This window comes from Balaenoptera musculus, chromosome 3 (assembly GCF_009873245.2).
Source record: "Balaenoptera musculus isolate JJ_BM4_2016_0621 chromosome 3, mBalMus1.pri.v3, whole genome shotgun sequence".
Lineage (NCBI taxonomy): Eukaryota > Metazoa > Chordata > Mammalia > Artiodactyla > Balaenopteridae > Balaenoptera > Balaenoptera musculus.
In genome coordinates, this window is record NC_045787.1 from 161199132 (window position 1) to 161452930 (window position 253799).

Here is a 253799-nt window from a genome sequence, read left to right on the forward strand (position 1 = left end):
AGCCCCCGCTAGCAGCAACTAGAGAAGGCCTGCACACAGCAACGAAGACCCAACGCAGCCAAAAATAAATAAATTAATAAATTTTTTAAAAAAACAAACACTAAGTGGGACCCTCTTACATGGCCAATTAGTAACACCTGTTCTGAACCCAGCCATAAATATTCGTTTTCACTAGATGTTACTCAGTCCCAACCAGAACAACGTGCTAGAGTTAAACCTAAAAATGTAACTACCCATCTCTTTGGTGGTGTTATCCCCCAGTTAGGGTATGGATTTATTTGCCAATCCCAGGATATGGCCACATAAATATGAGGGCCTCTCTTTGCTGGGAGCAAACCAAGTATACCAAAGATAATCAACCTAACAGCATTCATAAATTAGGGTGAATACCACCTGAAAATTGTCAACATACTATAACTTTAAGAACCAGTAATTCAGTGGGGAGGGGAAGGGGGGATGAATTGGGAGACTGGGATTGATATATATACACTATCGATACTACGTATAAAATAGATAACTAATGAGAACCTACTGTATAGCACAGGGAACTCTACTCAGTGCTCTGTGGTGACCTAAATGGGAAGGAAATCAAAAAAAGAGGGGATAGCGGCTTCCCTGGTGGCGCAGTGGTTGAGAATCCGCCTGCCAATGCAGGGGACACGGGTTCGATCCCCTGTCTGGGAAGATCCCACATGCCATGGAACAACTAAGCCCGTGCGCCACAACTACTGAGCCTGTGCTCTAGAGCCCATGAGCCACAACTATTGAGCCCGCGTGCCACAACTACTGAAGCCCGCATGCCTACAGCCCGTGCTCCACAACTAGAGAAGCCACCGCAATGAGAAGCCCGCACACCACAACGAAGAGTAGCCCCCGCTTGCCACAACTAGAGAAAGCCCGTGCACAGCAACGAAGACCCAACACAGCCAAAAATAAATAAATTAAATTAATAAATTTATTTTTAAAAAAAGAGGGGATATATGTATGTTTATAGCTGATTCACTTTGCTGTACAGTGGAAACTAACACAACATTGTAAAGCAACTATACTCCAATAAAAATTAACTAAAAAAAAAAAAAAGAACCAGTGATTTGGGACTTCCCTGGTGGTCCAGCAGTTGGGGGACTCCGAGCTTCCACTGAAAGGGGCGCAGGTTCGATCCCTGGTCGGGAACTAAGATCCTGCATGCTGCATGGCGTGGCCAAAAAACAAAACAAAACAAAACAAAAACAGTGGTTGGTTTGGAACTGACTGGTTGAGACAGCCTAGAATATATTGGGTGGCTCCTAATGAAACCCAATGGATCTGTGGAACAAATTTATGGTCTTGGCTTCCCCCAGGTTGGCTAGAAAAATGCATAATTGGTTTCCCTTGGGCCCAGGGTCAACTACAGGTAACCCTGGAAACAACCCCTGCCAATCTGCCTTTAATGTGAGCACACTGGATTCAATCAGTTTTCCATTGGTATGATCATTTGGCTGAGATATTTGTTCCTTCACTTGGAGTAGAAAATGTTATTACTCACATAAAGGCTTTCACAAAATTTACCCAGCAAGCCTTGAATAATAGTAATCAGGCTATTAGTGTGCTCAATTCAGAAGTTTCCACGATGAAAAAAGTCCTACAGAATCGTATGGCTCTCGATATTTTAACTGCTTCCAAATGGGTAACTTGTGCTATAATACATCCTGAATGTTGTGTTTTTATACCTGATGAGTTTTCTAACATAACCCATCTTATAACACATATGAAGAATCAAATTTCTGCTCTGAATGATCCTCTTCCCAATTTAGGGGAAATACTAGGAAATGGTTTGGTTCTGGAGGATCTTGGCTTAAATCTTTACTGATGACATTGTCACTCCTATTGGCGATTTTGATTACCGTTTGTGTAACTTAGAAAGTGACTGTTTCTTGCCTTTTGTGCTGTGTTATCACCTACTCCTACTAAGTTAATGATATCTAAACAACTTGAAACTACTGATCACAGCTTTAGTTCTCTATAAAATAATGGACGTGCACAATGCACATGCATGGTAAAATAGCCCAAGTCCTACTGGACAACTTTTCAGTGTGACAAAACCAGGGAGGGGCAGTGCTGGCAGGACAGATTAGCCATGAAAGTTTCCCAAGAGGAACTTCCAACCACAGCACTTCCCATAGGGAAGATCTCGGAGGGAGGGCACGAGGATTTCATGTAATGTGGTTCCAGGTGGTTATTCTCAGCTTTCTCTCGTGTAAAATATCCACAGCCAAGAAATAAATCTTTTAAAAAGCTGTCCTTGGCTCTGTGGTAAAATGATAATCAAAATACTGCGTCTATGGGACTTCCCTGGTGGTGCAGTGGTTAGGAATCCGCCTGCCAATGCAGGGGACACGGGTTTGATCCCCGGTCCGGGAAGATCCCACATGTTGCAGAGCAACTAAGCCCGTGCGCCACAACTACTGGAGCCCGCGCACTCTAGGGCCCATGTGCTGCAACTACTGAAGACCGCACGCCTAGAGTTCGGCTCCGCCAACAAGAGAAGCCACCGCAACGAGAAGCCCGTGCACCGCAATGAAGAGTAGCCTCCGCTCGCCGCAACTCAAGAAAGCCCGCACGCAGCAACAAAGACCCAACGCAGCCAAAAAAAATAGTCTGTCTAAATTTCAAAAGATACATGCACCTCAATGTTCACTGCAGAACTATTTACAATAGTCAAGACATGGAAGCAACCTAAACATCCATCCACAGAGGAAAGGATACAGAAGATGCGATACATATATACAACGGAATATTACTCAGCCATAAGAATGAAATAACACCATTTGCAGTCACATGGATGGACCTAGAGATTGTCATACTTAGTGAAGTAAGTCAGAGAAAAACAAATATATGATATCGGTTATATATGGAATCTAAAAAAATGGTACAAATGAACTTATTTACAAAACAGAGAGTCACAGATGTAGAAAACAAACTTATGGTTACCAAGGGGGAAGGGGCGAAGGGATAAATTGGGAGACTGGGATTGACATATACACTCTATTATACATAAAATAGATAACTAATAAGGACCTACTATATAGCACAGGGAACTCTACTCAATACTCTATAATGACCTATATGGGAAAAGAAACTTTAAAAGAGTGTATATACGTATATGTATAACTGATTCACCTTGCTGTACAGCAGAAACTAACACAACATTGTAAATCAACTATACTCCAATAAAATTTTTTTAATTTAATAAATAAATAAATAAATAGGACAAGAGCCCCCATACAGTCCTAGATACTATCTCAACATAATCCCCTGGGTACACAATTTCCAGATATTAAAGTTGTGCAACTTTTGACAAAATAATAATAATAAAATAAAATACTGCGTCTATTTGAAATGCACCATAGAAGACAAACAGTTGATAATGATGCCGTGACCGGAGGACAGATGCTTGCGTTTCAAACTGTGGGATGGAATCTGGACATTCAGGCACTAACTGTCAGTCCTCGGAAGAGCTAGATTTGGGGGACAGGGTCGTAGATTTGAGCCCTGCTTCCCAAACATCCGGAAAACTCAGGAGAAAACGGGACTGGGGACCCACCCCCCCAGACCACAGCTCCTCCCACGCACGAACCACGAAGACTGATTCAGGATTGTCCCTTGTTGACCATCCTCGTGGTCACCGCACAATCTGGGGCAAACGACGGGCTGTGGGCGCAGAGCTGCCCAGAAAGGCTCCGGTCCTGGAACCGAAGTTGCCGCCCGCAGTGACGGGACCAGACGCCCGGGGTCCCGACTGCCGGCCCCGCCCCCAGGCTGCGAGCCAGAGGGGACTGAGGTCTGAGCGGCGCCGGAGGCGGACTCGGCTCCGCAAACTCTGGGGTTGACCGAGGGGAGGCCCGGGTTCCGCCATGGCCAGTTTCGTCCAGCTCTTGTCTCTGGACGCCCAGTCTCGCGCACTCACCATTTCCCGGCTTCCGGCGTCCCCCGGAGTCGCCACTACGGCTCCCACGGCGGCTCCCGCGGCTGGTGAAGGTCACAACGCGACAGACGGAACAGCAGAGCCACACGGTGCCCTCCGGGAGAGAGGAGACGCCAAGCCATAACCTGCATGATCTGAGTAGGAACGTCCACGCCGTTTACGGAGCGTCGCCCCACCCACCTACCCCAGCGGCGTCCCTGATTGGACAGTTCTTAAGGCTCCGCCCCTACGTGCGGATGTATCTGTGGGCTTGTCTGTTGCCACCAGATATTGGTATTTAACCAGAACTGGTCCTGGGCCCCTGGTCCGTCACTACAGCGCCTTCTGAAAGCGGGAAACAAGTGTGCACAGGGAATTCCAGTGTCAGTTTCCAGATGGAGAAACGCCCTTGGCCACGGCAGGAGGAGCCCCCCGAGGCCAGGTAGACTAGAACAGGAGCGCCTGCTATCCTACCAGAGTCAGGGTCTTGGGATAATGCTTCGAGGCCATTCATGGAACTGTGACCCTTGTTTACAAGCACACTTAAAAATTACCTGACGAGGGACTTCCCTCGTGGCGCACTGGTTAAGAATTCGCCTGCCAGTGCAGGGGACACGGTTTCCATCCCTGGTCCAGAAAGATCCCACATGCTGCAGAGCAACTAAGCCCATGCACCACAAGTACCTAAGCTCTAGAGTCCATGAGCCACAACTACCGAGCCTGTGCACCACAATACTGAAGCCCCGCGCGCCTAGAGCCGGAGCTCCGCAACAAGAGAAGCCACCGCAATGAGAAGCCCGCGCACCGCAATGAAGGGTAGCCCCTGACTGCTGCAACTAGAGAAAGCCCCCACGCAGCGACGAAGACCCAACGCAGCCAAAAATAAATAAATTTAAAAAAAAAAAGAATAGTCAAGAAAAAAAGTTTTTTTTAATTACCTGACCATATGTAATAGAGTCTGGCTCCACTTGCATCCTTGACTGTTGACAGCGCTGAGGCATCCACTCATTCCTTCCCCACTCCCACACATTTGTTACTTTAAAGATCCCGAGGTCTCGAGAGAAGTTGGCTCTGGTGGGAAGTTTGAACACACTAGCTAGCCTGAGCATAGGGACTCCTCTCAGACCAACCACAAGCTATGAGATGTGCTCAATAAAACTTTCAAGAGTACATTTTACACGGGAAGGAAATTTATATCTGTTTTTTAGTGTTTCTCTAGAGAACTTTGAAATGCAAACAGGTATAATATCCATAAGGCAATCGAATTCTTATTTTTACTGATATAAAAAAATAAATAAATAAAAGGTTATTTAAATTGGGATGTACCTGGAAACTCTTTTTTTTTTTTTTAATTCATTTTTGGCTGCGTGGGGTCTTAGTTGCAGCAGACTCTCTAGTTGAGGCGCCTGGGCTTAGTTGCCCCGTGGCATGTGGATCTTAGTTCCCCAACGAGGAATCAAACCCATGTCCCCTGCATTGGAAGGCAGATTCTTAATCACTGGACCACCAGGGAAGTCCCCTGGAAACTCTTAATATGCTTAGCAGATTGGATCAAAACTAATGAATTTATTTATTTATACAGCTTTACTGAGATATAATACACATATTATACACTGGACTCCTTTAAATTTTAAATTCAATGGTTACAGGGGAATTCCCTGGGGGTCCAGTGGTTAGGACTCGTGGCTTTTACTGCGGTGGGTCAGGGTTCAATCCCTGGTCAGGGGACTAAGATCCCGCAAGCCACATGGTGCACCAAAAAAAAGAAACAAAAAAACACCCTATGGTTTCAGTATATTCACAGATACACGCAGTCATCACCACAGTCAATTTTAGAACATTTTCATCACCTCAAAAGAAATTCCTCTCCCCTTTAGCTATCAGTTTCCTAACTTCCCATCTTCCTCCTCCAAGCCCCAGCCCTAGGTGATTGCTAATCTATCAATACTTTCCATTTCTGTAGATTTCCCTATTCTGGACTTTCATGTGAATGGAATTATATAATATATATAATATGTGGTCTTTGGGATCAACTTAAGTCACTTAGCATAATTTTTAAGAGCCATCCATGCTGTAGCATGTATCAATAACTGATTCTTTTTTTAAAATTTTTATTATGGTAAAATACACCTATAATATTTAGTCTTAAGCATTTTAAGTACACACTTCAGTGGTATGAGGTACATTTACATTGTTGTGCAGCCATCACCACCTATCCATGTACAAAGTTCTTCATCTTGCAAAACTGAAATTCTGTATCCATTAACCAGTAACTCCCCATTTCCCTCTTCCTCCACCTCTGGCAATCCCCATTCTACCTTTTGTCTTTATGATTTTGACTACTCTAAGTACTGCATACAAGTGAAATCACACAGTATTTGTCCTTTTGTTACTGGCTTATTTCATCTTGAGCATGATCTCCTCAAGGTTGATGCATGGTGTAGCATATGTCAGAATTTCCTTACTTGTTAAAGGCTTACTAATAAGGAAGGATTACTGCTGTCATTTTGCTATTTGTTTTTTGTTTTGTTTTGTTTTCTAATTTTAACATCTTTATTGGAGTATAATTGCTTTACAATGGTGTGTTAGTTTCTGCTTTATAACAAAGTGAATCAATTATACACTGCTATTTGTTTTTTATATGCCTTATAGGTTTCCTGTGCCACATATACTGCATTACTCTTTTCTTTGTGTTTGTTTTTGTTTTGTTTTGGTAGTGAAATCTCATTGGTAGTTCCTCTCTCATTGCCTTTTGTGTATATTCTATAGCTATTTTCATTGTAGTTACCATAGAGATTACGTTTAAAATCCTAAAGTTATGGGAATTCCCTGGCGGTCCAGTGGTTAGGACTCGGCACTTTCACTGCCAGGCGCGGGTTCAATCCCTGGTTGAGGAACTAAGACCCCGCAAGCTGTGCGGTGTGGACAAAAAAAAAAAAAAAAAAAAAGTTTTTTTAAATCCTGAAGTTATAATAACACTCTAATTTGAATTTATACCAGTTTAATAACATACAAACACTCTTATCCTTTACATTTCCATCCCCAAGCCTTTCAGTTGTTGATGTCCCCAAATTATATCTTTATACATTTTGTGTCCAAAAACATAAACTAATAATTTTTAAAACTCATTAGTTTCTTAGATTATGTAGAAACTAACACGTGGAGTTACAAACCAAAGCTACAATAACATTAGCTTTTACTTTTTTTTCAAAAAAACTATTTATTCATGGTTTCACCAGCTATTTGCTAAAAACAAAAGTTAATCTCAGTGGATTCTCCTTGTTATTTATTAAACTATTCCCCTCTAGTGTCTTATGTCTACCAGATATATTAACCCCCTTCTCTAGACACTGCCAGGTATATATCAAAACGTTATTACTATTCAATTATTTATTTTTGTGTTCTTCATGCAGGTCAACTCCCTAGTTTATTTTATTATTTTTTTAAATAAATTTATTTATTTATTTATTTATTTATTTATTTATTTTTGGCTGTGCTGAGTCTTAGTTGCTGGCTTTCTTTAGTTGTAGCGAGTGGGGGCTACTCTTCGTCTGGTGTGTGGGCTTCTCATTGCAGTGGCCTCTCTTGTTGTGGAGCCCAAGCTCTAGGCACATGGTCTTCAGTAGTTGTGTCACATGGGCTCAGTAGTTGTGGTACATGGGCTTAGTTGCTCTGCAGCATGTGGGATCTTCCCGGACCCGTGTCCTCTGCATTGGCAGGCAGATTCTTAACCACTGCACCACCAGGGAAGTCCCTCAACTCCCTACTTTAACTCATCATCATATTAAGCAGGTAACAACACAGCTTCCTTCTCCCATGGTTAAATTGTAGCCTTGAGACATTTTGGTCACCTTAACTAGATTGAGGCACTCTAGTTTTTATTAAACACAAGAGGTGACTTGCTGGTTTTGCAAAAGGCTTGCTGAGTGTCTCATTAATATCCCTTTCAGGTACTAACTGAAAGGCAGCTTGGTGGGGAACCTCCCACCCCTGTGCCCAAGAGATCTGAATGTCTCATGATGAGGAAAAGTATTTTAAAATCAAAACACACAAACGCAGTTTCTCATTCTGCCCATCTGGATGGCACCAAAGGTTTGCATTTCTGTCAAGCTCCCATATGATGCTGACGCTGCTGATATAAGCATCACATTCTAAGAACCGCTGCTCTAGTCTAAAGGTTAAAAGTAATTAAATATGATCATCTACCAGTGCTGTGAGGATTAAAGGAAATACTATATATTAAAGTGCTTGATAATCTTAAACATGCAACTTTTTAAATGTTGGTTGTTACTATTCATTTGTTATGTGAATCTCAAGGTGAATAATTATATTAATCTTTGTTGAGGTTTCAAGAGAAAAATATAAAGAAAGGATGGAATATAAGTCTGATTAATTTAAATGTTAACTTCACTGACTTCACAAATTTCCTAGTGATCATCTAGGTTTTTGCTAATGACTGTTGTTGATTCTTACTAGAGCTTCCAGAAAGACTGTGTAATCATATATTTAACTCAGTGACAAGGTTGTATCAGAAAGCTCACTCGTTGAAATACAACCTAATAAAATCAATGTAAAATGGATAGGTTCAGCCATCTATAAGATGGCACATTAATTTTTTAATGTATTAGTCTCATAAATCATGTAGAAAATAAAAAGTGGATTTACAAAGTGTTGTTACAATAATACCAGCTTTTATCATTGTCCCTGTATTTACGTTTACTGAGATCCTTATTTCTTCATATGGCTTTAAGTTATGCTCTCGTGTCCTTTCATTTCAACCTGTAGGACTCCTTTTAGCATTTCTTGCAGGGCAGGTCTAATGATAATGAAGTCCCTCCACTTTTGTTTATCTGAGAATGTCAATCTCTCCCTCACATTTGAAAGACAGTTTTGCTGGGTATAGGATTCTTGGTTGACAGGTTTTTTTCTTTTAGCACTTTGAGTATATCAGCCCACTGACTCCTGGCCATAGTTTCTAATGAGAATCTGCTGATTATCTCATTGATGATCCCTTGTATATGATGAGTTGCTTTTCTCTTGCTGCTTTCAACATCCTTGCTTTCTCTTTGGCTTTTGACCATTGGATTATGTGTCTTAATGTGGGTCTCTTTGAGTTCATCCTACTTGGAGTTAATTGAGCTTCTTGGTTGTTTATATACACAGGTTTCATCAAATTTGGGAAGTTTTCAATTATTTCATTATTTCTTCAAATATTCTCTGCCCCTTTTTCTTTCACTTTTCCTTTTCTGGGTCTTCCAAAATGTGTACATTTGTCCACTTGATGGTTTCCCACAAGTTCCTTACACTCTGTTTACTTTTCTTTAATCTTTTTTCTTTTCCTTCTTCAGCCTCAATATTTCCAATGCCCTATCTTACAACCTTGCTGAACTTGATGAAAATCCATTCTAGGGCTTCCCTGGTGGTGCAGTGGTTAAGAATCCACCTGCCAATGCAGAACAGACTTGTGGTTGCTGAGGGGGAGGGGGGGGGAAGGATGGACTGAGAGTCTGGGGTTAGTAGATGCAAACTATTACATATAGAATGGATAAACAACAAGGTCCTACTGTATAGCACAGGGAACTATATCCAATCTCCTGGGATAAACCATAATGGAAAAGAATATTTTTTTAAAAAGAATGTATATATGTGTTAAAAAAAGAAAGAAAGAAAGAAGAGGCCATCTTCAAGTAGTAGGAACATTTTATGCCTCTTTTATTCATCCTTTCCTGACCCTCTCCCTGGCATGGTGGTGCCTGTAGTATGGAAGCAATGGCAGCCTGGTTCCCAGTTCCCTCCCTGGAACCCAAAGGAGCAGAACAGACCTTAATTGCAAATTATTATGCATCTCTGCTCTAACCTGTCTGGAGGATCCCTGAAGGACTGACACAAGGCACTTGTCTCTGTTTCACCTAACTAGGAACCCCAGTGGGAAAAGCAGCCTGAATGGCTCGTAAAAGCTGCAAGGTGACCACAGACCTGCAGATGCCTGGGGCAAGAGAACGTGGGTAGAGACATACGATATACCATCTGAGGCCTGAGGAGAAGATGGAGGGAAACTATTCAGGAAATTAGGACATTTAAAAGCAGCTGTGGGGCTTCCCTGGTGGCACAGTGGTTAAGAATCCACCTGCCAATGCAGGGAACACAGGTTTGAACCCTGGTCCGGGAAGACCCCACATGCTGCGGAGCAACTAAGCCCCTTGCGCCACAACTACTGAGCCTGTGCTCTAGAGTCCGCAAGCCACAACTACTGAAGCCCGCACACCTAGAGCCCGTGCTCTGCAATAAGAGAAGCCACCACAATGAGAAGCCTGCGCACCGCAAAGAAGACCCAACACAGCCAAAAAATAAAAACAAATAAATAAATAAATTTATTAAAAAATAAATAAGAGCAGCTGTGGGCGGGGGGGTAGGGATAAATTGGGAGACTGGGACTGACATCTACACACTACTACATATAAAATAGATAACTAACAAGAACCTCCTGTATAGCACAGGGAACTCTACTCAATACTCTGTAATCACCTATAAGGGAAAAGAATCTAAAAAAGAGTGGATATATGTATATGTATAACTGATTCACTTTGTTATACAGCAGAAACTGACACATTATAAATCAACTACACTCCAGGACTTCCCTGGCAGTCCAGTGGTTAAGACTCTGCAATTCTACTGCAGGGGGCATGGGTTCGATCCCTGGTCGGGGAACTAAGATCCTGCCTGCTGTGCGGTGTGGCAAAAAATAATAAATAAATAAATAAAATAAATCAACCATACACCAATAAAAAATTAATTTAAAAAAAAAGCAGCCGCGTACAGGGGAATTTAGAAGGCCATGTGCACACCCAGACAAGATGCACACTCTGAAAAAAGCTAAGACCTCAAAGTTCTCACCCCAGGTTCAGAGCAAGCCCAGCTAAGTGTTGAACGAGTGGCCCAGAGCAGATCCAAACTGCAAAGACCAGGAGTGCTCCTGACAGTCATGAAACACTGTCAAATTATCATACTAAGGGAGGTAAGTCAGACAGAGAAGGACAAATACCATATGCTATCACTTACATGTGGCGTCTAAAAAAAAAAAAGTACAAATGAACTTATTTGCAAAACAGAAATAGACTCACTGATATAGAAAACAAACTTATGGTTACCAAAGGGGAAAGCAGGAGAAGGGATAAATTAGGAGTTTGGGATTGATGTATACACACTACTATATACAAAATAGATAAACAACAAGGACCTACTGTATAGCACAGGGAACTATATTCAATATCTTGTAATAACCTATAATAGGAAAGAATCTGAAAAAGAATATGTATATATATATCTGAATCCCTTTTCTGTACACTTGAAACTAACACAACATTGTAAATCAACTATACTTCAATTTTAAAAATAAATAAAAATTTAAAATAAATTTAAAAAAAATTTTTTTATTTTAAAAAAGAAACACTGTCAAAACATTAAACACAAGCTAAAGAAACACAGACTTCAGTAATCACAGACAAGGAATGGTGTTTGCAACAACAGTTTGGAAAAGTCTCAAAACAGGCTACTTCAGATTTCTACAATTAAAAAAAAAAAACTACAAACCCTAGGTAAGAGAAAGAACTTAATTTCCAGAGTTATCACATTAAAATAGTCAAATCAGTACTTCCCTGGTGGCTCAGTGGTTAAGAATCTGCCTGCCAATGTATGGGACACAGATTCGAGCCCTGGTCCAGGAAGATCCCACATGCTGCGGAGCAACTAAGCCCGTGCGCCACAACTACTGAGCCTGCGCTCTAGAGCCCGCAAGCCACAACTACTGAGCCTGCGCTCTAGAGCCCACAAGCCACAACTACTGAGCCTCTGTGCCACAACTACTGAAGCCTGAGCACCTAGAGCCCATGCTCTGCAACAAGAGAAGCCGCCACAATGAGAAGCCCGCACACCGCAATGAAGAGTAGCCCCCGCTCACCACAACTAGAGAAAGCCCGCGTGCAGCAACAAAGACCCAATGCAGCCAAAAATAAATAAATAAATAAATTTTTAAAAATAAAAAAATAAAATAGTCAAATCCCCAATTTTTAACAACAACAACGAAAAAAGGACATGCAAAGAAACCAAAAAACATGGCCCACTCAAGGAAACAAAATAAATTGACAGAAACTGTCCCTGAAGAAGTCAAGACATCAGACTTACTAGACAAAGAGTTTTTTTTTTAACAGAGAAAAGAAAAACGATGGAGAAAATCAATGACACCAAGTTTGGTTCTTTGAAAAGATCAACAAAACTGACAAACATTTAGCTAGATTGAGAGAAGATGCAAACTACTAAAATTAAAAAATGGAAGAGGGTATGTTACTACTAATCTTACATTAAAAGGATTACAAGAGAATATTATGAATAATTTTACACAAGTAAATTGGGCAATTTAGATGAAATGGACAAATTCCTAGAAGTACACTATACACCAAAACTGAATCATGAAGAAATAGAAAAACTGAATAGACTTACAACTAGCAAGGAGAACAAATCATTAATCAAAAATCTCCCAACATAGAAAAGACCAGGACCAGATGGTGTGACTGGTAAATTTTAGCAAACATTTAAAGAAGAATTAACACCAATACTTCTCAAATTCTTCAAAGAAAAATTTAAGAGAATACTTCCTAACTTATTCACTGAGGCCAGCATTGTCCAGATTCCAAAGTCAGATAAAGACACCACAAGAAAAGAAAACTACAGACCAAGATCTCTGATGAATATTGATTCAAAAATCCTCAAAAAAATTAGCAAACCAGGGACTGGTGGCACAGTGGTTAAGAATCCGCCTGCCAATGCAGGGGACATGGGTTCCATCCCTGGTCCGGGAAGATCCCACATGCTGTGGAACAACTAAGCCCGTGAGCCACAACTACTGAGGCTGCATGCCACAACTACTGAAGCCCATGCACCTAGAGCTCGTGCTCTGCAACAAGAAGCCACCGCAGTGAGAAGCCTGAACACCTGAAACTAACACAGCATTGTAAATCAACTATACTCCAATGAAAATTAATAAAATAAAATAAAAATTTGGTAAGGCGTGTTTGTCAAGGCCCCATATGTGACTACACCCAGGCCCAGGCATGCTCTTCAGGTGTCCCTCACCAGCCCACACTGGTGACCTCTTCTGGAGGGGAACTTGGAAACATTTTCAAGGGATGAATATGACAACTGGGGCTATGTGAGCCCACGACCAAGACAGGGATGCTCTCTCCAGCCTCCAGGTCCAGCCAGGGCTGGTCACAGCCTGGGTGGGGGAACTTAGAAATGTTTTGGGGGACACCTCCAAGTACCAGGCCTGATCTGGGCTGTGGACAGGACCCGGGCATCCTCCCACAGCAGCTGGAGGGCCTCTCTGGCTGGCTGACTGGTTACTACAGAGAGACTTAGAAAATGTTTCAGGTGGTGGATTCAGCGAACAGGACCCACATGTGACTGTAGTTCTCCTGGCATAGAGACCTGACCTGGGGCCCTTCCTCCCCTCAGGAAACATTTTCAGGAGGTACAGGTGGTGACTGGGTCCCGCTGAGGACAGCTGACTCCAAGAGCAACCTCCTCAGGCCTCCCTTGCAGCCCACTAAGGATTCAGCCATCTGAGGAAGACAGAAACTTTTTGGAGATTGGGATTGACATATATACACTAATGTATAAAATAGATAACTAATGAGAACCTGCTGTATAGCACAGGGGAGTCTACTTAATGCTCTGTAGTGACCTAAATGGGAAGGAAGTCCAAAAAAGAGGGGATATATGTAGACATATAGCTGACTCACTTCGTTATACAGCAGAAACTAACACAACATTGTAAAGCAACTATACCCCAATAAAAAAGAAAAAAAAAAGAAATTTTTTGGAAGGCCCACATGGGAATGAAGCCCCCAGGGCATCTAACTGGAACCTCCTTCACCTGCCAGGGCCAGTGCCACACCCTCACCCCAGGCAGAATTGGAACCATTCCAGCAGCTACTTCAGATGACCAAGCATCTCCTGAGGACCCTGTCCATGGTACCTACCTCTGCACCCCACTGGTTGGCCTGGGATGGTCCCTGCCACTGGAGGGAGGCTTGCAAAGGTTCGGAGGCGGGGGGAGTGTCCAAGAACAGGCCCCAGTGTAACTGCAGTTGGACATTGGGTACCCTCTCTCGGCCTCCCTGTCCCCTCTTCAGAAGGGAAAATTTTCTGGACGCACATCATGCAACAGTGCACCGCGCGATCCTGGCCCCAAGAGGGGGACCTAGAAAAATCCTCAGGAGGCACTCCAGACAAGCGGGCACCAGGTGGGAATGCAGCCGAGTCCTGGGCGCCCTACCCCGGTCACCTGCAACGCCTCAAGTCAGTCCTCGCTGGTGGAAGGGACTTCCGTGCACCAGTCACCCTGCCCATGCAGTTCCCAGATGCCCCCTCCTTTATACAGCAGAGACAACCTCAGAGGAGCCCGTGTTCGGAGGCAGAGAGTGTCGCATCCCAGAAGACAGCGCTGCCGGCCTTATGGAACTCGCCCTTGGGCTCGGCAGTCGGATCCCACTTCAGTGGAGCTCCCGGGACTATATTTTTAAAAAGGCCACCAGGTGGCGCCCGACAACCAGCGCGACCTGGAGACGGACCTGGACCCCTAGACACCACCACTCTTGGGTCTCACTCGAACAGTGTACCTAGGCTCAGCATCCGGGGTTGGACTGGTGGGCCCGGGACACCGTCCACGGAACTCCCTGGACGACCGGGGCTGATCTCAACCTCCAAAGGGGGACTTAGCCATTTTTTAGGAGGCACCCCCAATGACCTGGCCCCACGTGGGACTGTGGCGGGACTGGGGACTGTGACGGGGCTGGGGGCTGTGACTCAGCCTTCTCCACGAGCCTCCAGGGCCATCTCAGTTCAGTCTCCCCCTCCCAAGAGGGCTTAAAAATATTTGGGGGAAGCACATCTGGTGACCCATCCCCACGTGGGACTTCCCCCAAGCCCTGGACAACCTCGGAGGTGGTCCTTAGCCCTCCTGGTCGCTGCCTCTCTGCAGAGGAGGAGTTGGAAACATTTTCCAGAAGCATATGTGATGAAGAGGGCCCACCTGTGACTATGGCTAGAGTACATCCTCCCTGGGGCCTCCCTGGATGGCTAGGACCAGTTGTCTCCTCCAAAGAGAGATTTAGAAAAATGAAGCGGGGGAGGAGCACATCCATCAACTGGACCACACAGGTGTCTGCAGGTAGAAGTGGGGAGCCCTCTAAGCCCAGGCCAGTGGCCCTCATCCAGAGGGGGACTTGGAAACTCTTGAGAGGCACAATGCCAACACATGACCACAGTCATGTCTGGGTACCTGCCCCCTTTGGCTGACTTCCTGGCTCCGACTAGTTCCCACCAACAAAGGGGGAACCTCTGAAAATGGAACCCTTAAGCAGGACCATATAGCAGGCCTCTAGCCGCTCCCCTCGGCCTCCATGGCTGGCACAGCTGGTCCAGTATTCTAAAGGGGACTTATGTTTTTGGGGATTGTCTCCAGTGACCAGGCCTTAAGTGGGTCATTGGGTGGACCTGGGGCACCCTCCCTGGTTGGCCCAGGCACATCCTCAATCCAGGCTCCAGACAGGCCATGGGCATTCCTACTCAGCCTGGGTTGGCCCTAGCCTAGTGAGGAGGACGTAGAGATCTTTTCAGAAGGCGATCTTAAAAGTTGGCACCCAAGCAGGACCACCATGGGCCTGTGTGCCCTGACCCAGCCTCTCTGCCAGCCTAGGCCTGTGCCCCTGCTCAGGATGGAAGAATGCAATGATCAGGGCACAACAGGATGACAGCCAGGTCACGGTCACACTCCCCAGGACACACTGGTCCATCCAGTCCTGTCTATTCCACCAGAGGGGACTAGAAATGTTTTTAGTCATGCCACACAAGACCACTGGCATGCTAAGGTCCCCACACAGAACTCCCTGACTATCCTGGAGCCTGTCCACACTGGATCAGGACTTAGAAATGTATAAGGGGCATGTTTCTGCCAACAGGGATACTGGATAGTAAGTGGATTGCCATGCCCTCGGGCCTCCATGTCTGGCCCAGATCAGTCCTCCCCTCCACAAAAGGTCACATAAACTTTTCAGGAGGGGCTCTCAATGACCATGACCAAACAGTGATAGCACCTGAGCCCGTGGCACACACAATGGGCCAGTAAGTCCAGCCCAGGTCATTGCCTCTTTGAATGGGGATGTGGGTGGGTTTTCAGGAGGCACCACCAGGTGCCATGGGTCCGATACCAGCACCTGTGCAGAACCACAGGCTGGCTCAGGCACCCACCCTGAGTCTTTCTGGCTAGGCTGTGCCTGTGCCCACTACCAAGGACACCTTAGAGAGGTTTACAGGATGCATCGGTGATTGGGCTCCATGCACAACTGAGGGAGGACCCAGGGCAACCTCCACGGGTCTCCTTGGATAATGCCCTAGATTTGGATACATTTTCAGAAGGCACATGGATGACCGGACACGAGATGCCACTCCTGGGGCACACTGCCTGGCCCAGCCTGATCCCTGCCACCAGAGGAATATTTACAAGCAGTTTTGGTGGGCACTTCCTATGACAGGACCCGATGCAGGACAGCAGGCAGCCCTGGGGCACATGCCCCAGACTATCCTGGTCAGCTCTACTGCCTTCCCCTTCTAGAATGAAATTTTTAAAAGTCTGGGGATGGGAGTTCCCTGGTGGTCCAGGGGTTAGGACTTGGCACTTTCACTGCTGTGGCCCTGGGTTCACTCCCTGGTCAGGAGAACTAAGATGCTGTAAGTCACACAGCATGGGTGATTGCACCCCATGCAGGATGGCAAATAGACTGGGGTGCCCTCCTTGGGCCTCTCTGGTCTCTCTCTCTAGGGGGAGACTTAGAAAACTTTTCAAGAGGCACATCTGCCACCTAGACCCCATCTGTGATCTGCCCGGGGGTTCCAAGCCAGCCCAGGCTCATGCCTGTTCCCCCACCAAGGGGGATGTAGAAATATTTTCTGTAGGCACATCTGAGAATCAGGGGCCCAAGCATCCAAACACTGTTCTCTACATGGGCTACAGGTGGGCTTGACATGCCCTCCCAGCCTCCAGACGCCTTCAAGGGAACCACACAAGACTGTATCGACTGGAGGGCAAGTCACTTCCTTTCAACTCTAAACCTCAGGTTTCATCCCAAGGTCTTCTTTCTCTGTAACAGACTCCAGAACACACCAGAACCAGGGTATGCCAGGCTCTCTACCTGTCTCCCGGGAGGCCCGAAGCTCCAGCCCACCTGTCCAAGGCCCCACTTTGGGGCCTGCCTCTAAGTCTTCCTCCACCCCAAGACCTCCCAGATTCCCCACCTTCAGGGCCGCAAGGTAGAGTCTGGGAGGCCCTGGGGTATGTCTGGCTTTCAGGGCCCAGGACAAGCCAGCACAAGCCTGCCCTTAGTGGCTTCTCAAAACAGCTGTGTCACGGACTTCCCTGGCGGTCCAGTGGTTAGGACTTGGCGCTTTCACTACCGTGGCCCCGGGTTCAATCCCTGGTCTGGGAACTAAGATCTCACAAGCCGCAGGGCATGGCAAAAAACAAAACGAAACAAAAAAAAAAACAGCTGTGTCACAGCCCTAGTGGACGGAGGAGTGAAGCAGGAGTGGAGGACAGAGTGGTAGGTGAGGTGGGGTGTGAACCGTGTAGACTCTGGTGAGAGGATTCAAACCAGCAAGTGGTCTTCCTGCAAGGCCTCGGGTCAAGGGTCAGCTAGGGTTTGCTGACCTTTCTGGGTCATAAATTCCACTGCCTTCAAAATAAAAAAAAAAAACCCACACTCAGTTACACCTGGACCTGAGTCTATTCTTGGTAGTGGCATTTTAATGGCTTTCCTTGGTGGTAGCAGCAGCAGCAAGAGGAGAAGGGGGAGAGTTTGCCCCGCCCCTGGAGGAGCGGGCTCAGGCTCTGGGGGAATCTTGCCTCCACCGGGTCTAGCCGTCCTCTTCCCATTGGACTGAGGCCAAGAAGGTGCGGATTTCCATGGGCTGTAGCGTGATGGTGGTGGAGACCAGCCGGGAAGGAGAAGGATGGGGTGTGGGGCCTGGGGAGGTGGAGGGGAGAAGGAGTGAGGGACGTAGACTTCCTTTGCCTTAAAACCCCTATGCCACCCCACACCACGCCTGTGCTCCCTCTCCTGAACACAGACATACCACCTTAAATCTGTCCCCAGGGCCTCACTCGCAGACCCTTCAACTGCTTCCCAGGGCCTAGATACCACCCCCAGATCCCCAAATCCCTCCCCAGTGCCTGGTCACCATCCTCACACCCACAAGTGCCACCCCAAGGACCGTCAAGCCAACGCCTGCCTCTAGAACTAGACACCGACGGAGATTCTCAAATCTTGTTCTTGGGACTGCACTCCATTCTCAAACCCTCAAGACCTACCACTAGTTTGCGGGACCCACCTCAGTCCCTTAAACCCCTAACCTGGATCTGAACACCGACCGACTCAGGCCCTCGAGCTCTATACCTGGACCTGGTCAACATTCCCACACCTCCCACCCGGCCCCCAGCTCTGGGCAGGCCCCCACCCGTGTTTGGTGTCCACTGGAGCCTGGAGGCGTGGGCCCGGAGCTGGTTGGCCGCCAGCGTGGTCTCCCGCAGGTCGGTGATGGTGAAGGCGGAGAACAGGTCCTGCGGGCAGTGGATGGGCCGGCCGGGCTGTGTTGGGACAAAGCTGGGGTTTCCCCTCCTGCCTCTCTCCTGTCTCCTTCCCACCTCCTTCCTCCTCACCGTCAAGTCCAAGGTCACCGGAGAGCTCAGGTTGCGGCCCGAGTCCTCCCCTACGGCGAACTGGTGCTCTAAGCGCAGCAGCAGCGTCTCCGGGCCCCAGCGGGCTAATGTTAGTAGATGCACGGAAGGCGGCAGCTCTCGGCGCAACCCCGAAAACTGCGGGGAAGAGTGGCGCGGGGCTGAGCCAGGAGGGGCGGGACTGAGCGGCGGTCAGGAGGCGGAGACCCAGCGTGGAGGGGCGGGCCTTGGCCGCGGTGAGGGGGCGGGGCTTACCCGGGGAGTGGCGGGGCTCACCTAGGACAGAGCCAATGAGGGGACGGGGCGGTGCCAGGTTGGGGGCAGAAAGGATTTGGTCTGAGACTGAGGTAGGGCGGGGAGGGAGAGTGGAGAGACCCGGCTGGAGGAGGTGAGTAGACGAGAGGGCCGGGCCAAGGCTGCCGGGGTGACGGGGCTGAGCTAAGGGGACTGGACTAGCATACGTCCTCCCCAGGACCAGTAAGGGCAGGCGAGGTGGGTCCCAGTTAAGCCTAGGTAAATCCGCCCTCAACCCCGCCCCTCCTCCGCAGGCTTCCTTCGGGTCCTCTTTCTGCCGGCCCCACCGCCCCTCACCTGCGTGCGAGGGGCGACCTCGAGGCGGTAGGGGGCGCCGCCACCTCGGGCCAGCACCACCTGCGGGGCCAGGACCTCCTTCTCCGCCTGCAACCGGTGCCCGGCGGCCGCGGTCCGGGCCTTGTCCAGCAGCACGAGGTGGCGCCCTCGCACCCAAAGCCCCGACCCCTCCTCCAGCAACGGCTCCCCTACTCCGCGGGCATCGTCTTTCAGCAGCCTTCTGTGCACCTGCGGGGAGAGTGGCCAGGAGAGGGTGAGGTTCCTTCTAGCCAATTTCTGGGCCAGAAATTGGGTAAAAGCAAGTGGGAATTTCAAGAAAAATTGAAGATTGGGGTGGAACGGATGAGGACGAAGGTCTGGTAGGGGGTCCCCAGTAGAAGTGGGGATCCGACCTAACAAGGGACTAGGACAGAGGGAGGTAAGGATCTAATGCGGGCGTGGATAGGGCAAATCAGGGCCTGGAGGGGAGGCTTGGGTAAGGATTGGATAAAAGCACGGAGTAAATATCTCACATAGGAATGGAGGGCTCCGCTTAGCGGGGACCACAAACGGAGGGATGCACCTAGCAACAGAAACTGGCTTCAAGGTCCTGCAGGGGGCCAGGGAGGGAACTGGTGGGAGGACCCTGACTTAGATGGGGCTCGGACCACTCACCATGAGCTCTAAGGAGCCGTCACTCAGGCTACTGCCCCCCTGGGAGCGGTCAGTCAACACAGTCAGCTGCACGTTCCCATCCTGGGGGGCAAGGGGTGAGTGAGGGGCTGCATTGCCGGCCAGCCCTGGCCCCCAGGCAGGCCCCACAAGGATGGTGGAGACTGCTGAGGACAGTTGGGAGATGTTAAGAATGAGAGTTAACCCCTGCTCTGTAAAGGGGTGTCAGGAAGATGTGGGGAGCAGGATGGGGGATGGGTACCGTGATGTAAATGCGACTGTTAACTGGATAGTAGTTTCCCGCCACTGGCTCAGTCTGGTTCAGCTTCCAGGTGAGTCGATAATCCCTCCTGGGGTGGGGTGGGATTTGATCAGGCCCGGGGTCTGGCTCCCGTTCCCTGCTCACCCACTCCTCACTCCCCCTTCACCCTCTCCCTCCCACACTCATTAGGATCAGCAGGTGCCCCCACTGGCCCTGGGCCCCAACAGACCACAGACCACCCCTCAGTGCCCCCAGTCACCCCACCTCCTCTCCAGGATCTCCCGGCCATTGCTGTCAGTGTAGAAGAGTCCGTCTGTCTCCAGCACAGTGTCAAAGCGACTGATGACCTCCTTCCCCCAGCCATCACTATACACAATGGGATGGCAAGGTGGTGAGCCTCACCTTAACTCCACTCTGCCCTTCGCTCAGCCCCCACTCCCAGCCTCCACCACTCACCCCACAGGTATTGGCCCCACCGTCCACTCCAGCTCCAGGTGCCGCTGTCCCGGGTACAGGCGAACCACCTGGGAACACCAGGCTGAGAAGTTCTGGTGCACTTCCTGCACCAAGGCTGTCTGCAGGCACATGGGGGTGAAGGGCAGGTGTAAGCATGCAGCTGAGCAGAGGTGAGCCCTGCAAATGCCCACCTCTGCTGTGAAGCTCACAAAGGCCTACATCAAGGTCAACCCCACTAATAGCGTGGGAGCCCCACCCACCTCCCCCACCTGCCTAGGTGTGATGCCCACACTTTGTACCTCAGTCATAGCCATGTAATTTTTTGAGTTTGGCATACATGCTTGCCGCCCACCATTACCCTAGCTCCCCTCCTTAGAACAGGATTCTAGCTTAGCACATGGCTACTGGGAATAGACTGTACTGTTTCATCTTCCCTGAGGTTCTGAGTAGCTGTGTGACCATGTTTGGCCCAGTCAAAGTGGTGTGAACAATGTTCCTTGCCCCTTTCCCTCTTCCACTGGCTCAAATGCAAATGTGATGGCTGGAGCTTGAGCAGCCATCTTGGGCCATGAGATGGAAGCTGAATGTTGAGGAGGGTAGAGCAATAAGATAGAAGACTAGGGCTTCCCTGGTGGTGCAGTGGTTAAGAATCTGCCTGCCAATGCAGGGGACATGGGTTCGAGCCCTGGTCTGGGAAGATCCCACATGCCGCGGAGCACCTAGGCCCGTGAGCCACAACTACTGAGCCTGCACGTCTGGAGCCTGTGCTCCGCAACAAGAGAGGCCGCGATAGTGAGAGGCCGGCGCACCGCGATGAAGAGCGGCCCCCGCTTGCCGCAACTAGCGAAAGCCCTCGCACGGAAACAAAGACCCAACACAGCCAAAAAAAAAAAAAAATATATATATATATATATATATATATAAATTAATTAATTAAAAAAAAAAAAAAAGAATCTGCCTGCCAATTCAGGGAACATGGGTTCGAGCCCTGGTCCAGGAAGATCCCACATTGCCACAGAGCAACTAAGCCCGTGCGCCACAACTACTGAGCCTGCGTTCTAGAGCCCTCAAGCCACAACTACTGAGCCCGAGTGCCACAACTACTGAAGCCCGCGTGCCTAGAGTCCATGCTCCACAAGAGATGCCGCCGCAATGAGAAGCCTGTGCCCCATAATGAAGAGTAGCCCCCACTGTCCACAACTAGAGAAGAAGCCCACAGGCAGCAACGAATACCCAACGTAGCCAAAAATAAAAAAAAAATTTTAAATAAAAAAAGATAGAAGGCTAGATAACTACTGAACCATCCCACCTGCCCAGACTTTCCGTTAGATGGAAAGAAACTTCCATCTTGTTTTAGGCAGGTTAATTTGGGTAACTCTGTTACAGGAAGCAAAACTATATCCTAATACAGTGACCCATGTATGCAGGTGTTCACCTCAAGGAGAATCATGTCAAATGTGAGGCTTGCCGTTACCTGCCCCATTCCCACCCTAAGAGGAAACGTCAACGAGAGGCCCCAGGAAATCCCACAAGCCTGAGCCCCTGTTCCCAGCCAGATGCACCCTCAAATATCCACCCTAACTTAGAATCACCCAAGCCCTATCCAAGTGTGAACCTTTAAATAGCCACCCCAGATAAAATCCCCTCCTACCACAGATCCTTGGTGAAATCTGCAAGCAGTTACACCTGGCTCTCCCTATCTGTTGGCCAAATGGGAACACCCCACCCCCAATTTCAAAAGCTAAGTATAATCTTGACACTCACAACAGATGTGAATGCCTTTCTATGTGCTTCCATGGCATGACTGTCACACAACCAGCCATGAATATCAACCCTGTGGGAGGATCCTCAAGTATTCCCCTCGGGTCTTAGCCTTCTTATTTGTTGGAGATGTAAATCCAACCCCCACCGCACACATGGCACACCACCCTCCACACACACACCCCCGACATGCCCCATCCACAGGTGCCCACTCATCAGTCTTAACCCCTCACCTTCACAAGGTGGGTTTGAGCCCAGTGGCTCACAAGCAGTGGTTCCTGTCGGTTGGGTCTGAAGATGTAGGCACCTGAGACCTGGGAGCTTAGACTGTTGCCTGTACTGGCGTTGTACCTGGGGCCAGGGCAGGTGAGAGTCAGGCAAGGGACCCCAGTTCTGCTCACACCTGCTCCCTGACCTGGTGGTCCTCCCTCACCAGTAGAAGGCTTGGCGAACAGGCAGCCGGAGGTTCTGGTCCAGGTTCTCCAACTCCATCAAGAGCCCTGAGTCAGGGTCAAACCTAGCCCGGATGTACTGGGGAGAAAAGGGTGGACAGACATTAATGACCACCGCTTCAGCCAACGGCAGCTTCATCCTTCCTGGGGCTCAGGAGAAAACCCTGGAGTCACCCACCCTTCCCTCCTCTCTCTCTCTCACTCCTCACCTCTGACTCTTTTAGCAAATCCGAACAGCTCCGCTTTCTACCTTACCCTCAATCTGACCACTTCTCACCACCTCCATGGCATTCCTGGACTGCAGCCAACCCCTTCCTGGTGTCCCACCTTCCATGCTTGCTCCCCAGTCTTTTCCCCCCATAACCGCCAAAAGGTGCCTATAACACCAGAAGTGAGATCACAGCCCATCTGCTCAGGACCCAGGCTGCTTATGCAACTGACAGAGGAACCACAGTGCCAGGACCCACAAGATTTTTAGGACCCATGGAAAAGTATAAATCTCAATTTCTTTTAGGTTCAGAAGAAAACTTGAATGAAATAATAATGAATATATTATACTGAAGCCTGCATGGTTAATATTCATGTTAATATCCATACTATCATGAAATACAATTTTTAACATATTTTTATGGAAGGAGGGACCCACAAAGCCCAAAGTGCTAGGACCCACAAGAGTCTTAATGCAACCCTGTTTCTCCCGTGGTTCCTTCACAGTAAAAGCCAGAGTCCTCCCCTCAGCCTGCCCTTAAGGCTCACATGATCTGACGTATCACCTCCACCCCAACACCCTGTTTCAGCCACACTGAGTGTTCTTTGAACACCCAACACCCACCTACTTGAGGGCTTTTGTGTCTGCTGCTCCCTACCTGACTGGATCCCTCTTCCCCCAAATGGCCACACGGCTCCCTCACCCAAGTCTCTGACATGCCTCACTTAATCTGCAAAACCCTACCTCCATCAGCTCTGACATTTCTGTCAAGTGTCACCCATGATTACATTGGGTCCTCATAACAGCCCCAGGAGAGGACACTGAGGCTCAAAGGAAGACGGTCACTCACTTGAGGACACACAATGGGGGGCTGATGATGCTAGACCATGAACCTAAGACCCACTGACCCAGGGTCCATGTGGCTTACTGCCACATCTCAAATTTGTCACCTGGGAATGGAAGGGGATATGAATAGGGTCTCACCTCATTCTGGATGACCAAGACACGAGACCAGGGCTTCTGGGATCTGGGATGGTGGATGTGGGCCTGGGGGCTTTGGCCAGGCACCTGGGTTACTGAGTAGATGCTGAAGCCCAAGGCAGGCACTGAGGCTGAGAAAAGCAGATCCTGACTGTCTGAGCTGGGAATCATCACCACCTCGGGTAAGGGAGGAAGGAAACCAAGTCAAGAAGCTGTGAGTACACATATAAAGCCACACCACACATACAGGGAGGGGTCAAACTTGAGGAGGGGAAGGAGTTCCAGGATGGGGAGAAGAAATTTAGGAGTTGGGCAGAGGCGATGCGAGTGTCAGAAATGCTGAGTTAAAGACTGCAAAGAGGGAATTCCCTGGCAGTCTAGTGATTAGGACTCAGCGCTTCCACTGCAGGGGGCACATGGGTTCGATTCCTGATTGGGGAACAAAGATCCTGCAAGCTGCATGGCCAAAAAAAAAAAAAAAAAAAAAAGATTGCGAAGATTCATAAGGTGGGAAAAATCCACTAGGAGGGTGGAGCTACTGTGGGAGGTGGGAGAAGTGAGGGAGTAAATGCAGGAAGAGATCCTTGAGACAGGGGAGGGAGGGAAAGACAGATTCTTGGGGGAGGAAAAGGTTAGTGGGAAGAGGCCTTCCAGGATAAGGGGAATATTCATAAACAGGAAACTTTTTCATGGGGAGATATTTAAAAGGGGAAGAGGGCTTCCCTGGTGGCACAGTGGTTAAGAATCCACCTGCCAATGCAGGGAACACGGGTTCAAGCCCTGGTCCGGGAAGATCCCACATGCTGTGGAGCAACTAAGCCCATGCACCACAACTACTGAGCCTGAGCTTTAGAGCCCGCGTGCCACAACTACTGAGCCTGCGTGCCACAACTACTGAAGCCCACGCACCTAGAGCCTGTGCTCCGCAACAAGAGAAACCACTGCAATGAGAAGCACCCGCACCACAACGAAGAATAGCCCCCTTGGGCTTCCCTGGTGGCGCAGTGGTTGAGAGTCTGCCTGCCGATGCAGGGGACACGGGTTCGAGCCCTGGTCCGGGAAGATCCCACATGCCGTGGAGCAACTAAGCCCGTGTGCCACAACTACTGAGCCTGCGCGTCTGGAGCTGTGCTCCGCAACGAGAGGCCGCAACAGTGAGAGGCCCGCGCACCGCGATGAAGAGTGGCCCCCGCTCGCCACAACTGGAGAAAGCCCTCACACAGAAACGAAGAACCAACACAGCCAAAAAATAATAAATAAATAAATAAATAAATAAATAAATAATGTATGTTTAAAAAAGAAAAGAATAGCCCCCGCTCGCCGCAACTAGAGAAAGCCCACGTGCAGCATAAAAGACCCAACGCAGCCAAAAATAAATAAATAAAATACATTTTTAAAAAGGGGGGGGAAGATACTCATGGGAGGGGGGAATGTTCCCAAGGGGGTGTGATATTAAGGGGTAGAGGGGGAAGATATTCAGAGGAAGAGACAGTAATGGGCAGAAGGTGTTCATGGAGGGGGAGGTATCCAAGAGAGGGAGGTGTCCAAGAAAGGAGAGATCCATGGAGGGAAATAAACCTGCGGGAAGTGTCCACGGGGCGAAGAGAGAAATGCCCATGGCGGGAGGTTTCCAAGGGGTTAGGTATTCATGGGTTGTGGTATTCAGGGAAAAATATTTGTCGAGTGGGCTTACATCGCTGGGCACAACTGTGCCACTGGGGTCCCTCACGAGGAAAACGTGTTTGCTGACAGGCAGCCGCACCATCCAATCCACTTTCCGCCCCAAGGGGTTATAAATGGTCACCTGGAACTGGGGTGGGAGGGTCAGAGCAGGCACGGGTCACCATAGGCCTTCTGCAAATCCACCCACCATGTGCAGCAACGTCCCTGGGTGATTCAAACCCCCAAGTGGTGCACTGGTCTCCGTCCTGCCGCAGCATCACTGAGACCCCAGTGACCTCGCCCCAGAGTGATCAGCAACCGGCTGAGGCCTCGAGAGCCCATCAGCCCCGCCGCCGGGCGGTTTCGCCGGCTCTCGTCCCACCCACCACCCACGGGACCGGTCCCCCGGCCCCGCCCCTCCCCGTCCAGGCCGGCTCACGCTCTCCGAGGTCTGGGTGAGCGGACAAACGCTGATGTTGAGCTTGCGACAGAACGTGAAGTCCTCCTTGGAGCCACTGAGCCGCGCCAGTGCATTGCTCAGGAGAACCTGGGGAGGCGCTTAAAGTGAAAAGTATGCTCTGGCCGCCCCGCCCCCAGCCTCGCCCCTGCCTTCTCCGCCCCTCCCATCCCAGGACCCGCCCCTCCTTCCACAAGCCCCGCCCCACGAGCCCTTCCAGACACCACTCCGCTGTTTTCGACCGCGCCCCGTACCGGCCCCGCCCCTTCTGTTCCAGGGCCTGCCCCTTCCTGTCTCCGCCTCTCCCAGGCTCCGCCCCCGCACCTCGCAGGGCCCCCAGCCTTCTGCAAGTTGGCGAGCGTAGTCATTGGCCACGTGCTGGCGGGAGGTGCCGCTGACCGCATCGTGGTGCTGGAGCACGGCCATCGCCTCATCTGCAGGCAGATGGTGAGCCGGGTGGGGTCTCCGCAGGACTCCCGGCCGCCGACCCCAAGGAGACGTGAAAAGTCATGTGCTGGCAGGCTGAGTTCTTAGGGGCTTTAAGAAGGGACCCGAGGGGGCAGTGGAGGTCTGGAGTCCAGCTTCAGCCTCGCCCCCGTCCCCTCACCCGCCTGACACCTACTGAGGGGTGCACTGTCTCCGGAACCATAGGGTCCCACGTTGGCTGCCGGACCCACCAGCGCCTCCAGCTGGTTGCACACCTGTAGAGCAGGGGGTATGTTGGGGCACCAGGCCTGTCAGGACCCCTGAGCCACCCCCTTGAGCCTGGCGCCCACCTACCTGCAGGAAGTTGTAGCTTAGGCGCTCATAGCGTTTGAGGGCAGGCCGGCTGGAAAAGTAACCGGTCCAGAACATGTGGGGGCCGTCGGCGTAGGGGAAGAAGTCATCCTCTTTCAGCGACCTGCAACGGCAGCGGCATTGAGGGCAGGGTCACGACCCACAGGGCATGCCACCCCCCCCAGGCTCCCCAGTCCCCCCAAATACCAGGTGAGGTTGGCCTTGTTCAGCTGCCAGAGATAACAGGCCGGAGTGGAGTAGAGAACATTGACGCGGCTCCCGTTGGCCTGTTGCTGCGGGGAGGTGTCAGTGTGTGAGCCCTCAGGAGCCCAGGGAGGGGGGGGGCCCACAAGCGTGCACATACCTACTCACACACACACATGTGCACACATTCATGCATCCAGTCGGTTCAGATTCTCTTAATACACAGTTTGAGTGCAAACCAATGGCCAAGTGTGAAAATGAATGTTGGCCGAAGCTAAATATTACCAGCTTGGAGAGAATTTCAGGGATGCAAGAATAAACCTGAGATTTTACTAAACTTTAAATAATTCCAATTTTATTATTTAAAACTTTCATGGAAAAACTAAATATGACATTATAGGACAGGAATAATAACTCCTCAGCACTGTAAGGTTATTCCCAGATGACACAACTGTTACAATGAATGGAGGCTCACTTTCAACTGAGGGAGGTGGAGGAACAAGAAGGTGACCTCCGTGAGTTAAAGGATGTTTGTTCTGCTCGAGTTGTGTCCCCAGTGCCTCGTACACAGTAGGTGCTCAATAAACACTTGAATGACCTAGAGAATATTATACTTAGTGAAGTCAGAGAAAGACAGATACTATATGATATCACTTATATGTGGAATCTAAAAAATAATACAAATGAATCTATATACAAAACAGAAACAGACTCACAGACATAGAAAACAAACTTACGGTTACCTAAGGGGAAAGGGAGGGGGAGAAGGATAAATTAGGAGTATAGGATTGACAGATATAATCTACTATACATAAAATAGATAAGCAACAAGGATTTACTGTATAACACAGGGATTTATATTCGACATCTTGTAATAACCTATAATAGAAAATAACCTGAAAAAAATATATATAACTGAATCACTTTGCTGTACACCTGAAACTAATACAATATTTGTAATACAATATTGTAAATCAACTATACTTTAATTTAAAAAATAAACAAAACAAACACTTGAGTGAATGAAGAGAAGTGCATAAGACTACATGCCTTTATGTGCAGACACACATCTACACCCCTGAACACACACTCATGTACAGATTTACATACACACACACTGTATTCACTGAGCAAACAATCACTTGATTCTGCAGCATGCTCAGGATTGTGGACACAATTTACAACCAGAGGCTAGCCCTGCTCTCACGGTATTCACAGCCAAGTGCAGAGGAGAGAAACTGAACAGATAGTCAGTTGGTTACAGTCAGCCTAGATGTATCATCACAGGTATTTGTGGGGACTCCTGTGAGCACAGAGGAAAGAGCAAGAGCTTGGCTGGGGCCTGGTGAAGGCTTCCTAGAGAAGAAGACATTGCAACTGGTGTCTTAAAGAAGCAGCAGAAGATTTTCAGCCCCAAATAATAATAATAAACAACCATAATACTTATTATTTACCTGGCACTGGTCTACTGGTCTATGCAAATGAACTCATTAAACTTTCATCAAAAGCCCTGTCAGCTGGGAACCACCATTATGCCCATTTCCTAGATAAGAAAATTGAGGCACTGACTGCTTAAGAACATTCCTCAAGGTCACAGAGCCAGTAAGTGGCAAAACCAGGATTTGAACCAAAGGAACTCCATTTCCAGTAAAATGGAGTGTGTGAAGGAGCAGGCAGGAGAAAAACCAAAAGAATGTGATCTTCTGGCAGCCCAGGAACACGGTATTTGCAGGAGGAAGTAGTCAAGGTGTTGAAGCCTCCTCAGGGACCAGGGGCTTGGGGAGGAGTGGGAAATGTCTTCTGGAAGGCCCTTGGTGACGTTACTGAGAGCTGTTTTTGGTGAAACAGCAGTGCAGGGAGCGCGTGGAAGGTGAGGACATTAAAGACTGTGCCAGGGCTTCTCTGGTGGCGCAGTGGTTAAGAATCCCCCTGCCAATGCAGGGGACACAGGTTGATCCCTGGTCCGGGAAGATCCCACGTGCCGCGGAGTAGCTAAGCCCGTGCGCCACAACTACTGAGCCTGAGCTCTAGAGCCTGCAAGCCACAACTACTGAGCCCATGTGCCACAACTACTGAAGCCTGCGCGCCTAGAGCCCCTGCTCCGCAACAAGAGAAGCCACAACAATGAGAAGCCCGCACACTGCAACGAGGAGTAGCCCCCGCTCACCGCAACTAGAGAAAGCCCGCGCACAGCAACGAAGACCCAACGCAGCCAAAAATAAACAGATAAATAAATAAATAATTTTTTTTAAAATAAATAAAAATAAAAAAGACTGTGCCAGTAGACAACTCTGGGGATGAAATGATGGGGGAGGGGAGACGAGGTTCTGTGCTGATGGGAGAGTGAATGCCTGCCCACACAGCCACAGACCATTTACAGAGGCCACATCAATACATCCACGGTAGACAGAATAATGGCCACCGAAAGATGTCCATGTCCTAATCCCCAGAACCTGTGACTATGTTAGGTTACATGGCAAAAGGGAATTAAGACTGCAGAATTAAGGCTGTTAATCAGCTGACCTTGAACTAGAGAGATTATCCTGGATTATCTAGTGGGTCCAATGTAATCACAAGGGTCTCTAAAAGTTGAAGAGGGAGGAGAAAGAGATGTAACACCAGAGGCAGGGTCAGAGAGCTGCTATGTTGGTGGCTTTGAAGATGGAGGAGGGGGCCGTGAGCCAAGGAATGTGGGCAGCCTCTAGAAGCTGGACAAGGCAAGGAGACTTTTCCCTAGAGCTTTCAGAAGGAACGCAGCCCTGCTGACATCTTGATTTTAGCCCAGTGAGACCCATGTCAGACTTGTGACCTACAGAACTGTAAGATAACATGATTTCTGTTGTTTTAAGCCACTAAGTTTGTGGTAACTTGTTAAAGCAGCAATAGAAAACTAAGATAGCACCCATAGATAATGTACGTGACCCAAGGCCCAGGGATACAAGCACAGGTGCCCACGGGGTAGGCACACTCACCTGGGCGTTGACCAGCTGGATGAGCTTGTCAAGGTTCTTGAACCACATGTTGGCATTCTCATATTGGAAGTCTGAGCCCATGGTCATCACAGTGTGGTTGGTGCGATATTGCTGGCCCTGTAGGTGGGATGGGAGGTGTCCTCAGGCCAGGGTGTCCTGGGCCACCCCTGTGGACAGCTGTGTCTCGATATATATGTGGTCAAGAATGTGGGTGCACAGAGGCATGGGGGGCAGGGGTGGAATTGTGTCACGTGGGAGCAGAGGGACATACAGAAAAATAGCCACAAGCTGTTGAGTAATTCTCTTGGGCTCACCACCCAGACGTGGGTACTGAGGCACTGTGCCATGCTGTCTCATGATCATGGTGGAAGTGTGCAGTGGTGCAGGGGTCCGCATTTCTAGTCAGGAATGCACACAAATCCAGGAGGAGGGCATAGTGATGGTGAACGGAATACTACCTTCCTCCGAGGGTGGTGAGGAGGTGCTAGGGATTGCCTGGGCCGGTGGAAGGGCCCTGTGCATGTACACCAGAGGCACAGGTTCTGGGTACCAGGTTACCTGGGCAGTGGCCAACTTCAGGAAGTAATGGACCAAGTCCTTGGCGTTGTACTCAGGGCTGAGTGGGTCCTCCACAAAGGGCCTGTCGGCACACAGCGTGTCCCAGCACAGACCATCCGGTGGGTTGTAAATGTTGGGGAGCACACCTGTGGACCGCACCAGGCTCAGGGGTGGCCCCACCCCCTAGACCTGCCAGGCCCCACAGGGGACGGACTTCAGAATTTGCGGGGCCCAGTGCAAAGTGCAAATGCTGGGCCCTTGTTCCTAAATTACTAAGAATTTCAAGACAGTGACAGCTGGCTATAAAACCAAGCCCAGGGCCCTTCTGAGCGTGGGGGCAGCCCTCTCCCCACTCCACCCCCTTACTGGTGAAGAGGTCCGCGGTGGGGGGCTTCAGGCTGGCGCTGGCCCGCCACACCTGCTCCATTTCCATCTTCTCCTTCCTCGCGCTCTTGTCTTGATAATCCAGGCGTCCGAAGAAGAAGCCGTCAAAACCCATCTGGAGGTGGGACAGGATGAGGAGCGGGATGGGAGAGCAGGAGAGGGCAGGATAAATAAGGGTCTAGCCCTCTCCTCACCAACCGCCACCCCTTCAGAGCACGGATAGAAAAACCAGGTCTAAAACCAGGGAGGCCCTCCAGTTCATTTCGAACTTGGGGAGGGTCGGGAAGTCCTGCGGGAGCGCCGGGAGGGAGCTGATCCAACGCTAGAACCCACCTCCACCTTCCCCAGCTCAAGGACGTCTTACCCTTTCCGCAGCCTAAGCACGGGAAGGAGGAGGGGTCATGGCACAGGTAATGAAGCCAGCGGAAAAACGGCAGGCCATCGCCTGTCACCCCACTTGGGGAGGAGCCAGGATCAGAGCAGACGGGGTGGGGTCGGGGAGGGGGAGGAGCCAGCTGGACATGAAGGTGCGGGGGGTCAGCCTAGGCTGGGGCAGAGCAGGGTCAAGGCCAGAGCAGAAAAGGAATGGGATTCACAGGTCACCCAAGAGGCAGGGTCTCAAGGGGCGAGAGGGCCAGGGGCAGGGCCTGGTCCGAGTGAACTTTCAGGGAAGGGAGGGGCTTGAGTGACCGGGGGAGGAGTCAGAGGGAATGAAGGGGCTGGCCCAAGAGGCCAGGAAAAGACCTGCGCGAACAGCGAGGCCTGCTCCCTAGAGTGGCCGAAGGGGTCGATGTGCCAGGCCACACGGGGGCGCCCGTCGCTGCCAAACGTGTCCTCCAGGAAGCGCAGCCCGAGTGTCATCTGGTCGATGATGGCTCCGTAGTGGGTGGCCGCCTCATCGTTCATCACCCAGCCACCATTGGCAAACTCTAGGCGTCCTGTGCCGGGAGGGGCAAAGTCCAAGTCAGCTGTCAGGGCCAGGAGTGGAGCCGGGGTTGGTGATGCCGGGACGAGAAGACCTGCCTGCATGCCCAGGCCTGAGAGGCGAAGAGAGGTCACCCCCAGGCCAGTGTAGAGAGATACTGAACAGAAGGCCTCCTGGCATGGCAGGCTTTTCAGAGGATTCACTGGAGGTGGGGCCTTACAGGACGCACAGGAGTTCTCCAAATACAGAGAAATTCCAGGCAGGTGCAGCCACACACAGGCAGCACTTGGTATGATAAAAATCTCAGAAGCCAGAGTAGTAGAAACAGAAGTTGGGCTGGGTTTCCTCTTTTCACTTCCTTAGGGCAGGCTCACCCTGGCGCACCAGGTCCCGCACGATTTCCTGCGTTGCATTTGTCTGCTGTCGCCACCAACGAGAAAAGAAAGCGATTTCCACATAGATGAAGCGGCGGGTGGGCTCCGCCAGCAGGGAAGAGATGACCGAGTCTAGGATGTACTGCACGCCCGCGTGCTGGACATCATTCTGGACTGTGGGAATAGGGGTCAGGCAGTCAGGGACCAGCAAGCCAAGGGGCATATTCCTAGACACAGGAGCCCAAGCTGGGCATTGCCCCCACCCTAATGTCCAGGGCTGAAAAAGAATTCGAGGGGCTCCGAGGGGCCATGGGAGTCCTAGGGGTCAGTCCCCACCCTCTACTCACTGCCGTAGAAGTACTGGTCCACCGTCTTGAGCCAGCCCACATCATCATGTGTGTGCGCCACCAGGTGCACGTTCAGCATGTCCGGCTCCACCTTGGGGCATGTCTGCACAGGGACCCCAAACACAAACACACATACCCTGTCAATAATCCCAAGGTTAAGAGGCAGGCTGCAGTGGGGCGTTGGGGAGGACATAAGGTGAGCCTTGATTTAGAGGCAAGTGACTCAGGTGGGGCCAGGCCCTCCCAGGGAGGACACACATAGTTGTGTCACAGATGCAACTCCCACCTGACACAACTCAGAGCACCTCTCATTCACACCCTGGGGGAATAATAGTAGTAGCTAATGTTTATTGAGCATTTGCAAATACCAAGCAGTCAGCCTGGGGGGTGGGGGCGATATTATCTCCAGTTTTCAGATGAGAACACTGAGGATCAGAGAGGGGAAGTGACTTGGCCAAGATCACGCAGCCAGGAAGTGGAGGAGCCAAGCTAGAACTTCAGGCAGCTGACTCCCAGCTCTCCACCAGTCCTCGCCACACATACAGCTGCTCGCCCGCTCACGTCCAATCACACAGGTAAATGCAGGCAAAGTCCAGAAGCAAGGGAGGCAGACACAGACAGCCCCATTCTCAGACACGCACAGCCAGACTTCTCAGTGACACAAAGCATGCACTCAGACCACACTGTCATATTAGCAACCATTCACTATGCACCCACAAAACAGACCCACCCACACCTTCGGACCCTACTGGAGGCTTCACTCTGGCTCTTGTACATTTCCGCTCGCTGGCCGCGCTCACCTGGTATCCCGCGGCCCAAGCGCTGGGCGTCGCCAGCAACAACAAAAAGAGAAAGGAGAGAAGCGGGATCGATGGCCACAGCGCCCAGGAGCTCGTCCGGGACCCCGCCGCGCCCCGGCCGCCGCCAGCGCAGACCCCCGAAGGCCGCGCGTCAGCGCCCATGGCTCTAACGCCGCCGCCGCCGCCGCCACCACCTCCTCCGCCTCCCGGGGGTTCCCGGGCCTGGCTGGGGCCGGGTAAACGCCCCGCCTCCAGAACCCGGCTTGGCCAATGGGCACCGGTGGGGCGGGGCTAGGGAGTGACCCGGCGCATCACGAGACCAAGGCGGTAGCTCTGGGTACCGCTGGGGGCAATGCGGGCGCTAGGAGCGCAGGGAGGCGCTGGGCGCGTCCCACTCTCGGGGTGCTGGTTCGGCCAGAGGAGCCTTTAGCCTCTCGTAGCCTCTATGGCCTCCATGTGGACTTCGAGTGCCCTTTTGTCCCCCTGGGAGCAGAGGTCTCAGATTTTCCTACGGATGCTGTGTTTGCCTTGGAGGTAGAGTAGGTGCCTAGGATCCTAGGGTATTCCGTTGACTTTCTGGGCTAGGGTCCGCGAGGGACCTAGCTTGGCTAGGAACAGAGGTTAATGGGGGCTCTGTTCTGTCCTATGCATGGAGACGTAAAGTAACCGCCCTTACGGTGCTGGGGAGGGTAGGCACCCAGCCTTGTTCGAGAGATACCGGTGTCCTCTGATGAGTGAGAACATGGCAGGTGGGGGAGAACTCAGTCTTTCATGCCTTCCCCCAGTCCCTACCAGTCCATCCGATTTGCTGACATTACCCCCATTCCTCTGATAAGAAAACCAAAGCACAGATTCCTTAGATCAGCAGGGCTGTCTGCTGAGTTGCCAGAGGGCAGGGATCACTGTTCAGTCTCTGGCAGCTGACTTAAGGCTGGAGTCTTGTGAAATTAGCAAGTGAACCAACCAAAAGGCTCCAGACTGGGGACCCCACCCCAAGCCTGACTGAGTGGAGGAACTGGAGCCCTTCCCCCTGTTATGACAATGCACAGAAGGAGAGAGAGGTCTCAGAGAACAACCAGAATGCAAAAATTTATTATTAACTGGTTTCAACAAGAAAATGAGTGGATACACCTAGAAACATGGATAGTATCTCCTCCAACAGCAGGCAGGGTGGGGAAGGAAGGCAGGAGGGGTAGGCCTAGGAGATTGCCCTCTCTGCTCCAGCGAAGTGGGATCCCAAGGACAGGGCCAGGTTCCCTCCATCCAGCTGCAGGCCCCAAGACTACCTCACTCAGGGAAGCCCAGGACTACAGCTGAGGGCAGGAGGCTGAGCAGCCACGGGCCAGGCCTAGGGCAAGGTGGATAGAGGGGTCCAGGATGTGACCCCTCTAGGCTGACATCACCAGGGGGGCGTCATGGGCTGAGGGTTCTGCAGATATGACATCACCACGGCAGAGATGGACAGCCTGAGATGGGAGAGAGGTGTCAGTCCAGGATGGATAGGCTTGGGGTCCCCTTCCCCTCACCCAGGAGTCCCTCCCTCTCCAGATCCAGCCTCACATGAAGCTACTCATCATCTGCTTAGTGTCCTCAGAGCTCCGGGAGTTGGCAAAGCTGATGAAGGAGCAGTAGACAGCGACCCAAGCGCACCACTTCAGCTGGAAGAGGTAGGTGGATGGGTGGGTTAGGTCGGTGAGAGGCACCCCCAATGAGCCCCCACAAGGGCCATTCCCAGGCACCGGTTCCAACCCCAGTTCCACCTGATGCAGCTCAAACCCTGAGCCCCAGGAGTCTCAGTTCCAGATCCCCATAGTTAACTCCAGGTACCTGAGTTATGGTCCTACTCCCTGTCCTGCATCTCTGACCCCACCATGTCCCCTCAGGCCTAAGGAGCCTGGCCCTTGACATCCCCCATCGTGCTAAGGACCCCACATTTTCTCCACCAGTCCCCACCAAGTTACATTAAAGCCTGGGCCCACCCTCAGACTGACGTCCTATGTGCCACCCTGACCCGGACACCTGGCTTCCCTGACAGCTCTAGCCTTCTTCACCCAGCATCACCCCAGCCCTGCCCCCTCAGCACTGGTCCTGCTTCATTCTGAATCCACGCCTTCCTCACTGTCAGGCGGAGCTACGGGGAAGGAAACTCAGCCCTGCCCACCTTGAGCATGAGGCCACACATGCTGAAGATCATGCCGAGGAGGTTCATGTAGTCCGGTGTTGGGTCATCCAAGGCTGGGTTACACTCGCTCGGCGGGGGCTTGTACCTGCAGCAGGCTCAGGGTCAGGGGTGCTCAAGTTCTGCCCCCAGGATGGGCAGGTGCTCCCCTGGGTCTCCAACCCACAACCCGAGGCCCATTCCCATTGTTAAAAATAAAACCACAGGCCCAAAATGGAGTCACTTATGCTAGGCCATGCCACTAAACTGGGGCTTAGTACCTAACCTAATTGGAGCTTCAGCCTCCCCCAGAAATGTAGTCCTAACCAGTCAGTCAGGAATTTTCTGGTCAGTACCAATGAGGTAGTCTGTCACATGGGCCCCTCTCCCCTCTCCATCCCCCAAAGGAAGAGGTAACCCACCTAATAAGACCCTTTTTTCCCAAAAGGGAGGTGACTTAATCTGAAATAATCCTTTTTTCTGTTTATGACTTCCTTGTCCTGTCTTTAAAAACCTTTCCCTTTCTGTAGCCCTTTAGAGCTCCCCTCTACTTGCTAGAGGAGATGTTGCCTGATCCATGAAGCCTTCAATAAAGTCAATTAGATCTTTAAAATTTATTCAGTTGAATTTTGTTTTTTTCAACAGATCTGGTGGCAGCGACAGGATCCAAAGTGAACCTCTGACAGCATTTGGGGACAATGAGAAACATAAGCATGGTACCCATGAACCCCTTTTTGAGTCCACTGTCTTTCTCGCCGTTTCTGGGGGCCATGGGTAAGTTCCTCTCAGTTCTGAGCTCTGCTCTCTTTGTGTCACTCCCAATCTAACTGGCTTTCCAGCCAGTTCCCCATTTGTCTGGAATCACTGGTTCCATGTTGGGAGCTGCTGGAAGTTCGGACCACAGTTCCTCATTTGGTTGGAAACCCCCAGCCTTGGTTCTGTTCCCAGATTCCATGTTGGGAACTGCTGGTGGTATGGTCTGCTGTTCCCCATTTATTTGGGATCCTTTCCCAGATTCCACGTTGGGCACTGCTGGTGGCAGCTGCGGTTCCCCATTCGTTTGGAATCAGCCCACAATCCCCATTTGGGGTCTGCTGGTTCAATCCTTTCCCCCAGCCCCAGGTTCTGTGTAGGCAGTTGGTGGTGGTGTGCACAGGGCCTTTTTCTTGGCCAGGCCGCAGTAACTGGTTACAGCCGGAATGTTAAGGTATTCATGTTTGTCTGTCTTGCTTTGTGTAGATAAAGCCAGCTAAGAGAGATGGGAGCTTTCACCTTTAATGAATCAAGCATGCCACCCATCAGCATACCTGCCTTTTTTATGTCTAAGAACTATAATCCCAAAAGCTGTAAATATCTACAAAAATGGCAAAATACTGCTAAAAACAACCTAGAATTACAGTGGCCACTGTGGGGAATGTGTGAGACAAGATTGTTTATTTCAGAAGTGCCCTTGAGGGACTTCCCTGGTGGCACAATGGTTAAGAATCCGCCTGCCAATGCAGGGGACACGGGTTCGAGCCCTGGTCCGGGAAGATCCCACATGCCGCGGAGCAAATAAGCCCGTGCCCCACAACTAGTGAGCCTGAGCTCTAGAGCCCACGAGCCACAACTACTGAGCCCACGCACTGCAACTACTGAAGCCCGGGGGCCTAGAGCGCATGCTCCACAACAGGAGAAGCCACCGCAATGAGAAGCCCACACACTGCAACGAGGAGTAGCCCCCGCTGTCCACAACTAGAGAAAGCCCGCATGCAGCAACGAAGACCCAATGCAGCCAAAAAACAAATAAATAAATTTATTAAAAAAAAACAAAATAAATGCCCTTGAAAGTGAGGGTTTCCAGATTAAGCAAACAGAATGGGATACCTATTTTCATTGGAAATGGAAGCTTCCAAAAGGCTTCAAGTTTCCAAAATAGCTTCATTAAAAGATGGGTTACAAAAAGGCTAATGGAAAATCAAAAACACAAGAAGTACCTAAAACAAAAAAGGATAGGACTGACATGACTCCTACTGCTCTCCTCTCTCCTTTTTTTTTTTTATAAGGCTTTATTTTATTTTTTTTTTTGGCTGCGTTGGGTTTTCGTTGCTGCACGCGGGCTTTCTCTAGTTGCAGAGAGTAGGGGCTACTCTTCGTTGTGGTGCGCAGGCTTCTCATTGTGGTGGCTTCTCTTGTTTTGGAGCACGGGCTCTAGGCGTGTGGGCTTCAGTAGTTGTGGCATGCAGACTCAGTAGTTGTGGTGCACGGGTTTAGTTGCTCCACGGCATGTGGGATCTTCCCAGACCAGGGCTTGAACCCGTGTCCCCTGCATTGGCAGGCGGATTCTCAACCACTGCGCCACCAGGGAAGCCCCTCTCTCCTTCTTTACCTGAGTACTCATGTTTTACTGATTTTCTTTCTGAACTGCCTTTCCACTCTGAAGGGACTATTCAACAGTTACCATGTAAGAGAGAACTACCCAAGGTTGCAGACGAACCTCCTCAGGTATCTTTCACTCTTTGGTCAAAAATGGAACTAAGGGCCATAGTTAAGGCATTTCCTAAACCTAGGGAGGAACCCCAAAAGTTCTTAGAAGAATCTGGAGTCATTATCAGGGCCTTGACCCCAGGCTGCAAAATCTTTATCAGCTTGTGCACATGCAGGTAGGACCTGGTGAAGCACCAAATGGACACAGGAAGCAAAATGGCAAAACCCGGAGGATCTTCAAGATCCTCAACCAGAAAAAGCTGGTAAAACAGCACCTGACCTTTTATAAGCCATTCCTAGAATCTTCCCTACCCCAACTGATCGGTCTATTATTCAAACATGCAAAGCAAAGAAAGATGAATCGGGCCAACTTTAAGGCATGCTTGGAAGCCCTCCACCTATGGCGTTCTGGTCCCATATAAAAGAGTCACTCAACCTGCTCTTAGCTGCCCTATTTGCAAATAGATTATCTCCTGAGATTATTAGTGCATTGATAAAAAGACAGAAAATAGGATGGGAGACCACCAGTCTGATGGAGCCAGCGACCATAGCTGAGCACTTTGAAACGACCTTAGAGCAAGACCACAAGCAAAAATTTTCCAAGTTGTTGGCCTTACAGCTACAAAAGCTCCAAGGCCAGAGACCTAACATAACACCCTCCTAGGGGTCCACCATCAAAACGCTGGCCCGAGGCCCAATGTCTCACATGTAATCAACTGGGACACTGGAAAAAGAGATTGTCCTCAAAGGTCTTATGCAAATTCTTCAACTTGAGTGCCCCACATCTACCCCCTCAGTGTTCCAAGGGATTCTCCAGTAAGCTGTTATCAGTAATTCCCTTAAACAGCCAAGGGGAAGCTAAAATTAAAATTAATGGGAAATCCTGCCAAATTCCAGTCGATAATGGAGCTACACTTTCTACTTTTATTTATGTATTTATTTTTTAGTTGCAGCAGGCGGGCTTCTTAGTTGCAGCATGCAGACTCTTAGTTGTGGCACACGTGCGGGATCTAGTTCCCTGACCAGGGATCAAACCCGGGCCCCCTGCATTGGGAGCGTGGAGTTTACCCACTGGACCACCAGGGAAGTCCCTACACTTTCTACTTTAAACCCCACTCCCATAGGACGACAAATCCCTCAGAGTGAAAAAGAGGTTTCCTTAGTAGAAGTATCTAATAAACGTTCAGAGAGAATTTCTACCTCAACCAATACAAATGACTCTGGGACCTTTGACTGAAAAGCTTTCTTTTTTGCTATGTGACATAGCCCCAGTCAATCTATTAGGTAGAGATCTGCTTTCTAAGTTAAAAGGGCTAATACATTTTGTTTCCAATGGAGACCTCACCGTTAAATTTCCTGACCAACCTGAACCTGATGTTCTTTTACGTTCTTACAATCTGTCCTTGACGTAGAAGAGGAAGGATTCCAACAAAAGTCCCCTAATTTAACTGAGGTGCCCAAAAACCTGTGGGTTATTTCTAATACTGACACTGGGACAATAAAAAGTACAGAGCCTATAAAGATTCAGAGACACATAACTAAACCTCTTCCTCAATTACCTCAATATCCACTAAAGCCTGAAGCCACACAAAGCCTCACACCTGCAACAAAAGATCTCATCTCCCAGGGGGTAATCATACCCTGTATTAGCCCCCATGACACACAGATCCTGCCAGCCTGGAAACCTAATGGGTGAGGATGGAGATTTGTCCAGAACTTAAGAGTTTTTTCCTTTTTCCCCCCAGGGAAAGTTTTGTTTGTTTGTTTGTTTTAGTTTTTATTGGAGTAGAGTTGATTTACAATGTTGTGTTAGTTTCTGCTGTACAGCAAAGTAAATCAGTTATATATATTTATATATCCACTCTTTTTTAGATTCTTTTCCCATTTAAGTCTTTACAGAGTATTGAGTAGAGTTCCCTCTGCTATACAGTAGGTCCTTATTAGTTATCTATTTTATATATAGTAGTGTGTATTTGTCAATTCCAATCTCCCAATTTATCCCTCCCCTCAGGACTTAAGAGCTATTAATGAGATAGTCATTCCCCATTTCCCAGTTGTCGCAAACCCAGAACACCCTTTTGTCATGAGTGACACCAGACTCAAAATGGTTCACTGTTGTAGACCTTGGTTCAGCACCACTGTAGACCCCAACAGCTGATTATCTGTTCGCCTTAAGTTGGAAAAATCAGCAATACACCTGGACAGTCATGCCTCAAAGGCTCACTGAGGCCCCTTATTTCTCCCAAGTGCTCCACCAAAATGCAAGGAGCCACCAGTCCCGGGGAAATCAACTGTCTTACAATAGGCAGACGACCTCTTGCTGTGCTCAGTAACCAAAGAGGCATCCATAAAAGACTCCATGTATCTGCTGCAACAGTTAGCTGAGAAGTGATGGAAGAAATTTCCACATATTGAGGTATGGGGAAGTCATCCTAGCTCATACATGACTGGGCTTGAACTTTTTTTTTTTATTATTAATGTATTTGTTTATTTTGGCTGCACCGCGTCTTAGTTGCAGCATGCGGGATCTTTGTTGTGGCATTTGGGCTTCTTAGTTGCAGCATGCATGTGGGATCTAGTTCCCCAACCAGGGATCAAACCCAGGCCCCCTGTATTGGGAGCTTGGAGTCTTACCCACTAGACCACCAGGGAAGTCCCCTGGGCTTGAACTTTATGCTAATTAGAACAGACCGTCTTGTGGCCTGTCAAACAGACATTGTACATCTGCTTTAACCATTAAAACAAACAGACAAAAAAAGGAATACAGTTATCAGACTGTTCAGAATGTCCACTTTGAAGATAGGGATAAATGTCCATTCACCCCAACCCTAAGATGCCAATGCATCAACTCCTTTGAAGATGAGGTTCCCTTCCCCAAAACTACGGTCATGCTGACTCACTGTGTATGTGCTAATCTGTCTCTTGAAACCTCGAAGGAATGTACCCCGTTATGTTTGATGTTTGTTCTTTGTTCTGACAAGACAGAACTGTGCTTCAGGCATCCAAATGGAGCCGGGTGGTCATTGTGGATGTGGATATATTCCTGCATCACTGAGAACTTGAATTTTTTGAACTGTATCAAACTTAACTACACCACTAGCTATTCTCAAGACAATATCCGCTAGCAGCCGCCAACTGCAACCTTATGGTCTCAAGATCTCCCACTGTAACTATACAACCACTTCAGACCCCAACCAATCCTTGCTTGACAGGCACCCTTACTTCTTGCCAGTTCCAGTTATAATTCTCTTTTTTTTTTTTTTTGGCTGCACCTCGTGGCATGTGGTACTTCCCTGACCAGGGATCAAACCGGTGCCCCTTGCAGTGGAAGGGTGGTGTCTTAACCACTGGACCACCAGGGAAGCCCCAATTATAATTCTTGACAAACAAGTTATGTAACTGCAGTTTTTGCCTATATAAGCCTCTGCCATTTTGTACTCTGGCAAAACACAATTCAAGGGCTTCTTGAATCTGTGTTTCCTGGGCTACAGTCCTCAGTTCGGCTTGAATAAAATCCTTTTTTTAAAAAAAATAAATTTATTTATTTGTTTTTTTTTTGGCTGTGTTGGGTCTTCGTTGCTGTGTGCGGGCTTTCTCTAGTTGCGACAAGTGGGAGCTACTCTTTGTTGCGGTGTGCGGGCTTCTCATTGTCGTGGCTTCTCTTGTTGCAGAGCACGGGCTCTAGGCACATGGGATTCAGTAGTTGTGGCATGTGGGCTCAGTAGTTGTGGCACACGGGCTTAGTTGCTCTGCGGCATGTGGGATCTTCCCAGGCCAGGGATCGAACCCATGTCCCCTGCATTGGCAGGCAGATTCTTAACCACTGCGCCATCAGGGAAGCCCTAAAATTCTTATTATAGGTTGGTTGTTGATTATTTCCACTGACAAAAGGGACATAAACTCTGCAAGGAAAAATTACAATTATCTCTGTATACTGTTCATTACCTAGTGCTGAAGGAACCCAGCTATCTCCAAAAAGGATTAGGCTAAACCAAGAATGTCCTATGCCTATAACTAAGCAACAGCTTTGTGGATTTCTAGACTTGATTGGCTATTGTAGACTATGGGTTCCTAATTTTTCTCTATTGGCTTTCCCACTCTATGAACTTACTAAACTTTTAGTCCCTGAGCCCCTTCCTAGGGAAGATAAACATAAGCAGGCTTTTCTAAGACTAAAACAAGTGCTGTAAGAACCGCCAGCCCTAGGCCTACCTAATTACTCAAAACCTTTCACCTTATTCGTGAATGAAAGAGATAAGCAAGCCCTGGCAATGCACACACAAGAGCATAGCAATAAACATAGCCTGTTTCCTATCACAGCATACAACCAGATTCAGTTGCCAGTCCCTATACCAACTGTCTTAAGGCTACAGCTGCAGCTGCAAAGTTAGTAGGAGCCTCAGCAGATCTAACCCTAGGTAATGGCATTTATTTACAAACTCCTCATACTGTCCAAAGTCTTCTTAACTCTGAAATGACTCAACATTTCTCTGCAAGCAGATTAACCTCCTATGAGATCCTTCTGCTTCCACTACCTACTCAACATCTTAAATGTTGCAACATCCTTAACCCTGCTACATCACCACCTCTGCCTGACAAAGATGAGCCCCATGACTGCCAGGTAAGAACATCCTGATCTAATCTTGCTGATGGGTCCTACTCTAAAAATGAAAAAGGGATACTTTGTTTCCAAGCTGGTTATGATATTACTAACCAATATTAATAACTTGAAAGGGAAACTTCCCACAAACTAAAGCAGCAAGTTATCAGATGACAGACTGTTAATATTTATACCAATAGCTGGCATGCCTTTGGGGTCATCCATGATTTGGGGATGTTATGGAAAAAAAGGGGTTTTCTTATGTCCTCTGGGCCCCCAATCAAAAATGGGCAACAGGGCTTCCCTGGTGGTGCAGTGGTTAAGAATCCACCTGCCAATGCAGGGAACACAGGTTCAAGCCCTGGTCCAGGCAGAACATGCCTCGGAGGAACCAAGCCCGTGCGCCACAACTACTGAACCTGCGCTCTAGAGCCCACACCCCTAAAGCCTGTGCTCTGCAACAAGAGAAGCCACTGCAGTGAGAAGCCGCGCACTGCAATGAAGAGCAGACCCCACTCACCACAACTAGAGAAAGCCCACGCACAGCAACGAAGACCCAACACAGCCAAAAATAAATAAATAAATAATTGTTTGTAAAAATGCTGAAAAAAATCCATTTTTTTTTAAATGCAACAAATAAACTACCTTCTTATTGCTATTCTCTTACCTTCTGAAATTGCTGTCATTAAAATTGAGGTTCAGACCAAAAGGACTGAACCTGAGTTCCAGGAATGCCCTAGCTGACTTTCATGTAAAGACAGCAGCAAGAGTCTATAAATATTATGGCACCGGGAATTCCCTGGTGGTCCAATGGTTAAGACTGGGTGCTTTCACTGTGGTGGCCCAGGTTCAGTCCCTGGTCGGGGAACTAAGATCTCGCAAGCCGCACGGAGCAGCCAGTAAATAAATAAATAAGGCACATATGGATGAAGACCATTCTGCTTCAGCAAAAAATGACCCCTCATTGCCTGACTGTGGCCATCCTGATGTCCTTGTAACATGGCACCAGTCTGCTCCTGAAAAGAGACTTTTTTTTTAATTTTTTTTTTTTTCTTTTTTGGCAACACCATGGGCGGCTTGTGAGATCTCAGTTCCCCCGCCAGGGATTGAATCCTGGCCCTCGGCAATGAAAGCACAGAGTCCCAACCACTGGTCTGCCAGGGAATTCCCTGAACAGAGAAATTAAGATGCACAAACAATGGTTGCAAATTAAATGAACAGACCATACTTTAACTAAATGTGAAACCCTTCCTTTTTCTTTTCTTTACTCTGGTATTGACCTGGAAAGATAATGTTTTCACCCTTCTCTCCCAGGCCATTGCTAAGGGAGGTAAGCTTTCAGACTGCTGGATTTGTCAACAAAGATTACAATCTATCCATGATGCTAGAGACCCCCTGGTCCTTCCTGTGACCAATTTCTCTTCTATTCTCAAAGTCACAGCAAACTACAATCGAACCCCCTAAAAATTTCTTACGCAGTTCAACTTGTACAGCCAGAACAACCTATGCCTTGTTGTTTCCTTTCTCCCATCATAACTTACATACTCAGTTAGACATAATTACCTAGTAAATCTTAGTGCATTTGCACCCCCATGTTCCCATGATAATCTAGATCAGATTTGCCCCCAATCACTAAGAGATCTCACCAGCAGCAACCACCTTTGCAAGGCATTTAGAACAACACTTTATTCAGGATGGGAGATTCTCTTCCCGTACGTGCTGAAAACCTAACTGACACCTGGTTGGAATAGGTAAACGCAGTAATTCCTGTGACTGAATCCATTAACAGTACCTCCTTAACGGCAATGGTTTGTGTCCCCATAGGGTCTGTCTTTGTCCATGGTGGTTATCATTCTCTTTGGGCCTCTGAATGCCTAGATAGTCAGTGCACAGGGGGCAATACCTCTTAGGTTATGTAACTGGGCCCCTAACATTCCACAAGGGAACTAAGACACCTCATTGGTCAAATCCCCTGGATTTACATCATCAAGTTAAAAATAACGATGAGCGGGACTTCCCTGGTGATCCAGTCGCTAAGACTCCACGCTCCCAAGGCAGGGGGCCCGGGTTCGATCCCTGGTCAGGGAACTAGATCCCACATACCACATGCTACAAGGAAGATCCCACATGCCGCAACTAAGACCCACCGCAGCCAAATAATTAATAAATAAATATTTTTTTAAAAATAACGATGAGGATTTCATGACTCAGGATTCATTTCCTTCGGCAGGGCCATCAGCCCAAGAAAGATCCTTAGATTCTCTGGCCAAAGTTTTTCTTTATAATAGAATAGTCCTTGATTATCTTTTAGCTGAGCAAGGAGTGTCTATGCTGTGGTCAATACCACCTGCTGCACCTGGATTAACCCTTCTGGATTAGTTGAAACTCTATTATATAAAATCACTGAACAAGTCAGTTGGCTTAAGAAGGTGACTCCTTCAACGGGAACTTTCTTTTTTTTAGCAGGGATCGAACCCGTGCTCACTGCATTGGAAGCGTGGAGTCCTAACCACTGGACCCCCAGGGAATTCCCAATGGGAACTTTCTTTGACGTATTTGATTTTGCCTGGTTTGGATCCTGGGGACCATGGCTCCGAAGTGCACTCCAAACATTGTGAATTATCCTGTTTATTATAATAATCTCCCTGGTGCACTTAATCTCTCAAAAGCTTTAAATGCATACTCACTGCCACTAATCACCAAGCAAAAGATCTCCCTAAGACTCGAACATCAGAAAAGTAACAAAAAAATGACCAACTTAAAAACTGTGAACCTGAAGCCAGCCAGGACCTGCGACTATCACAGCGGTTAAGCAAAAACATCATAACCTATGGTTAGCACACAAAGGAACAAGAAAAACTGCAAGAACCTCAGAGCAGTAGCTGAGAGTGGCACTCATGCCTTAAGTTTTGATCACATCTCTCAGTTAAGCTGAGAGTCTGATTAAGGTGGGGAGGGTGGGAGGAGGGGGCATTGTTAAAGAGAAAACCACGGGCCAAAAATGGAGTCCCTTATGCTAGGCCAAGCCACCAAAGCAGGGCTCAATACTTAACCTAACCGAAGCTTTAACCTCCTCCAGAAATGTAGTCTTAACCGGTCAGTCAGGAATTTTCTGGTCAGCACCAATGAGGTAGTCGGTCACATGGGTCCTCTCCCCTCTCCATCCTCCAAAAAGAAGACGAGGTAACCCCCCCCAATAAGACCCTTTTTTCCCCAAAAGGGAAATGACCTAATCTGAAATCACCCTTTTTTCTGATTATGACTTCTTTGCCTTGCCTTTAAAAAACCTTTCCCTTTCTGTAGCCCTTTAGCGCTCCCCTCTACTTGCTAGATGGGATGCTGCCCAATTCATGAATCATTTGATAAACCCAAGTATATCTTTAAAATTTATAGCTGAATTTTTTTTTTTTTTTTTTTTTTAACACCATGACAACTAGGATCCTCACCTCAGCACTTTGTTGGGCCTCCGTGGGTCCGACATATTGTTCGCGGACATAGCGAGTCCCGCCTCTTCCGCTGCGGGAGTCTCAGCTTCCGGCGGCTTCCAGCATGGAAACGGAGGATGGCTTTTAGAGTAACACCCTCAGCCCTCGCGCTTCCGTTCCTGCCGGCGGGAGCTGGAACTAACCCCGTCCAGGGGACAGAGAATTCGAAGAAGCCAAAAATATTCCAAGAAAATAGGACGTGGGGAAAGAAACCGAGAAGCTGGAAACAAGCTTCAGTGTTTCCAACGCTTTCTCCAAAAAGCCTAAACGTTGAACCCGGAAGTGAGAAATAGGAAGTAGACTATGGAGGACAATAATAAGGTTACACCAAAGCGTGGGTTCCCAGGGCAGAAAACCTCGGTGCAAGCTGCTCTACGGTGGCGAGGAAGGGAGGGCGGAGCAATGGCTTTCCCGGAGCCAAAACCGCGGGGCCCGGAGCTGCCTCAGAAACGGTTGAAGACGTTGGACTGCGGGCAGAGGGCGGTGCGAGCCGTGCGATTTAATGGTGAGCGCCCTTATCTTCATTCCGGGTCCTACCTCCGCCTGCTGAAGTCGGCGGCCCAGTAACCCCCTCGTGATGTTCCCCAGTGGATGGCAATTACTGTCTGACTTGCGGCAGCGACAAGACCCTGAAGCTGTGGAGCCCGCTGCGAGGGACGCTACTGCGGACGTACAGCGGCCACGGCTACGAGGTGCTGGACGCGGCAGGGTGAGCCGGGGGCCAGGCTGGGATCGAGGCGCTGAGGCCGGGATCAGAGGTAGACGCTGATCTTCCCTGCTCTGCCCTCTAGCTCCTTTGACAACAGCAGTCTCTGCTCCGGCGGCGGGGACAAGGCAGTGGTGCTGTGGGATGTGGCATCGGGGCAGGTCGTGCGCAAATTCCGGGGCCACGCGGGGGTGAGTGCAAGCAAGAAAAGGCCGCGTTAGAACGGACCTGAATTGCGTGTAGGTGGTGACAGGGACTCTCCCCCTCCCCACGCAATTACAGCGCAAGGATCCTTCCCCACGGCCCCGCCTTCACCAAGCCCTGTCCTTGCAGTTCCTCCAAAAACTGTCATCTCCCCTACCCCTAGCCTTTTCCCTTGCTTTAACTTGCACTGGGAACCCTGCTTTTATCCCCATCCTCCAAAGTCCAGCCTTCTCTAAGCTGCTGTTCCTGTTTTGCAGAAGGTGAACACGGTGCAGTTTAATGAAGAGGCCACAGTTATCCTGTCTGGTGAGTCCGGGGCCTAGGCAGGTGGGCGCAGGGGGCTGCCCCGGCCCCCCCCCAAACCTGATCCACCTTCATGCTGACCTCACAGGCTCTATTGATTCCACCATCCGCTGCTGGGACTGCCGCTCGCGGAGACCTGATCCTATACAGAAGCTGGACGAAGCCAAGGACGGCATATCCAGCGTGAAGGTGTCAGACCATGAGGTCCTCGCAGGGTGAGTGGGGCCAGGACCTTGCCCCTCCCCAGGTGCCATTGGGGATCATAGCTGTCTCTGTACTTAGATTAAAATTTACTCTCCTCACTGCACTCACAAGGCCTTGCATGGTCTGGTCTCTGTTGTGCTCTCAGTTTTTATTCATTCCCAGGCTCATTTCTGTTAAATATGCCACACATGCTCGCACCCCAGGACCGACTTTTGCAATTGCTCTTCCTCTGCCTGGGCTACCCTTCTACTACTTATTCAGAGTGTGTTTGAGCACCACCTGCAGGTCACATTTTCAGTCAGTGAGCATACAGGAGTGAAAAGATAGGAAAACAAGGAAAAACCCCCACTTACATAGAGTTGATATTATAGCTGCAGGAGACAAACAATTAAAAAAAAAAAATTCCCATGCAGGGCTGCCCAAATGTTGCCACAACCTGAGGGAGTGCCGATACCACCACTGGGGGCATTTGGGCTGCATGGCATGTTGGCCTACCCAGTTCCCACACATCCCACCTTGGACTGCACATGGTTGGCTCCTTCTCATCCTCAAGTACCAATTCAAATGTCACCTCCTCGGGGAGCTGATTACCCTCAGTCAGCAAGGCTCCACGTTGGCAGCAAGTGCTCCTGGCTTGGTAGCAGCTGTGTCCCAAGCTCCCACACAGGGTTGTAGCCCAGAGAAGGAGCTCAGTATAAATCAGAAACAGATGCAGTGGGACCTGATTGGCCCCTGGGGCTGAGTCTCAAAGCCAGTGCCTCAGAATTCCACTCATGAATTCACTTCAGTGCATGTTTTCTGTGGCCGGTCCTGAACATGACATGACAGTGAAGGGTGTCCAGGAAGGGCAGGCACCCAGCCTTGCTCTCAGGGCCCTGGCCGGGTGAGAGGGTACAGGAGCACCGAAGCTGGACCCCTGGACCTACTGGCCCCTGTGATGCTTCAGCTGGATCCACCCTCTCTTGCAGCTCCGTAGATGGCCGGGTAAGGCGCTATGACCTGAGGATGGGGCACCTCTTCTCAGACTACGTGGGCAGTGAGTGTGGCTGGGGCTGTGAGGCAGGCAGGGAAGGTGGGGGCAGCACGGGAGACCCCAGCCTGACCTGCTTGCCCACCCCTCCCCTTCCCCCAGGCCCCATCACCTGCACCTGCTTCAGCCGAGACGGGCAGTGCACCCTGGTGTCCAGCCTGGACTCCACGTTGCGGCTTCTAGACAAGGACACAGGGGAGCTGCTGGGCGAGTGAGTCCTCAGGGCTGTGGGGCCCCTCCCCCACTCCCAGTAAGGCCCCAAACCCCCACTGATGCCACTCACATCCAGGTACACGGGCCATAAGAACCAGGAGTACAAGCTGGACTGCTGCCTGAGCGAGCGCGACACGCACGTGGTCAGCTGCTCCGAGGACGGGAAGGTGTTCTTCTGGGACCTGGTGGAGGTGAGCCTCTGCACCGGGGGGCCTGCCCTGTCCTTACCTGAGTCACCCCCAGGCCTCTATAACGGAGTGCTGTTAGAACTGGGGGCTGGAAGGAGTGAGTGAGGGGATGAGGCGAGAACGTTCCTGGCAAAGGGCACAGCACGTGCTAGGGCTCGGGGTTGTGGCACACACGCACTGGTCAGGAGATAGAAGCACTTTGGATGGCATTGGCGGCAGCAGAATCCAGGTCAGGCAGGGCCACTGGGACTGACCCTGGGGTAGGAGGAGCGGATAGTGGCGTCTGACCTCAGGGGAGACAGGGCTGTAGTTGTTCAGGAAATCTGAGCTACCTCTGACCATCCGTGTGGTATCCAGCCCCCAAGCCCTGTGAGCCCTGTCCTCATGTGTCTCAGCCTGGTGGGGGCTCAGGATGCGAACTGACCAGCCAGGCGTAGTGGGGTCAGAGCTGGGGCTTGGCCAGAGAAGTAAGCCTCCTAAGAGGATGGAGGGAACCGGGGGGCCCTGGAGAGTCCAGGGGCCAGCTCTCCCTCTGGGAACTAAGAAGGTGCCAATGTTCTGCCTACTTCTCGAGTTTCCTGTAGACCGGAAGTCACCCTGAAGGGGAGGGCACATGAAGGGACACTTTCCAGGTGGAAAGAGGAATGGTGGCCTGCTTGAGGAACTGTGTTTGTTGAGCTATGACTGCAGGGTGATGAAGGGAGCGGGCATTGAGGCTATCAAGTGGGCGGGCGAAGCCCAGATGGCGGCAGAGGGGGAGGGAAGCTGGGACCCACATGTGACCGGCCGTGGAGGAGGGTAGTGGCTGTGAAGGTGGAGAGAAACAGCAATCTCTGGGCATGGTCTAAAGGTAGAACCAAGAGGATTTACCGACAAAGGGATGTGAGATGTAAGAGAAAGATTCAAGATGTTTGACCTGAGCACCTGGAAGGACAGAGTGACTGAGGGGCTGAGTTTGTGGCTGGTTAAGTTTACAGTGTCTCGGAAGCACTTAGACGCATGTGGCTGAAAGCGGGGGAGAAGCAGCTGAGGGGAGGGAGACACACTGGTGACACTCCCAACCCCCTCACTCCACAGGGTGCCCTGGCGCTGGCCCTGCCTGTAGGTCCCGGTGTGGTGCAGTCGCTGGCCTACCACCCCACGGAGCCCTGCTTGCTGACCGCCGTGGGGGGCAGCATCCAGTGCTGGCGGGAAGAGACCTACAAGGCTGAGGATGGCACAGGCTGAAGCCAGGGGACCCACGACCAAGGACAGAGAGAGAGACACAGCCTGAGAAGGACCACTGAGACCATTTATTCTAGACATGCTGCTGACCAAGGAGTTGGGAGGAGCTGGGTCTGCAAACTAATAAATAGAGGAGGTGGTGAGGCCTCCCTGGGGCTGCACCGTCCAGCGTTCAGTCCTCGTTCTTCTCGGGCGTGAAGGCATCTACCTTCTGGGCAAAGGTTTCAGCCACGAGCAGCGGAAAGACCAGGGAGGCATCAGCATAGACCTGTGGAGGGGACTCAGGTGAGCCACGGGACCCAAGGCTGTACCCCGGGAGACCCTGTGCCCCAGCTGGCTGGCCGGCCCTCACCTTGACAGGCTGTGCGTCCACCCGGATCTTGCCCCAAGAGACAGCTTCATCTGGCCGGGCGCCCGAGTCAGAGCCATCAAACTCCTGGGCTGTGTTGATGTAGACGGCATAGTCAGCCCCATTCCGCTGTGGGGAGGGGCAGAGTGGGCTGTCAGCCACACAGGCTCCAAGGCAGGGCACTGTAGCTAGAGGCTGAGGGACGTGTTCCAGATGAAGGAAGCCCTTGGCGGCCCCTCACTCCAAGGGAAGGGCCCCAGGTCAACATCTGGGCAGAGTGAGGGGTCACGGGATGCTGGGCAGACAGTGGGCAGTGTTGCTCCAGACTCACCTCCTAGGTAGCAAGAGCCCTCCCACATCTGCCACCAGCTCTACAGAAGACCTCCAAATCCAACTTACCTCTCCCCTCTCTATGGCCCCCACCCTGGCCCCCTCATTTGTTCCCCCTAGAGCAGCCAGAGAGCGCCTCGAGAGCACCTGAGTGGCCCTCAAGGCCCTGCACTTTCTGCCTGTCACCTCCTGCCTCACCTCCTCCCACTCTCGCCTTCACCAGCCTCCTAGCTGTTCCCTGACCTACATCAGGCACCTCAGAACCTTTGCACTGACTGGTCCCTCTGCCGGGAATTCTATCTCGCCCTCACACCCCAGGACAACCATATGGCTCATGGGACCACCCCCTGAAAAACCTCTGCTCGCAGGTCACATTTCCCAGGAAGCTTTCCCTTTTATGAACAGCACCCCTTTCACTTGCCATCTCGACATACTCCCTTATTTTTCTCCATAGCAATTACTGCCACCTGATATGCATGTCAGCTGTTTGCCATCTCCCCCTACTAGAACATCAGTTCCAGGAGGGCAGGGATCTTGGCCTGTCTAGTCCACAGCTGTCTACCCAGCACATGGCATAGGCCTAGTACACAGGCCTGTCTGCATGACAGGCCTGAGTGCCACCCCCTACTAGGGAGCACACACACTCCATCCCTGCTCACCATGAGGTTGGCGTTGGCAATGTGGTGCTTGACCATGCCACCGCCCAGGATGATCATCCCAGTGCGCTTGGCGAAGATGGCCTGTGTGTTGATGAGCCTCAGGTCTGGGAAAGAGGGCTGTGTCAGGCCGCGGGCCCAGGCAGCCCTCCTCCCCCTCTCCTCTGGGGCCCCAGCACCTTACCTTCAACGATGTCCAGGACCAGGCCTGGGTTCTTATAGGAATGGAAGAAGATCATGTCACCCAGCGAGCCATCTGTGAGTGCCGGGCTCAACACAGGGATGTGGTTCTAGGAAAGAGCAAGACAGGAGAGCGGTTAGAGCTCAGAGCCCTGCAGGGGCAGTCTGGGGGCATTCCCTCCTCTCTGCCTGATTCTGGGCAGGGAGCTTAACTTCACTTGTGCCTGGCACATAAAGAATGGTAGCTCTTGTTTTTCTGATTGCTGGACCCCACAGCCTCTGAGGAGCATGGGACCCTACACCAGGTCCCATGGGGGCTGCTAAGCACTGCCCCCAACTGCTTCCCAGTAGTCTAGGAGTAGAGCCAGAATACAAGGACCACACTCAACAGCTGTGGGACCTCAGGCAAATTGCCTAACCTCTCTGTTTCTGAGGTTCCTCACCTAGGAGTGGGAATGATAAGAATAGTACCAACTCCCCAGGTGGCTGTAAAGATGAAACAACACATGCCAAAGCATGGCAACTTTGCCCCCACCCAGCCCCTCACCTTCTGGGCCCAGTAATACACTGACTCTGGGTTGTTTATCTCCTTGCCAAGCCGGGCGATCATCTTGGAAGGCGTCCACTTCACACCCTAGGAGGAGACATCAGCTTCAGCTAGCGGCACCTCCCCTGACACCCACCGTGCCACCCCCCCCCCCCCAGGTTGCTCCAGCCTCACCTCCGTGTTCTGCTCCAGCACCATCTGGTCCAAAATGGGCATCAGCCAGTCCTCAAACTTGCAGTAATTGTCATTGGGCACCAGCAGGTTTCCGATCCTGGGGACAGGAGGCATGTGGGCATCAGGGTCCAGGACCCTCAGCCTGGCTCCGCTACCCAGCACCACTCAGGGCCCCCCACCTGTGTTTTTTTTTTTTTTTTATTTTAAGCCAGGTTGCATTGTTTTATTCATTTATTTGTGGCTGTGTTGGGTCCTCGTTTCTGTGCGAGGGCTTTCTCTAGTTGCAGCAAGTGGGGGCCACTCTTCGTCGTGGTGCGCGGGCCTCTCATAATCGCGGCCTCTCTTGTTGCGGAGCACAGGCTCCAGACGCGCAGGCTCAGTAATTGTGGCTCACGGGCCTAGTTGCTCCGTGGCATATGGGATCCTCCCAGACCAGGGCTCGAACCCGTGTCCCCAGCATTGGCAGGCAGATTCTCAACCACTGCGCCACCAGGGAAGCCCCTCCCACCTGTTGATCCCGTTCTCACGTAGCTCCTTCCCCCTGAGGCTGAACTCGCCCAGGTATGTGGGCGCCAGGCACTTGATGAGATCCTCCTCCACACCCCCAGCCGTGGTCACCAAGACGTCCACCTGCAGTCACAAGGCAGTGAGGTTGGTCATGGAAGGGACGCCCTGCTTTCGTACCAGGCAGGACTCCTAACTCCCAACTCTCATCCAGTGACCCTTGTGGGGAGCTCTGCTGCAAAACAAAACTGACCCATAGTTCCCTATCTCACTTCTATGACCAGTAATCTTATTGCCCATTAAGACCCAGAGAGGCCAAGGCCACAACCCCACCAGGGCCCCACCATGTTGTGCTGCACGAGGTAACGGATGGTCTCACGAATGCCCGAACTGATGAGGTTGGATGTGTAGCCCAGAAAAATGGTGCAGCCGGTGAGTGGGCGGCAGCTCTGGGTCAGGTCTGCATGTTGGTCTTCATCCTGAGCCAGCGGCTCTAGTTTCTTCTCTATCTAGGTGTATAAGGGCAGGGTCGAGTTAACCTCTGGTCCCAAACTCCAGCCCAAGGACCCCAGGTGGGTTTCAGAGACAGACTCCGCGCCCAGGCCCTGCCCACTGAGGGATATGGGACCACTTCTACCTGGAACCAGGGAATGAACACCCCTGTGCAGGCTCCGCCCTTTCCACAGCCCAAGTCTCAGGTCACACACTCAGGCTTTGCCCCTTTTCAGGAATCACTTTTGCAGCCCCGACCCCTCTCACCACTGGGAAAAGCAAATCCAACCTCAGGTCCCGCCCTGCCTTAGGCTCCTCCTTCAATCCCTCCCTCAACTGCGCGGTCTGGCTCCAGACTCCGCCCATTCCAATATACTTGCAACATGTTGCCTATAACTCGCCCCCTACCTAGAATCAGTCCCAACCCACTCCCCAGCACAAAAACTCCCGCCCAGGAGGGGGTCCCCGTCTCTCTCCAACTATCGGACGAAAAACACACCTCCTCCCAGGGAAGTCCCGCCCCCAAGTACCCCACAGTGCTACCAGAGGCCACGCCCCTCAACCCAGGAAGTCCCACCCAGGCCTCACCATGGCGTTGACTTGCTGTACCGCGCGGCCGAAGTTGGTGGCCTGGAAACCAGTAGTGCCGAAGGCCTCCAGCAGCGCGCGGTAGTTCACGCCACGGTTGAAGTCGTAGCCCCGGACCTGGGCGCTCTCGGACGGCAGTGCCGAGCTGTGCTTCAACACGGCGGCCAGCGCCGCCGCGGGCGCCCCCCTCTCCAGGGGACCCTCCATGCTCCTGCGGCCGCACTGTCAAATCAGAGCCGCCCCAGGCCAGGCCTCCGGCGGCCTCGAACACCTTTAAGCCCCAGCACGCACAACCTGCGGAGGGCCGGAAGTTGTGTATGTCACATGACCCGCCCACGCCCGGATTCCAGGGTGCAGCCTTCTTTGCTTGTGTATTCCGTAGTACGGAAGCCTCAAGGAGCCAGTATCTCCTGTTTCTCGTGTTCTCAGTCTCAGATGAATGAGGAGTCCGCTGGAGACCCACCACGTTGCGTGGCGCTTGCCCATTCGTTTCTGTCCTCTCAGAGAGAGAGGATGGCTTCTTAGACGTAGCCCTTGGACAGAATTCGAATCACCTGGAAGTATCAGATAGTTTCTGCCTCTGAGCGTCTCTCGTCAAATGGGATAGTGATCCCTGTTCGTGTCTTGCAAGTCTCCAGAGCCTCCACATGCTGCATAACCTTCTGGTCTTCCTTCCCCTGGCAGCTGCAGCTGTCACCTCCTCTGGGAAGCCTTCCCTGACCTTTTTCTGGGTAAGAGACCTCCTCTGAGATCCAGGGCTGACATCTCTTTCCCTCCAGCAAGACTGAGATCCTGGAGGGTGGTGTCTGTATCTCATAGGTCCTCCAAACCATGCATAGGGTCTGGTCCAGAGGGACCCCTTTAATCACTCACTCTGCAGTTTATGGAGTCTACACTATACATTGGGCTTTGTGCTGGGTGCTGCATATTTATCAGTGAACAAAATGCAGACCCTGCCCTTCTGGAGCCCACAGTTTGCGGAGCTAGAAGGGTAACAACAGTGGTAAGTGCTATGTAGAATTAAACGGGCTGATGTGAGAGTCCGTGGGGTTGGGGGTAGGTGGAAGAGTTGGTGGTTTTATTTGGAGGGAGAGGTGGTTGGGGAAGGATGCCAAGGAGGTGACATTTCAGCCAAGGTCAGAAGAGGCCCCATATGTGAAGATCTGAGGGAGGCCATTCCCACTGGGAGAGAGAACAGCCAGTGCAAAGGCCCTGAGGCTAAAAAGGAGCCTACTTAATTAGAGGAACAGAACATTCTCCTTGACAGCCCCCACTTGGATCTCAAACTCCTGGCCTCAGTTCCCTCGCCACCTAACCCTGATCTTCCTGCAGTCTGCCACATCTCTGCAAACAGCCCTACCTTCCACTCATCTAGTAGGCTGAAAACTGGGGAGTTGAGCCTGATGTTTCCCCTTTTCTCACATCCCACATCCATCCCTCCACATGTCTGCCAAATTCTACCTACAAAATAGGTGCTTTTCTTTGTTTTCTTTTCTTTTTATTTATTTATTTTTGGCTGCATTAGGTCTTCGTTGCGGCGCGCGGGCTCCAGTAATTGTGGCACGTGGGCTTAGTAGTTGTGGCTCGCGGGCTCAGTAGTTGTGGCTCGTGGGCTGTAGAGCGCAGGCTCAGTAGTTGTGGTGCACGGGCTTAGTTGCTCTGGGACATGTGGGATCTTCCGGACCAGGGCTCGAACCTGTGTTCCCTGCATTGGCAGGCGGATTCTTAACCACTGCGCCACCAGGGAAGCCCTTCCTTTTTTTTTTTTTTTTTTTTTTTTTTTTTTTTTTTTAAATTGAGATGTAGTTGACATATAACGTTATATTAGTTTCAGGTGTACAACATGATTCAATATTTGTATCCAGGTGTTTTTCTTCATCCCCACAGCTTCCATGCTGGGCACCTTCCCCTTCAGTCCATCCCCCAGCTGTAGCCAGAGAGTTCCTTAAACAAAAATCAGGTATGTCATTCTCTGTTAAAACGGTGTTACCGTGGTTTCCTCCTACGAGTAAAATCCCAGCTCTTCACCGTGGCCTGAGAAGGCACTGACTTGCCTGCCCTCGTGTCCCACCACTTGCCCTCACTCACTTTTCTCCAGCTACACTGACCTCCTGGCTGTTCTAGAACCCACCAAGCTCTTTCCTGACCAAGGGGCGACGCACCTGCTGCTCTGCCTGGAACACCCACTTCCCCAGCTCCTTCTCCTCTGGGCCTCAGTCCAAATGTCACCTCCTCCAAGAGGCCTGCCCTGACCACCTGCTCTCACCTTTACCTTGCTTTTGTTGTCTTTCACAGCACTTAATACATTTTGTTTGCTCTTGTTCATTGTTCCCTGACTAGAACAGCAGCTCCGTGAGGGCAGGATTTTGTCTGGTTTCACGCTGTTCCTTTTACTTTGCACAGTGTGAGGGCACATATTGGGACCTTGGCAAAAATGGACAAACAAACACACACAGTGAGGTCAGGGTGATCCATGAAGAATGAAGGGGGAAGGGGTTGAGAAGAAGTTAATTCAGAGAGGGCAGAAGGTGCCAGACCAGGCAGGGCCCTGTGTGCTATATAGTAAGGAGGGTGGGTTTTACTCTAAGAGGCTGGGAAACAACAGGAGAGTTTTTTAAACGGACTGAGGGACTCTGATTTATTTTTCTCCAATTTTTTAAAATAAATTTATTTTTTTTTTTTTGGCTGCGTTGGGTCTTCGTTGCTGCACACGGGCTTTCTCTAGTTGCGGCGAGTGGGGGCTACTCTTCGTTACAGTGTGTGGGCTTCTCACTGCGGTGGTTTTTCTTGTTGTGGAGCATGGGCTCTAGGCACGCGGGCTTCAGAAGCTGTGGCTCGCGGGCTCTAGAGCACAGGCTCGGTAGTTGTGGCGCATGGGCTTAGTCGCTCCACAGCACATGGGATCTTCCTGGACCAGGGATCAAACCCGTGTCCCCTGCATTGGCAGGCGGGTTCTTAACCACTGCGCCACCAGGGAAGCCCTATTTTTCTCCAATTTTTAAAATTGTGGTAAAATACACATAAAGTTCACCATTGTAACCATTTTTTAAGTGCACTGTTCAGAAGCATTAAGTACATTCACATTGTTGTTCAACCATCACCACCATTCATCTCCAGAACTTACCCATCAAACACTAACTCCCCATTCCCTCTCTCTCCTCAGCCCCCAGCAACCCCCATTCTGCTTTCTGTCGCTATGGATTTGACTACTCTAGGGACCTCACATAAGTGGAATCATACATTATCTGTCATTTTGTGACTGGCTTATTTCACTTAGCATAATGTCCTCAAGGTTCATCCGTGTTGTAGTGTGATTTATTGAACAGATCCCACTGGCTGACTTGAGGAGAACGGGGTCGGGGCTGTGCAGGGCAGGGGAGACCAGGCAACTGCACTGGTCCAGGCACACTGAGCTGGGGGCGCCAGGACCCGGATGCTACCAACAGGGTGGAGAGAAGTGACCAGTTTGACAACTTGGAAGTTGATCTGTGAATAGCACAGGGAACCCTATTCAGTACTCTGTAATGACCTATATGGGAATAGAATCTTAGAAAGAGTGGATATATGTGTATGTATAACTGACTCACTTTGCTGTACAGCAGAAACTAACACAACATTGTAAATCAACTATAGCCAATTAAAAAAAATTAATTAAAACAAAAGAAAGTGGATCTGATGGCTCTTGAGGAAGGATGAAATGTGTGAATACTGGAAGAAAGGAATGAAGGAGTTAAAGATTTGAGCCAGAGAAGTTGGATGGATGGTGGTGAATTTGGGGGCTGGAGGTTTCGGGGGAAGATGATCCAGAGTCCAGCTTTGGCCAAGTTAGGTAGGAGACAACCGAGAGATGGGTGTGATGGACCGAGGAGGGAGGAGGTTCCTCAGGTGGGTCTGAGGTCAGGGGAGGGGCTGCAATGAGGCAGGGGAAGCCATCAGCATGAGTGAGTGGATTGAGTCATCTGTGGATGAGAACCCTGGGCCATGAGTGTAGCTGGAGAGAGGAGAGACGGGGCTGCACCTGAAGCAGGTTACACTTTGCACCTCCACCCATTGGAGTAGGGCCGGAGCCTGCCAAAGAAGGACCGTAGGGGCCAGTTAGCGGCAGGGGATCAAACAGGTCAGTGAGAGCCCAGGGCCCCTACACTCCCCCAGCCAAGGTGACACGGGACACCAGGGCAGCCACTGGGCCTCTTGGAGCAGGGACCCCCCCAGCCCCAGCCTCAGCAGCTGCTGCTGCCGCTGGTGACATTTCGCTCCATGAGTGTCCTGGCTTCAAAGTCTCTGCAGGGGTTGGGGAGGGAGGGGAAGGGGTTGGAGAGGCCAGGGTGGTGGGGGCGGGAGCCAGAGCGGGGCTGCAGGAGGAGGACTGAGCAGCCAGGAGCCAGCCGGAGTCCTCAGCTGAGGTATGTGGTCCTGACAGGGGTTGGGGAGCAGCCACTCCCATCCCTCAGTCCCCAGGGGACACAGGAGGATGTGTGGGAGCTCAGGGTTTGGGGTTCAGCCTGCTGCCTGTGGCTCTGCTCACGACTCCCCCAGATGCCCGGCAAGGTGACCACTGGCAGCGACATCGGGCAGGCCCACTGAGCCGTGGAGCAGCTGCAGATGGAGGTGGGCGTCGACCGTGTGAAGGTGAGGCCAGGGCAAGGCGGGTGCATCTGAGCAAGGGGGCAGGTGGACAGCCCAGCCCAGGTCTGGCTAACCGGGCTGGCCTGCAGGTATCCAAGGCGGCCACTGACCTGCTGCAGTTCACGGAGCAGGCCAAGAGTGACCCCTTCCTTGTGGGCATCCCAGCTGCCACCAACCCCTTCAAGGAGAAGAAGCCCTGCACCATCCTATGACCCTGTAGCCCAGACCACCCAGGGGGCCTCAATAAACATGAAGTGAATGCTCCTCAGGGCATGGCATGGCCAGGTTGCGATGGGGGGCAAAGGGGGACTTTGGGCTTGCAGGGACCCGTGTGGTGTGCAACTGGCCCAGCCTCCCTCCCCGCCCACTCCAGGGTCACGGCCACAGGGGCCCACACACACCCTGGACCCTGGACAGAGGAGCACGCCCCTCCCTCACCCCTACCTGCTGCCCGCCCTCCAGCCTATGGGGTAGCATTAGCAGATCCCCTGTCCCACTGCACAAACACACCCGGGATTAGAGTCGCAATCTACATGCCAGCGCGTGCCACACGCATACACGCCCACATGGCGCACACACACACACAGGTGCCATCATACAGGTGCCACGTTCTCAAATGTCTCCCTCTTCCACACAGACATACACAGACAGGAATACTATAACAACACACACAGCCAGACCGGCCTCCCCGGGGACACTCAGACGCACGTGATCCCTGAAGTGCACTCGGGCGGGCACAGGTGCACACCCACACACACACACAGCAGTGGCTGTCGCTGAGGCTTTCATACACCAACTCACAGACACACACACATCCCTGGCATCCCAGCCCCAAGCAGCCTCGGGCGGAGCCCTCAGGTGACACCAAGCTCACGGTCCAGGCCGGAGCACCAGTACATCAGGTTTATTTCTCCTTTGCTCTCCAGGGAGAGCAGGCATCCAAATCATAACACAAACAAGGGCCCGAGGGTGGGGAGCAGCCCCCTGGGTTGGCCGAAACACAAACCTCACCTCCCCTGGCATGGGGCCCAGCCCAGGGACCTCCCCCACCGGACCGTGGCCAGGACCCCTTGTGCCCTACGCCTGTGGGGCGGGGCAGAGGCAGCAGCACCAGCGTGGGGGAAGGTCCCCCCGAGAACGGAGGCTCCAGCCCAGCCTGCCAGCCGGCAGATCCACGTCCACATCTGCCTGCTCAGGCCTGCAGCCTCCAGACCTCCAGCGAGAGGCCCCCAGAGGCGGCCACCACCAGGTTGCCCTCAGCGCAGATCTGCAAGGGTGGGGACATGAGGAGTCAGGGGTCCTCTGAGCAGCCAGGCAGGGTGCATGGGACAGGGCCTTACCCCATTCAGCACGTTGTGGTGGCTTCGAGTGCAGATGGTCCTTGGTGGGTCTGTGGGCACGTGCACCTGGTGAGGGGCAATGGGCAAAGGTCACGAGGTGTGCTCCTGGCAAGTGAGGGCGGGTAGAGAGGGGGGACTGTCGCAGGGCCTCACCCGGATGGTCTTGTCGGTGGACGTGGTGTACAAGGCCCCCAGGGAGTGCTTGATCCCTGTGATCTGAGACCTGTGGCCCACATCAAAGGACTGCGGAAGGGAGGGACAGGTGACACTCAGGCGTGGCTCTCCCAAGGCCAGTCCCCCACTGCCACCCAGGGGTTAAGAGGTAGGGAGGCAGCCCAGGGCGGGTCGGGCGGGGGCAAGGGCCTTGGCAGACCCGGACGAGCTGGAAGCAGCCATCCCGGTTGGCGAAGACATGCAGCAGGCCCTGGTTATCGCCGGCCCAGAGCTGAGGCTCCTGGTAGGACATGCAGAGCAGGTAGGAGTCCAGCTGTGGGAGGGACATGGGACGGAGCAGCTCAGGCCAGTCTGGGCACCGCCGCAGCCCTGGTCCCTCCAGCCCCCCTGGGGAGCGCCCACCTGCAGCCGCTGCAGGACGCTGTTGGCTCTGCGGTCAAACACCACCAGCGTGTGGTCCTCGCTGCCTGAGATGATGTGCCGGTCGTCCGCCAGCAGCGCCAGCACCGCGCTTGAGTGCAGCCGCCGGCTCTTCAGCAGGGCCGGGCCAACTTCATGGGCGACGGGCCAGGGAGGAGGGGGGACATCAGAGCCCCTTGGAGGCCCCCTGGCCCACCCCAGGACCCTGGGTCTCCATCCTTCCTGGCAAAATACTACTCTGTCTGCTCCCCCAACCCCCATCCCACAGGTGACCCTGTTGTTCCTCTGCCACCCCAGCTGGATCCGGGCCTCACAGGACCACCAGACCCCCCCCAACCCATCTCCATCCCCTCTCCTTCCTCCAGTCCCATCTGCTCTCAGTACAGAATGGACCTCAGCAAGTCCCAGCATAAAATGCTTCCCTCCTCCTGCAGGTTGGCCTGAGACTTGCCCCCACCCCATCCCGGCTCTGGCTCTGCCTGGAAAAGTTACACTGGGTCCTTCAATTAAAATAAGAATGAATAAAAAAATAAATAAATAAGAATGAATAAATAAATAAACAATGGAAAAGGCTTATGTGCCGGGCCGAGTTCATTCTAGGCATTTTAATGTAAACATTTAATCTACCGAAGTTCTTATTGTCATCTCCTCCCATTAGCCCTACGCGGCTGGAGTTATTATTATCTGGATTTGACAAATGGGGAAACCGAGGTTCAAACCTGACTGGGGTCACACAGCTAGGAGGTGGGGGAGCCAGAATTCTCAAGGACTGTCCTGCCTCCTATGGGACTCAGGCTCAGAGGCCCCTCCTCTGGGAGCCCTCCAGTACTTGACCCCACCCCATGTGGAGGCGGGGCTTCCTCTGCCCCCAATACCCACGCCCACCTGTCACCTTTGTGGCCCCCAGCACAACACAGGCCACTCTGAGTGGTCAGCCTCTCGTTACGTGACTGTCACCCCAGTTAGACTGTGAGGCCCAAGTGTCTCCTTCCCCAGGATGACCCTGGAGACACCAGGCAGCCCTGCTCTCCCACCTAGGCTTCAGGGTCCCCAGCCCACCTCTGGGGTCGTAGACGGTCACCTTCTTGTCATAGGTGCCAGTCACCAGGATATCAGGCCGGTAGGACAGGCACAGCACAGCTGCCTTGGCCCTGGGGACACACAGACCACAGGGCTGGGGCTGTGGCCAGACAGACCCCTGCCCACCCAGGCCCCCCTGCCCAGAACCCCTCACACTTTATCTCGCCAAACTGCTGCCCATCAGCTGCCATGTCCCAGAGCTTCACCGTGCTGTCCCAGGAACCAGAGCACACTCGGTGGTCCAGCGCCGCCAGTGACCACACCCAGCCCTGTGGGACCAGACCCGTGTGATCTTCCCCATTTCACAGAACCCAGAGCGAGTCAGCACTGAGTAGAGATTAGAGCCTAGGTCTGTGGGTCTGCCCTCAGAGCCCAGGACATGTGCACCCCAACCTAATAATATTCCTAAATCGAGTTCTGCAGAGCCTCAGCAGCAGCGGTGGTTTGAGGCCACATGACAGTGTGATTAAGAATGGGGCCTCCATGGGAATTTCCTGGCAGTCCAGTGGTTAGGACTCCGAGCTCTCACTGCCAAAGGCCCAGGTTCGATCCCTGGTCAGGGAACTAAGTTCCCGCAAGCTGCGCGGCACACACAAAAATGGGACCTCCAGGGAGTTCCCTGGTGGCCTAGTGTTTAGGATTCTGGGTTTTCGCTGTTGTGGCCCGGGTTCAATCCCTGGTCGGGGAACTAAGATCCCGCAAGCTGCTTGGTATGGGGAAAAAGAAAAAAGAATGGGGCCTCCACTCCATGACCTGGGTGAATGAAGTACCGTCCCTCAGTTTCTTCATTGGGAAAATGGGCATAAAAAAAAGTCCCTGTGTCAGGAGCTAAAATTCACAGAACGCAGCTCCCCACTGACTCATTCCTCACCAAACCCTCTGAGGAGAGTACTATGATGTGTCCCGTTCTACAGATAATGAAACTGGTGCACAGAGAGGTTGAGTCCCTCACCCAAGGTCACACAGCCAGGAAATAGCAGAGTGGGGATTTGAACCCAACAGCCTGGCTCCGAGACCAAGCTCTTGGCCACCAGCCTAGACCACCTCAATGGCTGGTGGAGGTGCCCCTCCATGACCACCTCTCATGAGATGACAGTCATGCTCAGAGCTGTCTGATCCCCAAGGGTGGCCTCATAACTGCCCTACCTGGGGCCACTCAAGGTATACCTGACATCTCCTAAGCACCTACTGTATATGAGCCTGAGCAACGCTCTTAATGCATATTCATTTCATTCGTCCTCATCCTAATTGACCTCTGGACAGAAGCAGAAACTAAGGCCCAGAGAAGTCATACATCTCACTCAAAGTCACACTAACAATAGCAGAGCAAGATTTAAACCTGTGAGGTCTGGTGCCAAAACCCGTGCCCTTAGCCACGGTACCCTACCCAGGCCGCACGCCTCCTACCTCTGCCTGGCCTCCTACTCCCTCACCTTGTGAGTGCTGTTCTTCTGGGTGCCCAGGGCCTTGACCAGAACCCGGCTGGGCTCCACCCCCAGCTGTTGCAGGTCCCACAGGTTGACATTGCGATCTCGGGAGCCTGACAGGCAGAGTGTCCCACCCTGGGAGAGGAGTGAGGTGATGTTGTTGGGGTCACCCTGGCCCACCACTGCCTGGCCCTCCACCGACTCCCGTCTCACCTGGAGCAGCAGCACTGAGTCAATGGAAGCAAAGTGCCCATCAGCCAGGCAGAAGTACTCAGCCCTGCGCCCATCCTCTGCCCAGCGCGACAGGTGCTGCTCCAGCTCAATGCAGGCTGTTGGCCAGTCAAAGTCCTCCTCTGTGGGGCGCAAGAGCAGGGTCCCCAGTGGGCAGGAACCCTGCCACCACCCACACCAGCCGTCCAAGCTCACCGTGCTGGCTTCCGGGGAGCACAACCTGAACCAGACTTGGAGAGAACCCACCTGGATCCCTTACCCCACCCAAGGAGGCCGAGGCTCTAGCTTTGGGACCACCAGCCCACGCACCTGCCAAGCAGGTCTAGGATTGCTCCTTACCCAGTTTCCAGAAATTGGGTAACTGGAGCCTCAGGATCACCTTCCCGGGCCTCATCCCCCAACCCAAGTCTGGGGGATAGCAGCCTCAGGACGTTAAGGCCCTGCCTCACCCCTGGCTAAGGTCCAACCTCAGCCCTCCCAACCCTCAGGCTGGGCACAAGAGCTAGGACTTCATAACTAACACTTCCTGCCTCGGCCATCTGAAACAGACCCATGGAAGTGTTTCCCAAACCAGCATCCCAAACCTGGGAGCTTTGTCAAGATGCAGAACCCAAGCCCTTGACCCAACCAAACATCTATGTTTTATCAAGCTGTTCAGTAAAGTCCCATCAATTCAAGATCACCAAGCTGCCTTATCCTCTAGGGACCAAAGACCTTGGGGGCAGGAGAAATTACCACCAGCCTCTGCCTAAGATCCCAGGTTAGAACCTGGACTCGAGGGTCTGTGATTGCTAATATCAGGGATCCCAACCTCTAAACCCTAGCTTAAGTTCAAGGGTTGCAGGCTCTGGACCTGAGTCCTGCCTCACCCTCACCTAGGCGAAGACTCTAGAGGTAAGGGGATTTGGCATCACTAGTTACTGCCTTAGCACCTAGACCCAGAACCTGGGGTTTCTTGGGCTTCCTCTGAGCCCCAAGGAGATTCTGACAGCCTAAGACTTCAAGTCCCTGTGTCAACTCCAAGCCTGAGGATCGTTGGATTCCGAGTTCAGGGACCCCAGCTACCCAAGTAGATTTCCACAGCCTCAGGACCCCAAGTATCTGCCTCATAGTCCACCCAGAGGTCAGGGGCTTTGGTACCACCAGTAAGTACCTCAGCCACCGCTGAGCCAGGACAGCCAGGTAGTCTGCTCCAGTGGCTGTACTTACAGCACCCTGGACCCTCCCCCCGCCCCAAGCTTGACCTGGGCGGGCCACCCTGGCCCCCGGGCGCGCGCACCTTCCACCACTGGGTAGGGCGCGCGTACGCGGCGCTGCGCGCGTAGCCTCCAGGTGACATGGTCACGCACGAGGTCGCGCAGCGCGTGGCACACGCGCGGCAGGACGTGGAGCACGAGGCGCGCGTCCAGGTAGGCGCATATCTCGAGCAGCAGCTCCGGAGGAAGGCTCAGCAGGCCCGGAACCGCCACCGCCGGGCCCTTGGACGCGGCCCGCGGTTCCAGAGCGCCAAGGGACACAGCGGGCGCGGGCAGCGGAGGGGCGTGCGAGGGCGCCAGCCCGAGTTTCGGAGGACTGAGCACGCGGGCCACGTAAGCCTCAGCCTGTGCGTCGGGATCAGGCTCCGGCTCCGGCTCCGAGTCATCGTCCCAGGCGCAGGGATCATCGCGCGGCCCTGGAGGCAGCTCCATGGCGACCGGGTGGGCGCGGCCGGCCCGGCCCTGTCAGCAGCCGGGCCCGCGTCCTGTCTCCTAGGCAGCGCGAGGGTACTTCCGGCGCTGCCTGATGATGTTAGGGCGCCAACCGGAAGCGACCGGCTCGTGTGGAAACTGGCCGCAGGCTGAAAGCCAGCTCACTGGGTCTCGTTCTTCAGCCGCGTTGGCCCCGAGCTGGAAAATGCAGATTCCTGGTTCCTGCGTTTTTTAAACTAGCATCTCTGATGGTGCTGATGCAGAGGGCCGGCGGACTCTGGTTTGAAAAACACTGGGCTTCCCTGGTGGCGCAGTGGTTGAGAATCTGCCTGCCAATGCAGGGGACACGGGTTCGAGCCCTGGTCTGGGAAGATCCCACATGCCGGGGAGCGACTAGGCCCGTGAGCCACAATTACTGAGCCTGCGCGTCTGGAGCCTGTGCTCCGCAACAAGAGAGGCCGCGATAGTGAGAGGCCCGCGCACCGCGATTAAGAGTGGCCCCCACTTGCCGCAACTAGAGAAAGCCCTCGCACAGAAACGAAGACCCAACACAGCCATAAATAAAATAAATAAATAAAATAAAAATAAATAAATAAACAGGAGCTGTTGCTAAAAAAAAAAAAAAAAAATACGGCCCTGTCGAAGGCACTTCTCACAGGTGACACTGACCTTACAAATAGAAGACCCCTTTTTCCTGGTTCGCAGTCTGGGCATGCTAGTGACTCGAACTCCTGTTCTTTTTTTCCAGAGCCAGAAACAAGCAGTTACACTGCAGAGACCTCGGTGAAAGTTAACTCTGAGTTACACAAAATCCTACTGATAAAAACAGCATCTCATTTACCGACAGCCTCTTTTGAGCCAGGCAGTGTTAACGCACAAATTCTAAGCAGCACTAGCTATTCCCTCCCCCTGACTTTTTTTCCTTTTTTTTTTTTTTTTTGATTTAATTTTATTCATTTTTGGCTGTGTTGGGTTTTCATTGCTGCGCACAGGCTTTCTCTAGTTGCGGCCAATGGGGGCTACTCTTCGTTGCAGTGCGCAGGCTTCTCCTTGCAGTGGTTTCTCTTGTTGCAGAGCACAGGCTCTAGGCGCGCAGGTTTTAGTAGTTGCGGCTCACAGGCTCTAGAGCCCAGGCTCAGTAGTTGTGGCACACGGGCTTAGTTGCTTCGCGGCACGTGGGATCTTCCCGGACCAGGGCTCGAATCCGTGTCCCCTGCATTGGCAGGCAGATTCTTATCCACTGCGCCACCAGGGAAGTCCCCGCCTGACTCTTCTGATAACCACGTGGCTCTTTGCTCAAATCACCTTCCCAGAGTACCCTACTGTTAAGACTGTGACCATTTTCCATAACGTTCTTTCTCCTCTCCCCACTGTATTTTTCTCTATGGGACATATCGCTGTTTCACTGATTAGCTTTCCTCTCACTAAAATGCACACACTTGTTAAACGAAAGTTGGTTGTGTGTCAGCATTTTAAAAAATTTTCCCAGGTTGATGCAGGTGATCCTTGGGCTGTACTGAGGTTGCAACAAGATTTTATCCTGAGGCCTGTGCGTCCCCAGATGACAGTTTCTCATTTGCCTTTAACTGTTGCACATATTTACCTATGTCCCATAGGCTTGGCGCTGAGCTGAGCATTCTACAAAAATGTCTAACCTGCCCAGCAATCCAGAGTTGTGAAGTCAAAGATGATAAGAATGCTGCAAGGTCTTGCTCCTTGCCACTCAGTTTAGTCTTTAGTAGATGGGGATCTTGAATCTGGGCTGTAACACTAATGGGTCCCCTTTAGTGAGCTCAGGCTCTAGTGAGCTGTAATTATGTCCCAGAGACTGCATTGCACGTGTTACGTTACCACATTTAATCTTTAACCTTACTTACTTCCCCACCCCCACAATTATTTCCTGACCTGATTCCTGTGCATCCCTATTTCTAAAACTTCCCAGGCCCCCCTCCACGTCTCTTCTCTACTGCCAAAGCCCAGGACACAAGAGGCCAGATGGAGACCAAGGGTTTCACAAGAAACTGATCTTTACTCAACAAAGTTCTACACAAGTGGAATCTCACGCCACCTTGGCGCCAGTCCCCAGCACAGCACGGTAACAAATGGACAGACCCTGGGAGCCCGCAGGAAGAAGAGGATGAGGGGGAAGGAGGGATGTGGGAACGAGAGGGACTGCAGATCGAGGCCAGTCAGGGTCCGCAGCCCTGCGCAGGGGAAAAGGTTGAGAAGCTGAAACTTCGTTGTGCAAAAATCAACCAAAAAATAAATTAAAAAATTAAATAGTTTTCTTAATTAAAAAAAAAAAAAGAAAACGAAAAAAGATAACTAGAACCAGGCTCCCCTTCCCTGAAGGTGGTTGGAGGCCCCCCATCCTGGATGGAGAAGGGGTTACCAATCCCATCAGACAGCCAATCCACACACCCCAAGACCCAGCAGAGGATGCTCCAAAGAACTGGAATTACCAGAAAATTAAATGGTATTTAATTTTTTTTTCTTTTCTTTTTTTTTTACAAATGGCTTCCAGAGACCTGCTGGAGTTTCACAGCGGGGGAACCAGCTGAGTTTATGGAATGTGCACCAAGTGCCCCTTGGAAGAGAGGTGGGGCCTGACCCTGTCTGACAGGAGACACAGGGCTGTGATGAGGGTGTGATCCAGTGCTCGAGAGGGATGCATGGAGCAGGCCCCAGAATGCAGGAATCCAGTCAAACCCCCAAAACCGCAAAAAGAGGCCCCCAGAGAAGTAGAAAGCAGGGAAGAGGAAAACAACATTAAGGGGGCTTCAAGGCTTGGTTTCAGTTTTGAGGCCAACTGGGAAGTAACCACACCCCCTCTCTCTAGGGGAGCCTCTCCCACTGTGACTGCATCCCCAACCAATCCCAGAAGTTTCCCTAGGATCACTACCCCAATCTGGTGGGGTCTTGGGGCCTACTGGGAGCTGTGATGATCAGGAAGTCCCAGGGCCAGAGTGGGGTAAGGGAATACACCACCCTTCCCTTCCTCCAAGCCTTCGGTTTCCCTCTTGCTGGCAAAGCATAAGCCTTTGTTTTCTATCACCATCAATTAAATGCCTCAGCCTTGGCCCTTGTGTTAAAACCCAGGCCTGGAAGAGGGCTCTCGGAAGCAGAGAAACGGACTGCCTTTGAAACAGACTTGCTTAAGGAGAGACACAGGGGTAGATGTCAGCAGCTCTGGCTGCCCCCAACTCTCCTCAGGGGGAAAAGGTTCCAGCCCAGCATCTTCGAAAGTCACTGGAGCACAGGGGAGGGAGAAAAGGGCGACCTCTGGCCAGCCCTGGCCACTTCGGTGGTCCCCACTCTTCTGGCTGGGACGGGACAAGGAGGGAGACACACTGGCTGAGGCTGCCACAGAGCTGGCAAGAAGTGTGCGGAGCAGGTCCAAAGCGTGTGCGTGCTGACTGGGCGGCCCCAAGGTGGCCGTCCTCTTCCCCCCCCGCCCCAGGGTCCCAGCGGAGATCCCCAACCCACCCAGCCCTCCCTAATCACCGCCAATTCCGGCAAAACAGCAGAAGCTTCTTAAACTCTAGATGCAGGTTACACGGAAGGCCTTACGAGTTAACTCAGGGGTTCACTAATTCTACTGTCTCCATGCAGTCGGGGAAATGGTGGGGCGGCTGGCCCAGCCTGGCTGGCTGCAGCGCCCGCACATGCGTGTAGCCACGTGTGTACGTGTGAGTGTACGTGTCTCTACAAGGACCCCCCTCCCCACCTGCTTTTCCCTTGCCTCATCCTAAGCCGGATTTGGTCGGCCGTGTTGATTCTTCCCTCCCACACGTGGCTGGCCCAAGTAGGCTGCCTGAGGTGACCCCAATTAGAGCAAGGGGCCCTTGCTGCCAAGAAGTCCCACCCCCCTCCCATTTATAGGATGAACGTGGAGGCCCCACCCACCTGCCCACCCGCTGACCGGCCTATGGCCGGGCATGGCAGGTAGATGGACGGGGAGGGCGTCTGGATTTGGGTCCCACTCACTCCTCCCTAACCCCCCTCGACCAGGGCACGGCGACTTCTGGACGCAGCGCGCTCCCCAGCAACCCCTCTGACGACGACGCAGACAGAAACCTGTGAGGAGAGGAGGGGGTCAGGGCCTGCGCCCCTTTGGCTCCCACAACAGTGCCAGCCCTCTCTGCACACGGCCTCCTCACCTGGCAGTCGCGGTACTCATCTAGACCCCGTAGAAGGCAGCTAGCCTCTCCTTAAGCAGCGGCGGGAACTGCTCTGAGAACTGCTGCCAGTTTTCCTCCCCAACTTGGTCTTTGAAGCCATGGAGAATCTGCAGCGAGGGAGGGGGTGAGGGGCGCCCCGGAGTGGAGCAAGATGAAGATGAACTGGGTCTCTCCCCACCCTGCCGCCTTCCGAGACTAGATCAGGGCCAAGCGGGAGCCCTACCTTATAAAACATGTCCCGAAGGTCATCCTTCGGGCTCACCCAGGAGGCTACAGCGTCGCAGAAGAAAATAAAGTCCTGAAACGTGACGGATCCCACGTGAGGGGCCGTCCAAGCCCAGCCCCAGCAACTTCCCTCAGAGCCCAGCTGCCCCAACCTGCACGACACCCCCGGGGTTGACGCCTATCATCATGCAGATGCCTCGGAAGGCCGAGTCCTTCTCCTCATTGTCCCTGATGTTCCTGAGGGATGTGCACCTGTGGGGAAGGTAAGCAGTGGGGAATCAGCCAGTGGGCCTGGGGCAGGGTGGACATCTGTGGGGGACGGCGGGGAGCGGCGGGCCAGTGGGTGGTGGGGCGGGGATGGGACATGTATCTGTGAGGCGTGGGGGAAGCAGGAGATCAGGGCTCGGTGGGGCTGGGTCGGGCATCCACGGGTGGGCAGGGTAGGGCTGGGCGGGCACAGGCGAGGGACTGGGTCGGGCCTGTCCCAACCTCCCCCCACTGCCCAGCCCACCGTACGGCAGGCCCCACACAGGTGGGCACACACCAAGGCCGGATGAACTGCTGCAGCATGGGTGCCACCTCCTGTGGGCACACGTAGCCCAGGCGGCCGATGGTGATGGCTGGAATGGCAGAGGGACTCGTCAGGCGACCTGCAACCCCGAGCGGCCCCGGTACGTGGCAGGGCCTCTAGCACGAGACACCAGCCCCGCCCCACGGGCCCCAAGAGAACAGCTCCTACTAGCTCCCTGGGCCCCCAAGCTTGGCCCGGTCAGGGTCTCCTCCCCACCCCACTTGGGTCTCTCCCAGGTCTCCCCCAAGGCCAACATCTTTCTTAGGCCTCCTCCCATAGTCCCATTCCAGGCCCTTCCAGTCACCCTCCCTGGTTCTTTCCCAAGGCCTCTTGTCAGCTACCCTCCCAGCCAGGATACCCCACCTCCAGGAGGTGGGCAAGGGGGTGGCAAGGGCCCAGGCCTGGGGCCCACCTGTGTTTTCCAGCAGCGTCTTGGGCGTGTTGGGCCGGTTAATGATCTCCACCAGGTTGTTGAGGACCATCTGCACGTAGGGCTGCATCTCTGCCCCTGGGGGACAGGCCAGTCAGAGCCCCACACAGCCCACGCCACCCACACTGACCCTAGTTGTATCCAGACACTGGCCAACCAGTGAGGGAGCAAGCAACCTTCTCCGGCTATCTGCTGCCTAGGGTCCATGGCCAACCAGAGACAGACCCACACCCTCCCAACACCAGAAGCTTCCCTGGCGTCACTGCTGGACACCAGGGTGAGACCACACTACCGAGCCTCCCTGTGGGGTTAGGCAGAGAGCAGAGAAGCAGTCACAGTCTCCCAACCAATCCCAGGGGGCCTTTCAGCCAATTGCTTGGAGGGGAGGGAGGTGACAAGTAGTCCAATAAGTACAGGCCTCCTGTCCTGTGCCTCTTTGGAGAAGCCAATTACAAATGGCCTTTCAGCCGTTTGTCCCCATCTCGGATGAAAATGCTCAGAGGTGTCCCCTTGTCCCTGGCCAACTGGAGCCTTCCTCAAGGAGCACCAGGCCCCTCTAGAGGGAACCTGTCAGTCAGAGCCAGACTCCTGCCCCCAGGCTGGGAACAAGCCAATGGGGAGGGACAGGGCCTGCCCAGCTGTGGGGCACTTACCCATTTGCATGCAGATCTCGCCAATGGCCCAGGTGGCATTGTTGCAGACAGAGATGAACTCGGGGTTCAGGTTGGTGCCCAGGATGGGCATGAACTCAGCTGGTAGGGAGAAAGAAGGGTGCTGAGCAGGAGGGCCAGCCAGGGTAAGCTTCGGAAACTTGCGGGGCAGGCCCCATCAGACAGTACGAATACACCCCAGTTCGGTCACAGTCCTCCCAGGTCATCTCTCCATCACTTGAGGCCAGGGCTGGGGTCATGGGGTAAGGACGAAATGGGGGTCGTACCGATACAGGGCTTGACATGGATGAAGCAGGCTTTCGTGAGGTCTCCCAGGAGGGCGAAGGAGCTCTGCCGGACCTCAGGCATCGAGTCCTGGGGGTTGGAGCAGGGTCAGCGTGGCCGGGCTCCCCTTCCCCCAACCAGCCGGGATCCCAGCTAACCCCTCAGAGCAGGGCAGCTAAGGGAACAGTTCCTGGAGCATGACCTGACCCTGCCACTTCCCAGTGCCAAGGCTGCAGGCCCCATCCGTACATTTGGGACTCAGGGGGCATGTGAACGAGAATGCCCAGCTCAGGGTACCACTACAGAAGAGAGCACTTGGAACTGCTGCCCATTCTCAGTACGCTGGGGGGTAGGGGCGCGGTATCGGAGGGGCTTGTGCTTTCACATTTCCTATTTTCTACTTTTTAATTTCCTACATTGTTGGGTTTTTCAATGAGATTTTCCATGTCTTATTTGAATCACTTTTAAAAATAATTACAAGCTTTTTTTTTTTAATAGGTCCTTTCTCCCTGATGTCCTCAGGGCATACCAAGGCCCTGAGTCCACCCAAGGCAGCCCACAAAGGCTGCTGGGTGTCACCATTGTCCACTTAGAGGCCTGCGAGGGGCCCACCCACCTGCATGCACTGAAAGAGCAGTGTCATGATGTTGCTGCGGGCTACCAGCTGCTCCACGTGCCCGCCCAGGCCCTCAGCCAGGCCGCTGAGCAGGTCCAGCGCCACGATCATGAAGTCCTTGTCAGGGGCCTCGTACTGCTCAGGGTGCTGGGTGTACATCTGGGCACAGAAGGGGGCAGGCAGGTGAGGGGAGTGGGCCCAGGCTGGGGCAGTAGCAGAGGAGCGGGTGGTGGGGTGGTGGTGGAGGGATGCTCACCATGGCCTGGGCCAGCGTCTTCTGCACCAGGGTAACGCAGCGCTGGTAGACGGGCTCGCAGTAGGGCAGGAAGCCACTCTGCAGGGCGGTGGCCACTGATGACAGGCACTGGCGGGGAGGAGGGCAGGAGAGGTGAGCTCAGGTGGGTGGGACGGGGCCTCGGGAGAGGGCCTGGAGCTCACCCACCTCCAGCAGAGGGAAGAGGTCCTTGTCTTCATCCTTGAGCTCGTTCCACTTCTGGATCAGCGGAGGCATCAGCTTCTGGATGTATTCCTGGAAGGGGAGCAGGAAGTTGGGGCTCTCTGGGTATGGGTGGTGGCCTGGGAACCAGCAGGGCTCCCTGTGACTCAGAGGTGCCCGTCATCTGAGCAATGAGGTCTAGGCTCCTCGCTTTGGTTCATGGGGCCTTGCGAGGCCTCGCCATCCAGCCAGACCTCCAGGCCCTTCTAGTTCACTCCCTTCTCACCCATCCCGAGCCCCACCCCCGCCCCCCTCCTGCCCCTCGGAGCCTGAGTCAGCGCTTCCTGCTTCCCGCAGGCTCCTGAGCTCCCCCGGCACAGCACTTACCACGCTGTCTCATAACTGTCTGTCTCCCCCACTAGACTGGGAGCAGGGCGAGGGCTGGGGCCGGGTCTGTCTGTCTGCTTGTCGAGGTCATGGCCACGTCCCTGGCGTGCGACACGGGTCGCCGCCAGGTCACCGGATGCCAAGGGGCACAGGGATCGGGAGGAGGGAGCCACTGTGGGGTCTCACCGGCTGGTTGAGGTGGTGGCCCACAGAGTCGGCCAGGGTGCCGATGGCATCGTAGAGGATGAGCAGGTTCTTGTGCTGGTACTTGCCGAAGGCAAAAACGAGGGTGTCCAGGATGTAGCTGAGGTAAGGCACCAGCTCCGTGCAGGCCTCCTCCTCCAGGGTGGCGAAGGCACTGGAAGGGGGGAGGGGTTTAGCAGGCAGCCGCAGGCGGGGCTGGGCTCTGAGTGGGGTCAGGGAGGGTGCGCTCGGGATCAGCCAGTACGAATACGTGAGAAATCAGCACAATGTCAGGGGTCATGAGTATCATCACTTCCCAGAGAGCAGCCAGTGGGGCCGGGTGAGGTGAGGGCTGTGGGGGCAGGGGTCGAGGGTCACCTGCAGGCCGCCTCCTGTACCCTCTTGTTGCCATCCAGGATGCGCTTGAGCAGCTCCGTCATCAGAGGCTTGAGGTGCATGTCAGGGGGCTGGCTGACCACCCAGTGGGCATAGCGGCTCAGGGTCCAGCAGGCGATGGAGCGGACCAGGGCCTTCTTGTCCGATAAGCACTGGATGAGGTGCGGGATCAGCTCTGGCAGGTAGGGCACCATGCCCTGCATGCAGCCTGCAAGGAGCCGGCACAGAGGCAAGGCTGAGCCCAACTGGGCCGGGCCACATCCACCCTCCTGGGGAGAGGATCAGCCGCACCTGACAGATGGGGAAACTGAGGCTTGGAGGTTAAGTAACTGGCTCAGAGTCACAGAGCCAGTGAAAGGCAGGGTGGGGATGGGAAACGGCATCAGAGCAAGACTTTCCATCAGCTCCACCCCATTGCAGGGCTTGTGATGTTTTTATCTGGTCACTAGTTCACTCATAGATGGCCAGGTTGCACACTGACTTGGGCTTTATGGGCAGTAACAACCCAGATGGACAGAAAGGACCTTTCCTTTGAAACCTTTCTTGGATGTTTGTGATTTTTTTCTACTTTACATCTTCTCTTTTTAAAAACCCTTAACCATGTCTCTCTTTTCATTACAGAACACAGATAATAAATAGCACACCCTCCGATAACCCCAAGCCCTGAGATCTATTTTTACCACTTTAGGGTCAGTTCCTTGAGATCTTTTCCCATTATATATGCAGAACACTTCACATAGTCTATTAACATACATATGTGCATTGTGTAACATGTTATGTGTCCTGTTAACGTAAGACACATTACTTATTATATGAGGAAACATTTCCTTAGACAACTCTGAAAAGCTCTCCAGGGTGAGGGCTCCTGCTGCCCTCTCTGCTTGTTCTAGCAGGCCTGGATGCTGAGGGGGTCGTGTGTGATGCCTGTAACAGTTCTGCAAAGCCCTCTGGTAGTTCACGCTGTACACCCCATCCATCGGGACAAGGGGAACCTGGAAACCGTGTCAATACAGCACAAGCACACCGTGTGAAATTTAAGGAAATACCGCTGCACACTTCTGATTCTGGCAGGCCAGCCTCACAGCCAGAGCAGGTTTGAGGCCCAGCTTCACTCTGGGTGACGAGGGAAGTGCCGTTAATTCTCTCTGCACCTTAGTTCCCCCATCTAAGAAACCCACCTCCTCAGGGGGTAGTGAGCCCGCAGGACAGGGCTGCCTGCTGTGGGGCAAGCACTGCGGAAGTGCCTTTCTTATTATTGTTGCTGTAAGTATGCTTACGGCCTGTCCATGAGAATTAAGGAGAGGGCTTGCTTTCGGGGGTCCCTTTCAGGCCCACGGGCTGAAGGGAACATTCAAATCCCAGAGCTGTTTGGAGTGGGGTGAGCAGGCCTCTGGAGAGAACCTGGGGATGGCGTCACCCCGCACAAGCCTGCCTGGGCCAGCCCCAGTCTCACACCAGTGTGAGGATCAGAGGTCAGGCGCAGCCAGGCTGGCAGGTCACTTACCCTCAGCAATGGCGCCCAGGACCAGGATGCCCGACTCCTTGACCACCCACTCGGGGTGGAAGAGGAGGCCCTTGAGCAGGGGGAGTAGGTGGGGCAGCAGTTCCTCCCGGAAGACGTTAGCCAGGACGTCCAGTGCAGCCGCCGAGCACTTCCCTGGGGTGGGAGGGGAAATGGGGGGGGGAGGGGCGGCAGGCTCAGGGAGGCACATCAGGCAGGCCACCAGCCCTCCTCTCTGTACCCCCCGGGATCAGAGACCATGATTAGAATCTTCATGATTTGCTCCGTATAGGCTTCTGATTACCTCCTGAGAGGGGAGCCCAGGGCTTGCTGCCCCTACTTGCCCCTTCTCACCCCAGGCCAGGCCACTTACTCAGATTCCAGTCGGACAAAGCATCATCGTCATCATCATCCTCTGCATCCTCAGAGCCATCAGGCCGCTCAGCCTCATGGGGCAGCGTCACCGTGCGTGACTTATGGAAACGTGGCTTGATATCCTGCTCGCTGTCGGGGACGGCCTCATCCTCCTCCACATCCCCCTGTGGAGCCAGGCAGATGGCTAAGCACCACAGAGGCCCCCATCCCCAGTGCCCCAGCCTTCATCCACCTGCCTGTGCCTGGTGGTCAGCCCTAACTAACCTTGAGCAGGATGATGTCGATTTCTGAGTACTTCATCCCGTTTACCAGGATAGGGATCAACCTGTTGGAAGACAGGCTGTTAATCAGGATGCAGGGGCCCCAGAGGGGGCTTACAGCCTGGGGAAGAGGGAAGCAGAGGTGAGGGGAGGAGGTCAGGGAGCCAAGGAGCAGACTGTACACGCTGCTCCTGCTTCTCCTACACCCATTCATTTCCCTTAGCGGGTACTATCTCAGCCGAGTCTCAGCCACTGTGACTGGGTCAGAGCTCACACTACTCCTAGCTCCACAGGAAGGCTCTGGACCCAGACCCCTGGCCACTCAGTGAATTCCCGACCCCTGAATACACTGAGAAGCCTGGAATAGTGCCTGACCCCTAGCACACCATAAAGCAGGGACATGTGGCCCTGTCACCAGGCACTTCCCTAGGATGCGGCCTGGTTAGGGGACCAAACAGGCAGAGCAGCCTGCCCCCTCAGCTGGAGCCTATGCACCTCGGGATCGGAGATTTTGGTTACAGCCCTCACTGACTCGGGGATAGAAAAGTGATCCAAGTTGGTCAAGGAGGATCAGCCCTAAGACTTTTGCGGAGATACTGGTTGAGAGAGCATTTCTTTACTCTGAGGCTCCTGAGCTGGAAGGCTGCAGAAGGCCACAGTACTACGACGAGGGAAGGCTGTGCCTGAAAACAAAGTCAACATAGAGGAAGTAGATCTGAGACCAGACAGACGCCTTTCACATCCTTTGAGCACCTGGATCCAGCTATGCCCAAAGCCTCTGTTGACTCTTCACTTTTTTCCACCTATAACAACCTAATTTTTAAGTCATTAAAGCTACATACTTATCGTTTGCAAAATAAACGTGCACAGGAATAAAAGTACACCGAGATACAAGATGTGGACTGAGGCTAGCACAGGAGCTGACCAGAAGGAGAGGCATAGGCATGGCAAGGGGTGGAGGCTGGGGTGGGACAGAGGGCAGAAGCAGCACTCACTGGACCAGGTGGGAGGCCAGGACTTCCTTGCAGATGGGCTGCTCGGCCAGTGTCAGCCAGAACTCGCAGGCCTCAAGGGCCACGTTCTCATCGTGGTCCTGGGTCCTCTGCAGCATGTACTGGGGTGGGATGGGAGAAAGGCTAAGGCCTGGCCCGGCTAGGGGTGGCTCCCCACCTGCCTCCCACCCCTGAGCGCACACGCGGGCTGGCCCTGCAGGCGCACCTGGATAATGCTGTGCATGTGGGGGATGAGCCTGTCGATGCGCACTTCCAGCAGCATCACCAGTGCACGGCACACGTTCTTCCGCACCTCAGGGTCATCATCCACAGCCAGGGCGAACAGATGCTGCAGGGAAGCCGGGATCAGCTGCGGCTGGGCCCTTGGCCCTCGGCCCTCCCCCTGCTCCCCTCCCCAGCCCAGTGGCCCACCTCGATGAAGGTGTCGATGTTGTCCATCAGTGCCTGGGCCCGGTCCATGATAAACTGATTCACACAGGCGATGGCATGGGACCTGGCAGGGGGCAGGCAGCACATGGGTCACCCCTGACCCCACCCGTCCCAACTGCTCCAGGCCCCCTGCAGACCCCTGGGGAGCCGCACCCACCGGATCTTGGGGCTGCAGTGCTTGAAGAACTGTAGGAACTTGGGAATCATGATGTTGAGGGGCCTGTTGAGGGCATCGCTGTCCAGAAGTTCGGATGAGTCTTCGCAGATCTTCTGCAGGGCTCCGAAGGCTCCCTGAGTGGAGGGGAGCAGGCACATGGGTGTGGGTCCCGGTCTGGCCCCAGCTCCCGCTTAGGCAGGCAGGCCATGGCTCGTCCCCTACCTCACAAGTGTTGTAATCCTCCGAGTTGAGTAGGTTGCACAGCTGGGGCAGCAGCTCGGGCCACATCTGCAGCTCGCCCTTGGAAGCGATGGTGGTGATGAGAATGCCTGGGGCGGCCAGGAAAGGACGCTGCCTCAGGCTGGGTGCGGGCCTGCCTGGCGCCCCAGCCCTCCTTGCTGCTCACTCACTCCAGCACACACACTTTCTGTGCACTACCCCCCTGTAACCCTACACACTCTTTGAGATCCTCTGAGTCTTACTGTGAGCCAGCCCTGTTTCAGGCCCTGGGATGCAGCACAGAACTAAACACAAAATCCCTGCCCTTAGGACCTGACTATCTAGTGAGGGAGGCTGTGAGGTAAAGATAAATCAGCAAAAGACCTGGGCAGCTAGATGCCAAGAGATAAGGGAGGAAATAAAGCAGAGAAGATGGTTAGCAAGTGCTGAGAATGAGGGTAGCAATTTTTAATTGGGTGGCTAGAGAAGGCCTTACTAGATGACTCCTTGATATCTGAGCAAAGACCTGAGGAGGTGAGGGAGAAGCCACCTAGGTTCTGTTCTCAGAAGTGAGAACAGCTGTTTCAGGAGGGAATGGTTCAGAGCATGGACCTGACCTAGTCACTTCTGAGCTCTGCTACTTGCCAGGCAAATCCCTTAACATCTATGTGCCTCAGTTTTCTCATCTGTAAAATGGCAGTGATAACAGTACTACACTACCATCCACGGTGCTGGAACATTCAGTGAATCAATATCCTTAACACACTGAGAAGTTTCTTGGCCAAGAGTGACAGCTCAGGGCATCGTCACAGGCTGACTCCCGCTGCACCCTCTTACCTATGGTGGCCCGGATGAGCGAGGAGGCATCACCGATGTTGTTGAGACATTCCTGTTTGATGAAGTCGGCCACAGGTGGTGGAAAGCTCTGGTAGTGTGCCTTCACGTTGTTCTTGAGGATAAGGCCACTGAGAGAGCGAGTTGGCTCATCTGGGGGAAGAGGGCTGAGGCTTAGGGAACCACAAGGGAGAAAGTGGGGTCAGGCTTGTGTGGAGAGGCACCAAGGGCATACCTTCCGACTTGAGTCTGGTCAGGACGAATATCAGGTAGTTGTTGAAGTCGGGAAACTGGTTCAGTTGTTTGAGTTTCTGCTAGGTTGTTAAGGGTCTTGGGAGACAGAGGTCTTCCCCAGGCAGAGCCCCCTTACTGCCATATAGCTGATACTACTTCTGACTATGGGGACCAGGCAACCAGCTCCTGGAACCCCATCTGTCAACCCCCATGCCCAGAATAACACAGCATTTCAGGCACATGAGATTCACACAGCGGGTGGGGGAGCATGCCTAAGCTTCCCACCACTCCTGAAGATCTGGCCAGAGCAGGAGAGGGTTAGCAAACTCAGCTCTCTAGGAAGTTAGCAGCTCCACTCACTAGCAATCCAATGTTACATGCTCTTTTTTAAAACAAAAAAGAAGGGAACTCACACTTTTAAGTGAAACTTACTAATGGTTTAAATAATTTAAAAGTTTAACTTATAGCATTTTAAATGACCAATTGAAAAAAGGAAATTTTACCCATGAAACTCAACTAAAGCCAAGCGCCAGCTAAAAGTGTCCCCTTCTCCTGCCGGGCCACATTTCCTCTGGGAATGGGACCCAAGAATCCTAATCCTTAATTCTCTGCCAAGGCCTGCTCCTGCCACAGCAGAAAGAGTCTAAGAATTAGGGAGTAGACCCCTTCCTCTCTGGCCTTCAGGAGCTGCAGATGTCTGCCCCGTCCCCCCAGACCCGGAAGGAAGGAAGGATACATCCTGCACGATGCGCTGCGTGGCTGTGTTGGGCGACTGCGAGTCTTTGAGCAGCTGCAAGACCTGCTGCAGGCCCTGCTCGTCTGGCTGCCAGTCCATGGCGCAAGGTGAACTGCGTGGGTAGGGGCCAGGATCAGCGCTGGATCCCAGGGGCTCCGTGTGAGTCCCAGGCTGAGCCCCCGCAGAGGTGGTGGCGGCAGTAGCAGGGCGGGAGCGTCCTCGGCGGACAGGGGGAGGCCGCCGATCCACGCCCGCCCAAGTGCGGGGTCCCCGCCAGCTGCGCCATCCACGGCCGCGCAGTTGCGGGCTCGGGAGCGCGGGCGGGGGTATGTGGAAGCGGGCCATGCGAGGTGGCGACGGGACCCGGTGGATCCTCATCCCACCCAACACTGGGCCTTCATCCCACCGCGGCCCATGCCGCCGCCCTCGGCTGCGGACCCTAAGGCTTCCACTTCCCTCGAAGCCGCTAGGCGAGGGCCCAGCCACCTCCCCATCCAGGGGCCCTGCCCCAGAACACGATAGCGCCCCAGCCCCCGTGGTCTCTCCCGTGCCGGCACGCAGTCCAGCGATTCCCCCTAATCAGACCCAAAGCACTCTCCAGACAGGTCCCTGATGCCTCTCCGCAGGAGAGTCAACCAAGTCCACCTATCCGGCGACAGAAGGCCCCTGGACGGGTCCCTGTCGCTTCCTCAGTCAGGTCTGGCAAAGCCTCCCCCCACAGCGCTCCAACCCCCCGCCCCAGTCAGCAGCATGAACTCCCGCTGACAGGTCACTGCTGCTTCCCCCAATCAAGTTCGACCAAGCCTCCCACCACCTCGAACCGAAAACCCTCTTCGTCCGGTTCCTGCGGCTCCCCACAATTAGACCTGGCCGAACACCCCCCGGGGCATTTCCTCCAACTGATCCCAGCTACGCCTCGCAGTCAGACCCAGAAAAGCCCTCTAGGCCGAAGTCTGAAGCCCTTTCCCTATCAGGGTCCAACAAGCAACCCCCCAACTTTTCAGTGCGGCCTCCCCCAGTCAGACCCAACCATGCCCCATCGAAACAGCCCCCTACACACACCCGATCCTCGCGACGTCCCCCAATCTGTCCCTAAGCAGTCCCCATACGATTCCCCCAATCAGAGCCCCTCCAGCCCGACCCCAGCCGCCCCACTGGCCCGATTCTCGCGGCACCGGGACCTGGCCCGGTTCCGAGGTCCCACCCCCTAAGCCCGGCTCGGTTCCCCCCTCCCCCGCCCCGGCCCATTCTCGCTGCCTCCTCAATCGGGCCCAACCGGGTTCTCGGCCTTTCTCGGTCAGGCGCGGCCCCGACGCCCGGGCCGCGCGCCGCGCAGGCCTGAAGCCCTGCGGGGGTCGACGCAAGCCGGGGCCCAGCCGGTTAGGGTCCGAGTGAGGCTCACTTACCCGGCCTCGGGCAGCAGCAGCGGGGCCTTAAGCCGCGGCTTCTCCTGAGACTCGCGAGGAAGGAGGGAGCCAAAGAGAGGGAAAAAAAAAAAAAAAAGGAAAAAAAAAAACGCGGCCGTATATGAACCGCAGCGGCTTCCGTACGCCGTTCAAACTGGCCTAGAAGAGCCAATCAGGAGAAGCAGCCGTCACACGTGGCCTGGCACCGGGAGACCTAGGCCCCGCGGAGGCCGGGTCACGTGACCGAAGAGATGAATGCTCTCTAGGCCTCTCTGGCCGGCCGGTCCTCCCACCATCTCGTTTTCTCAGCCTGTCTCACGCTGGCCTGACAGGAGCTCTTTTCTGGAACTAGGAGTTTGGTGGCGCGTGGGACTTTTTGGTGTATGGTGGACCCGGAAACCCTTCAGGCAGAGCCACCTGCGCCTTTGTCACCCCCCTCCTCTCAGAATTGAGCTGTGCCTTCCTCCCTCCATCCAGACGGTACTTGGGAGGAGTACATGTGCGTGCAGAGAAAGAGTGGAGGGGACTGAGCCTGGGATGGACATTATACCCGAGACAAAGGAGGGAAAGCCAAACAAAGGGAGTGCCTGAGACGGGCTGGGTTCCTGAAGAAGCCTCTGCCATATTTTGCGTTATTTATTTTTCAGTACTGTTTGACAATTTTTAAAAGGATATGGGAAAAAAAAACCCACGAGGATATAAAATTTTAAACGAAATGACCTAATAAAATAAACGCTAGAGCAAAAGGCCTATCTCCTTTCGATCCCTGAGGCTGAATGAAGTGAAACAGTTAAGGAAATTTAGGTAAGGGAAGGAAGATGAAAAAAGACATTCCGTGATTCTTGCGCCGTCTGAGGACAAAGTAGGGCACCCCTTTTCTTTCCCTTAAGAGTAAAGTGGAGTAGGGAGGAGCATGAGCGTCCCCGTTCCCCCCTCCCCACGTCTCCGCCCTCCTGACAAAGTTGGGCGACCTTCTGCCCCTCGGAGCTTTAGTTTCCCCATTTGTCGAATGGGTATAAGAATAGTTTGCTGGGTTAGAGATAATCCAAGTTAAGCATTACAAGACCTGCAGTAAATTGTTCAAAAACGTGGCTTTTACTCCGAGGCTCAAGGCCGTCCTTTTACTGTATTTGGCCCCTCCCTAAACCAATATTTACTGAATTTACTGAATCAACTAGGGCTCTAATCCCAAAGAACAACCCAGCCCTGCCCTGAGGGACGTTTTGGCCTCGGGAGAGGCACAGGTCAATTCTTGCCCCAGCCTGGAGGAGGGGGACAGTTTTCTCAGTCCACTTGCCATTGGCAAAGTCAGTCCTGGCTCCGTTCATTCATGAAAAACAGGTACCTAAGGCCTCTCTTGCCGAATACTGGGGCCGCCAGGGTTTTGGGAAGGGTCAGCTGGCGCCAAACTCCACTTCAGGAGTTGGGATCCCTAAAGTAGCAGACCGGATTCCCACCTCAGCCGGCTCCGCTAGACAGGAAACCGGTTTGAGAGACACGTGCGGAAGGCCGCCGCCTTCGCATGCGCAATGGTCTTCCCTCACGCATCATGAGGGCCTAGAACTACAAGTCCCATCTTGCCGTGCGCCCGCGTCGCCGCGCTCACGGTCTCTGGCTGAGACTCGAATCTGAGGGGTTGGAGAGCCCCCCAGAGTTGGGCGTTGAGCAGAAGGAAGAATGAGGCTGAGGGGCTGGGACGGGATCTGGAGGTTTCGGGAGAGGATGCGAACCGTAGGAGTTTTCTGCTTACGGTTGGGGGTTGCCTCAGACAAGGGTCAGGTGGGGAGCGAGTTGGAGATGCAGGAGAGAATTTGTTAATGCTCACCCCCTACTTTTAATATGTCTAGCGTCCAACGGCCCCGAGCAGGCCTCGGGGGAGAGAGGAGTCCGGGCAGAATAATGTAACCCCTGCTGCCTGGATAGTCCACAGTATTGGCCCTCGTGTGATCACAGGTCTTTCTTCCTCTCCCCAGACGGTGAGTTTCAGTACTGAATCGAAAATCAAAAAAAAAAAATTTTTTCCCCGTATTTATTATGCACCTACTTCCTGTCAGTGTACACAACAGCGCTGTGCACGGCAAACTTACTTCAACTAGAAGCGCTCAGTGCAAAAAAGAAACTCAAAGAACTGATGCCCAACCGTGAATCTGAGATGGGAGACAAACACCTCTCAGTTTACAACAGCCTCCCTGCCTGAGCATCTCATCACACTGCACCTTCCTATCAAGGTATTTCTCAAACACGGTCCCCAAACACAAGCCAATTGCTTCACCTAGAGAAGCAATAACAGCCACTTTGATTGTCAGAGTTAACGATGGCTGTATGAACATTGCCCTTACTTTAGAACTTCACTCTACAAGGAGTTTCAGTATTTTATCCCTACTTTATAGATGAAGAACCTGAACCACAGAAAGGCTAAATGACTTGCCCAAGATCACACAGCAAACAGACACCAGAATAGTTTGAAGCTGGGACTGTGTGACTGACCAAAACCTGAGTTTGATTGTCCTCCCTCTTCAGACTTTCCCAAGGTCAGGGCAGGTGAGCTCAGTGAAAGGAGGTGCTGGGACTCCATCAGCTCCCTCTGCCTCCTGATACTCCAGAATAGAGGCTGAGCTGCTGCAGGGGCGACCTACTTCTCCCACTTATGTTTCTTTTTAAAGATCCAGAGGCTGTGGGTGGCTTTGAGGGAGGAGGAGGTAGAGTTGGCTCCATTGGCTTCCTATGTCCTCTCCCCCACACTACATCCCCAAGGTTAAAGTCACACTTGGGCCAGCTCAGCATCCTGAAAGTAGGAGGGAGACCTTTGAGGTGATGTGGAAAATAAACCAGACAAGCCTTACAGTGTGTTAGCAAGAAGTGAGGGGGGACATGTTCCCTGTTCCAAAGGCTGTTTGCTCACTCTTCAAGCCGGGCGTGGTTTCAGCTCAGGGTCTTTGCACCTGCTGTTCCTTTAGCCTGAACACTCTTCCAAGGACCATCTTCACTGCCTGCCCCACCTCCTTCGGGACTTGGAACAAATGGTGTGGCCATTCCTGACCAACTTAAAGTTGCCATCTCTCCCACTCTCATCACAGTCCCCCTTTCATGCTTTTTTCCCCCACCATAGAATGTATAACCATGTGGTGTTCTGTATTTTGTTTCTTGTCTGTTTCCCCCAACCAGAATGTTTGCTCCACTAGGCCAGGGAGTTTGGTGTTTTGGTGCTCAGTATTTGGAATGCCCCACGCCCCACAGGCTGAATCTGGCAGTGTGAGGCTGGATAGGTGCTACCTCAGCCCTCCCCCCCCTGCCTCCACGGGTGGTGGAGGGCCAAGCACATGGTTACCACCTGATCCTGAGTCATGATGCTCCCCTGTGGTAAGAGGGACGGGAGCCTGGCCCTAGGATGGGCAGGAGTGTCGAGCTGCTCAGCATTCGTGCCTGGGAAGGCCTGGGAGATGGGCCCACAGCTGGGGGGCCTAGATGTTGCTCCAGGTCTAATAGGTTTGAAAAGGGGTCAGGAGGCAAGGGCATCTTAAAACATTTGTGGGCTCCAGGGAAAGCAGGCAGCCAGGCAGCCTTCAGCTCCAGCAGGATGAGCAATGCGGCCAGGAAGACACAGAAGTACAAGGAGTACTAGAGGGGCACTAGGGGCATCAGGTTTCCTTTAGGACGCCTTGTCCCCTGATATATCAGCTGTCATGTTCTGCAACGTGGGACAAACAAGACCCTTTGCATTCTTTCTCCTGATTATATATACGACTCGGTGGGGCGAACCCCAGCTTCCCTGGAAGGGCTACAGGTAGCTGGCAGGACAGAGCAGCCCCACGGGAATCCAGATCCTAGCCCTCTTTCCTTCCTCCACTGCCAACACCCCATCACCTCCCCTTGCCTGATCATGGCCTGGCCTCCTTCATCTCCCAGGTTCTGCCCAGACCCCTTCAGCCAGAGGGATCCTGTTAAGACATACTGAATGAAACACATCATGTTGCTCCTTACCTCACAACCCCCCCAAAGGTTTCTCACCCAAATTCTCACCCTAGCACACAAGGCTCTGCATATAATCCACCCATGCTCCTCACTCAGCCAGCTCCAGTCACAGGGGCCTCCTCAAAGCTCCCCATAATGGCCAGGCACTCTCCCTGTCTTTATGCTGGCTGTTCACTACCCCTGGGACAGGCTTCCTCACCTCCCTCAGGACTCTGATCAGATGTCAACTAAAATAGACCCCTCCCTGCAGCCTCTATCCTGTCCTTCTTCGCAGTCACCTCCCAAAATGGCTTCCCCCTTTCATCTGTGTCTGTTTCCTTCCACAATGGCAGGGAGCATGCATGGTCTGTTCTGTTCACTGCAGCAGCCGCAGGGCCCAGAAAAACCCAGGCACACGGTAGGTGCTCAGTGTCTTCTGATTTGAACAAACTGACAGCTTTGGCCCAGCACAAATGGGACTGTGAAGAGACACTGAACAAGAACACCCAACAGTGGGGGGGAAGGCAGGGGTGAGACCTGAGGAGAGTTCAGGCCTACAGGAGGTGATGCACCCTCGTTCTCCCCCCACACCCCCAAATCCCTCCCTCACTGGGCCAGATCCAGGCTTTGGTGGGTGCAGTGCCAGCCATGAGGGGAGGGCTTAGGTTGGAAAACAGCAAAGAAGGCAAACCAAGCACACAGCTCCAGCACTAGGTCAAGTTCTTTACTTCCCAGAAGTGATGGCTAAAGGGAGGGAGGAGAGGGTGAGACGAGGAAGACAGAAAGAGCCAGAGAGAGGGAGGAGCTGGGAAGACAGGGGACAGTAAACCACTGTTCTATGAAGTCTCAGGAGGCAAGTGCTCAAGGTAAAAAAGAGTCCTGGAGAATCGTCCGCAGCTGCGGCAGCTGCGGGAAGCATCTCGGTTTCCTTCTGTATATAAGTCCTTGGGGGAAAAAGGCTGCCGCGCTGCCGCTGCATTAAATAGTTATGTACATCGCAGAGTCCCAGGCCGTGGGCAGGCAGGGAGGGGGGTCATTTCACCAGGGGCCGAGTTTTATCATCATCGCCGCACTGGTGGGCTTTGTACTTTTTCACCTCTGCCATGTACTTGGCCCATGCATCACCTTTACTTGTTAATACCTGTTGGGGGGAGGGGAGGGACACACGGGGGTTGGGAAGGAGATGCCAAGGAGGCCAGGAACCAGGGTCAGGACTGTCCTGAGACAGCTGACCCACCCACAGTGTCACCCCAAAGGTCTTGGGTGTGAGGTAAAGATATGGAGAATCAAGTTATCTGGGAACATTGTTGAAAGCCCTCCTCCCCAACCCAGTACACCCATCCAAGGGCTAGATACTGAAAAGGGAGGGACAGGGCACCTGGGCCAGGAACTGAGGCTGGAAGGAAAAGGCAACGTGGGCAGCCCCCCACACCCAGCCTGCTCACCTCATCCTCCGTCTTCTGCTTCTTGGCTACTATTCCCGTCTTGAGGGCTAGTTTGTTCCCGCCTCTGCGCTTGCCCACCTGGGTGAAGGGACAGAAGACTGCAACGGTTACAGGAGCCGGGGCCCGCCCTTGGCGGCGCTGAGGCCCACTACACCTTCCTAGCCCGGCCCGGTGGCCCGTCCCGACGCCGCGCCCAGCTCCACCAGCCGGCCGACCTGCGCAGCAATCAGAGAGGAGCACACGCGACTCAGCGCCTGCCCTGGGCCCATGATGCCCAGGCAGTCCTGGGCCCCCGGGCTGCCCTCCCAGGGAGAGAAAAGAATTCCCACATCGGTGGGGACGAGCGCTGTCCTCACCCTCCCCTAGCAGGAACCACACAGGCAACAACAGCTCCCTTTATTGAGCACTTACTGTATGCTAAGCCCTGTGCCAAGTGCTTTGGATATACTATCTCCTTCCACTTTCACAGTCACCTTACAATGAAGGTTACGATCCCCATTGTAAAGATGAGGAAACATCTCTGAAAAGGAGAAGCCTGTACCCTGGATCATGCCGACAGCAAACAGTGGAGCTGGATTCAGGGTCAGGTGTGTCTAGGCCACAGAGCAGCATTCTTAACCACCAAGCGACACTGTTCCCCTACACGTAACCGGGCCTGGCCTCTTCGAGGGTGCTCCTGCAAATGGCCCCTTGATGAACAAATGAAACAGGCAGTGACAACTACTGCTATTCTCACTCACAGAGGGGCACTCGGCCTCCACCCAGTTCTCACACCAGCCCAGGTCCTGCCACTTCCCCTTCCTCAAACATAAGTCTTACTCTGAACTTTCATCCTGGTCCTCTGTTTTCTCCCACAGACTTGAGGGTTTCTTGTGCCCCAGGGGCTGCAACAGGCTTTACAGACATCCCATCCCTATCCCTCAGCCAGGCATTAAGTGACCTGCGCTGCTGGGACTATTCTCACACTCATTTTTGACGGATGAAGAAACTTGACCCCCAGTTCGTTACTCTCACACCACACTTTGTTCTCCACACCACAGGAACTTGCTCTCAACACCAGAGAAAAAGCAAGCTCAGAGTTGACAATCAATATAGGTACCATTTCTTTGGCCTAGAGTTTCTCAATCGCATATATTAGTGACATTTTGAACTGGATCATTTTTGTTGGGGAGGGGGAGGAGACGGTTGTTCTGCGCATTGTAGGATGTTGAGCACCATTCCTGCCCTCTACTCATAAATGTCAACAGCACTCCCTCCCCCAGTCTGACAACCAAAATGTCTCCAGACTTTGCCAAATGTGGGGATGATGTGAGGGGAATCGGCCCCAGTTGAGAACCACTGGTTTAGCCCTTCCTATAAGAAAGGCCCAGCGCTAATCACATCAGAAGATGCGATGATGCCCATTTTTGCAAGCAGGGAAAATGAGGTTAGGCCAGATCAGACGCCCCAGGAAAGCAGAGATGCCTGTCATAATCAACACAGCATACCCATCACCTAGCACACTGCCCAGCACAAGGTAAGGTGCTCAATAAATGGACACTGGACGAATGAGACTCAGGTAAGTCAAGCAAATCTCCTAGGGTCACACAGTAAGCAGTCTGAGTCTCTCATCCACACAGCTCAGACTCCAGACTTGACTATGCCCCCCATCCCCATAGTGGGAGATGGTCCTAGTATCCAAAGTTCGGGATTCCACTCAAACAGGAATCCTGGTATCCTGGTTTCCCCATCCTCGGAGCGCTGTTTCCAATGGAATTCCCCCCAGCTCCCAGTTCTTGCGGGCATACTGCGGGGGTCCCCACCTCCGCCCCCAGACCTCTCTCGTCGAGAATCCAGTTTCCGAATCCTCAGCGGGTGACCCGGACGGCTCCCTCATCGGGGTCGGAGGGTGGACCTGGATCCCGATCCCCTTTCTCGAGCCCGATTCCCCCTGCCAAGGAAGGCCCTGGCGCCCGCCCCCACCCCCGCGGCTCCTTACGAAGCTGAGCGTGGGGCCCGGGCCGCCCTTCCTCTTCGGATCCCCGGGACCCGCGGCGGCGGCGGTGGCCGGCTGGTCGGGTCGCTGTGGGCCCGGGGGCGGCTCCTCCTGCCGCTGCCGCTGCTCCTCCTCCATCTTCCGCTTGAACAGCTCCAGGAAGCTGCCGTCGTTGGCGAACAAGTTCACGCCGCCCGACACCGGGCTCGAACCCGCGCCCGACACTTCATCATCCCCGCTCTCGGGCGACGTCCCGGGCCCGGACTCAGCCCATCGGCTCCCGCCGCCGCCGCCGCCCGCGGGGCCCGGCGCCTCCCGGCCCGGAGGTTCCGCCCGTCTCCCTCGGGCAGCCATTTTGTCGCCAGGTACCTCGCAAAGGATTCCGGGAAGGCCGCTCCGGGCCCGCGCTTGGCGCCAGACTTGCCTCGTCCCGGGCAATGCATGCCGGGAAGACCTGTCTGGCCCTCAGGCATCCGCAGTGGAGGCGGGGCATGAGGGGCGGGGTGAATGAGGAGTAAGGTTTGACGCTGCGCGCCGGCGGGCAGACGCCCCGCCCCGCGGATCGTTATAGCCCTGCTAGACTCCCGCAGACGTTACGCAGAGATGGTCTCTTCCGGAATGAGACTATTGTCCGCGCCTGGGGCTGTAGCTGGCTCTCGGAGTGAGGTTCCCGCTTGGGACTTGGGGGCGTATTAGCTTTTCGGGGCTAGAATCCCCTTCTGGCACCAGGGATAATCTCAGTGAGGGGTGGGACCTCGCCTGAGGCTGTGTGTTCAGCTGACACCTCGGAAGCTGGGTCCCTAACTAGGACTAACTAGAGGGCATATCTAGCCTGGGACCCCAGAATAGAAATGGGGGTGTCTCTGGATTGGGTACCTGTCTCTGGGGTGAAACTTTTATTTGGGAATAGAGACACAGCTGACTCCAAGGAGCTGGGGTCCCCATTTGAAAGTCAGGGTATTATTTTATGTGCTAGAGTACTCAAATGAAACCGCGGATATTTCTAGGCTGGAGTCTCTATTTAAGAGTGTCCGCTAAGGGCCTGGGACCCAGCCTGTATTCCTGCCCAGGGCAGAGTTTCAAACAGAGAATTGCCTGAACTGGAATTTCCCCTCGGACAGAGAGCAAACTGGAAGGAGGTTTTCGGGAACAGGGTCCCTTCTACGACAAGGAGCGCAGTTGCAAGTGTTGTCCCTGCCCTGTCCTGTCCTGCATGGGGGCTCAGGGCTCACTGGACAAGGACCTGCGGACCTCGCCCACAACTGGAGTCGTCCTCCCTCTAACCCACTAGCAGCCCCGGGACCTTCTCCAGCCAACTAATCGGTTCGTTTATAATTGGTTTGCGTCAGGAGCCCGGTGGCTCCCAGCCAATTGAATAACAGAAGAGACGGACCTGAGGCGGTGTTGGGACCCAGGTTGGAGAATAGGGGGGGAATGATCGACATGAAGTTGAGCCTATGGAGTCAGGTCAGGGTGGACCTCGGATCTAACTTCTTGAAAAAGGTATGCAACGGGTGTTTGGCCGGTTGCTAAGGAGTGGTTGGCGGCTACCGGGACCTGAGAGTGATTGGTAAAAGTAAGAGAAGATGTAGCCAATGAAAGGAGCGCTGCAAGACTTAGGGGCCAATCAGTAAAGGGGAGTAACCTAGGATGTACCAATATGTTAATTAGGCAGGGGGAGTCTTTGAAGAAAATATAGACAAGAGGCTGACAAGCCGAACCTTGGAAGGGGAAGACGTTGGAAATATAGCTTCTATTAGCTCCTAAAAGTTAGGCCATGAGAAAATTAATTCAATCTTCTGGCCTTGATGGGGTTGTGATAGGAAATTTCCCCTGTAGGTGCTTTGCATGGTGCGCTCCGCTTGATCACGTGAGCCGGTACCAAGATGGCGGCGGGGGTGGCCGGGTGGGGGGTTGAGGCAGAGGAGTTCGAGGATGCCCCTGATGTGGAGCCGCTGGAGCCCACGCTTAGCAACATCATCGAGCAGCGCAGCCTTAAGTGGATCTTCGTCGGGGGCAAGGGTGGTGTTGGAAAGACCACCTGCAGGTACGGAGGCTGCGGTGGTGGCCGGGAAAACGGGTGGGATGTACCACAGGGCGAAGGGGAGGCCAAGGACCGCGTCTTCCACCACCAGACGGGCAGGAGGGCTGGGCCGGGGCCTTCCGGGTTGTACTCTTCGGAAGTTATCTGGAGCAAATAGAAGCTACCTCCTGAATGCAGGCCTGGCACCCTCTGCGTTGGACCATCCCTGTTCAAGGGCTGAACCACACTGGATCCAGCGCACGGGAGCCGGGAGAGCGTTTAGATGTCCCAATCAGCTAGACTGTACCACAGTGAGCCCAGAGTAGGGGGAGGGGCACCGGGGCAAACTATCCTAGTCTGGTGAACCTTGCCATTCTATGCCCACGTGGGGGTGGGGGTGGAAGGCGGGAGAGAGGGCACATGATCAGACTACCCATTCAGCTGGGAAGAGGGGGAGGGGTCCCCGGGGCAAATTACCCTGGACAAGTGGACTGAACTATCGAATTTAGCAGGAGGTGCTAAGGACCCCTTAGCTTAGCGTTGAGGGAGGGGACACAGGGTCAAGCTGGCTGGATAGCTGGACCATGTTACTTTGCCAGCAAGGAAGCAGGCATCAGGCGGGACGGACACATTCAGCTGAACCTTACCACTATATAGCCAGCTGGAGGGCTCAGTAGGTGAGGTCTGAGAGGGTCCCTCTGCAGGGATTGAGGCTTGATCCCACAGTCATCCGTACTCTTCTCTCAAGGCCCTTGCTGATCCAGGTCCCCTGCTCCGGGGACCCTTCTTCTCCCCATGCAGACCTAAGGAGCAGAGCCTAACCCTTCACTTCCCACCTTTTGGCCTTTCCCTTGCCCAGCTGCAGCTTAGCAGTCCAGCTATCCAAGGGGCGGGAGAGTGTTCTGATCATCTCCACTGACCCAGCCCACAATATCTCCGATGCATTTGACCAGAAGTTCTCCAAGGTGCCTACCAAGGTCAAAGGCTATGACAACCTCTTCGCCATGGTGAGTGCAGCAGGGCTCAGCCCCGTCCCCCCGCACCTTCAGGCCTTTCCTGTGAACACCCACCATCAGCTACCATGTTCTGCCCATTCTCCGTCCTCTGTCTCTCCACTTTCACTCCTTCTTCAACATACCCACAGGGGAACGAGTGAGGAACGTTTGTGGAGCAGAAAGGAGGCCAGAGTGACTGGAGCTTAGTGAGCAAGGGAAGGGGGGGAGACATCAATCAGGACCCCATGGTGTAGGACCTTGCAGCCCACTGAGATCAGTTTAGCTTTGTTTCCAGGTTAATGGGAAGCTGTTTGTTTTAAGCAGAGTAATGTCATGGCCAAATTAGTTTTCCAAAAAGTTCCCTGTAGCTCTCATGCAGAAATTGGATTGTAAGTCAAGGATGGAAACAAGGAGACTGGGGCAGTGACCAGGCTACGAATGGTGGCAGCCCAAAATTGGGAGGAGGGGAGAGAAGTGGTCAAATTTGGGATGTATTTTGGAATTAAAGCAAGTTAACTGCTTGGTTGTAATGGGTGAGGGAAAGAAATGAATTAAGTATAAGTACATGTCTTAGTTGGCTCCCTGGGCAGCTGAGGTGGGGAAGACTGTGAGAGGAGCAGGTTTAGAAGGCCAAAAGTCAGGAATTTTATTTGGCCACAGTGAGACCAAGGTGCCCACTGGTCATCCAAGTGGAGACATCAGGACAGCAGCTTAGTTATGTGAACCTAGAGCTCAGAGGAGGTTGGTGTTGATTTGAGAGTCATTGTCCCAAGGGTGGTATTTAAAGCTGTGTGAGTGGAGGAACACGTGAAAGAATAGAGAGGCCCAGAAACAACCCCGGGGGCACATCAGCATTTAGGATCCAGCAGAGGAGGAGGAAGAACCATTGAAAGAGGCCAAGAAGGAGCCACAGGTGAGGTGGGAGGAAAGCCAGAGAGTGTGGGCTCCTAAGCTCCAGGAGGACAAAGGGACTCAGGCAGAAAGGTTGTCAGCTCTAGCAGGCATGTCAGTTTTAAGCAGATCACCCTGGGAATGGGGGCAGAAGCCTGCCTGGAATGGGTGAGCTGAGGTGGACACAGTGATCACCATGATGGGAGCAGAGAAATGAGCATGGCCATCCCTGGAGGGGGAAGGGAATGAGGGTTAAGGAAGGCTTTTCTGAGGAAGGAGATGCTAGAGCATGTTTGTTTGCTGCTGCACATACTTCAGGGAATTCCCTGGCGGTCCAGTGGTTAGGGCCCTGGGCTCTCACTGCCAAGGGCCCAGGTTCAATCCCTGGTCAGGGAACTTAAGATACCACAAGCTGCGCGGTGCAGCCAGAAAAAAAAAAAAAAAAGCTTCAACTGGGAGGGACAAGTGATGTTGCAGGAAGGAGTAAGGATACCGGCTGAGGACGGGCCTCAGGCAGGCGAGAGCTCGCTCCAGCGCATAGACCCAGGACTTGGGCTCTGCCAGGACCAGGGGCTTAGAAGGAATGTGGGGGGACTGGGGCGTTTCCTGGGGGGAAATGAGGGTGTTGGCAGCCAGTGGCTTCGCTTTCTCACTGAGGCACAGGCGAGGCACAGGCCTCAGCAGAGGGTGAGGGACACACGAGCCAGAAGGGGTTTGAGGAGGGAGAAGATGTGGCATTAACATTCCCATGGGTGGATTTTCTGGCTCGTCGAGTGCCTGTTGGAGATTTGTGATCAGAAATGGGGAGCAAGGTTGAGTTCTTTGTCTGGGGTGTTCCCCTGATGTTCACCTCAGTGTAGCCATGCCAATGAGCTGCGAATAACCAGGGTGGGGCTTTTGCCAACCACAGAGGGAGAAGGGAGTGTTTGCAGAGGCATCTTGTGGAGACTGGGCTGAATAAGAGTGCCGCCCAAGAGGGACACTTACGGTGAACAAGCGGGCAGAGGTGTGGGGATGAGGTGGCCCAGGAAGGTCTAGAATAACAGGAAGTGAGAAGGCTGGGGTCAGAGAGTGGCCTGGTGACTAGGAACAACCCATCAAGGGTGTGACTGTGGGGGGGTGATGTGTGGACAAGCTCTCTGCAGGGAAATGACCTCTGAGGCCAGGGAGTGGAAGGCTTCGCCACAGGAAACATGAAGTCAAGTAGAAGAGGTGACACAGGTGGGAGAGAGAGAGGCAATGAGTGCAGGACGGGCCAGGGACCCCAGGCTTGCTCATCCCCTTCATGGAATCTGCATGCATGTTGAGGACCTACTCTGTGCCAGACACTTCCAGGCACTGGGGACACAGCAGTGAACAAGACAGAAAAACCTCTGCCCTCGTGGGGCTGGCATTCTGGTTAGGGAGACAGGCGATAAACATGCTAAGTAAACCATGTGAGGAGAGGCCAGATGTTAAGAAGAAAGGAAGGCAGGGCAGAGGGGGCTAGGGCTGCACTGTTAGATTGGGCGGTCAGGGAAGACTCATATTAGAGGAATGATCTGGAAGAGGTCACAGGCCCAGGTCAGGGAACAGCCCGTGAGAAGGCCCTGGAACGCACTCTGGCTTCCCTCTGGGGCACTGAGCACAGTTGGCGATTTTCCATCTGCTTGTGGAAGACTTTAACAATCTGTGCCACCACCCGAGACCTTAAGCGTCTAAGGGAAGGGCCATGGCACCTCAGGGGTCTCCCCAGCTGTGACCTGATGAAGGGCTGTGCTCAGGGCGCCCCACAGGCTCCCTTGGGCTCCGTGCCCAGGTGGGAAGGCTCCAGCAACAGCAGCCTGAGTCTTGACCCTCTCGGCCCCCAGGAGATTGACCCCAGCCTGGGTGTGGCGGAGCTGCCGGACGAGTTCTTTGAGGAGGACAACATGCTGAGCATGGGCAAGAAGATGATGCAGGAAGCCATGAGCGCCTTCCCAGGCATCGACGAGGCCATGAGCTATGCAGAGGTCATGAGGTCAGGCCTGGCGGGGACTCTGGGTGCCCGGCGCTGCCTGGGGCTAGGGTGGAAGAGGGGGCGGAGCGGGCCTGATCCTCATCTCCCTGCAGGCTGGTGAAGGGCATGAACTTCTCGGTGGTGGTGTTCGACACAGCGCCCACAGGCCACACGCTAAGACTGCTCAACTTCCCCACCATCGTCGAGCGGGGACTAGGCCGCCTCATGCAGATCAAGAACCAGATCAGCCCCTTCATCTCACAGGCAGGCAGAGCCCCAGGGCATCCAGGAGTCCCCTGAGTCAGAGTGGGCCTCCGGACCCCCAGATGTGCAGTAACAAAGGCATTTCCCACATATGCTCTCAGTCAGCGCTTCCCAATGGGTGGGATGGATCTTCACTGCGGGGGGACTGCCCCCCCTACTCCGCAGCACTCAGTGTCCCCGCCTCCACCCGCTGAGTGCCCCAGACAGAGCTTGAAAGCACATATCCCAGAGCCAGGTGGCCCGGGTTCAAATGCTTTGCACTCTGGTGTGACACAGCTGTGTGACCTCAAGTCACTTCCCCTCTCTGGGCCTTCTCTGTCAAATGGAGAGCATGTGAATCCCCCCATGGATTATTATTAGCACGACATGACAACCCTGATGCCTTCACACTTGCGCACACCACTGCCACCTCCTTGGTTGTGTGTGGTCCCCCGGCGGGGAGCTGTGCCTCAGTCACATTTGTGGGGCACTTACTGTGTGCCAGACACTGTTCCAAGCACGTGACATGTCATATAGCACAACAGCTCTACACATGGGGAAACTGAGGCTCTGGGAGGTCAAGCTAACCTGGCCACAGTCCCGCAGAAATGGCAGAGCTAGGGTTGGACCCCTGCGATCTGCTCAAGGGCCCACACCTTTAACCACTGGGGGGGTGTCAGGAGTCGTCCCCCGGGTGTCTAGTGAGCCCAACCCAGGGAGTATAATGCACCCCTGGTAAACCGTGAGCCCTCTCACATCGTCCCCACAGATGTGCAACATGCTGGGCCTCGGGGACATGAACGCAGACCAGCTGGCCTCCAAGCTGGAGGAGACGCTGCCTGTCATCCGCTCCGTCAGCGAGCAGTTCAAGGACCCTGTGAGTTGCGGTCCAGGCGGGCGGTGAGAAGCTCAGGGGAAAGAGACAGGGCTGAAATCTGCCCCTCCCTGTCCTCTCTTGGATCCTGCAGGAGCAAACCACCTTCATCTGTGTGTGCATTGCTGAGTTCCTGTCCCTGTATGAAACGGAGCGGCTGATCCAGGAGCTGGCCAAGTGCAAGATCGACACGCACAACATCATCGTCAACCAACTCGTCTTCCCTGATCCCGAGAAGCCCTGCAAAATGTGTGAGGCCCGCCACAAGATCCAGGCCAAGTACTTGGACCAGGTGCGCACACCCACCCTCCCACCCAGCCCTCATACCTCTGACCCTGGAAGCTGGGGTCTGGCCCAGCCCAGCCAAGGCACTGCTGACCTTTTACCGTATTCTCTGACCTTTTGCTCCAGCCCACCTTCTGTTCCTCGCCCCAACCCCCTGCCCTTCACCCACTGCTTCAGACCTTCTGATTCTGGCCTTCACAGACTGGCTGGCCTGGCCTGGATACCTCTCACCCTGGGGAGTGGGAGGTCCAGCCCAGTGGTCTCTGACCTCACTGGCGCCACTCCCACCTATGTCCCTGTGAAGCCCTTGCTCATATTCTCTCCCTGACTCTGGGAGACCCCTAGCCCGACCCTTTACATTGATCACATTCTGTCCCTGCCCTGTGGCCCCTGACTGCTGCCTTCTGCCCTCTGCCCCTGCCGCAGATGGAGGACCTATATGAAGATTTCCACATTGTGAAGCTGCCACTGCTGCCCCATGAGGTTCGGGGGGCAGACAAGGTCAACACCTTCTCTGCTCTTCTCCTGGAGCCCTACAAGCCCCCCAGTGCCCAGTAGCACCACCACCAGCCCCAGCTGCTGCCATTTCACACTCACCCGCCACCCGCCGGGGCAGAGTTTGCACAAAGTTCCTCCATAATACAGGGGAACCACTTGGGGGAAGGGAGGCGGGGAGGGGGTCTTTTCCCCCTGGTGGGGCTGGGGGAGCTGTAGCTGCCCCCGCACCTCTCCCCGCCTCTCCTCCCTCAATAAAATGATCTTAAACTACTGTGGATGTTGACATGGGGGGTTGGGGCCTAGTACCTCCATGTACAGTTGCAAAGGTTGTACACTGCACAAAGATGTCACATCCAGAGAGGCATAGATGTATGTTTAGGTCTGTCACAACAGAGACCGAATAGAGATGTGTGTTTATTGTGGTAATTTTGGAAGGAGGGTTCTTCTGTAAAGGGGTGCCTTTTTCTAGCTCTATATGGGTAAGGGTGTCCTCTGGGGCTGTAAAGCCTGGAGTAGAAGAAAGGGGCATCTGCCCACTTCCTTCAAGGCTCAGAGCGTGGGAACTGGGAGGCCCCTTGGCCAGCCCCAGGCTGGTGGGGAGCGGATTAGGTTGGCAGCGGGCCCAGCACTGCCTGCTGTTTGGTTTGGGAATTAGTGGGCACCCTGGGCAGAGGCTGGGCCTTCCAGACTGCGGATTAACAGTCTCCACCCCCACCCCCCAATTCCTGTTACATGGAATGGCATCAGCCCCTCCCAGCACAGGGCTGCAAACGGGGGGGCTGATTAAGGGGCAGGATGACAAAGGACTCAGGCTGGACGGGCCCTGAAGTCTTGTCCTGCCCCCAGAGCAGTCTCACTGAGTGGCCTGCCGCCTGTTTCCTGCAGTTTGAGCTTCAGTCCCTGTATTCCTAAAATGGAGACAGAAGTGTGGCCATTCATAGGACCATGGCACAAATTCACCTGACCCTGGAAGGGTTAGCAAACCAGCCTAAAAGGCATAAAGCAGCCTCCCTTCTCTCCTTCGCTCCTCCCTCTGCCACTGCCTGGACAGTCGCTGTCATCCCCAAGACCCAGGACTGGCATGACCTTGGACGTTTGCAAGTTCCAAGCTGGAGCTGGATGGAGGTGGAGGGAGAAAGGGGGTGACTGAGGACACGCATGAGTCAGGAAGTGGTGTTCACAGAGCACACCCAGGGTGTGTATGAGGGGAATGCAACCACGAGCCTAGACGTGTCCCCCCAATTCAGTCAGGTGTACACAAGCCCGTGTGGGCACGTCCACATTGAGGAAGTGCTTGTAAACGAACATGGCAGTGCAGCCCATGGCAGGACCCCAGGCTCCCAACCAAACTGCCTGGGTTCAGATCCCAGCTGTGCCATGAACAGGCTGTGCATCCTCTGAGTCTCAGCTTCTCTACCTTGATAGCGGGAATAAGAGCACAAACTTCACATTTCCTGCTTGTGAGGACGCAATGAAATGAAATAGGTAACGACTTTACAATGGCCCCAGGCATGTACCTGCCAAGGACTATTTGTTACTATTCACTGTAACAATTAGTAAGCACGTGAACTAGCCTGGGCAACCCGCCTCTGCCCCAGCAGGGGTCCAGCAGTCAGAAGTGTGTGGGGACAGTGAGCTGGGGGAGGGGAGATGAGCACGGGGGTCGATGGGGGCTGTGGAGGGGAGGGCTGGCTGCAGTATGTGAGGGTACATCCAAGGGAATAGGGGCCTCTGGTCAGGTATGGAGCCCATCAGCCTGAAGCCTGTCCGCTCCCCAGTTCCCGTAGCTAGCAGAATCACCCTTCATCCTCTTTTATGTGCTGTCCAGCAGCTGGATGGCAGAGACACGGGTCCGAGGACAGCCAGTCCGGGCTGGTTCCTAATTACCCCGGGCTGGGCAGACACCTGCCAGGTTAGGAACACAGCGTCCTGGCTGGCCGGACCTTCGGGGGCAGGGTCGAGCGGAGCCATGTGCACTCCTGGTGCTGGGGTGGACTTGAGAGGCTCAGGGGCACCCCAGGGCGCCCCTCTTGGAGCCGGAACCCTGAGCATCTGCCCCTCCCACACTGGGCTATGCATTCAAAGGTGAGGATGGAGGGCTGTTTGTGCCAGGCTAGAGTGCCCCCTTTGTAGGTGTGTCTGTGAAGGGAGAACACCTGTCCTGTATCCATGCCAAATGTGGGGACAAGGTTTTGTGTCCCTAAGCTTGTGTGTTCATGGCAATGTCCAAAGTGTCTGAGACCCAGGGTGTGTGTGTGCCTGCCCGTCGCCGCCCGCAGTGAGGGGGTGTTGGGGAAGGTGTGTCTTACGTATTGATGTCCAAATAAATGCAGGTAAGTTTCATAAGGGGTTATGGCCTGACTCCATCTGGATGTGACCCTCTGGGTCTGTGGGACTGTTGGGAGGGGTCGATGTTGTATGAGTGTGTCTTTGCTACATTGGCATATTGAAGGGACTCCCTAGGACCCAGCTCTGACCCCAGGACTGTGTGCTGCTGTGCTGAGGGCAGGTGCTCCTGCATCTGGCGTGTGGCCATGGTGCGTTTTTGTGCAGGGGAGATCAGGAATAAATGTCTGCTACCTCCCTCTGTGTGATGGCTCACGTGTGAAGGCATTCAGGAGTCGGGCTGGGGTCTGCACTTGGCTGGTTGTGTGACCTTGCATGTGTCTTTATTACATAGTATGATCATGAAGGAATTCAGGGTGCCTGGGTCCCTGCCCCTGTGTTCCTGGGTGGCTGTTTGAAGCACTATGTGGGTGCCTGAGAGCTGAGAGCCTGGTGGGTTAGGGTCCATCTGCTTTATATCTGCGTATGGGGGTGGGGGGGCTAAGTGTTGTCTCTTTGGTGACACTGGAAGTCTTTGTGACAGTGTGTACTGCTTTCTGGGTCACCGTGGTCACGGGAGGCTGTGTTGAGGAAAGCTGTATTTGTGTCTGGGTCTATGGTGTGTGTTTCTAGGTGCATCTTTGTGTGTGATTACAGGTGAGTGTGGAGCGACCCAGACTCACTGAGCAGTGTGTGTATATGTCTGGGTCTGGTAAAGACAGGGTTCCTGCCCCCTCCCCCAGGTCTAGGTCCAAGATTTCTTGGATCTGCCAGTGACTAACTGGGAGACGGGACAGGGAGGAGCTAAGAAGGACAAGGTGAATTCCCCACCCCCTGCCCCAGGTAACAAACTGATGAGACTTCAAAGTTCTGAGGCTGCAACTGAGGGGGGAGGGCCAGGGAGGGGCCACCCACGCCCACTCCCCAGCCCCCTCCCTCACAGAATCTGGCTTCAGCCCCACCCAACCCTGAAGCCCATCCTTTCCCCGTCCCTGAGTGTCCCTGAACCAGCCACCAGGTGAGAAGGACCCAGGCCTGGGGGAATAGGGAACCTTGAGGACGAGTGGGTCTGCAGGCAAGAATCCATCTGAGTCCTCAGGGTAGGATGTGTGCGGAGGGCTCAGAAGGCTAGAGGGGGATGGACAGAGGAAAGGTCTAGGTGGATCCAGAGGAGGGAGGGGGCAGGGCCAGGTCGATCAAGTGGGAGGGAGATAGGCTGGGGCAGCCGTGCAGGAGAAGGAGCCAGCCTGAGGCCGAGGGGCTATGGGAGAGGACCTGGGGCCTGGAAGCTTGGGGACCCGGCTTTGGAGGGCTTCAAAAGGAAGTGCCGGGGAGAGAATGGGCCGAGACTGGGTTAGGGGAGTAGGGGGAGGGAAAGCAGAAGTGGGACTTGAGGGAGGGAAGTCAGTTGGAGCCCCGGGAACATAGAAACTGAGGCGCTAGGGACTCGGGGAGCAGGGGGTGGCTGTAGATGGCGTCCAGGTAAGGGGTATGGGATCAGAGAGGGCAGCTCGGGTTAACTCGGTGGACCAAGGGCCTTGGGGGTGGGGGATGAACGGAGAGGGCCTGGGGAGGTCGGCGCAGGACGCTGGGACCTGGAGTCCAAGGAAGGGAGTGGCCTGCCAGAGGGGCCTTGGGGAGGAGGGGTGGGGGCTAGGGCAGGACTGAGCAGGTGGGAGGAGACGGGAAGCTGAGCCAGAGCCGGTACCGGGGAGGTGGCCGGGCGTGGAAAGTGACGCGGAGCTGAGTCGTCCCCACACCTTTCCACCCTCGCCCGCAGCCTTCCTGCCCGGCCCGGCCCCCCATTCCTCGGCCCCCAATCCCGGGTCCGGTCCAGCCCCCTCTCCTTGGGCTCGACCGGCCCGGACGCCGCAATGACCGTCACGTACACAGCTTGCGTGGCGAACGCGCGCTTCGGCGGCTTCTCGAAGCTGCTGCTGCTGTGGCGCGGGAGCATCTACAAACTTCTGTGGCGCGAGCTGCTGTGTTTCCTTGGGCTCTACATGGCGCTGAGTGCCGCCTATCGGTGAGGCGGCCCCGGGAGATGGGGGAGGGCCGGCCGGAGTGGGGGCGTCTGGGGAGGGGCTCCGGGCCGGCCCCGGAGGAGGTGGGGGAAGAGAGACCTGCAACTGGGGACCGGGGCTCGCCCGTGATCCCGCGCCCCCTCCCTCGCAGCTTCGTGCTGACCGAAGAGCAGAAGCGCTACTTTGAGAAGCTCGTTCTTTACTGCGACCAGTACGCCAGTCTCATCCCGGTCTCTTTTGTCCTCGGTGCGTTCGCGCTCCTGAGTTCCCCATTCCCTTCATCCCGAGAAACCCATTGCCATTCATGCCTTTTGGAGACTCCCATTCCTGCCTTTCTGAGACGCCCCCCCATCAAAGCCACCCCCCACAAATCCCCATTTCTGCGTCCTTTAGGCCAAGTATGGCCCCAATTCCTGAGACCTTGTATGTCACCTGGTCAGAGGGTCCCCTGAGGTGCCCCCAATGAGAACTCCGTGTCATGCATAGGCTTATCCCTGGTCAACTCAGGGACTCCCATCTGTGTCTGCATGGGATTACTAGTGCCTCCCCTCACATGTACTGAGCCCCAGGGACCCCCCTCCAAGGACCCCACATGACTCCATCCTCTCAAGTCCAGCCTGAGGGGCATCTCTCTGACAAGTCCCAGCCCCCTGTCCTCAGTGACTTCACTTGACCTCAGCCTTCCTCCCACCATTCTGGGCCCACAAGGATGGGGTGACCAGCCTGCCCCAGGTTCCCTGACTTAGACACCGTGCCCAACCCCTTCACACATCCCTGGCTCCGGGGCTCCCTGTGGCTTTGGTGACAACCTGCCTGTGGGCCCTCTGTCTCCACCTCTATACCGAGATCCCAATCTCCCATCAGCTGAGGCTCGCGCTCCCTACACCGCGGCCATCCCAGGTGACATCCAAGTAGCCAGGGTGATCCAGCCTGCACCAACCTCTCTGACCTCAGGGCTGAATCTCCAGGTTCCCAGCTCAGGTGGCCCCACATGATCTGGGTATCCAGCCTACCGCATGTTCCTGATGAAGACCCTATGTCACTCCTCTTCCCATGACCTGGGACCCCAAACCCCTGGCCCTAGTGTCCCAACTGAGTCTCCCATTCCCGGCTCTCCCGCAGGCTTCTACGTAACGCTGGTGGTGCACCGCTGGTGGAACCAGTACCTATGCATGCCCCTGCCCGACGCGCTCATGTGCGTGGTGGTCGGCACAGTGCACGGGCGCGACGAGCGCGGCCGCCTCTACCGACGCACGCTCATGCGCTATGCAGGGCTCTCTGCTGTGCTTATCCTGCGCTCTGTCAGCACCGCTGTCTTCAAGCGCTTCCCCACCATAGACCATGTGGTGGAAGCAGGTGAGGCTCCGGCCAAAAGGAACGCGGGGGGGGCGGGGGGGCGCAAAGACTGAGGGTGGGGCAAATAAACCCCGACCTCGCCCCTCCAGGGTTTATGACCCGCGAGGAGCGCAAGAAGTTCGAGAACCTGAACTCATCCTACAACAAGTACTGGGTGCCTTGCGTCTGGTTCTCCAACCTGGCGGCGCAGGCTCGGCGCGAGGGCCGCATCCGCGACAACGGCGCCCTTAAGCTGCTGCTGGAGGTGGGCTCTCCAGGTGGTCACTCATATAAAATGCCAGGGAAATTGTACCCCACGCACCCTGAGGTTGTGTGCCTGCCACGCGCCTCCCACAAGGCGGATTCCAACCACCCTTATCTAGCAGTCCCCAGGTGTACACTTATCTCTATGGGGTGGCTCCTAGGTGCATAGTGCCCCTAGGTGTACACTCACCACTAAACACTCTCCCTGAAGTCCCTAGAAGCACACGCCCACCTCCCACCAGGTGACCACTCACCTCTATCCCAGGTACACCCCCCCCCACTTAATCCCCATGTGTGAGCTCACTATTCAGGCCCCCTCATGACCTGTATCTGCCTCCAGGAGCTGACTGTGTTTCGGGGCAAGTGTGGGATGCTCTTTCACTACGACTGGATTAGCGTACCCCTTGTCTACACCCAGGTAACCCCGCCGTGCCTCTTTATATCCCGCGTCAGAGGCCCTGGAGCGTTGGTCTCAAGGAGAAACTGAGGGCCAGCTAAGACCCCATCACAGTGACTCGCGATCCTAGCTCTGGTCTCTCCATGACCCCCCAAGGCCCAGAGAACCCTGAATTGGCACCCCGTCCTGCCCCTCCCCCAGGTGGTGACCATCGCTGTGTACAGCTACTTCCTGGCCTGCCTCATCGGTCGCCAGTTCCTGGACCCGGCGCAGGGCTACAAAGACCACGACCTGGACCTGTGCGTGCCCATCTTCACCCTGCTGCAGTTCTTCTTCTACGCGGGCTGGCTCAAGGTGGGTGGGGCCCCGAGGCCAGGACTCCAGGGTTGGAGCGGGCAGGGGTTTTCAGTTCTCCGCCTACCTCTCCTCTTCCCCACTCAGGTAGCTGAGCAGCTCATCAACCCCTTCGGAGAGGACGACGATGACTTTGAGACCAACTTTCTGATCGACCGCAACTTCCAAGTGAGACTCTCTCGATTAAGACCATCCCTGGGCTCCCAAAGCGGCCCTGGCCCCACCCCTGCTAAGACTCGCTCAGACATCGCCCCTGATCCATCCTTCTCTCTTTGGTCACCACACTCCTACCCATCCACAGGGGCCCACCCTGCGGTGCCGGCGCTTTTCCATGCCCCACTCTTCCCCGCGTATCCTCGCCCGCAGGTGTCAATGCTGGCCGTGGACGAGATGTACGACGACCTGGCCATGCTGGAGAAAGACCTGTACTGGGACGCAGCTGAGGCTCGCGCTCCCTACACCGCGGCCACCGCCTTCCTGTTGCAGCAGCCCTCCTTCCAGGGCTCCACCTTCGACATCACGTGAGCCAGTGGGGATGGGCGGGGCCCCTTGGGGGCGGGGCTCATGACTGCGGGGTGTATCTGATTGAAGGGGCTGTGGGTGACCAGGTCGGGGCTAAAGGCTACACCCTGGAGATTCGGGGCTAAGAGCTAAAGTCATGAGGACTAGGATGGGGCAGGGGTCAGGGATCCGGGTCAAGGTCTGGGACCCGGCCACTAACTGGGGGCAGAGCTAAGGGCTACAGTCTATAAGGACTGGACGGGCCAGAAGAGATATAAAAGGACAGGCGGCAGGGCCCCAACTTAGCCTTCTGAGGCCTAAGTTTGAGCATAGCCAGAGCCAGAGGATAAGGCCAGGCTCTCGGGTGAGAAGCCAAGGTCTTTTGGGATAAGTGGGACAATGGGGTGGAAAAGCAGCGTTCCTCGGTCCCAACTCTATTGATGAAGAAGGGAGAGGCCGCAGCGCTGACCCATTGTCTCTTCCGCAGGCTGGCCAAGGAGGACATGCAGTTCCAGCGGCAGGACGGCGTGGATGCGCCGCTGAGCGATGCACACGGCGACTTCCTGCAGCGCCTCCTGCCGGTGGGCGCGGGCATGGCCGCTGGAGGCCTGCTGGGCCGGCGCCTGTCTTTACTGCGCCGCAAGAACAGCTGCGTGTCGGAGGAATCCACAGCCGCCAGCTGCGCATGCGCGGGCGCCCCTGATGGCGCGGCCCCAGAGTGCAGTTGCGGTGACCCGCTGCTAGACTTAGGCCTGCCGGAGCCGGAGTCTGAGCCCCACGCCGGCCACGAGCCGCCAGCCCCCGGACCACCCGCCGAGCCCTTCACCGTTGTGCCAATGCCCGGGCCCCGGGGGCCGGCTCCACCCTGGCTGCCCAGCCCCATTGGCGAGGAGGAGGAGAGTCTAACCTGAGACCCTTGGACCCTGGATCCCCAAGGACAGGGAAAATGCCCCAACACCGCCCGCAAGCAGTGGTTTGGGCTTTATAAGCTGCCTGTGGACTCTGCCCGCCCGCTTCTTACCTGCCTGCATCCCGCCTTTACGTTTGGCACAGAGGCTTGGAGCGCCTCCTGTGGGCCAGGCACTGCACTGAGGGCAGGGTATTCTTCCAGCATCTTTGAACTGCCGGTCCTTACCACCAGCTCTACTTCCTACCCGCCACTGCGTGAGAGTTTTTATCAGTGTGCCCTGCCTTTCTTCTTTCCTCAAAATGGACATATGAGTGCCCACCTCAATGAGCTGTGAGGGTGAAATGAAATGTGGCTTTAAACTGTTTAGTACATAATAGGTGCTCAATAAACTTTTAGTGTTTGTTTTTTTTTTTTTAACTCAACTCCTGCCAGGCATTATGCTAAGTAAGCTTTAAGGAATCCTCCAGATTATTTGATGATGTCCTGCCCACTTCTTCCCAAATTCTCTCTGAAATGGCCCCATTAGTGCCCAGGGCTTTACTCATTCATTAATGTAGGACCCACAGTCCAAGGACCATAGCTTTCTCCTGCCAGCGTTTTTCTTTTTCTTTTCTTCCTTCTTTTTTTTTTTTTTTTTTTGGCCGCGCGGCTTGCGGGATCCTAGCTTCCCGACCAGGGATCGAACCCGGGCCCAAGGCAGTGAAAGCACAGAGTCCTAACCACGAGACCTCCAAGGAATTCCCCTGCCAGCCTTGATTTATGCTTCTGCAAGTGACCCCTCTGCCTCAAGCCCCTGCACTCTCAGATACCCCTTCAGTGCTCTAGGTCTTACATCAATCGTATGTAGATGACTCCTGAATTTAGACGTCCAGCCAGGATCCCTCCCCTGACTCTAGACCCAGAGAGCCAACTTCCTGCTTGACATCTGCATGTGGGGATCTCACGGACACCTCGAACATAACATGCCCCCCAAACCAGCTCCCTATCGGCTCCCCACCTGTCCCAACCTCTGTCAGCTTTGTCCTTCCAGATGATGAGGACAAAACCTGGGAGTCACCTTCAACTCCTCTCTTTCTTTCATCCCCTCTCTTTATCAACCCAGTAGCAAATCCCATCAGCTTAGTCTTCAAACTGTATCCAGAATCCAACCATTTCCCATTCCTCCAGGGTCCACACCCTGGCCAGAGCCCTCACTATCACTCAACCACCCACCTGGACTAGTGACCTGGTCTCTCAGCTCTGGCCCTAACACCCCCGCAGTCTGTTCCTCCCACAGGAGCCAAAGGGAGCCTGTGAAAACTTGAATCAGGTCATGTTGCTCCTTTGCTTAGAACGCTCTGTGGCTCCCACTTCACTTAGAATGAAAGCTAAAGTACTCCACATACCCCACAAGGCCCTGGACAGTCTCCCTGGTCTGGACTCTCTCCACTCTTCCCCTCATTCACTCCACTCCAGCCACACTGGCCTCCTCACTGTTCCTCTAACCCACCGAGCAAGGTCTCGTCCCAGGGCCTTTACACGTGCTATTCCCTCTGCCTGGATCACTCTTCCCCAGATACCTACATGGTCCCTCCCTCACCTCCTGCAGGTCTCTGCTTAAATTATGTCACTTCCTTGGTGAGGCCTCCTTTCCTGGCCTTTTATTAAAAATCACCACCTCCCAAATCCACTTCCTGCATCCCCATGACTTTTGTCTGCTTTATTTTTCTCTGTAGCACTTCTCACATCAAATATTTTATCTATTTTGTTTATTATCTGTCTCCATTGGAACTGACAGCTTCCTGAGGTAGGGATTTTTGTCTGAAGCTTCTTCAAAACCCACCACACACACATACAGTTACACAGATACAAACATGATTCAAACTTCCTACTGGGTGCTATCGGTCACTCACACTTTAGTAAGAACACAAGCTAGGATTTTCTTAAAAGCAGTGACCTGAGCCCCTGGCCTACCTTCTCTCCCTCCCCTCAGTGCCCAGAGTCCAGCCAAGTCAGATTGAAAGTCTTTATTATCTTTCTTCTCAAATATAAAATCACTCTCTCCCCTGGCAGCTCACTAAAATCAAGAATAAGAATCACATTGCTAAAAAGAATAGGCCCATTCCTGCCTCCCGCCTCATCCTGCACTCTCGTCCCACCTGGGAGAGAAAAGGGCAGAGATTGTGACTTCAAGGCTCTCAAGCAACTGGCTGAGGCATAATGCTGGGCCCCATGTGAGTCAGGGGAATCCAGGGTGGATTAAGCCCTGATTGGCTGGGCAGGTGGCAGGATCCTGAGATCCATCAGTGCTTGTCACTGGGGCGCATGTTCAGGGGTGCTAGGCGTCCCAGGGGTCCGCGGCGAGCGTTGGTGGCCAGCCGCTGCTGTGCCAGGAATGACTGGGCATGGGCAGGTGCCCGCTCTTCCCCGGCTCGCTGCTGCAGAGCCATGCCCTGGAGGGAGGGGCATAGTTGGGGTCAGGTGAGCCCACAGGACCCTCACCCCCACCCAATACTTCAGCCATGGCAACGGTGCACTCACCATATTATACCAGGCACTGATGAGCAGCTTTTCTTCCTGCTCCCGCTGACTTCGACTCTTCTCAAAGTCCATCTGCTAAGGAGGCAATAGTCAAGGACCTGGATATGCTGGGGACAGTGAGAAGGGATACGGACACCCACCTCCAGGTGCCGGATGCGGACGTCCCGCTCCCGGAGCTGTGTCCTCAGGGTGTGGAGGTCCGGAAGAGCCCCCCCAGGTGGCCGCTGCTTGGGTTCCAGGGTCTGTATGACCTAGGGGTTGGGGAAGACACAGCCAGGGTGACCTTGGCCTCACAGGCCGTGGTGTAAAAGTCTGTGACATGATTAGGTATGACAGGTGTGGGGGCAGGAGGCATGAAACAGTGGGAGGCAGCAGCCTCGGCAGGAGGCGTGTAGGGCACCCAGCGTCCGTCCTCACCGTGCGCGCCTTGTCCACGTAGCGGCGGTACCGCTCCTCCATGGCCCGCAAGTCCGCGTCCTTCTTCTGCAGGTTGTGCTGCAGCTCCTCGATACGCCGGGCTGCTGGGGGAACAAGGTGGCCCGTCAGCTCTGTGCCAAGCTTGGGGCTCCCTGCACCCAGCCGGCCACCCAGTCCCACTCACTGCTGCTATCGGCAGGGGGCTCTAGCTCCTCGATGTACTCGCGCTTCCGCTGCAGCTCCAGATCTGCCTCATGCAGCTTCTGCCTGCGGGCAGGGGACCGGCAGCAGCAGGCTGAGCTCTGGGCCCATTTCTCCTCTCCTAGTGGTGGCCACAACCTTCCCGGCCAGCCAGAAGTGTCCCTGCAGACCTCTCTGCCTGACCCCAAGCCTGGGGGCTATGTGCGCTGGCCCCACCATCTCCTCAGCCATCAGAGTCCCAACCCTCCACACCCCTCATCAGGTGGCCCCTGGACCAGCCCTCCCATCTGTCCACTTCTCCCCATTCCACAGCCCACACGCTGGTCCAGGCACCATCATCCCTTTCCAGCCCCCTCTACTCTCAACCCCTCAGGTCCATTCTCTACCCAGCAGCCAGGCATCTTTCTGGAATGCAAATCTCTTATAAAACGAAAGGAAATGTGGGACTTCCCTGGTGGCACAGTGGTTAAGAATCCGCCTGCCAATGCAGGGGACACAGGTTCAAGCCCTGGTCCGGGAAGATCCCACATGCCGCAGAGCAACTAAGACCATGTGCCACAACTACTGAGCCTGCGCTCTAGAGCCCATGAGCCACAACTACTGAGCCTGTACTCCACGACAAGAGAAGCCACCGCAATGAGAAGTCCACGCACTGCAACAAAGAGTAGCCCCCACTCGCTGCAACTAGAGGAAGCCCGCGTGCAACAACGAAGACTCAACGCAGCCAAAAATAAATTAAAAATTTTTCAAGTTTTTAAAAAAGGAAAGGAAATGCAAGCTAATACTTTACAGTTCTGCCACCTGTGGCAAAACCCCAAAGATTCCTGTAGGTGAGACTATTATCATGTGTTGGACATGGAACATGGTGTAACATCTAATAGTGAACCTCTGGCTATGTCTACTAAAATTACAAAGGCATGTACCCTGGGAGCCACCCATTCCATTTTTGTGTATATTTGCACACAAGCAAAATGATGCATATATAAGGTTTACTTTGTTACATTGCTTGAAATTACAAATACCTAGAAAGAATGAGTTAAACACATTATGGTATTACAAAAAATGTTATAGGCCAGGCCTTCTGGACCAGAATTCTACAGGAGAATTAAGCCCTAATGCCTCCAGGTATCCATCCTCTGTAAGGAAATAACTTTCTGTGTTCTGGGACGGCATTAGCTTCATTGCATCCTTGGCAGAACTGAGAAAATAGTCACGAAAATAATTTTCTGTAAGGCCTAGTTTCCCTATGGACCCCCAGTTGACAAAGGCTGCTATATTTGAAAAAAAAATAAGAAGGACTCCCTTTATTTATTCCTATGGAGAAATTTCTCCAGTTAACTTGTTAAGTAGGGAAAGCAAAGTGCACATATTACACTACTTTTTGTGTAAATGAGGAATGATAGTAAAAATCTATATTCATACTCATTTGGATCTGCTTTAAAAATTCTGGAAGGATTTCCATAATAAACTAATAGAAATGGGGGTGGAATGGGGCGGAAACTGAGTCAATGAGGGAGGACTGAGAGGTATACCCTTTATTTCTGTATAGCTTCAGTATACATTTTGGTTTTTAAACTATAAACGTGATAGCTATTTAAAATAGTTTCTTTCTTCCTTTTTTTTTAATAGTTCCTTTTTTGGGAATTCCCTGGCAGTCCAGGGGTTAGGACTCAGAGCTTTCAGCTTTCACTGCTGTGGGCCCGGGTTCAATCCCCGGTAGGGGAACTAAGATACCACAAGCCGCACAGTGTGGCCAAAAATGAAAAAAACAAAAAAACAACTTTCCTTTTTAACAATGCAAAAGTAAAAGGTGACTATTACTTTGTCACACAACCTTGTTGCAATTTCCTCTGTGGCTCCCCATTGTTCCCCCAAAACATTCCATACGCCTTCCCTTAGTCTATAAGGCCCCACTTGAGCTGACCCTTCAGACTCCCTTTCCTCATCAACAACTCCCCATCGACACCGGCTCCACCCCACACACCTTTGTCCCAGCCTTTCCCCCCACCAAGAGTAGCCCCACTCTGGGACTCACAGATGCTCCTCCAGCTTCCTCTTCAGCAGGGTTGACTGGAGGAGAGAAGAGGCACTGGGTGAGTGAGGGCTCCAGAGGTCCCAACCTCTTCCCAGACTGAGGGTAGGGGGTGCCACCCTGGGCTCAAGGTACTTACAATGGACTTCACGGGGCATCGGGCAGCAGGGGGGAGAGAGAGAAGGGTTATTGGGGGGCACAAAGGAGGGCCAGGCAGGGAGGAGGTGGGCACTCACGTCTTCAGTCTTGCCCCCTTGCTCTTGCAGGGCCTTCTGCAGGTCCTCCACCTGGGCCCGCAGCTCCGACAGCTGCTGCTGGTTCAGCCTGCAGGGGGAGGGGGGCCCACTTAGTGCCTGCGCCCGCCCTCAGCCCCCCTCCAAGCGTGTAAGAGGCCCCCCTCCGCCAGTTGGGTCCTCACCGGTGCTGCATCTCCAGGCCGTGGCGCGCGCGGTTGGCCTCCTCCAGGTGGCGCTGCAGCTCCTCCTGCCGTTCCCGGTCGGCCGCCTCCTGCTGGCACAGGCGCTTGTTCTCCAGCTGAAGCTGCAGGAGCGTCTCCCTGCGGACCGGGAAGGAGTGAGCAGTGCTGGAGATGGGTCACCACTCAGGCCTACCAAGGCTCCAGCAGGGAAACTGGGCAGACGGGGCCAGGAGAGGGATAGAGCCCTGGGGGAAGAGCCCAGCCAGACCCTGCGGTAGGGTTAGAGTACAGGGAACAGCGCCTAGGCGTGGGTGGGCGGAGCGCCGGTGGGGGTGGGGGGCAAAGTGGGAGGAGCCATGAGCTGGGTCTAGGGGTGGCGCCAGGGAAGGGCGGGGCTACAGGAGAGGGTTAGAACACTGACATGCGGCTGCAGGAAAGTAAGACACTGAAAAGAGAAAAGCTGGGGTGGGAGTTCTTACGGGCAGCGCACAGGGCAGTGAACCTAGCAGGGAATATACTGAGGACAGGGCTGTATCCTGGGGGCAGAACCCGATGTGGACAGGGCTGTATCCTGGGGGCAGAACCCGATGTGGGCAGGGCTGGGGCAAAGGATTTTTGCCTGGGGAGTGGAGACAGATGGGTTGGATCTAATCTGTGCACTGAGGACGGATCCTGAAGAGGTGAGCCACCAATAGGGCTAGAGCCCTGGCCAGGTAAGAGCAGAATTAGGAGTGAGTGGGCCTAGAAGCCCGGCTAGGACTTGGGAACCAAGTTGAGCAGGCCTGGCTAGCGGTAAATACCTGTACTGGGGACGGGGCTGAGGGTGGGCACTGGCAGGCCCCAGTGGGGCCAGAGCTCTGAGTGACCCCAGGATACCTGAGCTCCGCAGGTAGGATCTCAGCTGCTAAGTTTTCCACAGCTGGTGAGGTGGGATCCAGTGAGGGGTCTGGAGAATGCACGAAAAGTCTTCAGGTGGCTGCACAGGGCCTGTCCCCATCCCTAGGATCCTCTTTCCGAGAAGCATCTTTGGGGGCTCAACTTCGGCCAAAAGCCTGACTTGACCCAAACCCCACCCCTGGCATGACAGGGAGCCATGATCCTTGGCCTGGGTTTGCCTTTGCCCCACCCAGAGCCCCGATAGACAGCCCCTGCTTTCTGTCGGCCCATGTCACCTCTTTCCACTCTAGCCTCCCTCCAGCGTGGCCTAGCTCTGTCCCCAACCTAGACAAGCCCTGGGACACTGCCTTTTCTGCCTGCCCTAACAGCACACCAGGCCAGGTAAGGCTCCAGGCCAGCCATCTCCCAGGCCCTGGGATGGGCCTCCAACTCACCGGCTTGGGTCAGCCCGCGAGGCTGCATCTGGGCGCAGCGAAGCTCCTCATTGGCCTCCCGCAGGGAGTCCCGCTCTGCCAGCAGCCGCTGGAGGGACGGGATGCAACAGGCCACTTGAGGCTGGATCGGTCTCCTAGGGTAGGGGTCCCCAACCCCTGGGCCGCGGACCGGTACTGGTCCGTGGCCTGTTAGGAACCGGGCCGCACAGCAGGAGGTGAGCGATAGGCAAGAAAGCGAAGTTTCGTCTGCCACTCCCTATAGCTCCCCATCGCTCGCATTACCGCCCCCCACCCCCAGTCCGTGGAAAAAATGTCTTCCACGAAACCGGTCCCTGGTGCCAAAAAGGTTGGGGACCGCTGGGCTTCCCTGGTGGTGCAGTGGTTAAGAATCCAGGGGACACAGGTTCGAGCCCTGGTCCGGGAAGATCCCACATGCTGCGGAGCAACTAAGCCCATGAGCCACAACTACTGAGCCCACGTGCCACAACTACTGAAGCCCGTGCGCCTAGAGCCCATGCTCCGCAACAAGAAAAGCCACCTCAGTAAGAAGCCCGCGCACCGCAATGAAGAGTAGCCCCCGCTCACCGCAACTAGAGAAAGCCCGCACAGCAATGAAGACCCAAAGCAGCCAAAAATAAATAAATAAATAAGGTTCCCTTAAAAAAAAGAATCTTATAAAGGTTGGGGACTGCTGTCCTAGGGAATGGGCTCTGCAGGGTGGGAATTGGGCGGAGGGACCTCAGCCTCACCTCCTTCTCCTTTGACACCAACTCATACTTTTCCTCCAGATTGCGGCACTCAAATAGCCATTTCTCGGCCTTCATGGCCTCCTCCTGCCGCTGGCCCTGCAGTTCCTGAACCTAAACAGAGGAGCGGGGAGAGGACAGCAGGGTGGGAAGGAGGGGTAGAGACTGAGTACAAGGTGAAAGGGCGGGGCCAGAGGGACCAGCTGAGGGAACTTGGAGGAGGAGGCTTAAGAGAAGGGGTGGGGCTTACAAGCCTAGGGAGGAGCTGGCTGGCCTAAAGGGCCTCTATATAAAAAATGGGAGCAGACTCTGGGTGGAAGAACTTAGCACCACGCTGAGGGTGAGCTAAAGTCAGCGGTCGGCCAAGAGGAGCCCCCACCCCAGTCCAGGTCCAGGCCCCCGCCCGTACCTGCCGCCGCTGCGCCTCTAGCTGGGCGCGCAGGGAGCCGGCCCGGCGCAGCTCTTCCTCCAGCTGCCGCGTGCGCTCAGCGTGGCCGGCGTTGCGCTCCTCCAGCTGCCGCACCTGCCGCCGCAGCTCCCGCAGCTCGCCCAGGCGGCGCCGGCAGCTGCTCAGCGTGGCCTCCAGCTGCCCTGCGCGCTCTGAGGACTGCCTGGGGGCGGGGGCAAGTGAGAAGAGGAGGCGGGGGTCTGAGGTCAAGGGTTCAGCCTGAATGCCAGACCCTCAGGGCAGGGGAAGGTGTCAGGTCAGCCTTGGGGCATTTGGGTTCAAGGTGATGGGTCATGAGGGTCAGGGGTCAGCGGGGCCTGGTGGTGTTGGGGGAATCATTAGGGAGCATAAAGGGAGCCCTAAACATCAATGGTTAGCCCAGGGTCAAAATCAGGATCTGGGGGACACAAAAATGACTGTGGGGTTACAGGGGGAATGATGGGGCCCAGAGGGTCTGAGGAGCCCCCATGGACACTTTGGGGTCATGATGTAGCTGTGGGCCTAACAAGGGTATTGTGGGTGCAGGGGCCGTGGTGGGGTCATGGGGGATCTTTGAGGCAGAGCACTGTGGGGCTCTTGAAGGTATGGTAGGGGCTCATTAGGCACTTTAACATTACAGGGATGCCATGGGGGTCACAGGGGAGCCCTTTGAGGCAACAGAAGGCACAGTGAGGTTGAGGGGTGGGTGCTATGGGGGCCTACCAAGCACTCTGTGCTTGCAGGAATGCTGTGGAGTCATAAGAAGGTACAGTCATGTGATGGGGGGACAGAGGGGTCACCAGGGGCAAAGTTATTGCATCATGGGGTCCTGGAGGGCACCATGGGATGCTGGGGCATGATGGGACCCAGAATGGTGCAGTGGGGTCTGGGGAGCATTATGACCCCTAGGCTTGCTGGGGTCACAGGGATCCTATAAGGCAGCAGTCCCCAAACTTTCTGGCACCAGGGACCGGTTTCATGGAAGACAATATTTCCACGGACCGGCGGGGGGTAGGGGGATAGTTCAGGCAGTAATGCGAGTGATGGAGAGTGGTGGGGAGCGATGGGGAGCGGCAGATGAAGCTTCGCTCGCTCACCCGCTGCTCACCTCCTGCCGTGTGGCCCGGTTCCTAACAGGCCGCGGACCGGAACCAGTCCGCAGCCCAGGGGTTTGCGACCCCCGCTATAAGTTATATGGGATACAATGTGGGATAACAGGAGGACACTGTGGGGTCCTGGGGGGCACCATGGATCCAGGGAGTTTGATGTTGTCCAGAGGACATGGTGGATTCCAGGATAGTGCAGTGGGGTTCAGGATGGTATTGCGGAGGCAACAGGGCATTGTGGGTGCCCACTAGGAATTTGGGGGTTACAGAGGTACTATGGCATCAGAGGAGCACTCTGGCAATGGGGGTGTGTGGTGGGGATCTGCCACTCACCGAAGTTCATCCATCTCATCCTTCAGGGCCTGTGCCTCCTGGGCCAGGCTGGTCAGCTCCTGGTTCCGCTGCTGCAGCTCAGCGACCTCCCGCTCCAGCTCGGCACAGCGCACGCGCTCGTCCTCCCTGCCGCTCTCCAGCCTGGGGGATGGGGGAAGCATCACATGAAGGGACTGTGCCTGCCCCAGTCCCCTGGCCTGCTGGCCCTGTCCCCAACTGACCATACCTGAAGTTCTCTTCCTGCAGCTGCTCCAGCTGGGACTGCAGCAGCAGCAGCTTCTTGGCGGTGAGGCCGGTGGCGCCCTCACCCTCGGACCGGCCCACCCGCTCCCTCAGCACCTCATTTTCCTGAACCAGGCTCTGCTTCTCCTCTGACAGGAGTACCAGCTGTGGGCAGGGCATACAGACGAGCCGGAGCTGGGAGGGGGGCTATGCGGGCGGCCCTGCCCTGGGAGCACCTGTGGACCCCCACCTCGGCCCCACCTGCCGCTCCAGGTCCAGACAGCGCTGCCGCAGCTCATCACCCTCGTCAGCCTCCTCACTCAGGAAGTAGTACCTGCGGGACTGATGAGAGGAGTGGAGGGGGGAGGGTGGGGAGAGACAAGAAACTCAGGGATCCAGGGGAGGAAAATGGGGAAACGGAGGATGGGAACTTCAGGGACAGAGAGGAGGGAGCTGAGAAACCCTCAAGATCTAAGAAGAGAGGGCTGGGACCTGAGGGGACTGGAGAAAAGGCAATTCAGGAACCCTGGGGACCTGGCAAGGGAAGAGGATAGGACCCTGGAGGATGGGAGTGGTTTACAGGCTTAAGGTCAAGCCCTTGCTCCTTAGGTAGCCCTGAAAATCAGTAATGGGGTTGGACCTTTAACAAGGTCCCCACCCCTTACCTGGCTATCAAAGTTCCCATATGTTTCCGGTGACAGGGAGTCAGAGGTGTCTTTGGTCATGAGCTGGAGGGAGGGGGGTGCAGTGGGAGGACATTGAGATGAGCTGGGCCCTCTGAGGGCAGCCTCCAAGGCTTCTACAATCCAGCCTAAGAACTACTCCATCCTCCTGTCCCCAAAGCCAGTCCTTCCCAATAACCCCAGCCCAGAGGCTGCCCTATGTGTCCAGCACGCAGGGAGTCCTGGTCCTTCCCCACTCCCCGGCCACCTGGCCACACTGCGCGGCTTGTGGGATCCTAGTTCTCCAACCAGGAATTGAACCCGGGCCACAGCAGTGAAAGCGCTGAGTCCTAACCACTGGACCACCAGGGAGTTCCGAGGCCTGGACCTTTTAGTGTGCTAGGTTGTGACTTAGAGCTGGGGGGCGCTGGCAGACACATGGGACAGGGAAATCTGGCCAGCTGAGTTCCAGACAGAGCCCAGAGCTTACCAGGGCAGAGCCTGTGCCCAGCTGCCTTGGAGATGTCCCCTCCCCTGAAGCTCCTCGCTAGAGTGGGCATCCCCACCTACCTCCTGGATGGCTTCCATCACCACATGCTGAACTGATTCCTCTAGCGTCATGATTCTCTGGATGTGCTCTGGGGGTCAAGGTGGGGGAGACTGAGATGGGGGGTGGAAGGGCAAGAAGTGTTTCCTAAGGTCTTCCCCTAGGGACCCCCTAACCTCCCATACCCTGCTTCTTCTCGCAACTGATAGCACAGCCCAGCACCAGCTGAAGCAGCTTGCCAAGCTCTTCTGGGTCTGAGAACTCGCCAATGAGGCTCACATCTGGAAGGTGCTGCTCCAAAATGGGATGCCCCAGGACCTGAGGATGGGAGGAGGAAGGGGTATCAGGGGCTCACGGATCCCCCCTCCTCCCAACCCAATCCCCTAAATCCCTTTACAGTTACTCACATCCTGGGAGTACTCCACCAGGCTCTGTAAGATTGTCTTCAGATTGTTGACCTGGGGAGGGGCAAGGAGTTGTGTCCAGGGTCCCAAATCCCCCCAGAAGGGGCCAGGCAGCCCCCACCCTGAATCTGTCTAGCCCATTCTTTTTTTCTCTGTCTCGCCTCCCAATCCCTGGTCATCTCATCCTGTTTAGCCCCATTCTCTGTCTGTATGTCCCCTCTCCTAGGAGTGACCTGTCTGGCTGCCTGCCCTTCTTACCCATCTGCCCATCTTGTTCACGTGTCCCCAGAATCTAGTCACTTCTCACCACCTGCCCCACTACACTTGGACCCTAGCCATCATCATCTCTCACCTGAATTATTGTACCAGCTTCCACTCTTGCTGCCTACCCCTCCATTTCTCTACAAGCATCCAGAGGGAGCTTTTTAAAGCCCAAGCCAGGTTTGTGTCTTTCCTCTACTAAAATCCTTCCTTGACTTTACACAGCACTTAAAATAGAATCTATCTTCCCTGCTCCAGCCTGCCAGGCCCTTGATGATCTCATCTACCATTCCTGCCCCCTTGCTTTCTGTTCTGACCCCCCTGCCATTCCTCGATCACACCAAGCTTATTTCCAACTCAGGGCCTTTGCATTTGCTGCTCCCTGTGTCTGGAATACCATTCCTCCAAATCTTACATGGAGATCAGCCCATCTGGAGTAACCACCCACCCACTCTCAGTTGCTCTCTCTCATGGCCCAGCTTTTATTGTCTTCATAGAACTAATTGCCATTGGAAGTCAATGTTAATGCTTGTGTATGCAGGTTTTTGTCTGTGTTATTCCTTGCTGCACACCCAGGCCTGATTAATAGAAGAATGAAGGAACAAATACATAGTTGGCTGGTCACCATACATCTGTCCCTCTTCCTGTCCAGATCTGTTTGTCCATCACCCAGGACATGTCTAACTGACCCTTCCCTGATCAACTCTTCACCAGTCTGTCCCCCATTCATGAGTCCACCTGTCACCTTCAACCTCCGGTTGGGACCTGGGTCGTCTGAGATGCCCTGGAGCCATGCCTCGTTGAACCAGGAAGGGTCTCTGGGGGTGAGAAGGTGGGATGAGCTGCTGGGGGACCCTTTTGGGACCCTCCCCCTCAGCCCCACTCACATCTGGTTCAGCACATAGGCTACTGCGAGGCCACTGCTCAGTTCCTGGGGGCTGGTACAGGGGGGCGGTACATGGAATGTCTGCAACTGGTGGGGGAGAGGAAAGTGCAAAAGGCATTGTCAGGGCCTGGGACCACGGAACGACACCCCTTTTACAGACTCTTCCGGTCAGCAGGACCCTCACATGCTGGGTGGGGGCTGGCCTGTTGCTCCAGCAAGCCAGCTCCGTGGGGGAGTGGCTTCTGCTCACCTGGACGGACCGGAGGGGGCGTGGCCTCATTATACCTCTGCCCAACAAACCCCGCGCGACCAGGCGAGGGCAGACCACGAGTCACTTGGTCCTCACAGGCACCACGTGACCAGGCCAGCTCACCTGTGCCCTCGCCCCACATGACCCAGCCACGAAGGGGCGTGGCCTCACCTGCTCTTTACACGCAAACCTGCCACTTGACGGGTCAGGTGCTCAGGCCAGAGTGCAACGGCCTGGCAGGCCGACGACCCCTTCCTCCTCCCTGCCCCAGAACGGAAGGGTGCACAGAGCCAAGGTCGGGGCTACCGGGCGAGAAGAGAGGGCGTACACCTGTCCCTGGCCCCGCCCCCGACCTACCCAGGTGAGCAGAGACCCGCATAGCTCGGCCTTGTCCACGCTCATGGCTCCCGATTGGATTCGACCCCGGCCGCGGAGCCCTGCCACCGCAGCGGCGTCCAGATCCGCCACCAGCGAGCGCCCGCAGCCCCGACCTCCCGCTCGGCCTAGAGCGCCGCCCCGCCCCCTAAGCGCAGGCCCCGCCCTGGACACGTGATCTCCTCCCGGCACCAGCTCAGGGCTTCAGACCCGCCATCTTAGATACGGGAAGCATTTGGGCGCTGGCCCTGCCGCTAGGGGTCAGTCTGGGCCAGCCTTGCGCATCCCAAGGGTGGCTTCGCCTCCCCTCCTCCCCGAGCTCTTTTTGGGGTAGCGGAGACTTCACCGTCATTCCTCTTCATCAGAGGCGGAGCTGCCCCACCCTGTTGTACAGGCGCATTCGCGTTCCTTCCCTTCGGCTGAAAGAAATTCTGCTGTCTAGCCACATTATGATCAGAGCCTTTGCGCGGGAGAGGGGCAGGTCATAATATATTCTATGGACTTGGAGGGGGAACACTAAAGGGTTCTTCCCGGTGTAGGTGACTTGATAGTCTTGCCCAGGGGTAGACAAGGGGATTCGGGTCCTAAGTCGACGGCAGGATGGGTCAGTCAGACCCATGTCCTGGGTAATGGACAGACTTATTTGCCTATCCTGGATCCGTCCTCCACTGAGCTTTCCCTGCCCTTTCCCTTCCCTGAGCCCCGCGCCGGGGCCCTCCTCCCTCAGAACGCAGGACGGGGCCGCCCTGGTCGCCACGGCCCACCGGGGGCGCCCAGACCGCAGGAAGGCGGCCTACGGGGAAAAGGATGGGCCCACTCTGAGACCCCGTCTGGGCAGTGAAGGGGGCTTAAAGTAAAGTGCTGACAATACTAGTTAACAATAAAATTGCAGTCACCATTTATGGGGTGCCTACAAAATGCAGTCTCTGCGCTAAGCGATTTAAATATACAGATGGTTGAAATCTCCACGACTCTAGGTGGCAAGTGCTCTTTAAACTCCCGGTTCGCAGGCGAGGAAACAGAGGTTCTGGGTGGATCCGGCTTTAAGGGAGGGGTAAAGCACCGGACCTCTGACGCCTGAGTTCCCCCGGCAGTCCCTCCCCCGCGGAGCGGGCGAGGTAATGAGCAGTAATTAGAGGTTATTAGCTGTACCCAGAGAAAGGGGCGGACTCTGCTTTGGGGGTGGGTCTAGGTCTGAGAGGCGGGGAGCTGCTCCCTCCAACCCAGAGTGTGGCTTCGGCGACCCTGCCCCCGAGCGTGTTGAGCAGGATGACTACAGCTCCCCCCTCCCCCCCGCACTCCCCCCCTCCCCGCAGCATCGCAGGAACACAATCACTCTAGCACCAGACTCCAGGTTACAGCCCACTCAGACGCACAACTGCACGCACGCAGGGGCCTTGGAGGCTCGTCTACACACCCACATCCCCTTCCCGAGTTGTTTTCAGCCTCCATCCCCTGGGAGCAGAGTGGAGTGGGGAGAGTAGGGAGGAAGGGGACAAGGGCCAGCAGTGCCGGCTTCCGGACAGGGCTGCCTTACGGCGGCGGGCGTGAGAACAGCCGCCGCTGATTCCCTTATCCCGCACCCACTAAGGAGAGGGTGCTGCCAGTAAGGGGAAGCGGGGCCCCCCTGCCACCAGGCAAAAGTGGAAGGTGAGCCGGAACTATGGCTCTATGGAACCATATGGAACTATGGAACTATGCCAAATATTTGGGAGTGGGGTCCCCAGTACTTGCAAAACCCGCAGGGATCTTGATGTTTAGGAGGAATCTAAATATCCGGAGCATGGACTTGAATTGTTCTAACGTTGCCATGATATTATAGGCGTTATAGATGTTCAGGGACCCAAAAGTCCCCAGATTTAAAGGAAGGTCTGGGTGCCCTCACTTTGGAGGAGGAGTCACAACCCTCCATTTGGGGCGGCAAGGAATCTCATGTTTGGGGGGAAAGGGAGCTCCCTACGTTGGCAGGGAAGAGCAGCAATCCCTGTTATGTGACGCAGGGAACCCCACTTTTGGGGGCATCAGTGTGCCTTCAATCCAAAGAGAGGGGTCACAAACCCTCATTTTGAAGCAGGGATCCTTTATTTGGGGGAAGGAGTCAAACCCCCAGTTTCGGTGGAGAGAGCCCCAAAGTTTGGGGAATGATCTGGAGGCCTCCATTAAGGACAGGGTGCGGGTCTGGACCAGCAGCCCCCAGCTGGTTTGGGGACCCCACCCCCTCCTGTCTGTTTCCAGGAACAGCTGGGCCCAGCCTGGGCTGTACTGCTGGGAAGCGGGTGACTCAACCCCTCCCTGCGGCCACAGCTGGACCCCCGCCCGCCCCCTCCGGCCTTCACATCTGGGCAGAGACCCAGTCATGAGAGCTGGGATGGAGACCCTAGGTTCACGCATTTGGAGATGGTGCCCCTCCCCCCAGGGGCTGACCACAAGCTCAGGGTGGACACCATGCCCCATACCATGAGGGGCTCTGGCAGGCTTTCTGCTCTCCAGACACTGACATTCCACCAGGACTCCCATCCTGACCCCCTCCCCGGGTCTGTATATGTGTCTCTGAGTCCATGTGAAGTGTGTTCACATCTATGTAGGTGTGAGATGGTGGGTCTGTGATTGTGTGTGCACAGGCCTATGTGTCTGCATCTACCTGTGTCTTGGGGCCCTGGGAATTTACCCAACAGGCTATGTGTGTGTGATTTGGTGGTTTTGGGGGGGTGCTGTCAGGGACTAGGGCACATGCTTCTCTTTATGGGACCTTGCTGTGTGTCTATATCCCTAGGTCATTCTTTGTGTGAGAAGTGAATGTATGACAATCAGTACTTCAGTATGGATTTAGGTTGTGTTTCTGTGACTGTGTCCTACTTTCTCTCCATCATGTGTTTTTCTGTGATAGCATGAGCCTGTCATGTTTGTCCTTGGTTTGTCCATGTCCCTGAGACAATCTGGTGTCCATGTGTGTGGCCTTGTGGGTTTGTGTCTGTGACCCTACTTTACTTCATGTGCCCTATTTGTGATGTCTGCGTGACAGCATGACCGTCGTGTGTCCGTCCCCAGCATGTGTCTCTGTGCCTCTACAATCTCCATGTGAGAGGAGTGGCTGTGTGACAACTGGAGTCCTGAGGTCCAAGACTTTTATCTGTGTCTTACTTTGTCTTGATGGTGTGGCTTTATCGGAGTGTCTGTATATGCCACCTGTGTATGAAGATGGCCCTACCACAAACGGTGTGTGACAGTGTGACCCTGACCACGTTCGCTGCGGGGCTGGCTGGACTAGTGAATGTTTGTGCCAACGTGTGGCAGGTGTATCCTGTGTCCGTGTGACACTGTGGATCTGAGAGTTTGTGACCTTGTGTGTGGGGTGGGTGTCAAAGTCACACAAGACAGCGTGAGGAGGCAGTGATGTGCTGGGGGGGGCGTCAAGCGCCCGGAGTCCTGCCGCTCTCGGCCCCTCCCGGCGCTGCGGGGGCGCGTGCGTCGTGCGTGACGTGAGGCACGACGGGGGTCGCTGCGTGCGTGGAGCCAGACGCGATCGTGCGTGCGAGCGCGGGGGGATGGGCTAGCTGCGTGCGTGCGTGCGTGGGCGGCCGCGGGGGTTAGGCGCGTGGGGGAGCGTGGAGCACAGCCCCACCCCGCCGGGGACTTTGGGCGCGGGTGAAACCCGGGAGGGGGCTGCCGTTAACCCCTTCCTGCCTGACCTGAAACTTGTGGCCCCTCGATAGAGCGCGCGGGGGCTTCCCCAGCGCGCGGGGACCGTCCCTGCCGAGGGAGGAACCCCGCCATTGAGCTGAGAGACCCCCCCAGTTACCATGGGAACCGGAGCTTCCCGCGCGGCCGGGCGCGTGCTTCCTCCCCCCTCCCGCTCTTCCTCCAACTCCGTATTCCACCGACAATGCGCTCCCCGCTCCTAGCCTCCTGGTCTCCGGGGAAGGGGCTGGGGTCAGCGAGGCCCTGGCGTGCGTGACTCAGGCCAGCTTGAGGGTCCCCTGGCCGCAGCCGACCTCGCTCCCCCTTCTCCACCCCATGACTCACCCCTCGCGGCTTTCCCCTTGTGTGACTCAAGCCCTTGGGGAGGGGGCTGCGTACTCTGAGACCCCCCCCCCTCCAGGCAGTGGGGGCTGAGAACCAAGTACTGGGGGCCTAGAGCTTAAGGGGTGGGGCTCTCCCTCCAGCGAGGGTAGGTGTCGGGTGTCTTCCCTTAGACATCCCTTGCCAAGGTTACTAGAGCCATTTCCCCCACCCCTGAATTGGCAGTACCTACCCCCCAACCCTCCGGGAACCCAGCCCCCAGCCCCTCCCCCATAGCCCACAGGAAGTTTTTGCAGAGCCCATCGGCGATGAAACGGTTAAAGCCGTTTTCTTATTCATTTCATCCAGGGGCCCCTTTTGACTCAGAGCAAGCCAGGCGCCCCCTTGAGCCGGGCCTCGTGGGGGCCTGGGTTCATACTCCACCCCACATATACCATTTTTAGAGAGGGGAGGGAAGGCTGTTGGTGAGCTGGCTGGGGGTCTTGAGTAGCATACAGGGTTGGGTTCAAATCCTGCCTCTGCCCTCATTGCTCTCTGGGTCTCGGTTTCCCCATCTGAAAATGGGGAATAATTATGACCCGCTTATTGTGGCGTTGTGGGATTAGGTGAATAATAGATGGGACGCTTTGTTCCCAGAGCTGGGCAGAGGAGCAGGGAAGGGGCTTGGCCGGTAGAAGGACCCAGGCTCCTCCTGTCTCTCAGGCCTGGGTGTCAGGGTGACCAGCAGAAGCGAGTCCTTGTGGGGCGCGCCATGCCCCACCCAGGCGCTCTGAGGCCATGGGGTTCATCCCGTCCACCCCCTGCCCGTGGCAGGCACCCAGGAAGTGAGAGGCGGGGCAGGAATGAGGCGGAACCTGTTGGGCCCGTCGCCTCCCCACCCCTCACCCTCATTCCGGGGCCCTGGCATGCCCCCCCCCACGTTGCGGCCCCACCCCCACCGCCCTGGACGCCTGGGTCCTGACCCGACGGTGGCCCAAGGGAGGGGATGTCGGCGGAGACAGCGTCTCGGGAACATCCTGTGGACTGCTGGCTGTGGACTGCTGGCTGGACAGACCGGAGGGTCAGCCCCTCCCCGGGCAGGGCAGAAATCGGCTGGGGGCAGAGTAAACATGGCCCAGGGTGGCCAGACTTGGGGGGGCGGCAAGGAGTGTACACATACACAGTCACACACACAAAACCCGTGTCACCCTGGCCACAGAGAGACTACCAACCGGGGACACACTGACAGGGTCAGACACAAATCTGGGCAAGACGGCTGTCAAACACAGACAGAGTGACAGGGCAGACTTAAGAGGAAGACTGAAATGCTGCCAAACACACAAAGACACCGACAGGCCAGAAGTATAAAGGCAGGGAGTGAGTGACACAGATAAATCAACTCAGCATACAGGCAAGATGGACACACTGACAGACACAAATGCAGAAGGACATTGACATTCTGGTGAGAAGCACACAGCCTGGCAGACAGTGGCATGCTCACAGGCACTCTGAGACAAATGTGACAGGCCAGAAACACACAGGCAGGACGGACACACTGAGAACTGTGTGTCAGACACAGACAGGCAATACATGCATGTGGATAGACTCAGAGAGAAGGGACAGTCACTTTCAGTGCAGGCTCCCCGAGAGCTGCACAAGAGATGTTCAGACACAGTGTCAGATCCTGACACACGAGAAAGCAACACAGGAGCGCACACACACACACGAACACACACTAGCAAGATCACCAACTCAAAAAGATACTCAGAGGCAAGAGAGACATGCATAAACCTATGGGAGATGGACATACATAAACCTATGGGGAAGGACACATACAGACCATAACAGAATCCCCCCACCTCCCGCCACAGTTGCACACACACTCAGAGATGCTCTAAGGACATCGGAAGTCAGCCTTACAGATACACACTACCTCACCGATAACACACACGTCAGACCCTCCGACAGATTGGGCAGATGTAAGCAGACAGACTGACAGTCACACACACGGTCTAGCCAGACAGTCACACCCAACAGCAGAGAAGCATTGACAGGCCACAGTCGGACATTAACTAACACATTGGCACAGAGACACCGTGACAGAACCTGTTGGCTAACACACACACACACACACACACCAGCCAGAGCCCACATAGACACACACACATAGACGAGCCACAGACACACACCAGCCACAGACCTCACACTCACAGACCTCACACAGGCAAGCCATGGACCTCACACACACACACAGACACACAGACACACCAGGCACGAATAGGTTAGCCATATGAACTCCAAAACAACCTACATTCATGTATATAGGCCAGCCACATGCAACCTATTTCATAGACCATACACATACTCACACACACACTCCCCCCCCAAACCCCCCCCCCAAAGCAGGCAGGTCCTACACACCCCTGCAGTGTTGGGCCAACACACAGACACATGCCCTGAGAAGACAGGCCTCACACACACTCTCACACGTCCTGACAGGCCAGCCACACACTAACCCACAGCCAACCAGACACACACGTGCCCCTGGACCATGCTGCGGGGCTCTGGGCTTCCCAGCCAGTCTCTACCCCCACCCAGAGATCCTGGTGCTTCCTCTCTCCAACCACCTCCCCCCCCACGCCACCCTCCGGCCTGCTGTTTGTCACTTCCCCTAGGAGGCCCAGCTCAGCAGCCTCAGTCCCTGGTGGGGTGTGGGCCTGTTTTCTCAGCACATCCCCCGTAAATGGGGCACCTGGGATCTCAGCCATGCTCAGGACCCCCAAGACCTCGCCAGCATTGGGGGGCACAGGAACAGCTTTGTGGGAAACTCCCCTCATGCCCAGCTGAGTCAGCCTGAGGAGACAGACTCTCCTTCCTGCTTCCAAGAAAACTGAGCAGCTTCCTCTCCAGGAGAGGGGTGAGGGACCCCCCAGACCACAGAGGTGGGGGAGGGGAGTGACTGGAAAGCCAGGGGCTCCTGGGGGAGGGCCTCCGTGGTCCTCAGCCTCTTCCTGCCAGCTGTCTGTCCACACCCAGGGGCAGGGACGAGGGAGTCTGGGTGCTATGACTTGCGGGTTCTCGTCCTGGCCTGCCCACTGGCTGACTCACAGGCAGCCCCCAGCCCAGTTTCCTGGTGAGGGCCCTGCCGGCCAGTGGGCCACGGGGGAGGGGGGTCGCCAGGCTATTTATAAGAAGGAGAAGTCCCTCCTGCCAAGGCCAAAAGCCCCAGAGAGACCCGTAGGTGGGGGTGGACGAACTTCCTCCTTATCCAGTCCCCCAGGCCCCGGGCCCTTGGGCATGATGGAAGCCTGGGCACAGACACCTCAGCCAGATGCTGGTCTGCAGCCCAGGGCCTGGGCAGTACCCAGATGCTAGTCTGGGCACCCAGGGCAGACGGAGGAGGGGGCTATCCTCACACCCTCCTCACAGGGACAGCCGGCCTTGGCGCCAGTGGGGCGGCATGAGGTGGTGGCACCCAGGCTAGAAGGGTGAAACTGGCAGGGGCTTGGAACCGGCTGTACCAGCTTAGCTGGGCCCCCGCCCTCCCTCACTGGCCCAATCCCCACCCCCTGGTCAAACACCCGTGCAGAGAGCATGCTGGCCTGCCCCCAAACACACCAGCAGCCCTCTGCCCTGTGCCCAAGCCCGGATAAATGAGACCCTTCATGAAAGGGCCTGCAGAGCTTGGCATACAGTTGGCACTGCATAAATGCCTCTCTGATTGTCATTATCCACATAAAAAGTGGCTAATGCTCTGGAGCCAAACAGCTCAGGTTCTAGGTTAACTCCAGTGCTTATAACTGTGGAATATCAGGCAAGTTCCTTACCTTCCTGTGCCTAAGTTTTCTAGTCTGTTAAATGGGGCTACAAATAGCATGCATTTCGCTGGGTTGTTGGAAGCAGGCAATGAGTTATTCTATGTAAACCACTTAGAAAAGTGCCTGGCCCATGGTAAGAGCCATGTAAGTGTTAGCTACTAAAATAATAATTATTATTTCTCAGTCTGTCTGCCTATCTTAAGGGTCTCTGACTCGTGCTGTCTGCATGACTCTAACCCTGCATCCCTCCCTGCCCTGACCCCCACCCCCCATACATCCACTTTTCCTTGCTGGGTCCTTGGCCTCCATCTCTACCCTTACTGGGCCAGTCTCACCTCTCTCCAGGACTCCCCTGGCATGGCCAGCCTCAGCACTGGTCAGGGCTGACTCACTGTGGCCTCCTGGCCTGTGGGACCTGCAGGTTGGCTTCCTGATATGCTGCCCTCCAGCCAGGCCTGCCCAGCCCCCCGACGTTGCCCGCTGCGCCCCCGCAGGGCCCAGCCAGATGTCAGCTGCAGTTATTAGCATGGGCAGGAGACACAGGCCTGGCAGCTTGCCTGCCAGACTCAGCGGCCACTGGAATCTCCCTTGAGCCTGGGGCGGGGGAAGGGAGCAGTTCAAGCAAGGGAGGAGGAGAGGGGGTACCCAGGGATCACAAGGACCCTCCAAAGATGGGGACACCCCCAGCTTCTCCTGGGACCTTCCTCCCCAAAGCCACTGCTCTGCTGGACTTCCCCCAGCCCCCACAGAGCTCAGTTTCTCTTTTGCCTCTTTCGTTTTCCTTCTCTCCTCCACACTTGGTGAGCTCTGCGCTTGCCCTACAAAGTCTGGCTAGCCCCTCTCTCTCAGCCTCTCTCTACCCTAAAGAAACTCCCATGCTCCCAAAAGACAGAGGCCTCACACTCTCTCTGAGTGAGAGAGAGAGAGAGACTGAGCTCACCTCTGGTTCTAGTGGCTCACAGACTATCTGCTTGGAAGTCCCACCTTAAGTCTAACTGGAAGCCTCACCATCTAAACCTTCACCCATTCCTGGGGAAGGGGCTCTGGAAGGGTTCCCTCAGATGAAGGAGACACCTCAGATGAGGGAAAGGATCCCCCTTTTAGGTATTCTGGATGGTGAGGCGACCCGCACACTGAAACAGGAGTAGGGCCCGTCACCCATTTGAGTGAGGGTGGGGACACCCCAGCCCCTAGGGATGTATGGGGGGAGGGGCCCCAGATCTCCTGGCAGAAAGTAAGGGCACCCAGCTCGAGGTAGGAGGCAGCCGTGCCAGCCCGCCCAGGCACCGGGATCGCCTCGAGGCACTGACCCGCCCCCTCCACGCCCGTCGGGCCGGGGGCGAAGTCCGACCCAGGCCCGCGGGCAGGCGGGGACCTGCCAGGCTGGGTCGAGTCGGGAAGGGCCTGGCAGGACGCGGCCCCAGAGCGGCTGGGTGGGGCCCGGCCAGGCGGCTGGGGCTGGTCGGGACTAGCCGTCCTGGGGCCCTGGCGCGCCCTGGGACCTGGCAGATCGGGGCAGCCGGCTCCTGGCCGGGGCTCCGGGACAGCGCTAACCCCACCCCTTCCTGTGCCCTTATATGGGCGGCGGGGAGAGACTCCGTGGGCCGCCCCGCCCCCAATCCTGCCCGCGGACTCCGGCCTGTTGCCATGGCGACCAGGCCCTGGTGAGTCCCCCTCCATCAGGCCGATGGAATCGTCCCGGACTGCCAGCCTCGGCGATCGCCTGCGGGCGCCAAGGGCTGAACCATTGCTTGGGTGGGGATCGGCGACTGGAGGCCTCTGCGGCGGGGCGTGTTCCACGCCCCTGGCTTCCTCTGGGGTCGCAAGCCCAGGTTCCTCTTACGAAGCGCAGAACCCGGCTGGACCCAGGGCGGGGCGCATGGTCCCGTAGGATTCGAGTGACGGAGGCAGGGCCTGGTTCCTTCCCCCCAGGCTGTTGCCACACTTCCTGCCGCGGCGCTCTTTCCCCAGCCTGTTTCTAAGGAAGGAGTGGGGTTGGGCGACCGCGCCCCGGCCGTCGGGCTGGGTCTAGGCACCAGGAGCCAACACTGTCGGTCAAGCCCAGGGTCACTGGGGGAGGTCTTTGGGGTGGGGACAGAGTATACAGGCACCTAGAGGTCACCCACAAGAGGGGGCGCCGATCGTGGAAGATGCAGCAGTCCAGGTCCCCAGGATCCTCAAAAGACCCCTCCTTCTCTCATGTCTCAACCGGAGACCCTCTGTCAGTACTATCTCAGTACTGAAGGGGTGCCCCGACCCTTATAATTCTCCTCCGTCGGGCCTTCACAGATGACCCCCAGTGACCTCCAACCTCTGACAGTGTCCTAATCTTCTACCCCACATATTTTCTTTGACTCAGTGTACCCCAGGACCCTCACTCACTTTTTCCATATCTAGGTTCCCCCAATTCCTTCCCCTTCCAACTTGTGGGGGACTCTCAGTCTCTCCCATGGACTCCAGGACCCCTATTCATTTTCTGCATAATGGGTCTCCAGCAGCTCCCGTGTACACTTTTGATCGCTCCCCCTCCTCACTTTTCCTGGGTTCAGTTCCTCCCGTGAAAATTCCAGTCCCTCAACTCTTCTGTACCCTGGACCCCCACTCAATTTCTGAGTCAGGCGTCTCCTTACCACTCCCCCACCTACCCTGCTTAACCCTCCTGTCTCTCCTTTGGGGGGTCTCTCAGTGTATTCTCAGCCCCCCAGCCCCTCTGGAAGACTCCAGATCCCTCAGGCCTTTCCGTGTGCAGCTCGGGACCACCCCCCTCCCCCCAACACACACACACTTGCTCTGTACCAGTTCCTCGTATCCCTCATCGCGTACTCCAGGGGAGTCATCGCCCTCCCTGAAGCCTCTCCCCGTGTACCTCTGACCGCCCCAGCGCCCCCTTCCTCGCGCACCAGGGTCCTCTGAGCCCCTCCCCCTGCAGTCGCTCCGAGCCACCCAGCCCGTGGCCGCTGTTTACAAGGACACGCGCTTCCTGACAATGACGCGAGCCGCCTCCTCCCCTTCCCCACGCTCCAGGAGGGGGGAGCGGGGGCCCGGCTCGGGCGACCGCCAATCGGAGCGCACTTCCGCAGCTGACAATCGCCGTATAAAGGCTTGTGGCTCCGGCTGAGCGGCCGGGACCTTGAGCGCGTCCAGGCCAGCGTCGGAGCCAACGGGGAGCGGGGAGCAAGGGGGACGCAACACGAAGAAAGCGAGTGCGCCAGAGGGGGGCAGAGGGGCTAGAGAAACCGCACAGAGCTTCCGTGCACAGCCGCCTGCTGGCCTCTCTCGGCCCGTACAGGCCCCCGGGAACGCGCGTCCAGACACCTGGTCCAGCCACCTCCGCGGACTGCGCGCGTCTCGCTGCAGCGAGGCCCGGGGCGGCCCCGCAGGGACCCTCAGACCGCCCGGGCCGCCCGGATGTGCACTAAAATGGAACAGCCCTTCTACCACGACGACTCATACGCAGCGGCCGGATACGGCCGGACCCCGGGCGGCCTCTCTCTACACGACTACAAACTCCTGAAACCCAGCCTGGCGCTCAACCTGGCCGACCCCTACCGAAATCTTAAAGCACCAGGAGCGCGGGGCCCCGGCCCAGAGGGCAGCGGTGGCGGCAGCTACTTTTCCAGCCAGGGCTCGGACACCGGCGCGTCGCTCAAGCTCGCCTCATCGGAGCTGGAGCGCCTGATCGTCCCCAACAGCAACGGCGTGATCACGACGACGCCCACGCCCCCGGGACAGTACTTTTACCCCCGCGGGGGTGGCAGTGGTGGAGGTGCGGGGAGCGCAGGGGGCGGCGTCACCGAGGAGCAGGAAGGCTTCGCCGACGGCTTTGTAAAAGCCCTGGACGACCTGCACAAGATGAACCACGTGACGCCCCCCAACGTGTCCCTGGGCGCCAGCGGGGGGCCCCCGGCCGGGCCCGGGGGCGTATATGCCGGCCCGGAGCCGCCTCCCGTCTACACCAACCTCAGCAGCTATTCTCCAGCCTCTGCGACCTCCGGAGGAGCCGGGGCCACCGTCGGGACTGGGAGCTCGTACCCGACGGCCACCATCAGCTACCTCCCACACGCGCCGCCCTTCGCCGGCGGTCACCCGGCTCAGCTGGGCCTGGGCCGCGGCGCCTCCACCTTCAAGGAGGAACCGCAGACCGTGCCTGAGGCGCGCAGCCGCGACGCCACGCCGCCGGTGTCCCCCATCAACATGGAAGACCAGGAGCGCATCAAAGTAGAGCGCAAGCGGCTGCGGAACCGGCTGGCGGCCACCAAGTGCCGGAAGCGGAAGCTGGAGCGCATCGCGCGCCTGGAGGACAAGGTGAAGACACTCAAGGCCGAGAACGCGGGGCTGTCCAGCACTGCCGGCCTCCTCCGCGAGCAGGTGGCCCAGCTCAAACAGAAGGTCATGACCCACGTCAGCAACGGCTGCCAGCTACTGCTTGGGGTCAAGGGACACGCCTTCTGAGCGCCCACCTATCCCCCGTACAGACATTTTCCCAACCTGGACGGCTGGGCGCACGCCTCCCATGGGGCGAGGGGGCAGGCGGTGGGCACCGGCCCCGGGGCCTGGGGGCGCCACAAACCACACTGGACTCCTGCCCGCCCGCTCTGCGGCCAGTCCTTCCACCTCGACGTTTACAAGCCCCCCTTCCACGTTTTTTGTGTTTTTTTTTTTTGTATTTTTTTTTCTGCTGGACTCAATTCATATTGAATATAATATATTTGTGTATTTAACAGGGAGGGGAGGAGGGGGTGATTGCGGCGGAGCTGGCCCCGCCGACCGGTACTCAAGCCCTCGGAGATACTGGGGAGGGGACCCCCGCCCCCTGCCCTCCCCCCCTCTGCACCGTACTGTGGGGAAGAAACGCGCAGAATTTATTTTAAGATGTGTTTGTGTGTGTGCGTTTGTTGTTCTTACTTTTTATTGAATCTATTTAAGTAAAAAAAAAAAGGTTCTTTATTAATTTCTGTTGTCTTTTTTTCCAAGCCGGGCGGGCGGAGGGAGGAGAGTACTGGGATGCCCCCACCCCACTGCGGTTTGTGGCTTGCTCCTGTAACTGTGTCAATCTCGCCAGCTTTGTTCAGACATCTTGCGTCCCCAGCCTGGGTGTCCAACCCTTCTTGCGTCCCCTGATCTCCCGGGTTGGAAGGTGCAGGGCGGGGACCAGATCACGCAACTCCCCAGCACCGGGGGACAGGATGCCTGGGGCGAAACGCGCAGTGCGCAGGCGCGGCCCCGCCCAGACGCGCGCGCCGGGGCTTTCCCCGCTGACGCTACGGAAGCGCTGTCCAAACATGGGCTGATTCTGCCCAGTGACGCGACGGCGGTCTCTGGGCAGATTCCGGGAATCCCCTCCCCCGCTCTGCCGGGCAGGGCCGCGGCGCCGGGAAAGGGGCCGGGATTTTCCCAGCCTGGCGGCTACCAAGGCCCGGAAAGCCCCAGGCCTGGGTCCAGAGCGTCCGCGGTGGGCGGGCCGCACTCCAGAACCCCGGGAGCCACCCCAGAGTCTCCCCCATCGGGCTGGTGCCTGGGTCCTGCCGAGCCCACGCCAGCTCCGTCTGACCTGACCCGGGCAGGGGGATGCAGTTGCCTGCGCGTCGTTGCCGCCGCGATCCCCTCCCCACCCCCGCCAGGAAGGGCGGTGCCCGCCTGCTAGTTTCCCCTCCCGGGTGCCAGGCCGGGAGCGGGGCGACTGCCAGGTCTGGTCCTGCCGGGGCGGCTGCTCGGGCCGCCGGGCGCCGCCGCCGCCCTCTCATGGGGCTGCCTCCCCCGCAGCTGTGACGGGTGCGAGGGCGGCTGGTGAGCCCCGATGGGGATCTGGCTGGCTTCGGAGCTGGAAGCCCCCAGAGCAGCAGAGAAAAACAGGTCGAGAAACCAAGCCACAGGGGCGAGGTGGGGTAGAACAGACGCTTCATTAATTCACTTATAAAATACTGAACGACCTGGCCCTGGAGTCACTTACAGACTGGACCAGGGCCGACAGACAATAAACAAGCAAACATGATTCGGAGATGGTGGTAAGCGCTAGGAAGAGAAAAAAATGGTTAAAATGGTAGTGATGGGGCTGGGGAGGTGAGCTGCTTTGGAGAATGGATTGGGAACATGGAACTTAAATGAGGCGATCTTTCAGCAGCTTTGAAGCTGAGCCCTGAGAAAATCCTGAGTAACAGCGTTCTGGCAGAGGGAAGAGCACACGCAAAGCTTCTGTGGCCAGAACAAGATCAGCCTGTTAAAGAACAGCAAGAAGGCTGTGTGCTGCAATGGAGTGAACCAGGAGGGGGGAGATGAGGTCAGGGAAGACCACGCAGGGCCTTGGGGAGGAGTGTAGATAAAATCCCAAGGCTGAGATGGGTGACCTTGGAGGGCATTAGGCTGGATAGCAATATTAATAATGGGTCTATGGATTAAATGAGCTTGTCACAGTCCTGTTCTGTGGAAGGAAATGGGGGCTCCGGCTGGCAAAGCCACTTGCCTGAACATGCACAGCATCAGACTGAGCTCCTTCAAACACTGTCTTGCTCCTAACACCTGCCTCCCAGCCTAACCCTCATCCTTCCACTTCAGGGGCACAGGCACAGCCCTTCCAACCTGGGGTGGTGTAGAACTTGCAGCAGGGACTGTGCCTCTACCTCAAGCTCCCTCTCTTGGTTCTATGCTCAGGATTGGGTCCCTACCTTCTTCCAGCCCCAGGAACTTGGTCCTAATAACCATTAACAGAGCCCTGAGCTTCACGTACTTCATCTCTTTTAACGTGAAATGGTGAAATGTAGGTTGTCTTTATTCCCATTTTGCTGTTAAAGAGACCCAGGGAAGATCACAGCTCTTAAGCGGCATTTGAACCCAGGCTGGCTGCTGTTTAGGTGTGGGCGCTGCCCTGCATGGCCAGGTTTCAGGTTGTAAGGCAGCCTGGGACTTGCTCCCTGCAAGGGGCAAACAGCGCCATCGCCCCCGGCCCTCCACCCGTCTTCAGGCCAAGGAGAAAGAGGGAGGAGAGTAAGCAGTGAGCATGATGCAAGGCTGCCACCTTGTGGTGGAGATCAGTAACTACAATGTCAGTTTCCCAGGCCACAGCCTGGAGAAGGGGGTGGGGGGTGGTACCATGCCAGGACAAATCACACCAACACAGACTTACATCTGTCCCTAATACTTTATTAGTCACCTCTAGGCCTGTTCTCAGCTATGTGGGCTCCAAGGAGGGGGTCACCATTCACCAGCTCTCAGCTGGTAGGTTGAGAAGGCCTTGGCCTAGCCCTCTGGGGTCATGGGCTGTAGAGTCTGAAGGGGCCTTTTCTGGGTCAGTATGGGGCACCCAGGTAGGGGCACAGATGGGGGCCAAGAGCCCAAGCTTGCCACCCCTCTGCCAGCCTAGTTGTGTTTGGAGAAATACTCCTTGCTGTCGTCCACGTTGGGCTTGATTGTGTCACTGCCTGGCATCCAGCCAGCGGGACAGACTGTGGAAAAACAGGGGTGCACATATGAGGCTAGAGTGCCATATTCAAGGTGGAGCAGTAGTGAGGGGACAAAAAGAGGCAAAGCAAGAGTATGAGTTGCAGAAGAAAAAGCCTGGAGCCAAGTGGTCCAGGCCTAAGACCATGCCACATGGTAAGAGAAGCCCTCCAAGCCCAGCTGTAGGATTTTCTAACTGACATTTTTTTTTTTTTTGGCCACACCATGTGGCATGCGGGATCTTAGTTCCCCGACCAGGGATTGAACCTGTGCCCCCTGCAGTAGAAGTGCAGAGTCCCAACCACTGGACCACCAGGGAAGTCCCTATTTTATTTTATTTATTTTTTTGGCCGCACCGTGTGGCTTGTGGGATCTTAGTTTCCCCGACCAGGGGAAACTCGAGCCCTCGGCAGTAAAAGTGCAAGAGTCCTAACCACTGGACCGCCAGGGAATTCCCTGGCTGACATTTTAACTTCTTTCTGGCTCCTTTAATTGCATCTTTCTCTCTTAGCCCCAGCCCCAATGGACTTTGAGGGCCTGTGGTCAGGCTGTGGCCTTCACATGAGAAGATACTCTGATCCAACTAACATTCAAGCCTGCCTTGGTACAGGCCTTCTCAAATACCTTCTATAGATTTCTATTACCTCCCCAGCTCCCCACCCTTATATTGGGGTATCTCTCCCACCAGACTAGAAACTTCCTGCAGACAAGGCCCTGAGTTAAATCTTCTTTGGGGCCCTCACATCCACCCCACACAAGCGACAGAGCGGGCAGTGAATGTATGTGTGCATGACAGAGGGGCTGCATATGTACCCAAGTGTGAACACATGTGAATGTGGGTTTTGGCTCACCTTCCCCGTGCTCATCTGTGTATTGGAAGGCCTGGACCAGCCGCAGAGCCTCATCCACGGAGCGCCCCACAGGCAAATCATTGATGGTGATCTGGCGAAGGACACCCTTGCCATCGATGATAAAGAGGCCCCTGAGATATCAGAGTTCACAGTGAGGAACCAGAGTTCCCACTGTCAGGACCCAGGGAGGGAGCACCGACTTCCTGCTAGCCACAGGGCTGGGGGCAGAGAGGGCAACACCCAAGAGTGATCCCCTCACCCTGAGGATGGGGGCTTCCTGAGAGTCCCACAGTACCTGTAGGCGATACCCTCATCTTCCTTCAGCACGCCATAATCACGGGACAAGCTTCTGGTTACATCAGCCAGCAGAGGGATGTTCAGGGGGCCCAAGCCTCCCTCCTTCCGGGGGGTGTTGATCCTGGGGGTGGGGGAGACAGGGCTGGGACCTCAGGATGCCTGGCACAGCAGGGTCCTCACCCTTTGGGCCTGGCTGTGATAAGGGCTAGAGAGGGGGTTCTGGAGGTGAGAGATAAGGGGCTTTTGAGCAACTCCCGGGGAGCGCCACCCACCCCACCCTGAAGTGGGTGCTGGGGCTGCTTCTCACAGCTGGGAAGACTCAGCTAATACTCTAGCAAAGTGGCTTCACATGTGCTGGTGGTTTCCAGCACCTCGAGGCAGAGAACCTGCAGAGTCCCCATCCTCCTCTCTCTAGCTCTGCGTCGTTGGGCCCAGCCCTTCACTCTCTTGAACTGGAGTTTCCACCTTGCTGAAATAGTTCATGGGAGGGAGGCTGTGTTGCCCTAAGTGAAAAAAAGCATCTGCCAACTCTCTACGCCACGAAACTAGTTTCCAAAAGCTAATTACTCTCATCATCGTTGAGGACTTGGGAATCACTATTTCCATTATCTTCTTGATGGGAAAGGGAAGCGCAGAGGTTGAGCACCAGCCATGAGAACACACAACTCAGACCCTATAGAGGTGTAGGTTTAGCTGCACCCTCCCGCCTTACTGGTCCCCACTCATACCAAGCCAGGTGGGTGAACTGAGAGTCGACAGAGACGCCCAGCACATCGCAGTTCAGCTTGTGGAACTCCTCGGCACGCTCACTGAAAGCGATGATCTCCGTGGGGCACACAAAGGTAAAGTCCAGCGGGTAGAAAAAGAGGACCAAGTATTTTCCTGGGGAAGGGGGTGGGAATAGACAAGGAGTTAGGGCTCAGTCCCTCTAATGCCTGTGCCCCGCCCCCACCAGGGCCCCCTCCAGGCCGCCCTCACCTTTGTAGTCTGAAAGCTTCACCTCCTTGAAGGCGCCATCCACCACGGCGGTGGCCTGGAATTCCGGGGCGGGCTTTCCGATGTGCGCGTTGCCGGAGGTCATGACTGAAAGCCGAGACCCCCGCCCGGTCAGTGCGCCCTGGACGACCCTTTGTCCTCGCTTCCCAAGGTCACGCTGCGTACCGGGCCCAGTTACTGAGTCAGAGCGGCGGAGGCAGCAGCACTGCCTCGCACCCTCTCCGGGACCAGGTTGGCACGGCCTTGAGACTTTGGGAGACCCGCCCCCCTGGACAGCTAGAGGGGCCGGACAGCTGCCGACCGGCCCCCAGTTAGAGTGTCGGCCTGAGCGCGGTCGCGCAAGCCCACCGCCCCAGGAGGAGATGCCGCGAGCTGGGGGCGGGGAGCCTGGGGATGCGGCCTGCACTCCAAGGCCCTGGCCTCGGTTTTCCCCGCAAGGACAAAGGCAGCCACTACGGCGGGCGGAAAACAAAGGCGGCCAACGCTGAGGTCTGGATAGGGCCCGAGCTGCTCCAAGGGGGCTCCCCGCAGCCCGATGCACTCCAGGTGTCCATACCTGCGTGGGCAAGGGCGGGACGCACCAACTCGCAGACGCACAGACTCGCTTTCGCAGGGCGAAGTGAGTCCTGGGCCTTGGAGCCTTTTATATTAGGCCCGAACCATGACGCATAGGACGGAGGGGTGGGCGGACAAGCGGAGCGGTCGGGTCCACTGCAAGCGCAGGGGAGGGAAAGAGGAGCCGGCCGCGACCACTTGCCCGCGGGCGGCAGGGGGAGACGCGCAGCCGCCGGCCCCGACCACTGCGTCGGCCCGCGGGGGTGATGCGCGGGGCTCCTCTTTGGAGCGCGCCGGGGTCGGTTGAGTCCGGCATGGCCCGGAGCGGTGTGGCACTACTGCTGCTGCCTCTGATGCTCCTGCCGCTGGCAACCCCTGCCCAGGTCTCCCCCGACTACCAATACTTCGGCGAGCAGGAAGAAGGGGACACCTGGGAGCAGCTGCGGCTGCAGCATCCGGAGAAAGGTAACTGCAGGCTGCGGCTGTGATAGTGCAGAAAGGTGCTTCATTGCCCCACTTCACCATCTGGCTGCAAATAGACCCTCCTTCAGGGACTTCAAATCTCTGCCCACCTATGCACTGTCGGCGCCCCTCGGGCTGATTACTTTTCTCTGAGGCTCAGTTTTCTCATCTGTAAATTGAGATAGAGACTGTCTTTAAGCAGCTTACACGGGGAGAGGGGACGTGAGCAGGCAATAAATACCGACGCAGACATATCCATAAACTCATGGATAAGTTCTGGGAAAGGCGGAGATAGAAAAGGCAGGGTGCATGCAGGTAAACTTCTGAAGTCAGAGAAGGCCCGGCTGAAGATAGGTAACCAATGCAGCCGGAATGACAAGCAAAAGCCCAAAATGCGAAGATTTAGGGGGAAGAGTGCACCAGGGAGTTGGAACAGCAAGTGCCAAGGCCAAAAGGCCTGACAGAGGACTGGAAAGAGGCCAGGGTTGTCTGGCAGAGGCTTGGTGAGCTCATGAGGTGTCAGGACTTTGTGAGCCAAGATTTGGGTTAAGACCTGTCAACTAGGGCTGTAGGGAAGAGTCAGTAAAAGAAGGGTTGTGAAGGGCGTCTGATAAACGTTGTAGCTGCTTTGAAAGTGATCATAATAATTGTTTTTGTATTATGTGCTAGCACATCGCCAGCGGCTTTAAGTACCTTCATTATGACAATTATGTCATTTAATTTACCACCTGGCAACCCTGCTGGTCAGGTGACACTGTGCCAGTTGGACAGGCTCAAGATCATGCCCCTGAAGAGAGGAGTCACCTTCAGATGGTGGACACCAAGGGTGTTGTACCACATTCCCAACTGGACAGGCAGGCACAGGTGGGAAGTGTCATTTTGCAGTCCCTCTGGGCCATTCACCAGTTGTGTGAGCTTGGAAGGGTGGCTTGTTCTCTCTAAGTCTCAGTTTCCCCACCTGGGACTAATGGTAAGATTAGAGATAATCTATGGCAGGGTACCTGGCACAGAAGCACAACTGAGCAAATACGAACTGTTGTGATTTGTTAGTGTCTTTATCCTCCTCCCTCCCTGGGGGGTGGGGGGGATAGGTTCCCTACTACCTGGCCCTCCATCCCTAGACTTGGAAGACTCTGCCCTTGGCCCCTGGGGAAAGTGGCGCTGTTTCTGCGACCTGGGTAAGCAGGAGCGCAGCCGCGAGGCTGTGGGCACAGCGCCGGGCCCGGTGTTCATGGACCGCGAGAATCTGGTTCAGGTGCGGCCCTGCCGGCAACGGGATTGTTTATCCTGCGAGCCGAACGACTGCGACTGGAGGCCCTGAGCCCGGGTGAGCCTCGGGCGCGGAGGAGGCGGGGCCGGGGCTGGCGGGCAAATCCGAGGCCGCGGGTCCCCAGGGTGGGCGGGGAGAGAGGAAGGGCTGTGGGGGGGCGGGTACGAGGAGGGCCTCGAAGAGGGAACAATGGGGCACTAAATCTGGGGCTTGAGCGCAGCGTGGGAAGGGAGAGCTGAGTCAGGAGATGTGAGCCCCGCTGATATCCGAGGAGAAAGGAAGAAAGGTGGTGGGGGCGGGGAGGGGAAAACGGAGGTGGAGGAACTGGGACCCTGATGAGGAACAGAAACCCACAGTCTGAGGGCGTGAGCTCTGTTGAGAGCAGGGAATAGAAAGAGACACGTCGTTAGAGTGGTGGACAAATCTGGGAGGCGTGCTCCTCGCTAAGACGTGGGAGAAAGAGGGAGAAGGTTGGGAGAGGGGGCGGGAGCATGAACCCTGAATTGGGGATGGAGGGGAAAGGAGCCTGCGTGGTGGGCGGAGACTCTGAGCCGGAGTCCTTAGAGGTCTGGGATCTCGGTTCGGGGGTAGGAGAGGCTTAGCCCGGATGAGAGAGTGGGTAGAAAGCAGGCGAGAGACGGGGGGGGGGGGGGGTGGCTCTCCCGGTGAGCTACGGAGAGAGGGAGTTGGGGGACTTCAAGTCCGAAGGTTTGAGCCCAGCGTGAGCCAGGATACCTAGTCCAGGGGGCTTAGACTGTGTGGAGTGGCAGGGACTTCGAGTACAAAGAGCCTGAAACCAGATGGGGGACAGGAACTCAGTGATGCGGACACCGTATTCTGGGAGTCTAGTGGTATCTGACCTTCTAGGCTCTGACCGGGTCGAATCCTTCAAGGCCCCCCTCAATTTCCCCTTTATTTCCCTGTCCTCCCACTAGCCCCGGCAGGCGGAGCTCCAGTGACACCCGGGCGGAGCTTGGAAAGCGACCCCGCCCATCCAGTTCCCCAACCGCAGAGCTCGGCGGTCAGCCTCGGAAACTACAGTTCCCAGGAAGCTGCACGGCAGCGACGTCGGCGTGTGCTGCGCAAACGTCAACGGCGGCGGGAACGTTTGGGGCGTGTCTTGCGCGGCGATTGGTCGAGAGCTAGCACTGCCTCGGGGCCCGCGGAAAACGCGCGCAGAGACCTTGCCTTGCAGACTTTGTTCCTGCCGCTGGTGGCGGCGGCTGAGGCGGCATGGATCTCAGCGAGCTGGAGAGAGACAATACGGGCCGCTGTCGCCTGAATTCGCCTGTACCTTCTGTGTGCCGCAAGGAGCCCTGCGTCCTGGGCGTCGATGAAGCGGGCCGGGGCCCGGTGCTGGGTGCGCCCCCAGGGCTGGGTGGGGGAGGGGCGTGATAAGGTGGCTGCAAGTTGCACTGGAACAGGAGCTGGGATTGCACCTCACTCGGGGTGGGGGGTGGTGATAGTGGTGATGGCGATGGCATTGGTGATGGCACCGGAAAAAAAAAGCGGTGATGATGGAATAGAGATGGCGGCTTTCACGGGCTCACTGTTTGGACCCCCACTTCCCCAGGCCCCATGGTCTACGCCATCTGCTATTGCCCCCTGTCCCGCCTGGCAGATCTGGAGGCCCTGAAAGTGGCAGGTGAGCCCTGGGGTAGATCTAGGGAGGGGATTCCTGGGCATGTTCAGGGGCGGGTGCAAGCTGGAGGGGGAGAGCAGGAACTGAGGGAACCAGCCGCTCCCCTTCTCTCCCAACCCTCCACCCAGACTCAAAGACCTTGTCGGAGAGCGAGCGGGACAGGCTCTTTGGGAAAATGGAGGAGGACGGAGACTTTGTGGGCTGGGCACTGGACGTGCTGTCTCCAAACCTCATCTCTACCAGCATGCTTGGGCGGTGAGGGGTCCCGGGGGGTGGGGGTGGGCAGCCATCATGGGCTGGAAGGGATGGGTGGCTGGAACGATGTTGACTGGGCTCTGTCCACCACCACAGGGTCAAGTACAACCTGAACTCCCTGTCTCATGATACAGCTACTGGACTGGTGCAGTATGCGTTGGACCAGGGTGTGAAAGTGGCTCAGGTGAGCTAACTGTTGGTTGGATTGTCCCCATTTGATCACCTCAGGATAAAATAGGAGTATAGAAGTGCGATGGACGATTCTGCATCAGACATATCTGGAGTACCTCAAGAATGTGTGTTACTGCTGTTGATGTCCTACTGTTTTTCCTACCTTAAATGTGTGCCCCACTAAGGACCATGGTGGGGCCCCCAGCCTCACCTCCATCTAATCTATTTCCATATCCTAAAGGCTCAGTGTCTAGAACGAATCCCACATCTGTTCCCCCTGCCCGCAGTCTGTATCCTAGCCCAGGGCACCCTCCTTCTGGATACCTGCCCCATCCTCCTCCAGCCCCCTCCCCTACAATGTGCTCCCCGCACAGCAGACAGTCATTTACATTTTTGAAATGTAAATCTCGACGTTTAATTTTCTGAACACAGTGGGAATTAAATCAGGAAAATTTACAGGCAAGTGGAGAAAGATTAAATCACCAGAGAGAAATATAAGTTGGCATTGCATCGAGTGCTGCAAGGCAAAGAACAGACCGTTTTGAGAGAATCACGAGGGTAAATATACTTGAGATAGAGAATGTAACAAGGGAGGCCTTGCTGAGGGGGTGGCTGAGGTCCAGGGCTGGAATGTGGAGCTGACGATGCAGTACTGAAGCAGACAGACAAGGAGCCTGCCCTCGGGTTCATGACCAAATCAGAGGAGATGGATGGGCAGCTGGTAAGCAAATAGTAAAGGTGATTTTTGAGAATAATAAATGCTCTGGAGATTACTTTTCTTGTTACTTTTCTGACCTCATTTCTGTTCTAGACATGTGGTCCCCGTACTGCTGTCCAGCGTACTTGACATGGTCCCACCTCAGGGCCTTTGCACTAGAACACTCTTTCCCAGGTCTCCCTATGGCTCATTCCCTCATTTCCTTCAGGCCTTTATTCAGATGTCACCACCTCAGAGTGACCTTCCCTGAACACCTCCAAATTGTTTAAAATTATAATCTCTTCTGGATCTCCCTTATTCTTTATTATTATTATTATTTTAATTAATTAATTAATTAATTTTTGGCTGCGTTGGGTCTTTGTTGCTGCGTGCGGGCTTTCTCTAGTTGCGGCGAGCGGGGGCTACTCTTCATTGTGGTGCGCGGGCTTCTCATCGCGGTGGCTTCTCTTGTTGCCCAGCACAGGCTCTAGGCGCGCGGGCTTCAGTAGTTGCAGCACGCGGGCTCAGTAATTGTGGCTCGCAGGCTCTAGAGCGCAGGCTCAGTGGTTATAGCGCACGGGCTTCGTTGCTCCGCGGCATGTGGGATCTTCCCGGACCAGGGCTTGAACCCATGTCCCCTGCATTGGCAGATGGATTCTTAACCACTGCGCCACCAGGGAAGTCCCTGTTCTTTATTATTTATCCTGTTTCTTGTCTATGGCCCTCACCAGAGTGTCTACTCTGGCGTGTTTACTGCTATGTCCCCGACACGTAGAGCAGCCCATGGCATGCAGTAGGTGCTTAATAAATGTAGAATGGATATAGTGTGATCAGGAAGAGCCTCTTTAGAGGGTGATATTTGAGCTGAGACCCCTGAGAGGAAGATGTAGCCTGGGCATGAGCTGAGAGACGAGTATTCCAGGCAGTGGGAACATCAAGTGCAAAGGCTGTGAAGTTGGATCATCTACACAGTTGTTTTTCTGGATGTTTGTTGAATGAATACATTTCTGTCACCATGGCAGGTGTTTGTGGACACTGTGGGGCCCCCAGAGACATACCAGGAGCGGCTGCAGCAGCGCTTTCCTGGTGTTGAGGTGACAGTCAAGGCCAAGGCAGATGCCCTCTATCCCGTGGTCAGTGCCGCCAGTATCTGTGCCAAGGTTAGGCCCCTGCTGGCCATGGCCAGCTCCCAACATCCCCCTGGGCAGGAGGCAAGCATGGCTGCTTCGTGAAGAGGGAGATCCCAAGTGCCTATCTTGCCCACAGGTGGCCCGAGACAAGGCTGTGAAGAACTGGAAGTTTGTGGAAAAACTGCAGGACTTGGACACTGATTATGGCTCAGGCTACCCCAATGGTGAGCAGACGGCAGTGACAATAAACTAAAAAGGCAGGCTTGGCATGCTTCTGAGGTTTTCTAAGTTGTTCTGACCACCCCACTCTGCAGCAGAAGAGGCTGAGGCCCAGACAGGGGGGCCACTTGCTTATGGCCAAAATGTGGCAAAGTTGGATTCCAGCTGGCAGACTCCCTCTTCCCTTCTCCCTCCCTCCCTCTCTGCTCTCTCTCTGGAGCCCCAGTGAAGGACTGAGACTCACGATGGACATCTGTCCATTTGTTAAGGGGCAAAGGGCAGAGTAAGGGGTACTGGCTCCTGTTCAGTGCTGTCCAGTGGCCCCAGCTTGAATCCATTGTTTTCTCTTCATTAGGAGCTTCAGTCTCCCTGTTTGTAAAGTGGAAATGATCGTGACCCTCCCCTCCAACTCTCCCAAAGACACACAAGGGCAGAGGCCAAGATTCAGTAGCTGGGTTCAAGGAACCCTTTGGTAGTTGGGTGGGGCAACACAGCAAGTCTGTGATTGGAACTTAGGTGAGGCCAAAGGGAGGAAACCAGGTCCAGGCCAAAGACACTTTGGGCTGTGTTCAGTGCTTACTGAACACCTGGTATGTGACCTGCAGGGCCAAGCCCTAGGGATTTAGCCATGAGCAAGACAAACAAGGACCTCCCTGTGCCCACTGAGTTCGTGGTTACATGGGAGAGATGGGCATTAACTCAGTGGTCCACAAATGCTGGTTCAATGCCTCATGTCCTTGGAGAGGTAAGAGAGATGTCTCAAGGGCAGTCTCCTTAAACTGCCCCATGAGCAACTGTTGGCCAGGCAAAGAGTTGGGGGGAACTGCTTGTGCAAAGGTCCTGAGGCAGGAAGATGTCTCAAACAGTGGGCGGTGCTTCAGGTACTCCAGAGGAGGCCTGAGATGAGGTGGTAGGGCCTCAGATGCCAAGCTGAGAAGCTGGGACATTATGGCAGGGCTCAGGGCTATCACATTGTCCACCCTACCCTTCCCCCAGATCCCAAGACAAAAGCGTGGTTGAGGGAGCACGTGGACCCTGTGTTCGGCTTCCCCCAGTTTGTCCGGTTCAGTTGGCGCACAGCCCAGAGCATCCTGGAGAAGGAGGCGGAAGACATTACATGGTAGGTGTCCTGGAGGTGCTGTGAGGAAGGAGGGTGAGAGGCCAGGGCTCAGCGCTGCCTGAGAGGGCCGATCCCCCGGAAGTCAGTGTCGCCACCTCTCTCCCACAGGGAGGACTCGCAGACAGGGCATCAGGAGGGACTCAGGAGGATCAAGTCGTACTTCAGCGAAGGCCCCCGCGCCCGCCTCCCCCATCGGTACTTCCAGGAGCGGGGCCTGGAGTCAGCCACCATTCTCTAGCAGCCTGTACTCCCTTTACCTGCTCCCACACCCACCCCCACCCCCACCCCCAGTTTGTGATTAAAATTCTTCAAGGAAAACTAAGTGTGGAGGTTCTGCTTTGGGGTGGTGGTAGGGTGGAGGTGTGCTCTGTCTGCATCTGGACCGAGTTGCTGACTAATAGAACTTAAACAGGATGGACATTGATTGATTGATTTGATTTGATTTTTTTTTAATATTTATTTATTTATTTGGCTGCGCCGGGATCTTAGTTGCGGCATGCGGGATCTAGTTCCCTGACCAGGGATTGAACCCAGGTCCCCTGCATTGGGAGTGTGGAATCTTAACCGCTGGACCACCAGGGAAGCCCCTGATTTGATTTTTTAAATGCATGGTATATTTGATGCAGAATTAGAAAGGAGTATGCTGAGAAGCTTCCCTCGCATCCTACCCGCAGCACCCTGGTGGGCTTATTGGGGTGTCTCAGTCCTTTGTGGGCTGCTGTAACGAAATACCACAGGCTGGGCAGCTTGTAAACAATATATATTTATTTTTCACAGTTCTGGAGGCTGGAAGTCCAAGATCAGGGTACCAGCACAGTCAGCTTTGGGGGAGGGCCCTCTTCCAGGTCACAGACTGCCATCTCGCCGTGTCCTCACATGGTGGAAGGGGTGAGGAATCTCTGTGGGGTCCCTTTTATAAGGGCACTAATCCCACTTATGAGAGAACTCCACCCGCATGACCTAATCACCTCCCAAAGGTCCCACCTCCTAACACCATCTTCTTTGGGGGGTTAGGATTTCAACATGAATTTTGGGGGGACACAAACATTCAGACCATAGCAGGTGCCTTCTAGGTCCCCTGGAGATATCCTGGCATGTTACAAACATACATACAGATACATCTTAACTGAAGTTTTTTTTTTTTACACAAATGGAAACAAAGTATTCCTTAGGTAGTGTGCATAGCTCTTTTTACCACATACATCTTGGAGATAATTCCAAATAGGTGTCTAAAAACCTTCCTTGTTCCCATTACAGCTGCAGATTCCTGTGGTGTGACTGTCCTATAATTTATTTAACACTTTTTTTTTTAAAGTTAATTAATTTATTTTTGATTTCATTGAGTCTTTGTTGCTGCACGAAAGCTTTCTCTACTTGCAGCGAGTGGGGGCTACTCTTCGTTGCGGTGCACGGGCTTCTCATTGTGGTGGCTTCTCTTGTGGAGCACGGACTCTAGGCGCGCGGGCTTCAGTAGTTGTGGCTCGCAGGCTCTAGAGCGCAGGCTCAGTAGTTGTGTTGCACGGGCTTAGTTGCTCCGCGGCATGTGGGATCTTCCCAGACCAGGGCTTGAACCCATGTCCCCTGCATTGGCAGGCGGATTCTCAACCACTGTGCCACCAGGGAAGCCCTTAACACCTTTTAATAGACCTTGACTTGCCCCGCATCTTGCTGTTAAACTTGTACAGCAGGAAATGACAGGTTTGCTATCATTTCTCACACTGTTTTGTCTGTAGAAAAATTCCCAGGGGTAGGTTTCCTGGGTTAGAGGGTCTGTGTGGTTTGTAATTTGGAGAGATATTTCCAAATTCCCCTCTGTGGAGACTTGTACTCAATGGCACTCCCATGAGCAATAGGTGAGCACTTGTTTCTCTCACAGCTTTGCCTGCACCAGAACAGGTTTATCTCACTCCATGAGAAGTTTGGAAGTCAGATGGCTCAGCAACATCAAAGACACTGTTTTTTTAATCCATCTTCTGTTTTGCCAATTTTGGTGGGGTTTTTTTTACCTCTTATCGTGCCAAGATGGCTGCAACAACTCCAGACATCACATCCCAACCTCCAAAGGCCTCATCTCCAAGCAGCCACCCTGTCCCTTCCTAGCTGAAAGTAGGACATGTCTATGCCTGAAGTAATCCGTGGCAAGGGGAATGGAATATCTGGGGTAAAGAGTCAAAAATTGGTACCTGGGGGTAGGGAGAGACTCCATATCCTCCCATCCTCCCCACTCTTGACCCTCCCCCCACAACCTTGACTTGAACAGTAAACAGTAGGATTTTATTTCACTTTTTTTGTTTTTTTTCTTTTTTGGCCACAAGGCTTATGGGATCTCAGTTCCCTGAATCTGGGCCACAACAGTGAAAGCACTGACTCCTAACCACTAGACCACCAGGGAACTCCTGAACGGTGAGATTGATTTTTTTAATTAATTAATTAATTATTTTGGCCACACCATGCGGCATGTGGGATCTTAGTTCCCCGACCAGGGATCAAAACCCGTGCCCCCTGCAGTGGAAGCTCAGAGTCCTAACCACTGGACCACCAGGGAATTCACCAGAATAGTGAGATTTTAATGGAAAGGAAGAGAGAATGGCTCTTCACTTTTTAATAAATGCTCTGATGACAGAAACCCAGGGCATTGTGGGAGCATTATTTATAGAGTGTGTATTATTAGTCAGCCAAGGGTGCCATAGGAAATATCATAGACTGGGGCACTTAACCAACAGAAATTAATTTTCTCACAGTCCTGGAGGCTGAAAGTCCAAGATGAAGGTATCAGCAGAGTTGGTTTCTTCTGAGGCCTCTCTCCTTGGCTTGTAGATGGCCATCTTTTTCCCATGTCATCACATCCCTCTGTGTGTGTCTGTGTCCTAATCTCTACTTCTAAGGACTCCGCTCATTGGATTAGGGCCCACTCATGGGACCTCATTTTACCTTAATTGCCTCTTTAAAGATTTATCTTTAAATATAGTTACATTCTGAGGTACTGGGGGTTAGAGCTTCAACATATGAATTTAGGGGGGGGCAGTGGGTGCAATTCAGTTCATGAGAGAGCACCTCTGCACTCTATGCATGTCCTGTGCTGGACATGGGGAAGCCCGTGCTGACCAGCCAGAAAGGGTCCCAAACCTCCCATTGAGGACCGAGGGCCCCTGGAGTGCATATGGGGAGGCCAGCTCCAGCCTGGGGCTCGTAGAGACTGAGGACCTGACTGGCCGAGATCTGAAGGGTGAGAGGGGTGGAACAGATAACTGGAGGGTAAAGGGGGTTCTAAGCGGTGGAAACAGCAAGTGCAGAGACCCCGAGATGAGAGTACCTGGCTACAAGAAGGCCCTAGAGCAGAGGTGATGAGGGCAGACCTTGGGGAGGAGCCATGACCACCCCATTTTCCCACCTAAAGCCATCTTCTATTCACGCCTCTGCCTGTGGTTGTCACTATAGTTGCAAGACATTACAGAACCTGATTCCATTTGTAATTCTGCCGTTTTCTATGCCGTATATGCAGAGTATCTCAGACTTGCCTCTTTCCCTCTCAGAATTATTAAAATTACAGTTCATCTTGAAATTACAGGCCCTCTGACTGCTGATGGAATTTGCCTTGGTAAGATAAGGAGAGGGACTTCCCTGGTGGTCCAGTGATTAAGAATGAGTCTTTCAGGGACTTCCCTGGTGGCGCAATGGTTAAGAATCCGCCTGCCAATGCAGGGGACACGGTTCGATCCCTGGTCCGGGAAGATCCCCCATGCCGCGGAGCAGCTAAGCCTGTGCGCCGCAACTGCTGAGCCTGCGCTCTGGAGCCCATGAGCCACAGCTACTGAAGCCCTCGTGCTTAGAGCCCGTGCTCCACAACAAGAGAAGCCACCTCAGTGAGAAGCCTGCGCACCACAACAGAGTAGCCCGCATTTGCCGCAACTAGAGAAAGCCCGTGCGCAGCCATGAAGATCAAATGCAGCCAAAATTTAAAAAAATGAAAAATCAGTCTTGCAATGCAGGGGACGCTGGTTCAATCCCTGGTTGGGGAACTAAGATCCAACATGCCGGGGGCAACTCAGTCCACATACCGCAACTACTGAGCCCGTGCACTGCAACGAAAAGCCCGTGCACCGCAACAAAAGATCCCGCGTGCCGCAACGAAAGATCCAGCATGCCGCAACTGAGACCCAACGCAGCCAAAAATAAATAAATAAATATTAAAAAAAAAAAAAAGATAAGGAGAAACTGCTCACCTCTTTCCTCCCATCTGGTGACAAGCAGAAACTAGTGGGTACCCTAAAGTTGTAACTCGCAAATATTTCTTCTAACAAAAGTCTAGGGATCCCTGGCTATTCAAAGTGGGGTTCCCAGACCAGTAGCCTCAAGTTCACCAGGGAGTACGAAATGTGGAGTCCAGCCATTTGCAACTGAGGCAACCTTCCTAAGACCATGATAGAGAACCAAGAGAATCACAAGATGGAATTGGGTGGAAAATAAAGAATGAATATATGAGTCAAAAAAAAAATAGAAAGAAATGTGAAGTTCAGGGTCCCATACCAAACCTGCCAAAAATCCCCAGGGCTTTATTTCAAATGAGGTTGAAAACAACCCCTGCTTCTTGAAAGTTTCAAATGATCACTCCCACTCTCCTCAGGACAGCCTTGTGGGTTATTCCTCTGACTCCCTCTCATTCATCCCCTTCTGCCCATCTTTCAGTTCTCGTCCCAAGGTCCTTACTGGTGCCCCTCACCTCCAGTCTCACCCTCCCCCAGACCTGCTTGTAAGTGGCAAGCACGAGTGTCAGTCTGATGAACCTTCCCCTGCTTAAACCTTCCATGGCTCTCATACCCCTTATCAACAGGTCCAAGTGCTTTGCCAGGCATTCAAGTCCTTCTGTGATCTGACCCCAGCTCCCATGCTCTGTTCCAGGCTTTCTGAGCAGCTGGGAGTTCCCCAGAACCTTCCCAGAAATCTTCAGGCCTGCTTGAAATGCCCTTCCCTGTGTTCTGGTCATTTACCTGGAGCTCCTTCAAAGGCTTACCTCACTCCTCTTCCTTGAATGCCTGCTTATCTGCTTTGTCACAATAACAGTACATATAAAACATCATCAACAACAGCAGTGATCATGGATGATGTCTGCATTTATTGAGTGTTAATTACGTGCCAGGCACTTTCTAAGCATTGTATTTGACATCCTTCCCATTAGGAGGTGGAGTCTAGGGCACCTCCCTTTTGTCTTTAGTGACTTACATTAGTGAATAGAAAGCAGAGGTGACACTGTGTGACTTTTTTTTTGTTTTGGCCGCACCGCCTGGCTTGCAGGATCTTAGTTTCCTGAGCAGGGGTTGAACCTGGGCCCCAGCAGTGAAAGTGCCGAGTCCTAACCACTGGACAGCCAGGGAATTCCAGCATAGTTTGACTTCTAAGGCTAGGTCGTCAAAGGTGAGACAACTTCCACCTGGCTCTCTTTCTTGGGACATGTACCTTTAGAACCCAAACGCCATGTTATGAGGAAGCCCAAGCCACTGGGATGGGCCACGTGTAGTTATTCTGGCTGACAGCCCTAGCTGAGGTTCAAGGCAAGAGCCAGCACCAACCACCAGATACGTGAGTGTGACCCTGCCCCAGCCACTCTCTGCAATTGCATGAGAGACCTTGAACAATAGCCATCCAGCTGAGCCCAGGGAAACTCCAGAACCATGAAAGATAATGATTGTTGTTTTACACCACTAAGTTTAGAGTTGTCTGTTACACAGTGATGCATAACCATAACAACTTGCATTAACTCATTCGATTCTCCCAATAACCCTACGAGAGGAACAATTATTATCCCCATTTTACACATGAAGAAACTGAGGCTCATAAGTGCTGGGCAACATGCCCAAAGTTACAGAGTGAGTAAACGGTAGAACTGGGATGTGAACCCAGGTAGATACACTACAGAGTCAAGGTCATAACCACCAGTCTCTGTGGTCAATATATCATGATTCCTTGACCAGCACTCCTTCCCCTTCTCCTGGTTTCATCTCCTGACTTTCCTTTGGGGGGACCACCCCTCCCCCATCATCAGTCCATGTGGTTCAGATGGAACTCACCCCACCACGGACCTTTAGGTACAAGCATAACCCAGATCAGGCCAGTGAGAGTACAGCATGCCCCTTGACACAATTATTGGCTGGGTAATGGGCTTATGAGGAGGCTGGATCAATGAGAGCCAGCCCTGGGACCTTTGCTGGTTTTACAGAGAAATAGGCCTATTTTAATCAATAAAAGCATGGAGTTGCTGGTCCATCTTTGCAACTGTGAGGAGATCCTGTCCCAGAGTAGAGCCAAGAAAAAAAAAAAAAAACAGATTCGTTACATCATTTAAGAACCTAGAGACAGCCATTCCTGAAGCTTATCACTGTCTTGGCTAAAGGCACTTTGAACTGAGTTTGTCTCTGGCATCTGAAAGATGCCTGTCTACTACTCTCCCAGTGGGACACTTTGCTTCTTATGCTATTTCATCTTCACTGAGGGCAGGGAATGGGCCTGATCTATCTATCTTAGCACAGTGCCTGGACACACGAGACATCCACCAATCTTGCTCTATTGAACAGAACTAAAAGCGGTATTGCCCCTGTGAGGAAACTGGTTCTCCTAGGGCCTGTGGATAAGGAGGAGGATTAAGAGTAGTGCTTACATGGGACTTCCCTGGCGGTCCAGTGGTTACAGTGTAAGTGTTTACAACCCAAATCCTGAATCTGAGTCAGTCCTTTGCTTTAGATCCAGGAATGGCATTTGGGAGAAGTGGAGGAAGGAAAAAAGAAGACACCCTTGGGACTTACCTGGTGGCACAGTGGTTAAGAATCTGCCTGCCAATGCAGGGGACACGGGTTCGATCCCTGGTCTGGGAAGATTCCCACATGCTGCGGAGCAACTAAGCCCGTGCAACACAACTACTGAGTCTGCGTTCTAGAGCCTGCAAGCCACAGCTACTGAGCCCGTGCGCCTAGAGCCGGTGCTCCACAAGAGAAGCCACTGCAATAAGAAGCCTGTGCACCCCAACGAAGAGTAGCCCCTGCTCACTGCAACTAGAGAGAAAGCCCACGCACAGCAACGAAGACCCAACGCAGCCAAAAATAAATAAATTATTTTTAAAAATGGGGAGGGGTCCAGAAGAGTGACTGACAAGGAGAGGAGGTGTGCTCTCCCACTGTGTGCCACCAGTCCCACCAAGAAGCTTCCTGACTTGTACAGACCTCCAGAAACCCTTTATGGACTTCGCCTCTGATTAAACAGGCCCAGTGGTGTCTTTTTTTTTTTAAATTAATTAATTTTTGGCTGCGTTGGGTCTTCATTGCTGCGTGTGAGCTTTCTCTCTAGTTGTGGTGAGCAGGGGCTACTCTTCGGTGCCATGTGCGGGCTTCTCATTGCTGTGGTTTCTCTTGTTGTGGAGCACGGGCTCTAGGTGCTCAGGCTTCAGTAGTTGTGGCACGGGGGCTCAGTAGTTGTGGCTTGCGGGCTCTAGAGCGCAGGCTCAGTAGTTGTGGTGCATGGGCTTAGTTGCTCCACTGCATGTGGGATCTTCCTGGACCAGGGATCGAACCTGGGTCCCCTGCATTGACAGGTGGATTCTTAACCACTGCGCCACCAGGAAGTCCCCCTCCCCATTTCTTTTTTTCCCCTCCCCATTTCTGATACCTGGATATTCCAAGTTGTGACAGCTGCTCCAGGGTGTAGACCGGCCCTCATTTACATGCTCCTGTGAATCAATCGCTAACTTTAGGACCTGAAGATTTGAGAGACAACTCTCACTTTCTGGCAATTCTCCTTTCCAGTTACTTCCCCCAAGAAGCAGCCACATCACGTGCTCTAACTGGCGACTTTATTCAGGGGGGTGAGGAAAAAAATGAACTACAATTGGGTTATTTCTCAAATAATCTGAAGAGGGGCGAGTCTGGGGCCACAGAGAGGAAGGATGGGACTCTGGAAACTAGAAGGCAGAGAGGGACAGGGGTGGGACGCTGGGTGTCTTGAGGGGCGGGGCCGGAGGTGGGGAGAGGGGGCGCATCTTCCATTCAAGGCCAGGCGCCCCCTAGGGGCCGCTTCCACTTCCACTGCCACTTCCGCTGCTCGCAGCGTCCAGGATCCAGGTGCGAGGGCGGCGGGAGCGCCGGAAAGTGGTTTCCCGGGCCCTCCGTGCGTGTCTGGGATGCGGCAGCACCGAGATGGAAATGTTGAGGCAGTGACCAGAGCCAGGATCCGCCACTGGTACCGCGTAGCCCAGAAATGAGCGGCAAAGTTCCGCTCCGTCAGCAAAAGTCTGGCGGGAAGGGGTGAAGTTTGGGTCCGAGTTGGTGGAGTCCAGATACCCTGGGGGCAGCGGCGCGATCTTAGGGCAGGAAATTCTCACCTCTAGGTCCTCCCGGGTGTCTGGGGGCAGGGCCATAGTGGGGGTGGGGCCTTGGGGAGTGCGAGTTCTTACTGGGTCCCAGGGGGCTCGGGTGGGGGAGAACCAGATTAAGGCTGGGGCCTTGGAGGAGACTCGGGTTTCTGGGCCTTCCAGGGGGACTGTGAATGGGCCTAGAGCAGAGACCGTCCTTTGGGGAGGGCAAATCCGGACTCAGTGGACCTTAGGGAGGCTACAGGCATATCCTACTATGGAGATTGGGCTGTGGAAGCGGGAAGGATGGGAGTGGGGGCCGTGGGAATGCCAGTCCGGACTCTGGGACCTAGACGGGTTAACCCAGGACATAGTGAGGGGAAGTATCAGTCTCTTCCTTGCTTCCTCTGTCCCATGCTCACCTGCCCATAGGTGGTGCAGCCAGGCTCGCAGCCCCTCTTTTCTAGGAGTGGGAGCCAAGTCGGGCTGCAGATGATATCACTTTCGCAGGTGACAAACCTGGGGATGGTGTGTGGAGAGAAGAAGATGGGTAAAGACTCCGCAGCCAAGTCCTAGTGGGATTCCTGCTCTCCAAGGCTTTGCCCCGGGTACGTCCCTTCCCCAGATCCAGGCACCGCCTCTTAGAACCACGCTCCTACAAAAGCCATCCCCCAGATTTCAGCCTGCCCCATATTCTCTAAACTTACCCAGGGCCCTGTCACTTCAGGCCTCATCCCTGCCGACCTCAGACCATCTATTCCAGGCCAGCCCCACCCTTTTAGCTTCTCTTTTCAATCAAGAGGCCCTCCCCTTAAAAAAAAAAAAAAGCCAGCTCCCTGGAAGGCCAGTCCTCCGTACTGCCAGTCTTAGCACAGGCCCCGTCCCTTTCTACCTAGCCCCTAAAGGCACGCGGAGGATCAAGCTGCAGAGCCCTCGTTCGGCCCCGCCCAAGCCATAGGCCACACCCCTCACGCCCCGCCTCTCCTACCAGGCATCGCAGAGCTCCGAGCAGAGAGGCTGTGTCTGGCGTACCCCCAATAGCAGCAGGTGGAAACGACTGCGGAGGGCAACCTGGAGGTGTTCCAGGAAGGATTCACACCTGGACATCGGGAGAGACAGGCCCGGATAGGTCAAGATGCTCAAGGGCTCTGTCCCCTGGTCGGGGCAACTGGAGCAAAGAACGCAAGGAAACACTGGAGGTGGCTGTACTTACCCGGGGCTCAGCTCCCCACAGCGCACTGAGACGATCCCAGGGTCCAATGCCTCTGGTGTGTTCATCTCTGAGGGACAAGAGAGTCATGGAGAAGGGGACTCCAGTGAGTTGCCGTCTTGGATCCTCAGGTAGGGTTAGGGAACCAAGGCTTGGGGTTCCTCTGAACGGGGAGACCCCGATTATATATGTTCTCCCAAACATAAAAGTGAAAGACACTTCGCTTGGGATGCAAATGGAGCTTCAAGAAATAATCACTAATCATAATCAGCTTATCATTTATGACATCCCTGGTGGTGATATAAATTCTCATATACTTACATATACTCCTTTACAACATCCTTATGAGGTAGGTCTATTATTTCTCCTCCTTTCTTAATGGCCCACCTGAGGCTCAGAGAGGTTAAGTGATTTGCCCAAGGTCACACATCTATGAAGTGGCAGAGTTGGGATTTGAACCTAGGCAATTTGTGCTGTTTAACCACCACTAGACCCAGGTGCCTCCTCCAGTCACCCTGAACCCCTCTCCAAAGGAAATTCTGGCATTGTTATGGTTGAGTTGGGGTTTCTGGATGTTAGAGTTTAGGCAAAGTCTGGGATGCTTACCTGCCAGGTGCAGCTGGCTTGTGCCCAGATTGGTTGCCAGCCTATGGTGTCTCTGGGATCTAGCTGGGAGTGGGTGGCTCCCTCCACAAGCCCCCAGCAGGATCCATGCCAGGGTCAGTTGCAGGGCCCAGGCCAGGCCCCTGGGTTGAGTGCAACCCCTGCAGGCCATGTCCACCTGAGATAAGAGTCAGCTGGGATACGGGGTGAGGTTCAGCTGTCCCTTTCTGGTAGCTCAGGGTGGCACTGTCCTGATGTGCAGCCAGGAGACAGTGCCAGGCAGAGCAGAGAATGGGCAGCTGGTGAGGAAGCAATAGCCAAGGACCCTCAAATCCCCGGGGGCCACCAAGGTCTGCCTCTGACCAAGGAGCACCCCCCCGCATCAGACTCATGTCCCCTCCATCCCTTCAGGTGCAAGTGCCCCCACCCCTGTTTGACGATGGTTCCCTTCCCCCACCACCCAAAGCGGGATCTCCCACCCTATGGGCCCTCAGGCAACCTCCTCCGTCCTCTAAAGGGACCTCCCCAGATCTTCCAATCCCCCCTTCTGTCCAGTAATTCCTCCTTCTCTTCTGCCCAGTCTCCTCCCTCCCTCTTGATCCCTGCTGGCCCCTTTCATGGTCACCTTCTCTCAGCCCACAATCAGCTTAGGGACTGCCACCCAGGGCTGGACCTCTGCACCCAAGCTTGGCTGTGGCAGGACTTGGATTCTGCCAGTGGGATCCAAAGGCCCCAGGGCAGGGGAAACTAGGGATCTGTGAAGACAAGGCAATTCCCTTCCCCTCTCTGCCCCCTCGGGCCACCCCTCACCTGTTAGCCGGACTGGAGTCTAGGGCACTGCTGAGACACCTCAGGGTCAAATCCAGGAAACAGCTGAAAGGGGAGTGGTTTGATGCAGGGGAGGGGTTTCCCATCGCCCCGCCCTCTGCTCCAGCTGACCAAAGACCAGAGGATCTGAGGCTGGTGTGTATATATCCTTGTGTTGAGCTTGTGGATTAAACTCTGTATATGTGTGAGGAGATGGATGAGGGTGTGTGTGTGTGGGATGAGGGTGTGTTTTGTGTCTGTGTATGTACTGAGTGGGTATGTGTGTTTGTTGCGTGAGGGTATGTTTATGTGGGTCTCTTTAGTGTGTGGTGTGTGTGTGTGTTCAAAATCTGGGTAAGAAGGTCTGTAAGTGTTCCAAGAGCCAAGTGTGTCCAGTTGAGTAAGAGTCAGATAATAAATGAAGGAGAGGGGGATGAAGGATGAGGATAGATGTCCTGCAAAAATATTGTGAATAGGTCACTAGATAAAGGTTACAGACCATGAATGTTGACAATGAGTGAACAAGAAGGTGTTGTCATGTGTGGAGAGGGTGTGGGACTCCATCTGAAATGTGTGTGTGTGTGTGTGTGTGTGTGTGTGTGTGTGCCCCTTTGCAGATTCTGTGAATTTGTGTCCCTGCAAACATTCCCTCAATTCATTCAACAAACATTTATTGAGCACCTAGTGTGTGCCAGGTTCTGGGGATGCAGTGTAGTGACTAAGACATAAAAATCTCAACCCTCATAGAGCTGATAGTTTAGTGGGGGAGTCCAGTAAGAAAAAACAGCCCTCTAAAATAAAATAAAATAGAAAAGAAAAGAAAAACAGCCCTCCAGTGGGTATGTGAGTGTGTGTATATGTGTCCATGTTTTGCATTGGGAGGATAATGTGTCTGTATTTTGGACAAGAGTTTGTGTGCAGCTGAGCTTCCTTTGGTTTGGGGACGATGAGTGTGTGCTTGTGTTGTTGAGTGTTTGTATGTATTGTTTGTGTGTGTCCACATTGCTGAGTGTGTGTATGTCTGTGTTTTCTAAGTACGTGTTTGCATGTGTGTTTGCAGAATGTGAGTTTATGTGAATATGTGTTTCTGTGTTTGCTGAGTGTGTGTTTGTATTCTGTGTTTATGTGTTTGCCTAGGACTCTCTGTGTCTATGTGCTAATTGCATATTTGCAAATGATTACATGTGTTTGTGAGTTTGTGTTTGCTGATTATGTGTTTGTATTTGCAGAATATGTGTTTTTGTGGAGTATGTGTTTGCAGGGTGTGTGAATGGGTATATCCGAGTCTGTTTGTTGAGCATGTGTTGGTACTTTCGCGTTTGTGTGTATGTTTGCACAGTGTGTGTGCGTGCCTGTGCTTGTAGAGTGTGCATATGTGTTTTTGTGAGCAATGACTACTACCACAAATCTCTCTCCCTCTTTTCTCGGACTAGTGCAGAGTTTTTGTCTGTCTCTTTTACTGATGTACTCCCAGAATCCAAAACACTACTTTGCACACAGTAGGTGCTCAATACCTGTTGAGTAAATTAATCAGGAGGCTTAGTCTCCTGGCCCCTCTGTGGGCACCCACTGATGTCCTGGAGGCTTCAGCAACCAGTACTCAGTGGACCTAGCCTTCCTCCGGTTCATCTTGGGGTAGTCTAGGGTGCTCGTGGGTCTCATCTGTCCAGCCTCTAGGTTGTGCCTCCCGACAACCCTTCCCCTCCCCTAACCTCCGCCCCCAACCTGAGCTCATATTTCAGCACTACGGACAGGAGCGCTAGAAATCAGCACCACGGAGAGCTCCCGCGGCAGCCGGCGGGAGAAGGGGCGGCAAGAGCGGTTTCCCGGCTTTGGACAGAGAAGTGCGAGGAACAGACTCAGCGAGATGGCAACACGAACATGCTGACAGAGACAGAGAGAAACGGACCGAGACAACTCAGGCAAAGGCGCAGAGATGAGTAGACAAGCGCCTGGGGAACACCGGGACCTAGACCTCGCTGTAGCCCCCTTTGACAGGCAGGGGTCGCTCCCGCCCAGTGACTGCGCCCTCCAGGGCCTTCGGGACAGTTATGGACTGAGACCCTTGGGAAGCCCCCAACCCACCATGCCCTCCAATGCCAAGATTGGCGTGGGGAGGTCTCCGACGCTTTTCACTACAACTAGGGGAAGCATGGTTGGCTTGGCCTCAGCTGCAGGAACACTGCGGGGGAGTGGTGAAAATCGCTTCGGCTGCCCTCCTCCCCAGCCACCAGCTAATCGTTCCTATAAATACGGCCCAGCCTGGCCTGGCTTCTTAATCCTGACGATGAGGGAGGGGATCGCTAGGGAAGGGGGCTGGTATAAGCATGTATATGTTTTTCGGAGAGGGCTTCTCCCGTAAGGAAGGGTCTCCTCAGTGCAAATACACACTCTGTAAGAGTGTATCTCCTTGGGATGTGAGGTCTCGTGGGTGGAGACAATTTCCCATAGAGAATATGGCTTTTGTGGGGTCTTTCACTGAGGGTAACCTCATCAAGCTCCCCAAGTGAAATATCACCCGCAGGGATCTTTCTCTACAGAAATGTCTCTTCTTTGGAGGGTGGGCTTTTGAGAGGAAGCGTCACCCCTCAGAGACCATCTGTTTTAGAAATGATTTTCAGGGTGAGAGGAGTTCCTGATTGGAGAGGGCCTCCCTATGGAGACTACCTCCCCGTGGGAATGTGTCTCTCTGAGGGGGTCACCGCGGGGAGGAGGTTGTCTGCATAGGGAATATATCTTAGTGAGAATGTCTCCTTTGGGGTGTTTCTTGGGTTGGGAGGCTACCCATGAGCATGTCTCTCCCCTGGCGTGTCTCTACAGGGGTCTCACGGTAGCTTGACTTCCCTGGGGGCATCTGCAGGCTCCTTCCCCCGCTTGCCCGCTCCACCCCACCCCCCACCCCCCAGCGCGGGCAGCCTTGGCCGAGGCCGGGCTCGGGCGCCCAGACGCAGTGACGACGCCGGGTCCGCCCAACTTTGCTCCGCCCCCGCCACCTCCCTGCCCTCCCCCCGCCCCCCCCCCCAGCCGCCGCCGCCGCCGCCGCCGCCGCGGTCCCCGCGGCTTCTCACTCCCTCCCGCCTCCCGCCTCCCGCCTCCCGCCTCCCTCCTCCCGCCGCCACCGCTGCCGCCGCCTCCCACCTCCCTCCCCGGGGCCGAAGCCTCTGCCGCCGCCGCCGCCATGGACGATTCGGGCCTGATTCGTCGCCGGAGGCTGCAGGTACACGGCAGCCCTGGCCCCGGGTGGAGGGGAAGGGGTCGGCGCCCTGGGGCGGGGCCCGGCAGGAGGCGGGAGAACTTACGCCAGGGTTGGCCCAGGCGCCCTCTCCCATGGCCTCGGGACGCTACCTAGGGGGAACGCGGTGGCCGCGCGTCCCGCCGCGCGGGGGACCCCGCCCCTCAGGGGCCGCCCAGGGATCCAGGGATCTGACAGAGGGGGATGCAGCCTACCGCTCCCCCTCGAGGATAACCCGAGGGGCGCCCGGCCCGTCAGAGGGGGAAGGGGCTGGGATCGAGGTCTTTGCCCTGGTGCCCAGCCAGGCTGGGGGTGAGGGGGCGCAGAACAAAGTTATTGCCCCAGGGCTCGCGCCCCTTGGGGCTGCCGGCGCCGCAGCAGCGGTAAACATGTTTGTGCTGCAGCCTCGCCCCTCACCACCCCAGGAGTCCCTTCCTGAGGCATGGCGACCCCCTGCGACCTCCACGCACCTGCTCGGCCACCAGGATTCTTCCTACTGCCCTAATTGGACAGGCATCTAGACAGCCTCCCTCCTCACTCTTCATTCCACCCCCCTCCACTACAACACTACGCCCCCCGCCCCCACTCCGCGATCCTCAAGTCCAGCCCAGCTTGTGGGTGGGCGGGAGCGATTTTTAGCTCTTTGCAGCCTTAGAAGATGTTGGTCTCTAGGCTGCGCAGGCGCAGGAGACGTGGGTCCACTGCGCGGAGTGGGACACTGAGGTTTGCTGTGGAGTGTGGGGAAGGCGGGGACAAATCCAGGCGTCAGGAACTCCCACATCCTAGATGGGTAGGGATTCTGAAGCTGAGAAGGGTTCTCTTCGGTCTGCAGCATGCACTTCTAAGGGTTAATACGGGGGTTCGGTGTTGGCCCCAAACTAACCCCAGAGAGGAAATTGATCAAAGCTTCACCCTAAGGTTTGCCTGGCATTTGGCCTTTCTGAGCCTCCTTGAAGCAGCCCCGAGCTAGGTAGTCTGGAGAAGTTTATATGAAGCCTAGAATGGGCCCAGTCTCAGGCTACATCCCTAGCCTGGAGCTTGGGAAGAGAAGGAGGCGATTCAAACCATCACCCAGGGGCCTCGTCCATTTTTGGGTGGGGCCATTTCAGAGGGCAGGAAGGACTTCCCCGGCGTCTGGATGATGCTGGAGCCAGACCTGAGTTTTAACCAGAGCCCACATGGGCTCTTCAGGTCTTCCCCGGATTTCCTTCCTTTCCCTGGGCTGGGTTAGGAGAACGGTTTCTGATAAAAGGGAGAGAGCTGCTGCAAAGCCAGAGCAAGTGCTGAAGCAGTTAGACTGGGTCCGCGCCGTCGGGTCCCCAGAAAAGGGCTGAAAGGGGCGGAGCCTGCATGGGGTGTGTCCCCGCCCCCTGGGCCGGCGCCGACTCCCATTGGCTCAGTTCCACGCGGGACTTAGCTCTCCCGCGCAAGACCACGCCCCCAGCCCGGGATCCTCCCACTCATCCACCCATCCTTCCCCAGGCTTCTTCTAGGCCGAGCTACCCCACCGAAGTCCTGCCCGAATCTCTTCCCTTCTGGCAGGGTTAACTACTTCGCAGCCTGAATACACTCTCACACACTGGTGCAACCCCTTAGGAGCTGTCCCACAACCACGGAGCGCCCAAGGGTCCCCTGTGTGCAGTTGGGATCGTACAGCAACCTAAGTTCGAATGCCCCGGCCGCAGGGCCGTCCGTTAATCACGAAGAGATGCAGAATCCGCTGGGCAGAGCAGCTCTGCAGCTGGGGATGGAAGTGGCGTCTGTTTACACGGACGCCAAGGATCCAAATCCTCTACCTCTCCACCTTGCCCCTTTCTTCGACCCTAAAATGTTTAGGGACGCTAGCAGATGGGGCTAGAGTCGAGGACTTTTCTAGGTAGCACTTAAAGGTCCCCCTGAGGCTCACCCTCGTAGGCCCATTGTACCCGAGTCTGGAGTACCGGGCTCCATGGCGGAGAAAATCCAGGTCTTGATTTTGATTGGGCCATTGCAGCCGCCTGGCCTGGCCAGCTGGTCCAAGGGGCGGCTCATTCAAGCTGATCCTGCAAAGACAGAGGGAAAACCTGGTATAGATTTCCGGTCACCCCTGGCTCAGGATGGCAGGGCTGCCAATCTGGACAGTGTTCCCTTTGACGCCGACCATCCGTCTGTCCTCTGTACATGGGAGTGTGAGGTCCCTCTGGCCCATCTTCTGCCATGCAGCATGTCCATCCACAATAACTCCTGTTCGTTCCTATGACCTAACATTTATTGAGCACTTACTATATGCTAGACACCATACTAAGGTGCTAGGCACCTGCATCATCTCACAGAATCCTCTAGAAGGAATGGACTATAGAAAGGTTATTTGCCAAGGTTATAAGTGGCAAAACTAGGATTTGAACCCGGGACTTTCTGCTATCAGAGATCCTAGAAAAATCCTAGAACACTCCTCATTTCTCCCTGGTTGGAGTCCCCACCAAAGGGCTTTTGGAACCCTTACCTGAATCTTTCTGCCTGCAGCCCTACCCAATCCCTTTTATTCACCTTAGCCTGTGGACACAGAACTGGGTGGAAGGTGATACCCCTTCTCCCCAGTGCTCTCAGAAAAGGGTCCAGACCTCTGTAATTTCTGGTCCCTGTAGTGGTTTCCTGTGTGCTTGACAAACAGAATGCAACCTTCTTCTGATGTGGACAGAGTTAATACCTACCTTTTTTTTTTTTTTTTTTTTTTTTTTTGCCACACCGTGTGGCATGTGGGTTCCTTGACCAGGGATTGAACTTGCACCCCCTCCACTGGAAGCACGGAGTCTTAACCACTGGACCACCAGGGAAGTCCCAATACCTACCAATGATTATCACTGCCATTACTGAAAAAGACCACCCAGCCATCACCTGATTCCCATGTCAAATCTCAGTTTGAGCCACCCTAACTATCCCCACCCAAACTCTGTGAATCTGATTGAGAGTGGGGTAGAACCATTGAGGTGTGGAGGAGTCATTCATTCATTCATCCAGTCATTCAACCTTTCATGCTTGAGCATGCCAAGTTTATTCCTGCCTCCAGGCCTTTGCAATTCCCTCTGCCTGGAATGCTCTCTCCACAGAGTCTCCCATGGCTGACTTTTATTTTTCAGCAACAAACCTAAATATCATCTCCACAGAGCAGCCCTCTGTAACTATCGTGTCCCCCTCCTAGCCCTTTTCCATCACATCACCTTGCTTAATTTTATTCATAACATTTATTTCTGTCTAAAATTATTTCATTCACTTCTACATTAATCTTGGTTGTCTGCTTCCTTCCTTTAAATGCTAGTCCCAAAAGGGCAGGATTTTTGTCTCATTCACTGCTGTGTCCCCAGTGCCTAGCACGGGGCCTGTCATACAGTAGGTGCTCAAGAAATATTTTTCAAATAACGACTCCTGGATGTTTTCATTTGCACAAACACATACTGAGACACCAGCTCAGGAGTCCTATAGGGGGCCCTCTGCTCTTCTCTGGGGGTCGGGAGAGGAATCACTCTGGTACCCTTTTCCCCTAGGAGCCCAGCCCTCACCTCATGGCCAAGGGCGCAGGTGACCATGCTGGTGAAGGACCTGTCCCATCCCACCTCTACCCCTCCAGGGGGCTGACAGGGCTTTTGGGCAGTGGCTACTGGTCCCCGCTGACCTCTATCCTTTTGCTTCTTTGCCTTCCAGAAAGATTTGCCCCTGCCCCGGAAAAGCAGCAGGTGAGCCCTGGGGAGAAATGCGCGGGGCTGGCCGCCCCTTCTCCGGCCCGGGTGGGGGCGCCAGGCGCGCGCGCGGGCGGGGCCAGGCGCGCTGGTGCCCTGCAGCGCCCCCTCCTGGCGGGCGGCAGCCGCAGGCCTTCCCCTCCCCCGCCCTACCCTGCCCGCTGCGGCTCCAGCCTCCGCCCCGCGCGTTTGCTCCCCGCGCCGCCGCCGCTGCCGCACCTGCCACCATGTCTCCGCCGCCGGGTCATGTCTGACTCTCTCTGGACCGCGCTTTCCAATTTCTCGATGCCCTCCTTCCCTGGCGGCAGTATGTTCCGTCGCACCAAGAGGTAGACCCCCGATCCCTCAGACCCTGACCTGGCCCTTCCCCCAAAGCCGCCCTCCGGCTGCTGCTGCAGGGCGGGGCCCGGGATGCTGCACCCGGTCCAGCTGCGCCAGAGGTGTTCGCTCGCGCCTTCCTGCCAGGGATGGGGCTGAATGGGGGGCAGTGTGGGCTGAGGCTGGGGGGACTGCACGCTAGAAAGGACCGCCGCGGGGGGAGGGGGCTGCGCCTGGTGGGGGATTGAGGCGCCTTTGTCTGATGGCGCTATGGGCTCCGGCAGCCCGGTGAGGGTAGGGGAAGAAGGGGAGGGTGGGGGGCTTAGCACCCTCAGAACAATAGCCGCAGCCTGGCCTCCCCCCACCCCCATGCCGCGTGCTCTGGCCGCGCGAATATGCTCAGTCACTGAGCCGGTGAGGGGGGTGTGTGCGAAGAGAATGCAGGGGCTGGAGGGTCCCTCTTTGGAAGCTGGGATCCTGAGGGGCAGAATGAAAGGGGGGTGCTTTTATCATAGCACAACCGCCTCCCAAAGAACACAGCCTCATACGAAAAATAGTGACACACAGCGTCACGCAGGACATGGTGTCACACACACATACACATACAACAGCCCTAGTGTCCCAGATACACCCGGGAGTTGCCACGCGTACCCAGCCATATGGTGGCCATAGGTCAGAGGCACGCACAGACACACAAGGGCACTCGCAGCATCACACAGACAAGTAAGCCCACAGGCACAGTGTAGTGTACACTCAGTAAGATGTCACATGCCTGGTGACCCACACACACAATTGTGCCATCTGAGATGAACACAGACACATGTGTGGCAATGACATCCGTGCAATGTCACAATATACGATATCACCTAAGCATGTCTTATGCTGTGTCACACGGATGATAGAATAACAGACACAGAATCTTGCAGAGTCGGAGACACACACAATATCACACGTTTTCACTCGTTTTCATCCATGTCACACACAGTGGTATGCTCAGACGTGCCCAGTGTCACAGGGTGTTAAACTCACACACAGTAGATGCCACACGGGAACACACATGGTGAATGTCACACTCAGACACAAGGACAGTATCTCATACAGACTCAGATTGCTACACAAAGACAGACACGTAGCAGAAATCATGCATCGCGCACACTTTACAGCACACAGTGGCACATCTAGTCATGGACAAGTGGCGTTACACTGTGTCATATAGACACACAAAGCCACAGGTCATGTCACACAAGATAAACCCAAGGACTGTCACACATGATGTCACACTAGGATGCTCCCAGGGCTGAATTCACACACGGGGTGCCACACCTGGATACACACAGAGAATGTCACGCAAGGACCCAAAGACACACAGACACTCAGTATCTCCATTGGTATCACGTGGACATGACTATCACTCCGTGACTGATACACTGTGCCATACATGGTCACACATGATCCACACCAGGAGTCTTGCACATACACAACACATACACATCCCATACACAGTCCTACCGAGGCCTCCACTGCCTCCTCCTCTGAGCAGTCCTTTGGGAGCACATCCAAGCACACACAGTTGGGAGACAGGTGGGGATCTGAGATGGGAGGGCCGCGGGTTGGGTCCACAAACTCACTGGGCTACGGCCGGGTCCGGCCCCTTGCCTCGCCTTCCCCGCAGCTGCCGCACCAGTAACCGGAAAAGCCTCATCCTGACCAGCACTTCGCCCACGCTGCCGCGACCCCACTCCCCACTGCCTGGACACCTGGGTGAGACAGGTGGTGGGTTTGTGGGCCAGACTAGAGGAGGCGTGGTCACAGGCGAGGGGTATGTCCATGCCACAGGAGGGTGGTCCAGAGTCTAGACGGAGAGGACCCGGATTGGACAAGGGGCGGAGCCATCCTTGTGTTGGCTTGGCCTGTCCGCAGGGGGACGGGCATTTGTGGGCGGAGGCCCAGGAGGAGCTTGATTGGAAAGGGGATGGAGCAGAAAGGAGGAGCCATACCTAAGGGGCGGGGCCACCCCGAAAAAGACGGAATCGGCCTGGAGAGGGGCTGGGCTGACTCGGTAGCCAAAACATTTTGAGAGGCAGGGCCACAGCTAAGGGGAGCTGTCCACCCATACATGGGTGGGATTAGACTAAAGAGGGGGCAAGCTGCTGTTTGGAACCCACTTCGAGGATCAGGAGGTTTGATGGGATTGCCTTCCATCCCAAGCCTGAAGATCCCTCTCTTTCCGCCACAGGTAGCAGTCCCCTGGACAGCCCCCGTAACTTCTCCCCCAACACCCCCGCCCATTTCTCCTTCGCCTCCTCCCGAAGGTGAGTCCCTCTCCCCAGGGCCCCAGAACCCTGGCCATACCCTCGCTACCCACCGTCTGGGCCACCATCTGTTCCCCTTCTAATTGCACCTGAGTCAGGCCTGAGGGACCCGCAGAGTGCCCCAACGTCATGGCGGGAACAGGCACCCAGCCTTAGGGGCGGGACCTATAAGAAGGCGGGGCCAACCACCAGTTCAGAACCAGGGAAGGGGCGGGGCTTCCTTTGCCGCGGAGCGAAAGCGCTTGCGCTATAGGACCTGGGTCTTAAGTCTCCCAAGCCTTGCTCGCCAGGCCAGGCGTTTCCGTAGCAACAGGACAGGGAAGAAGGGAGGAAGTGCGCAAGCGCAGGCTGCTTGATGCCCATCGAAGGACTTGGTCCATGACGTGGGGGAGGGCCCCTAGGGCTATTTCTCGAGGGCCCAAGAGGAGAAATCTCAGGTTTCCCTCCGGGGGTCTCTGGGTTTCTGGAGTGTCCCTAAGATGAATTTTCTGGGGGGTTTTGTCAAGATTGGGGGAGGAGGAGAGATTCTTTGAATTTTGAGGGGGAATCTTCGAGGAGTCACCAGGGTGTTTGGGCGGGTCTCTTTTTCTTTGAACTTTATTCATTCTAAAAACGTTGTCTGAACAACTGCTGTGTTCTGGGAGCTGGGATATGGGGTGAACCACATCCTTTCTCTATCCTTGGAGTTGAGTTGGGGAGGCAACGCAGATCACCGCAAAGCCTGGTGAAAGCTGTGGGGTGGGAGTCACAGGAGACTGTGGGGACAGAAGACGGCTCCCTTGGAAGAGTGGGGATTCCCTTCGACCGTGGAATTCAACTGAGGGCAATAGGGAGCCAGAAAAGAGCTCCAAGATTGGGCCGGATGTGGTTACCTACATGGAGGGTGAGCTGGGAAGCAGGTGAGCTGAGCGAGGTCACTGCCTGGAGAGAGGAGTCCAGTGCATTGGAGTGTGTGTACATGTGAGTGTGCAATCTGTGTGCTGATGTGGATGTGTGTGAGTTTGTGAGGCTGTGAATATGGGAGGCAGCCCATGCCTGTTCTTGTATCCATGGGTGTGTATCAACGTGTGAGTGAACGTGTGTGACTGTGCACTTCTAGGGTTGTAAATGTGTGTGTGAATAGCTGAGGAAACATGTACCTCCATGTGTATCTCCATGTGAATGTGTAATTTGTGTGGGAGTGTGAATGAGTGTGTGGCTCTCTGAGAGTTTGAATGTGTGACTGAGTGCGTGAGGGTGTCTTCAATGTGTGTCACGTGAATGTGAAAGTCTAGAGTGTGTGGGGGAGTGTGCGTGTATGTCAGAGTGTGAGTACCAGGTCTCTGTAAGTATATGTGTCTATATGTGAGTGTACGTCTCTTTTTTCATGTATGATTTTGTGTTAGCCTGGAAACATGTGATATTTGGGTCCATGTATGGAACAGTGAATGCATGTGAGTGTCTGTGTTGAAGAGTCACGTGGTGTGAATGTGTGTGACTTTCAGTGTGTGAACTCAACCGTACCAGTAACAGTAATACTAACGGATGTAGCCATGAGAGTGATTGTGTCTATGGGAGCATGTGTGTGTGTGTGTGTGTGTGTGTGTATGAGGAAGGAACATTTCTTCTCTGAAAAGACCCAAGTGATCTTCCTCTGAGAATTTTCTCGTGGGGGGGGTCCTCTAGCGGTCATCTTTTGGGGTCCCTCTGGGATGACTTCCTTGAGTGGGCTTTTCACTTTGGGGGCTTGTTTGGCATGAGGGTGACAGGAGAGAAGCATAATGGGAAGGAGCAGAGGAGACTGATCTTTGCTCCAGGTCCCGGGTGCCTGGCTGGAAGACTTCCTCTTTACCTCCTTGACTCTGAGGGACTTCAGGAATCTCAGAGTGCAGATGTATTCCCCCACCTCCTGCTCTGGCCATGGCCAGTGGTTTCTCTCACACCCTGAGGAATGGGGCTGTCTGGTGGGGCCTGGCGGCCTCTGAGCATGTCGGCTGGGTTCCAGGGCGGACGGACGCCGTTGGTCTCTGGCTTCACTCCCTTCGTCTGGCTATGGCACCAATACACCCAGCTCCACCGTCTCGGTGAGTGTGGCAGGCGGGACCGGTGGGTGGGAGCCGCGGGGGGCCGGCTGGACTGGCCTAAGTGAGAGCTTTGGGTTTCTCTTGTTCTCCAAGGGTGTCATCTGTCCATCTCTTAGTGAGTTACAAGTCCCCTCCAAGGTCCTGTTCTCCATCTTCAACATATCTTCTTGGGGGTCCTACTTACCTCGGAATTATTTTACAGATAATGACATTAAGGCTCATGTGTTAAGCCAACTGCCCAAGTGTCTGCAGCTGGCCAGGGCCAGGACACACCCCTTTCACCCAGAGCCCATTTGCTCCCCCACTGCAGTACCCAAAGTCTCTCTCTCCATCTGCCCCCTTTTCTACCTGTCTCTCTGGTTCGCTCATCCATACATTGGTATGATGTTCAGCAGACATTTATCACATGACTGTCATGTGTGTGGGGCTCTACAAGCTGGGCCAGGGCCCAAGGATTCACAAAGCCCTCATGGGAGGAGACAGATCAGTAAGAAGGCATTTATAACTCGGGGTGCTGGGGTGGTCAGAGCTGTGATGGGGGTAGCATAAGACAAGGTGATGATAGCAGAGGGGAGGCACCTGACTGAGCTGGAGGGAGGGTCAAAGAAGGTTTCCTGGAAGAGGTGGCATTGAGCCAAGACAAAGGATCAGCAGGAGTTTGGCAGGTGGAAGAGGGAGGGAAGGGTGTTTCAGGAAAGGGGAGCAGCATGTGCAAACTCCCAGAGGCAACAGAGAAATTTCACATTTAGAAAGGTGAAAATAGCCTTGTGTGGCTGGAGCTTTGGGTTGGAAGTGGAGGGATGGAGGTGAGGCAGGCAGCAACCCTCATAATGCTGGGACTTCTTGGACAGGATCGTGAGGTGGATTTTATTCTAAATGCAGTGGGAAGACATAGAAAGGCTGTTTTGCTTTATATTAAATTAAATTAAAATTTCAGTCTGACCTACTGATTCTGTAAGTCATAGATTATGTGCACTGAAAAGATTAATAGATAATGATGGGATAGGGAGTTTTAAGCAAGGAAGTGAGTGATATCATGTTGAAAAAGATCATTCTGCCTGCAGAATCAGGTGGCTGTCCTTGTGTTTCTCCACTGATGTCTGTGGGTCTGTGTTTGCCCCAACTGCATGCCAGGCCCTGACTGGGGCCAAACAGAACCAAATCCCTGCCCTGGAGGAGCAGACGGCAATAACAAATAAGTCATAAAGATGTACAGTAGTAAGTAAGGAGATAAGAAGTCAGCAAGAAGAAACGAGTTGGGGCAAGGAGAGGGAATGATGCGTGTGGTCAGAGGAGGCCTCCCGAAGGGTGACTTTAAAGCAAAGACTTGAAGGAGAAGTGATCCATAGTAGATGTGTGACAGACAGAGGGAACAGTCAGTGCAAAGGCCCTGAGGCACTAGTGTGCCTGGTTTGTTCAAGGACCATCAAGGAGGCCTGTGCAGCTGAAGCAAAGCAGGTGAGGGGGAGAGTGGGAGGAGGTGATGGCAAGGAGACAGGATCAGATCTTGCAAGACCTTGTGGGCTGTGGGGAGGACTTAGGCATTCACCATGAGTACGGTGGGAGCCATGGAGAGTTCTGAACAGAGGAGGCATGAGACTTGACTCAGGTTTTCACAGGCTCCCTCGGGCCACATTCATGTCTGTGTCACTGTTCTCATCTGTGTCTGTCCCTGCTCCCCCGCCCCCCTCTGTTGCCAGGAATCCCAAGCTGAGCCTTGGGATCCAAGGATCATAAGCCAGGTACAGATTCTGGCCTTGCTCAGTGGCCCGCCAGCCGCGGGGGTCCCAGACCAGGGTCCCGAGCTGTGGGGGAATCGTGGTGGCTCTGACCCCGGCCCCGCCCCTCCCCCCAGTCTTCCTGCTCCTCCCAGGAGCGCCTGCACCAGCTGCCCTACCAGCCCACCGTGGACGAGCTCCACTTCCTCTCCAAACACTTCGGCAGCACCGAGAGCATCACGGATGAGGATGGTGGCCGCCGCTCCCCTGCGGTGCGGCCTCGCTCGCGGAGCCTCAGGTGGGCCTGCATCCCCCTCCCCGTCCAAGCTGGTGGGTCTGGGGCTCATGCCCTGCGAGATGCCTGTCTGCAGTTTTGGAGGTAGGTGACTGGACGCGATGGGCTTCTCTCTCCGCAGCCCCGGGCGCTCTCCCTCCTCCTACGACAACGAGATCGTGATGATGAACCATGTCTACAAGGAGAGGTTCCCAAAGGTGAGGCGGGGCAGGGGGTGGCTGCAGGGAAGCGGGGCGGCCGGAGCCCTCGCTCGCCTTAGCTCCGCGCGCCCCCTGGTGGCCGGCGCCGCGCCGTGCAGGCTTTGGCAACCACTGCCTCCGGGCTGAGCCCCGCGCCGGCTTCCCGGCCCTGCCTCCGTCCCTTCCGCAGGCCACCGCGCAGATGGAAGAGAAGCTGCGCGACTTCGCCCGCGCCTACGAACCTGACAGCGTGCTGCCGCTGGCCGATGGCGTGCTCAGCTTCATTCACCACCAGATCATCGAGCTGGCCCGGGACTGCCTGACCAAGTCCCGCGACGGCCTCATCACCACCGTATACTTCTACGAATTGCAGGAAAACCTGGAGAAGCTGCTGCAGGACGTGAGTGCACCAGGAGGCCGGCCACACCTCAGGCTCTGAACCCCCAAATCAGGCTCAATGGCCCCATACTTTCCTTCACCCCACATCCATTCAGGGGGCGCCTACCACGTGCCAAGGGGCTAGTGTGGATTGAAGGGTGGAGGAGAAAGACTAAAGCCCCGCTCTAGGTCGGATGGAGGAAGCAGGAATTTATATATATACATATATATTTCACAAAATGCACCTTTTGCCTTTATTTCATCAAAATCACTATATTGTTATAACCAAGATTTTCACATAATTTGGTGATATTGACAGTAATAATTTAAAAGTTTCTTTTATTTTTTCACTGTTTTAATTAATTTTATTGGAGTACAGTTGATTTTCAACTTTGTGCTAGTTTCTGCTGTACAGCACAGCGAATCAGTTATACATATACGTATATCCACTCTTTTTAGATTCTATTCCCATATACGTCATTACAGAGTACTGAGTAGAGTTCCCTGTGCTATACAGCAGGTTCTTATTAGTTATCTATTTTATACAGTTATCTATTTTATATGTCACTCCCAATCTCCCAATTTATCCCTCCCAACCTCCCAAACAGGAAGCAGGAATTTAACATCCTTCACCTCCTTCAGGTCTTTACTCAAATGCTACCTCCTCAGATGGCATCAGGACTGAGACTAGGATGAGGCAGGTGATTTTTTTCCCCCTTCAGAACATTAATTATTGAAAAAGTTGAAAAAAAAAGGTATGTTAAAACTTAACATTAAGTTTAAATATTTTATTTATAATTAAACCAAAATTTGTTATAATTTAACTTTCCTGGTTTTAATGGAAACGAACTAATCAACAATACTGTTTTCATTAAAATCATTAATCATTTGAAAAACATAAAAACATGTAGAGATGGTCCCACACGTTTCCTTTTGATTCAAGCTCCAGTATGGTTTGGCCCAGCCCTCTGGGATCCTGTCCTTATTTAAATTTTTCTGGGAATTCCCTGGCGGTCCAGTGGTTAGGACTCGGCGCTTTCACCGCCAGGGCCCAGGTTCAATCCCTGGTCAATCCCTGGTCAGAGAACTAAGATCCCACAAGCCTCGCGGCCAAAAAATAAACAAATAAATTTTGCTTATCATTTTTTTCTGCATTAATTTTTATTTTTCAAATAGTGCATTAAAATATTAGTTATCTTGAAGACTGAGGTTTTTGGTGTCCAAGGTGACTGCCTCATTTGCCTCACCATAGTCTTGACTTTGATGGGCATGATAGATAAATTAATATGTGGCCTGTTTGATAGGAAACAGGAACAGGAGAGTAGAGTAATGGCGATTGAGAGTCCTACCAGGTAGTGGGGTGTGATTTTGGATTGGAGGGGTCAAGGCAGGCCTCCATGAGGAGTTGACAACTGAGCAAAGACCTAAAGGAGGAGAAGTAGGAAGCCATGCAAGGATCTGAGGAGAGAGCATGCCAGGCAGAGGGATTTTTAACTCGGCCTGGATTATAGAGCTGTTTTGAAGATGAATTGAGTGAGTGAAGGTTTTAGGACCATGTTTGCTATAACAATAATGATTATTTTTACCATGTGGCCTGGGCCTCAGTTTACTCATCTGTAAAATGGGACAACAGCAACAGTATTGTCAATTCCTGTGGGGATGGGAGAGAAACCTGGCTCAGGAAAGGCACCTGTGAACCACACCCCCACTATGCCCTGCATCCCAGGCCTATGAACGTTCCGAGAGCTTGGAGGTGGCCTTTGTCACTCAACTGGTGAAGAAGCTGCTCATTATCATTTCACGCCCAGCGAGGCTGCTGGAGTGCCTGGTAAGGGGGCTGGACATGGGCAGGGGGCAGTTGGTGGGGGACGGGGGAGGGGTTGGCTGGGACACCTTGGAGTTCACCCTGAGCGCACCCTGCCTTGCCTCAGGAATTCAACCCCGAGGAGTTCTACCACTTGCTGGAGGCAGCCGAGGGCCATGCGAAGGAGGGCCACCTTGTCAAGACGGACATCCCCCGCTACATCATCCGCCAGCTGGGCCTCACCCGTGACCCCTTTCCAGGTGCTGGCTGCTGGGTGCAGGGGACTGTGGGTGAACCAGCTGGGACCCCAGTCTCTACTCACTCTCATTCCCTTCCTAGATGTGGTACACCTGGAGGAACAGGACAGTGGCGGCTCTAACACACCTGAGCAGGACGACCTCTCTGAGGTAAGGCCAGGTGGCCCAGCAGGCAACACTCTGGGCTGTCCCGACTGGTCGGGGCTCACCTCCTGGCTCTTTGTCCTCAGGCTGGGTGGACCTCTTGGTCCCCACTCTGAGCCTCAGTTTCCCCAACTCTAAAATGCGTTAATAATAGCTCTTCCTCCGTAGGCTTTTTTCTTTTCATGGTAAAATACACATAACATTGTTATTTACTACATTCACAACGTTGTGTGGCCATTACCTCTGCCTAGTTCCTGAACATTTTCATCATCCCAAAAGGAAACCTTGTACCCATTACACAGTTCCTCCCCATCCTCCCTCCCCCACAGCCCCTGGCAACCACTGATCTGCTTTCTAGATCTTTCTGTCTCTATGGCTTTGCTGATTCTGGATATTTCATATAAATGGAATCATTCACTCTGTGGCCTTTGGTGTCTGGCATAATGTTTTCAAGGCTTATCCATGCTGTAGCATAAATCAGTACTTCATTCCTTTTCATGGCTGAATAAAATATGCCACATTTGGTTTATCCATCGTGCATCAATGGACATTTAGGTTGTTTCCATCTTTTAGCTATTGTGTGAATAGTGCTGCTATGAACATTTGTGTACAAGTATTTGTTGGAACAACTGTTTCAGTTCTTTTAGGTACATAACTAGGAGTGGAATTGCTGGGTCACATGGTAATTCTATTTTTAATTTCTGGAGGAACACTGCATGGAGTTTTGAGTGGGTTGAGTGTCTCTGTGTGTTAACAGCTCAGCATAGTAAAAATTACTATAATTCCACCCCCCAGGCCAACCACACTTGGTAGATGTTCCACATATCTGGTGGAGATTGCCCACCATAATGGTCATGCATGTGTTTCCTCTGAGCTGCCTAGTGTTTTCAAAAATGTGAAACAAAATATAGAAATCAGAAGATTAAAATTAGAATCTGGGTTTGTGCCTTTTTTGAAAAATTAGAAGTTCTGACAATACTGTGATGGAACCAGCTGGCATTGAGTGGCGGCTGGCCTATGATATGGGGTATCTGCACCCCAGTCACCCATGGCTCTCACCTGGTATGCCTGGCCCCTGAAGGCATTTGGATTTGTGACCTTTGTTTCAAATTGTGTCTAAGAATTCACACATACATACACACACATCTGTCATATATATATATTTTTTTTAAAAATCTCATTATACATGCCATTTGTTTAATTTTTTGAATAGGTAATGGAATGACATCACTCAAAAGTCTAAAACTCTAAAAAGGTATTTATCTTTAATTGTTGTTTGTAGGATCCTATGTAATTCCATTCAATCAAACTTGTGAATTGAGTGATTCAAATCTTCCATCTTCCTATTCATCTTTTTTTTGCCAGATTGATCTGATAGTTTCTGAGAGCCATGTGTTAAATTCTTGTTTTGAGTAATTTCTCTTTGTAATTCTGTCAATGTTTGTGTCAGACTCTTTTGGGCTACATTTTTAGGAGTGTAGAGTTCAATATTTTTATATCTCATACATCTTTTTGTGAAATATTTATGTAATAAATCTCTTGTCCCTAAGAAAAACAAATATTACTTTTAAAAAAGGCATACAGTGAAAAATCTTATACCCACTCTTGTCCCCCACATCCCTTTTACCTCAAATATGATTATATTTTGTCCCCTTTTTTACACAAAAGCATACAGTAATATTGTTCCTTGTCCCCCTCCCCATTTAACAAAATACTTTGGAGAACTTTCTAATAAGTGTACAGAGATATTCCTCATTTTTAAAATGTACAGGACTTCCCTGGAGGTCCAGTGGTTAAGACTCCATGCTTCTACTGCAGGGGGCACGGGTTCGATCCCTGGTCGGGGAACTAAGATCCTGCATGCGGTGCAATGCAGCCAAAAACAAAACAAAACAAAACAAAACAGCGGTACAATATTCCTTTAGATTATATCCCCTCATGTGTTTATTTAACCAATTTCCTATGTATGGATTTTTTCCAGTCTTGCAATGAGCAGGATAGTACATATGTCATTTTTCACATGTGCAAGCATATCTGTAGCATGAATTCAAAAGTGAAATTGCTGGATTAAAGGGAACATGCATTTGTAATTCTGATATACACCCAGGTACCTTTCATGGGGGCTGTACCAATTTATACTCCCAACAGCAAGGTATAAAAGTATCTGTTTCCCCACAGCTTTGCCCACAGAGTGTCAGCTTTTTGGATTTTTTTTGCCAATCTTCTGAGTGAAAAATGGTATCTTGGGGTAGTTTTAGTTTGCCTTTTTGTCATTATGTGTGAGGTTTAACATTTTTTCACATGGTTAAGAGCTCTAACTCTAGTTCACATATCTTGCCTATTTTTTCTCTTCAATTGTTAGTTTATTTGTTGATGTCTGAGAGCTCTTTATATATTAGAGTGATTAGCCATTTTGTAGGTTTCTTTCCTAATGGAGAGACGTTAGTTATCAATATATGACTTCAGTGTCAGCCAGTCTTGGGTTCAAGTCTTGACTTTGTTACTCCCTCACTGTGGCACTTGGATGAAGGACACACCCACCCCCTCTGTGCCTCAGTCTCCCCATGTGTTAGGTGGAATAACAAGAGTGCCAATCTCATGATGATGATGGGGTGGTCTCCATCTTTCCCCTGCAGGGCCGAAGCAGCAAGGCTAAGAAACCACCTGGAGAGAATGACTTTGAGACCATCAAGCTCATAAGCAATGGTGCCTACGGGTGAGCCACCCGGGGCTCTGGCGGGGGGAGGGTGGCGGAGGCCGGGTGTCTCAGAGGTGATGGCCGGTCCTCGCTCTCTCCCCCTGCAGCGCTGTCTACCTGGTGCGGCACCGGGACACGAGGCAGCGCTTCGCGATGAAGAAGATCAACAAGCAGAACCTGATCCTGCGCAACCAGATCCAGCAGGCCTTCGTGGAGCGCGACATCCTCACCTTCGCTGAGAACCCCTTTGTGGTCGGCATGTTCTGCTCCTTTGAGACCCGGCGGCACCTCTGCATGGTCATGGAATATGTGGAAGGTGTGCCTGCCTGCAGGGCTGCAGGGAAGATGAGGGGCTGCTCGCTAGTCAGGGCTGCTGGGGGTGGCCTGCCTGAGTCCCAGTCACCAAATTAACTACCCACCTGTATGTTTATCCAGCCATTTATCCATCCAGTCACTGATCCTCCATTCCATCTGTTTATTTATATCCAGCCGTCTATTGATTTATCTTCATTTCTCTTCACTGATTTATTTTCATTTCTCTCAATATAGATACATCCATCCAATTATCCATCCTTCCTTCATTTCATCTATTCATTTGCTAATCCATCTGTTTTTCTATCCATATATCTATGTGCCATCTCTCCATCCATCCATCCATTTGATTATCCGTCTGTTTGTCCATCCATATTTCTGTTTATCCATTCCATCGTTATTTATTTTATTCAAGTATAGTTGATTTACAATATTATATTACATCTATTTTTAAAAATTAATAGACTTCATTTTTTAGAGCAGTTTTAGGTTTATAGAAAAATTGATTGGACAGTACTGAGAGTTCCCACATATTCGCTTCCCCCCCACCCCCAGTTTCCCCTGTTATTTACATCTTGTATTAGTGTGATACATTGGTTACAATTGATGAACAAATATTGATACATAATTATTAACTAACGTCCGTAATTTATATTAGGGTTCATTGCTTGTATTGTACATCTATTTTCCATCGATCCATCTTTTTCTATATCTAGACATTCATTCATCTATTTATTCACCTAACTACTTACCATCCATCTATCCAGCAATACCTATTTACCTATTTATTAATCCATCAGCTATCCATCCCTCTTTCTATCCATCCATTTACTGTTCTTAGTTTGATTCATTCATCCAAACCTCCATTCTAGCAGCTATCTCATTTTATCTAGCTAGCTATTTAAATCCATCTATTCATCCACAATTCATCCATCAGTTTATCTGTCCATTTACCATCCATCCAATCATCCAACCACCAATGTATAAGTTTTTCACCTGTTTATCTATCCATCCCCAATATTAATCCATCTGTCGTCCAAACAGACATGTACTATGGTTATTAGGACACACACATGATCTCACAGGGCTACAACTGTGCCACTTCCGAGCCTTAATTGACCATTCAGTCACTCAACAGGTGTCCCCTCATCATCTCCCTCATGCCACATGCTGTGCTGGGCGCTGGTGGATACCCAGACAGACACACTTTTCCCTCATGTAGGTAACATTCAAGTCTGTATAAACATACAATAAACAAGAAAAATAAGCTAAAAGAGACAAGGTTGTTTCATATAGTGAGGATGGCAACAAGGGATATAAGGCTCAAGAAGACCATGGCCACATGGGCACTTTATTCTCTGCATAAGTGTGTGTCAGGATTATCTGGTGGCCAAATTCAGATTCCCTGGCAGTCCAGTGGTTAGGACTCCATGCTTCCACTGCAGAGGGCACGGCTTCAAGAGTCTGATTCATCAGTTTCTGACATAGATAAATCTGGCTCAAGAGGAAAAAAGGAAAGAAAGAAATTTATTGACTTGTGATAGAAAAAAATCCATGTCACCTTCAGGAATGGCTGTATCTAGGTGCTCAAATCATGTCATTAGTAATCGCTCCATATTTTGGCTCTGTGGACTTCCCTTTAAATAGGCCCTGATATAGTGAGGTTACTATCCAACAGATTCCAGTTTACATTCTATGAACTTAGTAACCTTTGTGAAAAAAGAGGGAAAAGTCATTGGCGCAACTTGGGTTACATGCTGACTCAGCTGTTAAACCTGGAAGGAAATCTGGCTCTTGTAAGAAAAAGGAGAAATGGACACCGAGAGAGACTAAAATATGAATGCTGCTTGCAGTAAATCTGGTGGGGGCAAGTAATTTATATATTAAGGCCCCGGACCCTCAAGGTTGAGACTCCAGATCAAGGGCCCAAACTCAGTCGATAAGCAGGCAGCCTTGGCCCAAACCAAACCTTACCTCCACCATCAACTCCCTGCATGACCCAACCTCTCTCTGAGTCTCAGTCCCCTCCTGCGTAAAATCAGCTGATTATACTGACATTGGAGAATGGCTAAGAGGACAAGAGAAGCCTGGTAGAGGGCAGTCCCTGTGCAAGCTGGGGAGAGGGAGACCCCTATCTAAGCCTCAGTTTTCCTTAGCTATAAAATTGGGGCAATGTGAGATGGGGACTTGGTACTATGGTGCATGTTGAGTGCTCAGCTCTGAGCCAGGGGTACCTCCCTCTTCACGTGGGCCTATTCCTTCACCCCCAGGGGGGGACTGCGCCACCCTGCTGAAGAACATTGGGGCGCTGCCTGTGGAGATGGCCCGCATGTACTTCGCTGAGACAGTACTGGCGCTCGAGTACTTGCACAACTATGGCATCGTGCACCGCGACCTGAAGCCTGACAAGTGAGCCTTGACCTTTCCCATCACTCCTTCCCTGCCCCTCGGGAGGCCCGGGCATGGAAGGGCCAGGAGTGAAGTGGATAGTCCTCGCCTCTAAGACCTCAGTTTGTTTCTGCAGCCTCCTTATCACCTCCATGGGGCACATCAAGCTTACGGATTTTGGCCTCTCCAAGATGGGGCTTATGAGCCTAACCACCAACCTATATGAGGGCCACATTGAGAAGGACGCCCGGGAGTTCCTGGACAAACAGGTGTGTGTGCGGGAGTGGGGGTCACTTCGGGTGGAGTGACCCGGCAGGACTGTGGGGCCCAGGGCCTGGCGGGGGACACTGCTCCCCCGGGAGGCCCCTCCTGTGGCCAGGGCGTGGGCTGACGTCCTGCCCCCAGGTGTGTGGGACCCCAGAGTACATCGCACCCGAGGTCATCCTGCGCCAGGGCTATGGCAAACCGGTGGACTGGTGGGCCATGGGCATCATTCTCTACGAGTTCCTGGTGGGCTGCGTGCCCTTCTTTGGAGACACACCTGAAGAGCTCTTTGGACAGGTCATCAGTGGTGCGTGCCTCCGCGGTGGGCAGGCAGGGGGCACGGAAACATGGGCTGGCCCAGGGCCTCATGGACTCCAAAAGCGAACCCCAGCCCTACACCTTGCTCTGCAGATGACATCCTGTGGCCCGAGGGGGACGAGGCCCTGCCCACGGATGCCCAGAACCTAATATCCAGCCTCCTGCAGACCAACCCCTTGGGCCGGCTAGGGGCAGGTAAGGGGTCGCAGAGAATCTGAGCTGGGGAGTCTGTTGTCCGGGAGCAGGGCTCCCAGCGCTGTGTCCCTGGGCCGGAAAATGGGTGGGGAGCTGGGCTGCTTGGCTGGCCATAGCTGTCGCGAGAATCCCCTCCCCTACACCCTCCACCCCTTCCTCCCCAGGCGGTGCCTTTGAGGTGAAGCAGCACAGTTTCTTTCGAGACCTGGATTGGACAGGGTTGCTGAGGCAGAAGGCCGAGTTCATCCCCCACCTGGAGTCCGAGGATGACACCAGCTACTTTGACAGTGAGCGGGCACAGGGTGTGGGATCCTTTGAGGGAGCGCTTGCATATGGCCTGGGCTCGGACCCAGCTGGGTAGGAGACTAGCCCCTTAGACGAGAGGAGAGGGCTGAAGTTGTGACGAGAGCGGGGCTTGGCATAGGGGCGGGGCTCAGTCTGAGAGGAAGGTAAGAAAGGAAGCTGGGGTAGGGGTGGGGCCTGGACAGGAGTAAGTTCTAAAATTGGGACTGGACCTAGGTTACGAGGCGGTGCTAGGACGCGGAACTAGGCAAGAGCCTGGGCTGGCGGAGGCGGAGCCAGGGTGGAGAGCGCCTTCGGTGCAATCTGGGGATGTGGCCTCCGTGGAGGCGAGGCTAGACGAAGCCTCAGAGAGTGGGACAGGGACCCAGCGAGGGGGCAGGACCTAAATCTGATCCGAGAAAGGGGCAGGGTCGTGGCCGGGCCTGCAGGACCCGAACCTGGCTCCCGGGGGAGTGTGATTTGAGGAGTGGACCCATGCCCGCGGTCACGACCCACACCTCCACTCCAGCCCGCTCAGACAGGTATCACCATGTGAACTCCTATGACGAGGATGACACGACGGAGGAGGAGCCTGTGGAGATCCGCCAGTTCTCCTCCTGCTCCCCGCGCTTCAGCAAGGTGAGGCAAGGCGGGGATAGGGGTGCGGTGAGACCGTTGGGAGGTGGGACCTGTGTTTAAGTACGGGATGGAGGTGGGCCTGAAGTGGCCAGGGGCTGAGGAGGCTATGGGGAGCAGGGTCCAGGCCCAAGGTCTCAGACTAGAGAAGTTACTGAGGCGGCGAGGATCTGGGAGTGATGAGGCTTGGGCGGGGTGGGGGCGGGGAGGGGAGGCAGCATGGTCTTGGAACCGACCTTTGGCATTGAGTGGAATCTAACGGGAGCCTGGACAGTTGTGGAAATGAGGACCCATAGTGGGGCGGGGCTAGATCTGGACGGGGCGGGGTCAGGGCCTGGGGATAGAGAGAATGAGCAGTGGGGGCTGGGCCAGGCCTTGGCGAGGCTGAGCAACGTCTCGCTTTGAAGAACAGCACTTAGCGGGCGTGCAGGACCTGCCTTGGGCGAGGGCACACATAATTGGGCGAGGCCTGGAGAGGCGGGGCAGGAAGGAGAGCCGATTCTTTAGGGCTTGGGCAGGGCAGGGTCTAGAATAGGTCGGAGCCTAATTTTGTGGGGTGAGGCCAGAACTGAAGAACTGTAGGTGGTCGGGGTCGGCCCAGAATTGGGGGGGGTGGGGCACCCGGCTTTACTGGGGCGGAGCGTAGTTTGGTCGGGTCCAGTAGCGGGAATTCGATTGGTTCGCGAGCGAAGGCGGGACCTGGGGGCTCGACTTGCCTCCATCACCACTCATCCGTCCTTGAAGGTGTATAGCAGTATGGAGCAGCTGTCGCAGCACGAGCCCAAGACCCCCGTGGCAGCACCGGGGACCAATAAGCGGGAGCCGAGCGCCAAGGGCCCAGAGGAGAAGGTGGCCGGCAAGCGGGAAGGCCTAGGTGGCCTGACCCTGCGCGAGAAGACCTGGAGAGGGGGCTCCCCGGAGATGTGAGCAGGGGCAGGATTTTGGGTTTGGGGTCTGGACCCGAAGGGGAGTAACTCCTCTGACCACGCCCCCTTTGCGCAGCAAGCGCTTCTCGGCGTCCGAGGCCAGCTTCCTGGAGGGGGAGGCCAGTCCTCCGTTGGGCGCGCGCCGCCGTTTCTCGGCGCTGCTGGAGCCCAGCCGCTTCAGCGCCCCCCAAGAGGACGAGGATGAGGCCCGGCTGCGCAGGTCTCCCCGGCCCAGCTCCGACCCCCCAGGCTCGCTGGATGCGCGGGCCCCCAAGGAGGCAGCTCAAGGGGATGGCACCCCCAGCGCCGGGGACCCGGAGGCCAGTGAGTGCCCCCTCCTGCCGCCTTCCCCAATTCCCCAAGGGCCATATATGAGCGTTCAATGAGCCTGTACTGCTTATGCAAGTTCTCGTGTACTCTTCACACTCCAATCTGGGATTCTCATCAACATGAGGAAGACCCGTATTCCATGGTCAGTTAACAAAAGTATCTGAGCACTCCTCTGAGTCAGGAGCTGTTACTGACGCATGTTACCTGCTCCCATGAAATTCACAATCCAGCAAGGGAGAGAAGTGGGAAGAGCATTCCAGGCAGAGGGAACAGCATGCAAGAAGTTTATAACCTTGGAGTGACCCCTAACCCACCTGCTCTGTTGCAGCTGACCGCCCACGCCCAGGCGACCTCTGTCCAACCTCGAAGGACGGGGACCCATCAGGCGTGAGAGCCACCAATGACCTGGTTCTGCGCCGGGCACGGCACCAGCAGCTGTCAGGAGACCCGGCGGTAGAGAAGCGGCCTTCTCGAACTGGGGGCAAAGTCATCAAGTCAGCCTCGGCCACTGCCTTGTCTGTCATGATCCCTGCAGGTGACACTGGGCCCCGCCTGGCAGGGGAGGGGCTGCCCCCATTGGTGCCAGGTGCATTTTCCTGGTCCACAGTGACTGGCTCTGGGATGGGCAAGTGAGAGCTCTGGAACTTTGACTTGGGAGAAGGGAGGAGCAGACACAGGGAGAGCTGTGTCTGTTGGCTTTGACCTCTGACCATGGGTCTGTGTCTGCAGTGGACCCCCATGGAAGCTCACCCTTGGCCAGCCCCATGTCCCCACGATCTCTCTCCTCCAACCCGTCCTCACGGGACTCCTCACCAAGTCGGGACTACTCGCCAGCTGTCAGTGGTCTTCGCTCCCCCATCACCATCCAACGCTCGGGCAAGAAGTATGGCTTCACACTGCGTGCCATCCGCGTCTACATGGGTGACTCAGATGTCTACAGTGTACACCACATTGTCTGGGTGAGCGCTCATGGGTGGAGCCTGTGTTCTACGGTGGGGGTGGGGAGAGAGACACCCCCCCCCCCCAGGGGTGAGGGACAGCTCAAACTCTGGAACCAGGCAACCTGGATGAGACTCCTCTGTGACCTTCCTCTGTAACTTTTCCTCTCTGACTCTCAGTTTCTTCATTTGTAAACTGGGGAGAATAATTGTTATTTCATAAACAGTTATGAAGATTACCGTGCCTGCAGAGCTAGGTGTCTGGCACATAAGCTTAGGGAGCTTTCCTTGTTACCAATCCTGTTAATTCTGCTCCTGTGGGGTTCCCTATCCCCAGCACGTGGAGGAGGGGGGCCCAGCCCAGGAGGCAGGGCTCTGTGCCGGGGACCTCATCACCCACGTGAACGGGGAGCCTGTGCATGGCATGGTGCATCCTGAGGTCGTCGAGCTGATCCTTAAGGTGAGTCCATGGGAGAGAGCCAACTGTCTTGCGGTGGGGGTGGGGCGAAGGATGGGGGAGATCCCGGGAAGTTGGAGTTGCCAGAGCAGCTTCCAGCAGAGAACTTTCCCCCTTTCTTCCCCCAGAGTGGCAACAAAGTAGCCGTGACCACCACGCCCTTCGAAAATACCTCCATCCGCATCGGCCCTGCGCGGCGCAGCAGCTACAAGGCCAAAATGGCTCGGAGGAACAAGCGGCCCTCTGCCAAGGAGGGCCAGGAGAGGTGGGTGGGGCCAAGTGCAGTGGGCGGGGCTATAAACAGCAGGCCCCTGGAACACTCCAGTTTATGAGCGATGGCCAGGGCTTACGTGGGAGAGGCATAGGTGAGGACAGGAGAAGGGACATTCACAGGGAAGGTGGCCGGGGCCACCAAGTGAAGAGCAAAACCAAGACAACAGAGAAGGAGGGACTGGGAAAGCGGGAGGAGTCAGGAAAGGAGGATGTACCAAGCTCCTAGGCTGAAGGAAAGGCACTGGGAGCAGAGCTGAGCCAGCAGATGTGGACTAAGAGGGTGCCGTCCAGGAGATGATTCTGCCTTGCCGGATGCATTATATTTAGGCGACTGAGAGGGGCCAGGAGAAGAGATTTCTATCTGGGATGTGTACGCCAGGCCAGTAGAAATAATTTCTTCCCTTATATGTAGGAGGAACTAGGAGAGGTGGGTGGAGCCAGGAGAGTTTTCTGTTTTGATCAGTGGGTTTGACCTGGACAAGGAGTGAGTGGGGATTTGAGAAGCCTGGCTGAGTCCAGTGAATTTCTTCCCACTCTGATAGGTGGGTTTAGTTGGAGAGGGAGGGGCTAGACAGGTGGGCGGGGCAAGAAAAGGTTGGTTCTGTTTTAATGGGTGTTTCCAGCTTGGACTGTGAGTGGTCAGAAAGGAATGGGTAGACCTGAGGTGGGAGGAGCCAAGTGGGACGGAGCTAAAGGAAGTTCTTTGGTCTGGAACTGTGTTGTAGCTGAAGAGGGAGGGGTCAGAAAGGGTGGGTGGTTCCAGGAGGTACCTTGAAGTCCTGAAGTGGGAGGAGCCGGGAGCTCTGGAGTCTGGTCTAGGGAAGGTGGTCCCCTCCTTGTCCTCCAGCAAGAAGCGTAGCTCCCTCTTCCGCAAGATAACGAAGCAGTCGAACCTGCTGCACACTAGCCGCTCTCTGTCGTCGTTGAACCGTTCGCTGTCGTCCAGCGACAGCCTCCCGGGCTCGCCCACGCACGGACTGCCGGCGCGCTCGCCCACCCACAGCTACCGCTCCACGCCTGACTCCGCCTACCTAGGTAGGCCCTGAGCCTGCGCGGGGGCCGAGCTGCGCGCGGTGGCGGGGCGGTGCCCTGGCGGCGCCCGCGGCGCTCATCGTCCTCTCTCGCCCGTCCGCAGGCGCCTCGTCCCAGAGCAGCTCGCCGGCCTCGAGCACGCCCAACTCGCCAGCGTCGTCGGCGTCGCACCACATCCGGCCCAGCACGCTGCACGGCCTGTCGCCGAAGCTGCACCGCCAGTACCGCTCTGCGCGCTGCAAGTCGGCCGGCAACATCCCGCTGTCGCCGCTAGCGCACACGCCGTCCCCGACACAGGCGTCGCCGCCGCCGCTGCCGGGCCACACGGTGGGCAGCTCTCACACGACGCAGAGCTTTCCGGCCAAGCTGCACTCGTCGCCGCCAGTGGTGCGCCCGCGCCCTAAGAGTGCCGAGCCCCCGCGCTCGCCACTCCTCAAACGCGTGCAGTCGGCGGAGAAGCTGGGAGCCTCGCTGGGCGCCGACAAGAAGGGCGCGCTGCGCAAACACAGCCTCGAGGTGGGCCACCCGGATTTCCGCAAGGACTTCCACGGCGAGCTGGCGCTGCATAGCCTCGCCGAGTCGGACGGCGAGACGCCCCCTGTCGAGGGTCCCGGCGCGCCCCGGCAGGTCGCCGTCCGCCGCCTGGGCCGCCAGGAGTCGCCCCTGAGCCTGGGCGCGGACCCGCTGCTGCCGGCTTCGAGTAAGGAGAAAGAGTCCCCGGGTGGCGCCGAGGCCTGCACCCCGCCCCGCGGGACGACCCCCGGGGGCCGGACCCTGGAGCGGGACGCCAGCGGCACGCGACACCAGAGCGTGCAGACAGAGGACGGCGCGGGAGGGGCGGCCAGGGCCGTGGCCAAGGCCGCGCTGAGCCCGGTGCAGGAACACGAGACGGGCCGGCGCAGCAGCTCCGGCGAAGCAGGCACGCCCCCGGTGCCCATTGTCGTAGAGCCTGTGCGGCCTGGGGCCAAGGCTGAGGTGCCGCAACTCCCAAGTGTGGACTCCAAGGGGTTGCAGGAATCTGCACCCCTGGCACCTCCCGCACCTGAGGCCCCGCGGGGCCGGGAGCGCTGGGTGCTGGAGGTGGTGGAGGAGCGGACCACGCTGAGCGGGCCTCGTTCTAAACCTGCCTCTCCCAAGCTCTCCCCAGAGCCCCAGACCCCCTCCCAAACCCTAACAAAGAATGTACCCAGCAGTGCAGGGCCCCCAGCCCCACCTGCTTCCCTCCTGGTCCCCACCACCAAGCCTGAGGTGGCCCTGACTTCCCGGTGCCCTGCTGAAGCTGTGCCCCCAGCAGCCCCGACCAAAAAAGGGGCGCCCTGCCCCATGCCCCCGGGCCCATAGCAGAGGGAGCCACTGGCCCTGCGCTGTACAGCCGCCTGTATACATATGTACACATATAAATAAAGTGCGTCCGTGCTGCGTGAGCTTTCTAGAGCTCGCCCCTCCTCCCCTAGCAAGGCAGGACATCATGTTTCCTCCCCCTTGCCTGTGTGCTTGTTGAGGGGTGGAACTCCAGTCCTGGTTACCATAAAGAGGGGAGGTGAGTCTTGGTTGGCCCTTCCTTGTGATCCCACTTTGTGTCTCACCTATGTGCCAGCTGCCCCCAGACCCTCAGCAAACTGCAGTGCTGTTCTGAGTCCCAGTGCCCACCTGAAGAAAAGATTAACAGCCTCATTTACCAATTTCTTTTTATTCCTCGACAATCCTGAGTAAGGTGTTATGATTCCCATTTTGCAGATGAGTAGATTGAGTCACAGAGAGGTTAAGGCACATGATCAAGGCCAAACAAATAGGAAGAGACTAAATAGATTCAAACTGAAGTCCAAACTGGCCCTTGAGCCTTAGCTCTTATATGCTCTGCTGGACTTCCTAGAGAGAAGGCCCTGCTCTACTTTCCACAGGGCTCCCACGCCTTCACCAGAGGCTGGAAGGCCTTCCAGAGGGTGGGCAGCTGGGCACACAGTGTGCCCCCACCCCGGTGCTCCTCTCTTTTGTTCCGATTCATGTCACCCACACAGGCCCAGGGCCTTTCTGGGGCTACACACCACTTGGAATGGTCTTCTGTGGCATTGAAGGTTGGCCCAGCTAGCCCAGGGAAGGCTATCTGGGTCACATCCAGTACGTGCTGGACGCCAGAGCAGTTGGAGGGCAGGATGCCAGGAGATCTTTGCCAGAACTGGACCTGTAGGTCACTGCCAAGGGCTTCCACCAACCAGCCAGAGTACAGGTCTGCAGAAGATGGAAAGAGGACATGGACAGGGTCAGGATCACTGCTAGGGATTCCCTAGGCCACTTCCCCTCTCTGAGCTGTTTCCTCAGTTATCAGTTCCTGGCAATCTGGGGAATTATAACATTAAGACTAATAGCCCTTACTAAATGCTTTATATGCATCATGTCACTCGACAGTCCTTTAAAGTTGATACCATTATTCCCATTTTTCAGAAAGGTAAGTTGAGGCTCTGGTTAAATCATGTATCACACAGCCAGAAACCAATATTTGAACACAGGTATATTTGTTGTTCACCTCTCATGTGATTATGACTCCAAGGTATTCTAGTCCCTAACCATGACCTGCCCTCAGCCATGGACACACCAGACACCCCCTCTGCAGAAAAAGTTCTCCAACTGTCAACCTCAAGGCTCACCATCTCCAAAGTTTCCAAATTTGGCAAAGCTCTGGAACATGTGTCCTTTGTTTGATGTGAGTGTTATGCTGCTGTTCCATGGTCCCTGGCGAACATGATGGCCCTTGACTACCTCCTCCAGGTGGAATTTCTGGGCGAAGTCCCCTTCCAGCCTATGGTCATACACGAGGGGGTAGGTGTAGGTCAGCTGTCTGCCTGGAGGGCAAGGGGAGAAGAAAATGAGTGACTGTTCCAAGATTCTAGCCTGGGAATAAGGGACTCACCCTGCCTCCCTGTCTCCACTCACTGATATTCAGGAACTGGGTGAGAGGAAAAGATACACAGATCAGGGTCTGCCCATAGTTCTGGGCACTAGGAGGCCAGCTGTACGCAGCAGAGGAGGCAGGTGGAGGGAAGTTCGGAACGCTGTGGATCAACCAGAAGCCCCCTTCTTGGTCCAGGAGCAGCACACCTGAACCAGAAATTGGAGATCAGGGGGACTGCTTGAGGCATCCCAACAAGCACACGTGCAACCCAGGAACACTCAGTCTGTAGGGGGCCTGGACCACAGGACCAGTGGGCAGTGGGCAGTGTCAGGACCACTGCTGAGCTCAGTTTCCACAGCCATCGATTATCTTAGTCCAGAGGAAGGACAATGTTGATTTAAAATAAGGAAACAGATGGCTAGGGCCTGACAGAGCAGCCCACCCTCACCCCCCTGGCAACTTATGGGTTAGCTGGGGGAAATGCACAGGGAAACCAGAACTCTTCCCCAGTCCCCAGTCTGGCCTCACCTTTCGTGTGCCCACGGCTGGAAGAGTCCTGAGACCCGCTGGATTGAGGCGGTTGGTCATTGTAGAGTAGAAAGGCGAGCTGGGGAAGATGGACAGGGGCAACTTGAAGGTTCCCACAAGTCGGGCCCACCCTAGAGTCCCACCCCAGGTTCTGCCGGGGGCGTCTTCACCTGGCTGGTGGTGTTTCGGTACAGCGGCAGCAGGCTGCGGCCCACGGCCCCCGTGGGGCTGCTGATGAGCCCCGCACCGTCGCGCCAGCCCCCTGAGTCTTCATCTAAGTACTTGTACCGCAGCCCTCTCTGCGCCGCATCTCCGGGCCCGCTGTGGGCCGGCAGCTTGTAGACGACGAACCTGGAGGTTAGGAAAAGGACAGAATAGAGGAAGAAGAGAAGGAACCCCAGTCTTCACCTAGGAACGCAGCAATCCCCAGTGCGGCCCTGGAGGGATAGTCGGCTCCCGCGCACTCACCAGTCCACAGGCTGCCCCGAGTCCCCGTAGCAGGTCAGGGTCCCTACAGGGACCCAGAGCAGCGCGGCCAATAGCAGCAAGCTCAGCGCGGCCATGAGCTCAGAGCGCTAGCTGGGGTCTAGAAATCTGTGTCGGGACCGCAAGGCGCGGGGTCACGAGCTGGACCAGACCCGGCCTCTGGTGACTTTCACTTCCCCAAACCCGCCGGGGAACCCAGGCCCAGACATCACGAGGATGCAGACTCCGCCCGCGAGGTGAGAAGCAGAGATTTGAATAGGTAGTCAAGGATCCTCCAAGGGGCTCGGCTTTCTTCGGGGCAGTCGCTCCCTGCAGGCTCCGCCCCCCGACCCGGCCAGCCTGGGGCCTCCTCCTGCTTCCGGCAGACTAGTCCCTGATAGGCTCCATCCTCTGGCTCGGCCCAGACATGGCGTCTCATGGCCAGGTGGTTTCCAGTGTCCGGCCTCCGGCTCTACTCCTGGCCAATCACAGCCCACGTCCCTCCAGTAGGCCCTGCCTCCGTCTCTTTCAATGCTGGCTAATCCCAATCAACACTCTTTCACTGAACCTCGCTCCTCCCCTGGCTTCTCCGTCAGAGGCAAATTTGGATTTTTTTTTTTTCCTTTCCTGCCTCACAGCCTGAGGTCCAAATCTCGTGGCCTTTGCTACCTCAAAGGGCGCTTGCCCTCCTGGTCCTCCCCCTTTTCATTCTGCATGTTCCCCCCACCCCCCCGCCACCGCCGCTGAGCTAGCCAAGGGGTCACTTTGGATGATGACAGGGTGAAGGATGACGGGGCTCTGGGACCCGGCTGAGGATTTTTTTTTTTTTTTTTTGGCTGCGTTGGGTTTTTCGTTGCTGCGCGTGGGCTTTACTCTAGTTGCGGTGAGCGGGGGCTACTCTTCGTTGCCGAGCGCGGGCTTCTCATTGCGATGGCTTTTCGTTGCGGGGCACCTGCTCTAGGCGTGCGGGCTTCAATAGTTGCAGCACGCAGGCTCGGTAGTTGTGGCTCGCGGGCTCTAGAGCGCAGGCTCAGTAGCTGTGGCCCTTGGGCTTAGTTGCTCCGCGGCATGTGGGATCTTCCCCGACCAGGGTTCGAACCCGTGTCCCCTGCATTGGCAGGCAGATTCTTAATCACTGTGCCACTAGGGAAGCCCCCGGGCTGAGGATTCTTAAGTGGAGGAAGATGGTCCCTGTGAATGTCCCTGGGTTTCGAGGCAGGAGGCAGGGACAATGTAGCCTGACCTTGGGGTGGGGGAAGGACGGGCTGCAAGTGCCTGAGGAGGGTTGCCCAGTTTTAGGAGAGGAGGGTGTGAGTGTGTGTATAGCTCCCCAATATCACCTCTGGGGTTAAGCTTCCTCCCAACTTCCACACCCAAAACCCACAAATTCAGACCAACACTGAAGCTTTATCTGGGAGGAGCATTTTTACGAGACCCATAACCATTCACATCAATGCCAGCCACTATGTGGAGCTTCAGGAGTCACAGTGTGAAGCCTTCTTCTAGAACCAGCGTCTCTGGGAAGCCTCACCCTACAACGCCTCTGTTGTCTAGGGCCACCTGTGAGCTGGTCTGATGGTCCAGCTCTCTGAGGGTCTGTCTCTTTGTCAGAAGTATCTAAGTATCCACCTGAGTCCGTTTATTTTGAGGCCTATCTCGCTCGGTCTACATGACCGTGTGTGACTGTGGCTCCCTGTGGCCAAGGACATGTGGGAACTTCTGCTGGAGGCTCCCCCAGGTCTGTCTATGGGCCAGTCCTTGGTGGATCTGTGGGACCAAGAGTCCGGACGAGGGTTCATCCGAGGGAAAACCACAGTGCCTGGGTCCGTTCTTGTTCTAACCCCAGTCCCCAGAAAAGGTCCAAGTGCCGGGGCGGGGCTCAAAGATGACGCTTCATGTGCAAGGCCAGATGATCCGAGCGCGAAAAAGCACGCGAACAGAGCTGGCAGCGGAAGGGACGCTGACCGGTGTGCTTTCGGTAGTGACGGGTCAGCTCGTCGGAGCGCGCGAACCTCCAGCCACAGCCATCCCACGTGCAGGCGTATGGCTTCTCCCCTGGGGGGATGAGGAACCCTTGAGAGCCACTGTCCCCCACACCTGGTCCCAGAGTCCTCCCTCCTAGCCTTGGCCGGGACTAGGGTGAGGCAAGTGAGGCGCCTAGGTCGTGAAATCGAAGGAGACACTCTCGGGAAGGGTCTGAATCTGCACTCAGGGCTGGCCTCTGCTACCCCGACCCTTCTTCTTCTGTTCTTGCTGGCGCCAGGCCCCTTTTCATTTCCTGGTCACAAGTCGCGCCCTCTACACTACTAGCCCTACTTCCTGTGCCCGGTACCCTGCCCCTGCGTCCTAATGCCGTCACAATCTTTGTCCTTTGGCACTGCCCCTATGTCCCAGCCCCTCCTTTGCACCAGGGGACCCTCAAGCTGCTGCCCAATCCTGCCCCTGGCCTTGGCCCTTGAGCCCCGAAATCCACCTGGTGTTCCAGGCCCTGTCCCCAGTGAGTATGCTCTCCCCCTGCTAGACCTGGCCCCTCCTCCCTGCGTTCCTGGACGCGTCTGTACACGTGGCCCCATCCTCTGTGCGGACCCCTATGCATAGGCCTCATTCCTCCTCCACCCCGCCTCTGTTCCACGTCCCCTCCCCTGTCTTTGGCTCCTTGGGACCCGGCTTCTCCTCCTATGCCTACCCTCCTGTATTTCCCAGCCATTTCCCTTTGCTCTCCAGGACCGGCCTCTGCGTCTGGGCCCCTGAAACTAACTCTCCTGAGCTCCAGCACGCCCCCTACAGTCTAACCAAGCAACCCACTCTTTATACTCCTGGCTACCGCCCCAGAACACCTAACTCCGCTCCCGCTTGACCCAAACCTGAACCCTGGGTCTTTGGCCGCCCCCCCTGGTATTTCGAGCTGTCCTCTCCCCTCAGTCCCTCCTGTAGCCCCGGCCCCTACACAGCTTGCCTGGCTTTCTGCTCTTCGGCCCGTCCCTGGCCCAGGTCTTAGCCCTCGGTTCCCTGAAATGCTTCCCAGCTTTTCCATGTCCTCTCTCCGTCCCCATATGCCTTCCGCACTACTTCCCATCCGGCTCCTGATATTCCAGACTCGTCCCCAGCTCCTTCTGCCCAGCCTTTTTCTCCGAGACTTTGCTTTAGCCCCGCCCCTTGCTCCGGGTTTCCAGCTCCTCTGCAGCTCTTGGCTCCCAAGGTCCCACCCAGCCCCGCCCCTGCACCGGGCCCCGCCCCCTCACCTGTGTGCGTGCGTAGATGCGCCTTCAGGTGAGAGCTCTTGGTGTAGCTCTTGCCGCAGCCCGGGTGCGTGCACGTGTGCGCAGCCTGCCTCTTGCGCGCCCACGATCGCCTGCTGCGCTTGGATGGCGCGGCCTCCGCGGTCCCTCCTGGGTCTCCTGTGGTCCCCCCGAGTCCTGCACCCGTCGTCCCGGGCCCTAGACAACTCAGGAAGGAGTGGGGCGTGGCGGGACCGGGCGCCGGAGCCTGGAGCCCGCGGAAGAGCTGGAAGTGCCCTTGGTACTGCGGCATCGGGTACAGCGCAGGGTACCCGGACAGCAGCCCGTAGGGGGCTCCCGGCGCTGCAGGCACTGAAAGCCCCGTCCGGGGGAAGTAGCTGCCGGAGGAACCCGCACCCGGTCCCGGGTACATCGGCTGCAGCGGCAGCGCCTTGGGCTCGGGGGCTGGAATCAGGGCTGGGCCCACGAAGGCATCGGGAGCCGGGGTTCGTGGGGCCGGGCGCGCCCAGCCCGGGTGGTCCTCGGGACCCAAGAGCCCAGCCACCAGCCCCGGGCTGCCCGCGTACGCGCCCAGAGTCTCGGGCGGCAGTGGGAATTGCACCCCGGAACCTTCGCCAGGCGCCAGAGCGCAAGTCTGGGGGACGCAGGTCTGGGGCGCGCTGCCCGGCTCTGGGCACGGAAAGTTGGTGAGTAGGAGATCCAGGTCCCAGGGGGTAGCCGCGTCCCTCTCATCGTCTTCGTCCTCCCCGGGCGTGTCCTCCAACTCAGGCCTCACGTGGAGGGGTGGCCCTGTGGGGTCGGGGGGGCCTGGGCCCAAGTCCTGCACCTCTTCAGAGCGCCACCACTGTGGGAGGGAGCCGGTAGCACGAAGCTTCAGTGGACACCAGGGTATCCTGCCCGGAGACGGTGGGGGCCGGATGCCCTGATGGGGGCAGACTGGCTAGGGGCTCAATAAAGGGGTCTTGCTTGCTTGTCTGTCGTGTCAGTCTGTCCCTCACATTGCCCTTCCCCCCCTCCCCCCACCACCTCAGCTCCAGAGACAGAGGTCTGTCTGTCAGGCTGGAGACAGGAGATAAGGCTTACATTATCTGAAGCCACGCTCAGGCACGGGGGAAGGGGCGGCAGAGCCAAGAATGGAAGGCTGGGGGAGGCTCAGCCTTGCCTCAGTTTCCCCCAGGAATCTTCCTCTTCTTCCCTGTCCCCCAACAAGATTAATTCCAAGATTAATTCCTGGATGTCCCCTAGACACATCTGCCATTTCCCTCTGATATCTATCTGGGGGTGTCTCACTGAGCCTAGATCCCTGAGTTGTTCAGTTCCCAGCCTCAGTTTTCTATGACAGAAATAGGCCCTTAGACCAAGTTCAGACCCCTGGCCTGCACTGAGGACACCCAGCGCTGACCAGGTCTCTGAATTCCAAGGCAAGATTCAGACCTGATCCCCCAGCTCTGTGGCCTGGGCCCGGAACCCCTGGCAGCCCATCTAGACCCCACTGGCCCCACCTTGAGGAAGTCTTCCTGTGTGTCCAAGAAGGGGCCCAGGGTGGTCAGCGTGCTGATGGAGGGCAAGGCGGTCTCCGCTGCAGCCATGGCTGGCTGGTGCCCACCCTGGGGCTCAGGCCTCCTCTCCTTTGGCGGCCTCGTGGGCTCTGAGGCTCTGATGGCCCCTTGGAGGGCTCCTCTCTGCTCTCAGCTGATTGGCTGCAGCCCCTGATAAGGGGCAGGCAAAGGCGGGGGTCACCGTTTCTGGGGGAACAGACTTTGCCTAGGCCTGTTTGGGGCTGAGCCATAAAGAATGATCCTGTATCCAAAGGCAATCAGATGTTCAGGGGCTGGGGGTTCAGGGGCTGGGGGTTCAGGGATTGGGCAAAGTGAGGCACTGGGTTCCCAAAGAAGGAGAAACTTGGAGCCTGTTCTCAGTTACCTTCCTGGAGAAGGGGTGACAGGCAGAATGGGGATTCTGGGAAGGAGCTTCAAGACCCCCTTGCCCCTGACCAGGACCTTGCAGCTCTCCCCTTCCCCATAAACAGCAGCAACTGTGCTGATGGCGGGACTTGGCATGAACTCCCTGCCAAGCCAAGCATTATCAGACTCCCCAGACGTTGGAGGCTGCTATCAGGTGGGGGCCCAGAACAGCCAAGGCTCTGTCCCTGGTGAGTGGGAGGGCTGGGGGCTGGGGATTAACTTGGTTTTAAATTTCCTGGGTAGTGAGCTTCCAGGGTTTGAGCCCAGTGGCAGGGGAGGCCCCTGCCAATCACCCGTCACTGTCTACCATGGACACCCCCCCACCCCAGGCGGCGTTGCAGGGAGAGTAGCTGCATGGAGGCTGAGGCTGGTGCAACTAGAGCTGCTCCCGCGTGATGGGGGCTGGGAAGGAGGAGGTGACTCCCTCTGCTGCGTGGCATGGTAACGTTGGATCGGGCCATGGGAAACACCTGACCTGCAGGAGACCTGGCTGCTTCTTGATTTCTACCCCACATGGGGGAGGGAATCTGAGGTTCTGCACCAGAGACTGTGGTGCCAAGGGAGTCCAGGTGGGTGACACAGACACACATCACAGACACATAGCTCATAGTCACACACACACACACACACACACACACACACACTATGCAATTACATAATGACACAAATCCCCTGGTCCCTAAGTCACACACCCCATATAGTCCCTGCACAAATACTTGTGTGTCTGTGTGTCACAAAGACCATGCACAGACATACAATTCTCAGGCGCAAAAAACAACCATCCACTACGTTGGTTACATGATGTTATAGTCACACAATCCCTCAGACATAGAATTCATAATCAGGTGCTGACAATCATACACAGTTACCCAAATCACACACAGTCACACACACGATTTAGTCACAACCGAACAGACACATGGAGGATCCTGGATATATTGTCACAGAACTATAGAAGATGCAGTCACACAGTCCCATCAAACACAGACGAAGCCTGAGACACAAAAGTGTAAAACACATCCACACAACCATTCATAAACACACTTTTTCTTTTTTCTTTAATTAATTAATTTATTTACTTTTGGCTGCATTGGGTCGTCGTTGTGTTGCGCGGGCTTCTCATTGCAGTGGCTTCTCCTGTTGCGGAGCACAGGCTCTAGGCTCGAGGGCTTTAGTAGTTGTGGCTCTCGGGCTCTAGAGCACAGGCTCAGTTGTAGCACACGGGCTTAGTTGCTCCCCGGCATGTGGGATCTTCCCGGACCAGGGCTCGAACCCGTGTCCCCCTCATTGGCAGGCAGATTCTTAACCACTGCGCCACCTGGGAAGCCCCATAAACACACTTTTGATGTAGTCAGGCACACAGTTATACATCAGGCACAGACACGATCACACACTACAACCTTACATAGTCACAGCCACCTGTCTCTGATACTGTATATAATTAGTCACACAACTGAACTACTAATGCCCAACCATAGGGGGCGCACCCAAACACAACCACACTAACATGAAATCAGACACCCTGATAGTGAAAGGCATACAACCTCACCCAGACGGAGGCACATCACCAGAGCTGGTGCACCATAAATGCATCACACAAAAAGACAAAAAATTATCATGTGCAACAAGGGTGGGGGGAGCAAAAATGTAATGTAAAAACCAGCTCGACAAACCTACTAGGATGGCTATTAACAACAACAAAAAAAGGAAAATAACAAAGGTTGGTGAAGATGCAGAGAAATTGGAACCATCGTACACTGCTGGTGGGAATGCGAAGTGGTGCAGCTACTGTGGAAGATGATTCTTCTATAAGTTAAACATAGAGTTACCATATGACCCAACAATTTCACTCCTAGGTATATACCTAAGGGAACTGAAAACATGTACTGGATCAAGTACTGGTACACTAATGTTCACGGTAGCATTAGTTTCAGTCGCCAAAAGGAGGAAACAACCCAAATGTCCATTAACGGATGGATAAACAAAATGTGGTCCATCTATACAAAGGAATATTATTCAGCTATAAAAAGTAATGAAGTTCTAATACATGTTACAACATGGATGAACCTCAAAAACATGCTATGTAAAAGAATCCAGTTACAAAATGTCACATATTATATGATTCCACTTGTATGAAATATCCAGAATAGGCAAATCCACAGAAACAGAAAGATTAGTGGTTGCCAGGGGCTGGGGGGGAGGAGGAAATGGGGAGTGACTGCTTAATGGGTATAAGGTCTCCTTTCAGGGGTCATGGAAGTGTTCTGGAACTAGATAGAGGTGGTTGCACAACATTGTGAATATACTAAAAGCCAGTGAACTGTACACTTTAAATGGTTCACTTTAGGGAATTTCCTGGCGGTCCAGTGGTTAGGACTCGGCACTTTCACTGCTGTGGCTGGGGTTCAGTCCCTGGTCGGGGAACCAAGATCCTGCAAGCCACACGGCACAGCCGAAAAAAAAAAAGTTCATTTTATGTTATGTGAATTTCACTTCAATCAAACAAAATGGTTGAAATTAGAGTGGTTTCCTGGAGAGGAAAGCAGAGTGTCTCTTGGGGAGACATCTTCTTGATTTAGGATAAAGCACCAACAGGCATGTTTGGCTCTGAAAGGTGAGGCAAGAGGATGAGGGTCGGGGGGAGGTGTGGGCATCTGGCTGGGAGATAAGGCCTCTGGGAGCAGGTAGCCAGTACGGATGGCAGACTTCCCTGGGTGGCAAGGCCTGAGCCTCAATTTGGGTTTCCTAATGTGTATGCTGTCATCACCCTCTACACCCCCCTACAGAGAACTCCAATATCCACAACAACTCCAGGGCAGGGAGCTTTGGTGAAAGGAAGGGATGGAAGGAGGGAGGCCATTGGTTCCTGGCGGAGGGAGGTGTCCAGAAGAATTAGAGTTATGCAGAATCCTAGACAATTCAGGGTGGTGATGGACTCCCTACTGAGTGAGGAGGAGAGTTCAAATCATTTTATTTGGATATTAAGGGCAAGAAGGGCCCAGAAAGTGGAAGAGTCTGAGACACACCCAGGCCTCAGGCACTTGGGGATATGCAGGCTAGTGATCACCTTCAGACACAGTCTCACAGTTACTCCCATCATACTCAGTCAGAGACAATGTGTGAGACAGAGCATTCTACACACACAACTACCCAGACTGTCTATGTGGGAAGAGGTGTTCCTGGGTGGGCAGGGAGGGGTCTGTCCTGGGAAGCAGGAGGCCTGGATCCCAGTCCTGGTCCCTGCTCTGCACCTGGTCCATTGTGACCTTGAGCAAGACCAATCTGCTTTCTGAGCCTTACTTTCCCCAACTGGGAAATGGACAGGGTCATGGTAGATGTGTGACTTTCAGATACAGAGATGGTCAAGCATGATACATCCAGATTCGAAAGCACACCTCACAAGTGCTCATAAAAGTGATCTAGGTGAGCATAGCCATTCACTCAGCTATATACTCAAGCTCACAACCACACACAACACATAGACCAAATCACACTGACACATATAGTTATACACAATCGCCCAGACATACATAAAAATATCTAGTCATATTCTCACAAAGATAACAGCCACATCTACAGAGAAAGCCATCAAAACAGAGTCATGGGGCTTCTCTGGTGGCGCAGTGGTTAAGAATCCGCCTGCCAATGCAGGGGACAGGGTTCGAGCCCTGGTCCGGGAAGATCCCACATGCCGCGGAGCAACTAAGACCGTGCGCCACAACTACTGAGCCTGTGCTCTAGAGCCCGTGAGCCACAACTACTGAGCCTGCGTGCCACAACTACTGAAGCCCACGCGCCTAGAGCCTGTGCTCTGCAACAAGAGAAGCCACCGCAATGAGAGAACCGCGCACCGCAACGAAGAGTAGCCCCCGCTCGCCGCAACTAGAAAAAAGCCCTCACGCAGCAATGAAGACCCAACACAGCCAAAAATAAATAAATAAAATAAAATAAAAATTTAAAAAAAATCAGTAGCCCTGAAAAAATTATAAAAAAAAAGAGTCATGCACACAGTACCACAAAAACACACGATCACACAGAATACCATTACACGAGCTTACAATTAGACAAGAAACCACAAAGAAATTCAGCCACACACAGTCACAGTTACACAGGCACACAACCACCCATAGTCAACAGCCCCAAAACGTCACAGAAACAGTCAGCCCCATTCACATATAGATACACAGTCACTCAGGCTCAATCAACCGCACAGAATCACAAAGCACACGGAATCACACCAAGTCACACAGTCACATGTGGCTAGCAAGCTTCCTGGGACAGACTGGCAGACAGCTTGGGCTGAGATCGCCCACCAGAGCCCACCTCCTCCTCCCACACAGAGTACCCCATTAAAGGAGACCTTGAGGTCTGGTCTTCTGGGTACTAGGACTCATTTTTCTCGTGCCTCAGTTGCCTACTTTAACTCCAGACTCTGCCCTCGCCCCCTACCACCAGGAGTGGGCCGAGCTCCCTCCTAGGGCCAATCAGAGCAGGAATACAGCTGGCCAATCGAGTTGGCGCACTCGCCTTCCGCCCCTTCTCTGTTCCGCCCCTTAAAGGGGTTAAGGTGCCTCGGCTTGGGCGCGCCCGCTTACGCCTGCAAGGCTGCCGTGGCCCCTTTAAAAGGCAGAGCCGTGAAAGAGCGGAGTCCTAGGAAGAACCAATGACAAACCCCATTTGGCCTCTTCCCCGCCCGCCCCCTCCGGAGGTCAAAAGCCTTGGTCAGTAGCACTGTGGCCTGTGCGGTGAGCCCGGGGGCTCCAGGTAAGGACTGGCTATAGAGGCGAAGGGCGCAAAGGGCCAGGGGAGCCAGTCCGCTCAGACGCCTCCATTCCTCCAGGTCGGCCTTGGTTGTTCCGCTCGCCAGCTCGCTGCACACATGGCCCTGAGAGGCGTCTATGGGCGGCTACTGAGCCGTGGACCCAGCCTGCGAGTCCTTCGTTCATGGAGCTCGGCGGCGACGCAGACCGGTCAGTGCCGGACCGGAGGTGGGATGGGGAGGGAGAAACCTGAGGCTCGGGGACTTCCCCGGGGTGATTTTCCCGTCCTGTGTTTGCAGAAAAAGGCGGGAAGACCCAGAGCCGATCAGCCAAGTGTAAGGACCCCTTGTCGCGCCGTACGTCTGCGGCCCTTGTCCAACTGTCTGTCTGTCCCGGATGGGCTCTGTCCCGGAATCCGAGGGCTGCCCAGGCGGGGAGGCAGGGCCGCTGAGGCAGTGAGTTTCCCCGAGAAAGCCCACTTTGTCAGTCCTGTTTGCAGCCCACATTTGTTGGGAGCGAAATGGGGGTTGAGGGATGGGGCTGATGATTCTGGGGGAGGGGAGGGTGTGGTGGTCGGGTGGGTAGGGATGAGCCCCACCTCCTCCAACTCTGCCCAGCCTCGCGGCCCGAGTTTGACTGGAGGGACCCTCTATTGCTGGAGGAGCAGCTGACAGCAGATGAGATCCTCATCAGGGACACCTTCCGCACTTACTGCCAGGAGCGCCTCATGCCCCGCATCCTGCTGGCCAATCGCAACGAAGGTGCCCAGGCAGGCGGGTGGGCACCCTGGAGCTCCCGCTGCCACCTGAACCACACTCTCCACCATTCACACCAGCTATGCCTGCTCTAGCTGGGCCTTAGGGCACCTCTGGCCCTGGGTTGGGGCTCCAGTGGGCCAAGGCTGGGCCTGAAGTTGGGCATCTGTCCCTTTGCAGTTTTTCACCGGGAGATCATCTCAGAGATGGGGGAGCTGGGTGTGCTGGGCCCCACCATCAAAGGTAGGGACAAATTTCTCTCCACACTCTGCAGCCCCAACTCTGTCCTGAAAAGCCCCTTCCTTTCCTTGAGCCTAGTTTCCCAGTCTGTAAAGAGAGGCTGTTAATCCCTCTGTCTGAAGTGGCTGTGGGGATGAAACCCTCAAGTAAGGGCCAGCTTGGTACCCTCTCCTTGGGTGCCCCTATGTAGCTCTGTCTCTTGGGCCCCAGGAGTCACTGATCTCAGCTGGGCAGGGCTTTGTCCCCCATTGCCCTATTTCTCCCCTCCCCCACCCCCCCCGCCCCCACCAGGGTATGGCTGTGCTGGAGTCTCATCTGTGGCCTATGGGCTCCTGGCCCGAGAGCTGGAGCGAGTGGACAGTGGCTACAGGTCAGCGATGAGTGTCCAGTCCTCCCTCGTCATGCACCCTATCTACGCGTACGGCAGCGAGGAGCAGCAACAGAAGTACCTGCCCCGGCTGGGTGAGCAGCTGCCTGTGGAGCCTGGTGGAAGGAAGGCAGTCCCAGTGGTCTGAAACTCAGGGGCAGGGCTATCCCAGGCTGCCTTCTGTCCTCACCCCAAGGATATTACCAGTGGCCACTCAGGCCCCCTGCCAGACCCTGGGCTTCACCCCCACATCTGATTCTCCTAGGTCTCTCTTTTTTTTTTTTTCCTAGGTCTCTCTTAACTCTGCCCCTTCCTCACCACCATCATATCCCCCATGATTTGCTTTCTGTACTCCCCATTCCAGTCCAAAGTTTAAAGTCTTAACTTCCTAACTGGGTCCACAAAACCCCATGTGAGCAGGCCTCTGCTGATCTTTCCACCTCATCTCTGGCCACTTCCTTGATTGCTCCTTCCCAGCCACACTCAGCTACTTGGAATTCTCAGTTGTACCACTAGGCCTTTGCACATCCTGGTCCCTCTACCAGGACTGCTCTTTACACCTTTTCCTGCTTAACTCCTTTTCACTGCCCTTCAAGACAGTTTAGCCCACCCTTTCCTGACTTGTATTGGGCCTCACCCCATCATGGCATTGTGACTATGGCCTGGGTGAGACCTGTCCCCCCACCACCTGGGAGTGCTGTGAGGGCAGGGCTGGATCTGCCTTGGCCTGGCTCAGTGGAGAGGCTGACAATTTTCAGTAGAGGGAATGAATGGGCGAGAGGCAGCCTCGTGACCCTGTCTCATGCCTGCAGCCAAGGGGGAGCTCCTGGGCTGCTTTGGGCTCACAGAGCCTAACCATGGGAGTGACCCCGGCAGCATGGAGACCAGAGCCCACCACAACCCGTCCGGCAGGAGCTACACCCTCAATGGGGCCAAGACCTGGTGAGAGGCCTGGGCGCCTCAGGCAGGTGGGCAAGGGCAGTGGGTGACGGCCAGACACCTCACTGCCTGTCCTGCCTCCAGGATCACCAACTCACCTGTGGCCGACCTGTTTGTAGTGTGGGCTCGGTGTGAAGATAGCTGCATTCGGGGCTTCCTGTTGGAGAAGGGGATGCGGGGCCTCTCGGCCCCCAAGATTGAGGGAAAGTTCTCTCTGCGGGCCTCGGCCACGGGTATGATTATCATGGACGATGTGGAAGTGCCAGAGGAGAATGTGCTGCCCAAGGCGTCTGGTCTGGCGGTAAGCAGCAGCCACCTTGGGAGCTGGCATCAGGTCACCTGCTGGTTCTCTTTTCTTGGGCAGGCACCATGCTAGAGACCCAGCTGGGGAACAGACACACATGGAGTTCACACAGTAGTGATTTGGAGAGGCTCTGCCTGGCTCACTGATGTGCAGAAGCTGCCCCATTTTGGTGACCATCTCACTCATGCTGGCTCTGCCCAGTACATATAGGCCTGAACCAGCTTAATCCTTTGATGCATGTGTATCTTCCTGTCTCCTTACATCAGTCCCTAGGTCTGAGCATCCAGTCCAGACCCTGGGCTGGGTAGAACTGTATGCAAACCAAGAGTGAGCAGGCAGTGAGCAAGACCTTATGTGCATGAGCTTTGGTGTCAGGGCCATGTGTGACTTAAACAGTTGCCCTGAGTCCCCCTTGTTTACACTGACTGCATGTCTTGGGTGTCTGGGGAGGGGGCCTCCCCCTCCTACTTAAAAGTTAGTTCTGCACAGGCTTCTCATCTCCTCTTGGTGGGGCTGAGGCCCCCTCTGAACCCTGCAGGGTCCCTTCGGCTGTCTAAACAATGCCCGCTATGGCATCACCTGGGGTGTGCTTGGAGCTGCTGAGTTCTGTTTGCACACGGCCCGGCAGTACACCCTGGACAGGTGTGTAGGGGCTGCCATGAGAACTCCTGGCGGGGGTGTGGGGGCTTGGGTTCCATCTCTTACCCCCCCACCCCTGGCCCCCACCCACGAGACCTAAGTTCCCTGCTCTGTGAAATGGCTGAGGAAGTCCTTCTGAGCAGTGAGGGGCTTAGTCAACAATAGGGCCAGAGTGAGCTGCATGGGGGCTGAGGCAGCGTGGGAAGGCCCTGGGACAGGACTGGGGAGTAGGGCCCTCCTTGTATTTACCCTGACCCTGACCACATAGGATCCAGTTTGGTGTCCCACTGGCTAAGAACCAACTGATTCAGAAGAAGCTGGCGGACATGCTCACTGAGATCACACTGGGCCTTCATGCCTGCCTGCAGCTCGGCCGCTTGAAGGATCAAGACAAGTAGGGGCTGTGTGTTTGGGGAGGAAGCGGGAGGCAGCTGTGGTGGGAGGACCCAGTGCCCCTTCTGGGCATGGTGGCAGCTGGCCCTGGAGAGGTCCTTCCTGCCTGGTGGCCCTTTGGGACCCATCCCTTCCTGCCTCTCCCTCATTACAAGCTGTGTCTGTTGCTGTGACGGTAACCCTCCTCCCCAGCTGGGTTTGCCCAGGGTGTAGGGATGCCTGGATGCCCAAAGCAGGGTCAATTCTTTATAATCCAATGCTCGTTACACGTCTGTGCTGTTCCCAGGGCCACCCCGGAAATGATCTCCCTGCTGAAGAGGAATAACTGTGGGAAGGCCCTGGACATTGCCCGCCAGGCCCGAGACATGCTGGGAGGGAATGGGATTTCTGATGAGTATCACGTGATCCGGCATGCCATGAACCTGGAGGCCGTGAACACCTATGAAGGTGGGGGCCAGATCCCTGGGGTGGGGTTCACAGTGGCCTCACGTCTGGGGAAGAGGACAGCAGACCCAAGTCCTACTCCCAGCTGTCACCAGTCGGCAGCATGACCTGGGGCAAGTCCCACCCTGTGTCCCTCATCTGGAGTGGCCCACACTGGGACTGTGGAAGTAAACCCTCCCAGTCCTTTCCTCCATTATGCTCCAGGGGAGGGATGTTCCCAAGCCTGCTTACGGCTTCTTCAGGCATTCCCAGAGCGGGGCATTAATGCCCAGCGAGCTCGTGGATGCAAGGGAGTGAGAGTGCAGCCACACACAGGAACCACCACTCCATTTTATGTGGTGTTTGCACCTGACAACTAGTTGTGACTCGCATGGGGCCCAGAACCCCTTGCCTCATGGGAAGACAGACATAGAAAAAGATAATTAAAAAGAAAAGAGATGTGGGGAATTCCCTGGAGGTCCCGTGGTTAGGACTCGGCCTCTTCACTGCGGTGGCCTGGGTTCAAGCCCTGGTTGGGGAACTAAAACCCCACAAGCCGTGGTGCAGCCAAAAAAAAAAAGAAAAGAGGTGTACAATTCCAGTGTGAGTCACACAGAACTGGAGGGAGCTGTAACAGGCACTCAATCTCTTAGGGAGAAAGTGGGACCATGTTAAGCCTTGAGGGAGGTGTAGGAGCTCCCTGGGCAGAGATGGTGAAATAGCGTCCATGTGCTATTCTGGATGGGACATTCCAGAAACAGCAAGAAGGTGGGCTGGGGGTGGGGGTTTCTACAGGCATGACAATGACCCGGAGGACAAGCAGAGGGCACCTTCAGATAGTTTTACGCAGGGGAGGGACAGGGTCAGATTTGCACTTTAGGAAGAAAATAGAATTATTTTGCTCCATAAAAGGGAGGCCATAATCTCTGCCTTCCACCTCTGGAAGCTGAGGAAGAGCAAATGAGAACACTGAGGGCTGTAAAGTATTACTTAGACATGTGGAGGTGGGATGGGATGTGGAGGTGGGATGGGATGTGGAGTGTGGGGCGTGGGGCGGTGGCTCTAGGATGGGGGATCATCTGGGACAGGCAACGAACTGTCTGATGTTTGCTTTCCCGTTCCTCCTGTGGGTGAGAAAGGGCCTGATCCATTTCTGCAGAGCTCATCAGCTCTTTCCACCTCTGTGGGAAGAAAGCATGGCTGGGTTGAAAATCAAACGTTTAATCAACCGTGTGGGGTTGGGGTCGGGTGAATCGGGGAGCACCAAAGCTTGGCCCATGGTGAGGGCTGGACTCGCTGCAGTTTTGGGCCTGGCACAAGGAGCTTTGGGTTGGTTGGTCGGTCGGTTTTTGCCAAGATGCATTACAGAACTCTGAAAAACAATTTTTCTCAGCATGGCCAGAACGGTGGCCTCTGAGCCTTCCCTTGGTGGCTGTCACTAAGGGGGGCTCTCCTGGCAGCTGTCAGCATTCGCTGTCTTTGTGGGTCTGTTCTTCTTCCAAAGTTGTAGCCTGTGGGGAGACATGAAGATTGACTTTAAAGGGAAGTTGTGAGCTGTTAAGACTCCAAACCAACTCTGCATTTATCTTGCCCAGGCACTCATGACATCCATGCTCTGATCCTCGGAAGGGCAATCACAGGGATCCAGGCGTTCACAGCCAGCAAGTGAACCCACTTCACCTGGGAGCCTGGATGGTACCAAACCCCTTCCCAGGGAGATACTGCGCTCTGAGCTTAGCCAGGGAGGTGGCAGATGGAGCCAATTCTTCTGGTGGGAAGTGAGAGACGCTGATTTTTAAATATCAAAATTTCCCTTTTGAAGTCATTCAAATGTGTTCCTTAAAAAGAAGATGGGACTCTCTGTACTGAGTTTCTCAATCCAGTTTTAACTGTGGACGGGAACAGACTCCACTCACCTTGGAACAGAAGCTCCCTTTGACAGGGGAGCAGGGAGAGGGAAGGAGAGTGACATGGAAGCAACTTGTGAGACCCACCTGGTGTCTGACTACGCAGACTACCCCCTCCACACAGCAAGAGTTTACTCTGCGCCCTCTGACCCTCCCATCTTAGGGTAAGTGCCTTATGCTGGACGTTGGAGCAGAGTGAGGGGGAAAGAGAGAATAATAAAGAGTCTGCATGTCTGAGCCCACAGTGTCGGACCACAGTTACTTGTAACCACCCGAGAAGTTACTTCAGTCACAGGGGAAAGGAACATGTGTCGGGGCTGCGAAGCGCGCTGGGACCTGGTGGGGATTTCGGCCGCCCCAGAGTGATCCACGCCTGAGTCTTGGGCTCAGCTGTAATAAATAAACCCAGTTAGGCACTGCCAGGGCTGAGGGCTGAGGGGACTTTGTCCTTTCTGTCACCACAGAGCTGACGCACAGTGTGGGAAATAACGGTCCAGCTTCTCAGTTCGGACTCAACACATTACAGGGGAGCACGGGGCCACAAGTGGGATGGCAAGAGCCCCAGGGCTTTTGCAGTAATAGTGGCCCCTGTGGGGTTTAGGGCCCGGCGGTGCTAATGTCCTCGTTCTCTGTTGACATTTACTTTCATCTTAGCCGCTACAACTCTCGTTCCTCCAGCGGGACCCATGTGAATGTGTGAGTTCAGTCATACCTCAGGCTGGCCGCACAGGTCTTTGTACACGGTCTCCACGGTGTGGCACACTTCTTTGAGCTCTGTTTCCAGGTGACTGATCTTTGCCATTTTTTGGGTGAACTCTTGGAGCTTTTCCTGAATGATCTTGTTGTGGTGATTATAAATCTGATACATCCTCTCCTCTAGCTTCTCTGTTAGGTCTGAAACCTTTGAAAGAATAAGATGTGTTCTTGGAAAGTCAAACAAGAGGCATCACAAGACATTTGTTCTAGCTGGCTCTTTCAGATTTCTGCAATTTATCTTATAAAAGTGGTAAAAACAACTCCTGTGACTGGAGGTGAAATTGCCTGTATGTTAAGTTTTTCTTTTTAAAAAGCAAGGTGCGGGAATTCCCCGGTGGTCCAGTGGTAAAGAATCAGCCTTCCAGTGCAGGGGACGTGGGCTCAATCCCTGGTCGGGGAACTAAGATCCCACATGCTGTGGGGCAACTAAGCCCACGTGCCACAATTATTGAGCTCCCACACCTCAACTAGAGAGCCCGCGTGCCACAGAGCCCACGCACCACAACTACAGAGAGGAAAACCCGCATGCCACAGCTAGAGAGAAGACTGCGCGCCGCAACTAGAGAGAAACCCGAGCAGACCGCGCGCTGTAACGAAAAAGATCCCGCGTGCCTCAGCAAAAATCCCGTGTGCCGCGACTAAGACCCAACGCAGCCAAAAAAAAATAAGGAAAATAAATAAATAAAATAAAATAAATATTAAAAAAAAAACAAGGTGCAAAATTATGTATATAGTATAAGCTCAACCAGGTTAGGAGGAAAGTATATAGAACAGAGACTGGAAGAAAACATGCAACAAAGTGGCTTCTAGGAGGTGGTATCATAAGGGTGTTTTTATATTTTTTTCTGCTATGTTATATTTTTCTCTACTCTCTACATTTTCTATGTACAAGGTAGGTAGAGATGGTGGGGGGCAGGGAAAAAAGTCAGCCTGTCATTGAGAGATGACATGTGGAATCCATAAGCTGTCCAGCTCACAGGACCCATTACGCATTTTGAAGAAGCATTGGCGGCGACAGCCATTAACACCAGACCTGAACATAACATAAGGCTTTGTTAGACATAAGCCCCAGCCATGTCCAGGGACCTCCACTCTCCTGTCACAAATCATTCGACTTCTGGAGGACAAATGGGTGTGACAATGCATGTTATGCCTCAATGCCCTCCTGCCACAGCCATTAGTCCTGGCATGAAGTAAGGGCCTGGGCTGTGGGTGCAGATGAACCTTGGCTTCTTATCCTGATTCTCTCACTTGGGCAAATTATTTCCAAACCTTACTTTTCCCATCTACAAAGTGGGTCCAATCTCTTCTTTGCAGGATAGTTGTAAGGGTGAAATGAGGTACTGCGTGCAAGTTGCCTAGCACCATGCTGGGAACATAACTGTGGTTCATTCCCTCCCCTTTCACTTTTTACATAAAGAACCTCCTCCCCTTTCATTGGGGCTTGGCAGTATGTGGGGGGAAATCCGTCACCTTGATCCTGAGGCTGTCTCTGAAGTTGGTCATGAGGGCATGGTCCTTCTGCCTGCTCTCGTTGATGTTTTCGATCAGCTCCTGGGCCCTCTTCTTCAGGATGTCGATGCTCGAGTCCAGAGAGGAGAAGTAGGGTCCCGACTTCCCTTCCAGCATCATCAGCTGGCGGTTGGCACTGGAGGTGGCCATAGAGGGGCTAGAAACCTGACTTCTGAAAGTATAGGAAACTGAGATCAGCGCCAAACTCTGTTGACAGCGGCTGATCTGAATTAGCTCCGTGGTGGGAGGAGAACCTGTGTTGTGTGTCTCTCGTGGGTGACACTTGTTTATTTCATTCACACATACACCCCCACCCCACCCCTGAGAGGCAGGGATGGCATCCCATCTTATAACTGTGAAAGCAGACCCAGGAGCACAAACAAAATCTGCCCAAGGTTTCAGAACAAGAAGATCTGCCTGACTGCAAAGCCCACAGTCGTTTTATTACACAAACTTGCTGCTTTGAAATGAGCATCAATAATATTAAAAATAGTTTAGATGCTTTCTTAGATGATCTTCCTGTCACCAGCCTGCTGAATCCCTTTCCATCCCTTTCTAAACCTACTTAGTGACGCTCATAGCAGCATGCAGACCACCTGGGGTTAGTGTACTTGCGTGTCTCTGCTCCCATCAGGTAAGGTGGCCTGTTAAGAGGTAGTTATGTTAAAAAATAAAAATTTTAAAAATACCCCTCAAAAGAGTTAGTTATGTTTGTCCCACATTGTACACATGACTATAATTATGCAATTCATTAAATATCGTGTTAGCTAGTGACATGCGAAAAAGGGACAGGTGTCTAATAAAGCTAAATGGAATGACTAAAGATGACCCTAATAAAACAACTATTAAATCAAGTGTGGGGGAGACAGCTATATATTGGGACATATATAATGTAGAACATAAAAATGTAGAAGGATTCTGCATACAGATCGCTTTGTCAAGGCCTGTAAGTTTTTGCTCTGCTATAAAAACACAAAAGTGGAAGTTGTGGGTAATGCATTATGAATGAGGTTTATGCAAAAAAAACAGTTGCAATCTGATCAGCAGACCCATTGGTGTTTTAAATTAAGCTAAAATGTTTAAGGTAAGCTGCTTGTTTTTTTGGCCATTTCTTTGCTTTATCTGCCATGCACCATGCTAAACTACATGCCTCATCTTGCTGCATCCTCACAACCACGCTTTGGGGTCTATTCCCATCATCTTTACCTCATAGCTGAGGGCACAGGCTCAGCGTGGTTGTGTCACTTTCTCAGGATCACCAGCCAGTCTGTGCAGAGCCGGGTGTGGCGCCCAGTTGGCCTGACCCCCAGCCTGTGTCCTGCTTCCCCCAAAGTTCTCAGTTTCCTCCTCGCCCCCTGAGGTGCTTCCAGCTCTGAATGGCTGACTCAGAGGTGCCAACACAGCAGTTCCTCAACACACCAGTTCACACACAACCATAAAGTCAGGCATGACTGCAAGCCAGGCACAGCTACTTAGAAAAACACGTCTTGATTTTTGGATGCTTCCTCCATACAACTATTTTTTTGACTTCTCCCTGACTGCCTGAGCTCTTCATTTTGGCTCAGGATGCAAGCACAGTGAAACGGGTGCATGAGAGCCAGGCTCTCATTGACACAAAAGTCCTCAGGCCTGAGACGCCGGCTGTGTCCTTGTCCTCGTGTATTCCTTACCAGAAGTTTTCTTGCCCCTGGGCCTTTGCATTTGCTCTCTGACTGGGAGACCTAGCCCAGACCATGGCATCTCAAAGCCGCCTATGACCTATGCTTGTCACTGTCCACACCCTTATCTCCCCATTTATCTCTGCATTCCCAGCATCCAGCACATAGTAAGTCCTCCACTGTCTGTTGAATAAGTGAAGGATACTGATCTAGTCCTCCCTCCTCTGGCTTCACACAAAGCATGCAAGTTCATCTGCCTCCAAAGCCAGACACTTGTGTTCAGTGCATTTGTCAAGATGAGAAAGTGTGCCTCTGATCAAGGCAGACATTTTATAGCAAAGCCTTATATCAGCTAGAAAACAACAGACCAACTAAAGTCTCCCTGGGTATTCTTGTTAAAAAACGTTTTGCTGTCCCCGGTACCTACCTCTCATGGGAAGAATAATAAAAGTGCATCAAATAAATGAATGAATGACTAGCAAGGGCTTTCATTACCATCCATGCTTTCATGTCTCCCAAACTTCTGAGCTCCCAGCAAGGTACCTGACTATCCCCAGGCCCATTCCACTTGGCTGTCCCAGAGGCATTTCAAACTCCTCTAAATTTGCACAGCAGGGACGTCCCTGGTGGTCCAGTGGTTAAGACTCCATGCTTCCAGGACTTCCCTGGTGGCACAGTGGTTAAGAATCCGCCTGCCAATGCAGGGGACACGGGTTCGAGCCCTGGTCTGGGAAGATCCCACATGCCACGGAGCAACTAAGCTCATGTGCCACAACTACTGAAGCCCGCGCACCTAGAGCCCGTGCTCCGCAACAAGAGAAGCCACCACAGTGAGAAGCCCACGCACTGTAACGAAGAGTAGCCCCTGCTTGCCACAACTAGAGAAAGCCCGCACGCAGCAATGAAGACCCAATGCAGCCATAAATAAGTAAATAAATAAATAAATTTATTAAAAAAAAAAAATAAAGACTCCATGCTTCCAATGCAGGGGATCCCTGGTCAAGGAACTAAGATCCCACATGCAGGGCAGTGCGGCCAAAAAAAACAACAGCAAAAAAAACTGCACACCAGCCCAATGTTGTCCTCTCTCCTCATTTCATTGAATGACACCAAAAGCCACCTGGTTCCCAAGCCAGAAACTTAGCAGTCAGCCTGGAGCCTGGCTTCTCTCTGTCCTTCTAAATCCTGTCACAAAATCCTTTCATTTCCACCTCCTTAATTTCTCCCAAATCTATCCTCTCCTCCCCACCCAACCATTCACAACCCCACGCCTATCATTCTCATCTGGGCCCTAGTGACCTTATAACCGCAATCTGATGTCCCACTTCTGCTCCACAGCCCACAAGAGCCCCCACCAGCTGCAGGAGCAAGTAAATTCCCTAGCACAGCACACAAGGCTTTCCAGGGCCCTGGCCTGCACTTTCTCTTTTCACCCTCCACTCCCAGCAACTTGAAACCTTCCACAGTTTCACCAAACTCATCAGCCTTTGCCTGAAATGATTTTTCCTTTCTGTCAACTTCACAAGGCAACTTTTGGAGCATCCTTACCTCACCTTTGCTTTCTAATCACAACACTGCCAGTTTGTACACTAGATTCCCCCCAGGCGCCATGCACACTCTGGGCAGGGACTGCATTGCCTTCATTCCAAAGGCATCACAACTATTTGCCGAATACCGAAATGAATGAACTGCTGCTGGAGCCAGAGCCAGATGTAACATTCTTGCTCTTAAGCCACTTTGCACCCAAAGTTGCTTTGTTGTCCCAACAGTATAGGATTCTGAAATTAAAATCGATGATAGAACCAGGTGCTTCTTTTTGTGTAATTGCTCACAACCTGCTTGAGCTGCTAACTGTTCAAAGTTGCTCCTTTTTCAAGCTCAAGGGATAAAGCTGGAACTGGTCTTCGTGGCAGCTACACAAATGGTGAAAAATCAATGGAATTCAGCTCACTCAAATTTCGTTATGGGACAAAGGCCTGCATCAGATGTCTGCAGAGAGCTTCTTGATTTTCCCCAACCTCTCCTTTGGGGATTTATTCCTTTCCATTTCATTTTTCTTAATACTCAGCAGCTGCATATTAATCAGGATGCTAATGAATCATAGGCTTCCCTGGGCCTGCATTCACCAATTAACTTTAATAAACAAAATGCACCGTGTCCTCTCCACTGGCTTCCCTCCATTCCCGGGCCTGCCTCTGTTGCCCAACCCTGGATGGAGGCCAGGGAATGGAAGTCAGCTCAACACAGCAGGCCGCGTGTGCACGGGGTAGGGCAGTGGGGGGTCGGGATGGGGGCTGTGAACACATCCCTCCGCTCATCTATGACGGTCTGTCCTTCTAAGGAGTACCTAACTCGGCTTTGAGGATTAGGACCTAGTTCCCGAGAAGAGCTCAGGCTGGCAGGGGGCCCGGGGAACTGTGGAGGAAATGGGTTTAAGCGAAGAGACCATCTGTTCGCTCCAGGTAAAGCTGTGATTGGCAGGCGTGTGAGCCAGAGCCACCCGCTGGTGGGGCCCTCCCTCCGTGGCCCCTAACGGATATACAAGTAAACAATCGCCAGCCACTTATGACCACCGCAGGCGGCAGTCCCAGGAGGGGAGGCAAGCTAATCAAACATTCAAGGAGGAACACAACAGAATCTTTGGCGCTTGGGCAAAACGATGTTTTGCTGAAGTACAGCCAGGAAGGGGGAAGGTTTGAATCGAGGCTGTGGAGCCCATTCCTTTCACCCTCTGCTCTTCTCGCCCGAGATATGCTCACATTTTAATCATGTCACTGAGAGTCTGCTGCTATTACCAGATCTATTAACTGGTCCTCGCACTGGTTCTAGTTCATCTGCTTCTCAGCCCAAAGCTCTTTTGGAACTCCTCGAAGTCTCTCAGTGATTCGCAGTTGTCTGTGTCTCCTCACCACTTAGACCCCAGTCTAAACATACTATTTGCAGGAAGGTGTTATCAAACTACTTCAGTTATTTCCTTCTTTTTTTTCTGGTCTCCAACTGACTGCACACACCTGGAAACCATTCCGCCCTGCGGTCTGGTTTACAACTGAGGAATCTGGGAGGCAAGAGGAAGCTGGCTTTGTGCGTGCAGTCCTCAGGCGCCCTGTCCTGAGCCTCGTTCTATCCCCAGGTGAGCTCCTTCACTGAAGCAGCACCATCTCCAGCCCCTGGACCACCCGCCCCCCCGCACCTTGAATTCTGCGTCAGAAAGTCCAACCCCTATCTTGGATGCATTCATGTGTACGTCTCTGGTCACCTCAGACTCAACAAAGGCAAAATATAACTTGTGCTTCTGCCAGCTGGAAACTGCCCCAAGCCAGAAAGCGGGGAGCAGTAGTGGCAGGGGAAGCCTTGATTTGTAGTGTCTGCCAATTTCCATGGTGCAGAGACTCCCACTATAGCCACTTTCAAGCTACTAACAAGAAGTTGCTAAATGCCAGGTCGGGAAGAGATGTGTAGAACTGGCTCTTGCGGGCACACCGCAGCTGGGAGACGTCCTCAGCTCATTCCCTTCCTCATGCCTCACTAAACGACCCCCCTCATCTTCTCTCCATCTGCCCTGCTAGATGCCACCCCTGAAGAAGCCTCCCACCTATCTCCCAGGTCCACTCATGCCCCCTCCCACCCATTCTTCACAGAGCAGCCGGTGTCTTTTTATAACAGGAACCTGAGCATGTTACTTCTATGACCCAGCCATTCCCCACCTAGGTATCTACCCAAGAGAAATGAAAACTTGTACACGGGTGTTCATAGCAGCATTACTCACAAGAGCCAAAGAGCAGAAACAACCCAAATTTCCATCAGCTGACTAATGGATAAACAAAACGTGGTACATCCATAATATAGAATATTATTCAGCCACACAGAGGAATGAAGTTCTGATACATGTTACAACAACATGGATGAACCCTGAAGACATTATGCTCAGTGAAAGAAGCCAGTCACAAAGGACCACATAATTGTATGATTCTACTTCTATAAAATATCCAGCAGAGGCAAATCTGTAGAGACAGAAAGTAGAGTTGTGGTTGCCAGGGACTGGGAAGGACACAGGGACTGGGAGGTGATGGTTAATGGGTCAAAGGATTATTTCAGGGCAATGAAAATGTTAAAAAGCTGACTGTGGTAATGGTTGCAGAGCTCTGTGAATGTACTAAAAACAATTGAATTGTACATTTTAAGTAAGTGAAGTGTGTGGTATACGAATTATATCTCAGTAAAGCTGTTACCAAAAAAACAAAAATTATTAGGATCAAGTCCACAGCCGACAAAACGCCCTGTGACCTAGCCTGTGCTGAGTCCCCCTCTGGCACTCACTCCCCTGCCCACAAGGGAAACATTTTCCTACTACCTGACCTCCTCCGTGTCAGTACTTGTTCAGTATATGCCTTTCCTGTCAGATGGAAGCACTTGGGAGTGTATGAGCATGTCTGTCAGCGTACCCGGGCTGTCACTGCTGCCAATCACAAGGCCTGACATGCTGGCCTTCCCACTGTTTTGTGAACATACCAGGCCTGCTCCTGCCTCAGGGACTTGGTACTTGCAGCTCCCTCTGCCCGGAATGTTTGGGGTCCTGGGCGCCTCCTGGCTGGCTCCTCCTCACATGACCTCCTTAGAGATCTCCAGCTACTCTAAACTCCCTGCCACTCTAGTTGCTCCTTCTCTGTTTTGTTTCTTCACAGCACTTGCCACCAAGTGAAATCACATTTAAAAAAAAATTATCTACCTTTTAGAAAGGCAGCTTGGCAATAGACCCAGGATAGCCAACACAATATTAAAGAAGAATGAAGTTGGAAGACTGATGCTACTTGATTTCAAGACTTACTATAGGGGCTTCCCTGGTGGCGCAGTGGTTGAGAATCTGCCTGCCAATGCAGGGGACACGGGTTCGAGCCCTAGTCCGGGAAGATCCCACGTGCCGCGGAGCAACTAGGCCCGTGAGCCACAACTACTGAGCCTGCGCGTCTGGAGCCTGTGCTCCGCGACAAGAGAGGCCGCGATAGTGAGAGGCCCGCGCACCGCGATGAAGAGTGGCCCCTGCTCGCCGCAACTAGAGAAAGCCCTCGCACAGAAACGACGACCCAACACAGCCATAAATAAATAAATAAATAAATAAAATTAAAAAAAAAAAAAAAAAAAGACTTACTATAAAGCTGCAGCGATCCAGATAGTGTGGTACCGGTGAAAGAATAGAAAATAGGTCAATGGAACAGAAATAGACCCACACATATATAGTCCACTTATCTTTGACAAAGGAACAAAGAAAATTCAGTGGAGAGAGTCTTTTCAACAAATGGTGTTGGAACAACTGGACATCCACATGCAAAAAAAGTGAAGTTGGACACAGACCTTGCACCTTTCACAAAATTTTTCTCAAAATAGATATCATAGCCCTAAACTAAAACACAAAACTATAAAACTCCTAGAAGATATCATAGGAGAAAATCTAGATGGCTGTGGGTTTGGTGGTGACTTCTTAGATACAATATCAAAAGAAAAAATTGGTTAGTTGGACTTCATTAAAATTTAAGGGCTTCCCTGATGGCGCAGTGGTTGAGAATCTGCCTGCCAATGCAGGGGACATGGGTTCGAGCCCTGGTCCAGGAAGACCCCACATGCCGCGGAGCAACTGGGCCCATGAGCCACAATTACTGAGCCTGTGCGTCTGGAGCCTGTGCTCCGCAACAAGAGAGGCCGCGATAGTGAGAGGCCCGCGCACCGCGGTGAAGAGTGGCCCCCGCTTGCCGCAACTAGAGAAAGCCCTCGCACAGAAACGAAGACCCAACACAGCCATAAATAAATAAATAAATAAATTTAAATAAATAAATAAATAAATAAATATTAAAAAAAATTTTAAAACTTCTACTCTGCAAAAGACACCATTAAGAGAATGAAAAAACAAGTCGCAGATTGGGGGCAAATCTTTACAAAACACAAATCAGATAAAGGACTGACACCCAAAATATACAAAAAACTCTTGAAACTCAGCAATAAGAAAACAAAAAATCCAATTTAAAAATAAGCAAAAGATCTGAACAGATACCTCACCAAAAAAGATATACAGATGTCAAACAAGCATATGAAAAGATGTTCAACTTCATACTTTGTAAAGAAGTTGCAAATCAACACAACGATACCACTACTGCCTGTTAGAATGGGGAAAATCCAAGACACTGACAACACAAAATGCTGGTGAGGATGTGGAGAAACAGGAACTCTCATTCATTGAAGACAGGAATGTAAAATGGTTCAGCCACTATGGAAGACATTTTGGTAGTTTCTTACAAAACTAAAAATACTCTTACCATATGATCTAACAATTGTGCTCCTTGGTATTTACCCAAAGGAGCTGAAAATTTACATCCACACAAAACCTGCATATGAATGTTTATAGCAACTTTATTCATAATTCCAAAACTTGGAAGCAACCAAGATGTCCTTCAATAGGTGAGTAGATAAATAAACTGGGGTACATTGTGTAAATTACTAAGTGCGTATTACTAAGTGAAAGAAAGTCAGCTCCAAGAGAGCAGGAATTCTGATTTGTTCACTATTGCATCCCCAGCATCTAAAACAGTGTTTGGGTAAAGAAGACCCTTGATAAATACTTGGTGAATAAATGTACAAGACAAAAATGTCTTTTTAAAGTCATCCATGACACTCCTCTTTCTCTCACTCCAACATCGAATCTCCTAGCAGTTTATGTTAGTTCTATCTTCTTAAATCTACCCAGAATCTGACCACTTCTCATCACCTACATGGATCCACCCTGGGTCAAGTTAGGGTCATCTTGCACATAAATTATTCCAACTGCCTCATCACTGGCCTCCCTGCTTCCAATCCTGCCCTCAATAATCTATTCTCTACACAGCAGCTAGAGGGAGCCTTTTAGTCCAGAGGACTACAAACTTCTATAAAGGGCCAGATAGGAAGTCTTCTGCTTTGCGGGCCATATGGTCTCAGGTGCAACAATTCACCTCTGCAGAAGCAACCCTGTTCTAATAAAACTTTATTAACAATAGTCCTCACCCTGCTGTAGTCACTTCCTGTCACTCCTCTATTCCAAATCTTTTCATGGGTAATTATCATCCAAAGTCCCATCACCTGTCTGACTGTATCTCTTACTATCTCCCTCTTACTCATGCTGCTCCAGCACAGTCCTCCCTCCGGGCCTTTGCAGCTGCTGTGTCTCTGCCTGGAGTGTAGTCCTCCTTACCCTCATGGTTCACTTGTCACCTCCTCCGTGAAGCCTTCCCTGACCCTCTGATCTAAACTGGCCACCTGGACCACCTAGAGGGGTGGGATAGGGAGGGTGGGAGGGAGACGCAAGAGGGAGGAGATATGGGGATATATGTATATGTATTGCTGATTCACTTTGTTATACAGCAGAAACTAACACACCATTGTAAAGCAATTATACTCCAATCAAGATGTTAAAAAAAAAAAAAAAAAGAGCAGCTTCTAAGATCACTAGAGTCTGGTGGGTCTAGGAACATGAGCCCTGTTGGTTTTCAGAGTTAGATATTTGGGGAGCTTATCTCTCCAGTGTATGTCTTAAAAGTTGAAATGCCTGAGGAGTGGGTTTGAACCCTTCAGTCCTCAGGGAGAGGTTCCAGGGTTTGAGTTCCCTCCTGCTTGTGGGACATTGCACTGGGGGTGGGGCACATGGTGAGATTGTTTCCTAGCCTTTCCTACCCACTTTGATGTGATTTTCTTCTCATTTGCCTAATGTGTAGTTATTACTCAGCCAGCCTTTAGGTTTTTATAAGAGGAAGTTGTTCCATGTGTAGCTGTAGACTGTTGGGAGGAGGGGAGTTCACAGGCATCATAGGGGGTTGGCCAAAAAGTTCGTTCGGGTTTTTCTGACCATTTTATGGAACACTCGAACAAACTTTTTGGCCAACCCAATACATAGCTGTCTTGAACAGGAACTGCTATATGATGTTCTTAAGCAATTTTTTCTTCATTTTCAAATGAACTCCAGGTATCTCAGGGCCTCTTCAAAGCAATACTTGGCTGGATTAATTTAGATTGGCTAATGCATATATATAAAAGTTGTTTTGTAGTTGTTAAAAGCTTATTTTATAATTTAGACTTAGCTGATTTAGACTGGCTTTGCATCAGAATGAACAAAATGTATTTTATCAACTTAAAAATAAATAAATAAATAAACTGGCCACCTGTCACTCTCTCCCTATTTTTTCCCCCAGAGCACTGAGCATCCCCTGACTACTGCATATTCCCCAGTTTACAGACATTCCCCTAGAATGTCACCTCACTGCTGTGTCCCCAGCACTTCCATCCCAGGCACATGGGAGATGCTGGACGAGTATGTGCAACAAATGCGACAAGAGCAGACACTGGTAGGGTCTTGTGGAAGAAAAGGGTGAATGAGAGGGACTCAGGGGTCTGTTTGGACTCGATGGGCCGGGTTCTTCCTCACCTAGCTGACCCTCGACCAGCCTCCTCTTCGCGGCTCTCCTCGCCTTGCTGCTGCTCCTGGCTCTCCCCCAACAGCTGTGGCTCCTGGTCCTTGCACTCTACCTGGGGCATGTCCACCTGTGAGCACGGCCAGCGCTTGAGAGGTCGAAGGAGAGCGAGAAGTGGTCAGATCCCCCTCCTCCCGCCCCTTCAACCCTGGGCACCCCTGTCTGCCGCTGCGGAATGTTGGGGACCCGCAGAAGAGACGGGGGGTGCTGGGACGGGCACCACGAGGACCGCGGGGATCCTGTGCCTGGAGCACAGGAGGACTGAGGTGGGGAGACCTGGAGGGGGCGGGGTGAGGACAGGTGTTCCGGATGGGGTGCTGGGGAGCCTGGGCTAATTGGTGTGCGAGTCGGCTCAAGGCCTTCAAGGAGGGAAAAGAGGTAGCAGAAAAAGAAGAAAAACGGGTGAGGCGCGTGGATGTCTGAGTCTGTCTCTACCCTACTCCTGCCACTCGCCATGCGTGGAAGTCGGTCTGGCCTGGGCTGTCGGCGCGTCAGTCACACAATCAGTCGGTTAGTCAGGGCCCGGTAGGTCAGTCAGGAAATCGGAGCCCAGCCGGGCGAGGAGGGGCCGCGATGGCAGGAGACAAGCGGCAGGGCTCGGGTTCGTCGGGGAAGCCCAAGATCGCTGCCATTCCCTGCCCGTCCGCCTACCGCCCGCGCGAAGGAAACAAGCGCAGCTTACTCCCTGCCGCTCCATTCCGTCTTTTCCCGCCTTCTTGTTCGCGCCCTCTGCGCACGCGCTGCCCCGCCCCCGGAATGCCCCGCCCCCAAGATGGGCCGCGGTGCGCACTCCTGGCCCCGCCTCCTTCTGGGAACTTGCGCGCGCAGTGGGGCGGGGACAGCCGTTAAGTGGCGGTTGGGCTGTCTAGGGGCTGCGCGCGCAGCCGGCACCGCCGGGAGGAGCCTGTGGTCTCTGAGCGCGCGTGTACGCATGTGTGAAGTTCCAGGGCCCAAGGTCAGTAGGGGAATCCTGAGAACCCTCCGTTCATTCCTTACGTTTCCGTTCATCTGCTCTGCCCGGAGAAGTCTTTCCAATAAAAAATTCTGACCTTTGCTGTCCCTTGATTACGACCTATTGCCCTCAGTGAAAAAGTTTATGCAGTTACCACCTTGAATCAGAGTTACCTGCGCTCCAAAACCAGAAGCTCCTTGAAAGCGTGGGGGCCTGGCCCTTAAGAGTTGGGCCCATACCCCTTAATAATAATAGTAGTAATAACAATAATGAATTAATAGTGACAACAGTAATAGTAATTGGCACACAAGGAGCCACAGACTGGGAGAAAATATTTAACAACTCGTATCCAGTATCTACAAAGACCTCTTGTAACTCAGTGAGACAGAAAAAACCCAGTTTAAAAATGGGCAAAGGGCTTCCCTGGTGGCGCAGTGGTTGAGAATCTGCCTGCCAATGCAGGGAACACGGGTTCGAGCCCTGGTCTGGGAAGATCCCACATGCCGCGGAGCAACTGGGCCCGTGAGCCACAACTACCGAGCCTGCGCGTCTGGAGCCTGTGCTCCGCAACAAGAGAGGCCGCGACAGTGAGAGGCCCGCGCACCGCGATGAAGAGTGGCCCCCGCTCGCCACAACTAGAGAAAGCCCGTGCGCAGCAACGAAGACCCAACACAGCCATAAATTAATTAATTAATTAAAAATTTAAAAAAAAATTCAATGTTGTAATTCTTAAATTTCTAATTAAAAAAAAAAAAAAAGGGCAAAGGATTTGAAACGGTTGGGCAAAGGCCCTGAGGTCTGAGCAAGCTCAGTGCCTCTGAGGAGTAGCCAGGCCTGGTGGGGCGAGCAGGGCTTGGGGGAAGCAGTTGGTGAAGGATGAAGGGTTGGGACTTGGTCCCAACTGACTGGGAAGGAGGTGGAGCTCCTCGTTGGGACACCTGTCACCGTGTTCATGAAAGGGAGACAGTGGGAATCTGCTCACATTGCTCGGCCCTTCTGTGCAGGGCTCTGTCCCTGGCCACACACTAGAGCACGCACCTTCACACCTACGTTCTGGAGAACTGGGTTTCAATCTGGGCTCCTACCAATGGGGGTGATCATTAAACTGCCACTCACTCTCAAAACCCATCTTGGTCTAGTAGCAAGGCGATAAAATCTAAAACATGAGACTATCATAAGGGTTTCAGGGATAAACATTTGGAACACATTAAGAGTTTAATAAACAGTGGCTAACAGTATCTTGTGGCAAAGCTACAAGTCAAACGAGATGCATCTTCCTGCAGCATCAGATTTGAAGATTTGAGTATTATCTACTGGGAAAAATCTCAGACTTGCTTTTAAGCATGCATACACAAACACACGGCACCAAACCAAAACAAAGGCAACACAGAAGATGCAGGATGATTTTTATGGTGCATGGTCTGTGTAACATTTGAAAACATGCAAATTGAAACCATGTCTTGTTAAAGTGACAGACGTAAGTAGCAACAGTTTAAAAGCACATGAGAATGATAAATACCAAATTCAGGAGGCGGCAACCTTAGTGGGCTGGGGGCAAAAGAAACTAGGACAAGCTCATAGGGTCTTCAAACCATTAGTCGCACAGATCTGAAAAGTGAAAGATCCAAAGCAAATATAATCTATGTTCAGATTCAAATGAACTAGGGGTGGATTCTTGGGTGTTTGCTGTATTATGCTTATCTTATATATGCTTCACCGTCATCAGCCTTTACTTTTTACATGGCTTCTTCCCCTCCCTCCGTTTCTTTATCTGTTCATCCTGTCTCTCATGCCTCCCCAGGTCCCTCCCCACCCCCACCCCACGTCAGCTCCTGAAGGCAGGGACCTGAGCCAGCTTTGCCCACTGCTGTGTCTTCAGCTCATGAACGCTGCTGGCACTTGAGATGCACGTTTCAAACTATTACATTTAGATCAGATAGACAACAAGGTCCTAATGTATAGCACAGGAAGCTATATTGAATATCCTGTGATAAACCACAGTGGAAAAGAATTTTGAAAAAGAATGTCTGTATGTGTATAACTGGGTCACTTTGCTGTACAGCAGAGATTGGCACAGCATTGCAAATCAACCATACCTCAATAAAAAAAACCTAAAAAAAAAAGGTGTATATTTATTGAACGAAGGAATATTTTTCTGTATTCCTGGATTATTTAATTTGAAATAAATAAACAAAAGATTTGAGTGAGGAGCCCTTGGAAGATTGGTGCCCCCAGGCCCTGGGACCAGCAAAACCCATGGCCTCAGCTGACTGCCGACTGCCCTGGGTATAAAAGTGGCCTCATGGTTACATAAAAAATTGTCTGTGTTTCCAAAAGCGTGCTGCCCCTGAAGATCTGGGCTGAGCAACGTGGTGACTGGGATTGGCTTTAAAATATTCCCATAGAAACAGGTGTGAGATCCTGCTCACTGTTCAGTGTGAGTGGTGGGTTCCTGGAGCTTTATGCTACTCATTCATCTCTATTCTGGGCTCATTTGAAATCCTTGAGAGTTTTTTTTTTTTTTTTAAGAGTAGTTTTTTAGGGGGAGGAGAAAGGGATGAATGTGTGGAGCACAGAGGACTTTCAGAGCAGTGAAAATACTCTCTATGATGCCATAATAATGAATGAATACATGTCATCATACGTTTGTCCAAACCTACATACAACACAGGGAATCAACTGTAATGTAAACTATGGACTTTGGGTCATTATGATGTGTCAAGGCAGGGGGTTTATAGGAAATCTCTTTACCTTCCACTCAATTTTGCTATGAAACTAAAACTGCTCTTAAAAAAACAAAAAGGGCAGCTTTAAAGGCTTAGCTTGCTACACGCCCCACCCCACCAATGCTGGCTCCCAGTTGGTGGGAATGCTGGCTCCTGGGGCCCCGACACCCGCCTTGGCCTCCCCTTCCCCAATGCCCCTTCCACAGGGGTAGGGGGTTCTGTTCCCTTCACCTAGAAGAGACCTGGCACCAGGAGGTAAATCAGTAAACGCCTGATGCAGCTAGTCTTCCCTGGTGGGATCTGGCTCAGGCTGGCCAGGAGTTCCTGAGGATCCAAGACCTCCAACCCACCACGCCTCACACCCGGGGCTCCAGCACCCCTCCACCCCTAAGGAAAGGCACCAGATGAGGGCAAGTGCCCACTTTATTAGCCAGCAGCTGGTCTGCAGGGCTCCCCAAGGCCCACCCTCACAGGTGGACAACAGAATGAACCTGCTACCCGCTCCCCTGTCCCTGGGACCCTGGGGCCAGTGGGGAAGAGGAGATACCAGGGGCAGGGGGACTGGCCTCACAGAGGCCTCGTAAATACAAGGGGGTCACTGGCAGAGATGCAAAGGGCAGCAGGGTCTTGGGGAAGGCGGCCTATCCAGGGCGGTTCACGTCATGCAGCCTCCTGTGTCGACGGGGGCCCCCGTTCGGCGTCTAGGCGGCACAGGGGACTGTCGTACACCATCTGCAGGTTCACCTTGTGGCCCACCAGCTCCCGGATATTGTTGATGCCATATTTGATCATTGTTGGGCTTGGGAGGGGGGACATGACATGGTTTAACACAAGGTCAGGTCATGCTCTCTTCTGATCAGAACCTCTCTTACCACCTTCCTTGAGTAAAAGCCCAAGTCCTCCCTGGGGCTCAAAAGGCCCTGCTCAATCTGTCCTGTCACCTCCTCACCCTCATCTCCTCCCACTCTCCACCTTCACTCACTCATTCCCTCCAACCACACTGGCCTCCTTAGTGTTCTCCAAACACAGCAGGCCCGCTCCAGCCTCAGGGCCTTTGCACTGGCTATTCCCTCTGCCTGGAACGCCGTTCCCCAGATATCCTCACGGCTTACCAATTCACCCACCTTCAGTCTTTGCTCAGATGCCACCTCCTCTGAGAGGCCTTCCCTGACATCTCCTTAGCCTTCCCTGCTGTGTTTTCTCTGTAACACTGCTTTTGGACACACTTTAAGCTTTACTTGTTATTTATCTCACTAATTATCATCCTCTTTGTTCCACTAGCACCCCGGGCTTCATGGAAGTAGAGATGTGTATGTCATAATCACAGCACGGGACTCAGTACACAGCAGGTGCTCACTAAGGGTTTCTCAAATGAATGAACAAATGGATGGGGCTGAAAGTCTGCAGGCCCCCACGCCTGGCAAGCCACCTGAGTAAGGCAGCCAACACCCTAAGTGGTCTGGGTACTCACCGCTCAAGGGAGAGGCCCCAGGCAATGACTGACACGTTCTCGGGGAGCCCCATGGGCAGCAGCATCTCAGGGCGGAAGATCCCGGAGTTTCCAACCTCCACCCACTTCTTCAGGCCTGTGAAGGCAGGAGAAGGATGGGGCGGCTTGTGTGGGTGATACTGGGCCTGGCAGCTAGCTCGGGAGGTGGGGTGTGGGCTTGGCAGTGACGGGGACCTGGGCTGAGCCGTGGGCAGCCTGAGACCTCCCTCCCTGTCCCAGTACGGGGTTCCACCCTGACCTTGGTGGTAGCTGAACACTTCCATGCTGGGCTCAGTGTAGGGGTTGTAGGTCGGCTTGAAACGCAGCTGGGTGATACCTGGGTGGGGAGGCAGCCAAACAGAGCGGTGAGGCCGGGGGGGAAAAGGGGGAGGGTCAGGCTGACGACCAAGGCATCCTCCTGCTTGCCCACCCCAGCCCGCCTGCTCACCCAGCTTGGTGAAGAACTCCCGCAGGACGCCCATGAGGTGGCCTAGCGTGAGGCCGTGGTCAGCCACGACGCCCTCGATCTGGTGGAACTCGGCCAGGTGCGTGGCATCCAGGGTCTCATTCCGGAACACACGGTCAATGGAGAAGTATTTGGCCGCTGTGAAGGGCTTCTGGAGGTGAGAGGCAGGCCAGGCCCGGGCATGGGTGACAAGGTCAGGATGACAGCCCTGCCCCCTCCAACGCTGCCCAAGCCCCGCCACACCTTCTGGGCCAGGCGGTAGAGGGCGCGGGCGCTGGCCGACGTGGTGTGGGTGCGCAGTAGGTTTTTCCGAGCCTCGTCCAGTTTCCAGTTGTACTTGTACCTTCAGAGGGACATACAGGAAGTCCATGATGCAGCTCTCGGCCCCCAACCTCTTTCCCCCGACACCCCTGGGTGTCCTGCCCAGGACCCAAAGTCCTGGGTCCTGCCTTACCCCTGTGAGCCGTAGCCGCCCTGAGAGTGGGTCCGCTTGACGCGATGGACGTAGTCCATTGGGAGCTGCTGGGCCTGGGCTGGATCTGGGCAGGACAGAGCAACATCTGGTCAGTCAAGGAGCATTTCTCAAATAGCCACCGCACTGAAAACAGATAGTGACACAGGCAGCTCCCTCCTCCACCCTCCACAGCTGCCAGAGGGTACCTGGTAACACCTGAGTCAGTCACAACTGTCCTCTGCCCGGAACCTTCCGTGGTCCCATTTCCTTTTTTTTTGGCCATGCCGCACAGCTTGCAGGACTTAGTTCCCCAACCAGGGATTGAACCTGCACCCTAGGCAGTGAAAGCACAGAGTCCTAACCACTGGACTGCCAGGGAATTCTCTCCTCCCACTCCTAACTGATCACTTCCTCCAGCCACAGGGCTTCCCTGCTGATCTGTGAGCACACCAGGCATGTGCCAGCCTCAGGGCCTTTGCACTGGCCATTCCCTTTGCCTGGAACTTTCCTTCCCCAGGCATAGCTCCCTCCCTGACCTCCTTCCATCTTTGCTTAAGCAGCCTTCATTTTATTTTATTATTATTTTAAAAAATATTTTATTTATCTTGTTTATTTGGTTGCATCGGGTCTTGGTTGCAGCAGGCATGCTCCTTAGTTGCGGCAGGTGTGCTCCTTAGTTGTGGCTCGCCAGCTCCTTAGTTGCAGCATGCGAACTCTTAGTTGCGGCATGCACGTGGGATCTAGTTCCCTCACCAGGGACCAAACCCAGGCCCACTGCATTGGGAGCACGGACTTTTTTTTTTTAATTAATTTATTTTTGGCTGCATTGCGTCTTCATTGCTGTGCGTGGGCTTTCTCTGGCTGAGGCGAGCGCGGGCTTCTCATTGAGGTGGCTTCTCTTGCTGCGGAGCACGGGCTCTAGGTGCACGGGCTTCAGTAGTTGTGGCATGCAGGCTCAGTAGTCGTGGCTTGCAGGCTCTAGAGTGCAGGCTCAGTAGTTGCGGCGCACAGGCTTAGTTGCTCAGCGGCATGTGGGATCTTCCCGAACCAGGGATTGAACCCGTGTCCCCTGCGGTGGCAGGCGGAATCTTAACCACTGCGCCACCAGGGAAGTCCCAAGCAGCCTTTATTTAATTAATTAATTTATTTTTAAATAAATTTATTTTATTTATTTTTGGCTATGTTGGGTCTTCGTTGCTGTGCACGGGCTTTCTCTAGTTGTGGTGAGCAGGGGCTACTCTTCGTTGCAGTGCGCGAGCTTCTCATTGCAGTGGCTTCTCTTGTTGCGGAGCACGGGCTCTGGGCACGCGGACTTCAGTAGTTGTGGCTCATGGGCTCTACAGTGCAGGCTTAGTAGTTGTGGCACACGGGCTTAGTAGCTCCGCGGCATGTGGGATCTTCCTGGACCAGGGCTCGAACCCGCGTCCCCTGCATTGGCAGGCGGATTCTTAACCACTGTGCCACCAGGGAAGCCCGCAGCCTTTATTTTAAATTGACAGTGTGCTCCCCCCACAACATAACGTCAATTCCCCCATCGCATTTACTGCCATCTTGCATCGCCGTGTTTACAGCTTACTCAGAATTAAATGCATATCTCGCCCAACCAGGATATGCGGGTCTCATCAAGGCAAGGATTTGTGTCTCATTCATGGCTGTGACCCAGGTGTTTCACAGAGACTTTGGCACACAGGAGCTCAGTCATTGGTGCAGACTCTATGCTGCACGAATGTGCAAGTTCTTATGATTCCCTTCCAGAGACACAATTTTAGTGCACGTGAAAAGCCTGACATCAAATCCCAGCTCCACCGCCTATAAGCTGTGACCCTGGGCAAGTGATGTCCCCTCTCTGAGACCTAATTTCCTCACTTGCAAAACAGGGCTAACAGTCTACTTCCTATAGTTGATGGAAAGATTAGGACAGTGACAGCTAAGTTTTATATATATTTTTTTCTTTTTCTTTTTTTTTGCTCACACTACATGGCATGTGGAACTTCCCTGACAAGGGATCAAACCTGCGCCCCCCTGCAGCGGAAGCGGAGAGTCCTAACCACTGGACCACCAGGGAAGTCCCACGGCTCAGCAAGTTTTGGATGCTGAAATGATGACAATGGCGCTGTTGCTCCTGGCCAGGTAACAGGCACCCAACAGCCTCATCTGCCCTGCTGGTGGGGGAAACAACAACCATTTTGGAAAGTCATTCAATTTCAGAGAGTACTAAGGACTGTGGAAGGAAGAAAGAACTGGGAAGCAATGTTGAAGACTAGCAGTGAGGAGCTTTTAGAACTTGGGGGGACAAGGGCATGTCAGGGTGGCCTCTCTGAGGTGACATGTGAGCAGAGGCTTCATGCCAGAGCCTGCCATGAAGACCTGGGAGAAGACAGTTCTCGGCAGAAGCCACAGCACGGGCAAAGGCCCTGAGGTGGGCAGGAGGGGAGGTGGAAGAAGATCATAGAAGTTGATGATAGTGGCTCACACAGGTTTGTCAGCCACACTGAGGAGGATGGAGTTTATCCTGTAAAATGGTACGCCACCCCTAAAGGCTCTGCCCAGGCCTGGCACCTCTGATGGCGCGGCGGGGCCCACCCACCTCGCAGGAAGAAGGTGTCATGCTGGTCCCGTGCTGGGTGCTGCTGGGGCTGGAAGAGTGCGTCAAAGTTCCAGAAGGAGCTCTCAATGTAATTGTCGGTCGGCATCTCGGTGAACCTGGTGGGAGACACAGCCTGACTGCCCTGCCTGTGCCCAGCAGCTGGGCTGGCCCCACCCCCGGCCCCGTGCTTACCCCATCTCCAGGAAGATCTGCCGGAACTGGGTGCGGACCTTGAGCAGGGGGTGCAGGTGGCCGCTGTCAGGGAGGACGCCATGGGCCGAGAAATTGTAGGGCTTGAAGGGCCGGTCCCGCCAGGAGCCACTATGGGGGGATGCAGGGTACATGGGTCTGGTGGGGGCTGCCTACCACAGCCCCATCGGCCCCCAACTCTGGGGCTACCTCCTACCTGGAGATCATCTCTGGGCTCAGCTCTGTTTCCTGCTTGGAGATGCTGGTGCTAAAGGCACTGCCTTTGCTCACCCAGTAGGTCTTCAGGGTCCTGAGGCCAGAGGACAACGCTGTTACCTCCTCCAAGCGGTTTCCCTTGACCTCCCATCTGATGCTGACCCCAAAGTCACCCACCAAGTCACTCTGCTGTATTTTCTTCCTGACACTTACCATCTCCGGAATCCTCTTAGCTGGCCCCAACCTACATCCCTATGTTCATGCAGTTACTCATTCAACAAACATTTACTGAGAACCTGCTGTGTACCAGGGCCTATTCAAGGCACTAAGCATATAGCTAGGAGTGATAATAACAGGTCAAGTTTAGAGAGTTTATTCCATACTAGGCTCTGTTCCATAAAATCACCCCATAATCCTGTGTGAAAAGGAACCATTCTACACCTGTGTAAAAAGAAGGCTGGAAAGATCAGGTGACTTGGTCAAGGTCACACAGCTAGCATATGGCAGGGCTGGGACTTGAATCAGGCAGCCCCGCTCCAGTCTGCCTTTTTTTTTTTTTTTTTGGCCACGCCATGCACATGGGATCTTAGTTCCCCAACCAGGGATCGAACCCAGGCCTCCTGCGGTGGAAGCTCAGAGTCCTAACCACTGGACCACCAGGGAATTCCCAGTTTGCGTTCTTATAACTGCTAGGCCACTGCTACGTCTGCTCAAAGGAGTCGTCAGCTCTGTGAGGGCAGAGCCCCCAGCAGGTCCCAGCAGTCATAAACTTTCAGACAGTGCTTAGGACTGTAAAGGAAGCAAACCGGGCACAAGGGATGGAGACCAGGAGTGAGGAACTTTTATGGAATTCGAAGGGAGGAAAGGGTGTCAGGGTGGCCTCTCTAAGGGGACACGTGAGCAGAGGTTTGATGTCAGAACGTGCTTTGAAGAAGAGCAGGAAGATCTTTCCCGGCAGAAGGCACAGCAGAGGCAAAGGCCCTGACGTGGCACGAGCCTGGCGTGTGTGCTCGACAACCACAGTGTGAAGGGAGGCTGGGAGGAGACTGATGGCACCCTGGCCCAGTGTGGGCAGAATGGCTCCCCTTCTGCTCCAGGGCCATGCAGGTGACACAGGTGTGAGCCTGGGGGGTGGCACCCACTCACACTTCAGTCAGCAGCTTCCTCTTCCTGAGCTCGCTCCTCTCCTTCTCTCCCAGCTTCTCGGCCCGTCCACCCTGGACCAGCTGGAGCCGCCGCTGCACCTCATCTTCCACGCTATCCACCTGCCACAGCGATGGGTGTGAGGGGCTGTGAGGGCAGGGGGCCCCCCTGTCCGACCACCCGTCTAACCACCGCCCGGCAGGGACTCACCACTCTGAACACCCGGGGCCCGTCAGCAGCACTCTTGTCCACTCGGATCCACTTGTTGGACATGGCCTTGCTGAAGCCCACCTTGCCACTGGGCAGTCGCTGTGGGAGCAAGGCTGCAGTGAGGGGGGCACAAGGGTCGCCCTCATCCCAACACCTCCCTAGGCCCTGCCCACTCAGACTCCTACCATGAGCTCGCTCTGGGGCAGGCCCTCTGGGGGGACGCTGCGAAACACCCGGGCCTCATGGCTGCCCTCCCGGGCAATCTCCTCGCCCTCAGCGGTAAGCTCCCAGCGCTTGGTGGAGCGCAGCTCAGCCTCGATTATCTGTAGGAAAACAGGGGAACACGGGCAGGGACAGCGTTCAGATCCAGGCACCCCCTTGCCGCAGCACTGGGGATGCGGGTCAAAGAACAGCCTGTGATGTCAACTTTGCCTCTCAGCTGTACCACTTCCCAGCGGAGTGATCTCGCCTCGTTGAGCCTCAGTAGATCTTTTGTGACACGGGAAAAATGACAAAAATGATTCACACCTCCCAGGGTCAGGTAAAGTACTGAGGGTATTACCTGCTTGGCAAAGAACAAATCCTATCACTTTTGAACCTGGGAAAGATTTTTTTAAAGTCTCAGGTGAAATGATTTATTTCCACACTTACATGCATCTCAGTGTAGCCAGACGTCACAGAAGAACCCAGGCTGTCCACATTACACGCAGGAACCCTAGGCTCCCCTTTCATTCTAATTTCTAGCTCTGCTCCTCTCTTGCCGTGCGACCTTGGGAAAGTTGCTTAACGTCCCTGAGCAAATTTTCTTATCCATGAGAGAAGAGTGTGGTGGGCTCTACCTCAGAGAGTTGTTTTGAGTAACTAGGAAGGATGCAGAGCGCTTAGTATGCAACAAATGCTGCATAAATATAACTACTACTACATTAATATCATCGTCATCATCCTTACAATGAACCACATTAAACTGCCACTACTTAACCCTCAGTAGCCTACACAAATGTCACTTTCACATCAATCAAGGTACTGTCACCCCATACACCACAGTTTCAATCCCTTTCTGCACTGACGACCTCAGGCTTCAAATCCAGGTTTGCCTGTTCCTTCTAGTGTCACTGATCAAGATTCTGACCAGTGCTTAGAAGTTGTCACATCTGCAATATGGGGATAATAACAGCGCCGTCTACTGAAGGTCACATCAAAGATTGGATGAGGAATAAATCTGAGGCCAGAGCAGGGCACATCATGTAAGTTTGATGTTTTCAGCTATGTGTTTTGAGTCCTAGCCTCATGGATCCAGCCTGCTGGGTGACCCACGGGTCTGTCAGCATCCTCCCACTCTGGCTCCATCACCCTTCCCTTGTCCAAGCCAGAAGGCTGGGCTTCATCCGAGCTACCCCTACCTTTCCATGAACCTTATTTCATTCCTTCACCTGAATCCCTTTTCCATTCCAGCTGCCTCCCTACAGCCAGGGACCATACCCTGTAGTTTGGGGATGTGCCAGCCTCTGCCATTGTCCCCTTGCCTCCAGTCCTGCTCGCACCAATCCTTCCCAAGAGTGATGTAGGAGTACGCACATCTCATTGGCTCTAGCTCCTGCCATGGCCCCCCCAGTACCCCTGTGAGATAAAGACCTGCAAGGCCTCGCAAAATCTGGCTCTGCTGGGTCTCTCTCACCACCTGTGCCACCCCCCTACCCCACTGATCCTTAAAGTGCCATGGCTTTTCTACTCAATGCAGAAACCCGACTCAGCTGTCATCTCCTTTGGGATGCTCGCCCTGATCCTCAAGGCTGGGTCTGCTATCACCTCTGAGTTCCCCGTGCTTCCTCCATCACTCCGGTCACTTTAGTATATCCATTATACCGCAGCCTGCGTGAAGGCAGCGACTGCGTCTTTCTCGTCCACCATTCTCCTCTCCACCCCCTCAACACTGATCATGCCTCAATGGACGTTTACTGCATGAGGAACATCCGTACGCCGGGGCCCTCACTCGTTCCTGACTCCCCGCCTGCGCACCCTGGGCGGGACACATACAATTACTCCTAACCAGGCCTGAGATAATGTGGCCTGGAGGCAGAGCCCTCCTGGCAAGGGAACCGCAGGTGCAAAAGCGAGGAGGCCCGGCATCACCGGCCCAGCTCACCTCACCCAGCGCCTGCAGGCTCTTCACGGCGCCCACCACGGTCTGGTGCTCTACGCCCAGCTCGGCCGCCAGTTCTGCGCTGTCCAGGCCGCCATCGGCCGCCTCCAGCCGCTGAAGCAGCACCTCTGCCACCGGACCATCTGCCATGACTGCTGCCAGAGCGCTCGGCGTGTGCCTGCCGGCGCTCACAACAACCGGAACCGGAACCGGAATCGGCGCCGGGGGGCGTGCAACGTCATCTTGAGTGTGGCAGACTATGTTGCAGGGCTCGGGGTGCCGCCATCTTGAGCGTGTCACTTGAACTTCAGAGGGGGTTAGGCACCCAGTGCTGGCTGGACTGGTGGTTTCTGGTTGACCAGAGAAGTCAAATCAATGCCATCAAAGACAGACTCACAGCATTGTTTTAAGCTTCACCCAGCCCCACCAGCAGGGGCTGTGTGACCTTGTACTTCCGCCTCTCTGGGCCTCAGACAAGTCCTCCCTTAGGGATTCTTTCTTACCCGACAGGAGGGCTGTAGGTGGTGGACTCCAGACATAGTCATCCTGCTGATGTCAACTACTTTTATTTTTTTTATTATCATTTTAAGAATTATTTATTTGGTTGCACTGGGTCTTAAGTTGCAGCTCTCCAGCTCCTTGGTTGCAGCACATGGGCTCCTTAGTTGTGGCTCCAGGGCTCCTTAGTTGCGGCATGCATGTGGCATCTAGTTCCCTGGCCAGGGATCGAACCCAGGCCCCCTGCATTGGGAGCACGGAGTCCTAACCACTGCACCACCAGGGAAGTCCCTGATGTCAACTACTTTTAAATTTTCAAAGGGAGGCTGGGTAGGGACCAACCCTATTATAGAGGGGAGAAGGACTCAATAATAGTTATATTCAAGGTTGCAGCTAACCTGTATGGACGTTCTCCCCTGTGCCCAGCCCAGTGCTAAGTGCTTCAGGTGTCTTACTTCATTTTCCCCAAAACTGTATGATGTAGATACTGATATAATCTACATTTCACAGATGTGAAAACTGAGGCTTGGAGGGTGGTATGCCTTGCCCAAGGTTCTGCAAGGAGCTGGTGGAGAGTGTCAGAAATTATAAACACTCCAGAGCCTGACCCCTCCTCCCCATACCCCTGCTCTGAGAAGACCAATGTCAGGGAAATAATTTGTAGTATAGATCAGTGCTGTCCTGTAGAAATATAATTCAAGGTACTGGGAATTCCCTGGTGGTCCAGTGGTTAGGACTCCACTATTCCACTGCAGGGGGCACGGGTTTGATCCCTGGTCAGCATGCCGCAGCTTGGCCAAGACAAAACAAAACAAGAAATATATTTTGAGATAGAAATGTAATTTTACACATTTTAGTAGCAACGTTAAAAACAAAAGGGGTGAAATTAATTTGAAGAATTTATAGAAACTAAAATGTCCACATTATCATTTCAACACTTAATATAAAGCTACTAGTGAAATATTTTACATTAGTTTTTCACACTAAGTCTTCAAATTCTGATGTGTATTTTCCACTTACAGCTTAGTTCAGAGCAGCTACATTTCAAAAGCCGATAATCACATGTGGCCAGTGGAGACGACATGAGACAGCACAAGTAGATTCTAATCCCAGATCTGCCATTTTTGTCCCTCAGCCAAATCACTTAATCTTTCTGTGCCTCAGTTTCCTCGCTTGGATGGAAATGATATGAGCCCAGGTTACTATGAGAATTAAGTGAAATAGTACCCACACATGTATGCAATACTTGCTGGTACTAAATTGAGTGTGGACTCTGTGTTAGGTGCTGTTCTAAGCACCTACTCATTTAGCCATCACAACTGTTATTTGAGCCTGCTAAATGCGGTTACTAATATCCCCCAATGCTGGACCTACAGTGAGGTCCTGATAAAAATTCAGAATGCATCCCTCAAAGTCTCTTCTTAGCTTCAAAGCACTTTCCCCATTTTTGCTTATTTAATTCCAGCAAGAGTCCTTCTTTCCTTGCTTCTGTCACACGCCAAGTAGGTTTTAAGCCTGTTCTGTGCCCGGTGCTGCAGGAGACACTGTGGGGTGAGGGGGGGGAATGGTGAGGTGAACAAGACAGGCACAGTGTCTACCCTCTGGCAGGAAGCACCTAGCCCATGTGTCCCTGACACATGGTAGAAGGGAGGGAAGGCGGGGGGAAGGTCAGTGGAAGGCCTAGAGTGGTCATCCTAGACTTGGGGGGTCCTCGTGGGGGAGGACCAGGTTGGGCAATACTGGATACTGTCTTGGGGAAGGGGCAGAACCCCAACTTCTCCAAGACTCCTCATTCCTCTCTTTTCTGAGTCCCCACCACTAGAGGGGAAGCACCCCCTCCCCACCCTTTTGCCAGGATCCCCCCCTTCAGCAGTTTACTTCCACTTCCCAGGTCCAGAGCCAATTTGCTCAGAGTTTGGGAAAGCCCCAGCTCTCCTTCCTCCTTCCTGCAGCCTAGGGGCAGGGAGCTGGTGTGTCACTTTCAGTCATGTGCCTCTGGCTTCAGAAGAAGGCTCTAGTCTCAGGGGTCCTGGCCACCTCCCTTAGACCTTATCGTCCCCACCATCTGTCCCATTTTTTCCCTCCCCAACGGAACCCCCTGCCCTCTCATCTTTAGCCGTTTAATTGCAAAAGCAGGCCGTTTGTGGGAGACCACAAGGCAGTGACCCCTTTCATTTACCGGCTGAGGAGGGGATGGGGGGTAAAGGACAGGCTGCAATAAGGCGAACAACCGTAGGAGACCCAGCCTATAGTCACAACTTCGAGCCGTTCAGGGCTTCCTTCCCTCTGTCCCAGACATCCCTAAAAGCTTTGAAAGCATTTCTGCCGGCCAGCAGCTGGCCGGGGTCGCTCCTCTTGGCCTTTCAGGAGCTCCTGTGCCTTCAAAGAGGCTAAATGCCTTGCCCCAGCTCACACAGCAGCAGTCCGACAGGCTGCCAGGGAACTAGGGGCCGTATGGAGGAGAGAGCCGGCACTCCCCCCGCAGACCTGCACGGCTCTGGCGCTGGGGTGAAGCGAAGCCCCAGGGCTCGATGCCCTCTGCCCCATCCTGGCGGGGCGGGGGGCGGGAGTTAAGAGAGAGAGAGAGAAAGAGATGGAGAGAGAGAGGGTCGGAGTGGTGGGGTTCCCCAAATTCAGGGTAGAAAAGGCTAGGAAAACCTTGTCTACCCATCCCTGTAGACGGGATAAGCGGAGTCGATGCTGGAGCAGGGCCCTAGCTTTAAGCAGCGGCACCTGCACTCGCGCGGATTCTTTAAACGCCTAGATCTCTAGCGCTGCTAGCGGGCGAGGGCGGGGTTGGGCCGAGGTCTGGTCACATGACCTGGCCTGAGGTGCTCGAGGCCCCCACTCCACCGGTGGGCGTCCCCCACAACGCGTGGTCGACCTTCATTGGCCAGTGGTGTAGCCAATAGAAATCGGCCATCTGGGAACCCAGCGTTCCGAGGCACAGCTTAACTTGCTGAGCCCAGAAGGGTCCAATGGAAAGGCAGAGCTGTGGCCACAGACCAATGATAAGGTGGGGGAGGAGGGCCAAGAGACCGGACCAGGTTGGGTTGAGAGGCGGCCGGATATAAATTCGCACGGCTGGCGGCGCCGTCCGTCCCTACTGCAGAGCTACTGCTGGGAGAGCGACTTAAAGGGCCCGCGCGCCGCCGCCCCCTCGGCCCGCCATGCTGCTACCTGTGCTGGTGCTGCTCGGCCTTTTTGGCCTGGCCGCCGCTGAACCCGTCATTTACTTCAAGGAGCAGTTTCTGGACGGAGGTAACGGCTAGTCCCGCCTCGAGGCCGTCCTAACGACGCGGCTGGCCCCGCAGCCCATATCTGCGTGTCGCCTGTAATTACTGCTCAGAGGACCAACATAGTGGCCTTCAGGGACGAGAGCCGCAGGCGATCTTTCCTTCTGCGTCCCTGGGGAGCGGGGAGGGCGCGGCGGCCTTCCGCGGCGGGACTTAGAGTTCGCCCGAGGATCTTTTAAGCCACCAGAGATGTCAAACTAGAGGTTGGGGTGGGGACAGTCGGGGGGAGGGGGAAATCTCCTTCCTTGCCCCCAGCAGTTTGTAGCTCCTGGTAGATGTTTGGTGGGGGGTGATCAGCACCGCTACGCTGACCTGCCCCTTTGGTCCCCTAGATGGGTGGACCGAACGCTGGATCGAATCCAAACACAAACCGGATTTTGGTAAATTCGTTCTCAGTTCCGGCAAGTTCTACGGTGACCAGGAGAAAGATAAAGGTAAGAGCCTAGGGGTGGGTGCTCAGATCCAGGAGGACTTCCTGGAGGAAGGCCTAGTTACCACACAGTTTGGGTATCCCTAGAAGTACAACAGGTGGAGGAAGGGAGAGTCGTCTGTATTTCCCATCCTAAGGGTCTCCCGGGGTTTTTGCTGAGCCGTGATCTGACTACCGTTCCTTGCTAGGGCTACAGACAAGCCAGGATGCCCGGTTTTACGCTCTGTCTGCCAGATTCGAGCCCTTCAGCAATAAGGGTCATACACTGGTGGTGCAGTTCACCGTGAAACACGAACAGAACATCGACTGTGGGGGCGGCTACGTGAAGCTATTTCCAGATGGTCTGGACCAGACAGACATGCATGGAGACTCTGAATACAACATCATGTTTGGTGAGGGGGCCCCACCCTGATGCTGACCTCTGATTAGTTAGAGGGAGTTTGAAATTCCATGAGTTCTTTATAGCCCATGAAAAGTGGTCTTAAGATCATAGAAAACACTTAAATGTTTAGACATTTCTTTGGAGGGGAAGTTGAGAGAATAGTTACAGTTAGTAGCAACTTTCCGCATTGTTATCGTTGATTTAAGACTGCTAATTCGAGCTCTTTTATAAGGTAGGCATTTCCTAATTCTGCAAGTAAAGATACTGAGTTCTAGAGCACTGATTTTTTTTTTTTTTTAAAATCCCCAACCACAGTCCCTTAGAGATATCTGAATTTTGTCTTTTCACCTTGACAGACCTGAGTTTAAGAACCAAGTTTTCTTTTTGTAAATGGGTGGGGAGGGGTTCATAATGGTGGACAGTCTCTAGCTCTGACCGGATCTGCTTCTCATCAAGGCCCGGACATCTGTGGCCCTGGCACCAAGAAGGTTCATGTCATCTTCAACTACAAGGGCAAGAACGTGCTAATCAACAAGGATATCCGTTGCAAGGTGTGCTCTGGGGGTGGTGACAAATGGCTGTCAGGGAAGGCTCAGAGGCCAGCCTGGTGGGCGGGGCACTGATCTCCCACTCTCTTCAGGACGATGAATTCACACACCTGTACACGCTGATTGTGCGGCCTGATAATACCTATGAGGTAAAGATTGACAACAGCCAGGTGGAGTCAGGCTCCTTGGAGGACGATTGGGATTTCTTGCCTCCCAAGAAGATAAAGGATCCTGATGCTGTAAAGCCTGAAGACTGGGACGAGCGAGCCAAGGTTGATGACCCTACAGACTCCAAGCCTGAGGTTGGTTCTTGGGCAGGGGCTCCCCACCATGGAGGGTGTGGAGGACAGCTGGGCCAACTCTGACCTCCTAATATACCTTCAGGACTGGGACAAGCCTGAGCACATTCCTGACCCCGATGCTAAGAAGCCCGAGGACTGGGATGAAGAGATGGACGGAGAGTGGGAACCACCAGTGATTCAGAACCCAGAGTACAAGGTGAGCCTGGGGCTCTGAGCAGGGCGGTGCACAGTGGGGAACGCACTGATCTCCACTCACCCACCAGTGCACTTCTTCTGCAGGGTGAGTGGAAGCCCCGGCAGATTGACAACCCAGATTACAAGGGCATTTGGATCCACCCAGAGATCGACAACCCTGAGTATTCCCCTGATAGCAACATCTACGCCTATGAAAACTTTGCTGTACTGGGCTTGGATCTATGGCAGGTGAGACACGGAGGGAAGAGAAGGATCCCAGGACCTCAGGTGCTCAGGGTCAACCCAGGAGGAAAGGGACAAAGGAGTTCTGACTCCAAAATGGTGCTTTTTTTTTTTTTTAAAGAAATTCCTGGTTTGTCTTTATGGCGTTCTTACAGCACCCACTTTGAAGTTGTACTTACTAACTTCTTGGTACTTTTTCAAGTATCTATGGGAACCAACTCATTTAATTGCCCCCAACAACCTGGAAGGTGGTTAGATAATCCCATTAGAAAATTAGGTTCACAGGGACTGAATTTTTGTCTGTTTTGTTCACCGATGTACCTTCTGCACCTAAGAATGGTGCCTGGCACGTCGTAGGTACTAGAGAAATATTTAAAGAAGGGAGTGAGACCCCTTTTTACAGGTGAAGAAACTGAGGTGCAGAGAGGTGAAGTCACCAGACCGAGGTCATGTAGGCAGGAAATGGCAGAGCTGGGGTTTGAACCCAGGCAGCCTGTTTTTTAACTGCAACATTATACTGTACCATTGTGTAGTGGTTATGGGAATATGGGCAGGAGACCTTTTCGAGGCCAAGGCCAACAGGTTATATCCCCTCTGACCACCCTTCCGACCACCCGTCTACTCCCCGGCCCCATACAGGTCAAGTCTGGCACCATCTTTGACAACTTCCTCATCACCAACGACGAAGCATACGCTGAGGAGTTTGGCAACGAGACGTGGGGTGTTACGAAGGTGGGACCAGGGTCCAGTCTTGGGCTTGGGGGTGGGCAGGGCTGTCAAGGGAGTCCGGGCCCTGAGGTGTGTGGTTTGCACACAGGCAGCAGAAAAACAAATGAAGGACAAGCAAGACGAAGAGCAGAGGCTAAAGGAGGAGGAGGAGGAGAAGAAGCGCAAGGAAGAGGAGGAGGCAGACAAGGAAGATGAGGAGGACAAGGAGGAGGATGAGGAGGATGAGGATGAGAAAGAGGAAGAGGAGGAAGAAGACACTGCCGCCGGCCAGGCCAAGGATGAGCTGTAGGGCCCACGCCGCCGCCTCCAGGGCTGGACTGAGGCCTGAGTGCTCCTGCCGCAGAGCCGGCCGCGCCAAATAATGTCTCTATGAGACTGGAGAACTTTCATTTTTTTCCAGGCGGGTTCCAATTTGGGGTGGATTTTGTTTTTGTTCTCCCCCTCCCTTTTTTTTTTTTTTTTTTAAGTTTTTTTTTTTTTTTTTTTTAAACTGGTGTTTTGCCTCTGATTCTCTTTCAGCCCTTACCCCTGGCCTTCCATCTTTCTTGATTTGACATCTTTGCTTTCTGCTGTCCCCTTATCTCCCCAGATCCCTTAGTTCCCCTCCAACTTGGGGACTCAGGGTGGGGTGTGGCGTGGAGGAGAAGCCCAGGCCCAAGATTCCATCTGCTCTCCTTCCTGGATCCCACGGGGGGGTAGGAGAAGAGGGTGGCATCACCAGCCTTCCAGCACTGAGAAAGTATGGGGCTCCTAAGGCCTGAGCTCTGACCTCCCTCTCTCCTTTCTCCCCTGCCCCCAGGACTGGGCCAGTTCCGAGTGGGGCAGCGGGTTCTAGCTCGGCTCATACTGAGAATGTAAGAACTACAAATGCAATTTCTATTAAATTAAGTTTTGTGTCTTCCTCCTGTGTTTCCTTTTGGGGTAGGTGACTCTTAAGTGGGGCTCATTTTGCAGCCACTACAAGTGTTGGTTGAATGTCCCGTAAGGTTACAGGGGCCCTTGTTTATCCCCAGAACCCCAAACAGGTGGGAAAGAGTATTCTAAGTGCCATTACAAATACTCCACTTATTAACTCACTGAGTCGTTGCATCAAACTGGTGAGTTTCGGTTCTAGTACCAGTTGTGTTTGATGAGGAGACTGAGATTTAGTAAGAGGTGGGGTTTGAACCCACGCCTTAGCCACCAACTTATACCAACCGTTTTACACTGCACCGCATATGTACGTCTTACCTGTTAAGGAGCAAGACGACACAGCTATTGGACAGTTTTAAACACATTTTCTTAATATTAGCCAGTGTCAAAAGCTATTAATTCTCTTTATAGTCAAGGAAGTAGGTTCAGAAATGGTATCTAGCTTGTCCAGTGGTCTTCAGTGGCCAAGTCAGGATTTGACCCTCTTGAAGGGAAAGAGAGGGCACCAAGGGATGGTGCAAAAGTGGCAGAGGAGAGTGTGGACCCCTAGGGTTGGCCTAGGCCCACATCTGTTGGAGTCCTCAAGGCTGCCACTTACGTCCAGTGGGTGGTTGGGAACTGATGTCCCTTGTTGCCAGAGGTAAGAATCCCTCAGCCAAGTCTGGCCTATTCTTGTGGAAGCTTCTTAGCTCAGGGCGTGCAGTGAAGGGAGAAGCAGCAGGACCTGGTAACAGTTGGGTAACGAGTGAGGTGTGGCAGGCGACTGCCTGGTGTCCTACTTGGATGGGAATGTTGAGAAGAGCAGGTTAGGAGGCAGGTAATGGTCAGTTCAGGATTGGGGGAGAGAGTCCACCCACTAGAAGATAAGACCATCACCTCCATCCTGTCTGCCAAAGCACCCTCTTCAGCTTTGGCCAACCAACTCTTCGATTCCTTGTTCCTTGGATAGGCCTCCTTTGAGCTTCCTGTGTCCTGTGTCCTAGCGCCACCCTTCTGGGAAGCCTCCAGGATTGGCATATCCAGGGAAAGTTTAAGGAGATAATTTTGTATTCAGTGTAGGGAAGCCTTGAAAGTTACATCTTCCTTAAAAACTGGGGTCAGACTGGGGGTAGCTGGGTGAACAAAGTGATCAGGGAAGGAGCCAGCAGAGAGGTGGGGAGACCCAGGAGCTAGAACTGTTAGATTCATTCCAAAAATCCAGCTCGTCCCTCAGGAATGGATGGGGCCACAAAATGGCCTCGTGTCCCCAGTTCCTTGGCCAAACGTGTTTACAGAGTTTTCGTTTAATTGTTGATGACCTTTCAAGTATTCTTTGTAGTTCTTTCAGGGCTTGACAGGCTTCCTGTCAGGGTAGCCAGACCAGAATAAAACTCATTTGGAACGAGCAAAAAAACACGAACATTTTATGGAAGAAATAAAAGTATAACAAGTACATGAAGAGTTTGTTCAACGTCAACAAATAAATGACACTCGTGGGCTTGAAACTGGGGACGTCGGAGCCATTTTGTGGCCGCATGACGTCACCGCTAACGGGCAGGGCGTCACTCGCAGGAAGCCACGTGACGGTTGAGCGAGAAGCCCCCCCACCCCCGGAGCAGAGTTTAGTCTGCGCATGCCTGGCTCGAGGCCGCTCTCGTGTGCATGCTCACGAAGGCAAAGGGGGCGCGCTCAGGACACGTGCTGCGGTGGTCGGCGCGCGCACCGCCTGCCCCGGAAGCGGTCGGCTTACGGCGCGGCTGGGCGCTAAGATGGCGGCGGCGTGAGTTGCATGTCGTGTGAGGATCCCGGGGCCGCCGCGTCGCTCGGGCCCCACCATGGCCGTCACGATCACGCTCAAAACGCTGCAGCAGCAGACCTTCAAGATCCGCATGGAACCTGATGAGACGGTGCGAGCCAGGCCGGAGCCCGGGAGCGGGAGCGACGGGTGCCGGGGATGGGGTGGGGGCGGGGAGGCCGGGAACCTGACAAGAGAGGTGGGGAAGACGGCGCGGAGCCGGGCCGTGCCCATTCTCCTAACGGGCCTGACTTTCCCAGATACCCTGATGGTCCCTGGCTCAGCCCCTGGTGGCTCGGGCGGAGCTCTTGGATCTCTCTCCAGGCGAGGCTCCACCCCCGGGGCGCCCGCCAGGCCCCGGGTCCAATGTCAGTGTCTTCGCGGGGCGCGGGAGCCGCGGGCTCGGATTACCGGCCGGCCTGCTCTGGGATGGGTCCTCCGAGTTCCCAGCTTTGTAGGCTTCTCCTCGGGACGTTGGTGGCCGAATCTGGGAGTAGTGACCAGGAGATGCCGGGTGATGACAGCAACGACGATAATAATAAACGGTCTTGACTTTCAGTGGTCCGTGTTTGTTCTTCACCAGTCGCTGAGCGTTTTTGTGTTATCTTACTAAATCTGCGAAGTAGGCTTGTCATTTGGGGACTCTGAGTCTCCCCACTTTACAGATGCGGAAACTTGGATTAAAGAACTTCGGTATAGTTGCATATGCACAAAGCAAGTCATGGCAGAGCGGTTTCAACTCGGAATTGCCTAAAGTGAAAGCCCACGGTCTAAACATGATGCTGTCCTTTTAGCTAAAAAGAGACTTAGGACCTAACAAACATATGTACTTGGCACTTTTTGCACAATTTCCCCCACGAGGGAGACATTGAAGTTCACTTTTTGTAGAGAAGGAAACAGACTCAGATTTTTTGACCAGCCTAACTTTTTGATTTGGGGCAAGTTGGTTAATCTCTCTGTACTTCTGTTTTTCTCAAATATAAAATGAGACCAATGGTAACTTTCACTCAGTTATTATGAGGTTTTAAACTTGTGACCCGTGTACGTTTACAATAGCGGTGTCAACTTAGGATTCTCTTAGTAAAGATGACTCTCAGCAGCATGGAGTGAGGAATGGTCCTATCTCCCGTTTATTTTGATTTGCGTTTCATCATGTTTACGTCATCTGAAATATGTGTTTTTTCTTCTCCCAAATAAATGTCATCTCTATGAGAACAGGGAGTTGTGCTGAGTTTTGTTCTCTGCTGTATCGTCACTGTCTAAAACTGCACCTGGCACATATCAAGTGTTCAGCAAATATTCTGTTGAATGGTGGAATGGTCTAGTATGCTTGATTATGAAGCTTAGCTTCTCATCCATCAGGGCTTGCAGCCTGCCCCCAAACTAGAAGGGAAGAGAGAATCTCGGGGTTTGCAGTGACTGTCTACCCCTTCCTCCAGGTGAAGGTGCTGAAGGAGAAGATAGAAGCTGAGAAGGGTCGTGATGCTTTCCCCGTGGCTGGACAGAAACTCATCTATGCTGGCAAGATCCTGAGCGATGATGTCCCCATCAAGGACTATCACATCGATGAGAAGAACTTTGTGGTCGTCATGGTGACCAAGGTGGGTGATGTATGCTGGTTGGGAGGGTGGGTGGATTAGCTGGGGAGCTGGCAAAGAGCATGTGTGCCCAAGAGAGATTAGCCATGAACAGGGTGGGGCTGAGATGTGGAAGGATGTTGGGGCTAGATAGAGTTACTGATGCCTGCTCCCTTTTTCTGGGTGTCACAGGCCAAAACTAGCCCAGGCACCTCAGTACCCCCAGAGGCTTCACCCACTGCTGCCCCGGAGTCTTCCACATCCTTCCCATCGGCCCCTGCCTCAGGCATGTCTAATCCCCCACCTACCGCCAAAGAGGACAAGAGCCCATCGGAGGAATCAGCCCCCACGACGTCCCCGGAGTCTGTGTCCGGGTAAGGCAGGGAGCAGCAACCCCAGATTGGGCCCTGTCTTTCCGGCACATTTCAGCGCCCACATTCGTGGTTCCACACACCTTGGGGGAGGGCAAGCCACCAGAAGCCAGGGTCCGATTTCTCTCTCTTGAATTTGCAGCTCTGTTCCCTCTTCAGGTAGCAGCGGGCGAGAGGAAGACGCGGCCTCCACGCTAGGTGGGTGGGTGGTCCCCAGAGCGAAAATGACTGGGTGCCCCAGCCATCAGCTGGGCCTTGTGTGGGTGTGGGAGGGCCTGGGAGCTGTCCTTCCCTCTCCTTGGTGACCCGCCTTTTGCCGCTCCCTCCACAGTGACTGGCTCTGAGTACGAGACGATGCTGACGGAGATCATGTCCATGGGCTACGAGCGGGAGCGGGTCGTGGCTGCCCTGAGGGCCAGCTACAACAATCCGCACCGGGCCGTGGAGTATCTACTCACGGTGAGGTGCGGCTGCTGCCGCCTGGGGAGTCCTCAAGGGAGCATGCAGGCTTCGGTGCCCTGATGGCTGGTCAAAATCTGGCCCCAAGAGCCTTTGGGTTACGGTTCTAGCCAGGAAAGACCTCCTGCAGGAGCCTGGACATGAGCGATGGGGTGGACCTGTGGAGGGCAGAGCAGAGGCTTCACGTGTCTCCCGCCAGGGCTGAGTATGCAGGAAGGAGGCAGTGGGCAGTCTGTGCTTTGAACTAAATAGGACCCCTGACAGGGAATTCCTGGGAGCCCCGAGCCGGAACACGGTTCTGTCCAGGAGAGCCAAGTACCCGAGCAGCCGGCCACAGAAGCAGGTGAGTGGATTGGGAGGTGTGCATGTGGGGTGTCTGCTGTCAAGGCACCTGACTCATCCCAACCCCCCATACTTCAGGGAGGCCAGGGTGGTGTCTGACCGCACCCTTTCCTCCTGCCAGCAGGAGAGAACCCCTTGGAATTCCTGCGGGATCAGCCCCAGTTCCAGAACATGCGGCAGGTGATTCAGCAGAACCCGGCGCTGCTGCCAGCCCTGCTCCAGCAGCTGGGCCAGGAGAACCCCCAGCTTTTACAGGTACAGGCCTGGGGGCAGAGGGAGTCAGTGCAGGTACCATCTCTCTTCTCCTGGGGGGTACCACAGCCCCAGAGAGTGAGCCTGGCCCAGCGTGGTATGTAGGCATCTATGCTTGGAAAGCAGGACTAACGACAGCCTTCTGCTGTTCCGTGCGACCTAAGGACCTACGTGGTTTCACGTAATGCTCTCAACCACTCTATAAGGTGTGGGTGCTACTGTCATCTCCACTCCGTGGAGGAAGATGCCAGAGGCTTGGAGCAGCCTGGCAACTGGTGGAGTGTGCGTCTGCCTCCAGTCTCTGGATCCTGTGCTCTGGCTCCACTCCGCGTTTAGCTGTTGCTTCCTGAGTGTCCGTGGGGTTGTATGGCAGCACCCAGGACTGCTGTGCCCTAGTTGGTTTTGGGACCACCGTGCTCAGCAAGGCTCTATCCTGTCCTTGAAGGTTCCTAGGCAGAGGGGCAGTGGCCCCTGGGTGGGACAGGGTCTTCTGGGTCCTCTGTGAAAGCCTGCCTCTCCTGCTTCAGGCGTCTGCTGCTTCTACCCCCGACTTTTCAGTCTCCTGTGCTGACTCCTGCTCACCTCCAGATGTTGGAGGGCCAGGGCTGCGCATCTCCATTTATCTGCAGTCAACCCTGGGGCTTTCAGTCTGTGGCGACCCTTAAATCCATATGACCAGTCTGGACCCTCTGGATGCCATGCTCTCCCGTGACTGACTTGATACCTCCATGAAAATGCTTTCTAGATATCCAAGACCAGAACAGATCCTCCCAGCCCTCCCTAACCCCGCAAGGACCAACCTGGGGTTGCTTGAGCCCCAGGCACTGGGGGCCTGCTGGGGTTGTCCCTCACCTGTCCTCTTTGCTCTACTTCCAGAACATCTCGCTCAGCCCAGCCCTGCACTCCACCTCTGTGGCTGCCACCTCATCTTCTCCCGGGTCCCCTGGTGGCCACCACCCAGTTCTCTGCATCTGCACAGCCCCCACGGTCCATTCTCCACTAGGAGCCAGATTCCTGAAAACGCACTTTTTCCTTTGATGTGTAAATTTTCAGATGTACATAAAAATAGAGAGAGGCATATTAGAACCCCCAGATACCCAACACCCAGATGAGTTAATCTTTTTAAAAGGTACACGGATGTCTTTCCCTATTTAATCCTCACCACCGTGGTGTCCCATTGCACTAGAAGGCACGAGAAGAAAGCATATCTGGTCCCTGCCTCTCTGATCTTCTGCTTCCTCCTTCCCTTCCTTGTTTACTGTTTTGCCACATGGATCTTTTGCTTTTGGAATTTTCCAAATGAACCCCATCCCTGGGCCTTTACACTTGATGTTTGCTCTACGTGGAGGGAAACTTCCTTCCCCATTCCGTAGTTCACAGGGCCCTCTCTCCTGGCCTAAAGTGTCTTTCCCAGCCCAAGATCTACCCTAATGTATGTCACGCCCAGTATTTACATTGTAAGTAACTGTCAACTTGCTTGTTTACGGCCTGTCTCTCCACCCTGGAACATCAGCTCCTCTAGGACAGGGCCCATGTCCACCGTGTGGCTGTTTGGCCAGAATAGACACCCTCTAAATATTTGCTGAGTGAATGAAAGAAAAAGCAAGGGCTGTGACAGGGACCTGGGGAAGGGGGGGACAAGGGCTGTGGGTCACCATCACTTCCTCTGTCTCCCACAGCAAATCAGCCGGCACCAGGAGCAGTTCATCCAGATGTTGAACGAGCCCCCTGGGGAGCTGGCAGACATCTCGGACGTGGAGGGTGAGGTGGGTGCAATAGGTGAGGAGGCCCCCCAGATGAACTACATCCAGGTGACACCGCAGGAAAAAGAGGCTATAGAGAGGGTAAGAGATCTGGCTGAGAGGGATGACCTCATGGGTGGGCAGGGCCCCTACCTCTTGCTCATACCTGCCCGTCTTCCCGCAGTTGAAGGCCCTGGGCTTCCCAGAGAGCCTGGTGATCCAGGCCTACTTCGCTTGTGAAAAAAACGAGAACTTGGCTGCCAACTTCCTCCTGAGTCAGAACTTTGATGACGAGTGATGCCGGGAGGCCAGGCCGCCCACCGCTCCCTCCTCCCCACCCCCAACTCCACAAAAGTTTTATAAAAGAAAAAAATATATATATATTCATGTTTATTTAAGAAGTGGAAAAAAAAATCAAAAACTAATAAAAACCAAAACACTCCACCCCAACTTCCCACTCTCCTGAAGTGGCCCCGCATTCCCATCTTGGCCTGAGAAGACCTGGGCCAGACAGCTGTCCTCCCATCCCCCACCCGAGCCCAGCCTGCTCCAAGGAGCTGGCAGGACTGGAGGTGACAGATGGGCCCCTCTTGGCCTCTGTCCCAGCTCCCTGCAGCCAGATGGAGAGGCGGCTGCTTGCTTCCCCATCCCCCAAAGAGCCCCTGAGAGCTCCCCCGCCCTCTTGCAGGGTGAGGGGAAGCTGGAGCTCCAAACTTTGATCCTCCATTGGAGTGGCCCAAATCTTTCCATCTGGGGTGAGCACTCAGAGGCCCAAGACCCCTCCATGGTCTGGCCTTGGCCTCCATCCTGCATCCTTTTGCTGGGGGGCGAGGAGGTCTGGTTTGTCTTGCCTGGGTAAGGGGAAACATCAGAGTCATTCTGGAGGTCAAGGCCACCCCCCACCGCAGAACAGAACCGTGTCTCTGATAAAGGTTTTGAAGTGAATAAAGTTTTAAAAGCCAGTCCTGTGGTTTGTGCCTGCTGGGGCTTCCCACTCCAGCTTTATGGGTCTGGGGCTAGTTGGGCACAGGAGATGCGGGAATGCCGTGGAGGGGCAGAGGGGTCTGTCAGCCTCTGCAGACTGTGGCTCCCAGTGTCTCCACTCCCCCTCCCCCAAGCTGTCTCACTCCCAGGCAATGGGCCCCAGCCCTGGCTCAGCCTTGGAAGGGCTGCTTCTCCCTGCCCCCCACCATCATCACCACAGTCTGTTTTGGCTACACTTCCCCCCTGGTAATTGGCTAATTACTGGAGATTAATGTTGGTAAACAGAAGCCTTCTTCTCCTCTGCCATCTGCTCCTCCATTATTTCCCCACTGCATCCCCCTTTCACTCCCCCTGAAGCCCCAGAGTTAGTCGGCATGGCCTAGAGTCCCTAAGTGAGCAGAGTCAGGGAAGGGTGGGGATTCCCTGGCGCCAGGTGCTGGGGAAAGAACCAGGGTGCCCAGGGAGGGGTGTGATAAGAGAGGATGCAGAGCTCTTCAGGGGTGGGGCTGTCAGGCAGCAGGTTTTATTGGGAAAGAACACCACTCAGGAGCTGGGTGTCGCAGAGTCTGCTGGGTCCTGGGCTGCAGCAGCGGCCATCGCAGCAGCTCGTGCCTCCTTCTTCTTTCTTTGTTTCTCCTCTTTGAGGCGCTTGCGATGCTGCTTCTCCAAGTCCTGCAGCAGCTCCTGGAAGCGGGCACTCCTCGGGTCCACGTGGTATCCCAGGCGCTCCTGGGCCTCAGCCTGCAGCCGAGCCCTCCGCTCCTTGTCCGCTCGCTCCTTCTCCCTGCGCTCCTGCTGCTGCCGCTGCCAGGTCTCAATCATCTGTGGCATCTTGGCCATGCGCTCTTCAATGAGCTGCTCCCTGCAGGGGAAAGAGAGTGGTCAGTGAGGGCAGCCAGAGCAGTACCCATCCACCCATACCCCGCCCCCAAGCCTTTGCCCACATCCTGCATCTCCCAACTCCCCCACGTCTCAAGATGAAACACTGGGAAGACTTATGGTGGCCATTAAAACTGTGAAGAAATTCTTGACAAGTGAAGAGAGGCGGGAGAGAGAAACCAACATGTGTAGCCTTGAGCATGAGAGAACCAAGCCCCAGTAATTCCTAGGAGCAGACCCCAAGTCAACGCAACATTTCCCTGAGCTGTCTACTGAATGTCGCATGTTATGCCAGCTATTCCCACAGCTCACTCCTCCATCCTACAGACATCACTGAGCAACCGCTGCATGCCAGGCCTACTTCGAGGCACAGAAGTGAAGGCAAGAAATGGATTGGACCTTTCCCTCCAATCCTGTGAGTTTGTAGGTGTGAGTCGCTGTCCCATTTTAAGAATTAGAAACATGAAACTGAAAGCCCCATGGCAGGGGTTAGCCAGCTGGGATAACTGGGGTTATCAGAGAGGTGTTCACATCCTAACTCCACCGTTCACTGCCTAAGTGACTGGACAAGTGACTTCACCTTCCTAGGCCTCAGTGTCCTACCTCTAAAATAAGGGTGGTTCCCTCTTCCTCTTAAAGCTGCTGTGAGGACAAGAACAATAAACACCAGGAACACACCTGCCTGCCTTTGGCTGCCCCCTCCCTGCAGTAAGTGGCACAATCAATGTCCCTGGTCTTGCCTCCATTCTACTCCAAATCCTTCAGACCTGCCTCCAAGTCTGACCTCTGCCCTTGATTCCATGCCCCATCACCTCCCACTCTTCCCCAGCTACACTAATGTCCAGGCTGTTCCTCAAAGCACATTCCTACCTCAGGGCCTTTGCACCAGCTGTTCCCGCTTCCCATGACTACCACTGATCATTCAGGTTTCTGCTTAAACATTTAAACGTCAAATTCTCAGAGAGGCCTGAGGCCTACCAAACCGAAGTCCCCCTCAGGCATGCATTCTCCACCCAATTTTATCTTCCTAATGGCTCTCGGTCACCACCTGAAATTTTTTTTTTGCTCCCTGCTGTGTCCTCAGCAGGGGGGACAAGGCCTTGCGCACAGTAGGCGCTCAGTAAAGATTTGTTGATGAAAGACTAAATGAACTGTTATTCAGAAGTCTGTTTTGTATCTAGATGAGGATTCACGTAAATACTGCATGCAAACCCCGCGATAAAATGCCCGATGGACTAAGTACTGCTGTTGGGACACAGTTCACCCGCGGCCCGCAGCCCCGCGCCTGCCCGACCGCACGCACGCACCTGGCTCGTAGCTTCTGCTCCTCGGCCAACTGCTGCACCCGCAGCGACTCCTGCATGGCCGCCAGGCTCGGGTACCATTCGCGCTCCTCAGCCTCCAGCTCGTGCAGCTGTTTCCGCGAAGGCCACAGAGAACCGGCGGCCACACCGGAGGCGGCGCCGTGCCGCCCGAACTGCTTAGCTGCGTAGCGCGGCCCCAGCTGCCAGGGCGGGGTCAGTGGGTCATCCGGGTCGGGCCACCAGGGCCCCTTTGAGCGGCGCGGGGGCGGAGGCGCTCGGTAGGCGCGGGAGCCCGGGCCTAGGGTCATCGCCAACCCGAGCAGGCTGCGCGCCTGCCTTACGGGCGCAGCCATATTGGCCGTACGGGGTCCTCGCGCGCTGGCCGGGCTGGCCAAGGCGCTGCCTGCGCGTGAGGTTTGCTGAAGCCCCGGAGGAGGCCGGTAACTTCCCTACCGCCTCTGTTCCGGGCAGGGAGGATAAGAGGGGAGTAATATTTTTTTTTTACACATCTTCAAGTGTAATTTTAAATTTTATTGTAGCAGTTAATTTATTAAAGTCGTATTTAAAATTTAATTTTATATTTTAAAAATAGCAATTACTTTCTATGTTAAAATTTAAATGTTTAACATTTAAAATCATTTAAATATTTAAACATTCAAATGTCATTTCAATTTTAAGTTCAATCTACGTAGTACTTTATATTTTAATTTAAATATTTTAAATCTATTCAAAATATTTAAATTTTATAAACATTTAAATATTGTTCATAACATTATTTATTTTATGCTTTTTAATTTGATCTTAGTATCTTTGTTAAAATTTTAATTTTCAATAATTATTTAAAGCTTTACTTAACATTTATTTTAAATATTTACATTTCTGTTTAAAACATTTAAATTTGAATGTAGCTATTGTTTAAGATATTTATGTAGAAATTTTATTTTAAATTCTATTGTAAATAGTTACTTTATGCCTTTTAATTTAATTTTTTTATATTTTAAAACGTTTAAAACGTTTGATCGTGGTGTAGAAATTAAATACTATTTTTAAAAAAGGATTTCCACCTTGAAAAGGAAGGAAATTCTGACCCATGCTACAGCATGGATGAACTTTGAAAGACATAATACTGAGAGAAATAAAGCAGTCAGAAAAGGACATAGATTGTATAATTCCACTTACATGAGGTGCATAGAGTAGTGGAATTCATAGAGACAGAAAGTAGAATGGTGGTTGGGAGGGGCAGGGAGATTGGGAATGGGAGTTATTGCTTAATAGGTATAGAGTTTCTGTTTGGGATGATGAAAAAGTTCTGGAGATGGATGGTGATGATGGTTTCACAGCACTGAATGTGCTTAATGCCACTGAACAGTACACTTAAAAATGGTTAAAAAAGGGACCTCCCTGGTGGCTCTGTGGTTAAGAATCTGCCTGCCAATGCAGGGGACACGGGTTTGAGCCCTGGTCTGGTAAGATTCCACATGCCGCGGAGCAACTAAGCCTGTGCGCCACAAGTACTAAGCCTGCGCTCTAGAGCCCGCGAGCCACAACTACTGATCCCGCGTGCCACAACTACTGAAGCCTGCATGTGCAGAGCCTGTGCTCCGCAACAAGAGAAGCCACCGCAATGAGAAGCCCGCGCACCGCAAGGAAGAGTAGCTCCTGCACGCCGCAACTAGATCTTCACAGCAACGAAGACCCTACGCAGACAAAAAAAAAAAAAAAAAAAAAAAATGCAGTTTGCTCAGTGAGCAAGGAAGCCTGGACAAGAGTGTTCATAGCAGTAACATATATCTCATATATATCAATCTCAAGAAACAATCCACACCTGAGTCCATCTGCAGTAGACTGGATCCCTAAATTGTGATGTTTTAGCCAACAGAATACTGCACAGGAATGCAGGAGTATTCACAGCTGCTCACAGCAATGTGGATGATTCTCACCGACATTTTATGCAACAAAGGAAGCAGGACCCAAATGATTCCTTTTCATAAAGGAATGCTTTTCATTGTGGAAAGTTTACACAAATTGTCCTTTTTTTATAAAGTTGAACAATCCTAGTGTCATTGTGGATGCACACCTTAAGGGGTAAAAGATAAAGAAAAGCCAAGCAGTGATCATTCTGGAAGTCAGGATGGGACGCCGGGCTGTGGAGGCAGCTGGCTGGTGGTCACGTGGCAGCAGGTGGGCGGGGTTTGCTTTGTAACAGGTCATTGAGCTGGGCATTCCCATTCTGTTTGCTTTTCTCTAAGTGGACTTTATTCAATGTTATTTCTTGATCTGGGCTTCAGTGATGCCTGAGTTATAATTATTCTTTCAGTTGTGTATAACTGTATATGTGTGGGCTGCACACTTTCTTGTAGCTTTATTATATTTCACAATTTAAGAAATGAAAATACAAGCAACAAAAAGGGTTTCAGTGAGAAGTCTTATCCCCACCCATCTCCCATCCTCTGCTTCCGTGTCTGAGCCCCTCCACCCCCACTTGTGTTAGTTTCTTATGTATCCTAGAGTTGCTTATACATTCTTATTAACAGTGTTAATGGATTATTTCACAGGGACAGAAGAGTACAGTCATTGTGTCATCACCCAGGTTTAACAAATATTCACTTTGGCTCGATTGCTTCAGATTTTTTTTAAAATTCCTTTTAATATAACTTGAGCCCTATTATGAAAGCCTCCAATGACAGTAAGGCCTCTGCCTACAGATACTCACCACCCCCCTCCCGGCCCCGCCCTCCATTTCTTAGGAGTAACAGTTACTTTGAAATTAGCATATTCTTCCAGGACCAGTCTTTATGCATTTGCTACTTATCTGGAGTCTGTGGAAACAATATCACTATATATTTTAAACAGTTTACATAAATGGTATCCTGAATGTATTAGTTTGCAACTTTTCTTCCTCAGCTTCTTGGTTTCCAGATATCTCCAGGTGGATCCATGTAGATTTTTTTCTTTTAAATAAATTTATTTATTTATTTTTGGCTGCATTGGGTCTTCATTGCTGTGCGTGGGCCCTCTCTAGCTGCGGCGAGCAGGGGCCACTCTTAGTTGTGGTGCGCAGGCTTCTCACTGCGGTGGCCTCTCCTGTTGCAGAGCACGGGCTCTAGGCGGGTGGGCTTCAGTAGTTGTGGCACGCGGGCTCAGTAGTTGTGGCTTGCGGGCTCTAGAGCGCAGGTTCAGTAGTTGTGGCGCACAGGCTCAGTTGTTCCGCAGCATGTGGGATCCTCCCAGACCAGGGCTCAAGCCCATGTACCCTGCATCGGCAGGCGGACTTTTAAGCACTGAACCACCAGGGAAGTCCCAGATCCATGTAGATTTATTGCACATACTGTGTAGCTGTGTTTTTCACAGTGTGGGTGACAGGGCTGTTATTGATTCAGGAAGTCAGTGAGGTGGGTTCCAACCAGCATTTATTTATTTATTTCCAGGTTTACAATTAAGGGAAGGATGATTCATAGAAAACATTTTTTTTAATTTAAAAATTATTTACTTTTAGGGCTTCCCTGGTGGCGCAGCAGTTAAGAATCCACCTGCCAATGCAGGGGACACGGGTTCGATCTCTGGTCCGGGAAGATCCCACATGCCACAGAGCAGCTAAGCCCGTGCGCCACAACTACTGAAGCCTGCGCCTAGAGCCTGTGCTCCGCAACAAGAGAAGCCACCACAATGAGAAGCCCACGCACTGCAACTAGAGAAAGCCCGTGCACAGCAACAAAGACCCAACGCAGCCAAAATAAATAAATAAAGGTGTCTACTCTTTTTTTAAAAATTTATTTATTTATTTATTTATTTATGGCTGTGTTGGGTCTTCGTTTCTGTGCGAGGGCTTTCTCCAGTTGTGGCAAGTGGGGGCCACTCTTCATCTCGGTGGGCGGGCCTCTCACTATCGCGGCCTTTCTTGTTGCGGAGCACAGGCTCCAGACGCGCAGGCTCAGTAGTTGTGGCTCACGGGCCTAGTTGCTCCGCGGCATGTGGGATCTTCCCAGACCAGGGCTCGAACCCATGTCCCCTGCATTGGCAGGCAGATTCTCAACCACTGCGCCACCAGGGAAGCCCAAGGTGTCTACTCTTAAAAACAAACAAACAGGGCTTCCCTGGTGGCACAGTGGTTGAGAATCTGCCTGCCAATGCAGGGGACGCGGATTCGAGCCCTGGTCTGGGAAGATCCCACATGCCGCGGAGCAACTAGGCCCGTGAGCCACAACTACTGAGCCTGCGCGTCTGGAGCCTGTGCTCCGCAACAAGAGAGGCCGCGATAGTGAGAGGCCCGTGCACCGCGATGAGGAGTGGCCCCCACTTGCCACAACTAGAGAAAGCCCTCGCACAGAAACGAAGACCCAACACAGCCAAAAATAAATAAATTAATAAATTAATTAAAAAAAAACAAACAAACAGACAGAAGGGGACATCTGTCCCCATTAAACCCTAACTCCCCATTATCCCCTCCCCCCAGCCGCTGGTAATCAACAATTCTAATTTCTGTCTCTGTGAATTTGACTGCTCTTGGGACCTTGTACAAGTGGAATCATACAGTATTTGTCCTTCTGTAACTGGCTTATTTCACTCAGCATAATGTCGTCAAAATTCATCCACATTGTAGCATAGGTCAGAATTTACTTCCTTTTTAAGGCTGAATAATATTCCATCATGAGTATTTACCACATTTTGTTTATCCATTCATCCACTGATGGACATTTGGGCTGCATCCACCTTTTGGCTACTGTGAATAATGCTCCTGTGAACATAGGTGTATAGCAGTTATTATTAATGAAAAAAATAGTATAAAATTAAAATGTCAGGCTTTATCACGTGTAGTAAGGGTAAGTATTGTTTGGTAAAGCTTTTATTTCTGTCACAGATACGTGTATATATATACTGGTAGTACAATTGTGATTGATGCTAATAAACCTTCCCCAAACCACCATTTTATTGCGCTCGTTGTGTAGATGAGGAATTTGGGCAGGGCATGGTGGGCATGGCTTGTCTCTGCTCCGTGCCATCTGCAGCCCCAGTGGGAGGAATTGAAAGCTGAGTGACTTTATACCCTGTGGCTAGAATCATCAGAAAGCATCTTTATTTATTCATGTTTTATGGTTCATTCTGGCTGGATACTCAGCTGGGCTATTGGCTGGAACAGCTACACAGTGGTCTCTCTGCATGGGCCAGTTTGAGCTTTCTCACAACATGGCAGCTGGATCCCAAGTGAACAAGACTGAAGTGCATGGCATTTTTATGACTGAATCTCAGAAGTCACATGACTCATTTCTGCTGTATTCTATTGGTCAAGCCAGTCACAAAGGGTTGTCTAGGTTCAAGGGAAGGGGTCAGAGACCTTGTCACTCAATCAAAGGATTGTCAAAGTCACATTGTCACTGTCGCATACAAAGGATTGTATGTAGAGAATATAGGATAGGACATATTGTTGAGGCCTCTTTGGAAAGCACAATCTGCTACCTCTGGTTTACAATGTAAAATGTATTTCTTACTGCGTTCAGCGGTTAAAAGAAAGTTGGAAAAAATATCTGCTCAGTATTTTTTTTTTATAAATTTATTTATTTATTTGTTTATTTTTGGCTGTGTTGGGTCTTCGTTTCTGTGCAAGGGCTTTCTCCAGTTGCGGTGAGCGGGGGCCACTCTTCATCGCGGTGCGCGGGCCTCTCACTATCGCGGCCTCTCTTGTTGCGGAGCACAGGCTCCAGACGCGCAGGCTCAGTAATTGTGGCTCACGGGCCCAGTTGCTCCGCAGCATGTGGGATCTTCCCAGACCAGGGGGCCCGCGTCCCCTGCATTGGCAGGCAGATTCTCAACCACTGCACCACCAGGGAAGCCCTCTGCTCAGTATTATCTGTTGTATGAATAAACTATAATTATTCTGTCAGGCTGTTTTGATGGATGTTTGTTTCCAATTTTTCTTTTTTAAATTTATTTATTTATTTTTTGGCTGCGTTGGGTCTTCGTTGCTGTGCGCGGGCTTTCTCTAGTTGCGGCGAGCGGGGGCTACTCTTTGTTGCGGTGCGCGAGCTTCTTATTGCGGTGGCTTCTCTTTTTATTGTGGAGCACAGGCTCTAGGCACGCGGGCTCAGTAGTTGTGGCTCGCGGGCTCTAGAGCCCAGGCTCAGTAGTTGTGGCGCAGGGGCTTAGTTGCTCCGCGGCATGTGGGATCTTCCCGGACCAGGGCTCGAACCCGTGTCCCCTGCATTGGCAGGCGCATTCTTAACCATTGCGCCACCAGGGAATTCCCTCCAATTTTTCTTGATTGCAGAAATGATGCTGCAGTAAGCCTCCCTGTCTGTGTCCCCATGTGCCCACGGGGAAATTTCCCTGAGGTGCTCAACAAGTCTGTCCCCAGGGTTTGCTGAGGGACAGATAGCCAGCGTGGTTGAGGTCCAGTGAATGAAGAGGATTGAAGGGGGAGGTAAAATGAATAGTGTTAGGCAGGGGCCAGCCATGCAGGAATTATAGGGCATGGTGAGGGGTTCTGGTTTTATTCCATGGGCAATGGGGAGCCATGGGAGGTTTCTGAGCAGGGCAGTAATGGATATGACTTACAATTCTCCTCTGGCTGCTGAGCAGAAAAGATATTGAGTGGGGCAACATGTAGAAGCAGGAAGACCCATTAGGAGATAGAAGGGGCCACACGGTCCCTGACCTGCACTGACCGCAGAGCCTTTTCATTACTTTTGCTGTTACCATGCCTAGAACTGTCTCCAGGATCTAGACATGGTGGGCTCTTTCTTGTCATTCAGGTTTAACTCAGTGGACACCTCCCTGGCTCCTTGGACCTTTGAAGAGATAGGAAATGAAGTAGAGACAGTCCCTGACCTCAAACAGCTCACAGTCTTGTGGGTGAGACAAACATAATTATAGGGGAGGCAAAGGAGGAAGAAAGTGCCTGGAATGGAGCTGATAGGCAGCCAGGTGTGGGACTTCTGAGCTACAGTTTCCTACAAGACCAGGAAATTTGGGAACCACTCTGAGTTTTAAGCTGGGAACCAGAGCTTAGAGGTTAAAAGTAGGCACTCTGATGTCAAACCAGCTTGGGTTGAATTTCAGCTGCTGCCTGGGGTTCTCTGCACCCAGCAGGTACCAAATGGTCATGGGGAAGTGGCTTCTGAGGGCAGGGCTTAAACTGAGGTAACAGTCACACAACATAAAATTAATCGTTGTAAAGTGAACGATTCAGTGGCATTTCGTCTACTCACAATGTTATGCAACCACCACCTCTATTTAACTTCTTGCACATTTCCATCACCTGTACCCATTAAGCAGTCACTCTATAGTCCCCCTCCCCACCCAGCCCCTGGCAACCACTAGTTTACTTTCTGTCTCTGTGGATTTACCCATTCTGGACATTTCATGTAAATTGAATCATACACGATGTGACTACTTGTGTATGGATTCATTTTCTTAGTTGGTTTTATTTATTTATTTATTTATTTGACTGTGCCAGGCAGCATGTGAATCTTAGTTCCCTGACCAGAGATCGAACCCATGCCCCCAGCACAGGGAGAGCAGAGTCTTAACAACTGGACCGCCAGGGAAGTCTCTCTTAGCATGTTTTTGAGGTTCATCCATACTGTAACATGTATCAGAACTTGTTATGGACTGAGTTGTGTCCCCCCAAAATTCATATGTTAAAGTGCTAACACTCAGTACGTGACCATATGTAGAAAAAGTGTCAAGTTAAAATGAGGTCATTAGGGTGGGCCCCAATCCAGTATGACTGGTATTTTTATAAAAGAGGAAATTTGGACACAGACACACACAGAGGAAAGACCGTGTAAAGACACAGGGAGAAGATGGCCATCTACAAGCTAAGGAGAGAGGCCTCAGAAGAAACCAACTGTGGTGACGCCTTGATCTCAGACTTCTAGCCTCCAGAACTGTAAGAAAGTAAATTTCTGTTGGTTAAGACCCCCAGTCTGTGGTACTTTGTTATGGCAGCCCTAGCAAATTAATATAATACTTCATTCCTTTTTATAGCTGAATGATATTCCATTGTAGGCAATTAAATTTTTTAACTTGAAATATAGTTGGCTTACAATGGGCAATTTTTTTTGTAGTAATGAAAGATGAAAAATGCCCAAATGTCTAAGAATAGAGGATTTGTCATAGAAATTACTGACTATCCATACGATGGGATACTATGCAGATGTTAAAAAAGAATAAAGGCACGCTCTGTGTCATGGTTCTCAAAGTGTGGTCCTCAGGCCAGTGGCAGCATCACCTGGGAACTTATTAGAAATGCAGGTTCTCAGGCTCCATCCCAGAATCAGATCTGGGCGAGAGCCTTCCAGGTGATGCTGATGTGGGCTCAAGCTTGAGATCTACTGCTGTATATAACGACACAGCCCATGGGTTCACAGCAGCCCTGAGGTGCTTTTTTTTAAAACACCACTGCCTGGATCCCATCCCCAGAGATTCCAATGTAGTGATTGATTTGCAGCAGATTCTGGGCATGGATTCCTCATTTACAAGTGACTCTAATGTGCAGCCAGGAATGTGAACCACTGATAAGGAGCAAACTCTCGCAGATAGAGTAAGTGCAAAAGCCTAGGTGAAAAAGAGCTACGTTCCAGAATATTCTTTGCAGGATTGTTTGTGATGGTTAAAAAATTGGATAATGGAGAAAAAAATTGGGGTGTATATATGTGCAGTGAAATACTGAAGGGCAGGACAGATGAAAGTTAAAAGGATATATACATTCAGATACTATGTATATTGTTTTAAACAAAACAATTTTATGTATCTTTTCTGAATGGACACATATACAGTAAAACTATGAATACAGGCCTGAGGATTATCATTGGCAAATTCAGGGATTAGGGACAAGTATAGAGTCAGTTTCTCTCATATCTGTGATCTTTTATTTCTTAATTGTGGTAATGAGTACAGAGGGGTTTGTTATATATTTATCTCTCTATATTATATATTTATATTACTTATATATATATTACTATATATTTATCTATATCTATTATATATTTTATCTATTTTTATTTATACTTACTTGAATGCCCCAAATCACTTAAAAAACAAGGGGCAGAACAAAGGTATTGTTTGCTTCCATTTGTGCTTTTTTCTTAAGGTTTTTTTTGCATTGAATTTTCAAACTCTAATGGGACACCGCTCCCTCCCCCCTCCCCCCCCCCCTCCCCTCCCCTCCCCTCCCCTCCCCCCCCCTCCCCTCCCCTCCCCTCCCCCTCCCCTCCCCTCCCCTCCCCCCCCCCTCCCCTCCCCCTCCCCTCCCCCCCCCTCCCCTCCTCCTCCCCCCTCCCCCCTCCCTCCCCAATCTCATCTGCCTATTTAAATGTCCCTCCCCAACAGGAGAATCCTGCTGCTCTTTTCAGTGTGCAAGTACAATTAAATTGTACCTGTAAGTTCTTATCCCTCTTCCCCAAAACGTCAGCACCTTGTTGTGAAATTGTTTTAACTTCATTTTTCTTAGCTATATTTTCCACGTTGAAACTTCAAGAGTGTCGCAGCCCCGTACAACTGTGTGGGATTATGGGATTATGCCTGGGTGAGTCTACGGAATAGCGAAGAAGTCCGCGTGGCTGGAGGGAGTGAGAAAACGGGGAGAGAGTGCGGAGAGACGAGGGTGGGGTGGTGATGGGAGCAAACGGGGCGGGGCCTGGTGGGCTGCAGGGAGAATTTTGGCTGTTAATCTGAGTGAGGTGGTTCCCGGAGGAGCCCTCTGGGTGCTGTCGGAGGAACAGACTTTGAGGGAGGGAGGAGGCGGGAGCTGGGGTACCAGGGCGGAGGGACTGCACTGGTTCAGGGGGGAGATAATGAGGATTATGTCCAGGTTGGGGACCGAAGAGGGAGTGATAAATGGGCGGATTCTGGGTAGATTCTGCAGTGGAAGGGACTTGCAGTCATATCAAATTGGGGAGGGGGGGAGTCAGAGAAAGAGGGGGCTTAAAGATGCTGCCAAGTTTGGAGCCTCAGCACCTGGCAGGACGGAGCTGCCATTAGCTGGGTCTAGAGGACAGCGGAAGGGCAGGTTGGGGGAGGCTCAGGGGCTCGGATGTAGCGGGGTCGGTGGGAGGTGCCCGCGCACCTCCAGGTGGGACGTCCGGGAGGCAGTTGTCCAGGGCACGGTCGCCGTGCAATCCCGAGAGTTGCCGCCAGAGGGCAAGCGCACCCCATCGCACTCGCAGCTCCGGGGGGGCACGGGAAGGACCGGCCCTGCAGCATCTCAGGGCCCCGGGGACTACAGCTCCTCACCTGGGTGTGAGATGGGGGCCGCGCAGGTGCCAGGGCCAGGACTGGAACCCCCAGGCGCCTCCAGGGCCCCAGATCCTGGGACGGGGCTGTTTATGTGCTTCCAGCACTCCAACCAGCACTCCCCACGGGGCTGTTCCCACAGCACCTAGGGTCTCTGCAAAAATGTCACTTCCACAGGAAGACCTTCCCCGACCACCCTGGGGTCAGAAGGCCCCACCCCGATTCCTCTAAGGCACATCCCATTTTAGTATCTTCGTAACACTTAAGACTCTGAAATCATCTTATCTTGTGTTGTCTGTTTTCTGCACTACAATGTAAAGTCTGTGGCAGCAGGACCCATTTTCTGTGTTGTCGTCCTGTATCCCCAGGGCTCAGAATTATTCCTGGCCTCTAATGCATGCCAAAGAAAAAAACAACAGCAATAGTGTTAATCATAGCTTATTCATGGTGCTACTGTGTACCAACCTCTATTTGAAACTCCTTACGTAAATCATCTCCAGTCTTCAGAACAACCCTACCAAGCAGGGACTAGCTTTTCTGTTTTATTTTTTGGTTTTTTTTGGCGGCGCCTCTTGGCTTGCAGGATCTTAGTTCCCCAACCAGGGATAGAACCTAGTCCTGGCAGTGAAAGCACTGAGTCCTAACCACTGGCCCACCAGGGAATTCCCCCAAGTAGGGACCGTTGTTATCCCCATATTACAGAAGAGGAAGTTGAGGCCCAGAGAGGTTTAGGGACTTGAGATTGTATAACCAGGGAGTTTCAGTGTTGAGTTTGAAGCCTGAGAAGCCTAACTGCAAAGTCTGAGTTTGCTAAATGGAAGAATGGGGCCCTGATGGGAAAGGAGCCCCTTAGGGCATTCAGCATTGTGCCCCTAAGCCCCTGCCTCTCCACCTTTCCTTTCTGGTCTCCACAGCCGACAAACTCGCAAGCCCAGCCCCCAGATCCCCTGCCAGGCTAGGGGGAGGGGTGGGAACCCAGCAGGTAAGGGGTTTACTCTCCTCCCCATTGTGGGTTTGCAGAGGTGCCTCCCAGGCTACCCAGGTTGGGGGCAAGCCATTAAAGGTGGATCTCGGGACTTCCCTGGTGGGCCAGTGGTTAAGACTCCACGCTCCCAATGCAGGGGGCCAGGGTTTGATCCCTGGTCAGGGAACTAGATCCCGCATGTCA

General features: G+C 53.7%; 25 protein-coding genes and 2 non-coding genes across 53 annotated transcripts; 11 read left to right on the top strand and 16 right to left on the bottom strand.

The window, feature by feature from the left end:
* Window positions 1-17664: 17664 nt before the first annotated feature.
* On the bottom strand, window positions 17665-33773 carry MAN2B1 (mannosidase alpha class 2B member 1). 2 transcript variants are annotated; one of them, XM_036848674.1, is made up of 24 exons: window positions 33554-33773; window positions 32754-32856; window positions 32407-32580; window positions 31852-32045; window positions 31090-31222; window positions 30724-30869; window positions 30166-30282; window positions 27197-27282; window positions 26993-27113; window positions 26835-26913; window positions 26537-26646; window positions 26195-26302; window positions 25787-25903; window positions 24097-24270; window positions 22886-22983; window positions 22686-22803; window positions 20692-20810; window positions 20500-20601; window positions 20236-20323; window positions 19977-20057; window positions 19323-19550; window positions 18714-18869; window positions 18512-18614; window positions 17780-18021 (listed from the first exon to the last, which is right to left on the bottom strand). In XM_036848674.1, the coding sequence occupies exons 1-24, from the start codon at window positions 33713-33715 to the stop codon at window positions 17912-17914; spliced, it is 3027 nt and encodes a 1008-aa protein (XP_036704569.1). In that variant the 5' UTR covers window positions 33716-33773; the 3' UTR covers window positions 17780-17911. The 2 variants fall into 2 exon arrangements, with proteins under 2 accessions (XP_036704568.1, XP_036704569.1); XM_036848673.1 differs by lacking the exon at window positions 18512-18614 and having other exon boundaries at window positions 17665-18021; window positions 33554-33751.
* Window positions 33774-34617: 844 nt separating this feature from the next.
* WDR83OS (WD repeat domain 83 opposite strand) lies at window positions 34618-46335 on the bottom strand. Its single transcript, XM_036845464.1, has 4 exons — window positions 46224-46335; window positions 35715-35820; window positions 35114-35211; window positions 34618-35019 (listed from the first exon to the last, which is right to left on the bottom strand). Exons 1-4 carry the CDS (start codon window positions 46271-46273, stop codon window positions 34953-34955), a joined length of 321 nt encoding a protein of 106 aa, XP_036701359.1. The 5' UTR covers window positions 46274-46335; the 3' UTR covers window positions 34618-34952.
* Window positions 46336-46414: 79 nt separating this feature from the next.
* Window positions 46415-50495, top strand: WDR83 (WD repeat domain 83). Of its 2 annotated transcripts, XM_036847582.1 has the most exons (9): window positions 46420-46767; window positions 46851-46971; window positions 47054-47159; window positions 47430-47478; window positions 47564-47690; window positions 48648-48715; window positions 48812-48920; window positions 48999-49113; window positions 50188-50495. In XM_036847582.1, the coding sequence occupies exons 1-9, from the start codon at window positions 46566-46568 to the stop codon at window positions 50335-50337; spliced, it is 1047 nt and encodes a 348-aa protein (XP_036703477.1). In that variant the 5' UTR covers window positions 46420-46565; the 3' UTR covers window positions 50338-50495. The 2 variants fall into 2 exon arrangements, with proteins under 2 accessions (XP_036703478.1, XP_036703477.1); XM_036847583.1 differs by lacking the exon at window positions 47054-47159 and having other exon boundaries at window positions 46415-46767; window positions 46851-46954.
* DHPS (deoxyhypusine synthase) lies at window positions 50381-54479 on the bottom strand. 2 transcript variants are annotated; one of them, XM_036847580.1, is made up of 9 exons: window positions 54155-54479; window positions 53419-53583; window positions 53079-53200; window positions 52571-52667; window positions 52397-52483; window positions 51854-51959; window positions 51673-51776; window positions 50687-50812; window positions 50381-50602 (listed from the first exon to the last, which is right to left on the bottom strand). In XM_036847580.1, exons 1-9 carry the CDS (start codon window positions 54359-54361, stop codon window positions 50507-50509), a joined length of 1110 nt encoding a protein of 369 aa, XP_036703475.1. In that variant the 5' UTR covers window positions 54362-54479; the 3' UTR covers window positions 50381-50506. The 2 variants fall into 2 exon arrangements, with proteins under 2 accessions (XP_036703475.1, XP_036703476.1); XM_036847581.1 differs by lacking the exon at window positions 53419-53583 and having other exon boundaries at window positions 50385-50602; window positions 54155-54473.
* Window positions 54480-58408: 3929 nt separating this feature from the next.
* GNG14 (G protein subunit gamma 14) lies at window positions 58409-59202 on the top strand. The gene is given in 2 exon segments (XM_036847584.1): window positions 58409-58877; window positions 58880-59202. Coding segments are annotated over 2 exon segments (579 nt in total). The 5' UTR covers window positions 58409-58411; the 3' UTR covers window positions 58993-59202.
* A 151-nt stretch (window positions 59203-59353) lies between these two features.
* On the bottom strand, window positions 59354-65433 carry FBXW9 (F-box and WD repeat domain containing 9). Of its 2 annotated transcripts, XM_036847578.1 has the most exons (10): window positions 64732-65431; window positions 63435-63574; window positions 63228-63356; window positions 61951-62063; window positions 61774-61865; window positions 60697-60845; window positions 60494-60607; window positions 60274-60363; window positions 60121-60186; window positions 59669-60047 (listed from the first exon to the last, which is right to left on the bottom strand). In XM_036847578.1, exons 1-10 carry the CDS (start codon window positions 65138-65140, stop codon window positions 59973-59975), a joined length of 1377 nt encoding a protein of 458 aa, XP_036703473.1. In that variant the 5' UTR covers window positions 65141-65431; the 3' UTR covers window positions 59669-59972. The 2 variants fall into 2 exon arrangements, with proteins under 2 accessions (XP_036703474.1, XP_036703473.1); XM_036847579.1 differs by lacking the exon at window positions 60494-60607 and having other exon boundaries at window positions 59354-60047; window positions 64732-65433.
* Window positions 65434-67147: 1714 nt separating this feature from the next.
* On the bottom strand, window positions 67148-80810 carry TNPO2 (transportin 2). 7 transcript variants are annotated; one of them, XM_036847873.1, is made up of 26 exons: window positions 80665-80797; window positions 79259-79370; window positions 78524-78599; window positions 78292-78441; window positions 77458-77564; window positions 77236-77369; window positions 77061-77142; window positions 76855-76977; window positions 76632-76750; window positions 75641-75701; window positions 75375-75540; window positions 75005-75157; window positions 73483-73708; window positions 73108-73279; window positions 72541-72627; window positions 72355-72462; window positions 72099-72257; window positions 71485-71572; window positions 71201-71299; window positions 70530-70625; window positions 70091-70166; window positions 69699-69798; window positions 69545-69619; window positions 69301-69428; window positions 69047-69217; window positions 67148-67344 (listed from the first exon to the last, which is right to left on the bottom strand). In XM_036847873.1, the coding sequence occupies exons 2-24, from the start codon at window positions 79355-79357 to the stop codon at window positions 69321-69323; spliced, it is 2664 nt and encodes an 887-aa protein (XP_036703768.1). In that variant the 5' UTR covers window positions 79358-79370; window positions 80665-80797; the 3' UTR covers window positions 67148-67344; window positions 69047-69217; window positions 69301-69320. The 7 variants fall into 7 exon arrangements, with proteins under 7 accessions (XP_036703768.1, XP_036703767.1, XP_036703769.1 ...); XM_036847872.1 differs by having other exon boundaries at window positions 70091-70196; XM_036847874.1 differs by lacking the exon at window positions 69047-69217 and having other exon boundaries at window positions 80665-80810.
* Window positions 73354-73423, bottom strand: LOC118893731. The gene has a single exon (XR_005019579.1). It is a non-coding gene; the product is annotated as a small nucleolar RNA SNORD41 (small nucleolar RNA).
* A 4508-nt stretch (window positions 80811-85318) lies between the features above and the next one.
* TRIR (telomerase RNA component interacting RNase) lies at window positions 85319-88459 on the bottom strand. Of its 2 annotated transcripts, XM_036848970.1 has the most exons (3): window positions 88039-88442; window positions 86061-86138; window positions 85319-85756 (listed from the first exon to the last, which is right to left on the bottom strand). In XM_036848970.1, the coding sequence occupies exons 1-3, from the start codon at window positions 88387-88389 to the stop codon at window positions 85649-85651; spliced, it is 537 nt and encodes a 178-aa protein (XP_036704865.1). In that variant the 5' UTR covers window positions 88390-88442; the 3' UTR covers window positions 85319-85648. The 2 variants fall into 2 exon arrangements, with proteins under 2 accessions (XP_036704865.1, XP_036704866.1); XM_036848971.1 differs by lacking the exon at window positions 85319-85756 and having other exon boundaries at window positions 86062-86138; window positions 88062-88459.
* Window positions 88460-89900: 1441 nt separating this feature from the next.
* Window positions 89901-96093, top strand: GET3 (guided entry of tail-anchored proteins factor 3, ATPase). Its single transcript, XM_036848856.1, has 7 exons — window positions 89901-90082; window positions 90918-91065; window positions 93795-93943; window positions 94036-94186; window positions 94935-95042; window positions 95134-95331; window positions 95751-96093. Exons 1-7 carry the CDS (start codon window positions 89922-89924, stop codon window positions 95880-95882), a joined length of 1047 nt encoding a protein of 348 aa, XP_036704751.1. The 5' UTR covers window positions 89901-89921; the 3' UTR covers window positions 95883-96093.
* A 3718-nt stretch (window positions 96094-99811) lies between these two features.
* On the top strand, window positions 99812-104273 carry BEST2 (bestrophin 2). Of its 4 annotated transcripts, XM_036847854.1 has the most exons (9): window positions 99812-100173; window positions 100323-100417; window positions 101294-101527; window positions 101617-101771; window positions 102111-102188; window positions 102369-102521; window positions 102609-102689; window positions 102888-103042; window positions 103510-104273. In XM_036847854.1, the coding sequence occupies exons 1-9, from the start codon at window positions 100022-100024 to the stop codon at window positions 103931-103933; spliced, it is 1527 nt and encodes a 508-aa protein (XP_036703749.1). In that variant the 5' UTR covers window positions 99812-100021; the 3' UTR covers window positions 103934-104273. The 4 variants fall into 4 exon arrangements, with proteins under 4 accessions (XP_036703749.1, XP_036703747.1, XP_036703748.1 ...); XM_036847852.1 differs by having other exon boundaries at window positions 102609-103042; XM_036847853.1 differs by lacking the exon at window positions 102111-102188 and having other exon boundaries at window positions 102609-103042.
* Window positions 104274-105923: 1650 nt separating this feature from the next.
* Window positions 105924-117203, bottom strand: HOOK2 (hook microtubule tethering protein 2). 8 transcript variants are annotated; one of them, XM_036849382.1, is made up of 23 exons: window positions 117053-117203; window positions 116447-116532; window positions 116305-116377; window positions 115302-115352; window positions 115080-115212; window positions 114918-114985; window positions 114351-114413; window positions 113947-114027; window positions 113690-113850; window positions 113464-113604; window positions 112007-112208; window positions 111601-111711; window positions 110852-110939; window positions 110397-110466; window positions 109521-109658; window positions 109339-109426; window positions 109242-109247; window positions 109106-109140; window positions 107054-107136; window positions 106870-106970; window positions 106593-106703; window positions 106453-106527; window positions 105924-106364 (listed from the first exon to the last, which is right to left on the bottom strand). In XM_036849382.1, the coding sequence occupies exons 1-23, from the start codon at window positions 117095-117097 to the stop codon at window positions 106215-106217; spliced, it is 2160 nt and encodes a 719-aa protein (XP_036705277.1). In that variant the 5' UTR covers window positions 117098-117203; the 3' UTR covers window positions 105924-106214. The 8 variants fall into 8 exon arrangements, with proteins under 8 accessions (XP_036705277.1, XP_036705276.1, XP_036705274.1 ...); XM_036849381.1 differs by having other exon boundaries at window positions 106453-106524; window positions 106870-106973; XM_036849379.1 differs by having other exon boundaries at window positions 106870-106973.
* Window positions 117204-127996: 10793 nt separating this feature from the next.
* JUNB (JunB proto-oncogene, AP-1 transcription factor subunit) lies at window positions 127997-129838 on the top strand. Its single transcript, XM_036848374.1, has one exon. It carries the CDS (start codon window positions 128296-128298, stop codon window positions 129337-129339), a length of 1044 nt encoding a protein of 347 aa, XP_036704269.1. The 5' UTR covers window positions 127997-128295; the 3' UTR covers window positions 129340-129838.
* A 2165-nt stretch (window positions 129839-132003) lies between these two features.
* Window positions 132004-135161, bottom strand: PRDX2 (peroxiredoxin 2). 2 transcript variants are annotated; one of them, XM_036848413.1, is made up of 6 exons: window positions 135022-135161; window positions 134448-134552; window positions 134198-134351; window positions 133468-133590; window positions 133173-133303; window positions 132004-132326 (listed from the first exon to the last, which is right to left on the bottom strand). In XM_036848413.1, exons 2-6 carry the CDS (start codon window positions 134548-134550, stop codon window positions 132241-132243), a joined length of 597 nt encoding a protein of 198 aa, XP_036704308.1. In that variant the 5' UTR covers window positions 134551-134552; window positions 135022-135161; the 3' UTR covers window positions 132004-132240. The 2 variants fall into 2 exon arrangements, with proteins under 2 accessions (XP_036704308.1, XP_036704310.1); XM_036848415.1 differs by having other exon boundaries at window positions 134448-134622; window positions 135022-135095.
* Window positions 132568-132640, bottom strand: TRNAR-UCU. Its single transcript has one exon. It is a non-coding gene; the product is annotated as a tRNA-Arg (tRNA).
* A 103-nt stretch (window positions 135162-135264) lies between the features above and the next one.
* Window positions 135265-137819, top strand: LOC118893170 (thrombospondin type-1 domain-containing protein 8-like). The gene is made up of 3 exons (XM_036848416.1): window positions 135265-135485; window positions 136604-136809; window positions 137688-137819. The coding sequence occupies exons 1-2, from the start codon at window positions 135287-135289 to the stop codon at window positions 136801-136803; spliced, it is 399 nt and encodes a 132-aa protein (XP_036704311.1). The 5' UTR covers window positions 135265-135286; the 3' UTR covers window positions 136804-136809; window positions 137688-137819.
* A 64-nt stretch (window positions 137820-137883) lies between these two features.
* On the top strand, window positions 137884-142292 carry RNASEH2A (ribonuclease H2 subunit A). Its single transcript, XM_036848412.1, has 8 exons — window positions 137884-138112; window positions 138326-138397; window positions 138523-138649; window positions 138746-138833; window positions 140540-140677; window positions 140784-140871; window positions 141863-141986; window positions 142095-142292. Exons 1-8 carry the CDS (start codon window positions 137986-137988, stop codon window positions 142222-142224), a joined length of 894 nt encoding a protein of 297 aa, XP_036704307.1. The 5' UTR covers window positions 137884-137985; the 3' UTR covers window positions 142225-142292.
* Window positions 142293-150028: 7736 nt separating this feature from the next.
* On the bottom strand, window positions 150029-161906 carry RTBDN (retbindin). The gene is made up of 7 exons (XM_036849209.1): window positions 161833-161906; window positions 158080-158215; window positions 152138-152312; window positions 151535-151601; window positions 151310-151420; window positions 150744-150840; window positions 150029-150261 (listed from the first exon to the last, which is right to left on the bottom strand). The coding sequence occupies exons 1-7, from the start codon at window positions 161904-161906 to the stop codon at window positions 150034-150036; spliced, it is 888 nt and encodes a 295-aa protein (XP_036705104.1). The 3' UTR covers window positions 150029-150033.
* Window positions 156094-181851, top strand: MAST1 (microtubule associated serine/threonine kinase 1). 2 transcript variants are annotated; one of them, XM_036849208.1, is made up of 27 exons: window positions 156094-156158; window positions 159852-159883; window positions 161877-161965; window positions 162441-162516; window positions 164501-164579; window positions 166435-166595; window positions 166714-166789; window positions 166962-167171; window positions 168876-168977; window positions 169081-169213; window positions 169293-169360; window positions 171991-172070; window positions 172160-172368; window positions 174635-174773; window positions 174889-175021; window positions 175158-175323; window positions 175428-175529; window positions 175694-175816; window positions 176341-176450; window positions 177192-177370; window positions 177450-177697; window positions 178032-178238; window positions 178433-178662; window positions 178979-179101; window positions 179227-179363; window positions 180219-180406; window positions 180507-181851. In XM_036849208.1, exons 1-27 carry the CDS (start codon window positions 156120-156122, stop codon window positions 181742-181744), a joined length of 4677 nt encoding a protein of 1558 aa, XP_036705103.1. In that variant the 5' UTR covers window positions 156094-156119; the 3' UTR covers window positions 181745-181851. The 2 variants fall into 2 exon arrangements, with proteins under 2 accessions (XP_036705103.1, XP_036705102.1); XM_036849207.1 differs by lacking the exons at window positions 156094-156158; window positions 159852-159883 and adding an exon at window positions 160032-160215.
* Window positions 181852-182080: 229 nt separating this feature from the next.
* DNASE2 (deoxyribonuclease 2, lysosomal) lies at window positions 182081-184693 on the bottom strand. The gene is made up of 6 exons (XM_036845314.1): window positions 184290-184693; window positions 183992-184172; window positions 183822-183900; window positions 183335-183499; window positions 183049-183243; window positions 182081-182632 (listed from the first exon to the last, which is right to left on the bottom strand). Exons 1-6 carry the CDS (start codon window positions 184382-184384, stop codon window positions 182292-182294), a joined length of 1056 nt encoding a protein of 351 aa, XP_036701209.1. The 5' UTR covers window positions 184385-184693; the 3' UTR covers window positions 182081-182291.
* Window positions 184694-185673: 980 nt separating this feature from the next.
* Window positions 185674-189159, bottom strand: KLF1 (Kruppel like factor 1). The gene is made up of 3 exons (XM_036848126.1): window positions 189028-189159; window positions 187529-188369; window positions 185674-186341 (listed from the first exon to the last, which is right to left on the bottom strand). Exons 1-3 carry the CDS (start codon window positions 189112-189114, stop codon window positions 186166-186168), a joined length of 1104 nt encoding a protein of 367 aa, XP_036704021.1. The 5' UTR covers window positions 189115-189159; the 3' UTR covers window positions 185674-186165.
* A 5012-nt stretch (window positions 189160-194171) lies between these two features.
* Window positions 194172-200453, top strand: GCDH (glutaryl-CoA dehydrogenase). Its single transcript, XM_036846021.1, has 12 exons — window positions 194172-194253; window positions 194330-194459; window positions 194549-194584; window positions 194867-195010; window positions 195185-195247; window positions 195536-195706; window positions 196424-196553; window positions 196635-196851; window positions 197393-197496; window positions 197762-197887; window positions 198173-198333; window positions 199905-200453. The coding sequence occupies exons 2-12, from the start codon at window positions 194369-194371 to the stop codon at window positions 199976-199978; spliced, it is 1317 nt and encodes a 438-aa protein (XP_036701916.1). The 5' UTR covers window positions 194172-194253; window positions 194330-194368; the 3' UTR covers window positions 199979-200453.
* SYCE2 (synaptonemal complex central element protein 2) lies at window positions 199511-213359 on the bottom strand. Of its 3 annotated transcripts, none has more exons than XM_036846025.1 (5): window positions 213314-213359; window positions 212586-212701; window positions 202446-202656; window positions 200929-201117; window positions 199511-199820 (listed from the first exon to the last, which is right to left on the bottom strand). In XM_036846025.1, the coding sequence occupies exons 1-5, from the start codon at window positions 213326-213328 to the stop codon at window positions 199773-199775; spliced, it is 579 nt and encodes a 192-aa protein (XP_036701920.1). In that variant the 5' UTR covers window positions 213329-213359; the 3' UTR covers window positions 199511-199772. The 3 variants fall into 3 exon arrangements, with proteins under 3 accessions (XP_036701920.1, XP_036701919.1, XP_036701918.1); XM_036846024.1 differs by having other exon boundaries at window positions 202446-202653; window positions 212586-212719; window positions 213314-213357; XM_036846023.1 differs by having other exon boundaries at window positions 212586-212719; window positions 213314-213357.
* Window positions 213360-216714: 3355 nt separating this feature from the next.
* On the bottom strand, window positions 216715-225392 carry FARSA (phenylalanyl-tRNA synthetase subunit alpha). The gene is made up of 13 exons (XM_036846019.1): window positions 225207-225392; window positions 223249-223386; window positions 223064-223162; window positions 222857-222975; window positions 221712-221804; window positions 221498-221626; window positions 221306-221421; window positions 218719-218803; window positions 218508-218607; window positions 218247-218415; window positions 218058-218135; window positions 217781-217895; window positions 216715-217108 (listed from the first exon to the last, which is right to left on the bottom strand). Exons 1-13 carry the CDS (start codon window positions 225351-225353, stop codon window positions 216970-216972), a joined length of 1527 nt encoding a protein of 508 aa, XP_036701914.1. The 5' UTR covers window positions 225354-225392; the 3' UTR covers window positions 216715-216969.
* Window positions 225393-228785: 3393 nt separating this feature from the next.
* On the top strand, window positions 228786-232706 carry CALR (calreticulin). The gene is made up of 9 exons (XM_036846022.1): window positions 228786-228962; window positions 229330-229431; window positions 229616-229819; window positions 230266-230360; window positions 230450-230659; window positions 230742-230855; window positions 230939-231082; window positions 231716-231808; window positions 231894-232706. The coding sequence occupies exons 1-9, from the start codon at window positions 228872-228874 to the stop codon at window positions 232092-232094; spliced, it is 1254 nt and encodes a 417-aa protein (XP_036701917.1). The 5' UTR covers window positions 228786-228871; the 3' UTR covers window positions 232095-232706.
* A 1607-nt stretch (window positions 232707-234313) lies between these two features.
* Window positions 234314-240196, top strand: RAD23A (RAD23 homolog A, nucleotide excision repair protein). Of its 2 annotated transcripts, none has more exons than XM_036847905.1 (9): window positions 234314-234603; window positions 235931-236092; window positions 236261-236442; window positions 236582-236637; window positions 236771-236898; window positions 237163-237241; window positions 237365-237495; window positions 239172-239336; window positions 239419-240196. In XM_036847905.1, exons 1-9 carry the CDS (start codon window positions 234532-234534, stop codon window positions 239530-239532), a joined length of 1089 nt encoding a protein of 362 aa, XP_036703800.1. In that variant the 5' UTR covers window positions 234314-234531; the 3' UTR covers window positions 239533-240196. The 2 variants fall into 2 exon arrangements, with proteins under 2 accessions (XP_036703800.1, XP_036703799.1); XM_036847904.1 differs by having other exon boundaries at window positions 234347-234603; window positions 237362-237495.
* A 515-nt stretch (window positions 240197-240711) lies between these two features.
* On the bottom strand, window positions 240712-242788 carry GADD45GIP1 (GADD45G interacting protein 1). Its single transcript, XM_036847906.1, has 2 exons — window positions 242405-242788; window positions 240712-241080 (listed from the first exon to the last, which is right to left on the bottom strand). Exons 1-2 carry the CDS (start codon window positions 242752-242754, stop codon window positions 240762-240764), a joined length of 669 nt encoding a protein of 222 aa, XP_036703801.1. The 5' UTR covers window positions 242755-242788; the 3' UTR covers window positions 240712-240761.
* Window positions 242789-253799: the final 11011 nt, after the last annotated feature.

Bases quoted from the DNA above. Each gene is read 5' to 3' on its own strand.
- KLF1 (XM_036848126.1), bottom strand. From the start codon at position 189,114: ATGGCTGCAGCGGAGACCGCCTTGCCCTCCATCAGCACGCTGACCACC. The intron at 188,370-189,027 runs GTGGGGCCAGTG...TCCCTCCCACAG, and splicing joins CACAGGAAGACTTCCTCAAG to TGGTGGCGCTCTGAAGAGGT. The intron at 186,342-187,528 runs GTGAGGGGGCGG...TCATCCCCCCAG, and splicing joins GCATCTACGCACGCACACAG to GGGAGAAGCCATACGCCTGC.
- PRDX2 (XM_036848413.1), bottom strand. From the start codon at position 134,550: ATGACCTCCGGCAACGCGCACATCGGAAAGCCCGCCCCGGAATTCCAG. The intron at 134,352-134,447 runs GTGAGGGCGGCC...CCCCTTCCCCAG, and splicing joins GAAGCTTTCAGACTACAAAG to GAAAATACTTGGTCCTCTTT. The intron at 133,591-134,197 runs GTATGAGTGGGG...CCCCACCCCCAG, and splicing joins CAGTTCACCCACCTGGCTTG to GATCAACACCCCCCGGAAGG.
- GET3 (XM_036848856.1), top strand. From the start codon at position 89,922: ATGGCGGCGGGGGTGGCCGGGTGGGGGGTTGAGGCAGAGGAGTTCGAG. The intron at 90,083-90,917 runs GTACGGAGGCTG...TCCCTTGCCCAG, and splicing joins GTTGGAAAGACCACCTGCAG to CTGCAGCTTAGCAGTCCAGC. The intron at 95,043-95,133 runs GTGAGTTGCGGT...TGGATCCTGCAG, and splicing joins GCGAGCAGTTCAAGGACCCT to GAGCAAACCACCTTCATCTG.
- MAST1 (XM_036849207.1), top strand. From the start codon at position 160,133: ATGTCTGACTCTCTCTGGACCGCGCTTTCCAATTTCTCGATGCCCTCC. The intron at 166,790-166,961 runs GTGAGGCGGGGC...TCCCTTCCGCAG, and splicing joins ACAAGGAGAGGTTCCCAAAG to GCCACCGCGCAGATGGAAGA. The intron at 179,364-180,218 runs GTGGGTGGGGCC...CTTGTCCTCCAG, and splicing joins GCCAAGGAGGGCCAGGAGAG to CAAGAAGCGTAGCTCCCTCT.
- RTBDN (XM_036849209.1), bottom strand. From the start codon at position 161,906: ATGAGGCTTTTCCGGTTACTGGTGCGGCAGCTGCGGGGAAGGCGAGGC. The intron at 151,421-151,534 runs GTAAGTACAGCC...CCCGATGTCCAG, and splicing joins TGTGGGGAGCTGAGCCCCGG to GTGTGAATCCTTCCTGGAAC. The intron at 150,841-151,309 runs GTAGGAGAGGCG...CACCATCCCCAG, and splicing joins TCGGAGCTCTGCGATGCCTG to GTTTGTCACCTGCGAAAGTG.
- FARSA (XM_036846019.1), bottom strand. From the start codon at position 225,353: ATGGCAGATGGTCCGGTGGCAGAGGTGCTGCTTCAGCGGCTGGAGGCG. The intron at 218,416-218,507 runs GTGTGGCGGGGC...TCTCACCTCCAG, and splicing joins TCTACCGCCTGGCCCAGAAG to AAGCCCTTCACAGCGGCCAA. The intron at 217,109-217,780 runs GTGAGTACCCAG...CCCCCTCCCAAG, and splicing joins TGGGGCCTCTCCCTTGAGCG to CCCAACAATGATCAAATATG.
- GCDH (XM_036846021.1), top strand. From the start codon at position 194,369: ATGGCCCTGAGAGGCGTCTATGGGCGGCTACTGAGCCGTGGACCCAGC. The intron at 194,460-194,548 runs GTCAGTGCCGGA...CTGTGTTTGCAG, and splicing joins CTCGGCGGCGACGCAGACCG to AAAAAGGCGGGAAGACCCAG. The intron at 198,334-199,904 runs GTGGGGGCCAGA...TATCTTGCCCAG, and splicing joins GGCCGTGAACACCTATGAAG to GCACTCATGACATCCATGCT.
- BEST2 (XM_036847852.1), top strand. From the start codon at position 100,022: ATGACCGTCACGTACACAGCTTGCGTGGCGAACGCGCGCTTCGGCGGC. The intron at 101,772-102,110 runs GTGGGCTCTCCA...ATCTGCCTCCAG, and splicing joins CCCTTAAGCTGCTGCTGGAG to GAGCTGACTGTGTTTCGGGG. The intron at 103,043-103,509 runs GTGAGCCAGTGG...TCTCTTCCGCAG, and splicing joins GGCTCCACCTTCGACATCAC to GCTGGCCAAGGAGGACATGC.
- JUNB (XM_036848374.1), top strand. From the start codon at position 128,296: ATGTGCACTAAAATGGAACAGCCCTTCTACCACGACGACTCATACGCA.
- RAD23A (XM_036847904.1), top strand. From the start codon at position 234,532: ATGGCCGTCACGATCACGCTCAAAACGCTGCAGCAGCAGACCTTCAAG. The intron at 236,638-236,770 runs GTGGGTGGGTGG...CTCCCTCCACAG, and splicing joins AGACGCGGCCTCCACGCTAG to TGACTGGCTCTGAGTACGAG. The intron at 236,899-237,162 runs GTGAGGTGCGGC...GACCCCTGACAG, and splicing joins CCGTGGAGTATCTACTCACG to GGAATTCCTGGGAGCCCCGA.
- LOC118893170 (XM_036848416.1), top strand. From the start codon at position 135,287: ATGCGCGGGGCTCCTCTTTGGAGCGCGCCGGGGTCGGTTGAGTCCGGC. The intron at 135,486-136,603 runs GTAACTGCAGGC...CTCCATCCCTAG, and splicing joins GCTGCAGCATCCGGAGAAAG to ACTTGGAAGACTCTGCCCTT.
- HOOK2 (XM_036849379.1), bottom strand. From the start codon at position 117,097: ATGAGCGTGGACAAGGCCGAGCTATGCGGGTCTCTGCTCACCTGG. The intron at 109,427-109,520 runs GTGAGGACCCAA...CTCCCCCTGCAG, and splicing joins GGCCTGGAGATGCAGCACCG to GCTGAACCAGCAGCAGCTGT. The intron at 106,365-106,452 runs GTGAGTGCACCG...CCCTCCCTCCAG, and splicing joins TCAGTGCCTGGTATAATATG to GGCATGGCTCTGCAGCAGCG.
- FBXW9 (XM_036847578.1), bottom strand. From the start codon at position 65,140: ATGGAGCTGCCTCCAGGGCCGCGCGATGATCCCTGCGCCTGGGACGAT. The intron at 60,608-60,696 runs GTGGGCGCTCCC...TCCCTCCCACAG, and splicing joins GCGTCCTGCAGCGGCTGCAG to CTGGACTCCTACCTGCTCTG. The intron at 60,187-60,273 runs GTGAGGCCCTGC...GCCCCTCACCAG, and splicing joins CCACCGACAAGACCATCCGG to GTGCACGTGCCCACAGACCC.
- WDR83 (XM_036847582.1), top strand. From the start codon at position 46,566: ATGGAGGACAATAATAAGGTTACACCAAAGCGTGGGTTCCCAGGGCAG. The intron at 46,972-47,053 runs GTGAGCCGGGGG...TCTGCCCTCTAG, and splicing joins GAGGTGCTGGACGCGGCAGG to CTCCTTTGACAACAGCAGTC. The intron at 47,691-48,647 runs GTGAGTGGGGCC...CCTCTCTTGCAG, and splicing joins GACCATGAGGTCCTCGCAGG to CTCCGTAGATGGCCGGGTAA.
- CALR (XM_036846022.1), top strand. From the start codon at position 228,872: ATGCTGCTACCTGTGCTGGTGCTGCTCGGCCTTTTTGGCCTGGCCGCC. The intron at 228,963-229,329 runs GTAACGGCTAGT...TTGGTCCCCTAG, and splicing joins GGAGCAGTTTCTGGACGGAG to ATGGGTGGACCGAACGCTGG. The intron at 230,361-230,449 runs GTGTGCTCTGGG...CACTCTCTTCAG, and splicing joins ACAAGGATATCCGTTGCAAG to GACGATGAATTCACACACCT.
- SYCE2 (XM_036846023.1), bottom strand. The intron at 202,657-212,585 runs GTGAGGAAGAAC...CTATACTTTCAG, and splicing joins GCTGGTCGAGGGTCAGCTAG to AAGTCAGGTTTCTAGCCCCT. The intron at 201,118-202,445 runs GTGACGGATTTC...ATTCTTTCAAAG, and splicing joins GAGACAGCCTCAGGATCAAG to GTTTCAGACCTAACAGAGAA.
- WDR83OS (XM_036845464.1), bottom strand. From the start codon at position 46,273: ATGTCCGCGAACAATATGTCGGACCCACGGAGGCCCAACAAAGTGCTG. The intron at 35,821-46,223 runs GTGAGGATCCTA...AGCCTGCTGCAG, and splicing joins AGGCCCAACAAAGTGCTGAG to GTACAAGCCCCCGCCGAGCG. The intron at 35,212-35,714 runs GTGGGCAGGGCT...TACCTCTTCCAG, and splicing joins TGTGTGGCCTCATGCTCAAG to CTGAAGTGGTGCGCTTGGGT.
- DNASE2 (XM_036845314.1), bottom strand. From the start codon at position 184,384: ATGGCCGCGCTGAGCTTGCTGCTATTGGCCGCGCTGCTCTGGGTCCCT. The intron at 184,173-184,289 runs GTGAGTGCGCGG...CCTAACCTCCAG, and splicing joins TCGGGGCAGCCTGTGGACTG to GTTCGTCGTCTACAAGCTGC. The intron at 183,500-183,821 runs GTGAGGCCAGAC...TTTCTGGTTCAG, and splicing joins CAGCCGTGGGCACACGAAAG to GTGTGCTGCTCCTGGACCAA.
- DHPS (XM_036847580.1), bottom strand. From the start codon at position 54,361: ATGGAGGGTCCCCTGGAGAGGGGGGCGCCCGCGGCGGCGCTGGCCGCC. The intron at 51,777-51,853 runs GTAAGGTGCTGG...CCTCTTTCCCAG, and splicing joins GGTCCTGGACATCGTTGAAG to ACCTGAGGCTCATCAACACA. The intron at 50,813-51,672 runs GTGAGCAGGGAT...CCCTCCCCACAG, and splicing joins TTGCCAACGCCAACCTCATG to CGGAATGGGGCTGACTATGC.
- MAN2B1 (XM_036848673.1), bottom strand. From the start codon at position 33,715: ATGGGCGCTGACGCGCGGCCTTCGGGGGTCTGCGCTGGCGGCGGCCGG. The intron at 32,857-33,553 runs GTGAGCGCGGCC...GTCCCTGTGCAG, and splicing joins CTTGGGCCGCGGGATACCAG to ACATGCCCCAAGGTGGAGCC. The intron at 22,804-22,885 runs GTGAGGGAGGAC...CCCTGGCCCCAG, and splicing joins GTTCGCCAAGCCTTCTACTG to GTACAACGCCAGTACAGGCA.
- RNASEH2A (XM_036848412.1), top strand. From the start codon at position 137,986: ATGGATCTCAGCGAGCTGGAGAGAGACAATACGGGCCGCTGTCGCCTG. The intron at 138,113-138,325 runs GTGCGCCCCCAG...CCACTTCCCCAG, and splicing joins GGGCCGGGGCCCGGTGCTGG to GCCCCATGGTCTACGCCATC. The intron at 138,398-138,522 runs GTGAGCCCTGGG...CCCTCCACCCAG, and splicing joins GGAGGCCCTGAAAGTGGCAG to ACTCAAAGACCTTGTCGGAG.
- GADD45GIP1 (XM_036847906.1), bottom strand. From the start codon at position 242,754: ATGGCTGCGCCCGTAAGGCAGGCGCGCAGCCTGCTCGGGTTGGCGATG. The intron at 241,081-242,404 runs GTGCGTGCGTGC...TTTCCCCTGCAG, and splicing joins GAGCAGAAGCTACGAGCCAG to GGAGCAGCTCATTGAAGAGC.
- TRIR (XM_036848970.1), bottom strand. From the start codon at position 88,389: ATGGCTGCCCGAGGGAGACGGGCGGAACCTCCGGGCCGGGAGGCGCCG. The intron at 86,139-88,038 runs GTAAGGAGCCGC...CCCTTCACCCAG, and splicing joins CGGGCCCCACGCTCAGCTTC to GTGGGCAAGCGCAGAGGCGG. The intron at 85,757-86,060 runs GTGAGCAGGCTG...TCCCCCCAACAG, and splicing joins AGCAGAAGACGGAGGATGAG to GTATTAACAAGTAAAGGTGA.
- TNPO2 (XM_036847875.1), bottom strand. From the start codon at position 79,636: ATGAGGATCCACCGGGTCCCGTCGCCACCTCGCATGGCCCGCTTCCAC. The intron at 77,370-77,457 runs GTAGGGGACGAG...CCCTCCACTCAG, and splicing joins AGGATTACAACACTTGTGAG to GGAGCCTTCGGAGCCCTGCA. The intron at 77,143-77,235 runs GTGGGTGCGGCT...GCCCCCTGCCAG, and splicing joins CACTGCAGCCCCAAGATCCG to GTCCCATGCCATCGCCTGTG.